Genomic DNA, 252,892 nt, shown 5'->3' on the forward strand with positions numbered 1-252,892 from the left:
CAAGTGGGATATAAGTGAAGATACAGCAGTATACCACAGGGTGCTTAATGTTGGTTGAATTCAAAGTCCAAACTTCCCATGTAGGTAATATAAGATGGCCCAAAAGATGCTTCTTAAAGTAAACGGGGTACTACAATTGATTAATGAGTGGAAATGATCTCAGACACAGACTGGCACGCTGCAGGGAAGCTGAAACATAGAAGTACCCAAGCAAAGGGAACCACTGACTGTTTCTGGAGTCAGACAATGACAATGAGATGGAATGACAGGGGTACATGTCGAGTTTGTGACTGACTACATATGGTGGGAATATGAAAGAATCTAGGTGAATACTCCTTCAAAGAAACGGTGAAATCTGGAGGGTTAGTTTGCAGGAATTGCTCTGAGCTTAAATTTATAGAGAGGACAATCAAGTGGAAATGTCCGGAGGGAACAGAGAGACAGGAACTAGGAGTGAGGATGGGCATTTGCCAATAACCTGTAGAGACTTCCTGGTTGGGAGTGATAATGGTGGAGGAGTCACAGCCAAGAAGAGACAATCCCATGATCAAGTTCTTACTTGAAGTTTTATCAATCCTCATACTCTTTGATCCCCAGCACTCACAATGGGCAAGCCATCCCAACTTCCCAGTAGCCCAGCCAAATTTCAAAGAGCTTACAATTTCATTAAAACACCAAACTGAACATCTCTGGGATGCCTTGCATTCTCTATGAGCTTTTAAAACACATTTACTAAAAAAATAAAATAAATAAAAATAAAATAAAATACATTTACTGGTAAAAAGCTGCCCAGCTTTAAGTCTGGTTTTAGCACTAAACCAGACAATAGAAAAACTAACAACATAAAACCTCTCTCCCAAAATAATCTTTATTTGACTAGTAGAATAATTTGAATACTTTTGAATGGTTTGATTACTTCTAAAATTTAGCTGTTTCTTCCAACGAGAGCATCCAGCAAAGGAGAAAAAACAAAACGGGGTGTGAAAATATGCAAATGAGGAAAATACTTAATGGTTTAACTGTGTAAGTATATACAGAGGAGAAATCTGGATGGCTGAGGATACAAGTATAACTCAGGCAAGTGAGGATGACAAACAAGCCCAGGATCCCAGCCTTGAGCAGCAAAGCACACTACTTCTCCAGAGTAGTCCTAGAAAGGTTGCTACCAAAACAGAGCCAGGACAGTTAGGCCAAGCAGTTAACCCCATCCTCTGCAGGTGATAAGGAGGGAAAACATGGAGAGAGTAGCAATTTTCTGCCATTTTACGAATGGGGGACTGCTTCCATGCTCTCCATGGCTCATGAGGAAACATAAGTATAATACAAGCCTCCCGGGCAGGTTCAAAGAAGCACTTGTTAGCACTGATGTGCCAATTTTCATACTCAGTTGAGATCATTAAGAGCCCGATCCAAAATTTAAAGGCTAAAGCCTAGTTAATGGATTTTGATGGCACTATTCTCTATAAGGGAGAGCTTCAGAAGATTAACTGTTCTTAGTTGTAAATTGTCTCCATTGTTTAATGCTGATTCCATTAGCATTAAAGCATGGATTGATCTCCACCTCAGCTGATCTACCTCGGCTGAACAAATAATAGAAACTGCTCATCTAGTCCAACACAGAAAATTTGCTTACTTTCAGATTTCACAATACAAGAAGAGAACAAAAGAATTAAGAATATTCTGTACTTAAAACACACTGGCTTACCCTACACTGGCCATTTTCCTAACTGCCTCAATATGAGAGGAAGAGAGACACAACTGGGCTCTGCATTCACTACTTTAAGCCTTCTTTAAGTCTATATGAGAGAAAAGTGAAGTCAGGCACTTAAGAGAACAGCCTCAGTCAAATAAGGGTTTTTAAAAAACAAGTAGCACCTAGCCCTCCAGCACCTTCCTCCTGCTTCCTCCAGATGCTGAAACACACTGCAGTGTAGAAAGGGCTGAGAGTGTCTCAGGTGCAAAAAAGGATGGAGCCTTTACAGCACAGCGAGATTTTCTGAACCTTTCAGCAACACTAACTCGTTTCTACACATCTGAGTCACACCCTAATGAAGAATCAATTTTATGGCTAAGAGATTTCCTATGAATGCCAATGGCTACTTTTGCTCTACAAAAACAAACAAACAAACAAACACCACTTGTTAGTGTTAGGACAACCTTCTTAGCTGAAGGATGGCTCACATTAAAGCCTTTTATCTCCCCAAAGGGTGCTAAGAGCCAGCAGAGGAAGGCAAAGCTTTCCCGACAAACACAAGTCAGGGATAAGGGGTTCAATATGCAAAGTCTTTTATTTAAAATTTGAAAAGTTAAGACTTACGACCACCTCAGCATATGCCATTCCCATTTTATAAAGAGGAATGACGGTTTCAAACTCGTGCAGAGCTGCATTTTCATTTACAGAACTCTGTAGGCACTTTAGAAGTGAAGCTTGGCTTCAAAATACAAACACTGGGGGCTTTGGCTCAACCTTTTAATATAAAAAATTCACTGATGTACAAAAATGTGAAAGTGTGACAATGACAACATATGAAATCCTGTGATTGAGAGTCCCCTCGGTGCGCATCTTGGTGCACCCGCCCACACAGACCCTGGCGTGGAAACAGAAACTAATGCAAACCATTGCTACCAAGAAGCGCCAACATGTACGTTCTGCACTCCACCAATCATAGACCAATATCTACTCCAAACAGTCAGGAACGAAAAGTACGGCATCTTCCAGGAACAGCAAGGTAGACTTCTTACTCACGATGGACCAGCACGAATAAACCCAGCAAGAAGAGGACGGCATACTAGAAGATAAACACAGAACACAAGTCAGGGAAGCTTTTAGAAGTCTCCACATCCTCAGAGTTTGGTCATGAGCTGGCCTTTGTGACCATGACAAATCACTAAACCATACAATTAGTCTGTAATCCATTTAATAGCTTCCAGACGTAAGCCGAAGAAGACATGTTTAAGGAAATGTATCATAGAGGCTCTTACCTTAAATTTCGGATAGTCATTCATGAGGATCGTCACAATTCCAATATAAGGAACAAATCTAAACAAATGAGCAAACAGAAAACTGGTCATCACAGAACTTCCTCGGTATCCGGTCTCATTTACCGAATGTTCTCGGTATCTTCCACAGAAAAACTCATGTTCAGTTCACAGAGTCCATTTGTACAGACTGTCCCATTGGATCCTTTCAACAAGTCATGTGACAGGGAAGTTAGGAAAAGCACCATTTTACAGATGAGGAAACAGAGGCCTCTGCCTGAGGTGTGTGGCTGCGGTGCAGGAGAACCAGGACTGGACCCAAGGTCTCTCGGGCTTCCAGGTGGGGGACTCTAAATTGTGGACTCAGTGCTAGGGGCGGGGTTTGTTGTCATAACCTTCCCGGAGCGGTCAGCCTGGCTGGGGCAACAAGGCAAACAAGGCCACATCATTACAAGGTACTTCATGTTAAGTGTCCAAAAAGTGAGTGTAACAGCTCGTTACAGTACTTAAGATTTCACCACCCTCTCATTTGTTAACCACTTGTAATCTAGCTTGTGCTCCTAATCCCAAAAACTCTTCCAGAACAGTTTAAATTGCTTTATGCAGTAGACTAGGCTCACCTCCCGTCTTCCTTTTCATCTCTGCAGAATTTGACTTTGAGGACTACAAACTTCCCTTGAAATCCCTTCCTCTTTGGTTTCTTCAACACACAACAAATCTATTTCTCCACCTACACCTCTTGGCTGCTATCCCTTTGCGTTTTTTCACTAGCTCTTCCTTTCTCCTTGCCCCTAAAATTTACCCCCCCCCCCTTTTAAAAGGTTTTATTTATTTATTCATGACAGACAGAGAGAGACAGAGAGGCAGAGACACAGGCAGAGGGACAAGCAGACTCCATACATGCAGGGAGCGCCAACGTGGGACTTGATCCCAGGTCTCCAGGATCACACCCCAAGCCGAAGGCGGCGCTAAGCTGCTGAGCCACCGGGGCTGCCCTAAAATTTATCCCCTTAAACTAATAAAACCACCTGTTAAATACTCTCATAGACCTGATATATTTCCTGTGGAGCCTTGGGCACATTTTAAAATTACATAATTAGTTGCACAACTAGCTGTATGTGTCTGTCTCTCCTACTTGACTCTAAGGTGTATAAGGGCAAAGATGATGCCAGTCTCGTTCTCCACTGTATTGTCAAGGCAATACACAGTAGGTAGGCATCTAGTAAACACTGCCTGAGTGAATGTCTGAATGTCCAGACCTCTTTCTTTTCCTTTCCCTTGGAGATCTCATTTGCCCCAGGACTTTGCTTCTTCCCTCAAGAGAAAATACTCCTCAACCTCCTAAGAATTCAGGGGTGAAAGGAAAGGTTAGCCGGGTCCCGTCACTGTGGGAGGAAATGGTAGTTAGCAAACTCACAACTTTGTTCTTTCTCCTCCTCTTTTACTGCTGACTCTAGAGCAGGCCAGGCCCAATGATACTGACCTAGAGTTTGTCCTGGAGAACGGAGGTTGGGCTAAGGTGGAGACTGAACTTTGCATACTTTAAAATAGCCCAGATGTTTCTATTCAGGGCATCTTCAACCTGTGCAACGTGCCAAAGGTGAACAAACAGAAATCACCTCCCACATAACACCCCCACCATCGAAGCCTCAGGCAAGCTTGAAAAACAGAAATTTTGTCTTTGGTGTACTTCCTTCCTTTGAAGAACTTCTCTTATTTCCTGTCTCCTGTCCTCACCCCATCCTGCCCCTCTCCCTTCTGGTGGCATTACTGGACCCCTCTCTCTCCTCATCTTCAAACTTCCATTCTGTAAGTTGATGTTTCCTAAAACCAAGCCTCCTTTGTCAGAATCACTTGGATAGCCTGTTAAAAATGCAGACTGCTGTGTCTTCCCCAGATTTACTGAGTCAGAGGATCTGTGGAAGTGGGACCCAAATAATGCTTCTGCACACTACAGCACCAGAAGCTCAGCTCTAGCTAGTGAGATGCCTGGAATAGGCATGTGGTGGCGAATAATATCCCCTCCTAAGGCCCATGTTTTAGTTTAAACCCCTGGAACCTCTAAGAGCTGAAAAGTAACAGTCCCTGCAAAATGGCATAGCTAAGCTCTAGGAGGGTACACAAAGGTTTTCTGTGTATGTAATTTTTTTTTTTTTTAAGATTTTGTTTATTCATGAGAGACACACCGAGAGAGAGAGGCAGAGACACAGGCAGAGGGAGAAGCAGGCTCCATGCAGGGAGCCAGACTATGGACTCGATCCCGGGTCTCCAGGACCACGCCCTAGGCCGAAGGCGGCGTTAAACCGCTGGGCTACCGGGGCTGCCCCGGTTTTCTGTGTTTTTAATATGTATTTTTCCTTTGTAATGCAGTAACGGTTATAACTGCTGTCTCATAAGATCTTCATCAGAACAATGGCTTTCAATGAACTCATCTAATTTAAGAAGGTGAAGGCAGATGCCTCACAGTAACATGCAGACTAAAAGCTATAAAAGCATCTGTGATTTCTACTAAAACAGTATCAGGCTGCTGATTCTGGTCTGATGATCAACCAGCAGCCATTCTCATAGAGACTTTTGCCGTTCCCTCCACGCAGTTTCTATGCTCAGAGAACCTTTAGCTCCCAGATCACACAGCCTGCCTATGAGTTCTCCATGGAAACATTTTTCCCTCTACGGTTGGTTTTTCCTCACCCCACCATGAGAGAAATGGAAGCAACTTGGTCTTTAGGAGTAATGTAAGCAAAAAATATGACAGGCAGTCCGAAGTCAAAGAAAAGATTTGATTGCTTGTCTCATTGCTTCCCTCCATGGACAGAGCAGGAAAGGGCTGCTAGGCAAGTACATAATGTTGCTGCCATCAGTTATCTTAAATTCTTATCAGTGCACTCTTTCCTGCTCTGCTTGGAGAGACTTTGCTAGCGCAGAGTTGATAATAAGCAGAAGAAGGTTGCAAAGAAGTAAAACATGCCACCCACAAAGTCAACTCTGACAGCAGCCTGTGCCAAGTTAACATCTAGAAGGTAGAATATGGAGAAATACATGCCCCTGGGAGGCACTGGTGAGGAAGGACCCTCAGATGGAAAAACTACCTGCTGATATTTGGAGAAAATAATTTTGTCAGATGTCAAAGGAGTCTCTATCTGGGAGTCTAGACCATGGCTTCTAACTGAAAAAAGGGGTCATTGTTTCTACTCCAGAATGATCTGTTTCAAGTTAAGTAAAAGGTACATTTCAAAAGCCTCATCCCAGGGGCGCGTGGGTGGTTCAGTGGGGTAAGTGTCTGCCTTTTGCTCAGGTCATGATCCCAGGCACCTGGGATTAAGCCCCCCATGTCGGGCTTCCTGCTCAGCGAGGAGCCTGCTTCTCCCTGCTGCTCCCCCGGCTTGTGCTTTCTCTGTCAAATAAATAAGTAAAATCTTAAAAAAAAAAAAAGGATAAATAATAAAAGCCTCATCCTTAAAACTGGTTTCAGTCGACAGAGAGCTCAATTACTCTGCTTTTTCCTTCTCCTTTACATCTCTTTCCATTGTCGATATTCTCCATTCCCGACCTCCAGCCTCTCACCCTTTCCTCCTCTTGCTCCTGCTCTTCTTTCACTACAGCTTCTCCTCTGTTTTCAACCTCCTCAACTGAGAAAGAATCACCCATATTAAATACTTAGTTGGTTCAGTATTAGTTTCATTTTCTAAAATTGTTTTTATTACATGCTGTAACATGAAAACATGATGCTAGGTGAAAGAAGCCAGACATAAATTAAGACTACATATTGTAAGATTCGGTTTATATAAAATGTCCAGAACAGGCAACCCATAGAGACAGAAAGTAGATGAGTGGTTGCCAGGAGCTGCAGGGAAAAGGGGATGGGGAGTGACTGCAAATGAGAATGGAGTTTTCTTTCTGGGGTGTGGACATGTTCTGAAATTAGACAGTGCTGATGGCTATGTAACCTTGTGGATATAATAAAACCCACTGAATTGTATACTTCTAAGTGGTGAATTGTATCTCCTAGCATATATGAATGATATTTCAATAAAATTATTTAACTTGTTTTTATTTAGGGCCTTAGGCTTCAGTGTAAAATTTTTTAGTGTGCAACTATCTGGAAAAAAATTTTGTTTTTATTGTGTAAAGACACGAAAGCTATTCTAAAGGTCTGGGTATAGTCTGATTTTGAACAAAAAGACTCAAGGAGACTGACAAGTCTGAATAACCACATTAGCAGCATCTTAGGAGCTGTGGGTGATGGGAGTGTGATTTCTCAGAAGCACTGATGATCTAGTTTGTATTATAACAGTATGTTTCAGGCGCCTGGCTGGCTCAGTTGGTGGAGCATGTGACTCTTGATCTCAGGGTTTTGAGTTCAAGCCCCATGTTGGGTGTAGAAACTACTTAAAAATAAATAAAAATCTTAAGGAAAAAAAAAAGTATGTTTAGCTCCAACACAGGAAATGAAGTTCCTCTGAACTGGAGGCATACACACAAACAGCTTTAAAAGAGACAAAACACACTGGGGCTTTCTCTGCTCCAATCTCTCTGACCCCAAAACAGCATCTCTTATGCTATAACTGAGGCAGCTTTCACTTAGTACCTCACACTGACTTATCTGTGGAAAGAGAACGCTTCAGTGTGGTGGCCTGATCTCTAGTAGAATCACTCTGAATCCAGTGTTTACAGAAGGAGCAGATGTTCTGATAGGGGAAAAAGCCCCATGTGGCTTCTAAATAGCAAGAACCAGAACCTATCCACTTTCAGAAGTGTTACACCAATAATTTTGGTGTGATGGCTGTTAAGAGGTGGGCTCCGGGGTCAGCCAGCCACTTATCATCATCAGCGTGGCCTTAGATAAGGAACCTAACCTGTCTGTGTTTCCTCATCTGTAGAATGGAAATATTAGGGTTGTTCCATGGTTAAAATGAAGTAATACTTGTAAAGAATTTAGAATGAGTCTCTGGCACATAGTAAGCCCTGATAAATGTGAGTTATTGTTAATACTATTAATAACAAAAAGGTAGTTAACAATTCCATACATCCTCATATCAGTAACTTACAATTCCTGTCCTCCACTGATCTGTTCTCCTGATAAAATCTGAAATAAATAGGCTTAATATAACTTTTAAATTTCATTTGACCTCAATGATTTTAAGACTAGAAATAAAGCAGTATGAAATAAACATGATAAAATTAATTTAGATGAATACTTTAAGTTGCTGACTCAGTAACTACCTAAGAAATATGGTTTCAGGAAGCAGGATCAATACTGCTCTGGACCCTCACCCTCCACCCCGAAACTAGCAAGGTTTACAAGAAGGTGCCCAATGACATTTCTTGAATTAAATAAACGAATTTTTAAAATTGTCACTCCAATTCATCATCTCATCACTAATATGCTACTCTTTTCCTGCACCCCATTACTTCCTCTCTGGAGCAGTAGACCTCAAGTTTTAGATGCCTTTTAAGAAGCATACTTTTTTCAAAGGACACAAGGTGATTTGGTAGAACCATGACCAACACATTCTATTCAATTGCATGTGATCAGATGATATGACAGAGGGCCATGTTTCAGGGGACATGGAAAGCTCAGTAAATGCTCCCCTTTATGCTTACCCCCTTGCTCTCCCCACGACATCCTTCTTCTCTAGCCAGTGTTGTCCTTGTTTATAGAGGCCTCGGTCATCAACGGCATTATTATCTCCTTTGGTCAAAAACTTGATATGTCCATTTTGCCTTTAAAGGGTAAGGGGAAAAAAAGAGTAAGAGACAGTCAAGTTATCAAATATCTTCATGCCATTTCCAAGCACAAAATTTGGTTTTCTTAACCAAAAATGCTGTGGAACTGTAATATTTTATCATCATTCCTACTATCAAAATAATTATCTATTTAGCTAAAAGGATGTTCATAGCTGTGTTTATAACTAGGGAGAAACTGGAAACATGCTGAAAGTCTAAATATGTAAGCACTGAAGACAATGTTATATTAGAATAGTTAATGACACTGGAAGATGATAAACATTTTATTAAGTGAAGAAAAGATTACAGAATCGTATATACGGTATAATCTCATTTTTATATTAAGTTAAACACAAACCACCAATTTTCTATAAATACAAAAAGGAAAGGAATATATTAAACTAACCCACAGGATATAATCTGCAACAAATACTAGGGAAATTAGAGAATAACCTACTTTTTTCAACCAACAAGTTGTGAGGAACAAAGAAAGTTGGAGAAAGAATTTACAGGTTAATTAAAAGAGACTATAAAAGCCTTATCAACCAACTGCAACCAAGGACCTTATGTGAATCTAGATTCAAACAAACTGTTAAAAAGAAAAAAAAAAAAAAAAGCTTATGATACAATTGGGAATTTGAACAAAGATTGGAAACATTGGAAACATAATGATACAAAGGTATGGTTGTTCTTTGGGGGGGTATAACCATGCTAAATGTAGTTATGTTTTTTAAAAGCTCATTGCTTATGCTATATAGATATTTACTAAAATTTTTACATAGGACATGATATCTAGGATTTGATCCATATAATACAGGAAGAAGAGTGGAAAGAGGTGGTAATATAAGTGGGGCAGAACTGGCCATAGATTAATAATTATTGGGACTGGATGACAGTACATGGGATTTCATTATATGGTTTTGTATACTTCTGAGCATGTTAGAAATTCTCCATGTTTATTTATTTATTTATATTTTATTTTTAAGTGGGCCAACATGGGGCTTGACATGACCCTGAGATTGTGAGTTGCAGGCTCCACTAGCTAATAAGCCAGCCAAGTGCCTCAGAAATTCTCCATATTTAAAAACTAAAATGAAAGAAAAAATAAGAGTAAAAAAGATCTGAAGTGATAAACCAAGGTATAACAGTAGCTATCTACAGCTTTCTTTAGCTTCTAATTTTTTTCTCCAAAAAATATACATTGCTTTTATGAGCCAGGGTTTATAGGAAAAGCATTTTACTTGATCAGGAAATTATTAGTTTAATTCTGCTAAAGAACAGGAGGTTTCTAGGAATTTTAAAATTTAACTGAAAGCAAAGTATAGTTTTTTACAGTTTGATAAAGAGTATCTTAAAACTGATTCAAGTTGAGTGTGGGTTAACTACCATATCAGAAGAAAATTAGCCTCTGACTCCTACTGACTAATATCTTCTTAGATCCTAAACCAGAAACTGGCTCACCAAACACTAAATGTGCAGATGAAACTAAATTGGAAGGTGTTGCAAACACCAAAAACACTTAAGTGCAAACAGTCACATTAAAAATGAGATTCCAGTTAGAAAAAATGCAAATATATACAGAGAAAAATAATCCTTAGCTGACAACTCAGTGAGGAAGTGTCTGAAAAGTTCTGGAGTGAAAGAGGGCAGGTGCCAAGGGGAGCCAGCTGCAAGAGTGCAAGTCAGGAGCACAGGCACGGAGAGTCTACTCAGCCATGAAAACAACAGCAAGCCCAGAAAAGTAACATCAAATTTGAGGAAAGGGAAATGGGGGAACAGAAACGTTCCCCAGGACAGGGACACTACAGGAGACTCTGTTTGAGGAGAGTCCTCCATTTGCTGACAAAACACACCAGCATACCCGAGTTCCCTGCCCTGGGATGGTACTGGGAGAGACTGCTAGAGCTGTGGTAGAAAGTGCAGGTAGGTCTCTATCCACCGAGAGGCAATGGTGGCAGTGGCTCCTGCTCAACCCACTGTCCAGATCCATCCCAGCACTCCCCACTCCAGAGGCCCCAAAGGCTAACTGGTGACACACTTACATAGGGCCTTCCCTGGCTGCCATATGGACCAAATATTTAATATGATCAATCTCCAAGGAGCTCGACGTGCTTGCAGCTTAATTCAACCATCATAATACTGTGATATTAGGCGGGAAGAATTAATCACTTTCTATATAAGAAAAAGTAAGACCCTAAAAAGCCAAGTGGGCACAAAACAATCTATCTCTCTGCACAGAAAAAGCAAAGCTAAGGATTAAGTCATCCCAATGGCAAAATTTCTCCTTCCAAACAATTGACCACGTGCCAGTATTCATCAGCATCAAACTATAATACCTTATATACTAAGCTCAACTTGGAAAATGTGTATCAGAGTAGGCTATAAAATAAGACAAAGTACAAATTTATATGAGTGTGTGTGTGTGTGGAGGGCACCTGAGTGGCTCAGTGGTGGAGAGTCTGCCTTTGGCTCAGGTCATGATCCCAGGGTCCTAGGATTGAGCCCCACATCGGGCTTCCCACAGGGAGCCTGCTTCTCCCTCAGCCTATGTCTCTGCCTCTCTCTGTGTCTCTCATGAATAAATAAAATAAAATAAATGTATATGTGGGGAAAAATGTAAGCATGAAGAGCGGATGACTAGCAGGCTAATGTGAAGAACTACCCAAGAGAATCAAGTCAACTGATAATATTCAAAATGATGTCTCTCAAATGAAAACACAGACAACACTATATGCTAGTTCTTTCCTGACTCATTTTTGTTGGAAGAAAATGGAAAATGAGAGTAGGTGGGGGGAGAGGACACAAAGAAGATGTTTCGCCACCTGCCAGAGCATGGGTAACCCTGCCTGCGGACATGTCTCACAGCCCTATTATATGAGCCAGGAGCAAGAATTCCCCATTTTTTACTCACTTAAAAACACAGTAACTTCAATAAATGCAGGAAAAGGTTGAGTCTTTTGAAAACACCACCGATCACTTTTTCCCCATGTACTATTTACTCCTCCAAACAACCTATTACAAATACTGGAAGTTTCTTATTGTCCCTTACAAGAGCATTTTGCCTGAGCTCAGCAGTGCACTAGAGCTACATCCTGGATTATGTCTGCTTTCCCACTGCCTGGTCAGACAGCTCAGTGTGTGGCGTTAGTGTCCTCTAGAGAACAGGTAGGAAGAGGTCATGACCATACTAGGCAGAAAGAGCAGATTCAGATTCATGGGCCTATTATCAATATATTTTTAAGCAGTGCTTGGCAAGCTGATCTTTTAGTTCAGGGATTCTTTGCATATGTGGCAATACCAGGTACCTTCTACCATATGTTCATGAGATAAACATGTTACCAAAATTGTATTGAGTAGATCCCAGTGTTGTACAGGAAAGAAAATGTCTATTTATGAAACAGAGAGAATTACCCAAAATTTAACATTCTCTCTGGGTGTTAAGGTTGCATATGGTTTTATTTGCTGTTATTTCCCAATTTTATACAGTATCTTATTCTATGCTATATAATAAGAATGTTCACAAGATGGAGAGTCAATATATGAAAAAAGAAGGCATGGTACGTAAGCAGCAGGTGGAGAGAAAAAGGAGGAATGAGACCAAAGAGAGAGGTCAGCTGAATGAATCCTACCTCTACTCTTCCTAAAGTTCAGGATTTTTTTTTTTAAGATTTTATTTATTTATTCATGAGAGAGATACAGAAAGAGAGAGAGGCAGAGACACAGGCAGAGGGAGAAGCAGGCTCGATGTAGGGAGCCTGACGTGGGACTCGATCCCGGGTCTCCAGGATCATACCCTGGGCTGAAGGCGGTGCTAAACGCTGAGCCACCCGGGCTGCCCATAAAGTTCAGGATTTTATTTCCTAAAACAACATTCAGATGAATAACAGTGTAAAATTCAGCCTGAAAACGTTCAGGGCACATTTATTATAAACATTTCATCCATTCTGGCTGTCATTTAGTCCCATATTTAAGAACATTGTTAGCACTATGAGATTAAATGATTATCACAATCAGTTATTTTAGTCTCCCCAAAAGAAAAAAAGGAAATTGGAAGCTTCACAATATTAATTGGATCTGTTATCTAAACAGGACTTTGGGCACCTGGGTGGCTCAGTGGTTGAGCACTTGCCTTTGGCTCAGGTCGGGATCCCGGGGGATCAAGTCCCACATCGGGCTCCCCACAGGGAGCCTGCTTCTCCCTCTGCCTACATCTCTGCCTACATCTCTGCCTCTCTGTGTTTCTCATGAATAAATAAATAAAATCTTTAAAAAATAAAATAAAATAAACAGGTCTTCAAGTTGAACACATCTCAGGAGTCTAAAATGAATCACCAAAAACCCGGGATTAGTAGGACCGTACATCTTACAATATTCAGAATTCTGTTATTTTTTATTTTATAGTATCTGTCAGTGAGCCTGCCCTAGAACAAGATCAAACTGTTTAAAATAAAAAACTCAAAAAAAAAAAAAAAAAAACTCATTCAATTCCAAAGGATTGCATATAAAAATGCTTCTGCTCTAACCAAAAGTAGGGTCTGAGTGTCATTTGATTTTCTCTGATAAGTTCAGGGAAAAGTTGGCTCTGCTTTGCTAACAACATGCAGTGCTAAGAATATAACGCAAATCCACTTTGAGAACCTGTACTGGATAAACCTACACAATTCTAAACTAAATTTCTAAAAAGAGTTTAGTTATTCCTTCCTAGTCAATGGTAGAATGCCATTTTAAAATTATAATCTTTAAACCACAAGGACTACAAGTAAGAAAGGAAAATTCCAAAAATCTATAAAAAAAAAATTTATAATCTTTCAAAATATATACTGAAGTTTGAAAAAAAAAAAAAAAGAGCAGTCTGATCTTTATTTCACCAATGAAGAAAGAACTCTTTTAAACTAAAGTGGTTATGTGGATTTTCAAAAAGCAACAGCTGGCAGTCCCCTCTTGTTTAAGTGGAGAAAATAAATTACTCTAGAGGGTAGGGCAAGAATAACATAATATTTATTTAAGTCTCTCTCATTCTCAAGAACCTAAATCACTGTCTCATTGTTTTTATTCCCCTCTGTGTGTCCTCCAGGACACCTATCTTTTCCTTCATTTCTTTCTTTCCTTCCCTCCTGAATGTTTTCCATAACTAGAATACTCTGGATTTGGAAGGGAGGGTGTGAGGAATGTGGAGCTGGACAGGGAAGCATAGGCTCAGAACTCACAGATCTTGTAATTCATCTTCCTAAATCTCTTAATATTATAGGTAAGGAAACAGACCCAGAGAGATGAAATTTTTTGCTCATTGTTATGGCCTACATCCATGTCCAGGTGATACTAAAGGTTTTACATATGTCCTTTCTAATTCTAAAATGCAAGAGTCTACGTTTAAAAGAGTAACTTAATTTTAGAAATTTTCTTTGGAATTTAGGGGCACCTGGCTGGCTCAACTGGTGACCCTTGATCTTGGAGATGTGAGTTTGAGCCCCATGTTGGGTATAGAGATTACTTAAAAATAAAATCTCAAAAAAAAAAAAAAAAAGACACTTTCTTTGGAATTTAAAAAAGTTGGTAAATTTATTCTTATTTGACATGGCTGTTAGATTGCCATAAAGGTTTTGTTTTGTTTTGTTTTGGAAAGATTAGGAAGGGCTACCTCATCAATTACATTGGAAGATTCTTTTTTTTTTTTTTTTTTTTTTACATTGGAAGATTCTATTTGGGATCAACCTTTATGTCATTTTTTTTTGGGGGGGGGTGATACACAGGGGGATCTGGTTGGGAAGTAAAAAGAAAACCAAGAAAAACTTCTAGAAAATAAATAAATTAATTAATTAATAAATAACTAGTTTTCTAAATGTTCACCAAGCCTTCAGACATTCATAAAAATGGATTGGAAGAAGAACCGAGGCATTTCCCACTCTTCTTAGCCTTCAGGTTATCAAAATTAAATACTGCAAACATAAAATATGAAAATATCTTAAAACAGAGAAGGTACAGTTTGCACATACTTTTCATGAATCTTCAAGACTCGGTGAACTATAGGAATCTCTCTTCCTTCTATCCTAAAAACAACAATTTCTCCCACTCGGATGGGATCTTCAACTCGATTTGTTAAAAAGAGAAGATCTCCTCTATGAAATGCTGGCTCCATGCTGCCACTAGGAGAGAGAGAATATATAGAAAACAAAAAGTGTAAGATTCAATTCACTTTCAAAAGTTAACCAATCACAAGTATCACCCCTGGAGTATATTTGATACTTAAACAAATATATCAGCATCCATGTGTGTTGTTCTCAAAATATGGTTTCCACAAACTAACAAGTTACACAAAAGTTACTATAGTTATTAGCCTTTACTGACTAGATTTGTTTCAAGCATTACTATTCAAAGGAGCTTCAGTCTTGAAAAGGGCAATGTTACTAATTCCTTAACCTTTTAAAATTTCAAGTGACAAAGGGAATATAAAAGAATGAACTTTATAATCACTGCCCTTATTCTCACCTCATCTGAAAATGCTAAATACATTCAAATATTCAAATGAGAACTGGATCATCTTCTGCCATTTATAGAGACTAAGATGACCTTACGGTTTTGAACCATTAAGAAGGGAAAACAGCCCATCAAGTCAAAGAGCAGTCAGCTACCAAGATAATGCTTCTGTTATCAACTTATTTATTTTAAAAAGAGAAACAAGAAAGAAAACTAAGAATAATAGCAGAGATTTTTTTAAGAATTTCAGAAACAAGGAAAGGCTTCAATTCTGTGGTAATTAGTGAGGACAAACTTCTAGAATGCCTTCTCACCTCTCCCCTGTCCTATACTATACCAAGTTCTTCAAGGTCCTAAGATATCTGCAGCAATTTAACCTTTTCTTGCTATTTAGTAGTAGTCTAGGGATGCCCGGGTGGCTCAGCAGTTGTGCCTGCCTTTGGCTCAGGGCATGATCCAGGAGTCCAGGATCAAGTCCCTCATGGGGCTCCCTGCAAGGAGTCTGCTTCTCCTCCTGCCTAGGTCTCTGCCTCTCTGTGGGTCTCTCTCATGAATACATAAATAAAAATTAAAAAAAAAAAAAGAAGCAGCCCATAAGTATAATTTTCAAAACTCAAGCTCCAGTTTCCTTTCTTTTTTTTTTTTTTTTTTAAGATTTTATTTATTTATTCATGAGAGACACAGAGACAGAGGCTGAGAAAGAAGCAGGCTCCATGCAGGGAGCCTAATGTGGGACTGGATGTGGGAATCGAGCCCGGGACAGTAGGATCAGAGTCCCAGGACTGAGACTCCATTGGGCTCCCTGCTCAGTGGGGAGTCTGCTTCTCTCTGTGCCTCCCATCCCACTTGTGTTCTCCCCTCTCTCTAATAAATAAATAAAATCTTTTAAAAAATAAAACAGATAAAAGCTGAGCTGCTACAGTGTAATGGCTCATTTTTATTAAGCACTTACTGTATACAAAGTGCCATTCTAAGTTGTTTCTTTTTAAGCAATCTTCAGAGCAACTCTATGATGTAGATACTCTTATTATCCTAACTTTACAAACAAGGAAATTGAGGCTTAGAAAGGTATACAGTTATAAATTTTAAAAAAATGATAAAGGTGAAATTTGAAAAGGGAGTCCAACAGAATCCACTCTCACTGTGCTAACCTGCTTCTGAGCCATTCTAGAATTTTCAGCGGGGAGTATCATCACGTTTACATTTAAAAGTCATAATTTCAGAAGGTATAGAATATGCAGAGCACATTTAAATATTTATTGAATTAATGAGTAACTAGAAAAGGCCAAAAGGTAGACTGGCAGACCAAGTGTCCAGGCCAATACTTATAAATGAATTCTTGGCAATCATTAAAAGTGCTATTAAAAATATGGACACAGGAGAATCATAAGGGGACACATAAAGGATGCACATATAGAATTACTTCAATTACATAAGAATATACATGAAAAAAGGGGATCCCTGGGTGGCTCAGCAGTTTGGCGCCTGCCTTTGGCCCAGGGCGCGATCCTGGAGTCCCGGGATCAAGTCCCACGTCGGGCTCCCGGCATGGAGCCTGCTTCTCCCTTCTCCTGTGTCTCTGCCTCTCTCTGCCTCTCTCTCTCTCTCTCTCTATGTCTATCATAAATAAATAAATAAATAAATCTTAAAAAAAAAAGAAAAAAGAATATACATCAAAAAAGAAACTAAAATGTTAATAGTGATTATATCCCAGAACTATGGGTAGACTTTTTGTGTTTTCAACATTTCATATAATGAAAATATATAAACTCTTGCTGATTCTAAAAGCGTATTTTTAGAGGTCACTACAACAGCCCAGGCAGGAAATGAGGAGGGCCTGAAACAGAACAGCAGCAGGGAAGACAACTATAAAAGAGTCTAAGAAAGAGGAGGAAAAATAACAAATTTGATGGCCAACCTGATATAACGGGGTGAGGAGGATGACATCTGGGTTTCTTTTTTTTTTTAAGATTTTATTTATTTATTAGGGACACGGGGGTGGGAGGTAGAGACACAGGCAGAGGGGGAAGCAGGTTCCATGCAGAGAACCTGACGTGGGACTTGATCCTGGGTCCCCAGGATCACGCCCTGGGCTGAAGGTGGCGCTAAACCTCTAACCCACCGGGCCTGCCCTGACACCTGGGTTTTTAACAATGGCAAAGGAGCAGATGTCAGTGACAGTCACAGAAATAAGAGGAAAAAGAACAAGTGTGTGGAAAAAGGAGACGAATTTTACTTTTATTACAAGGAGTTTCAAGTGAAACATCAAGGAGTTTCAACCACCATGTTCAGATGGAGATGTCCAGTGCAGGGTGAAAACAAGAGGCTAGATTTTAGGGAAGAAAGTTGGATGAGAAATAAAAAGATTTAAAAATTCAGATACAGGTGGCATTAAAAACAGGTGTAGTGGGGCACCTGAGTGGCTTAGTTGATTGTTGATTTCAGCTCAGGTCCAGATCTCAGAATCATGGGATCCAGCCCTGCACTGGGCTCCACACTCAGCTTTCTGCTTAGGATTCTCTCTTTCCTTCTGCCCCCCGCCCCCACCCTGCATATGCGCTCTCTCTCTCAAATAAATGAATAAATCTTAAAAACAGTGTGCAGTGAGAGGACCATTGAAGAAATAAACTAGGGGAAACCTTTTAAACATTAAATATATTATTAGTAAACTTCTTACCATTACCTGATTAAAGTATACTTTTAAATTTAATACATCAATTGTAAATTTTAAGAAGTTTAATATAGAGGATCCCTGGGTGGCTCAGTGGTTTAGCGCCTGCCTTCAGCCCAAGGCATGATCCTAGAGTCCCGGGATCGAGTCCCACATCAGGCTCCCTGCGTGGAGCCTGCTTCTGCCTGTGTCTCTGCCTCTCTCTCTCTCTGTCTCTGTCTGTCTCTCATGAATAAATAAATAAAATCTTAAAAACAAAGTTAAATATAAACCACTTAAATATTTTTAAACTGACTTCAGCTCTATCTATAAATGGGAAAAAAAAGTTTTGATTGTTTCCTGAAACTCTAATTAAAAAAATAATAAGAAAGTATTTATCTTCACCTGAAACTAACATAACACTGTGTGTTAAATATTGGAATTTAAAAAATAATTTTTAAAAAAGATTTTATTTATTCATTTGAGATACAGAGAGCATGGTGGAGGCACCTAGGGAGAGGGAGAAGCAGGCTCTCTGCTGAGTAGGGAGTCTGACTTGGGGCTCGATCCCAGGACTCCAGAATCATGACCTGAGCTGAAGTCAGACACTTAATGGACTAAGTCACCCAGGTGCCCTAAAGTAAGTATTTTTATTTTAAAAAGTTATTTGTCTTTATCCCCAATGACCTCACCCAGTCCTAAAAGTGGATTCTCAGTTACCTTGAATCCTCTGAGGCATATTTGGTGCCAGATAATTATTATAATACATGGTTTTTCTTGGCCACCGAACCACATACATTACTTTTCTCTAATGACTGCTTCTTCTAGTCTTGACCAGATTTTGTTCCAATAGGACCTGGTCTCTTTTAATTTCCTTTCTTTATTTCACATTGGTAATCAGAAAAGCCTAGTATATAAATAAACCTTCCTGCGAAATAACTTGTCCAAACACCACTTTTAAGCCCCAACTAATACTATCAAATTTCCAGCTGTAGCAGAAATGAACTGTTTCCAGGACCACCACTGTGTTGAGCAGGTCCTCAGTGGAATCCCCTCTTCACGCCAACATCCCCAATTTAAAGGTCATTAGATTGTCCTTAAGCATCTCCACTGAAGGAAGCTCAATATGAAATAATCCCAGAAGAATCTCTAAAAGAAGCCTCCCTGGGCTCTCTCACTATACCCTATTCCCACAAGGCCAATTAGTGTGGCTTCTCCTTCTGTCAGTGTTTGAAACTGAAACTCTCCACTGAATTTAAAACTGTCTGGGAACTTGGGGCCCTGTCTCTGTACTCCCAGAGTAGTACATTAAATGCTTTCCCAGCTAATAAAATACATACATGCCTTTGGATCTCCAAAATTACAGCTGGATGTGTTCATTAATAAACATAGAACAAAGGTATGAGTAAGAGTAGGAATAAGGTAAGAGCAAAACAGTGGGTCTTGGAACCACTTGTTGCTAAAGCCTGTATATACAAATATGACAATGAAGGAATCAAATTGATTTTTTTTAAAGATTTATTTATTTATTCATGAGAGAGACAGAGTGAGAGAGAGGTAGAGACATAGACAGAGGGAGAAGCAGGCTCCCCACAGGGAGCCTGGTGCAGGACTCAATCCCAGATCCCAGGATCACACCCTGAGCCGAAAGCAGATGCTCAACCACTGAGCCACCCAGGCATCCCAGAATCAAATTGATCTTAAGAGTAATGTACTATTTAAGTAATAGTACTTAATATACTCTAGATAATGTTAATGATTTCTTTTATATTTATATACCATTATCTCTTGAAAAGACTTGAAATAACTTACATAATTAAGTCCCAAATAAGACAGAACTATAAAGATTTACTTTATAGATTACTTTAAGATAAGATTACTTACTTTAAGATTCACTTAAACAAGGAAGTGATAATTCTCCAAAATGGAGTTAGTTACTAGTTTAGGATTTTAAAATCACTAGAGTATGAATTCAAGGACATAGAAGGAAGCACAGTGGGAAAAGATTCAGTACTGCCACTTTAAGAGGCAGCTAATATCTTCAAAATTTCTGAAGTCTGTTTAGAAGTGATATTTAAAGGTCAGCAGGAAACATGGAAATAATTAGTGATGTTTCTGTACTGACACTGAGAACATGCTGCAGAAAAACTGTTAATTTGTGGAGAGGATACCTAATCCAGCAAACTGACAACTAAAGAGCAGCCCTGATGTATGAAAAGGAAGAAGACATAAGAATTTCGGGAAAATACAGTACACATTGAAACACTTTTCTTAAGAGATGTGCCAAAAACAAAACTCACATTGTAAACGTTTTATAGAGAAGTCATGAGCCCTTGGGGGTCTGAATTCTAAGTGCCTAATGAGGCTGCACATTTTCTCACAGTTGAAGAATAGTAACTAATTTTCTTTCAGGCCCTTTTCTGGGAAACCATAGTTTCTAGAGGAATAATACAATAGTTATTTAATTTCTCAGTTTTTCTCTTAAGTAATACCATGCAATTCTATGCCTTGAAAAGAAAAATTGTTACCTGAGCACCACTACAATTGGACTTTCACTTCCAGTTATGACCATCAGTCCCTTCCAGATCATTAGTGCCGAGGAGACAATCATTCCAAAATTTAGGACTTGATAATACAGCTGTAAGAACAAGAGAAGAAACGAGATCCATAATTATCCCCACTCCAGAAAGCAACTGAGAGTAGTATCATTTAAAAAATTTCCCCCAAGGGATCCCTGCGTGGCTCAGCGGTTTAGTACCTGCCTTTGGCCCAGGGCGAGATCCTGGAGACCTGGGATCGAGTCCCATATAGGGCTCCCAGCCTGGAGCCTGCTTCTCCCTCTGCCTGTGTCTCTGCCTCTCTCTGTGTGTCTTTCATGAATGAATAAATAAATAAAATCTTAAAAAAAAAAATTTACCCCAAAAGAGTTTCAAGTAGTACTATTAGGCCAGCTGAAGTTCTGAAACATTCCTTAAAACTGTAATAATTACACTAGCAGTATTCCAGCATAGCCTCCCATCCCCCAAACATCTTCCTCCTGTTTGGTCACTCAGTGTGTTACCCTTACATAATAGCTTATATTCAAAACTTTTTGTAGTTGTTATTTCATTTACGCTTCACCACAATTCACCTGAAGTTCAATCACATTCCTGATACAAATCACTGCTTCTATGCTCCTCCCAGACTTACTTTCCTACAATATCTAATAATGATGGGCTATTTGATGGCATTTAACTCTCAGACAGAGGAAATAATTTTGCCAAAGTCATACAGCTTGTCAGTCACATAATTAGGACTTGAAGACCAGCCTTTTCTGTCTTACTGAATTTCCACTACTGAACAAATTGTAGAATTCTACTTCAATAAGCAGATACGATACCAGAAAGGCATTTCAAATGAGGGAAATAATGTGAACTAATTGTGCTGAACAAGGCTGGATAAGAGGATGACTGACTCCTTTTTGTTATTTTAAAAAATATACATGCATATGGACACTCTGCAAGACAACTGTTCTAGTCTTCAAAATTTCAATGTCATGAAAATAAAGGTGGAAGACTATTCTAGATCAAAAAGGACTAGATAGACATAACCAAATGTAATGCATAATTAACTGGATCTTGGCTCAAAAGAAAAAAATACATATAAGAAAAAAAATCCCAATTACAAAAGACATTTTAAAGGGTACCTGCCCGGCTTAGTCAGTAGAGCATGCGACTCTTGATCTCAGGGTTTAGAGTTCAAGCCCCACACTGGGCGTAGAGATTACTTTAAAAAAAAAAAAAAAAAGATGTTTTGGGGTCAATTGGGGAAACTCAAATATGAAATGATACTAGGAAATTAGTGTTAATTTTCTTAGGTGTGATAATAGTATTATGGTTATGCAGGATATTGCACACTACTAGTAGTTAGCCAATAGTAGTTAGGGGTAAACTGTCTTATCTGCAACCCATTTCAAATGATTCAGAAAAAAAAATTCTAGGTACACATAAGTACACATAGAGTATGGCAAAATGTTAACATCTATATGGTAGCTTACAAGTGTTTATGTACTATTCTTTCAATTTTTTTTCAGCTTTGCTGAGGTATAACTGACAAATAAAAATGTCAGATTTTTGAGGCACCTAGGTGGCTCAGTTGGTTAAACATCTGCCTACAGCTCAGGTCATGGTCCCAGGGTCCTGGAATCGAGCCCTGTGTTGGGCTACCTACTTAGCGGAAAGTCTGCTTCTCCCTCTCCCTCTGCCCCTCCCCATGGCTTGTGCTCTCTCTTACTCTCTAGCTCTTTCAAATAAATAAATAAAATTTTTAGAAAAAAAAAGTAATATATATTTTTAAGTAGGATCCATGCCCAATGTGCAGCCTGAATTCAAAATCCTCTGATCAAGAGTCACATGCTCTACCAACTAAACCAGCCAGGTGCCCCCAAAGTGTAAGATATTTAAAGTGTACAACATGAGGCAGCATCTGGATGGCTCAGTTGGTTAAGCATCTGCCTCTTGATTTTGGTTCACGTCACGATCTCAGGGTTGTGTGACTGAGCTCCAAGCCAGCCTCTGCCCTGGGCCTGGAGCCTGCTTGGGATTCCCTCTCTTCCTTTCCCTTTGCCCCTTCCCTAGCCCCTCTCTCTGTCTCAAATAAGTGGATCTTTAAAAAAAAATGTATGTCATGAGGATTTAATATATGTATACCCTGTAAAAGGGTTCCCCCACAGAATTCATTAAGACATCCAACACCAAAAAAAAAAAAAAAGAGAGAGAGAGAGACATCCAACACCTCACATAACTGCTCCCTTTGAGGTGGGGGGAGGTTAGGTCTTTCAATTTAAAAAATAAAAAAAAGATTTAATTTAATTTAATTTAATTTAATTTATTTATTTATTTATTTATTTATTTATTTATTTATTTATTTATTTATTTATTTATTAAGAGAGAGAGAGAGAGAGAGAGAGAGAGAAGGAGTACAAGCAGGGAAGCAAGGGGAGTGGGAGAGGGAGAAGCAGGCTCCCTGCTAAGCAGGGAGCCTAATGAGGAGCCTAATGAGGAACTTGATCCCAGGACTCTGGGATCACGACATGGGCCGAAGGCAGATGCTTAACTGACTGAGTCACTCAGGCACCCCAAGGTCTTTTGATTTTTCTTGAAACAAAGGTATACATAAACTAAATATGTAAGTGGTTACATCTAGAGCTATAATATTAGCCAATTTTGTGTCATTTTATCTATATTTTCTGCTTTTAAAATTAATTTTTATTTCTATTGAAATATAATTTAATGGGGCACCTGGGTAATGGGGCACCTAGGTGACTCAGTGGTTGAGCATCTGCCTTTGTCCCAGGTTGTGATACCAGGGTCCTGGGATTGAGTCCCACATCAGGCTCCCTGAGAGAAGCCTGCTTCTCCCTGCCTATGTCTCTGCCTCTCTCTGTCTCTCATGAATGTATATACAAAAATCTCAAAATACATATATATATAATTTAAAAACAAGCAATTATCCTGGTCATGGTAGGCCACTTCAATCATTTTTGTCTCATAGCTATTTCTTGTGCTATTTACCCTCATGCTTCTCAAAACTAATTGTTCCTCCAATTTTTATAAATTTGGAACATTACCTATTAACTACCTATTACGGTAAGACTTTTAGCTCTGGAAGGATACACAAGAAACTGGGGACAGTGGCTGCTCTGGAAGAGGAACTGGAAGTTAGGCAGGATGAAAATACTTTCCAGTATATACACTTCACATTTTTTAAGTTTTTACTAAGTATCATCTATTCAAAAGTAAGTTGTTTAGGTTTATTTTATTTTCTTAAGTCCATGTTAATGGCTAGAACATTATTTTTTTGGCCTCCAGTGAAGTATGACATACTCTATCAATATAATTAATGTCATCCTCAAAGGATGGAAATATGAATATTTTCTAACAGACACAAGTATTTGCTACTCTTTGAGTAATGGAGTATTATGAGCATACAGGTATAATCTGATACGTAGTTTGACGTTCCCATCTGGGGACCCTTCCTCCCGTTTACAGGTGAGGAAACGGAGGCACAGAGAGGCTAAGTGATGCGCTCACAGCTGCACAGCTACTAGCATGCAGAACAGTAACTACTAACTAGAACTCAGTTCTCCTAAACTCTACCTCTTCAAGATGGTAGCTTTCTTAAAAATTAAAAAAAAAAAAAAAAATGGTCCTCTTCCTCAGAAAAAGGAACTGAGGAAGTGGAGTGGGAGAGGCCAGAAGTAGGAAAACTAATTTCTAAGAAGTAATTCTGGTCAACCAGTGGATAAGCAGTCAGGAATTCGGCTACAGGCTCTACTTTCCAAACTTTCAATGCTGAAAAATCACTTATGGTACTGGTTACAACAGTAGAATCTGCACTCCAATCCCGAATCTCTGAGGGAAGGGTTGTGAGATTCCACATACACCACCAAATATAAAATACAGCTCCACGATCCCCTACCTGGGGGTCACATAAGTTTCATATTTCAAAAGTAGCCAGATTTTGAAAAGGTAACCTTGGATGTACTACTTATTTATTTACTTTATTTATTTATTTAGTACTACATATTTATATAACATCCTTAGCAGGGTCTATGGCAATATCCCATAACCAACCATGTTAATATTTCTGCAGGAAAACTTTAAAAGTTCACACCAAAATAAATAAAATCTAAAACTAGCCCCATGTTAATGAGTTCAACTCTGTTTTGTTGATGAAAATATTTCCATTTTCAGAAGGGCATCGATGTAGCACTGTCTAACAGATGTGGGATATCTAATAACTACTCTTTCAAAGAAAAATGAAAGACAAAAATGACAACTTGTTAGGTCCCTGCAAGAAGATCACTATTCTACCCATAATTAGCCTTCTCTTTTTCCTCAGACCTGGAATACTACCTTTCACTACAAAGTCATTATTGTAAAATTTATCTTAATCACCCAAATCACCCTCATCATTCTTACTAGTGAGAAAGAGGTTGAAAGTCCCTCACTGTGTATAACCGGTATGTTCCTTAAAAGGCACCTACTTGCATAATCCTAAATCAGTCTGTGAGCCAAAACCTAGACAGAAGGACACTATTTGGTGAAACAAATATTCTCTCTGAGCAAAAGTCTGAGAAATGTCATATTCTTCTCCCTTTCTTTTCTCTGCTCTTTTTCCTAGCAGTAGTCTTTACTCAAAAGACAACAACAATAACAACAAAAAACCCACATTGCCTTCCGAGCTCCTGCTTTCTTTACCGCTACATCTGAATACTTATGAATATACATGATCACAAAAAGGGCTCTTTCTGATATTAGCAGAAACAAGGTGGCAGCTACCCAACCTCATATCATTTGGCAACAGCATACTATTAAGACATTGTGACATATGTAGAATAACAAATACAGAAGTGAATAGCCCTATTATTTTTTCTAAGAAGTGACTAGAACAATATGCTCTTCAATGCTCAAGGTGAAACTAGAAAAGAATGTTATTAAAGCCAATAAAAAGCAGGGTGCCTGGGTGGCACAGTCAGTTGAGTGTCTGCTTTTGGCTCACGTCATCATCTTTGGGTCCTGGGATCGAGCCCCTTGTCAGGCTCCCTGCTCAGTGGGAAGTGTGCTTCTTCCTCTGCCTCTGCCCGTCCCCTGCTCATGCACTCTCTCAAATAAAATCTTAAAAAACAAAACAAAACAAAACCTCTTCGTAGGTATGGTATGGGGATTTGTGTGTGCTATTTTACTTTTGCAGTTTTAGGAAGTAGAACCCTCCCCTACAAATTCTGTGACTAGAATAATCCACATAACAATTAAGTAATATATAATACTGTAAATAATATATAACAAGAGTTAAAAAAAAAAAACAGGACATAAAATTCAGCAATATAAAAGCCGATAAATTTAACACCCATAATGTGGAAGTTATGCACTATGCATTTATCTATTATAGTTATCAAATACACCATCATATTTCCCATTCTTGCAAGAGATATTTGAAATTCAACACTTAGGGTATTTTCACAGAAATCATACTTCCAGCAATCTCAAGAAAATACACAAGTAATCATTGAAGCAAAAATGTGTCTCAGAGCTAAAAATTGCATTTGGCTTAAATTTTCAACTCCTCTTATCTCAAGACCTCAAACTAAGAGGCTTATCAATCTATGACCACAACTCTCCTGCTCTTAATTCACAAAAGATGAAGCAATTAGAAGCTGGGTATTAGAGATGGATACCCTCACAGCAGCTAGAAATAAAACAGATAGTGCTGGAAAAATTGAAGCATGTTCAGAATATCTGCTGTAATTATGGCCCAATAAAGTCACTGACAGTCCCAGTGATCTTAAATGATAATAACAAAACGAAAAATCCTTAATAGTCTAATAATATCAAGACAAGTTTCATTTAAAAAAATCTGTTAAATCTTTTAAAAATTTGACACACGGGCACCTGCCTGACTCAGTTGCAAGAGTGAGCGCTTCTTGATCTTTGGGGTCATTGAGTTCAAGTTCCATGTTGGGTATAAAGATTACTTAAGTAAATAAAACTTTTTATTTTTTTAAAGATTTATTTATTTATTTGTTTGTTTGTTTATGATAGACATAGAGAGAGAGAGAGAGAGAGAGAGAGGCAGAGATACAGGAGGAAGGAGAAGCAGGCTCCATGTCGGGAGCCCAACGTGGGACTTGACCCCAGGATTTCAGGATCGCACCGTAGGCCAAAGGCAGGTGCTTAAACCGCTGAGCCACCAAGGGATCCCAAATAAAACTTTTTAAAAAGTGCACATGCACACACGCTCTCGCTCTCAAATAAATAAGTAAAATCTTTTAAAAGTAAAGAATAAAACTATAAAAGCCTTCCAACAAGGAAAAACTCCAATCTAAAAGGGCATTCACTGGTGAATTTTACCAAGCATTTAATAAAACAGAATCATAACAATTCTATGCCAAATCTTCCAGAAAATTGCAGAAGAGGAATGTCAAGTAATCTAACATATATGTAATTGGATTGATCAGGAAGAAGGGAAGACAGGAAAAAACTAAGAAATAATGGCTAATTTTTTTTTTCAAATTTGATTGAGACTATAAGCTCATATATCCAAGAACCAGAGCAAATCCCAAACAAAAGAAACTTGAAAAAAACTACAACAAAATTCAACATAATTATCAAACTGCTTAAAATCAATGATACAGAGAAAACTGTAAAACCAGTCAGATTAAGAAAAAAAAAAAAAGGACATTATGTAAAGAGAAACCAAGATTATAGCAGATTTCTCTTTGAAAACAACACTTGGGCAGCCCCAGTGGCGCAGTGGTTTAGCACCGCCTGCAGCCCGGGGTGTGATCCTGGAGACCTGGGAACAAGTCCCATGTCAGGCTCCCTGCATGGAGTCTGCTTCTCCCTCTGCCTATGTCTCTCCCTACCCCCTCTGACCCCTCTGAATAAATAAATAAATCTTAAAAAAAAAAAAAGAAAAAAAGAAAACAACACTTGCCAGAAGACACTGAAACAACATCTTAAAAGAACTAAAAGAAAAGCTATCAATATAAAATTCTATATCTGAGAAATTTCTTTCAAAAATGAAGGCAAAATAAAACCTTTTCAACACACAAAAATTAAAGTAATTCATCATGAGCAGCCTTACATTACAAAACAACTTTTTAAAAAGTCCTCCAGGCAAAAAAAAAAAAAAAGTCCTCCAGGCAAAAAGAAAATACCAAATAAAATCTAGATCTACACAAAGGAGTAAGAGCACTGGAAACAGCAGATGTCAGTAAATAATATGCTTTTTCCTTAAAAAAATTTTTTTATCGATAATTGACTATTTAAAGCAAAAATAGGAGCGCTGGGTGGTGCAGTGGGTTGGGCATCCAACTCTTGGTTTTGGTTTAAGTTGTGGTCTCAGGGTTCAGCCTCTCTTGGGATTCTCTTTCCCTCTCCTTCTGTCCCTCCCCAGCTCACCCATGCACTCTTTCTCAAACAGATAAATCTTAAAAAAAGAAAAAAAGCAAAATAACAATAAGGTATTGTGGCAACATGTACAGAAGTAAAATATACAACAGCACAAAGGCCAGAGGAGGGGAAACAAATAAATTAACTATAATGCTCTCATAGTATACATGAAGTCATATAGGTTGAAGATAGCCAAAATAGCACACACAAATCCCCATACCATACTTACGAAGTTAAAACAAAACAAAACAAAACAAAACAAAACAAAACAAAACAAAACGCATGATGGGGTGCCTGGGTGGCGCAGTCAATTAAGCATCTGACTCTTGGTTTGGGTGCAGGCTGTGAGATGGAGCCCTGCATGTGGCCCTGCTTGGGACTCTCTCTGCCCAACCATCCCCCTAGAATTTATGCAACTAATAACTTCAAAACACAGGAAGCAGGGCATCTGGGTGGCTCAGGTGGTTACAAGTCTGCCTTCTGCTGCTCAGGTCATGATCCCAGGGTCCTGGGATTCAGTTCAGCATAGGGGTCCCGGCTCAGCAGGGAGTTTGCTTCTCCTTCTCCCTCTGCCTCTCCCCCTACTTGCATGCGCTTGTGTGCGCTCTCTCTCAGATAAATAAATAAAGTCTTTAAAAAAAAGGAGTGCCTGGATGGCTGAGTCCATTAAGTTCCCTCCCGATAAGGTCATGGTCAGGGTCGTGGGATCGAGTCCCGTGTCAGGCTCCCCACTCAGCTCCTGGAGTCTGCCTGTCCCTCTCTCTCTGTTCCTCCCTCCACTCCCGCTCTTTCTCATTCTCAAATAAATGAATAAATAAAATCTTTTTTTAAATTAAAAAAATTTTTTTTAAAAAACCACAGGAAACAAATACTGACAGAACTGTAAAGAGAAACAGACAAATCCACAGTTATAGTTAGAAATTTCCAAACCTCTCTACCAGTAATCGATACAGCAAGAAGACAGAAAATCATTAAGGATAGAGAAAATTTGAGTATCACTTCCAACCAATTTGACCTAATTGATATTTACCCAACAACAGTAGATACACATTCCTTTTAAGTATATATAAAACATTTACCAAGTCTTAATAAATAGAAAAGGAGGGGCACCTGAGTAGCTCAGTCAGTCTGGTGTCTGCCTTCGGCTCACACTGATTGGGGTCCTGGGATGGACCCCTGGGCCTAGGGCTCCCTGCTCAGCGGGGAGTCTGCTTCTCCCTCTCCTTTTGCCCCTTCACTCTTACTCTCTTCTCTCACTTGCACTCTCTCCCTCAAATAAATAACAAAAGCTTTTTAAATAAATAAATAAAAAGGATTTGAATTATGCCAAGTGTTTTCTCCAATCACTATAGAATGAAAATAGAAATCAGTAATGGAAAGCTATCTGAAAAATCCCAGTGTTTAGAAATCAAGCAACAGACTTCTAAATAATCTATGGTAAAAGAAGAACTCACAAGAGTAGTAGAAAGTATTTTTACCTGAACAAAAATGAAAATACATCAAAATCTGTGGGATGCACCTAACATGCTAAACAGAAGGAATTTTATAACAATAAAGGCCTATATTAAGAAAAATAGGAAAGTCTCATATGTTGCATTTTTGTTTACACTCAATTCAAAATATTTTGTAATTTCTCTTGTGATTCTCCTTTGACCCATGGTTATTTAGAAATTGTTTAATTTCCCTACAAAAAAAGAGAAACAGTTTAATTTCCAAATATTTGTAAATTTCCTAAATGAGACTTCTACCTTAAAACACTAGAAAAAGCAAATGAAACCCAATGTAACTCACTGAAAGTAAATATTAAAAATAAGAGGAGAAATAAATGAAACAAGACAGGAAAATAGTAAGGAAAAACAAACCAAAAGTTGGCTCTTCAAGATCAACTAGCCAGACTAATCAGGGAAAAAAGAGAGAGAAAAGATATGAATTATTAGTATCAGAAAGGAATGAGAGAGATGACCAACATCACAAGAATAATATATATTCCTTTGGTTAACAATATAAACATTAATAGGAACATTAAGCAAGTATTATGAATACCTTTATGCTAATATATTTCCAATGCTTTGAAAGACAAGTTATCAAGGCTCACTGAAGAATCAGATACCTTGGATGGATTAATATCTATTAAAGAAATTGAATTTATGATTTAAAAACTTTCCTATAAAGAAAAACTTCAGGCTTAAACGGCATTCACTGGTGAATTCTACCAAGCACTTAAAAAATCATAACAATTTTACATCAACTTTTTCAGAAAATCACAGAAGAGAGAATACTTCCCAATTCATTCCATGAAGCCAGCATTATCAAACCAGACTAAAGATGTTAAAACTACAGAACACATCATGGATATTGATAAAATAATTATGTGCAACATTTTAGCAAATCAGATCCAACAATATATACTGCATAACCAAGTAGGATTTATTCCAAGATAAGAAGTTAGAGACTTCAATATCCCTTTCTCAAGTTGATAAAATGACACAGAAAATCAGCAAGGATATAGAAAACTTGAATACCACCAACCAAATATCTAGAGAACACTCCACCCAACACAACAGAATATACATCCTTTTCAAACACACATGAAACATTCTCCAGAAATCAAGGCCTTGGCAAATAAAAAAGAGCCTCAAATTTTAAGACTGTAATCATATAAACTATGTTCTCCATCCACAATGCAATTATATTAGAAATCAGCATTGAAAAGAAATTTAGGAAAATCCACAGATATTTGGAAATTAAACAACATTTTTCTAGATAATCCGTGGGTGAAAAAGAAATCACAAGGGAAATCATAAAATATGTTGAGAACTGAATGTAAACAAAAACACAACATCTTAAAATTTACAGAATGTAGCTAAAGCACTGCTTGAAGGGAAATGTGTAGCTTTAAATACATATATTAGAAAAGATCTTAAATCAATAACCCAAGATTCCACTTTAAGAAACTAGAAAAATAGCAAACTAAATAAAGCAACCAGGGAAGGAAATATACTTTAGAGCATAAATCAGCAAAATAGAAAACAATAAACAATAGAGAAAAAAAAATCAATAGAAGTCAAATTCATAGACATGGAAAGCAGAAGGGTGGTTGTCAGGGGGCAGGGTGACGGGAGAGTGGGTAGTTTTTTATGGGTGCAGAGTTTTAATTTTGCAAGATGAAGAGTCCTGGAGATGGGTTGTACAACAATGTTAATGTACTTGACACTACTGAACTCTACACTTAAAAACTGGTTAAGAGGGGATCCCTGTGTGGCTCAGCGGTTTGGAGCGTGCCTTCAGCCCAGGGTGTGATCCTGGAGACCCGGATCGAGTCCCGCATCGGGACTCCCGCATCGGGCTTCCTGCATGGAGTCTGCTTCTCCCCTCCCTCTGCCTGTGTCTCTGCCTTTGTCTCTGCCTCTCTATGTCTCTCATAAATAAATAAAATCTTAAAAAAAAAAACAAAACTGGTTAAAACAATAAATTTTATGTGTATTTTACTACAATTTAAAAAATCATGCTAAATGAAAGTAGCCAGCTGCAAAAGACTACATTTTGTATGATTCCATTTATATAAACTACACAGCTAAGGCAAATCCTAAGAGACAGAAAGCAGATTAGCAGATGCCCGGGGCTGGGAATGGGAACAGGCATCAACTGTAAAAGTACACAAAGGATCTTTCTGGGATGATGGAAATGTTCTAAAACTGGATTGTAGTGATGGTTGCACGACTCTACTATAAATTTACTGAAAAACATGAATTACACACTTAAGATGGGTGAATTTTATGAATTATATGTCAATAAAGCTTTTTTTTTTTTAAGACACACACACACACACACAAAATAGAAGCAAATAGAGTAGGAAAGGCCTGAGTGAAAGAAGTCTTTTAAATTGACCTGAAATCCAGAAGAAAATATAGGTAAATGTGACTATCAAGATAAAAAAGCAAACAACCACCAAAAAGTCCCACAACCATGCATGGTGAATCATACTGTAAGTCAAAAGATGACAAATTCTGAGAAAATATTTACCATATGCAGAAACAGTCTAACCTTCCTACAAGCAACACTGAGAAATCAGTAAGAAAATAATCCATTAAGGAAAACAAGCAATGGATTATGAACTGCTAGTTCATGGAAAATGAAGTAAAAATGACTCTAAAACCATATGAAAATACGCTCAACCAAACTCCGAATAAGGGGAGGTAAGTAAAAGTAAAAATATCCTGAGGTACCATTCTTCACTTACTAGGATGACAGAAACTTAAAGTCTGAAAATATACCATGCTGGTAAAGCTATAGGAAAAAGTCACTTTCACTTTTTAAATTTTTGAACACTGTAAATATATCTACTTAAACTAGTCATTACAAAGGGAGGGGGGCAAGGGTGAGCCCACAAACTTATTTCCACTACACCTTGTCTTTCTGAGGCACTTGGCACTAGATTAACTTGCTTGTAACTCACTCATCTTTGTCCTTTTCTCTTCCCATCCTGCATGAAATCTTTTCTCTTCATGGCTTCAGTTACAACATATATGCTGATGACACCCAAATCTCTACTTTCATATCATACCACATATATCCCCTAGGTAAATATATTCAGTGACTTACTGACAATTACCCCAATGTTACACACACCTTAAATTCAGCAGGTTCAAAGCTGAACTCAATCCTTTCCTTCGGATCTCTTCTTCTTTCCACACTCTCTAGCACAGTAACTGGTACGATCATCTGCTGAAGGCCTCTGGATTTTACCTCCCCAACATTTCTCACATTTAGCCCATGGGCTTTAACTATGGCTACTGCTTTATCAGGTTACGTCTCTTCTCATCAGGACTATTAAAATAATCTGACAGTTCTACCTCTATACTTGCATCCATGTAACTCATCTGCCTATACATTACTTTTATAAGGTGAAAATGAAATTATTGTATTGTCTGCTCCAAATTTTTTTTCAACTATTTATAAAGTCTGAACTCCTTAGTATACAAGGCCTTCTGTGATTTGGCCCCTGCTACCTTCTCCAACCTTATTTCTTGCTACAAGTGATAGTCCCAGTTCGTAACCTTAAACATAATCTAACATATAATGCAATATATCACAGTTCCCTAACAAAGCTACTACCTGTAGTTTAATCAGAACTAAAAGGACATAATCTTTTTTTTTTTTTTAAGTAGGCTCCATGCCCAGTATGGAGGCCAATGTGGGGCACAAATTCATGACCCTGAGATCAAGACCTGAGCTGAGATCAAGAGTCTGGATGCTCAAATGGCTGAGACACCCAGGCACTCCAGTATACATTCTTAATAACTCAATGATGAAAATGAGACTAATAATAAGTCTTAGTGAGGCAATCATCAGCTTCTAGCAACACCAACTTAAAAAGACTCATTCCATGTTTTTCTGACAAGTTCCTATCTCTGAGGACCCCTGCAGCAAAAGGAATGAGACCACAGGTTTGATTCTGGTAATAGGGCCTACTTGAGAGCTATATCAAATCCAGAGCTTTCTTTCATAATCTGGTCTATGGGGACCTTGATGGCCCTCCATTCCAGAGTAAACTTGTTTGTTATATTGATGATATCTTGCTGACTGGACTTGGTAGTTGAACCTCATAACTTAGACTCCTTGGTAAAATACACATGTGGCCAGAGTGTGGGGGAAAGAAATCCCACAAAAACTCCCCTCCCAATGAAAATTCTTGGGGTCCAACAGTCCTACTAATATAACCCTTCTAAGATGAAGGATAAGTTGTTGCATCTGGTTCCTGCTACCACTATGAAACTTAAAGCCTTGTGGGCCTCTTTGGATTTGGGAGGCAACATATACCTCATTTGGGTGAGCTACTCCAACCTTTTATCTAGCAAACCCATTTTGAGCCAGTTTTGAGGAGAGCTCCACAACAGGTCCAAGCTGCCATGAAAGCTGTTCTAGCACTTGGGCCATCTGACCCAGAAGATCCCATGGTGACTGAAGCATTTTTGACAGATAGGGAGCCTCTGGCCATTATCCATAGGTGAATAGACAGCACAGATCTTTGGATTAGGGGCAAAGCTATGCTATGCTCTGAAGAACTATTGAGTTAATAGTTTCTAGCTTGTTACTGAGTTCTCGTAGAGACCAAACACTTGACCATGGGTCACCAAATTACCACGTGACCTGAACTCCTTGGCTTGAAATGGATGTTACCAGGTACACCAAATCATAAAGTTGGGCATTCACATAGTACTCCACCCTCAAGTGGGAACGGTCTATACAAGACTGGGCTTGAGCAGGTCCTAAGACACAAGTAAAATGTATGAGCAAGTGACTCAGACACTCATGAAATTATTGGCTCCTGCTCACATATTGCTTCATCTCCTTCATCTTACACCTATTGCCTCATGGGGAGATCCCTTTGACCAACTGATTAAGGAAGACTTTGGGCCTTGTTTTTAGGTGTTTTGTTTTTTTTTTTAAGATTTTATTCATTTGTTCATGAGAGACACAGAGAGAGAGAGAGAGGAGAGAGGAGAGAGAGAGAGAGAGAGGCAGAGACATAGGCAGAGGGAGAAGCAGACTTCATGCAAGGAGCCCAACGTGGGACTCGATCCCAGGACTCCAGGATCATGCCCTGGGCTGAAGGCACGCGCCAAACTGCTGAGCCACCCAGGGATCCCCATTTTTAGGTGGTTCTACATGAACCATCTAGCACCAACTGCAAATGGACAGCAAAGCACCACATTCCCATTCAGGGTTGATCTTGAGAGACTTTGATAAGGGAACTCCCCAAAATGGTCAGAACTTTGAGTGATGTAACAGTCATTCACTTTGCCTGGAAGGCGAGATGGCCACAGGTATGGATTTACACTGATTCAAGAATGATTAGCAGTTTGGCTGGACAGCCAAGGACTTGGAAGGGACATAATTGGAAAGCTGTAGACCAGAGGCTTGGGGAAGAGGTATGCTGAATGAGCTTTCCAAGTAGGTATTTAGAACGTAAAGATATCTGTGTTCCATATAAACGTTCACCAAAGAATTACCCCAGCAGAGGAGTATCTTGATACTTAGATAAAATTTCCTATTCTTTGGATATCGGCCTCTTTCCCTAGCTACCCTTGTCTTGCCCAATGGACTCATGATCTCAGTAGCTGTAGCAGCCAAGCTGAAGGTTAGCAACATAGATTTTTACTCATCAATTCGGTTCTAGCCAAAGATGAGTACCTAGCCTGCCAACTATAAAAAAATCGACAATGAAACCATTCCTGATACTGGTTCATTTCCATCGTGAGAGGAGCAGTAATTTCTCCCTACTAGAATATATTCCAGATATGGATCTGTCTTCCTTGTCCTTGATATTTCTGTCAAAACCACCATCCATGAACTTACAGAATGCCTTATTTTCTCATCATGGTATTCCATACAACATTGGCTGTGATCAGGGAACTTTTTTTATGGATAATTAAAGCTTAGCAATGGGTATTTGGATCATGAACCAACTGGTCTTACTATGTCTCCCATTATCTTGAAGCGGCGGGCCGGAAAGAATAGCGGAACAGCAGGCTAGTTACCAATCTACTGTCTCTGAGCTCCAAATCCATCCTTGTGTTACCCAAACAAATTCTCCTTTTCCAGCCACCTCAATGATATTAAGTTTTATTAATAAAAGGCATGGGAGGGCCACTACAAAGTGATGAAGGGGCTTCTCTTCCCAGTTCCATGTTTTTATTTCACACAGTAGCAAATGGATCAGTGTGAGGGTCTGGTAGTGCTCACTTCAGTGACCATCACAGCCTGGCTCCTGCCCACATGATCTCTGGCAAGTTTCTCAGCTCCCAACAGGCCATTGCTATGGACCAGCTCCAGCTCCAGCACACTGCCATGCAAAAGTCACTGCTATGGCAGATTACGTATTCCTGGAACCATACTCTCTCCAAAGAGGTCTGAATTTCAGGCTTGGGAAGGGGGTTGGAAAAAGGTATTTTCTATTATCTTTCCTTGTTTACTCTCATCCTAGAGGGTAGTAGCAGTTTTCTGCATATGCTATTTCTGAACCCCTTATGAGTGCTCTTTTACCCATTTTTAGTAGTTAAGCATCTTTTGCTAGTTAACAGGTTTTTTTTTTTTTTTAAGATTTTATTTATCTATTCATGAGAGACACATAGAGAAGCAGAAACATAGGCAAAGGGAGAAGCAGGCTCCCTACAAGGAGCCCAATATGGGACTCAATCCCAGGGCCTGGGGATCAGGACTTGACCCAAAGGAAGACGCTCAACCACTGAGCCTCCCACGTGCCCCTAGTTAACAGTTTATTTATATTAAACTTTTCCCTCTTCAATTACTGGTATGGCTTCCATCTTCTGAGTGATACGGACGGCCTTTTGAGGATAGTTATAGCATCAGTTAGGCACCAGTAATACTTTTGGGGGTGGAGGGACACTTGGGTGGCTCAGCGGTTGAGCACCTGCCTTTGACCCAGGGCATGATCCTGGAGTCCCAGGATTGGGTTCCACATTGGGCTCCCTGCGTGGAACCTGCTTCTCCCTCTGCCTATGTCTCTGCCTCTCTCTCTCTCTGTTTGTGTGTGTCTCTCATGAATAAATAAATAAAATCTTTAAAAAAATTACTTTTGGGGTGGGGATAATAATATTTAATGCCTTCCAGTATGTAGTATATGCTCTGAATCAGCAATGAATATATGGGATTATTTCTTGTATAGGTAGGATTCACCAGTCTGGAATTAAAGGGTGAGAATGGCAGTCACCCCTCTCACTATTACCCCTAATAATCTGCTAGTGAAATTTCTGCTTTCTATTCTAACAACTTTGGATCGATGCTGCTGGCTTAGAAGTTTTCATTCCCAAAGGAGATATCCTTCCACCAGGGGGACACAATGGTTCCATTAAACTGAAGTTAAGACTACTATGGGCTCCGGTGAACCAAAAATTAACCCTATTCTTTAATAGGGGGTTATTTATTGGCAAAGGTGACTGATTTCAGAAAAAAACAGGGTTATTTCTAACATAATGAGGGAAATGAGTATAACTGGACTACAGAGAATTCTCTGAGGCCTCTCAGTGCTCTCATACCCTGTGATAGAAGTTAGTGAAAAATGAAACAATCCAATTCAGGCAGGACTACTCTGGACATTAACCCTTTAGTAATGAAGGTCTGGGTCGCTCCACCAGGCAAGAAACTATGATCAACTTAGGTTCTTGCTGAAAGCAGAAGAAATATGGAATGGTTAATGGAAGAAAGAATACAGCTCTAACACATGACCAATTACAGAAACAAAGGATAGCTATATATTAGACAAAAGCATAATTTTGCCTTTAATTTGGTTTGAAAAATTAGAGGAAGCGTGTATAGTTGCCGAGTTGACAAAGGGTAGACTACAGCAGTTTTGTACTTTGCCAACTTGGCTAAGCTAGAACTAAGTGTCCCCAAGTCCCCCTCTCTGTAGGGTTCTGGGTTAAAGTTGGCCAAAAAAGGAAATGTGCCCAAGACCTGGAAGGTGAAAGGGAAGCAGCTGCTACTATGTTGAAGGTCACTGTGATTAGAGGTGGTGAGCAATAGCCATGAAGGGTCTGGCTATAACCCGGTGTGCCCTTGCTTTCTCCTGCCCATACCTAGCTCTTCTGGCTGAGTAACAGAACCTAGTAGTAGCAACAGCCATCCACAGACTTCATCTACTCTCCTTTGGTGTGGTCCCACTCCACCAACCAGACACAGAATCCAGCCCCAGATGCCATGGCAAGCTTGGATCTGCTCACCCATAACAGTGCTTCAGAAGAGCTGGTTAATGACATTTCTCTGATCCTCCATCTCTCAGTTTTAGGCTGTTCTCCAGCTTCTCTCACAATTGTATAAGATCCAATTCCTACAATAAATCCTTAATTCTACAATATTCATAGTGGTTCTGCTAAACTCTGACCGATAAACTATGTTTTTCAGATAAAGCTGTCTCTGTGTACAACGTATACTTAGATACCACACCTCATCTCGTTCCTTGAAGTCAGAAAAGACAACTCGTTCTCTTGAAGTCAGAAAAGACAACTCTACAACAATTTCTGTATAAGTAGAGCTCATCTTTATTGTTGTAGGCTTGTGCCATTTGGCCATGGGAATGAATAATCATACATGTTCATGGAGAGAATATTTTGAAAAAGAACCCCCCCAAAACTAAGAAATATGAAGTATTTAGGAACTACTGCAGATAAATGCCTTAATCCTTATTATGGTGCTGTATTCTAGAGTTTGCTCAAACTTACACAGAACAAAGAATGATTTCTGGATGCTTGAGAATATGCTCATGGAGGTTAAGGTGTAGTTTATAATAAAATTTTACTTGTGATTTCCTTGTTTATATATTGGAGACTGATGTTAGTATTTCTACACTGAAACTTGGCAATTAATTACTGAATGCAGACATCCTGTCTGTAACATTTTCCAGGTCCTAAACAAGAATATTAGTTTTCAAAAATCTGGACATATCTGTCCTCTGTGCTGTACATACCCATTTGTTTGTAAATTAGCCCAAATATTCAAAGGCCCTTAAAAGCAATGTTTTTTTAATTTCCTAGCCTTTACATAGGATAAGATTTGTAAACTGATTCTGAAAAGCTTAAGAACTCAGTACTACAATTTTAGCTTTTACAAATCGAACCTTATTCTTTAAGAGATTTTACTTATTTATTTGACAGAGATACACACACAAGCAGGGGGAGCATCAGGCAGAAGGAGAAGCAGGCTCCCTGCAGAGCAGGACCCTGAGATCATGATCTGAGCCAAAGGCAGATGCTTAACTGACTGAGCCACCCATGCACCCAAACATTTTTTGAAATGAAAGATAACTCTAAATACAGGCTTTTCTGAACACACGGGTCACTACAATGGGCATCAAAAAACTAACCTATAACTGGGAGTGCCTGGCTGGCTCAGTCAGGAGAGCATGTGACTCTTGATCTTGGGGTTTTAAGTTAGAGCTCCACATCGAGAGTAGAGATTACTTAAAAATAAAACTTTAAAAACAAAACAAAACAAACAGAAACTAACCTATAACTAGTGGTGTGCTGGAGTCAATTTGCTAAATTTTCAGGAGTTTTGCAAGCTGGTTGTTAAACAATGTTATTAAAAATTAGTACAATTACATTTAAAACAAAGGTAATAAATAACCTAAACTCATCAGTTCCTATTTTACTACAATTTATCATCATCTATGCTCAAGGATTTTTTTCTATTTTATCTATAAGGTGGAAATTAAAGTTGCACATTACCACCTCTCTTCCTAATGCTATATTCCATGATGTCATGTTAGTAGTGTGAAATCAGCCATGTTGGGTGTATTTGTACCACAGAAATAGGCAAACTAGATCAATCAGGGCTTTTGGGGTTAAAAAAGCCTCAGGAAAACAGTGAATCGGATATTCCAGTAAAGGAGCCATACTCCAAAGGGGAAAAGACAAATAAAATAGTATAAGGGCTAAAAGGACTGTAGAGATCACCTAATATCCTAGGATAGTCCACAAAGACTCAGAAAGAATACAAGGGGAGTTCTAAAGACAGTTAAGCACATGATCTTTGAATAGAACAATGCTCACAGAGACAGTGACATGAGATAATTAAAGTAAACTGAGACAAGACTGAAATAGTGAGAAATGGCAGACTGTAAAATGACTGGGACTTACTACAAATGCCATTCTAAAGGTATGGACCATTACCTCTAATGTAATAAGGAGCTACTGAAGGTTTGAAGGCAGGAAAGAGGACTTTAATCTGGCAACAATGCATAGAATTCAGTAAACGTAGTTAAACACTTTATTTTTGGAAACCATGAGGCTGACCAAAGAAATTGCATTACATATAATCAACAAAAGTCTTGAGTTTGGTGTTAAAAAATCAACTGAAACTCAAAGCTCCATAGAATACAAGCTCTGTGATTCCATGTATATAGAATGCAAGTCCGTCTATACTGACAAAAAGTAAATCAGTGGTTGCCAGGTGTCAGAGAAGAGATGAGCTACAAAGGAGCACAAGGGCTCTTGTAGGTGATAGAAATGTTGTTACCTTAAAAAAAATTAATTATTAGAGAGAGAGAGAGAGAGAGAGAATGCCCATATGTGTACATGAGTGGGGGTTAGGGGTAGAGGGAGAAGCAGACTCCCCACTGAGCAGGGAGCCTGATGCAGGGCTGGATCCCAGGACTCTGAGATCATGACCTGAGTCAAAGGCAGACATTTAACCTACTGAGCCACTCACGTGCCCCAAAATGTGCTGCTATCTTGAGATGGGTGCATAGAACTATGGAAACTTATTAGATGGTACACTTTAAATGGATGAAGCTCATTGTACTCAAGTATTCCCCTTCAACTTGATAAGAAAAAAGAATTACAACTCAAACAACTTAATCAGACATTTGATGTTATTTCAGCATAAATGGCAAAGTTATGCAAATAACAGCAGTTTTATTTATTTATTTTTTAAATTTTTATTCATTTATGATAGTCACAGAGAGAGAGAGAGAGAGAGAGAGAGGCAGAGACATAGGCAGAGGGAGAAGCGGGCTCCATGCACCGGGAGCCCAATGTGGGATTCGATCCCGGGTCTCCAGGATCGCGCCCTGGGCCAAAGGCAGGTGCTAAACCACTGTGCCACCCAGGGATCCCCCATAACAGCAGTTTTAGAAGAGCAGAACCAAACTTCTAGTTTCCTTCTTTCCTCTGATCAGCCCTCAGTATCTACAGTCACTGCCAATTCTTTTCCCCAGATGTCATGTACAGGTAAAATCTCATTTCATAACTTTCCCTCATCCCATGGCCATGCTACCTAATTCCTCCCGTCCGTTCCTAGCAACCTCTGGAAGGTTGCTCATTTTCTTCACCTGTATCATGGGAGTAACATTACCTACCTCATAGGTATTTAAAATAATTTACACACACAAGAGCTCAAAGTAGTTATTATTTGTCTTAGTCGTTTTCTACACTTATGCTGAGGCCGAGTCTGTCTCATTTATCTCTGCATTTCCCTCACTGTACCTAACATAAGTTACAATGAATAGTACGCCCAAAATAAGTATTTCTTCAGAGAAATGTCTGTAGCACCCAGAAATTCAGATATGAAGAAGACAACATCATACAAGTAAGAATCTGAAGTGTAACCATAAAGACACAAACGTTTCGTGCCATTTGAAAAGAATGATCAGTTATGACTGAAGAATTACGAAACGCGTCTAAGAGGTGACATTGAGCTAGGCCAAGTCTGAAGGAAAAGTGCACATCCACCTCCCTGCACGGTAATTGTAAATACTGTAAAATACAAGGCCAAGAGAAACATCTTCAATAGTGACATGTTAAATCATTAACGGTGAAATACTATAAACAGGCCCAAGGAGGCAAGCAACACTAGGCTCTCCACACACCCACTTCATGCGGAGGAGCTACCTTTTCTAATGACCGAATAATTACAACAGTGTTCCAGTACCATCTGGCATGTGGTCTACAAGTTCACGATGGAGTAAGGTTTAAGGACCAAATCCCAGGATCGGAATTTCAAGATCCCTGTGCCACTAACACTGGGCAGGAAATCCGAGGGCTCCGAGGACTGCCACCTTCCCGCTAAGCGGACTCGGGGGGAAGTATGACTACTGTTCCAAGTCTGAACTCGGAGGTGGTCCCGGGAAAGGCACTGCGGCCTGCGGGGGCCCAGCTGCACTCAAAGGGTTGCTGTGGGCTGGGAGCGGCACAGCGGCTTCCATGGGGCCTACACTCGCCTTCCCGAGCATCCCAGAAGCCAGGGTAGCACTAATCTGCTAAACCGAGTCGCCGGAATCGGTCTGAGGTCGCCGCGATGGCAGAACACGCGAGTCTGCCGCCACCCCGAGTCTCAAAGGCTAAGCAACCCCAAGTCCCGCTGAGAAAGCGCCCTGCGGTTTCCATTTGCCCTCCTGCCTCGTGAGGAGGACTGGAAGGTGAAGAGCCGGCTTTCCGCAGCGGCCCTGGCAGGCCCGGACGCAGCCAGGGGCCGCACGGAGGGGGCGGACAAAGAGATCTCGGGCCACACGCTCCACAAAGCCGGGGAACAACGCGGGCGTCAAGCCCTCGCCCAGGCGGCCGCAGGTCCGCCGGGCCCCGCCGCCGCGACGTCAAAGGGTGCCCGGGGGCCCCAGGAGGCAGGGCGCGGCCAACCTCACCTGCCGCTTGTTCATTCGCCGCACATCGTCCAAAAAATCTAGAGACAGCATGGCGCGGCCGGTGAAGGAGGACACGGGCAGCGGAGAGGGCGCGAAAGGACCGGCGGGCGGAACGGCTGGCGGACCGGCCGGGCTCGCACTGGACAGGACCCCGCCTCGCCCGCACTTCCGCTTCCGGGGCGGGAACCGGCGCTCCCGCCCCGCCCCCACCCCGTCCCCTGCGTCGCTGCGGAGGGCCGACAAAGGGACTCGCGACTCTCCTAATCAGGTCTCCCGGACTCGTCTCGCTGGGGGAGGGTACTCCCACGCCGGGCCTCGCCTGCCGAGAACCTGCCGGAGCCCCGGGTCCGGGTCCCGGCCCGGCCCTCGGCCCCCGGCGGAGGCGGTGACCCGGCTTCTCCCGGAGGCCGCCCTGCCACCTCCGGGAGGCGGGCCCTCGTGCGCGGCCGACCAATCGGAAACCAGTGTCAGGCGTCCCCGGCGGCTGCAGCAGGTCCGCGGTCGGGGTGTGGCGTTGGGTGTGTGGCCTGGCTTGGCTTCCCGGGCTGGGGCTGGTGTCCCGCGCTCCGGGAAGTGGCGCTCAGGTGGTTTCGTTAAGGGCTTTAGGGGTAAAGGTGGGGGATAAGAGAGCCGTTCGAAGCACTACCCGAGCTTCCCCGGACTTTCAGGGGCTCTGGGTGGAGGAGAGAACAAACCAAAGGCTGCTAGGGTGTGATGAGACCACCAGGGGTGCGGGGTGTCAGGAAGTCCCTGGGGCACCGAGCGTGACCTCGCTAAGGGCATCTGCCTCCTGCTTTTGTTACCTTGGGCGCCTGGATGCGACCCTCTTCTCGCTGCCCCTGACTCTGTTGCAAACAGCCTTTGCCTTGACTTACTAAAGCTGCTCATATGCACCTAGGACAAGAAGGACCAGATGTGATCTCTTACTATTATTTCCATCTTCTTCGAAATAGGAAGCATCTCACATTTGGGGGGAAGGATCTACCAAAACTTTGTGCCCAACTTTGCAATTCTTTACATGGAAAATGAACTCAAAGGGCACCTGGGTGGCTCAGTGGTTGAGCGTCTGCCTTTGGCTCAGGTCGTGATCCCGAGGTCCTGGGATTGAGCCCAGCATCAGGCTCCCCGCAGGGAGCCTGCTTCTCCCATTGCCTGTGTCTCGCCTCTGTGTCTCTCAAGAATAAATACATAAAATCTTTAAGAAAGAAAAGAAAATGATCTCAAAATAAAAAAAAATATTTTGGAGGATGGCTATAATGAAAAAGATAATAAGTTTGGGGGAGGATAGAAGCCTCTAGGCTTCTGGTGGGAATGTGAAATGGGACAGCCATTTTGGAAAGTGGACTGGTAGTTCCTCAAAAGGTTAAACATAGAGCTATTATATTAACCATATTAACCAGCAATTCTCCATATTAACCAGCAATTCTCAGGGCTAGGTATATGTCCAAAAGAATTGAAAGCTTTATGGCCACACAAAAACTTGTAGGTGAATGTTTGTGTCAGTGTTTTCCATAAAAGCCGAAATGGACAAATAACCCGACTGTGCATTAACTGATGAAAGGATAAGCAAAATGCAGTATGGCTGTACAATGGTATATGATTTGTCAATTAAAATTAAGAGAAATGCATAACATAGATTGAACCTTGGTAACATTAAGCTTAGTGAAAAAAAGTCAGTCATAAAAGATCACATAATGTATGATTCCATTTATATAAAATGTCCAGGATAGGCAAATTGATAGAGATAGAATGAAGTGGTTGCCTAGGCCTGGAAGGGTTGGGAGAAATGGAGAGTGACTGCTACTGATTATAGGGGTTTCTTTTAAGGGGTGTTGAAAATAATGTTCTAAAATTGAGGTGATAATTGTACTACTTTGTGAATATACTAAAAAGCACTGAATTGTACACTTTATTTTTTTTAAGATTTTATTTATTCGTGAGAGACACAGAGGCATAGACATAGGCAGAGGGAGAAGCAGGCTCCCTGTGGGGACCCCGATCCAATACTGGATTCCAGGACCCCAGGATCATGCCCTGAGCTAAAGGCAGTTGCTCAACACTGAGCCACCCAGGTGCCCTGAATTGTACACTTTAAATCGGTGAACTGTATAGTATACAACTTATATCACAATAAGCTGTCATGAAAAAGAAAAAGAAGGAAAAAGGGGCGCCTGGGTGGCTCAGTTGGTTGAGTTGACCTTTGGCTCAGGTCATGATCCCGGGGTCCTGGGATGGAGCCCCATGGCAGGTTCTCTGCTGAGCAGGGAGCCTGCTTCTCCGTCTCCTTCTGGGCTCCCCCTGCTTTTCCTCTCTCAAATAAATACTAAAAAAAAATTTTTTTTTTTTTAAAGAAAAGAGGGCAGTCCAGGTGGCTCAGCAGTTTAGCACCACCTTCAGCCTGTGCTGTGATCCTAGAGACCCAGTATCGAGTCCTGAGTCAGGCTCCCTGCATGGAATGGAGCCTGCTTCTCCCTCTGCCTGTGTCTCTGCCTCTCTCTCTGTGTCTCTCATGAATAAGTGAATAAAATCTTTAAAAAAGAAAGAAAAAAGAAAAGAAAGAAAAAACATTGATGTCTTGTTCACTGTTAAATTTCCAGTGGTGAACACACAACTTGGCATATATTAGGTACCCAATAAATATTTGTTGAATTTAAAATGTGTGTATGTGTATATGTGTGGTGATCTCCAATTGCTGCCCATAGGCACCTCATACTGAGTTGAAAAATGAATTCCTGATTTTTCCAAATGAGGAAGGCCTGTGGAGGAAAATACACATAAACTCCATGAGGGCAGGGACCATGTCCATCCCTCTGTCCCCAGCTCTCATAATAGTGCCAAACTTATAGCAAACACTCAATAAGTATTTGTTAATAAATGTTGACTGTGGATTCTAACCTAAATTCTGGCTGATAGAGTGTTTGGCCTATGCTTGCTAATGTTAAATTCAAATCTAAAGATGAGGTTCCATAACCATTTAGATAGGTATGAGCCTCAGTCAGTCTTCATATTGTGAAGAAAAGAGCCCTAAGAGAGGCATGAAGTTCCGGGGGCTTCAGATGTAGCAAGAGTCAAGTAGTTGGGGATGTTCAAAGAGGCTTCAGAAGGCAGAGAACATGTGATATACAGGTAAAATTTATTTGATATGTGGATCAAGTTGGCAGGTGAAAAGGATATCAATGGAGAGAATTGTAGCAATAAAAGTATAGGGGCAGAAAACTGGAAAAGATATTTGGGAAATCCAATTTGATTCTCCAACTTTGCCCATAGCTTAAGGAACAGGGCTAGTTGGGTCTGTAGGTGTTCTTTTGTCACTGAGGAAATTTGAGGAAGCCTAAGATGTCATTTGTTGGATTTACATAATTTCTCCTTATGGCCACATTCAGGTACTGCTCTACATCTGTAATTTTATATGCCCATAAGCCAGTTTCTAATAGTTACTTCTTTCTTATTCCTCTGTATATTTTAAATTATACAAATAATACATGAGCACATTCTTATCATGAAAGATTAAAACAAGACAAGCAATCCAGAGCTTCTAGGTATATACCTAAAAGAATTGAAAGCAGCGTCTTAGGGGCATCTGGCTGGCTCAGAAGAGCAAGCAAACTCTTGATCTCAGGGTCATGAATTTGAACCCTGTGTTGAGTGTAGATATTACTTAAGTAAATACTTAAAAAAATAAAAAGGATGGTCTTAAGGAAATAATTGCACATCCATGTTCATAGCAGGGTTATTCACAATATCCAAAAGGTGGAAGTAACCGAACTGTCCATCAATGAATGAATGAAAAGGAACACCTGGGTGGCTCAGTGGTTGAGCATTTATCTTTGGCTCAGGGCGTGATCCTGGAGTCCCAGGATCAAGTCCCACATCGGGCTCCCTGCATGAAGCCTGCTTCTCCCTCTGCCTGTGTCTCTGCCTCTCTCTGTGTCTCTCATGAATAAATAAATAAATCTTTTTTAAAAAAAATGAATGAACAAAATGTGACAGAAACCATGGAATAGTATTCAATCTTCAAAAGAAATGAACTTTTTAAGGAAGATTTTATTTTACTTATTAAAAAGAGAGCACAAGCAGGGGGAGGGGCAGAGGGAGAGGGAGGAGCAGACTCCCCACTGAACAGGGAGCATGATGTAGGGCTGGATCCCAGGACCCCAAGATCAGGACCTGAGCTGAAGACAGACACTTAACTGACCGAACCACCCAGGCGCCCCAAGAAATGAAGTTCTGATAAATGCTACTACATGAACGAACCTTGAAGATGTTATACTAAGTGAAATAAGCCAGATACAAAAGGTCAAATAATGTAAGGGCACCACTCATATGAGATACCGAGAATAGTCAAATTCATAGAGACAGGAAGTAGAATAGTACTGGGGGTTTGAGAAGAAGAAAATGGGAAGTTCTTGTTTAATTGGTATAGAGCTTCAGCTTTTCCAGATGATAGAGTTCTGGAGATGGGTTGCACAACAATGTGAATATACTTAACACCACAGAACTCAGCACTGAAAGACAGTTAAGATAGGAACAGTCTCTGTTTTGTTGTCCTGCCCACCGCTTCCCTGCAGTGTATTCAGTAAGCTATTTCCTTTTTTTTTTTTTAAAGATAGTTAAGATGGTAAGTTTTGTTTGTGTTATGTGTGTGTGACCACAATTTGAAATAAAAAAGATGGGCATATAGAGAGTAGAATATGAAAGTTCCCATTGTTCTCTTAGTCTCTCCCCTCCTTGGGCTGTACACCTCTTTTAACAGTTTTTTCTCCTAATGCTTTCTTCCTATGTACTTAAAATTTACACTCACTTTTTTAAAAAATATTTTATTTATTTATTTATTTATTTATTTATTTATTTATTTATTTGAAATAGAGCACAAGCAGTGGGGCAGGGGAAGGGGAGGGAGAAACAGGCTTCCTGTGGAGCAGGGAGCCCAATGTGGGGCTCAATCCTAGGACCCTGGGATCATGACTTGAGCCAAAGGCAGATGCTTAACTGACTCACTTTTTTATGTAAGTGGAGTCACACTGTACATTTCCTGTCAGTTTTTGCTCTTCATTCATATACCTTTTTCCATTCCAGTAAGTCCTCTGGTCACATGACTATAATTTTTCTCCCAGTCTATCACCCTTCTTCCAACACATGATCTCTGGACCGGTGACCTCTCAAGTTGTCTACAGGCTATTTTATTAGAGTCAGAAGCTTTATTCACACCTACTTCACAAATTTTAGATTTCAGATTAAATATGATTTTCTCAGAAATCATGTTATACCCTTAATAGTCATTTTGCTCATAAGGTGTTGGTTATGTTGGCTCTATATTTTATCTCAGCTGAAGTTTAATTAGTAGGGTGTAGTTAATCTAAACTAATGTGTTGTTTTACTATATGTGTTATTGTTTGTATGTTCAATGTGAAATTTCATTTGTTACATTTTATCTTAGATTCACAAAAATAGATCAATAATTCAATTAGTTAGTTGAAAGTTAATTAAATCAGGATGCTGAATATGTTCTTTTCTTTTTTCTTTCTTTTTTTTTTTTTTTTTTTGCTGAATATTTTCAAACTTAGAAAAAAAAGTTGCAAGGGAACATTGGCCAGGAGTCCAGCACAGATAACAATAGAGTATGACTCTGACTGTGCTGAGGCGGGGCAATCCACAAGCATGATGAATTATGAGAGCAGCTGAAAAAGAAAAGGCCTAATATGAAATACAATGAGCCTCTAGGACATATGTTTTATTAAACTGGTAATCTATTTTCTCCTGGTTCCAGTACATTAGGTTATGAAACTTGGCCAAATGGTGGCAGAAAGCCAATGAAGCCTTAGTGCCATTTTTAAAAGTTCCGTGGCCAATAGATAGTCAAAACAAATTTTTCTAGAGGGAGATGAGCCCACAAAATAATGTTTCCTAAAAAGACATTGATAATATTCACCCCTAAAGATACGAGAAGGGGTCAAAACTATAGAGACATCCTTTAAAGTTGCACTTTTCAAAGCCAAAACAGTGACAGGTCATATTCTTGACAAGAATAAATCATAAATTTTTAAATCAATCATAACATTAATGATAAATATGCCCAGTAAGAAAGCTAAATAAGTTTTTGGCAAAATTCCTTTATCAAAAGATATATTTTTTTAAGATTTTATTTATTTATTCCTGAGAGACACAGAGAGAAGCAGAGACATAGAGGGAGAAGCAGGCTCCCCACCGGGAGCCCAATGTGGACTTCAATCCTTGGACTGGGATCACACCCTGAGCCAAAGGCAGACGCTCAACTGCTGAGCCACCCAGGCATCCCAAAAGATATTGTTAAAAAAATAAAAGATACTGTTGAACATTGCATAGAATCAATGGCATACAAAGTGGATGAGCACATTGTTTGGAGTTGTCGGGGGCTGCTGGAGAAAGTCATCCAATCATGCTGGGCCCTGGAAACCCATCTCACCACTTTCCCTTCATTTTCATTGATCTGATGAATTAGTTGCCTATTTTTGCATAACAAATTACCCCCAAACATAGAAAATTAATACAACAAACATTATCTCACAATGTTTATGGGCCAGAAATTTGGGACCATCATAGCTGGGTGGCTTGGGCTCAACGTTTTTCATGAAGTTATAGTCAAACTGTCTGGAGGGGCTGCAGTCTCATCTGAAGGCTTAACTGAAGGATCAACTTCCATGCTCCACTCATGTGACTGTTGGTAGGTCTCAATTATTCTTGGACTACTGGATTTAAGCCTCAGTTTCTAGCTGGCTATTAACCCCAGATCTCCTTCAGTTTTGTGCCATGTGGGCCTCTCTTCCAGGCAGCTTGCAACACGGCAGCTATCTTCCATCAGAGTGAATGATCGAAGAGAGAAAGAATCAGTTTAAGAATAGGATTATCAGGGGGATCCCTGGGTGGCTCAGTGGCTTAGTGCCTGCCTTCGGCCCAGGGCGTGATCCTGGAGTCCCGGGATCGAGTTCCACATCAGGATCCCTACATGGAGCCCATTTCTCCCTCTGCCTGTGTCTCTGCCTCTCTCTCTCTCTCTCTGTCTCTCATGAATAAATAAATAAAATCTTTTCTTTTTTTAATTTATGATAGTCACAGAGAGAGAGAGAGAGAGGCAGAGACACAGGCAGAGGGAGAAGCGGGCTCCATGCACTGGGAGCCTGATGTGGGATTCGATCCCGGGTCTCCAGGATCGCGCCCTGGGCCAAAGGCAGGCGCCAAACCGCTGTGCCACCCAGGGATACCTAAATAAATAAAATCTTAAAAAAAAAAAAAAGGACATAAAAAAGCTCAGGCAGAAAATCTCTCATTTCTTCTCTCCCTCAATTTCTTCCCTTTAACTTCTTTTCCTAGCATATAATCATGTTCAAATATATCTTACAAAATTTTTATGCTGAGTGTTTTATGGAGGTATAATTTACATATAGTAAAATGTAGAAGTAGGATGTATACAGCTCAATGAATTTCAAAAGATAGACATAGTCATTTATCACCTATATCCTTTTTCAATTCACTGAAAACTGGTTTCTATCCCCAACCCATGGCTGAAAGCCATAAAATAGCCTCTTAAAATCCCTTTACAGCTTTGGGTCCCCTTTTCAGTTTGCTGCCTGCCTCTCTGGCTTGTGGTTCTCAGTCTCCATCATGAACTCTTTAGCTTACTCCTTAAATGGAGGAATCCCACACTACTTCTCATTCTACAGTGTCTCTGGGTGACTTTATCTGTTCTCATGACTTCAACTACCCTCTCTGTGCATTTGCCTCTCTAATATCTATAGCTCTGATCTCCTCCTGGATGTCGACTTTTATGTTAACTGCTTCTGGACATCTCCACTTGGATGTCCAGCAGACATCTCAAAATTACTGTGTCCCAAATGTCACATCTCCCCATCCTCACTACTCCCCATTAAAGACTTGTTCTTTCTCTTATGTTCCAAATCTGTATAAAAGGCACCATCCAATCACAAAAATAAGAGATCTAATTGTTATTCTTGATTCTTCCTTCTCACTTGCCAAATCCAATTAGTCACCAATCTTGTTATTCTACTTTCTTAATATCTCTCTTATTCATCCACTTTCTCCAACCCCACTGTCACTACCTTGGTTCATGCTACTTATGCTGATTGTTGCAATGAACTCCTAACCAGTCCTTCATCCTGTAGTCTTTCTCCCATGTCTTGCCTCACTCCAAACACTTCTCCATACTGCAGCCTGAGTGATTTATTCAAACCATAAAATTTTTAATTTATTTATTTATTTATTTATTTATTTATTTATTTATTTATTCATGATAGACATAGAGAGAGAGAGAAGCAGAGACACAGTAGGAGGGAGAAGCAGGGTCCATGCCGGGAGCCCGACGTGGGACTCGATCCCCGGACTCCAGGATTGCACCCTGGGCCAAAGGCAGGCGCCAAACCGCTGAGCCACCCAGGGATCCCCCTCAAACCATAAATTTGATGATGTTACTTCCTTATGTAAAACTTTTCAGTAGGTCTTCCTGACTTTCAGGATAATGGCCAAATTCTTTAGCATGCTACAAAAGGTATTTTGTGTTCTGGTCCCTGCGTACCTCTCCTGCTGTTCTTACTCTCCTCATGTTTGAGAGTACATAGTTCCCTGAATGCTCCATGCTCTTGCTTTTGTGTAAGCTTCTTCCACTGCCTGAAGAGTTCTCCAGGGCAGCCCTGGTGGCTTGGCGGTTTGGCGCCGCCTTCAGCCCAGGGCTGGATCCTGGAGACCTGGGATCGAGTCCCATGTCGGGCTCCCTGTTTGGAGCCTGCTTCTCCCTCTGCCTGTGTCTATGCCTCTCCCCCACCCCCCCCCCCATCTGTGTGTCTGTCATGAATAAATAAATAAAATCTTAAAAAAAAAAAAAAGAGTTCTCCATCTCACTCCAACACCTTTTATTTCTCCTTGCCTTTCAAATTAAGCTCATGCATCAGGTCCTCTGGGAAGCCTCCACTGCACTTCTACTTGCAGTCTTGCCATCTAATTATGTATCTGTCGCTCTCACCAGACTATGAGTTTCCTGGGGGCCTTCTTACTTATCTTTTTACTCCCAGAATATTACATGAAAGAAACACTCAAAGAAAGTTGTTAAATGAATGAATGGAGATACTAAGGCCCGGGAGGCTTAGCCTGCCCAGAGACAGGTGGATCAAGCCAAACTCTAAGGATAAGATTGTCTTCATTCAGATCTTGGCCACATTCTGGTGGCCCAGAATATGTGCTCAAGGCTGAAACAGGATTTATCAAAGTAAAGAGCAGAAGACATAGCCCTAGTCCTTGAAGAATTTTCGGTATCATTTGCAGCAGAAAAAAAAATAAATAGAAGCTATCTTAGTGAAAGGAAACAAATAGTTAAGGTATAACTGTCAGCCTATAGAAACTCAAGAGAGGAGGAAGAGTCTTTCAGGCTCTGTCAAAGGACACTTTCTCCTCTATCAAAGGAGACTTCTGAGGGATGCTGGGCCACAGCTGGGCCGGTGTGGCAATGTGAAGGAGGAAGCATAATGTCCAGCACAAACTAGAAATGGGGTTAGGTGTGGAGTGCTTTCTTCCTGTGAGCTTACAGTCTTGAGGAACAGACAGACTGAGCAAGAAATAACTGGGATGAAAAGAATCTGGTAGGAAGGAATAGGACCTAGAGAAATTAATATAAGCTGAGTCGATCTGGAAAGGCTTAATGAAGTTCCCCTGCAGTTCTGGAGCGAAAACAGTGTGTCTTATGAAAATAATTCAGATATGTAGTGATTCCAGATTCTAGGTAAAGACATAAAGCCTAAGGCATTACATATCCCAAATATGGGACTCTGACATGCTATCTTCTCTGCTCACGGGACTGCCAACCTTCCCGACATATAACTCTTTAGACCCCACCCCATCACTATGGCATGTCTTATATTTTCTTTCGTACATAGCCTGGTGGTCTGCCTGAAGGAAACATCTTTTTATAGAGATTAAGTCAGATTCACTTGGCTTTATTTATTTATTTGAAAGATTTTATTTATTCATGAGAGACACAGAGAGAGAAAGAGAGAGAGAGGCAGAGACACAGGCAGAGGGAGAAGCAGGCTCCATGCAGGGAGCCTGATGTGGGACTCGATCCCAGGACTCCAGGTCAGGCCCTGAGCTGAAGGTGGCGCTAAACCGCTGAGCGCCCCCCCTCCCCCCCTTCCCGGGCTGCCCCTTCACTTGGCTTTTCAGAGATCAACCACTCACTAGCTGCATGATCCTGGGCCAATGGGTTAACTCTTTTTTTTTTTTTTTAAGTTTATTTTTATTTGTTTAAGTAATCTCTATACCCAATGTGCAGCTTAAGTTCATAACCCTAAGATCAAGAGCCTCATGCTCTTCAGACTGAGCCAGCCAGTTGCCCCAAGTTAACTCTTTTTTAAAAATTTGTCATATTTTGGGATCCCTGGGTGGCGCAGCGCTTTGGCGCCTGCCTTTGGCCCAGGGCGCAATCCTGGAGACCTGGGATCAAATCCCACGTCGGGCTCCCGGTGCATGGAGCCTGCTTCTCCCTCTGCCTATGTCTCTGCCTCTCTCTCTCTCTGTGTGACTATCATAAATAAAATAAAATAAATTTGTCATATTTTAAAAAATATTTTATTTATTTACTTATTTGTGTATTTGAGAGAGAGAGAATGGTGGGGAGGGTAGAGGGAGATAAGAATCTTGAGCAGACTCTGTGCTGAGTGTGGAGCCCCACATGGGGCTCAATCTCATGACCCTGAGATCATGACCTGAGCCAAAATCAAGGGTTGGATGCTTAACTGACTGAGCCACTCAGGCTCCTATAAGTTAACTCTTTTTTTTTTTTAATCCTCAGTTTTCTGGGTGTAAAGTGGACTAGAAGATCATTTTCATCATTTGAATATTAAACATGTTAATGAGGCTGTTGGATGACAAATGGTAAGTGGACAATGAATGTTAATAATTATTAAAAACAAGAAGTGGGTTCAGACTGATGTCCAAATACACAGAAAGTCAATCTGTCATAATAGCTGAACCCTGGTTCATCGCTTCTGTACGAATCAAATGTGTCTACCCCCAGAAGCAAAGTTGACTCCATTCTTTAAAAAAAAACCCTATTCAAAATAACCATGATGACCTTCCCAATGAAGGAAGTGGTGGGTGGAAGGGGAAGGTTCCTGTATAACCCTGCTAGGAAGGGAAGTGGCCCAGGAGCATCAAGTCAAACCAGTGCGCGGGTCACACTGAAAGCCTAGTTCTTCCCTGATACCACCTTCCAAAAGGATCCTGTGTGGGTTTGCTGGGAGGACACATCCATCCCAGCCTTCCTTAGCTCAGGTCAGGGGCAAAAGAGATGAGACTTTCTGCCTACTAACCCAATGGCCATGGACATCAGAGAGTCTGATTTTTAAAAGATGCAACAACTCTGTGTTAACAGTGGGTGTCAGGCAGAAATCTCATTCTCCTAAATTAAAGGTGCCTTCTATGCAGAGAGATTACTAGAAGTCACTCAAATCTTCCTGGGAGGTTTCTGGGGAGCTCTCTTAAAAAGTCCTGGACAGCTGCAGGAACAGCCTTCTGAGGTGGTGTGTGTGTATATGCAGTGGGGGTGGGGAGACACCAATTTCCTGTTTGGCCATTCTGCTTTGGCTAAAAGCAGAAAGGGACTCTGTTTTGTTCTATAGGTTCTTAGAGAGGAGAGAGTATGTTGTGAATGTGGAGGTCTTGTGGAGGAAGGATCAATCATGGGGCTGATTTTAGGCTCTCCTCTGACCAGGGCTTATATCTTCTCCATCACTGATGAATTTGCCTTTTGACCTCTTGCATTTTATAATAAATAATAGAGAAACTGAAGCCTTCTAGAAAGGCTCTATCTCTGCTGTTTTTTGTTTTGTTTTGTTTTTGCCACGTCCCATTTACTTCTGTTCTGTATTTCCCTTGCATCCGAATAAACCAAAGAACCTACCTTCCCACTCCAAGGGGGAAGCAAGAAAGTTAATCATTTTCTGAGTTTCGTCCTAGGCCCCCAAACACCTGATAACATCTAAAAAGTACTGGATCCCAAACATGTTCCAGGACATTAGCTTCGAACAAAACTCATCTGATACTGGCATCAACACCCTCTACCTTCAATCATTTATGAAATAACACCTATTGTTCACCTGACACTTGCCTTCGATCAGACCCTAGCCTGGATTCCTGAAGGAACACGTACCCTGAACCCCTTTCCAGTGTAAATTCCTGAACCCAAGCGAGGAAGAGACTCACTCACTTTTCCTGACTCTCCCAGACACTCTGTCTGCTATATCTATCACTTACGCTATTCAGTAAACTCCGTTCTCACTTCCTCCTGGCTTCTGTTTTATTTCTATCCTGCACATAGCCAGAGACCCTTTTGGCTGGTCCTAAAGGACCCCCTCTGGGTCCTCAGATCTGGCCTGCCTCCAACAACTTGATAGTTTAAAGGATCTTTTTGGAAATCTGTTGAGGCAGTAAATCACCACTGGAAATGTGGTTTGTGTAAATCTGGATTTGAATATAATGTTCTCCTAATGCAACTGCATTAAAAAATATGATCATTAGTGATCATTTATACATGCACTCAAGTAAAAAAAACTTACCTAAAGGCTGCTATGTAGCCTGTCTTCTAGGTGCTGGTGGCTGAAACTGCATGATTAGGCCACTGCTTCCCTCAATTCGTTTGATCTGACATTCCTTGCTAATCCCTCATCCTACAATTCAGGCATTTGCAAAAACTTGCAGCCCCAAGATATGACAAAGGGGCTAATCAAGTGAGCTCTGAAGCCAAGCTGCTCTACTCCTTCCAAACTGTTTGATTCTGGACAAGTCATTTTAAAGTGACTTAACCTCTCTGCACCTCCATTTCTTTACCTGTAAACAGGCATTGTGGGACCTAGGGGCTTCTATGGAGATAAAGTGAGCTTAGAATATGAACTATGAGACTAGAGCCTGACACTTAGTAAATAATGATCATCATTATCATCAGAATGTCCTTCCGTTTGGAGGCCTGACAATCCTACTTTTGTCAGATTCTGTTTCAGTGGGAAGGCCACACAGACCTCCCCCAAGGCAGAGTTAACATCTGTTCATTAGTTCTACTCCTGTATTTTATATGTACTTTTATATGACCTTTATTACATAGAAGTTTGATTGCATTCAAATTTCTGAATCAAAAAGAAGTCTTCAGGGCCTGACATGATCGGAAAAGAGAGTAATCACTATAGGAGAACTTCTTGCTTGTCTAGAAGATGGCTTACCAAAGAACAGACTCCTCCCTACAGAGAACACAGTGCTGGTGACCAGAGGGGAGATGGGTGGGATGAATGGGAGAAGTAGGTGATGGAGTTCAAGCATACACTTACCATGATGAGCACTGAGTAATATGTGGATGTGTTCAATCACTATACTGTACACCTGAAGCTACTATCCCACTGCATGTTAACTATACTGGAATTAAAAAGAGAAAGAGAGAGAAAAAAAAAAAGAAAAAAGAGTAGCTCATTAACTCATCTGAGTGTGTCACTAGTAAACTTGGACTGAACTGGTGAAGGAATATTTTCAGGGTGGAGTGCTTCCTGTCCTGGCCCTGCCTATAACCCATTTGTCAACATCCTGCCTCCCAGCCCGCACTATTGACTGGGCTGCCTGGAGAATGATGCCTGATACCAGCATTTCTTCTTGGCTGGGAGACTAACCACAGGGAACTGCTTTCAGTTCCACAAAAGGCTTCTGGGCCTTCCTTACCACGGCTCTTTCTGCCTCCAGCATTTTCCACCTCTCCCTTCTCCCTTTTGCTTAGTGGCTCTTCCTTCCATCTTCCTCTCTCTTTTCTGATCTCCTGAGATAGATTCCATTATTTTCCCAGGTGGCCGCTCAGCTCCTCATGCTGGCCCATTCACGACACTTACTACATTTTATTGTAACAATTTCTCTGGCTTTTCTGCTAACTTGCAGGTTTCACAAGCCAGGAACTGTGGCTAGAAGACTAACCCCAGGCACAGTCCCTGACCTATAGGTGATGTGTAGTAACTGGTGCTAGGAGCAAATGTGAATGAATGAATGAATGAACAGAAGGAGTAAATGCTTGGTAGCAGGCACCCACCTGTGTCATTGTCTTTTTATCTTTCCAAGTGATTCTGTGCACTGTGGGGCTTTAAAAAAAAAAAAAGAAAATGAAAAAAAAAAAAAAAAAGGCCTCAGCATCTCTCAAGGAAAGGAAGAAAATTGATCAGGAGACCAATACCTGAAACATTTAGGATTACAAACTAAAGACTCAGCATCTGAAAGTTTTCTCCCACTCCCTTCAAAATCCAGCCCTTTTCAATTCAACATGTTTTAAGAGAAAAAAAGTTGGGCAGCCCGGGTGGCTCAGCGGTTTAGCACCGCCTTCAGCCCAGGGTGTAATTCTGGAGGTCCAGGATTGAGTCCCATGTCGGGCTCCCTGCTTGGAGCCTGCTTCTCCCTCTGCCTGTGTCTCTGCCTCTCTCTCTCTCTGTCTCTGTGTCTCTCATGAATGAATAAATAAATAAAATCTTAAAAAAAAAGAGAGAAAGTAAAAGAAAAAATATATATAGACAAATGCTTTAAGGTCAGAATGTTAAGTATGGTTCTCTCTAAGTCTATGTTGACTGACACGGAGGCCACTAGCCAGAGAGGCCACTGACCACTCCAAAGGAGGCTAGTTCAGGTTGACATGTACTGCAAGTGCAAGACACATTCTAGATCTTGAAGGCATAACATGAAAAAAAGAATTTAAACTATTGGTCATATTGTAGTCATATGATTATAAGTTGAAATGATAGTTGTTGTTGTTGTTGTTCTTCTTCTTCTACTACTTCTTTTTTCATTAATTAGTAGGCACCACGACCAGAAAGGGGCTTGAACTCACTGCTTCAGGATCAAGAGGAACATGCTCGGCCATGCATGAGCCTGCATGGCTCAGCGGGTTAAATGTCTGCCTTCAGCTCAGATCATGATCCCAGGGTCCTGGGATTGAGTCCCACGTTGGGAGTCCCTGCACGGCAGGGAGCCTGCTTCTCCCTCTCCTTCCCACTTGTGCTCTCTCTCTCACTATCTCTGTCTCTCTGTCTCTCTCTCTCTCTCAAGTAAATAAATAAAATTAAAAAAAAAAAAAAAGAATCTCATGCTTCACTGAGTTAGCCAAGTGCCCTAGTAGTACTTCTGATATATTCAGTTAAATAAAACACACTCAATTTGATTTCACTTGTTTCTCTTCATTGTTTTTAATAGGGCTACTAGATAACTTAAAATGGCATTTGAGGGGCACCTGGGTGACTCAGTGGCTGAGTGTCTCCCTTTGGCTCAGTTCAAAATCCCAGGGTCCTGGAATCAAGTCCTGCATCAGGCTCCCCACAGGGAGCCTGCTTCTCCCTCTGCCTGTGTCTCTGCCTCTCTCTGTGTGTCTCTCATGAATAAATAAAATCTTTAAAAAAACAAAAAGGCATTTATGAGCACGTAGAGGTTAGTTTGCAAGCGGGATCAGGTGGTTACCTCCTTTCTGCTCAGAGCTGCTTTTTTTTTTTTTTTTTTTTTCCAGTCCTTTCCTGGTCTGCTGGTTGCGCTTGAACCCTGGCATTTTCTTCACTGCCTTTGGTGTGACCTCCAGGGCTGGGACTTTGGTGTGGCAATAGGGTCTGCTCCATGTGTCCTGACCTTGGGTCCTGTTTGCCCAATTACTTACCACAGCCCTCAGTTTTTGTCTCTGGCCCTGGCCTGTGACCTGACCGTAACACTACACAGTTCCCTTTGGGCTCTGGTTTGGTTGTGGTTTTCTCTGTGTTCCCTGCATGTGGGAGTTTGGCAAAAAGAAACGAAATCTGTTCTTCAGGCAGTTATTTTGAAATCCCTATTGGAAAATATCGATAGATGAAAAATATAGTATAAAATGCTGCAAGTTGATCATTATAATAAACAACTTGTCAACATATACAAACTTGTTTCCCCTCTGTTCTCTTGAGTTCACGAAGATTGATTCTCCCACAAAGCAACCATTTGGGTAGAGGGTTGAGTGAATCAGTTGGACCACATAACTGTTCTGAGTCTTCAGCTAACTTTCTCAGCCATGTCCAATGAGTTCTTTCACTTCAGAAAGGTCAGCTCAGTCCTCTGGCTTGAACTTACTTCTTCTTTTTTTTTTTTTTTTTAAATTTTTTTTTTTTGAATTAACTTTCTATGTCAAGTTAGGCTTTCCCAATCATGCCAACTTTAAAAGTCCTTATGCTTATACATGTGAGTGGGAAGGAGAATAACTCTAAATAAACACAAATTTCAAGCACAAATGTGTCTTCCAAATCTTTACCTGGGTGCCAAGGGAAGTATTTCTCCTCCTCGTTACCATTAACTTTTCTGCCTGCCTGTGGTATACGGGCCAGTAAGCATTGGTGCTTTGGAGTGATACGACCTAGGTTTTTTTTTTTTTTTTCTTTTAAAGATTTTATTCATTTGTTAATGAGAGACAGACAGAGAGAGAGAGAGAGAGAGAGAGAGAGAGGCAGAGACACAGGCAGAGGGAGAAGCAGGCTCCGTGCAGGGAGCCTGATGTGGGACTCTATCCCAGGTCTCCAGGATCAGGCCCTGGGCTGAAGGCGGCGCCAAACCGCTGAGCCACCCCGGCTGACTGATGACCTAGGTTTAAATCCTGGTTCTGTCACACACTAGCAGTGTGATTTGGGGCAAGTCACTGAACTTCTCTAAGCCTCAGTCTTCTCCTCTATATATTGGGGATAACATCATCTCATGGAAAACACATGGCCCAGAGGAGCTGTTTATTACATTATTAGCCACTGACCAGGGGCCTCACTCCTCCCTTTCCTGCTAACATCTACCACAGCTGCCTTTGGCTTAAAAAATTATATATATCGGGGTACCTGGGTGGCTCAGTGGTTGAGTGTCTACCTTCGGCTCAGGATGTGATCCTGAGGTCCTGGGATCGATAGGGTCTGGCATTGGGCTTCCTGCAGGGAGCCTGCTTCTCCCTCTGCCTATGTCTCTGCCTTTCTCTCTGTGTCTTTCATGAATAAATAAATAAAATCTTTAAAAAATTATATATATCATATGTATACACATATGTATCTTTCCTGACTTTTAGAAAGAAAAATATGCCCCACTTGACTCTCTTTTTGGTTAATGCCTTACTTTCTTCCTCATTCCATAGTCAGATCTTAGATGGTGAATAGCTTACTGCCGTCCTTTCTTTCCCTTCTTCCCAACCATGTATCATCTGCTCTGGCACTAGCGTGATCCTCAAGATACCACTTCAGCAGTGACCAGTCGGTTGGCAACCCCAGTGGTGCCCTGTCCATCCCTGTGCTTCCTGACTTCACTCAGTGCTCACTGCCCCTTCTTGAGATGGTTTTCTTGTCCTGTAGTTCTAATGACCACCAGAAATTTCCCAGACAGATCAGTGTCCCTATAAACTCATGGGCACTGAGTGATCCGTTGTAATCTCACCTCCTCTACTGGCTATCCCCTCTTTAAAATGCTAAATTGCTGGAGACTTGAGACTAGTCCTCCGTCTTCAGACCTTCCACCAGCCCCTGCTCCCTGCCCCTCCCCCACGGGTGACATTCCTTCTCATTGGCCTGTGGTTACTAGGAGCCAGCACCTGCAGCCACACCACAGCCAACTCCTCCCCTCCAGCTCACAAGCGGAAGTGGCTTCCCAGCTAAAGCAAGACCCTCCACCTCTACCCTAGAGCCCTCCCTTAGGCCTTCTGGGCACCTTTAGGGGAAAGGACAGATCATTAGTGATTTGCCTTCAGCCTTTCCCACTCCACTATGTCCTCCCAGCAGCATTTAGGATCTCATCCATCTTTATTTTTAAAAATTTGTTTTAAATATTTTATTTATTTATTTGACAGAGAAGAGAGAGAGGGAGCGACCAAGTGAGAGAGCGCATACAAGTAGGGAGCCCAAAGAAGGACTCAATCTCAGGACCCTGATATCATGACCTGAGCTGGAGGCAGATACTCAACATACAGAGCCACCCAGATGCCCCAGGGATCTCATTCATCTTTAAAAAATTATATTTTTTCTTTGCCCTCACTTCCCCCTCTAGTTACTGCCTTCTCTCCCCTCCTCCATTTTAGCCAAAGCTCTTGAAATCAAGCCCATGCTCTCTGCTTCCTCCTTTTGCTTTCCACTCTGGTTTCTGCCTTAAGGCTCTGCCAAGGGCTCCCTCCATGCCTTGAATTCCAAGTGCTTTATTGGGATGTAGGATTCCCTTAAAAATGAGGGTGGTAATAGTCCTGTCTCTGTGAAACACCTGCAGAGTGCAAATGGATTTTGCAAACTAGCCAAGGTCATCTGGCAAGGGTTTGAGACTAGCCAGTTGGGCTTAGAGTCTGTGCTGTTTGTTGACCACCATGCCACACTGTACTCGGTGCTTCAAACTGGATGGTGTCTGTGCCCAGCCCTCGGCACCGTGCCTTGCATATAGTAGGAGACGCACCAACATGTCTGAGTGAATGAACTCATACTGCCACCACGGTTCTTTGTCTCTTGCTCTTAGAATAACCCACTGATCAAAGGTTTTTAAAAATTGCAGGGGCAAAGGCTTCTGGCTGACTCGGTCGATTGGTGGAGCATATGACTCTTGATCTTGGGGCCATAAGTTTGAGCCCCACAGTGGGTTTAGAAATGACTTAAATAAATAAAACTAAAAAAATAAAAAGCTTAAAAAGTGGAGGGGCGGGGCAGCCTGGGTTGCTCAGCGGTTTAGCGCTGCCTTCGGCTCAGGTTGTGATCCTGGAGTCCCGAGATCGAGTCCCACGTTGGGCTCCCTGCATGGAGCCTACTTCTCCCTTTGCCTGTGTTTCTGCCCACCCCCTCTGTCTCTCATGAATAAATAAATAAAATAAAATCTTTTTAAAAAAGTGAAGGGGCTGAGGTTTATGTATATTTTTCTGAAAGAAGGCTTCATTTTCATTAATGCCCCCCCCCAAAGGTTAATAACTTCTTGATTCATTCATTTCTCTCTCTTTGGTTTTAGTTTCCCCATCCTCCTCCCTTACACTGTACACTGCCATTAAATGACTAGATTGCCAGCATTTTTATTTATTTATTTATTATTTTTAAAATTTTTATTTATTTATGATAGTCACAGAGAGAGAGAGAGAGAGAGGCAGAGACACAGGCAGAGGGAGAAGCAGGCTCCATGCACCGGGAGCCCGATGTGGGATTCGATCCCAGGTCTCCAGGATTGCGCCCTGGGCCAAAGGCAGGCGCCAAACCGCTGCGCCACCCAGGGATCCCCTTATTTATATTTTTTTATATCAGCGTTTTAATTTAATTCTGTCGCTGGTAAAAATGTAAGAACAAATAACCCCCCTGTACCAAAAGTAGCTCTGAGTGCCTCATCGGCTGGCTGCCTCCAAGATAAAAATCAAACACTTTGGTGCAATGGCTAAGACTTTGAGTTATCAAGCCCCAGAACTTTTTACCAGTACTATCGTTCATTTTTCCCCTCCTTGAATCTTCTGTTCCAGTCCAACTGAAGTCTTGTGCCTTTGAAACGTCTGTTCTGACCCACATTTCAGTAGTTCCTTCCGTAGCAATATGTTAGATTCTTGATCTAAGCCTGGACTTCTCCTGGGGCTGATAATAGGAGGATGACTACTACACAGTCCTTACTTTTGAGAAACTATCTAATCTGGGAGACATACGTGAAAGCAAAATCCCCAAGTTGGTTGGGAAGACAAACTCATGGGAGTTATTCCTGCTTGGAGGTGGGGAGGGTCTGACATACAGGAGGCTTTCTCTAAGCTAGATGTGTCTGTCTGTATTCTTTATACATTTCTTTTATGACAAGCATGCATTAATTTTGTAACCAGGAAAAAAGTCTTAACAGGTAAAGACTGTGATTCACTCAATTCTGACTCTTGAATGCCAAGAGGAAAAAAACCTGTAATCGCCCAAGAATTAGTAAAATTAGGGGCACCTGGCTGGTTTAGTTGGTGAAGCATGTGATTCTTGATCTCTAGGTTGTGAGTAATGGGCAGAAAAGATAAGAAAAGGTGCATGATAAAGGGGTTAGACATTATTCCACATTGTAAGCAAACAAGAGCTTTGGAGGATTTTAAGCAGGGTACTGACATGATTCATTTCAGGAAGATTCTCACCACAGAGTGGAGGACTAGTTGGAGGGTGCTGGAGGAAGTAAGGTATTGTGATCTTTGTCCAGGTGAGAGATACACATGGCCTAATTTACTCAGGAGTCCTGGTGTGTGTGTGTGTGTGTGTGTGTGTGTGTGTGTGTATGTGCGCGCGCGCGTGCGTGCGTGCGGGGCGGGGGACCTCTAAGTTAAGAGGTTTTTAAGACATAGAATGGGCAGAATTTTATTTTCCTGCTTTCCCATATCTTTATAACACTTATCATTTCTTGACATATTTACTTATCTATGGTCTGTCTCCCCCCACCAGGATGTAAATTGCAGGAGAGCAAGGATATTAATTTTGTTCCCTACTCAATCCCCAGGGCCTAACAGTTCCTGGCACATGATAGGTACTAAACAATTATTTGTTGAAGGCATACAGTTTAGCTAGGAAGGAGAAATATAGGGTAATAGCCAATAGGGGAAGATTTCCAAACTCTAGTCTAATTTAGCTCCTGTATCTCCTATTAATCTCTTCCAGAGCTCAGTCTCCAGTTAAGTGTTTGCCCCAAAATAAAATGTGTCTGCTTCTGCCTCTCGTCCTTGTCTCAGCCTGAGCTAACAATCTTTCCTGTTCCCTCTACATTCCCTACCTGCCCTCCAGCTACCTCTACTTTTTCCTCTGTAGAAACCCTGGTTTTCTGGATTCCCTTAAGATCCTTGGCCAGATGCTTAGACAGTTTTCATATTTTTTAAAAAGATTTTTATTTTTATATTATTTTATTTTTTAAAGATTTTATTTGTTTACTCATGAGAGAGAGAGAGAGAGAGAGAGGCAGAGACACAGGCAGAGGGAGAAGGGAGCTTGATGCGGGTCTTGATCCCAGGATCCTGGGATCTTGCCCTGAGCGGAAGGCAGCTCAACCGCTGAGCCACTCAGGCGTCCCTAAAAAGATTTTTATTTATTTATGAGAGACACAGAGACATAGGCAGAGGGAGAAGCAGGCTCCCTGTGGGGAACCTGATGTGGGACTCGATCCCAGGACCCTGGCTGGGATCACGCTGAGCCAAAGGCAGATGCTCAACCACTGAGCCACCCAGGTGCCCCAATGAGTTCTCACATTGTTATACGATCACATACCTGCTAGATACTCTGCCTTTGTCTTTCTAGATCCACACTCTGTCCTTTTCCAGAGGCTGGCCTTGAAGGACACTGTCATCTGGGCTCACTTGCCCTTAGGCTCCCACTTGGATTTAGCCAGTGGGGGAGGTACCATAGGGAACCTGAGGGCAAGAGAGAGAGGTAGGGCTGCACTTCTGTAAGTTCCTATTGGCTCTCTTTCCTTCAGCTATTGTTCTCACGAAGTACTAGTTTCAGGCCTCTGGCTGATAATGGCTTCTCAGCAGATGCCAGTCCCGGGTTGCTTTACTATCCCTTGTTGGTTTCAACCCTGCCCGCATCTTTGTATATGGTCCCTTCATTAGCTCTCTTCAGTTACACATTTTGAGCAGGCCATCTGTTTCCTGCTGATCTTGGAGGATACAAAAGCAAAGATACAGAATTCTATCTTTTTTGAAAAGTTGAAATATGATTCACGAAATTCACCCTTTTAAAGTATACAGTTCAGTTTCAGGTTCCTAGTAGAGTAGAACAAATTGTATCTTTTCCCAAATAATGTGCAATCAAATGTTTTCCAAGTTACTCCTTTCTGCTTACTCAGTGGTAAGTTACACAATGTTATACATAGTTAAGTTACTCCAACTTTTACATCACAAATAAGGCTATAGTAAATATTGTACATGTAGCCATTCTCTTCTTTGGGGGAGGGTTATTTCCCCGAGGAAAAGTTTCCAGGAGTGGTCTGAGTCAAAGGGCCCACATCTCTTTTAAGGCTCTTCAGAAATAAAGTAAATTGCTTCTTAAAAGGATGATACCAATTCACATTGCCACAGCTTTCTCTGAATGTACCAGTTACATCATCTTATTCGAACTGAATAGTGTAGAAGGTATGTATATTTTGGCAATGTAGTATGTGATATTACCGTTTGAGTTTCTTTGATAGCTATACCAACCCTAAGCCATTTAAAGCCGTGTTTAGCTATATGGGAATGCAGGGACAGTGATCTTGGGGGGATTATTAAATGGATAAATGATGGAAGAATGTTAAGATAAATTACACAGAATTGGTCATACTGGTCTAGGAGCATTAATGGCTCTCTTTTAATGGACTCTTTGGAATCAACACTTTCCATTCCTCCAATTAAACATATTGACTACTACCCATGACCTATTGAATGCTTTCATCTCTGGAATTCCTACACACTTCTCCCTATCAGTTGAATTAGATGCCTAACAAGAGTCTGTTGTGTTTGGTCCCAAACCTCCTTATGACAGATGTATTCCAAGTGTAATTAATTTAAGTTACACAAACTGATGAAACATAAGCATGAAAAGAAAGAGTTGTTTCTATGAAATGTCAGTTGAATGCTTTGGATATATTAGCTAACAACCAGTTGAAAATTACTGTCAAACCAGATGTGGGTGAAACAATTACAGAGGATTTTTTTTTTTTTTTAAAGGAGAAGCCTTCACTTACATTGCTTTGCAAGAAATTTTAAGTTCTTAGTCAACTTTAAAGAAACAAATTGGAAAGCACAGAAAATACACTGTAGATAGGATTTATGTAAGAAAGGGCTCAAGAACACTCTAATCAGCAATCTTGCTCAAAGAAAAGGTTTGGCCTCACATCAAAAGATTGGCAAATGGGTGTTCCTTGTGTTTTGTTTTGTTTTTTAAGATTTTATTTATTTATTCTTGAGAGATACAGATAGAGGCAGAGGCATAGGCAGAAGGAGAAGCAGGCTCCCTGTGGGGAGCCTGATGCGGAACTCGATCCAAGGACCCCAGAATCATGACCTGATCCAAAGGCAGATGCTCAACCATGAGCTGCCCAGGCGCCCCTGTTCCTTATAGGTTTTATGTGACAATGAGATGTAAAGGTATGGATTTGCCATTTTAAAAATAATTCACTGATTAATATACTTTTCTGTTCAACTAACTATTGGGTCAGATCTAATTTGTTTGGGCAAGGATAGGTCCTTATTCCCTGACTTTGATTTGTTTTCATAGGAGGGCAGGTAGGAGAGAATTTGTCCTGGACTTACCTAACTGGTGAATTTGGATCTGCCTGCCCTCGGAGAGAGTGCAAGCTTCTCTAATCAGATCTAATCAGACATAGTAAAAGTGCTAGGCCCCCTCAAGGGGGAGAGTGGAATTCTGGGGGAGATCATTTTAATTCAGGGAATATTAAAAAGCATACTGGTAATCAGCCAATCCACCTTCTTGAGTTCAGCTCTATTGGTGATAGAGTTGTAATTTCATCTTCTCATTGGGTCTGGACTTAGAAGAAAGGGATGGTACTTACTGTCCCTATCATATTCCAACAGTGGTGGATAAGATAGCTTCTGTGTACTGTCACAATCAAGATACATTATTTTACCTTTTATTTTTTTTAAGATTTTATTTATTCATGAGAGACACACACAGTGAGTGAGAGAGAGAGAGGGAGAGAGAGAGAGAAGCAGAGACACAGAGGGAGAAGAGCAGGCTCCATGCAGGGAGCCTGATGTGGGACCCGATCCTGGGACTCCAGGATCACGCCCTGGGCCGAAGGCAGGTGCTAAACCGCTGAGCCACGTGGGATCCCTCCCTTTTATTTTAGTCTGTGATTCTGTTCATGCAAATGAAAAGTTGTCGCTGGTTTACAGGTGGTGGTCTAGCCTTGTCTGAAGTTCAATCTGCATCTCAAGCTACACAAAGAAGAAAACATTTATGGCTCCTGAGAAATACTGGTATCAGGTAATATTTGCTAAGAAGGGAAGAGAAACCCAAACATGGCTTGTGCCAATTCTTTTGTCCCCGCCCCCACCATATCCTGAGAGAGGCTTGACTGTCCTGTTGATTTCTGGGACCTGTAAACATGCAAACCTGCAAACTTAAGGTCACTATCTGTATGGCTATTTAAATGAGACTGGTAAACACAGAAGGGAATATCCCTAGCCTCTTTTCAATGTTCTTTGAGGCATTTTGTAACCCTATAGTGGGTCATAAGATCAATGTAGTAGGTCCTGACCAGTCTTTAAAAAGAAATAAAAATAATCAAGTTGAGGGACACCTGGGTGGCTCAGTGGTTGAGCATCTGCCTTTGGCTCAGGATGTGATCTGGAGTCCTGGGATTGAGTCCCACATCAGGCTCTCCCTGGAGGGAGCCTGCTTCACACTCTGCCTATTTCTTTTCCTTTTTTTTTTTTTAATCTCTTTTTAAAATTTTTTATTTATTTATGACAGTCACACAGAGAGAGAGAGAGAGAGGGAGAGAGGCAGAGACACAGGCAGAGGGAGAAGCAGGCTCCATGCACTGGGAGCCCGACGTGGGATTCGATCCCGGGTCTCCAGGATCGCACCCTGGGCCAAAGGCAGGCGCCAAACCGCTGCGCCACTCAGGGATCCCGTACTCTATTTCTCTGGCTCTCTCTCTCTCTGTGTGTCTCATGGAAAAATAAAGTCTTTGAAAAAAAAGAAAAAAAATCAAGTTAAAAATATCAGCCAGCAGTGCCTAAGAGTAATATTTCATGAAACTTCTGTCTCAGAGGTATATTTGTGTACATGCATGTGTATATTCTGGGTTGAGATGTGCAATATATTTTGCATAGAGGGCCAGAGTTAAAAACATTAGCCAAAAATATTATTCAGCGATAAAAAATGAAGGAAATCCTGCCATTTTTGACAATATGGATGAATCTTGAGGGCATTATGCTAAGTGAAATAAGTCAGAGAAAGACAAATACTGTATGACCTCACTCATCTGTGGAATCTAAAAAAAGCCAAACTCATAGAAAGTTGTAAAAAAAAAAAAAAAAAAGCACTGGTTTAAGGTGCACATTTCTTCTTCCTCTCATCCTCGGTCTTTGCTAATCTGTTCTGAAACTCTGGTGCCTTGTGAATTAAAATTATGGTAATCAACAGGCAGAGAAGCAAGGGCCAATTCTCATTCTGTAAATAGTTGGAATGCAAAAACTGCTGCTTCTACCTCACTGCTCTGAGTCAATCAAATATCCAAATATCATTAAGATAGAAAGGCTGAGATCCAGAACCTCATTATAAGTAAGAGGTTACAGGAAAGTTTACTTTAAAATTTATCACCTGCCCAGTTCAAGCTCCGGGGGGTTCTTAGCGGCAAATTCCAAAGGGTTCAGCTTGGCATTTGGGGCCATGGTCCCATCTTATGTTTCTTAGCTGAATGTTCTAACTTCTCTCCACCTCGAATCCTAGTTGAAGCAGTTGCTTCAAGCAAACTGCTCCATTGGTGTTCCCTGAACACTCTACCCATTTCTTATTTTGTGTCCTTGGTTGCAGTATTCCTTCTGGTGAGGGCAGTCTCCCCAACTAGCCCAGCTCTGCTGACCTAAGTTCTCGATCATTCAAAGATCCATTTGCAATTTCCTTTCTTTTTGATTCCTTTTTAAAATTTTTTTTTGTTTTTTTGTTTTGGATGTCTGGGTGGCTTAGCTGTTGAGCCTCTGCTTTAGGTTCAGGATGTGATCCTGGGATCCCGGAACCAGGATCGAGTCCAGCGTTGGGCTCTTGCAGGGAGCCTGCTTCTCCCTCTGCTTGTGTCTCTGCCTCTCTCTCTCTGTGTCTGTCATGAATAAATACATAAATCTTTAAAACAAAAAACAAACAACCCACATTTTTTTTAAAGGAGGCTCCATGCCCAATGTGGGGCTTGAACTCAAGACTCTGAGATTGAGTTGCATGCTCTACCAACTGAGCCCACCAGGAGCCCTTTCTTTCTTTTTTTCTTTTCTTTATTTTATTTTTTCCTTTCTTCATTCCTAATATCTTTTTCAACTCCATAAAGATCTCTTAAAAAATTCCTTTCTTAAAAATACTTAAAAAGTATCACTTTTCCTGATTTGAAGAGAAATATTAATGTGTGGTAAAAATAAGAAAATTAAGAAGTCACAGAAGAAAATAAAAATCCCATTTATCTAGGCATGATGTGTGATATGCATAGTATATTTATATATTACTAGCTAGTTTTATATCATCTTGTGATGTCCTTTTCAATTACTAATATTTCCATGTTATTAATCTTTTCCTTTAACATGATTTTTAATGGCTACAAATAAACTATAATGTATTTAACAATCATGACATTGGGTTACTTTTTCACATACGGTGCTATACTTTGGGGGGGGAGTAGAAATGGGGTGGTATCCAGGGTACAAAGAGAAATTTCCTATAATAGCACAATAGAATATTGGGAATAGACAATTGGGGCCAATAGGATAATTAGGAGAAATATAAGTTCCCCTATGAATCTTTGGAAATACCAGCGGGTATGCTGGGTTTCTCACTTTAAGAGGAATAGGGGTTTGAGCCAATTGCACTTAAGTTTTAAAGGACAGTAACCCCAGAAGGCCTATGGGTGACTTTGGGGGTCATCTAGGCAGCTGATCCATGGAAACACAGAGGACTCAGTATGTATGCCTTCTCACCTCAAAATATTTCTATCTTCATGCATCTTTTAAATCTTGTAGGAAGAGGTCTGCCTCTTTGATTCCTTCCTCTGCCTCCACCAGCCCTATCTCATTTTCCTTTTCTGGGATCTTACCATTAATTATCCCATCTCTTATCTCTTACTCTCTCCTCTCAGCTCCTTTATTATGAGAGCTCCACCTCACACTGAGGTAGGGGCGGGGGAATAAAGAAATCACCTCTCTCCTTTGCTCGTACTCCCGCCGGAGCTACAGGCCTCTCCGTCTCACTGCCAAACTTCTTGGGAGGATCACCCTTGCCTGCGCTCATTGATTCCCGAGCTCCTCATCCGAGTGCTCACTGCCTGGCAGGCGCGCAGTGGGCCCTGGCCCAAAGTTCGTTCCACCCCTCTTGCAAATTGGCATCTCCTTCCCGGGTCTTCAGGAGTTTCCCCGCGGCCAGCGGTGGGCGCCCAGTGTCAGACAGCAGGGCCTGACCTGGCGGCCCCCCTCCGGGCCGTTCGCGGGCCTCTCTGAGGTCTCCCCGCGCACAGAGCCCCCATCTCTCAGAGAGCTCTCAGCCCGCGCGTCCTCACCGCCGCTCGCCGCGGGTCTCACGTCAGAGCGCCCCCCGCCTCCGAGCCCGCGGGCGAGTCCCCGAGGCCGCAGTGACCGCACAGCGAGGGCGCGCCCACCGAGCGCGGGCTCCCTGCACCTGGCAGCCTCTAGCTAGGCCCCGCTACGTGCCGGGTCCAAGGGCCGAGGACGCTGTCCCGGTGCGGAGGCACCCGCCCCGCCCGTCCGCCGGGGTCCCCCTAGCGGGAGACGGCCGCCCTTGTCCCAGGCCCCCGGCCGGGGGGCGCGGCGGGGGCCCCGCCGGGGCGCGCGGGGTCGGGGGTCCAGCCCTGCGCGGCGCCGCCCAGCCCCGCCCGCCCCGCCGCCCCGCCGCCGCCGCCGCCGTCGGGCCCGCGCAGCGTAGCCAGCCTCGGGGCGGGAGCGGGAGCGGGAGCGGGAGGCCCGAGCCCGGCCCAGGCCGGGCAGCCCCTCCGCCGAGCCGCTCTGGGCGGGCGCCCAGGTCCGAGTCGCCTTCCGCCCGCCCCGCCCTCACCCCCCCGCCCGCGGCCCCAGCCGGGTCCCGCCGCCAGGCCGGCTCCCGCCCCCGCTCCGCCCCCGGAGCCGCAGCCCCGCCCGCCACCGCCGTCGCCATGTTGTGGCTCCCGCAGCCAGCGCTGGGGACGCGCGCGGCCGAGCCCGGGGCCTGCAGCCGCCGCCGCCGCCAGGTAAGCGCCCCCCCGCGGGCCGGGCCGGGGCGGGGAGCCCGAGGTCGGGGCCGCCGCTGCCGCCGAGGCCGCCTCCGCCCGCCTCCGCCCGCCTCCGCCCGCCTCAGCCCGCGGCCCGGGGCCGCGCCGAGCCGGGGCCGAGCCCGCGCCCGCGCCGCGGCCCTGCAGCCGGGCGGACCCTGCGCGCCGCCCGAGGCGAGGCGGCAGCCACTTCCCCCGACCGCCGCCTGCGGGCCGCGGCCGCCACCCCACCCCGCCCCCGGCCGCCCGCCCCCGCCGCCGCCGCCCGCCGCCGCCGCCGCCGCCCGCCGCCGCCGCCCGCCGCCGCCCGCCGCCGCCCGCCGCCGCGTCCTCCCCGTGCGGGACAGGCGGCCGCCCCAGCCCCGCGGCCCCCCGCCCGGCGGCGGATAACGGTGCGGCGTCTCCCAGCCGGGGCGCCCTGTCAGCCCTGCCGTGCCCGCCGCGCCGAGCGCTGGCGCCGTCCTGGGCCGACACTTCGGGGGTCGACCCTCCTGGGCGCCCCTCGGGCCCTCCCCCACCTCCGCCCAAGTTCTGACCCCGGGGGAGGTTTCTTCGGGAGCAGACAGGTATTCCTGCTCCGGAGCTGGGGGTCTTCAGGGGGTGACCAGGCCTGTTGATCGGGGTGGAAAGGCTCTCTCTGCAGGGGCTCTTCCTGCCAACCGGGTTGGGGCGGGGGGGGCTCAATGTGACCCGAGGGAGGACAGGGGAGCGTCTGCTGGGCAGATGGCCTCCTGGCCTTGGATCCGCGGGGGTGAGGGGAAGGGGTCCAGACGACCTTAGGTATGCCTGTTCCTGAGATCCCAGGGATTGTGGGAGCTGCTCAGGGATTTTTAACTTTCTGTTTCTTGGAGTAGGCCAGAGGTGGCATTAAAAGTCCTGGGTTGGAACAAATCCACGGGCCCACCCAGGGAAGCATGCCTGGCACCCAGGACTAGCCTAGAATAGGACTGGCAGCAGGAGAATGGGACTTGGGGGTAAGACGGTATTTGGCCTCGGACTGACCCACTTGCCTTCAGCTCTGTGTTCGTGTAGGGCCTGTAGGGTGCATCTAGTGGTGTGTACAGTGTGGCTGAGCATACAGGATGTGGACAGACAGATGCCTGGCCTGGTGGGTGCTTGCTGGGATTTCGTGGGTCGGTTTCCTCAAACTAACAGGTACATGACACAGTGAAAGGGAGGAGGGAGTCTGGTGCTAGCACACGTATTTTGACAATTTTTCCAATGGTCATGGCTTTGATTCCGCCCCCCCCCCCCCCCAGTAACTTTTTACTGAGCACTTATTATGTGTTGAGCCCTGGACTAGGTGCTGGGAGGATGGTGGTAAACCAGAAAGACATGTGTTAGCTTGAGCCTGGAGCCAGCCTAGTGGGAAAGCCCAATAATAAATAATCTTGAAATTTCATTTCACATCAAATATTTGCCAACAAATATGGGCCAGGCATTGTCTTAGGTGCTGTGAAGAAGGCAAGTGCCCTTGTGGAGCTCTCAGTCTAGTGGTAGTGTGTGTGTGTGTGTGTGTGTGTGTGTGTGTGTGTGACAGTAAAATGGAGTATATAGTGAAAAAGCCTCTTAAAAGGGACTATGGGGCTAAATGCTAGGGAGAAAAAGAAGATAGGGAAGGAGGATTTGAGATATTGAGTGGGGGTTGAATTTACATTCAAGTGGCCTGGGAAGGTCTTCTAAGAAGGTAGCTTTTCAATAAAACTTTGAAGGAAGTGGTAAGCTAATCATTTCAAACGGTGCTGAGTTCGAGAAAGGAAAGATGAGCAGAGTGCTGAGAGTGATGGGCCTTGATTTGATTTGGGGGCTTAAGGAAGGCTTCCCTGAGGAAGTGACGTCCAGGCTGAGAGCTGAAGGAGGGTTAAGAGTTAACCATGTGTGGAGCAGCACGGAGCCTGGCAAGTTGGAGGAAGTGAAAGAGGCCTCTGTGGCTGGAGGGGGAGAGGGAGAGGGGAGATGAGTCTGTAGAGAGGTGAGTTAGATCATAGGGGGCCTTGGGGACAGAGTGCCTTCCTCCCCCACCCCTCCCTCTGCTTTGGTTTGTATCCTCAGTGAAATTAGGAACCTTTGAAGGGTTTCTAGTGATTGACATGATGACATTTACATTTTAAAAGGTCTCTGGCCTCTCTGTATGGGGAATGGACTTTGAGATAAGCAGGTAAGGCGAGGCTTTGTGTGTTGAGTGGCCTAACTATTGGATCTGCTCAGAAAAGCCTCGAGCAGTCTGAGGGAGATTCTTTTCCTCCAAGTGTTTTGCGCAGCTTTTAGGAAGGGAAATGAAGATGAATTAGAGTTTATGGAGTGCCTGCTAGATGGGAGAATCAATTTGAGAGACTTTTGCAAACATCATATTTAACTTCATCCCCTCTACAAATTAAAAGAAAAGGCTCATCCTGCCCTTTTTACAGATACGAGGCCAGAGGAGATAGATGACTTATCCAAAACATTTGTAACATCATCTGGATTCAAACCCAGGTCTCAATCCCAGAGCTCACTGGCTCTGGAACCAGACTTACTGGATTTTGCATCTTGCTTCTGCCACTTGCTAACAGAAGGATTTTGAGTTTAATTTCTTATGTGCCTCAGTATCTCATTGGGAAAGGCCTCAAGCTCTTCCCCGGCTTCAGTGCAGATAAAAGTACCTATCTCATAGGGTTAGTAAATACAGATAAAAGGACCTACCTCAGATGGCGGTTGTGCATATCAGATTAATCAAGCCATGTAAATGTTGTAGCACTTACCTCAAATGTTAGCTGTTATTATTATTATTATTTAAATTGTTAAAATTTTCATGCTCTTAGCTATATTGATCATGTCAGGTGAAATTATATAGATAATTCTGGGAGTCTGTGAGGCTCTTTTTCCCCCTCCCTTTTTCTTTTTCTTTTTCTTTTTCTTTTTTTCTTTCTTTCTTTCTTTCTTTCTTTCTTTCTTTCTTTGAACATAACACCCTCCCCTTTTCTTTAAATAACTTAATGCCAGTATTCCATGTGATCAATCATTCAACATTGATCTCGGATTTCATTCTTGACACTGTGTTAGAACTTATGGATACAATGTGAGTTTCTTCCCTTCAGAACCTCCTTATCCAGGGGGAGGTCAAGTATTTATACAGATGCACTACAAGGTACATAACAAGTTCTCTGGTGCATCTGTAGAGAGCTGTTGGGAGCAGTAGAAACTAAATGCCTGGGGAAGTAGAGAAGACTTCAGGGTGGAAGTGACTTTTAAACTGGGCTTTGGAGGAAGAATAGGAGTTTTACAGGCAAGTAGGACTGGGCAAAGGACAGTCTAGCTAGAGAGAGCTATGTTGTGAAAACATGGAGCTTTGAGAGGCTTGGTGTGTATGGGCAGGAGGCTGGAAAGCTGAGTTGGAGCTGTAAAAGGCAGGTCAAGTTTGAATTTTATTCTACAAGCCGCAGAGTATTAGATGAATATTAGATACATCAGATAGTATTAGATACACCAACTACATACCATGGTGGGTGTTGGAGTTAGAGAGTGGAGACAGATGTCATCCTGGGGGTGGCTTTATTTTGGCGGGATCACTGTGTTTCAGGATCTGGTTCTCAGTTTCATAGTCCTGAAATTCAGTTTTGTAGGGCACTCAGAGCTGATTGGATCCAGGCAGACTGACTCACTAACCAAACTTGGAAGAGACTGATGCATAAACTCGGGGTATTAACTGGCCATGAGAAATGAAACTGCAGAATGACAGATGTTCTGTCCTCTGGCCATTCCCCCCACCTCCACCCTCCCCACCTCCACCCTTTCTGGCCAGGGCTGGGACGTATTAACAAACTCTTGCTCCTCAATTTCTGTTTTTCTCTCAGGCCCATGAAAACTCATCCTTTTTATTAACATACTCTTTACTTAAGCTCTATACAGTGTGGCCAACTATGATTATTAATTGATAGAATGCATGGTTCTGTGTGGTGTGGGTTGGCTCATATGCTTGTGAATCTTAAGGAAGAGGAGGACCAACTGTTTGGAAAGAAAATACTGGAAAAGGGGATTCCTCAGAATCGGTATCCAGAATCTAAGTGATTGGAATAGTCTTGTAGCTAAAGGGTGGTTATAGATAGATGCATCGGAGATTGTTCTGGGAACAGAGGTGCGTGAACTCTTGGAGGGGGTGGGGAGCTTTTGATTGCATTTGAAGGAGAGATTGGTTTAGAATTTTCATCTTCCTTACACACATTGGAGACAGAAAAGAAAGTTGTAACCCCTGTCCTCTACTCAGTCTGGTCATGGAAAGCTTTCCTACTGGATTGGAATTTTCTGTGGGGCTTGAGATTTATTGTAATACTTCTGCTTTTGCAAAATTGGGAAGAGTTGTGGATCTTCTAGAGTTTTGAGTCTGTTTCTTTATAGTGAAAAATAAAATCCAAATAGACCAACCTAGATTGTGGACAAGTTATTTTTCTTTTAAAACTCTGAGGAGAATTACACAAGAATATTCATATAGAAGATTTAGGGACTGCAGATAAGTATGCAAAGGAAATAAAACTGACTGATAAATTCTATAACCTAGAGCTACTGTTAACGTTTTAATATTTAGTGTTTGTGTTAGATCTTTAGCTCCAGCTCTATCTTTGTATGTAACTTTGTATTAACTTTCCCTTTTCCTACAAAAATAGGAACATCCTGAATAGGAGAGAATTCTGACATCTATGAGGTGGAGTGATTGCATGTACTCAAAGTCTGTATATGTTTCTATTTCTGGGTATCTGGTCCAGTATTCTCCCCCTTTGTGTTCTAGGAGTGTAGGATTGTGATATCTATCAGGTAATTAATTTTGAGAAATGTTTTAGATCAGAGTGCTAGTCCAGCCAACTATTTACTTTTATTTGAAGTGCAAAGTGTGTATGTTGAAATAACTAACATATCTGATCCTTTTTATGACTCAAAGAAAAGTTAATGAACACCTTTCAAGTTTGTTGTCACACACAGTCATTCCTCAAGCCCAACTGCACTTCTGGGCTGTCCTCTGTTCAATGTGTGACTTTGGGTAAGTCCTTTTAGATTCTGAAGGTGTTGGATCAAGAGGAAATGGTAGCCCCTATTCTGCCATTACCACACTCCAGGAGATAAAAAGACTGATGATGTCTATACTTGTGATTGATTGTGGAAAGGGTGCCACAATGTTGAGTGAAAAAAAGGAGTGCATCCGTTGAACAGATTAACTCCTGGCGTCCAGGCAGTGTGTGTGTGTGTGGGGAGGGGATCTGTATAACTTTTTTTTTTTAAAGATTTTATTTATTTATTTATTCAAGAGAGAGAGAGACAGACAGACAGACAGACAGGCAGAGGGAGAAGCAGGCTTCATGCAGAGAGCCTGACGTGGGACTCGATCCTAGGTCTCCAGGATCACTCCCTGGGCTAAACCGCTGAGCCACCGGGCTGCCTTTTTTTTTTTTTTTTTTTTTTTTTAAGATTTTATTTATGGGATCTGTATAACTTTGTTGTGTATGTTGATGAGAGCTCCACAATTACTGGATCCCCCTGAAAAAATGCTCTGGATAGTCCAGAGGTGGCATCTGGGGTCTTATGCAAAACTAAGTCTTCAGGCTTATTCAGAGAATCAAGCCCTACTACCCTCTAGATGTAACTCTGAATGGACTCACCTCCTCTCTGCAGAACAGAGTTTACTGTGAGATCTCCTTTCCTCTAAGTGATGGGATTAGGTGGTTTTTACTTTTGTTTATATGTTTGCCTGTCACTTGAATTTTCTCTAGGTTTATATATCATCTTTACAAAAATAAAATAACCAGTTAGTCTATTTTCATTTTGGAGATAAATTTGAATGCCATAAGGCAAAAACTCAAACTGCTCAGGAATATGTCCCTACAGAAGAGGCATGATGCTGGAACTGGCCACCCCTCCTTCATATCTCAGGGGAAGATGTCTTTGTTAGATGTGAGGTGAATTAGGCTTGGCTTCTGACTGGATGAGGCCCTGAATTCTGAGGTCCTAGGCTGCACCATCTCAGGAGTGATTAGAGTGTGACTTGTCTTCTAGCTTTAAATTCTGTGGGTGTTTTCTTCAGGAGTGCTTTTGAAGAAGTCATCCCCTCTGGGTGTGGCCCTGGGCCTTCTCTCGAGGACCACAGACTCCGTCTCCTGCAGGTCAATGTGGAGAATGCTAGAAGCCTTGGTGTTACAAGCTGGGAGTCAGGGGACTGTAAACAGAGGGGTTCCTGGGCATAAGCCTCACATGTGTTCTGAGGATTTCCCTCCTTCTGGGGGTTCAGCTCATTCTGGTTGTGAGGTGGGAGTGGGGTGGTTACTTCTTCCTCATTTCCATCCAGTCTTGGGGCTGAGGAACCTCTTATGCACACTGCCCTTGGCAAGCTGGAGCTGAACATGAGCTCCTGGAGTGGGCGCTGGCCCCACTTGTGTTCCCATAGTCTGCTTTAGAATCCGGCATTCTACTCCCATCTGCCCATTCAGCTCCTCAAGTTGAAGTTGTTCCTGAGCAAGCCAAAGGGCAGAGTGAGGCCAGAGAGAGAGGTTTCAAAGACAGGTGTCTATTGTAACTGCAAGCCTCTCAGGGCTGTTCCAGGGCCTGAAAACACATCTGAGGCAGAGGTTTGGCATCTTCAGAGGAGAAGGGAGCCCGGGGGTGGGCAGTGAGCAGCTGTTCAGATTCTTTATTTTATTTTATTTTACTTTATTTTATTTATTTATTCATTCATCCATCCATTCATTCATTCATGAGAGACACACACACACACACAGAGAGAGAGAGAGAGAGAGAGAGAGAGAGAGAATGAGAGAGAGAGGCAGAGGGAGAACCAGGCTCCATGCAGGGAGCCTGACGTGGGACTCCATCCCAGGTCTCCAGGATCACGCCCTGGGCTGAAGGCGGCGCTAAACCCCTGAGCCACCCAGGCTGCCCAGCTGTTCAGATTCTTGTGGGGCTGGACCCACCCAGCTCAGGCTCTGGTCTGTACCAGCAAGGGCTGCCCTCTGCCTCCCCTTGTTGGATAGACTCTCGAGACCTGAGCCGAACTGACTGAAGTTGTAAAAACTGCTTCACTGTCTGAGATTTCATTAAGGCTATAAATATTCAGGCCCTTAAAAAATTAGATGTGTGGGATCCCTAGGTGGCTCAGTGGTTTGGCATCTGCCTTTGGCCCAGGGCATGATCCTAGAGTCCCGGGATCAAGTCCCGCATCAGGCTCCCACCATGGAGCCCGCTTCTCCCTCTGCCTGTGTCTCTCCCTCTCTCTCTCTATCTGTGTCTCTCATGAATAAATAAATAAAATCTTAAAAAAAATTAGATGTGTGATTAATTCTACCATTAACCTTAATTAGAATGTTTACTTGTATTTAAAATCCTATGGAGCCTTTTTGTAACTGGGCCATCATTGATCAGGAATCTGCTGTTGCTTCTGAACCGCCTACCCTACCCTGGGCCCAGCCCAGAGCTGGGTGCTTTGTGGAGCTTAAAGGAATCATGTGAGATGAACTTTGCCCTCAAGGAGTTCCCCCACTGAAAGCAATTAGAGAGCGATTTGCTTCCAGACCAGACATGCCTTAAGGGGGCTTTTCTTGCAGAGGGTGGTGGTTACTTATAGACGGGTCATCCCTCTGAGATGGCTGGGCTTACCTCTGGGGAACATTCTCTGGTACCCAGAATGGATTGAATGGCCCTTTGGGAGAAGGGAGGTGGTGGCAATGATGTCATCTCATCTTTCATTTCTTCGCTTGTCTCCCTGTGACACTGCTCTCTAAGCACCTGAACCCTTTAGGAGGTAGCCAGCAACCCACAAAATATGAACCCAGTGCCTGTCATTCTACCATTCTAGCTCCAGTTCTCTAAGTCTAAGGCTTTCATGTTTCCACTTAGACTCCCCTTTTAAAATATTTACACCCCGCCCCTCCCCCGGGAGAGGTCAGACTCTTAGCGATTCATCACCAAATAGTAGCTTTAATTACCAGGAATTAATTAAGTCAACTGAGAGAAAGACTGGAACCCAGACAGGCACTTGGGGGCAAGAGTGTCTGAAGGGACACGCTCCTGCATGGCAGGTGAGGAGTGAGGGCAGCAGAAGACACTTTCATGCATATTAGTTGCTGCAGGCAGATCCTGCCTGCTACCTCTGTGGGGTTGCCCTGGTGGTCCTGCTGGCTGGAGCACAGTCCTAGCCCTGGCCCAGTAGGCTTTGAGGCAGAGGTAGAATTAGGGCTGAGTCAAAGGATTGGGAAGATTGTTTTTTTTCCTTCATTTAAAAAATATATGCTTACTTTGGAAAATTTTGGCATATTCAAGAAGAAAAATTCCTCATAATTGTATACCTCATGATAGATGGCTAAAACGCACAGGCGGGGGGAATTGATTTTTCTATAGTATAAGTCAGAGGGTGTCACTCCACTCCCCAAGTCCTCCTGAAGCCTTCTGTCAAAGAGTAGAAGTCAGTCCTTTTGGTGACCCTCCATTTTCTGCTTCCTACCCTGTCTCCTCTGACTCCCTCTACTCTGGTTTGAGTTCTTTGAATGCACCAAGTACTTTCCTGCTTCACAACCTTTCCACTTGCTCTTCCCTCTGCCTAAAACCTCTACTCCCCCACGTTCACATGGCTTGCTCTCTCATTTGCTCAGAATTGAAAATACAGTCATTCTAATTTCTGATTTTAATTGAGGAGCTCCTGTTGAGGAAGGCAGTATGACTTGTCATAAATCTACTTGTTTGTGTTTGTGTGTCTCTATCCAGTGGAGTGTCAGCACCGCATGGGCAGGGACCTGGCCCACAATAGGTGCAGTTATTATTAATGAATGACTGCACATGCGTGTGTGAGTGCAGTGTGTGTATTGTGGAAATGGAGCAGGAAAGGACAGTGGCTAGAAGCTGGAGGGGGAAAGAGTGAGTATGGAGGGTGTGGAGAGTGGGGACGATCTCAGCAGGAATGGAGAGTGGAGACATGGTCCAATGTGTTCCAGCCTCTACAATCTTATCTCCTACTGGCGCGGTGAAGGGGAAGGCAGTGACTTGGTCTTTAAGGCAGGCATAGAAGCACCTGCAGAAATATAAAATCAGTGGACTTGGTCTGGGTCTATAGTATGGAGGTTCTCAGAAGCCTGGCCCTAGGGTGGGAGCTGTGGAAGGTGATAGGAAACCACGTGAAGTTGTTGAGAAAAGTGAGTAACCTGATGAAAGTGGTGTTTGGGGAGGACTGGTCTCTGGGAGACACATAAGATGGCCGTGAGGGAGAGACTGAGGTGGGGAGGAGAGAGAGTGGTGGCAAGGTTAAGGACGTGGAACAGATGACATCAGTGAGACTGGGTCATGGCAGGGTACTCCCCAACTTCTGTGCGGCTGCCTCAACAGAGGCTTCCAGCGCTTCCAACTTGGTAGAGGTCAAGTATTGTCCGTGGGTTCCGATGAGTTTTGGAAGCAGGTGGAGTATAAGTAGGAGAAAGGGGAAAAGGAAGGGTCATTCTTAGGTTTATCATGTTGGCGGGTCTGGTGGTAAGCGTGTGCTCATGTCCGGTGCTCACAGACTGTAACCCAGAATCGGAGGCTTTCTCTTCTTTCTGGCCTGCTGAAAACTGTTCCTGCTGAGAATAGCTGTCAGTGCTCCTGGGTTTTCCTCTGAACCTACATATATACCAGGACAGCATCTGAAATCCATTTGTTCGATCACTTTCTTTCAACTTCATTTTCTGTCTCCATAGTTTTATCTGTTTCTCAAAACAAATTGTCTTTGACTCACAAACCCATTTGGATTGGATTAATTGACTGGAAATACTTATTTCTAAAGAGTTTCTGTTTCATTAGGCTTCTACCCTGTTTTTAAAAAGGCTTTTGCCGAGATGAGATCAGTGGAGCAGTGATTTGGGTATAATCAACATCTTTGTGATCTTTTGGTATAAGCTATATGTTGAGATCGGTGTTTCTGATGTATTCATTCCTAGAATAAGTATTTGAGTGCTTGCTGTATGCCACACACCATTGTAGGCACAGGGAATATAACAGGAAACAAACAAAAATCTTACCTTCATGGGGCCTCACAATGTAGTATGGTATGAAGTATGAGAGAAGGTGTCAAGTATGATGGAGAAAAACAAAGCAGGGGTGGAGGGTAGGGAGGTTTGGTGGGGAGGCAGTTTTCTGTTTTTTAAGTATGGAAGTCAGGGAAGTCTCATTGATAAAAAGACCCTTAAGGAGAGATCTACAGGAGAGGGGGAGCCATGCAGATATCCGAGGGAAAAGCCTTCAGGGTGGAGAGAAAAGCAAGAGACAAAGTCCTTGAAGCCAGAGAAAGCTTGAGGAGTTTTGAGAACAGCAAGGAAGTCAGTGTGGCTGGGGTGGGAGTGAGATGGGGGACGTATGGGAGAGGAGGCCTGAGTGGTCCCGCTGGGCTTGTAAGTCCTAGTGGGACCTGAATGCGATGGGAAGCCCCTGGTTGCTCTGCCTCCTTCCTGAGAGAGATGCCTTGGCTGTTGGCATGGAAGCCAAGGGGCTTCTGCAGCCACTCTTGGGTGAGATTGGGCCTGGGAGTCTGAATCATCTGGGAGCCTCTCCTGGGCCAGTCTCTTGGGCCATCCAGGCCTCCAGTGTTACCTGGAGCACAGGTGCCACTTCTGGGAGTCATTCAGTGCCAATGCCATTGTTCTGTAACCGCTAGGTAACTGTCACAGCTTCGGATGCCAGGGCTCACCCCACTGCCATGTAGTTAGTTTCCAGGGAAGCCCAGAAGTCTGCTGTGTTAACAAGCTTTTTGGGTGAATTGTGAGACCAGTGGTCCCTGGACCACACTTTGGTCTATAGACCATGATTCTTAGCCCCAGAAATATCCATCACCTGTGGGGGTTTTAAAAAATGCCTGGCTGTACTCGCAAAAGATTATGATTTAATTGGTCCAAGTGGGGGTTCAGCATTAGTGTTGGTCCCAGACTGTTCCTAATGTGCATCCAGGGCTAGAATCACTCATCTAAGGATTAAATAAGCTTCATACCTGTTAGTTCATGGGGACGTTTGAATGGGTAACTCTAAGAGACTTAATTCTGCCCCTCTGGGAAGGCAAAGGCAGGGCAGGTCACCTTGCCAGGAATAACAGGAATCTTTCCCAGTAATGTTTTATCTCATTTGACTACCTCACTTCTCTGGGCCTCCATTTCCTTGCTTGCTTGTAGAGTCAGTGGCTTACATTTAATGGTTTCCTAGAGTCTCTTTGGTTCTGACAGTTCTTAATCTTTCTGGTGTTGGAAGAACCTCTAATCAGAACCTCTAATCTAGTGTTCTGGGACACTATTTTCTGATGTTGGTCTTAAAACACCCTAAAGTGCCTCATAATTATGGCAGGGGATTGTAGCGAATGTCTCAGTAGCAAATTGAAGGGAGGTGTGTACCATCTTCAGTAGCACCTTAGGAGGGTGAGGGTGTCAGAAAGCTGAAATGTGCAATCTGACCTTCCTGGTTCAGAGTTCCTAGTGGAACTCCTGGCTTGGTCCTTGGAGGCAAGTGGGAGCCTGGGTGTTCGGTCGTCTTGGTTTTGTCACTCACTGGTGAGTTCCTTGTGAAGTGGGAATTGTGTTTTATAAACTGTAAAGCTTCTATAAATCCAAACATGATAGGGTGGCCAGAGAGAAGCAGCCAGCCTCGGTCAGTGAAACCCGATGCTCAGGTTTGCCAGCCCCTCTCAAAAGCCAAGCTGTGTTACTAGGGATAAGAGATAGTGGAGTAACCTGACAGCATCCAGTGGCTGCAGGAACTAGGGTTAACCTGCAGTGAATAACCAGGCACATTCATTGGAGCACCTCAGAACTCACACACTTAGCACGGTGGGTATAAAGCACCCCTCTGCCTGGCACCCACCTCTCTGATTTTGTCCTCACTGGGACAGCACAGTGTCTGCTTCATAGTTTATGTTTTGAAATGTGATGATCCAATGATAAGAAAAAGTTTAGGGGAAAAAAAGTTTTTCTGGTTCTCTTCTGGAGAATTGGGATAATGAGTTTTCCTCCCACCCATTTAAAATTTTTCCATTAATGTTGTCTATATCTGTACTTAGAATTCAAACTAAAAAAATAAAATAAAATAAAAAAATAAAAAGAATCCAAACTAAATGCTGGTCTCTCAAAGTTAAGACAAAAGTGAAGTCAAATGAGGGAATGCGGAATTGGAGTAAGCATGAGCAGAATTTGAAATGCAACTTTTCATTCTATCATTTGTGGGCATGCAGACCTGATGGGCTGCAAACCAGTTTCTCTACACTGGCCAATTAAACCCGATTCTCAGGCCGCTGTGGCCAAGCGTGAGTAGTTTTCCAAAGTTCCTGAGGTGATGCTGGTGCTCAACTGCAGTGAAGATCACCTAGCTTTAAAAAATGGGTTCAGCTTTTCTGTAACTTCTCGCATTCTTATTCCTTGCACAGTGCTTGTCCGTTTCCTGCCTCTCCCCTCCTGTGACTTTCCCCAGCTTATCTGATGCGGGCCCCTGCCCACTCCCAAGCCCTGTGCATCCTCCGTGTTGGCAGGCCTCCTGAGCTGCGTGGAGGGTACCCTTGTCTCTGCCCCCTGTGCGTGCTTCCGACAAGCCTACATTTAGGGATTCAGCAGCCTGCTGGGGCCCCCTGGAAAACTATGAGGTCAAGCTTGCTGGCCATTGAGGTTGGTGACATAATACTTAACATGTGCCTTTGCTATGTTGAAGTCAGTGTCGTAAGAAGTTTACAAATATTCATTCATTGAATCTCTACCACAGCCCCCTTTTTCATATTGGGAAACAGAGAGCTGAGGAAACCTCCATAAGGTCAACTGGCTAGGGAGTAGTAGAGCTGGGAGTTGAACCCATGTAGGGCCTGTGCTCTGAACCATCAAACTGTGATGGGCAGGATTGATGTTCTGGGGCCTGCACAAGTCTTACCTTTGAATCTGGGGCTTTGAATTTATGTTTGGAGATTTTTCTCAAGGTCTGATGTCTACTTTTATTATTGTGATTATTACCTTAACTGACTTACACATTTACCTTCAGGCCTATTAAAAAACATTTTATTTTTCTTCTTTCTTTAGGTGGTGTTTGGAAACTAGACCATGTGCCTAGGTAGATGTTATTCCTTTCTCCATAGCTCTACACCCCCAGCAACGCTCACCACACCCTTGTTTTGAGAACCTCTCTGAGGTATGATGTCTAGGCTGACCTGAGCTGGCCTTGAGAAGACACAAGTGATGTCTTTATGTTCCTTGGTGGCTTTTTTTTTTAATTGTGGCAAAATATACATAACAAAATTGACCGTTTTAACCATTTTTAAGTGTACTGTTCGTACATGCACAATTGTAAAACCATCACCACCATCCAGAATCTTTTCATCACTCCAAACTGAAACTCTGTGCCCATTAAACACCAGCTCCCTGTCCTCTCTCCCCCATGACCCTTGTAAGCACGGTTTTACTTTCTGTCTCCATGAATGTAACTGCTCAGGTGTCTAGATTGCTAGGTGGAATCCTATAGGACTTGTCCTTTTACACCTGGCATATTTCACTTAGCATAATGTCCTCAAGGTTCATCCATGCTCTAGCGTGTATCAGAATTGATGCCTTTTTAAGGCTGAATGATATTCCATTGTTTATATCACATTTTGTTTATCCATCATTTGTTGGTGGAAACTGGGTTGCTTTCATCTTTTGGGTATTGTGAATACTGCTGCAATGAACATGTGTATAAAAATTCCTCTTTGAGACCCTTCTTTCAGTTCTTTTGGGTGTATACTCAGAAGCAGAATTGCTAGATTATATGGTGATTGTATGTTTAGTTTTCATTAGGAACTGCCATATGGTTTTCCATAGTGGCTGCACCATGTGTATTCCTACCAGCAGCACACAAGGAGAAATCCACATCGTCACCAACACTTGTTATTTCCTGAGTGTTGTTGTTTATAATAGCTATCCTAATGGGTGTGACCTTTGCTCATCTAGTTGGACTCACAAGAGTGTGCCAGCCAAGCGCCCAGTCCTGAGAGTGCTGAAATATACACATGTAGAGAAAATAGTGGGATAAACCTCCATGTACTCCTCACCCACATCCAAGAGTTATTAATTTTTGGCTGATCTTTTTTCATTTATAAATATCCTCCCTGATCTCTCCCTCCTGCTCTGTATCATTTTGAGACAAATCCCAGACATCTCATCATTTTTATTATTTGATTGATTTTTAAAGATTTTATTTATGTATTTGAGAGAGAGAGTGTGTGTGTGTGTGTGCACGCGCACAAGTCGGGGGAGAGGCCAAGGGAGAGGGAGAGAATCGTAAGCAGACTCCATGCTGCCTGTGGAGCCTGACACGGGACTCAGTCTCATGACCCTGAGATTGTGACCTGAGCTGAAAATCAAGTCAGATACTTAATCGACTAAGCTACCCAGGTGTCCCAATATCATTTTACATGTAAATATTTCACTTTGTGTCTTAAAAAGCTAAGGAATTTATATATTCCATTTTGTCTGATAGTAGAAGGACATATAGGGGTGTTTCTTTTTCATTCCCTGGAAGCATCCAGTGGGCACACATGTGGACACCTGATGTTGGATCTGTTGCTATACCGTGTTGTTGGTGAAAAGCTGCCTTGACTGGTGCCTTGCTTTCCTGAAGAAGGCTGACTGCCCTTAGGTCTGAGTAGCAGTGGTGAAAAAGCCCATCCAGTCTCTGTTGAGAGGGAGGAGACAGAAGAGGGAGGAAGAAAGGATGAGGAAGAACGGGTGTGAGAGAGTGATGTAAGATACCCCAAAAGCATGTTCCTTGCCCCCTCCTCCCTGCCCCCAGAAAACCTTTTGCTTTTGGAATCTTTGGGACTATAGTTTCCCTGTGATAGATGGGACTGGTGACACATGGAGAGCCACCAAACACATGGGTACCCGAAATGGGGAAAAAGTAGAATGAGTACTTTTTGTTTTCTGGGGCACTTTTGTTTGGGGAATGGAGGCTTGGTTCCCAGCAGGTATGAGGCCACTGGCTTTTTGCTTAAATTTGGGCATCCCTACTGCCAGGAGATGATGCTTTTACAGAATTCCTTGACGATGCTGTGTGATCAAAGAGGAGTCCTGTCCCTCTCCCTTCTGGGTTCTGTCTCTTTCTAACAAAATGCAGTGCCTGGTTAGTACTGAGATATGTTTGCAAGTAAGGAAAGGGAGAGGCGGTAGAGGTTACAGAGTATCAGTTTTGTGTTGGTTCTCAGCTTTGTTTAAACTTTGTTGCCTATATCTACTTTCTCTGAGTGTCATCTCAGTTGGCTGACCAGGGCTGCCTAATCCCAACTCCCTCCGCTTTTATCTCCTCTTCTTTTTATCTTTAAAAATAACAGCTTTGTTGAGATAAAATTGATAATTATCATGCAACTCACCCATTTAAAGCACACAATTCAGTGGTTTTTAGTATATTCCCAGAGTCATATTCCCTTTTAAGACTGAAGACTACTCTGTGCCCTGTTCTTCCCTTTGGTTCTCTGAGGTGACCCTCCTTCTTTACTGGTGTCACACTAATCCCATCCTCAAGATGGATGACCTTATTGTGGGGATGTTGGCCAGTAGGCACTTGGCACCATCCAGTACTGAACTTAATCCCCAGAAGCCCAGGACTCACAGATGACTGCTGCTTCGAGCAGACCCCTCTTGCTGGCCAGGCCCCATCACCACTCAAGTTCTCTCGTTTATGGCAAGTTTTAAAAAGTGAAACACAAAATATGTTGCAAACTTGCCAACTATTTGACTAGTAATAAACCTGCTTAGGAATCTGACTGTCCTTGAGCAATCTTAGTTCTGGACAGATGAGCCTGTCAAATCATTCCCCTAACAGTGGATTACCTTTCAGTAAACACCCTTTGTACAGAGACAGTGGAGACACAAGTGATTATATGACATACCAGGTGGTGGGAAGGGCTTTGAAGAAGCAGCAGGTACAGGACTGAGATTGAGGGTGAAGATGAGGATGGGCACGTTACGTACCCTGGTCATGGAAGACTCCTGGAAAAGGGATGTTTGTATCAAGACCTGGTGGCAGCGAGGAGTGAGCCCCTGCAGGTCTGAGGGGAAGGACGTTCCAGGCAGACGGAACAGTGGACTCAAAGGCTCAGAGCAGGGGTGTGTTTGAAGAACAGGGCAGAGGCCTGAGTGTACCTGGAGTGGACCGAGTGGCGGAGAGAGGATTGGGAGGCGGAGGGTACTTACAGCCTCCCAGCCATGAAGGCTGCCCTGCGTGAGACGGGACAATGTCCGAGGAGAGGAGTGTGATCGATGGGTGTCGTAAGACCAGCACTCTGGCTGCTGTGTTGAGAATGAGTGGCAGAGGCAAGGGCAGCAAGGCAAGGCATCTGCAGGGACACAAAAGAGAGATGATGATGGTGGAGGTGGTGGGAAATGGTTGCATTTGGAAATATTTTGAAGGAGCACTTGACAGGATTTGCTCTTCGATAGGAATTGGGGTATGAAGGAAAGAGAGCCCTGAAGGGTGTCGAGACTGGCCTAAGCAACTGGAAGGACAGAGTGGTCACCTGCTGTACGGGGACATCGAGAGTTAGATTCTGGACCTAAGCTGTCTGAGATGCCTGTCCAAGTGGAATCCCAAACCTAGAATTGAGGAGAATACCAGTTCAATAATTTAGGGGGTGCCTATAGTGGGGCTAATGAAATAGCAGAAGAGAATATGTTACTGAAATAACTCCAGCAAAAAAAGTGAAAATTATGCCCTGAGAGGAGTGAGGGAAACACCAGGGAGGCCACTGGGGTGACCCAGTCAGAAGGTCCATCCCCCTTTTCTGTTGGAAGTCAGGGCCCTTGGTGAGCCTTCCATGGCACCTCAAGTGTGTGGCTGCTGCGTGTTTCCAGCGGGGTAGGGTGTGTGAGTGTGTGGGTGCTTGAGAATAGTGGCTGGGCCTTCCCTTTATGTTCTCTGCCAAATATAAGTCTTGTCATATGGTAAATGTTTGACAGGAGACTTTCTTCTTTCTTTCTTTTCTCCTTCCTTCCATCTTTCCTTCCTCTTTCCTTTCTTTCTTCCTTCCCCTTCCCCTCCCTTCCTTCCTTCCTTCCTTCCTTCCTTCCTTCCTTCCTTCCTTCCTTCCTTCCTTCCTTCCTTCCTTCCTTCTCTCTCTCTCTCTCTCTCTCTCTCTCTCTTTCATAATCCCTACACCCAATGTGGGACTCAGATTCCTAATCCTGAGATCAGGAGTGGTACACTTCACCAACTGAGTCAGCCAGGTGCCCCTGACCTGCTTTCTGAGCCTAAGGTGTCCCATGTGTTTCCAAATGAAGAGGTTGGACTTGGCCAGACACTGGAATCAACTGGGAGAGTTAAAAAAAAAAAAAAAAAAGTGGGGATCTATCCCAGACTTGTTGAGTCACAATTTCCTAGCAGGAGCCTGAGGTTCTGTACTTTCAAGTCACTCCCCGTGGTATTCTTTTGCAGTCGGTCCCGGAGCAGTCTGCAGACGTCGATTTGGAAGCCGCTGGACCAGATCATTTCTGAGTTCCCCTTCAGCTCTAACATCCTGTGAGTCTCATTAGAATGTTTGCAGCATAATTCTCTTCCTGGGCAGTGGGGTTTTTGGTGGGGGTAGGAGAGCGGGGAGGGGGAGAGGAGGAACTGCCTCTGGGCAAAGGGCACCTCTGGCAGGAAGAACTGGCAAGGCTCTCAGCCCTGGCTGGGGGGGGGGGGTAAGCATGAGCAGTGAGCACCAGCTTGCCTTGGGGATCCCAGTGTGTTAGCTCTCAGAAACAGAGGTAAAGGACATGACCTGATCTTTGGAGAGGCTTATGGGCTGATGAGAAAACTCAGGATTCCTTCACTCTGTAGGAAGTCCACCATAGTGGAAGGGAGGGGGAGCAGAAAGAGGGCAGGGGACCTGTGTTGTGTCATAGCACTCAGGAGGCATGAGGAGAAGGGGCCCTGGAGCAGGACCTTGGGGCCGAGGAGTTCTTGGGCAAATCTGTGTTGTGGGTTGGGGGCCAATGGGGTGGGGTAGTCAGGAGGAACTGCCAAGGCCCTGACACAGAGGAAGTCTGTGAGAACCACTAGTGAATGAAAGGCACTCTTGGGAAGTGGCTAGAGAGGTGGGCAGAGACCAGATGAGGAGGGGCTCTCCACACTGGGTGGAGACTTGAGGTGTCTCCTGAAGAGGGTGGGCATTTTTTTTTAAGAGATTTTATTTATTTATTCATGAGAGACACAGAGTGAGAGAGGCAGAGACACAGGCAGAGGGAGAAGCAGCCTCCACGCAGGGAGCCTGACGTGGGACTCGATCCCGGATCTCCAGGATCACGCCCTGGGCTGAAGGTGGCGCTAAACCGCTGGGCCACCTGGGCTGCCCCAGGATGGGCATCTTAAGCAGGACATCTCTGTGATTAGATAGATGTTTTACAGCACCCACAATAGGAGAGTGTGCGTTGGAAGGGGCTAAAACGAGATGGAGGAGAAGATGAGTGAGAAGCTTTGCTGTTTTACGTGGGTCCGTCATCCACTGGGGCACCTGCTTTCTTGTCCTGTTGAACGTCTCTTTGGGCTGCCCTTGCTGATGATTAGAGTACCAGGTGCCTTGTGAAATGAAGCACCGCTCCTGACCAGCTCAGAACACCTGTGTCTCGGGGCCCCTGGGACCCACAAGCAGGTGTGCTCAGGAGGGCAGTGCTTGGCCTAAGGGAGAGAATCTGCTTGTCACTTCAGGTGTGAAGTTTTATGTAGAAATCCATAGTTTTAGGTTAACTTGCCCAGCCGTTGTAGCCTCGCCTGTTCAAGGAACAGAGACCCTTCACTGACGCCTGCTCAAGATCTCCTCATAGGTAATTGATGACAGCATATGGGCGAAAGCCATTCTTGCACTTCACTGTTTCTTACTCTTTTTGCTCTACTGTTCCCTGGCCTGGGGCTTCATTCTACGTATGGGAACATGGGACTTTATCCATGTCCTTTGATTTCATTGAGCTACCTTCTCTACCACTCACGGGCTTAATGTCTTTCTCTCATTGTTCAGCCAGAGTCCATACTGAAGCTCCTACAAGTCACAGGAGCAGCAGCTTGCTCTCACTTGTGCTCCTTTGCTCTGTCTTTCCCCTTGTGTAGCTTCCATTTCTGGGACAGAAGTTCCCCCACCTGGCCACCAGCTCAGGCATTTTCTTCTGCTCTCACTTTTTAAGCAAGCACTCGTCTCATGCCTGCTTGCTCTATCATACAGCTTGAATTATTCTTTGCTCTATTTTCCTCTGGAATGCTCCTTCTAAAATAGAAAGCTGAGGGTAACTTCCACTTACCCCTTTGTAAACTCTTAACAGTTATAACAATAATTGAACACAGATTTTATCAACATGTAAGCTGTATTCAGTCATGTGGGGAGCAGGGCAAAGAGTTTACCCACAGGGTATAAAATATATACACATCCATCCTTCGAGTCCTTCTCCAACAAGCAATAGTAAATTCAAGGAAACTGAATTTTATGGTTGACCAGTCCGATGTTCCTTGAATCTTGCTGCCTTTAACTTCCGTAGTTTAAATCCGTAATGTGTTGTTTGCTTCCTTATCTTATTAAACAATATACTGAGTAGAGATCAGATTTTTCTTAATGTTTTTGGAGTGCCTCTGTCCCCTTGATGTCCTGTCTGAACTTACATTAATCTACCGTTATTGAACTTGATACTGTTAAGAGAAACAGATGACCAAGTTTGATGTTATTCGAAGTTCAGAGGCTTCAATGCTGAGGGAAAGGAGGCTCATAGGTTTAGTGATAGTTCCTTGTTCCTAGCTCCTCAGAGCCCCTTCCCTCTTTTAAATTTCTGGATTTAAATAAGTGTGGATGTTACTACATTTATGTATTTTACCTGTGACAACTTCAGTGTATTTTGTGACTAATGAGTAATCTCTTATTTGTCTGCATCTTTTATTTCAAACTTCAGAATGCTTCCCTTTCCTCTCTAGTATTTTGAGGTTCAATGATCAAAAGTATATGTCAGTTATTCTCCCCCTCTCCCCTAAACCTTTGTCTCTCCAGAATAAAAGAGTTCTAATTTTTAAGCTCTTATTAGAAAGCTCTTCCATCTACTTTATAACTTTAGTCTTATTTCTTAGGGCCTCTTCCTTCTCTGGTATGTCTTTCTTAAGCTACAGGGAACCAAAACTGGACAGCATATCTGGCTGTGGACACTGGGTGGTTTTGATTAAGGGCAGTATCACAAATTGTATTTCATTTCCAGTATTCTTTCTGGTAATGCCAAGTGTTTTCTGACTTTTGGGATGAAACATGCAATATTGGCTGATGGCCAAGCCTCTTTATTGAACAGTGTAGCTGAGAACCCATTACTGTAAGAGTGTCATTAGGATTCCTTTTCCCTCAATGTTCCTTCACATTGGCCTCCACTGGTGTTCCTTTGCCATAATTTCATCCATTCATATAGCCTCCTGAGAACTTGTTGTCTTTTAATTTTGTATTTTGATTTCTGCAACAGTTTTAAGGCCATTTGCAGTCTTGAAGATTTCACTTTATTGCTTGATGGTGTATTTATTGAGTACTTAATGGAGAATGCAGTGATGAATGAGACAGATAAGCCTCTTCCCTCATGAAACTTACAGCCTAATATTCTGCTAGATCATTGGTTCTCAAAGCATTTTGAATATGAGACCTCCTTTTTAAATTAATGTTTTCACAGGCTCTCATTCAGTAGTGATATGTATGTATGTATTTATTTATTTATTTTGAGTAGGCTCCATGCCTAGCATGGAGCCCCGTATGGGGACTGAACTCTACGACCTTGAGATCAAGACGAGCTGAGATCAAGAGTAGGATGCTTAACTGACTGAGCCACCCAGGTGCCCCAGTAATGATGGTTTTTGTTCTTGTTTTGTTTTTTGAGAGGGTGAGGGAGGGGCAGAGAGAATCCCAAGTGGGATCCTCACCCAATGTGAAGCCTGATGCAGAGCTGGATTCCACAACCCTGAGATAATGACGTGAGCTGAAATCAAGAGATAGACGCTCAGCCTACTGAGCCACCCAGTTGCCCCAGTAGTGGTATGGTTTGTTTTGTTTTGTTTTAAAGATTTTTTAAAATTTATTTGAGAGAGAGAGAGCGAGCCCGTGAGTGGGGGAGGAGCAAAGGGAGAGAGACAAGGAGACTCCTTGCCCAGAGCAGAGCCCAACGTGGGGCTCGATCCCATGACCTCGAGATTATGACCTGAATCAAAATCAAGAGTGGGACTCTCGGGCAGCCCCGGTGGCGCAGCGGTTTAGCGCCGCCTGCAGCTCAGGGCGTGATCCTGGAGACCCTGGATCGAGTCCCACGTCAGGCTCTCTGCATGGAGCCTGCTTCTCCCTCTGCCTGTGTCTCTGCCTCTCATTCTCTCTCTGTGTCTCTATGAATAAATAAATACAAAATCTTTATTTTTTTATTTTTTACTTTTTTAAATATTTAATTTATTTATTCATGAGAGAGAGAGAGGCAGAGACACAGGCAGAGGGAGAAGCGGGCTCCATGCCGGGAGCCCAACGTGGAACTCGATCCGGGGACTCCAGGATCACGCCCTGGGCCAAAGGCAGGCGCTAAACCACTGAGCCACCGAGGGATTCCCCCAATACAAAATCTTTAAAAAAAAAAAAAGTGGGACTCTCAACTGAGTGAGTTAGTAGTGGTGTTTTTAATGGCTGGTCACTGGGACCACATATGTGTATATGAAGTTGGGTATTCTTATGGGTTGGGAACTACAATTTATGGAAGTATTAAGCTCGAGTCCAGACCTGGTCCATGGGTTCAGAACTCCACTCCTCGTGGTTCTTCATAAATGACAATCACACTCACACATACATACAACATACATTCACCCAGGTTTCAGTTTTTTAAAATTATTTTTTGGTGGAATTTAAACATTTAGAGTCTGTGGAGATTCTTACTAGTTCTGCCATAATCATATTGTTTCTACCCCCTCAAAGAATTCTAATAGGCTAATCAGGCCTGATAAAGTCTTTTTTTTTTTTTTTTGTGATAAAGTCTTTTTAGAATTAAGGTGTTCCTTCTCCTTCATCTGTTGATATGTTTACTTAAGTGTTTGATAAAATTTCTTGGGCAAGTAGTAGATCCTGTAATAAAAAAATAGGGATATCTATATATTTTTAAGTTTTTATATCTTCCCTGAAGAGAAACTTACCTAGAAAGAGTACGGTGTCACTCTCAACAGTCATGGAATTGCTCCTTATCCCCATGAGGGTGGCTCATGTTGTACCATGGTTAGCCTAGGCCACAGAGAACTGGTGAGCCTGCCTTGCCTATTGACTAGGCCACTCTAGATCACTTGGTGAGCTCACCAGGCCTGATCTGGTCTGTTCAGATGCTTCGGAGTGCACCCTGCTGTGTGCTCTGCAGGGTGAGCCAGGTTTCTAGGCTGGTATTTGTGGACATGGGGTAGAGGCCATACCCAGGCTCTGGTCCCAAATGCTGTCCCTGCCTAAACCAGCAGCTGTGTGAGGTCTGTGCTTCCCAGCCTACAACAGGTTGCAGACACTGGCAGGCTGAAGCTTTTTATTTTGACTACACTTTTTATTTCAGTTAACTTTAGTTCACTGATTTTCTAGCTGACAGTCATCTGCTGAGTCATGCCAGATGTGCTTCAAGAATTTTATATTAGTGATTTTTGGAGTCCTGTGTAAAAAGCTTCCTAATTTCTTCTTCTTTTTGTGTATTAAAAATATAATTTAATAAAATTATGTAAGCAGTATAACTTAAATAGTTTGAATAAATAATTTGAAAATGCAGATGAAAGAAAATAATCTCATCTGTTGAGATACTTTTAAGATTTTAGAATGTTCTAGCCCTTTTCATAAACACTGTATATAATAAAAATTTTTGTTTTAAATAGAGATTTTACTATATATATATACATTACAGTATCCTTCCCTTCCCACTTTGTATCAGGAGCATTTCTCATAGCTGTAAATATTGTATTATAATGATGCCTATTATTTAATTGTGTTAATATACCATAATTTATTTTTTTTAAATTTTTATTTATTTATTTATGATAGTCACAGAGAGAGAGAGAGAGAGAGGCAGAGACACAGGCAGAGGGAGAAGGAGGCTCCATGCACCGGGAGCCCATCCCGGGTCTCCAGGATTGCGCCCTGGGCCAAAGGCAGGCGCCAAACCGCTGCGCCACCCAGGGATCCCCTATACCATAATTTATTGAACCAATTTTCTCTTGGGACTTTGGTTGTGTCTCATTTTTTGTTATGAAGGAAGTTTGCTATAAATAAGTATGCAGTGATTATCTTTGTCACATGCATCTATATTAGGATAAATTTCTATAAGTGGAATTATTGGGCCTCATGTATGCATTGCTAAATTGATGTTAAAATAGGTTTTATCAGGGGTGCCTGGGTGACTCAGTAGGTTAAGTGTCCACTCTTGATCTCCGCTCAGGTCTTGATCTCAGGGTTGTGAGTTTTAGGTGTGTAGCCTACCTAAAACAAAAACAAAAAACAGAAGGAAATGAAATGCTTACTTGACCACATCTTCACCAACACCAGGAGTTACTTTTTGAAAATCTTGGTCAATTTGGTAAGCCCCAAATGGCTTCTCATTGTTTAAATTGTATTTCTCTAATTCCTTGAGAGGTAGCAACTGTGTTTTTATGTATTTGCTGCCCACTTTTGTTTCTTTTCTAAATTGTGTGCTCAGTACCTTTGCTTATTTTCCTAGTGGGCTGCTTATCTTGGACTTACTGCTTCATAAAAGCTTTTTCTATAGTAAAGACATTAATGATGGTAACTGTCTCCTTGCAGATATTCCTGTCAGTTTGTTGTTTGCCTGCTAACTTGTGCTGGCAGGTTTTTGACGACTAGAACTTATTATTGGTAGTCTTTTTCTTTATAGTTTCTTTCTTTGCTTTTATAACAGGGTACATTTTGATTAATTTCACTTTTCTACCTATAAGCAGTGTGATACTTTAGAGCAAGTTTTGAAGACATACAAACAGATACACCAAAAGTCCCTTGTTCATGTCTATTGTTTGCTGCTGTTTTTGGTCTTCCTTACTATGAGTAAACAGAAAACAGGACTTGATCTTTGGCTTTTAAAAGCGTCAGCTTTGGTATTTAAGATCCAAAGGTTATAAAGATTTTCCTGCTGCCGATATTAAGCTGTTACACTATATCCCTGCTCTGAATTTCCTTACAAAAACATACCTTACCTTATCTCTGACCATTCTCAGACAATCCCTGAGATTTCCCTGTGTGGAGAGCATTACTTTCTTCTGATGTAATATCTCTCTACTCTAAGCTCCTGTGACTTCACGTTGGACAGTAGTAGGTTCCCCACTAATCCTTGCACATACCACCAACTACTGCCTCTCTTCCCTCACATGTTTTTTCAGCTCCTTAAAAAGACCAATCTACTCTGCCTATTTCCCTCAATCTTTTTTTTTTTTCCCCTAGATGGTAAAAAACAGTGTGTGTGGGGTGGGGGGGGGGGGGGGAGGGAAAGAAACAAACTTACCCAGCATATATCACAGAGGCATTTCCTTAAAGTTAGGATCCACCTATCTAGTGGTTTACTTGGTTTTGGGATATTAGTGCTCTCACCAATAGCCAGAATATTCCCCTTGATTATGAGCTCCTATTCCAGGGGACAGTTATTTGTGTCCAGGAACTTTACATCTCATTTCAAAGAGATATCCTGCCAATTGTATTTAGTTTAGATAATTGGTATTTCACTTTATTATTATCTACCATAATTAGATATATTCCCATTAGGAGATATTTTTCATTTTCTATGAGAACTCTTCAGCAGGCAGATGTGTTTTTTGGGGAGTTGGGACGGAGCAAGAAACCAACCCTACAAACTTGTTGATCCCACGGGTGGTGATAGATATATCTCTGCTATGCCACCTGCTTCCCTGTGGGTTTTTTTTTTTTAAGAGATTTATTTGTTTGAGAGAGAACATGAGTGGGGAGAGGGAGAAAGAATCCTCAAGCAGACTCCCCTCTGAGTGCGGAGCCCAATGAATGCAGGGCTGGATCCCAGGAGACTGAGATCATGACCTCAGCTGAAATTAAGAGTTAAACTAAGTTCAACTGACTGAGCCACCCAGGCGACCTTTCCCTAAGTGGGTTTTTTCCCCCTTTATTTACCCCTTTTAAAATTATAAAAGCAATCTGTCACCACAAAAAGAGTTTTGAAAAAATAACCACCAGTAATCCCACCACCCTGCATCATTATTTTTCTCTTTCTTTTAATTTTGGTTCAAATACATATTTAGCTTTACATTGTTATAGTCTGACATTTTTCATATTTTTTTAACTTAGCACTGTAAGTGATTTTTTTTCTCTTTTTTTTTTTTTTTTGGATTTTTGTTTATTTATTCATGAGAGACACACAGAGAGAGGCAGAGACACAGGCAGAGGGAGAAACAGGCTCCATGCAGGGAGACTGATGTGGGACTTGATCCCGGGACTCCAGGATCATGCCCTGGGCCAAAGGCAGGCGCCAAACCGCTGAGCCACCCAGGGATCCCCTATAAGTGATTTTTTTAAAAAAAGATTTTTCTTAAGTAATCTCTACCCCCAGCATAGGGCTGGAACTCCCAACCTTGAATCAAGAGTCACATCCCCCACTGACAAGAGTCAGCCAGGAGCCCTAGCACTTTAAGTAATTTTCCATGTTGCTGTGTAAATGTCATAATTAGACTATTATGTAGCCATTAAAAATCCTATCAATTATTATTATTTTTTTAAGATTTATTTATTTATTTACTTATTTATTCATGATAGACATAGAGAGAGAGAGAGGCAGAGACACAGGCAGAGGGAGAAGCAGGCTCCATGCCGGGAGCCCGACACGGGACTTGATCCTGGGACTCCAGGATTGCGCCCTGGGCCAAAGGCAGGCGCCAGCCAAACCGCTGAGCCACCCAGGGATCCCCTAGTCTATCAATTATTTAATCAATCCCTTTTCTTGGACATTTAGATTCTTAGTGTGTGTGTCTCTGTCTTTTGTGTTGTTTTAATAAGGGTATGTCCTTCTGTATATAGCTTTTGGGAATTTTTGTTCTTAGGATAAGCCTTAGGCTTCCTGGACCCAAGGATTTACCATGTTTGGTTCTGTGCAGCCACAGTGCTGCTTTCTGAAAGAGTCGTGTCATTCTATATCCAGACAGGTTTTCAGTATAAGTGTGGTGTAAGAAATAGGCAAGTGAGTGAGGCTCTGGGATGCCGAAGAAGATGCTGGATCCGTGGGCTGAGCAAGGGAGTTGGTGGGGTTTTTCTTCCTCTTTCCAGCAGGTTGGAGCCAGCTAGCTCCATATTTCATCTGAATGTGAATGTGACAGTGATTTCCTGACAGGAGGCCTCTTTCCTAGTCCCCTATCCCAGGACTGCTATAGTTCTCCTTCTCTGGAGCATGAAGGAAACAGCTGGGGTTTCCTTTCTTTTGTATTAAGTTGAAATAAAATTTGGGGCTTCCCTGACACTATTCCCTGGCCCATTTGATGACCGTGTGGCACTTGAGAGTCACTCTGCCCCTCATGTTTAGCTGTCTGTTTGCCAGCCAATCACAGTTGTAGATGAAAAGGAATCAAGCAGACACTGACTAGGGAGAAAAAAAAAGGCCTAGGAGATGATATAATTTGCTGGAGTTTATTTATGAGACAGTTAACATTAATCCTGGCAATAGCAAATCATCTTGGATTTGATTGAATTCATGTAGCAGCAAGAAACCAAAATGACAAAATTAATGATTTAATATTAGGAGTTTAATTAGCAGAAGTTATAGCCATGTCTCATCTATGAATCAGAAGTTTTCCAAAGAAAAGAGATGCTGAGCCATGGTTCGTTCGTTTTCTTTCTTTTCTTTTCTTTTTTCTTTTCTTTTCTTTTCTTTCTTTTCTTTTCTTTTCTTTTCTTTCTTTTCTTTCTTCTTTCTTTCTTTCTTTCTTCTTTCTTTCTTTCTTTCTTTCTTTTCTTTCTCTCTCTCTCTTTCTTTCTCTCTCTCTCTCTCTCTCTTTCTTTCTTTCTTTCTTTTGTCTGTCTCAATGATTGATTTTTCACTAGTGCATGTGGTTAGGGGATGATAATAGTCCCTGAGAAATTGAGGGAGTGTGGTATGAGTGCTCTCTCTTTTTGGCTATGGAACCAGCCAGGAATTTCCAGGTATTGATGCTTAGGTCTGGCCAGGCGTCACTGTATATAAACTTCTCTTTCCACCCCTCCCCCAATACCCCAGCATTTTGGAAACCTGTTGGGGTAAAAGCCCAGGTGTGTGATTTCCCAGAATCTGGGGGTTTGCCTGTGTGCATCCTGGCTGTGTGCATGTGTGACAGTGTGATGAAGATGATGCTGGATGGAGTCCAGTGGGATCCTAGAGATCACTGATTCTGTTCTGTTTCTGTTGTAGCCCTTGCCAGCATCCAGCCATGGGGGATATGAAAACTCCAGATTTCGATGACCTTCTGGCTGCCTTTGACATCCCAGACCCCACCAGCCTTGATGCCAAGGAGGCCATCCAGACCCCCAGTGAGGAGAATGAGAGTCCCCTCAAACCTCCAGGCATGTGTATGGATGAGAGTGTGTCCTTGTCTCACTCAGGTTCATCCTCAGATGTGCCGGCTGTGAGTGTCATTGTCAAGAACACCAGCCGCCAGGAGTCATTTGAAGCGGAGAAAGACCACATTGCTCCCAGCCTCCTACACAATGGTTTCCGGGGCTCGGACCTGCCTCCAGATCCCCACAGCCTGGGCCACAACTGTGGGAAGTTTGATTCCACTTTCATGAATGGAGACAGTACCAGGAGTTTCTCTGGCAAGCTAGAACCTTCCAAGTCAGAGCCGTTACCGACCTTTAACCAGTTCAGTCCAATCTCCAGCCCAGAACCTGAGGATGCCATCAAAGATAATGGGTTTGGAATGAAGCCCAAGCACTCAGACGGTTATTTCCCACCCCCTCCTGGGTGTGGGCCTGTGGGGGGCCCAGTCCTGGAGGCTCTGGCTAAGTTTCCAGTCCCAGAGCTCCACATGTTTGATCACTTCTGTAAGAAGGAGCCCAAGCCAGAGCCTCTGCCATTGGGAGAGCATGAAAGAGGTGGGCAGAAGGTGGGGGAGCCTCACAAGGAGCTGGATGCCAGTCGATTCTTTGGGGAAGCTCTGGAATTCAACAGCCACCCCAGCAACAGTACTGGAGAGCCTAAGGGGCTCACCCTGGAGCTTGGTACCTGCTCATCAGTCCCCCCTCGGCAGCGTCTGAAGCCAGCGCATTCTAAGCTTTCCTCTTGTGTTGCAGCCTTGGTGGCCCTGCAGGCCAAAAGAGTGGCCAGTGTCACCAAGGAGGACCAGCCTGGCCACACAAAGGATCCCTCAGGGCCCACGAAAGAGGGCTCCAAAGGCAGCCCCAAAATGCCCAAGTCACCAAAGAGTCCCCGGAGCCCTTTGGAGGCCACCAGAAAGAATATCAAGCCATCAGACAGCCCTCGGAGCATCTGCAGTGACAGCAGCAGCAAAGGCTCCCCTTCGGTGGCTGCCAGCTCCCCACCAGCAATTCCCAAAGTCAGAATCAAAACCATTAAGACATCATCAGGGGAAATCAAACGGACCGTCACAAGGATCCTGCCAGACCCTGATGATCCCAGCAAGTCCCCCGTTGGATCACCTCTAGGGAGTGCCATTACCGAGGCCCCAAGCGAGGTGCCAGAGGACGAGGTCACTGCCTTGCCGGCAGTGGCGCACTCTCCGGAGGTAGGCACAAATTCCGGGAGCCCCACGGGTGACAAGAAAGGGGATGAGAGCGCACTGAAGGCCACTGACTTGGCATCTCCCTGCTGCAGCTCAGGGTCCCGGATTCCAAAGGGGGCTGTCCCCAGCTCACAGACAGGCAAGAAGCAGCAGCAGAGCACAGCGCTGCAGGCCTCTGCCCTGGCGCCTGCCAACCTCCTGCCCAAGGCTGTGCACCTGGCCAACCTGAACCTCGTCCCCCACAGCGTTGCCGCGTCGGTGACGGCCAAGTCCTCGGCACAGAGGCGCAGCCAGCCACAGCTGCCGCAGATGTCGGTGCCCCTGGTCCACCAGGTGAAGAAGGCTGCCCCGCTGGTTGTGGAGGTCTTCAACAGGGTCTTGCACAGCTCCAACCCCGTGCCCCTCTACGCGCCAAATCTCAGCCCACCTGCGGACAGCAGGATCCACGTACCGGCCAGTGGGTACTGTTGCCTGGAGTGTGGGGATGCGTTTGCCTTAGAGAAGAGCCTGAGCCAGCACTATGGCCGGCGGAGTGTCCACATCGAGGTGCTGTGCACGCTGTGCTCGCAGACACTGCTCTTCTACAACAAGTGCAGCCTGCTCCGGCATGCCCGTGACCACAAGAGCAAGGGGCTCGTCATGCAGTGTTCTCAGCTGCTCGTGAAGCCCATCTCTGTGGACCAGATGTTTGTATCGGCCCCGGGGACCTCCCCGGCCCCTGCAGTCCCAGTCCCCCCATCGTCCCCCAAATGTGGCCTCACGTCAGGCAGTGCCAGCCCAAGCCTTCCGGCTTTGCCGCTCTATCCAGACCCCGTGAGGCTCATCCGGCACGGGATCAAGTGTCTCGAATGTCACAGGCAGATACGCGACTACGTGGCTATGGCTGCACATTTCCAGAGGACGGCGGAGGAGAGCGAGGGGCTGGTAAGCAGAGCCTTCCTGCGATGGCTGTCGGCCCCCCGGGTGTACACGAGCTCCATGCTTGAGCGTGGAGGAAAGCTCCCTGGTGCGGGGGCACTGGTGGCATCTTAGGAGTCTTAGAAGAAGACGTCTGGCTTGCTGGTTAGTGACCCTCCTGAATGTGTAGCGCTTGGTGTTGGTTGGGGAAAGGGTCCTGCCCCCAGCTTGGGGGGGCACTCTGAAGATTTACCAGCTGTGTCTGTTGCCATGCCCCACATTCTGTTCAGCTCCCACTCTGCTGGGTGAGCAGGGCCCCTTGTCTGGCCTGGGCTGGTCTCTGGGAGGTGTCAGTACGGTCTTGGCATGTGCCCAGAGAGTTTGGGGATGGGGAGGTGCGTTCCTGCCCCACACCTCAGTCTGTACCCTCGACACTGTGTGTTGTCGGGGCAGTTCCCTGTGGGGACACTGCATTAGGCCGAGGTAGTGCCGAGGTAGGACCGAGGAAGGAGAGTGGACTGGCACACGTGCTGTGGCACAGGCCTTCAGAACCTCTTTCATCTGTGTCCCCACCACTCTAGGGAGGCCACCATGCTCATCAGCTTGTTCCAATTTTTGGTTACGCTGATGAGATTGAATTTTGTTTTTTTTGAAGACAGTCTGTGCTGAAAATACCCATTGGCACCTCTGTGTCAGTGGCTGTGTTCGCAAGGTCCTGTGAAAGCAGGCCTCCTGACATGCCTCCAGAAGTCTGTCTTCTTCCTCCTCCAGGGGACTCTTTTCCACCCAGCTGAGACCAGAGCCCACCCCCTCCCTGAGCCCCCTGTCCTCCTTGAACAGGGCTGCAGATGCCTGGGAGGGAAGCAGAGCAGCCCTTTTCACTCCTGTTCAGCAGAGGCCTGGGTCCTTCCTAGTCTGCTGGCCCATGAGCTTGGCGCAAAGCCTTCCAAGTGAGCGCTGTGTTGGGAGGCTCCCTGGTCAGCTCTTGCAGCCCAGCAGAGACAGGGCTCGCTACACAGCTGCTCCAGTGTGAAGCAGATGAAGTTTGGGGCTAAAAGGCTTGTGAACATGGCTGCACAGAGTGCCTTGCAGGGACTTGCTCATGGTGACTCCGGGCAGAGGGCAGGTGCTGTATGGATGGGACTTTTGAGTGGGACCTGCAAAGGGAATGTAGGGGCGGGGGAGGGACAAGCATGTTCCAGGTGTAGGGAACAGAAGTGCGGGAAAGTGCCAAGTGCACTTGAGGAGGCTGGGGGGCATCGGGGTGGAAACATGAGGCAAGATTGGTGGCCTGGGTGCCATAGGCTCGCTGTCCCCTCCCATCTTCACCTTCTCTCCTCAGTTTGCCAAGCTTCCAATGAGTCAGATGGAGTGTGGTGACCCCTGCCCTTTGCCCTGAGGCTTCAGCCTTCCTGCTGTCCCCTGAAGAGCTGTCCCTGCAGAGCTCAATGCTCCTTCTAGGTCATGTGATCAGAAGCATTGTCAGTGGAGGTCTGACGCTTGGTGTTTTTCCACACTGTTCCTCACCGGCTGACACCCCTCCCATCCTGCATCTTTTCCTCTAGTGGGAGCTGGGCAAGAGCCCTCAGACAAGAAGGGAGAGGGTACCCAGGAAGGCTGTCAGGGTTTTCTCAGCCCAGCTCAAATCTCTCACAAAATCTCCCACTGATAGATGTGGTCTCAGAATCTCAGGGAAAGGATCAGGCTTGAGGTCTGGGATCAAAACCTTACCTTGCTAGCTGGTGGACTTAAGTTTCCTGGGATGGTACCCAGGCTTTAGGCCATACCGAGGGAAGGGATAGATGGATAGGGTGGGGTTAGGCTTCACTCTGGTTGGTGTAGGGGCTGCAGGAGGGATAGATGGATAGGGTGGGGTTAGACTTCACTCAGGTTGGTGTAGGGGCTGTAGGAGAGCGTGCACAGGCCTTTGGCTTCTCCCTGGGAGTCTCCCCCTGCCCGGGCTGGAGGAATGTCCTTCTTGCATTCCCAGCCACCTTGCTGGGCAGGACATCAGCATAGAGAGACTCTTTCTTCTTGGTCTTTTTTTTTTTTTTTTAATTTTTATTTATTTATGATAGAGAGAGAGAGAGAGAGAGGCAGAGACACAGGCAGAGGGAGAAGCAGGCTCCATGCAAGGAGCCTGACGTGGGATTCAATCCCGGGTCTCCAGGATCGCGCCCTGGGCCAAAGGCAGGCGCCAAACCGCTGCGCCACCCAGGGATCCCTCTTCTTGGTCTTAAGCTTTTATTTAGCTCTAATGTCATTGTCACCTCTAACAAAATGAACAATTCCTTAATGTTATCTAAGACAGGGATCCCTGGGTGGCTCAGCGGTTTAGCGCCTGCCTTCAGCCCAGGGCGTGGTCCTGGAGTCCTGGGATCTAGTCCCACATCAGGTTCCCTGCATGGAGCCTGCTTCTCCCTCTGCCTGTGTCTGCCACCCCCCGCCCTCTGTCTCTCTCTCTGTGTCTCTCATGAATAAATAAATAAAATATTTTTAAAAATGTTATCTAAGACAAGTCCACATTTAGATTTTCCTTTCATGTCAAAAATGATCTTTCTGTAGTTGGGCTTGTTTTGAATTGGAATCCAAACATGGACCATATGTTAGCATGTGTTTTTTGTTTTTGTTATTAAAGATTTTATTTATTTATTCATGAGAGGCACAGAGAGAGAGGCAGAGACATAGGCAGAGGGAGAAAAAGGCTCCCTCTGGGGAGCCCAATGCGGGACTTGATCCCAGGACCCTGGGATCATGCCCTGAGCCGAAGGCAGATGCTCAACCACTGAGCCACCCAGGTGTCCCACATGTTAGCATTTGTTTATCTCTTAAATTCCTCAGTCTAGAACAGTACCATTTCCTACTCCACCACCAGATGCCCTTCCCAACCTATTTTTTATCATGTCATTGATTCGTTGAAGAAACTAGTTCATGTGTTCTGCAATTTTTCAGGAAAATTATGGGTTTGACTGATGCTTCCTTATACAATTAATTTGTTCTTAAGTATCCCATATTTTATTGGTGATAGAGACTAGAAATAGGCAGTTTTGCAGAGGGGAGTATCATGTTCTTCATATTTCGTGACTTCAGAGAGGTACAGAGTCCTTGATTGTCTCACTTGTAATGATACTAAATGATCAGTGAATTTAGGTGGTGATGTTCTGATCCCTTTGTCGTAAAGTTCCCCTTCACCTAATTATTTTAGTATTCATTAATCATTGCTCCTGGAGTCACTAGTTTTATTAGGAGTTGAAGAAAGGTGTTTTGTAATATTATTATTTGTTTCTCAGTTATTAACTGGAGTTCTGTATAAAATGTCTTTCCTTCTTTGATGAGGGCTATTTGGTTACCTTGAAATAAAATATAGTTTATATTGGAAAATGGGATATTTACTTACTTTGTTTCCCTTAGTTAACAGTTTTTACAGTAGTGAGTTGATATCCTGAGTCTCAAATAGTGTATTAAGAGGCCTGGCTCTGTTATTTTAAAAAATTATGGTAAAATACACATAGCATAAAGTTTACCACCTTAGCCATTTTTTTAAAGTGTACAGTTCAGTAGTGTTAAGTACATTCACACTGTTGTGCAATCAATTTCCAGAACTCTTTTCATCTTGCAAAACTGAAACCCTATACCCATTCAACAGTTTCCCCTCCCCCCCACCCCTGCCCCTGGCCACCACCCTCCTGCTCGCTGTTTCTGTGAATTTGACTACTCAGTGTACCTCATGAGTGGAATCATGTAGTATTTGTTTCTTGTGACTGACTGGTTTGTTCTGTTTAGCATCATGTCCTCAGGGCTCACCTATGTTGTAGCATGTGACAGGGTTTCCTTCCTTTTTAAGGCTGAATAATATTCCATTGCATGTTTGTACCACATTTTGTTTATCCATTCCTCCATTGATGGACATTGGGTTGCTTCCACCTCTTGGGTATTGCTTGAATAACGCTGCTATGAGCATGGTGTACAAATATATTTTGGAGCTCCTGCTTTCAGTTCTTTCAGGTATGTACACAGAGTTGGAATGTCTAGATCATATGGTAACTCTATTTTTAATCTTTTGAGGAGCCCCCACACACACTGTTTTCCACAGCGGCTGCACCATTTCACACTCCTGCCAACAGTGCACAAGGGTTCTAGTGTCTCCACATTCCCACCAGCACCTGTCATTTGCTGTTTCGTCTGTTTGACTTCGTCTTTAGATACCCTGATGTGTATGAGGCAGCCTTTTCTATGGCTGTTACAATGAACTCATTGGTTTTCACCTGTTTTGTATGTTGAGCTCAGTCACTTTTCCGTGGTCAGGCTGCTTTGTCTTCAGTTGTGGAATGCCGTCCAGCTGGATCCTGTGTCCTCTGGACGTGAACTCATGACGCCTGAGAAACTTCCTCACTTACTGCCCCAACAAGATGTCCTGGGCACATTTCTTGTGCTAAACTTGGCGATTGGCCATCCTTCGGAGGAGCCAGGTTTCTTGCCTAAGGAATGGTATTTAGATGTCATGTTCTGGGTATCAGAGATGCTTGCTGGGTGTATCTGCGACTAGGCCTTTGCAGTGGCCAGAGCTAAGAAGCATATGTTTTTATTGTATTTATTTGTTTATTGAAAAAGCTTTATTTATTTAAGTCATCTCTACACCCAATGTGGGGCTCAGACTCATGACCCAAGATTGAGAGTTGCATGCTCTTCTGACTGAGCCAGCCAGGGACCCCAAGAAGTATATGTATTGTTTTGGTAAAGATTTTATTTATGTATTTGAAAAAGAACAAGTGAGCAAGAGCACAAATAGGGAGAGGGAGAGGGAGAAGCAGATTCCTTGTTGAGCAGAGAGCTTAGCTATGGGACTCGATCCCTGGATCCTGGGATCACCACCTGAGCTGAGGGCATATGCTTAACCGACTGAGCTACTTAGGTGTCCTAGAAGTATATGTTTCTAAAAAGAAGAAAGCGGGGGCGGTGGAGCACACAACGCTTGATCTTGGGGTTGTTTGAGCCCCACATTAGGCATAGAGCCTACCTTAAAAAAAAGAAAAATCATGAGTATGCTGGTATTCAAATGTAAAATTATAGTTTTTATGTAACTGATTTTATACTGAAAATCTTGGTTCCTAAGGCTTTCCTACCATATATATATATATATATGCATATATATATGCAAAATTTTGAAAATCAATACCAATATCATTTCAAACATTAGGATAACTGCATAAAGTCAAAGGTATATTTGCAGTTCTTTCTACTCTTAGAATAGATCACATTTAGGATGTATAAGTCAAAATACTGCATTTTAAAGGTCACTGGGAACAAGTCTTCTTTCTATATGGTTATGTCACCAGCTTGATACATTGTTAGGCTATTTAGTTTCTATTTTTCAATTTTCAGGGAATGTTTTTGTTTTTCTAGTTTAATATTATATGTATATAAAGGTTTATTTGAGAGAGAGAGAGCTCATTTGCACGCAAGCACTGAGGCAGGAGGGGCAGAGGGAGAGGAAAAGAGAGTCTTAGACTCCCTGTTGAGCTCAGAGCATGATGTGGGCTCCATCTCACAACCCTGATATCACAACCTGAGCCAAAGGCAGACACTTAACTGAGCCACCCAAGCTCCCCCTAGAGTAATCTTTTTTTTAAAAAAGCCTTTTTATTATGGAATGTCCTAAACATATGTAAAAGTGGACAGGATAGTATAATGAACTCTTCTTTAACAATTACTAACTCCTGGCCATCCCGTTTTACATATTTTCTCACCCATCCCTCCCCCTCTCATGGGTTATTTCTAAATAGATCCCAGCGTCACCATATCTATAATAGTTCAGAATGTATCTGTAAAATATACAGGTTTTCCTTGGCAAGAAAATGAACATAATATCATTGCATCTCAAAATTAATAATAACAATAATTTCTTTTTATTATCAAAGCTTAATGCCAAGTGTCAGATGTTAGTGTTCATCATCATCATCAAGTTAGTGTTCAAATATTTCTGATTGTCTCATTTCTCTCTACAGTTGGCTCGCTTGAATCAGGGTCCAAATAAGTGCTATACACTGCAATGTGAAAAGTTCTCTTAAACTTCTTTTAATCTATAAATTTCCTTTTTCTCTCTGTTTTTCCCTTGAAGTCTACTTTTTGAGAAACCTTGGTTGTATGTCCTATAGAGGCTCCATGTTCTGGATTTTGCTTTTCCTGTCGTCCCTAATGATTCTTCCTCTAAGCAACCTCCTCTGGGCCTGGGTCAGTGGCCCCTGTGGTGAAAAGTGAGCACCGTGGTCCCCTTTTGACCTAGAGGGGGCTCTGCTGATGCAGGCACCAGCGCAGTCTGCTGCTTCCTCTAGGCTGTGTGCTCTGTGCCCGCTAGAGCAGCAGTGATTGTACTATCCACCCTGCTGCCCCGGTTCTCTCCTGAGTCTGGGAGTGAAGGAGCTGTTGCCCACTCTGCTCTTCTCTGTGGGCATATGTGGTCAGCCTGTTGCTCAGGACACCCCTGAGTGGGCAAACAGGCCTGAGGGAGTGGACACTGGCAAGACTACTCAGTCCACCCCTGCACTGGGAGCTTCTGGGAGCCAATCGGATCTGCTCTGGAAGTCCCCGAGATGCTGAGCAGGAACTGCCTCTGATGAGTGGGGACAGAGGCCCTGGGGGGTCTGGCAGTGTAGTGAGTTCTGAGACTTCAAGAAGTGCCTTTGGCCTCTGGAAAGGAAAAGCTGGTCTTCTGATAAGCCTGAGGGAAGGAGCACTCACAGTCCTAGATGCAGTATGATCTTTGGAAACATAGCATCAGTCCTGTCTCTGATGAATAAGGTGAGAGGCAAAGCTTGCTTGGGTGTATCAGCACTTCTGTTGAGGCCTGGGGGTGCCAAGTATCCTGGGAGGGTTGGAGGAGAGCATGTGTGGTGAGCGGCTATTCCGACCTGTGTTCTAGGAAAGCTGGACCGCTGTGGTTGGAGAGCCACGAGCCTGTGGCAGCTGTGGCATCTGGCTGAATTACTTTCTCGGTGTTTTTTCCTAGACTTGCCAGGTGTGCCAGATGCTGTTGCCCAACCAGTGCAGTTTCTGTGCCCACCAGCGGATCCACGCCCACAAGTCCCCCTATTGCTGCCCGGAGTGTGGAGCCCTCTGCCGCTCTGCCTACTTCCAGACCCACGTGAAGGAAAATTGCTTGCACTATGCCCGCAAGGTGGGCTACAGGTGGGTGCTGCCTGGCTTGCTGTCCTGGGCTGGCCTGATGGCTGGTCCTTTTCTGGGGCCAGAACTCATTTCAGTATGAGCTTTAGTTTTAAGAGGCCTGGGCTCCAGGCTACTAAGACAGTAATGTTAGTTGGTATTCAGATAGGTGTTTTTATTTTGTGGAGCGCAAGAAGAGTGAGAGGGACAAGAACAAGGAGTTAAAAGGAACTAAAACATGAAAAAGGAGCTTTGAAGGGACAGTTTAGGGAGAATAGATTGGTTTTTAAAAGTATATAAAGTTAATCTGCTCATAGAGTTACTGTGTTTGGCATATTAAAGTCCCATTTCAATAATAAATGTACCAATTGCAGTACTTTTAGATGTTCTCAGTTTCCACTAACAGATGGAACTACAATGCAAAGTTTGGAGCCAAATGCAAAGGGCTCTTGTAGCTTCACACTGATTAGTTTTTGTCAGTTTGTGAGAAACAAGCACAACCTGAAAATGGAAAAATGATGAGCCTCATAGTAAAACCAAGAAAACTATTTTAAACTGAGTCTTCTCCACATGTCAAATAAATTTAGACGAGAAGTCATTTTCAGGAAAAAGATCAAAATGGGGAAGAAAACACCTTCCAAACATACTGATTGATCTCTAACATTTACATCAACTCAGTGAGGCCCCCTTTTCTGATATGCTGCATTTGGGAGTTTCATCTTCTGATGTTTTTATGGTATCACTTTCACACCAGAAAATTAATTTTGTCCAAATTTAGTAAGGTTTTCTTCTCTTTGGAATTAAAAAAAGATTGATTTAGTTCATTTCTTAACTTCCTTTTCGAGTACTTATTACTGTCGTCAGCGCTATGCCAGACACTGAGGATACAGAGGGCATCAAGACACAGCCCCTCCTATCAGTGTGGTAGGTCACAGACCTATACATGTAATCATAACTCGGGGTGGTGAGGCCCACAGTAGGGGAAGGGTCAGGGAAGCTTCATAGAGGGATATTAGGAGGTTTTCAGGCAAACGAAAGGGGGAGAGCATGTCTGACAAGGGTATGAGCAGGGATGCCAGTATACCTGATAGGTTACAGGAATGATGGACATTTTGGTGGAAAGGGGGTCAAGAGGAACTGGGGAATGGGTGAGAAATGAGACCAGAGCATCAGTAGGGCCAGGCCCAGGTGAGACCTTGTATTCCTTGGCTGACACTTAGACTTTCTCCAATGGACAGTGAAGGGCTCCAGATGGGTCTGTAGCCGGGGAGTGGTCTGGCTAAACCTGTGCTTCAGGAAGATCGCTCTGGGAAGCTTACTTGTGTGTTAGGGCAGAACCCAGAGACTGGTTGAGAGGCAAGTGTGATGGTCCAGTTAAGAGGCTGGGGGCTCGGGCAGAGGCACAGCCACTGTAGGGATGCAGAGAAGGTAGATCTTGGAGAGCTTTAGGGAGCGGAAGCATTTGAGTTTGATGGTAGCTCACAGACAGGGCAGAGGGGTGGAGAGGGGCTGTGGGGGCTCTGAGGTTTCAGTCCCCATGTAAGCACTTCCAAATGTAGACTGGCTGCTTTTGTGTGTTATGGGAGATGGGTCCCCTAAAGTGCAGGAGAAGCAGACAAACCAGAGATGGGTTATACAGAGCCCTTACCACCATGTTGCAGAGCAGCATTGCTTGGCAGCATCCCAGGTCACTTTTGTTGTTGTTGTTGTTGTTTTTTATTTACGTACTCTATATCGCCCACTTGGGGCTCAAACTCACAACCCTGAGATCAGGAGTCCCACACTCCACCAACTGAGCCAGGTGGGTGCCTCTCCCCATCCCTCCCCTCCCCACTCCCCCACCTCCATGCCATCAGCCACATTTTTAAACCAAACACCTGAATGTGTGTTTTTACAATACTGTGTAACATTTGTAAATCAAAGTGAAATACCATTCACTTTGATTTACATGTGTGCTATTTCTTGTTCCAAGATCAAGTCCAATCCACTAAAAATTCAAGCAGTACTTAAATTTTTATCTTTGAATTTTGAAGTCAAAGAATTTCCAATGACACAGATTCATGGCATTCTTTTTTTGGGTCTTTTTTTTTTCCTTGGTCTTTTAATTCAATATTTTGCTTTCCTTTCATCTGCAAGAGTAAGAAGAAACAGTGTCTCAAAAGCAATTCAGTTTGTCAAGCCTTTTTTTCTAAGATTTTATTTATTTATTCATGAGAAACAGAGAGAAGCAGAGACATAGGCAAAGGGAGAAGCAGGCTCTCAGCAGGAGCCTGATGTGAGACTCGATCTTAGGCCTGGAATCAGGCCCTGAGTCAAAGGCAGATGCTCAACCGCTGAGCCACCCAGGTGTCCCTGTCAAGCCTTTTTGTGAGGAAAAGTGTAATGTGATTCAGCCAGAGGGCTTACTGGAGATCTTGACATTAAAATCTTCAGTGACCCGTGGTTGAACTCAGAAGATGTATACACTAGTATACTATTGGTTGCACTTAAGATCTTCAGATATTGGGCAGCCCCGGTGGCTCAGCGGTTTAGCATCACCTTCAGCCCAGGGCGTGATCCTGGAGACCCAGGATCGAGTCCCACATCGGGCTCCCTGCATGGAGCCTGCTTCTCCCTCTGCCTGTGTCTCTGCCTCTCTCTCTGTGTGTGTCTCTCATGAATAAATAAATAAAATCTTAAAAAAAAAAAAAGATCTTCAGATATTCACATATATTTTTTGTATCAGCTTTATTTAGACACAACATTATAATTCAGCCATGTAGTGTGTACAATTCAATGGTTTCTAGTATATTTACAGGGTTGTTCAGTCACAACCAGTTTTGGAACATTTTCATCACTCAAAAAGAAACTTTGTTGTATTCATAACTCTTCCATCCCCCACCCCCATCCCTTAGCTACCACTCATTTCTTTTCTGCCTCATATATTTGGTTATTTTGGACACTTCATAGAAATGGAATCATAGAATATGTAGTTTTAGCCAAGATTCATCCATATTGTAATATGTCAGCATTTCATTCCTTTTTTATGGCTTAATGATACTCCACTGTCTGTGTATATACCACAATTTGGTCATCTGTTTATGACCAGTTGACAGACACTTGGGTTTCCACCTTTTGGCCATTATGAATAATGCCACTGATGAACATTTCATGCATCAGTTGTTGTGTAGACATATATTTTACATTTTTTGGGGTGGATACCTGGGAGTAGAGTAGATGGTTCAACTGATAACTCTATGTTTAACTTTTTGAGGAACTGCCAGGCTATTTTCAAAAGTAGTTGTACCATTTCTATATTCCTACCAGCAGGCATGGGATTTTTAATTTCTCTATATCCTTGCTGGCACATGTTATTGTCTGACTTCTGCTGACCCATCCCTGTGGGTGCAAGGTGACATCTTGTTATGATTTTGATTTACATTTCCCCAGTGGCTCATAGTGTTGAGCATCTTTTCTGTTTGATATTTGTGTATCTTCTTTGGAGAAATGTATATTTGCTTGGTTTTAAATTGGGTTATTTATTATCTTACTATTGAGTTGTAAGAGTTCTTTGTATATTCTAGATTTAAGTCCCTTGTCAGATACATGATATGCAAATATTTCCTCCCATTCTGTGGGTATTATATTTTTTAGTGATTCCTGAAAGTGTATCTATGCTCCATTTCATTGAGTTCTACAGAGTCTTACAGTAGTATTTTGTTTTGTGTTATTTTTGCTTTTTCTTGAAGACATTGTCAAAAGCCTGTACATTTTATATATGTTTTATGTATATGTGTTTCATATAAAATATGTATATACATTATACACATACTTTAGAATTGTATGAATTATTCTCTTTGTTGAAAATTTGGAGAGTGGCCAATGATGTCACAATGGAGCAAGTTTCAGTTATTCTTAATGATATGTCATTTTTTTCTTATTTGGGATTATTGGGACAATTAAATATTGTACCACTGTGTCTTTTCTAAAACTTTACATATTTCATAGCATATGATTCTATTATTGTGTATTTTCTCTTAATTGGTAAAGAAGTTGTATTGTGGGTTCAGATTTCTCTTTACCTTTTTTCATCAATTTGTAAGCCATACTTAGTCTTTCACTGAGGTTGGTGTGTGTTCTTTTACCCCTTTATGCTCTACTTTCAGTGAGGCTTCTTTGAAGAATGTCCATTCGGTAAATGGAATGAAATTTTAGGCACATTTTTGAAGGGTGTATGTTGCTCCTGCTGAAGTTTGGTCACACTACACAAATATGGACACTTTAAGATTCTTTATATATATCAGGTGTACTTGGCCACTTTGGACGAATTTGGAAATATGTGGACTTTTTTTCTCCTCACAATACATTGTGGTGTGGAAGTACTTCTGTGTGCTAGAAGTTGGTCACTATTTTGTTCAGCAGGAAAGAAAAGAAAATATAATTCAGTAGCTTGTATAGAAACTCTAGAGAATGTACAAATTTAGTAATGAGTGCACATCACAGATCATTGCAAACAGCTTTTTGGTTCTGTGGGTTGCTCCTTGTTGCTAATTAAGTTTGCAGAGGTAGTTCCATCTCCCATTCCTCGCAACACACAGAAAAGGAAGAAAAACAAAAAGGACCAGATAGGATTCTGTGATGATGTGTGTGGACTGTGAAAACAGGCTAATGTACTGAATTGAAGGCTTCTATTTGGGAGTCAATTTTTAAGTGAAGATGTGCCTTTTTTCAGTGAAGCAACAGCCCCTCTTCTAGTGTTTACTGGGATGTCGGGGTAATGGGGTCAGGCAATATTGCAACCAAAGGGAGACCAGAGTTGTCCTGAGAGGAATGGCTGGGCACAGGGAAGGTGTTTCCTCATGGAGGGGAGATGGGGGTGGGGTGGGGGAGGAAGTAGATAGGAGGAAAGAAGGAATGCGTGAGGGGGTGGTCTGGGTCCTGGAAGGGATGGAGGATGGCATGGAGATCATGGAGGCCTATGAGTCTGAGGAAGGAGAGGGCCAGATTCTTAGAGATTGTGAAGTCAACAGAAGAGTCCAACATGCCTCAGTTTCAGAAGAAATTGTTTAAGACAGTTCCTACATTATGCAAGTGGTATATTCACCAAACAAAGCTTGAAAAATACAACTTGGTAGAAAAAGAAGTAAAAAGTTATCCACAATGCCAGCAGGGAGACCCTCCCAACACTTAAGAGCTATGTAATCCAAAGCTGTACCGACCACATTGGGCTGCTGAGCACTTGAAATGTGGCCAGTATGACTGGCTATTGCATTGTATCTTATTAAATCTAAATTGCCACATGGCCAGTACAGTATAGAACATTCCAGCTGCTACCACAGGTTCCACTGGATAGCGCTGCTCCAGAGGATTCCTTCTTGGGCTTTAAGGCCTGCTATGGCGAGCGCAGTGTTTCCTGACAGCACTTTTATTAAGTGGCCATTGCTGCCCATTTGGTACCAGCCTGTGGGAAGGCATAGGCTTTCAAAGGATGCTGTTTATGTCATTTTGGACACTCCCACCCCCCGCCTTCCCCACCAGCTTCTCTTAGCTGGGCTCAGATTTTTGGTTTGCAGAAAAGTATCCTCTGGCCAGTGAGGAGTGGGGTGGGTTTCTTCCCCCTTCTATACCAGGCATAGCCTTGGGCTTGGGGGGCCTGGGTGACCCCACTATGCCAGATGGCAGCAGGAGCTCAGAATGTATGTGTGGAGGATAGAGGATAGAGTGCTCAAGGAAGGGGGAGAGGGTGTCCCCAAGATGGCTCTGTTCTTGACCTCCATCTCTCCTTTTCCACCACTACTTCTGGGTCTGACATGCCTTCCACACCCCGCCACTCCTATCATCCAGGTGCATCCACTGCGGGGTTGTCCATCTGACCCTGGCCTTGCTGAAAAGCCACATCCAGGAGCGACACTGCCAGGTTTTCCACAAATGTGCATTCTGTCCCATGGCCTTCAAGACTGCGAGCAGTACTGCAGACCACAGTGCCACTCAGCACCCCACCCAACCTCACAAACCCTCCCAGTGAGTGCAGCTCCAGGGCCAGCAGGCCTATGGGCTTGAGCTAAGTGGTCTGGGTGCTATAGGGGGAGGTGTTGGGATGGACCAGGGAGCTGGGGCTGGTGGTGGAGGTGCCCAGGGTTCACTGAAGACGTCCTGAGCCAGGGGAATGTATATACATCGGCTCTGAGTAGTGCTTCCCCAGACCTGACCCTGGTTCAGAGAGAGCACAGATGGGGTGGAGGTTCTGCCCAGGGGGCCTGGCCATCTCACTCCCTGGGGCTTGTCTCATCAGGCTCATTTATAAGTGCTCCTGTGAAATGGTCTTCAACAAGAAGAGGCACATTCAGCAGCATTTTTACCAGAATGCCAGCAAGACGCAGGTGGGAGTCTTCAAGTGCCCCGAGTGCCCACTCTTGTTCCTGCAGAAGCCGGAGTTGATGCAGCATGTCAAGGTGGGCTGCCCAGGGGAAAGAGGCTGGGGAGGAGGGCACACGCCTCAGGTCGGGGGTCTGACTCTGTGCATCTTTCCCCTTGCCCAGTCAGTAATCGCTCTCCCCATCCCCAGAGCACTCACGGTGTTCCCCGAAATGTGGACGAGCTGTCAAGCCTCCAGTCTTCATCGGACACGTCCTTGAGCCGCCCTGGCTCTCGGGTTCCCACCGAGCCCCCGGCCACAAGTGTGGCTGCTCGGGGCAGCTCCCTGCCCTCGAGCCGCTGGGGCCGGCCCGAGGCCCATCGCAGGGCTGAAGCCAGGCCCCGGCTGCGGAACGCTGGCTGGACCTGTCAGGAGTGCCAGGAGTGGGTTCCTGACCGGGAGAACTATGTGTCCCACATGAAAAAGAGCCACGGTCGGGTAAGTGTCCTCACACAGTCAGTACGGTGCCAGATTCTCTGGACTTGCCTCCTGTGGGGTCAGAGCCCCCTTGTGTGGCTGACCCCTTAGGGTTCCTGGTGCCTGGGCAGGGTGGGTACCACAGTTCTTGAGGTCTTTGGGGGCATCCTCCTCTCTGCCTACATCACCTGAGTAGAAAGATACACCCAGACCTGTTTTATAGTTCTGATGCTTTGCATCCTGTCATCTCCTCTAGACGCTGAAGCGGTACCCATGTCGGCAGTGTGAACAGTCCTTCCACACCCCCAACAGCCTGCGCAAACACATCCGCAACAACCATGACACAGTGAAGAAAGTCTACACTTGTGGGTGAGTCTCTGGAGATGGGAGCCAGGAAGCCTGAAATTCAGAGACTGCCCATGGCATCACTGGGGCTTTTCTCTGCTGGGAGATCAAGGGTCGGAAGCAAGAGATAAGCAAGTTGCTAATGGAAAGATGGTGTGGCTACGTCAGAAGGCAGGGCTGGTTGGGAACCAGCTTCTAGAACCTGGTAGCTCCTGAGTCTTTTCCCACCTCCCTCACCGTGGGTTGCACTGCTAGTCAGTGTGACGGGCTCTGAGGTTTAGGAGGTGTGGTGATGATGGGACCATGTGTCCTGTCTGGCCAAGAGGCTTTGACATCATGTCTCTGCTTCAGGACATACCCTGACCTCTTCCTTGCTGACCACTGGCGCATCACCTGGACTTCTGGGCAGTGATATCAGGGAGTAGAGAGTAAGATCATGGCTTAGGACCAGCACAAATATTCTGACTTGCTGTTGTCTGCCACCTTGTCAGCTAAACTTCTCTGGGGAGTGCCCAGCACTATTCAGCCAGCTTGATGACCACCCAGCCAGCTCTCTGCCTGCCCCAGACTCTATTCTGGAGCCAGAAGCCGCTCCCACTTTGCCTCCCTGCCAGGTGTGCACTGGGCTCCCTGGAGCCTGTCGTCTTACACAATGTCTCTGGGGCTGTACTCTGCAGGTACTGCACAGAGGACAGCCCTAGCTTTCCTCGGCCCTCCCTCCTAGAGAGCCACATCAGCCTTATGCATGGTATCAGAAACCCTGATTTGAGCCAGACGTCCAAAGTCAGACCTCCGGGTGGACATTCCCCTCAGGTGAGTGTGGGCCCTGCCACTGGCATAGCTTGTTTAGTGAGCCCCTTGAGCTGGAGGGGCAGCAGGAGGGTTACAGGGAGCCCACTGGTAATGGTGGTCATGGAGCAACCAGCACTGACAGCTTCCCTCGATGTGGTCATTCTCTAGTCTGGCATGACCCTCCTGGGGACCGTGCACAGGTAAAGGACAGGGACAGAGACCCGGGAGACTGCCCAGTAGCCTTTTGTTCCTGTGGCTTCCCTGTCACTGTGATGTTCCTTAGCCATGTGGCGCGCTCTCTCTCTTACACACACACACACACACACGCGCGCGCGTGCGCGCTCTCTCTCTCTGTCTCTCATTATGAGTGGAGCCAGCCTAGATTCCTGCTACCCTGGACCCTCGTTTTTTTGACCTTATCCCTGTTCCATGCCCTATTCCCATTTCTGGTGAACTTCTGAAACAGCATAGTTCCCTCCTCACAGTAGGCTCCCTCTGGTAGGGAGAGCTGCTCCTCAGAGGGTCAGACATGTCTGGGAAATTCTGAGAGCTGCCTGGAGTTCAGGGCATTCCTTCTTGGCTACTCAGAAAAGGGCGTTGGTCGGCAGAAGCCCTTTCACACATAGCAGGTGGGTTGTCAGTTGACGTTTTGGCAACATCTGTGATTAAAATGCACACCCCCACCCTCCAAACGTACATGCCTTTTGATCCAGCAATTCTGTCCCTAGGATTTATCTGTCCTATATCTTTGGCCTCAGGCATGAAAAGGTATGTACAAGGATTCACTTGCACTGTACTGCAGGGCTGTGCGCAGCAAATAATGAAGGACGCATCTAAACGTCTGCCAGTGGGGACCATTCACCCCTGTGACGAGTCAGTGTGCTACTATTAGGAGAACGAAGTGTCTGTATGTCCTCATGGAAACAACAGCCAGTACATGTCATTAAGTAGAAAAAGCAGGGTGAAGAAAAGTGTGCATGTAATGCTATGATTTTTTAAAAGGCAGCAATTTTATCTTTGTGCATGCAAAAAGGAGGAGCCACAGAACCTAGATGATAGGGTGTTCTCTGGAGAGCAGCCTGGGGAGTGGGGTAGGAGGGACTTGGTCTTCTTTCTATCCTTCCCATATCTTCAGATTGTGGTGACACATCTTACATCAGAAAAAAACAAAAGCAAACTGAAAAACCTGAAAGAAGCCAAATGTAAACCCATGGTTCAGGGCTGGGGCAAGCAGCCTGGCCTGGGTGGTGATTCTGCAAGTCCGTGGGCCACATTGCTCAGGTGTGGGAGTCCAGTCTGGGGCTCAGCCCCGACTCACACCGTCTTCCCTTCCAGGTGAGCCATCTGAAAAGACCAGGCAGCGGAGCTGGGGACACTCCGGGCACCAGCAATGGCGCAACCGTCTCTTCCACCAAAAGGCACAAGTCCCTGTTCCAGTGTGCGAAATGTAGCTTTGCCACAGACTCAGGGCTCGAGTTTCAGAGCCACATACCTCAGCACCAAGCGGACAACTCCACAGCTCAGTGCCTCCTCTGTGGCCTGTGCTACACCTCTGCCAGCTCCCTTAGCCGCCACCTCTTTATCGTCCACAAGGTGAGAGACCAGGAGGAGGAGGAGGAAGAGGAGGAGGAGGAGGAGGAGGCAGCAGAGGTGGCTGTGGAGGCAGCAGAGCCAGAGGAGGGCTCCGGGGAGGAGGTGTCCATGGAGACCAGGGAGAACGGACTAGAAGAATGTGCTGGAGAGCCTTTGTTGGGTGACCCAGAGGCGAGATCACTAGGCCCAGCTTCTGAGGAGGACGGTACCCAAGATGCTCAGAGTCAACCACAGGCCTCTCAGGACCAGGACAGCCATGCACCATCCCCTCAGGTGTGACCAGAGGCTCTACAGTGTGTGCAGTCCGGGTGATGCCACGGCGTCCTCCGTCTGCTGTGTGGACAGTGGGAAATAAAAGGCTCTGCCCTGGTGTGAGTGTGGCCGGCTGTGTCCTGGAGCAGTGTCTGCCCCGAGCTGCGGGGCGCTGGGTGTCCCCCGGCCCCAGGAAATGTGCGATCACCCAGGACCCTCACAGTTCTAAATCTGCTTCTGTTATTTATGGCTTTGTGCTGCTTCTTGCTACCCCAACTCTTATCTGTGTCCTTTCAACCCCAGGCTGCTTAAGTGGCTCAGCCTCAACGCTGGCCACTCGGCTTGAGGCCCCCCAGCGCTGTGCACTTCCGGAAGGTTCCTGCTTGCTGCCTTCAGCCAGGGGTCTCCTCGGAGCTCTCCTGGCCTGCAGATGGTAGCTCTCCTTCCTGCCAGCAGAGCCGGAGAAGGGGGATGAGGGTGCTGGCACGGTCCCTCTTGGAGAGCTCTGCCCAGGCTGGCTTGGTGAGGGCCCTCAATCGCCTTGCCCTTCCTTCCTGTCTTCTCTGATTCTTTTCCCCAAAAAGTAGTCCTGGAGAATTAATTGTCACACTGGCTCCTCTTGTTTGTGTGGGTGGGAGAAGGTTCTGCAGCACACCTCTGGAGCCCAGGAGAGCAGGAGATACAGCCAGGGCAGGCAGACCCTTCAGAAGGAGCTGTGCGTCTTTGTTCTGCTGCTGTTCTGCCTTTCCTGATGAGTGGGGCTGGGGGTACACCAACATTGGAATATTTGGACTCTTGCTCTCCTGTGCCATTAGAGAGGCTGCTGCCCCAGGCAGGCCAGCCCCTCCTCCTCTCGGCTACACTCATGTTGCTCAGACTATATTTCAAATAAAAAAAACCTTCTTACCATGCAGGTAGGCTCTTGTATTCCTCTTCAAGTGAGCCTGGCCCTATCCTGCTCCCCTGGAGAGTCTCTCCCAGACTTCCCTCCCTGTCCCATCTCTGAGGGAGAGCAATGTTCCTACTGTCCCAGAAAGGTCCTCTCTAGATTCCGGAGCTGTAGTTAGGAAACCAGGAGCTCGGTCCTCAGTCTGAGACCTTCTGAGGGCGTGAGGGAAGGGTCAAGGGTCACCTGCCAGGTCTCCCTGGGGCTAGCGGAGTTGGCATTAGGGCCTATTGAAATGTTTCAGGCACCTCCCTCTTTCCTACAGATGGATTTTCCACCTAAGAGAACCCTTTACTGGTGGTGGTGGGTGGGGGAAGGGATAGAGGGGAGGAATTCTGTGATATCTTGCCGAATTCAAGACGCCTTGGAACTGCTGCTGCTGCAGGGAACTCTCAGGATTAGACAGGGGAGGTTGGGCTGTCTTCACTGGTGGCAGAGTTAGGGCCTGACCAAGCACCAGGGGCAGGCTGTGTGGGTGTGCCCTCTGACCTCTGGCCCACGCCTCTGATACAGCCCTGCAGGGCCAGGGGTGTGGGGCTGGGCCCGGCAGGATCTAGCGCAGCAAAGGCAAGTGGGTGCTGGCTGAGTTCTTAGAGGTGCCCTTTCAAGGAAGGCATTGAATATCACTTGTAAGTTGTTAAGTCAGATAAATACACCTGACCTTTTCACAACAGAAGAAAAGTACATTTTCTGTCAAATGCCAGATTTTTAGTGAGATGCTAATGGCACCGGGAACAGTTCGTGCTCGCCTCAGTTTCAGAGAATCTGCTGTTTAAGAATTGCTGCACTTGGCAAGGCCACTGTGTCCCTCTTTCCCAAGCAGGCAGTGAAGCCATGTGCAAAGCCTGAGTTTATGCCCTCTTGGCTGTTGGCCCTTTCCTAATTCCACTACAGGTGCCCACCCCAACCTGTGGTCCACTCAAAGAAACACTATCAAGGAGGCTCTGGGAAGGGTTTGAAATGGATTGTTGGATTACTTCCTGCTTGCCAGCAGTGGTTGCTGGAGTTGGGGGTAGTGGGTGGGGGAAGGTAAACTTGCAGGCTCGACCACCTGTCCTGACCCGGATCTACCTCTCCTTCCTGGGAATGCAGAGTGGAAAGAGTGCCAAGCTATTCACCAGGAACCCGCTGGGGGCGGAGGGGGGACCCACAACCTGGATTCTGCCCTTAACCAGCTCTTAACAAACCCCCTCACTTTGCACCTCCCCTCCAAATAGTCCTAGTAATCCCCATCCCACTCGCTTCATGGGCTTTGTGAGATGGTGAGGGTGGAAGCTCCTCCCACCCCGTTTGTGAGAAATTATATAAATGTGACAGATTCTTGCCTTCAAGGCGTGGAGGGTGGAGTGCACCTCCCCTGCCATCAGACTTGGATCCCCGTGAGTGAGCGGTTACTATTGATCTGGGACACCTATTCACTGTGTAGCAGTAGTGACAATCCTAGCACGTCATCTTGCTAAATACTTCACAGTGATTTTCATAACCACAGGGTTCTCACAGCTTACCCCCCCTTCCATTTCCCAGAGAGAAAACTGAGGCTCAGAGAGGTAAAATAACCTGCTGGGCCACCTGTAAGTGCTGCTGCTGAGTCAAGGCCTTCTGGTTCTAAAGTCCACAACGTCAACCCCTGTGCTGCCTTAGTGACCCGGCTGCTCTGGCCAGCTCCCAGTATGTCAGCACTTTGCAGCCATCCAGACACCTGCTTTCCTACCTCTCCTGTGGTTGGGGCGCCAGGTTCTCCTTGGAGTCCATCTGTGCCTAGTCACCCCAAGGAGAACCTTGTGCAAAACCTCTGTGTGTGACGTTCTGAAGCACAGGCAGTGTTTCCATGACCTTTCATTTACATTGGGGTTTTTCTTGCCTTTGAAGACCATCATTTTGGGCGGGGCCATCCCAGAAAGTATGGTTCCCTCAGGGTCCAATATCTTCTGATCTTTTCTTTTTAAAAATGTTTTTAATGAGTGTGCTAGCATATCATTTGTTATCATCAGCAAATGCTGTAACAAGCGCTTATGTACATGTTAGCTGGAGTGAATACTCTCTCTACTGATCAAGTTAAACAGATAAGCTCCCCATCCTTGTAGAAACTACAACTTAATACACTCTAAGGCCTGACAGATGACTAGTATTTATTTTCCAACTGCTTTATCTCTGTAAAACGATGTGCCGAATTACTATAATTGGTGTAGAAAGAACTGTTCCCTTAACTTATGTAAACAGTCTGGTTTTGAAAACTTAATGGTCGTGGCTTAGCAAGTTTGACACACTTTGCCTTCCCCGAGACAGAGGAACCCCCTGCCTGCCCTGCTCACCACTGTATACTCAGCTCTGGGTGCACTTTCTTTTCCTTGTTTTTTTTTTTTTTTTTTAATTTTTGTTGTTGTTTTTCTTGAAAAATTAATACATATACATGGTAAGACATCCAAACAATACAAAAGAATATACAGTGCAAAGTAAGCTTCCTATCGGAGGTCAGCCTTCAGCTCCCCAGCCCACCTCCAGAATTAATCACTGTTATCTAGATCTTGTGTACCCTTTCTGAGCAATTCTATGCATTTACAAGTTTATAAATATGTATATTTATATATCTATTTTTAATACAAATGGTAGCATTCTATGCACAGTGTTCTGAAGCTTGCTTTTTTTCACTTGTGTAATGGAGATTGTTCCAAATTCATCCAGTGGGTCAGTCTAATTCTTTAAAAGCCCCTAGCACAGTTCCTTGCATACAGCAGTGGTCCCAAAGAGTGTTCGAATGAGTGAGTGAATGCATGCACGTATGCACACGTGAATGAAAGAATCTGATTCAACTAGTAGCTACAAAGTTCTCTCAGGGTCTGGTCTGAGCAAAGCAGGGTGTTCTAGATTCTAGAATGGGTTGTGCTGTCACCCCTCCACCCCACCCCACCTTGCCTTTTCCAAGGGATCCAGGCCCTTCTTGACCTTGTCCACCAACAGATACCACAGCAATCTTAGGAAGCTAGGTGCTGGGAACCTAGGGTGCCTCTGGAGGAAAGAACAAACTAAAAGAGCCAGGTCCCAAGAATGGGATTTTTTTTTTTTTGAGGTCCCTATTTAAAATGTGTTTCTTTTTATTGGAAAATGGTTATCACATTATTAGAGAAAATAAAAAACATGCATATTTATAATCCCATCCTACTTTTGCGGTTGTTTTCATTTTTGTTTATCAGCTTCCAGTCCTTTCCAACTGCTTTTCCAAATGGACTCTTGTTCAGTTCAAAGCTGAATATATGATTATGATAACAGAAATACAACATTTCTATATGAAGACGTGATTCTCACATTCATTCCCTTATGGTGGTGCAAAACAATCCTATGAGATGGATACTACTATTCTTCTGGAGATTCAGAATAGTTGAGTAATTTCCCTGAGGCCACAGAGCTCATAAGGGGCAGAACTGAGATTCACTCAGGTGTGACTAGCACTATCCTGCCTCTGATTTTGTACCCTACTTTTTTCTACTTAACATTATATCTGTACATTATGTCTCTACATAGCCTCCTAAATCCTCATTTTCAATCACTGTAATCACTTTCAAAGCAACATAATTTACTTACCCATGTCCTGTTTAACATTCAAATTTCCCACTTCATCAGTACAGTGAAGAGTCCTGGGCATACAGCTTTTTGCTTCTGCAGAATTATTTCCTCAGAATGTTAACCCTATGGTGAACTCCATGGCAATGTGATAGAATGAAGAAAGCCAGTGACTAGAAATCAGAGGCCCTGGGTTCCAGTCTGGATTCTGTAACTAAGTTGTTTGATCTTTCTTGGCCTCAGGACTCCCATCTGTCAAATGAGGGAGGGGTATTGGCTTAAATTTCTGGGGATCTTGAGCCTGGCTAGATTTTATCTTCTCGTTCCTTATGTTTATGCCAAAAGAGAAGAAGAGACCTCCCTAGAGGCAAGCACTCTTATAATCGATTTCTTCTTCTATTAATTGTTTTATTTATTGACTTTTGGTCTAACCATATGCAGAAATAGAAACGATCCCTCTCCACCTCCTCCCCACAAGGCAGTATCACTTTCATTTGCATCAGATTTATGCTTTTTCAGATGGAGTTATGGCTCTTTGATAAGTATTTCTTTTGGCTTTTGTCAGGCTTTTCCAAGTTTGAACTATCTGTTGACTTGATAATTCAAAAGCATCTTCAGATCCATCTTTTCAATAGGGACCTGGGTCCAGATGAATTCTTGAGCTAGTTCATTGTGTCATGCACTGGCCTTTTAAAATGCTCTTATTTATTATTATTTTAAAAAGATTATACCCATTCATTTGAGGCAGAGAGAGAGGGAGAGAGAGCATAAGCGGGTTGGGGGAGTGGGCAGAGGGAGAAGCAGACTCCCTGCTGAGCAGGGAGCCTAACGAGGGGCTTGATCCCAGGACCCTGGGACCCTGGGATCATGAGTTGAGCTGAAGACAGATGCTCAACTGACTGAGCCACCCAGGTGCCCCTGCTCTTATTTTTTATATTTATTATCGCAAATTGAAGTTGAATTTTTAGTTAATAAATACTAGAATAGAAAGTCAATATATATGTAACTGTATGGAAAGTGGGGCAAAAGGATATGATAATGCCATTTAAGTCAGTTCTAACTGTGAAGAGTCCCCATCTTAGTGAGCCCTCAAGAAGGCCAGCAGCATCGTCTCACATCATGGGTGGGAATGGTATTTCTATATACATAGTGATAATCTAAAATCTACTAGACTTTACTTCTACAACTTAGGCCCACACCTTTTGCCTCTACTTTCTGTGAAGATGGGGATAGTTGATCATGTCTTTCATGTTTGAAGAGCTGTTAAGCTATTCTCCGGTGGGGTGTTCATTCATTAAACTGAGAAAATCCACTGTTTCTCACCTCCCTTTTTCAGATATAGCCCAGGGCACACTGTATACAATTCCTATTTTCCTCTGGGATATTCTAATCCTTGGACCAATTTGCTTGGAATTTCTCCCTAGAACCTACGGTGCATAGACCGGGCCAAATATTTTTTGTATCTGAGAGGGAGGCTAGGTTCTACTTTGCTTTGCTTGAGATGGAGGCTTCGCATTTCTACAGGAGGCTGGTCTGGAATGTGATTTCCAAACAGGGAAAAGGTGTGACAGACCAGGTGGGGAGTGGGGAAGGGACAGCAAAGAAAGGGTAGAAAGTTGTAGAGGACAGGCAGGAGAGTTTTGACAGGTAGATGGTTTAGAGCCTGGGATGGCACTTGACTTTTTGAGTGGGTGGTGGTGGTGGTGGTGGTGCTGGGCTTACTAGGAGCAGTCCATTAGGAGGAAGCATGGTGGGTGCCAGCAAGCTTGGAAATGATCTGTTGGTGGTGCCCCTTGGGTAAGCAGTCATTGGGACTGGTTGTAGCCACTGTTGCTGAGAGGTAGTAAAAGTTGCAAGAAAAATGAGAAGATGTAGCTGTTGTGGAAGAAGGGCTGGCTGAGATAAAGAAGGGTCCTTAGAGAAAGACCTGAAGGGGAGGAAAAGGACTGGTTCTCCCTACAAGAAGACCAGGAGAGGTCTGGGCTGAGAGGGGCCTTTCCCAGGTCTCTCTGAGGGTGTGGAGCTTGTGTCCTGAGCCTGAGTGACAACTCTGCCCCCTGACTGCAGAGTCATCTTCTCATCTCATAATTGCTTTGTTTTGGATGGGGCCTACAGTTGTGGCTGAAATTCCTGACTCCTCCAATCTGATGTGGAATCAGAGTAGGTACACTGGGGAGGGCACCTGGTTAGAGCAATTGAGTCCCTAATTCCCCTTCCAATCAAACCAGAATCAGGAGTGGCTCCTTACAGCCAATAATCCTTTAATAGGTGTTCACTTACCCCAGCACAGATGTGGCCACATCTCCAGTCCCTGGAGTGCCAGAATGGCCAGCCCATCCCAGAGTGGCAGGACCTGGAGTTTCCACCCTCCAGGGTCAGGGGCTCAGCTGCCTGAGCTGGGAGCTCTGGGGACCCTTGGAGGGTGGTCGCATAAGCACTCCAGAGCGCTGCAAATTCACTAGCAGAAAAGGCAGCTTGCAGCAGAAGGTAGTAGGTCCTCATGGGAGGGCAAGACCAACAGAAATCGAGGGCTTTGTTGAGCTCAGGGTTCAATGAGTGGAATCAAAAGGAAAGACTGAAAGAAGAAACTGGAGGGGTGGACACGTGTTTGACTAATATACCCTGCTACTAATGACTTGTCCTGAGATGGGCCACAGGCCTGGGGGGCTTTGAAGAGTGGAGTGGAAGCTGATGTTGCTTCATCAGGAAGGTCTCACTGACCTCTGAACTCAATTCCTACACCATAGCTTCTGGAAAAAGGCTACCTCAGTCTGAGTCTACACAGATGCCAAGAAGCAAAATAAGATCTTGAGTCTATTGACCAGAATGACATTGATGACAGTTGTACTGTGCCTGGAAGAGCTCACATGTGCAATGTGATGTTCACGGCACAGCAGCTTAAGGTGGGCATTGGCAAAGTGGATTTGTTCCCAGGGGGAGCATCCAGCATGGTGTAGGGCTTTCCATGCCATCTCACCCAAGGACCTATTGCAGGAACTTGGTAATTCATCAAGAAATGAGGTGTTCTGTGATCTGTATTTTCATACCTTTACAGAGCTATTCTATCAAAAAGACTTCTACTCTAGACTTTTCCTCTGTGTGGCTTCAGAAGACAGAACAGAATTAGCCTCAATAAAAGGAAAGTCTTCCTGGAAATGAAATGGGCTGCCTAAAGGAGTATTATTCCCATCGAGAGGTGGAGGGGGTGCTACACGATGACCAAATCCCCTTCCTACCAACCCTGAGTGGTTCCTGCTCCCTGCCAATACCCACCCCCTCATTTCCTCCCTTCCACACAGCTGGGGCACATGCTCTTCCACTCAGACCTCTCCTTGCTCTGGGCCAGAGAACCAGTTCTGACCCCTAGGAGCTCCACTGTACCACTCAGGGATTGGCATCTGGCCACTTTTGCCGGGTGGGTCTGGTTCTGACCTCCGCTTCAGCTCTGGTCATTGGGCTGCTTCTGTCTTGTTCAGAAGGTCAAAGTTTGCACTTTATAACCTAATTCTGGTAATTCATTACTGCTTGGTAATGTGACTGATTTCCTTTGAGCTCTTTTGAGAAGCAGAGGTAGTGAGGGAAGGGAAAGAAGGAGTAAATATGTCAGGGAAAAGCAAATAGTCATCCTCACAGGTGGTGAGGAAGGAGGCTGTGTGGGGGAGGGCAGGGATGGTTGACAGCAGAAGTTTGAGAGCCTTCTAAAGAACAATGTACGTTTTGAAGCAGAGGTTAGTATGACTCAGAGATGCTAGATAGCCTGTCCTTCAAAGTCGAAGCTCTTGTCATACGGTCTCACTTTTCTCTGTGTTTTGAAGGAGTCATGGACGATTGCAAGGGAGGAGGGCAAAGGGGAGGTTGCAATCTTGTTTGGAGTAGTTGCTATAGGGAAAAGAAAAGATCAGCTTGGGGGATTGGGAAATGATTGCCAAGCTGCCTGAGACCAGACTCAGGTTAGAAACCAGAGCCAGAAGCCAGATTCTAGGTCAGGAATGAGCAAGGCAAATTTAGTAGAAGGTCAAGGGTCAAGTGAGACAAGACCTCTGAGGAAAGTATAGTTGGAGTTGGGGTTATTGTCTGCCCCCCCGCCCCCCACTGTGCCTGTGTTCAGATGGGGATGGAGTGAGGTGGATAAAGAAGTGAAGGAGAAACTCATGAGTGGACAAGTTAGGGCTGTGGAGTTGCCTTAAAGCAGAGTGCAGGCTTAGTAGGTGGAAGGATAACAAAATGGTACTTTAGAGGTAGAAGAATTCTTCAGACGAGGTTCAAGTGATGGGCTTTTGGTTTGGTTGCTAAAGGGAAGTGGGGGTGAAGGTCTTTGAGAGGGTGAGATCAGTGGACCTGCTGCCAGTGTGTAGGCTGAATTCTTAGAAAGGCAGGGATGATGGCAGGGGGCCAGAGCCTGGTACCCAGTGGCACTCACTGTGCAGTGGCCTGAACTCAGCAAATTCACTGGGTGGATGGTGAGGCACGTGGAATGGTGTCCTGACAGCTAGTAAATGTTGGGTAACATATGCTTCAAAGAAGAATGGAAAGGGAAGAGATGAAACTGAGTGGAAACACAAGGCATGTTCAAACTCATCTAGACCTCGACTCGAGGGGCTCAGGTGGTTCGGCCAGAGGGTCCCAGGAGCTCCTGCCATTCCAGGATGGGGACCAGCTTCCCTAGCTGAGCTGGGGAAGTATGTTAATAACAGTTAACTCAAGATTTTTCTACCACGAGCACCCAGTTACTCCAGGACCCCGGGAAATTTGAAACATCTGGGAGAGAAGATCCTAACACCACTAACAAATTCCTACAATGCTTCATCAGTACGCATATCTACTAGCAAACCTTGGATTATGATTATTTCCAAATGCAGATCCACAGCATGAATTTGTCCATGTTCTTTCAGCACCACACACAAACTTCTTTTTTTTTATTTTTTAAAAATTATTTATGATAGTCACACAGAGAGAGAGAGAGAGAGAGGCAGAGACACAGGCAGAGGGAGAAGCAGGCTCCATGCACCGGGAGCCAACGTGGCATTCGATCCTGGGTCTCCAGGATCGCACCCTGGGCCAAAGGCAGGAACTAAACCGCAGCGCCACCCAGGGATCCCCACACACAAACTTCTAACAGAGGTTCTATCTTTCTTTTGGGCTGGAGAGGTTCTACAAGGTACAGACTATAATAACATTCACTTCTGTACCCTTAACACCTGGCAAAATGCCTGACGTGCAGTCGTTAGCAATTCCTTAATAAACATTTGCTGAATGAACAGCCATGACCTACAGGATCCTAAAGGGAATGCCTCCCTTGTATTTCCAAAGGAGAAAGCTAACACTTGGGGAGCCATTTGCCCAAGTGCACACTCAGTGGGAAAGGAGAATTAGAACTTGAGTCTCTGGTCTCCCAGCTAAGGGGACACCACTCACCATGTCCTCTTTCTCCTGCTAGACTATAAGCTGAGAGAGGAAAGAGGCTGCCTTTCTGGCCTTTTCCTCCCTGAGCACTTTGGCATTTCATTCTCCACTCTGTCTCTATGCTTGCCAGTCTGCTTATGAAGTTGCTGGAGGGACAGACCACACAGTAGGTGACAGGAGCAGAACTCATAAATGTTTATGAAGAAAAGGGAGTGCGAGATTAAGAAAAGAAGCCTTTTTTTTTTTTAAAGATTTTATTTATTTATTCATGAGAGACACAGGGAGAGAGGCAGAGACATAGGGAGAGGGAGAAACAGGCTCCCCATGGGGAGCCTGATTCAGGACTTGATCCCAGGACCCTGGGATCACGACTTGAGCCAAAGGCAGATGCTCAACCACTGAGCTACCCAGGTGCTCCAAGAAGAGGAGCTTTAAGTTTAAAAAAAAAAAAAAAAAGGTACAAAGTTTGCTCTGAGGATAAAAAAGACTTTCCAAGCAGGAGTGGGAAAGACAGGTGAACAGTGGTTCATGCTGAACATACACAGGATCAAGTCCTATGAAATAATCTGGCTGTAAAAAAGCTGTTGCTAGCAATCGGGGCCCAAACCCAGAGAGGTGCAAATTCGTTTGCAGGCGGCTATGGGGCAGCCTCTGTGTGAGTCACATTTTCAAAAAGAAATTGATAAATTAGAGGGTCACTAGGATGATGAACGTTACCGTATCTGTGGTTATATGAGAGATGGCCTTAAAGGGAAGTCTAGGTTCCCCGTGTACCAGACAAAACCTTCTGGATATGGTCCTAATTGTCTATTTCCCCATCTTTACACTTGAACAACACGCCCACCATGTTATTCTGTATCTCTGCATCTCTGCCCACACTATTCCCTCCATCTGGAATATTCTATCTATCCTGTCCTTCCTAATCCACCAGTCTACTTGATGAGCACCCATGCAATTTTTTAAAATCCTTGTCAAGTTTACTGCTCTGTAAACCAACCTAACCAAAACCCCAGGCCACCCACTCTTTTCTCTACATTTTTGTGCTCCCCTTCTCAGTTTTATAATTGTGCATTTCACCTTCATTGTATTTTGCTTATATCCCAGTCTCTCCTATTGGATAAAAGTTTCTTGAAAGCACAGATCCCGTGACTCCTGCCTGCAGCACATTGCCCTAGCATGATCCATGGGTGTTCATATGACTTAAACAAATGAACCAAAACTTCAAGCAAGCCTTCAAATACTTGGAGGACTGTCCTGTAGATGACTGAAGAGATTTTAGTACATGTACCTCCAGAGAGCCAGTGACAAAATACATGGGGGCATGTGGTCAGGAGATGGATTTGGGCTCAGTGGGAGAAGCTTCCTTAGTACTGGTCAAGACTCACATTTTACCAATGGAAGCCTAATTCAAAACAGGTTGAGGGGATCCCTGGGTGGCTCAGCAGTTTGGCACCTGCCTTTGGCCCAGGGCATGATCCTGGAGTCCTGGGATCGAGTCCCACGTCGGGCTCCTGGCATGAAGCCTGCTTCTCCTTCCTTCCTGTGTCTCTGCCTCTCTCTCTCTCTATCATAAATAAATAAATCTTTTTAAAAACAAAACAAAACAAAAAAACAGGTTGAGCAAAGGGAGAACTTTTTTGGTACACAGATTCAACAAAATGATTGAACTGCCAACTTGCAAGAAAGTCATGGATAAAGCTGGATTTCAGGAACACCTACAGCGATGTACCTGGAAGCTATCAGGACTCTGAGCGCCTTGCTTTTGCTTCTGTCTGTGTCAGCTTCCTTCTTCCTCACTGCAGACTGGCTTCCTCCACCAGGCAGGAAACACACCTGCTGAAAGCAGAGACCTCACAGCTCATTGCTTTCCAGCACAAGAGAGACTGCTTTTCTCTCCTAATTCCAGTTAAAAAGCATTTTTGGTAAAGGACTCCCATTGCCATAGCTTGGGCATGATGCTTACCTCTGTGGTCAGGGAGACGGGTACCATGAACAACTGAGGCCAGCGATGGGGTCATGTAGGAATGAGACAGTTGCCATGGGGACCACACGGTGATCATGAGGGGTTAGAGCCATTTCCAAATGGAGTGGAAAGGTACACGAGTGCAGCATCTTGGACAGAGGCAAGGTGCTCCTTTGCTCTAACTTCCTAATGATTGTAGCCATCCACCTCATGGCACTCTCAGATGCTTTCAAGGATATAGGGGGGAAAAAAAGAATGGATAAGTATTGGTCACTCCCAACATTTAGAACCAGGTTTAGGCAGTGCTTACAATCTCACTCATAGAAATTGTTGCATGGTTGAATTGTTTTCTGGGCACTGGGACTCCACCATTTCCTTCTCAGGTGCTGAGAAACAGGCTGGGTGGAGTAAGAGGCCCAGATATTCTACAAGTGTTTTCTGAGCCCTTAATCTATGCTAGATAATGGAAGAGAACACGAGACACGTCCAAAGGAGCTCCACGGAGACCGTGGGTTTGTCTCAGTGGCGGACCAGCTGCAGTGCAAGGCCAGGGTCAGCCGGGGATGGGGCTGCTGCCGGGAAGGGGGGCCGGTCTCTGGCGGAGCCCGGGCTCCGAGCCCCTGGATGTCCCCTGGCCCGGCCGGGCCGCCCCACCAGCTCCGGGGGCCCCTGCTCTTTGCGCTGAGCCAGGGCCACCGGCCGGCCGCGCTCCACCGTTGCGAAACGGGCGGGCGGGAGCGGGGAAGGCAGGCTGGCAGGAAGCGGGGTTGGGGGTGGGGGTTGGGGGTGGCCCGGCCTGGGAGCGGGGTGCGGCGGGGGCCTCCCGGGCAGGGCCCCGACGCCCCGGGGCTCCGGGCGGGGTCGGCCCCTCGGGGGAGGCTCGGCGCCCCCGGCGCCTGGTCGGCCGCGCCGGTCGGCCGGGCCTGGGGCCGGGGGCCGGGGGCCGGGGGAGGGACAGCAGCAGGTGACGGCGCCGGGCCTCGGGGCTATAAATAGGGGCGCGCGTCAGGCGCGGGCGGGAGCAGCGGCGGGGCAGGGGCCTGGCGAGGGCGCGCGGCGGCGGCGGGATGGGGTCGCGCAGGGCCCCGGGGCGCGGCTGGGGTGCGGGCGGGCGGGCGGGGGCGGGGGGCGACGGCGAGGACGACGGGCCCGTGTGGATCCCCAGCCCGGCCAGCCGCAGCTACCTGCTCAGCGTGAGGCCCGAGACCAGGTGAGCGGCGCGCCCTGGGGCCCGGCAGGGCGGCGGGCGGAGGCCTCGAGGGCACCCTGGCGCCCTCTTCCCCAGGCCGGGGCCCGAGGCCCGAGGCCCGAGGCCCGAGGCCCGAGGCCGGGCGAGCGCGGTGGCCCTCCGGCCCCTCCACGCTCCTCCTGACCCCTCGGGGCCCGCGGGGCCCAAGGGACGGGAAGGGCCCCCCAGCCCCGGGGGTGACTCTACAGGGGCCCGCGGGCCTTCCGTATCTCCCCCGCCTCGCCTCCGGGCCCTCGTCCCCTCAGCACCCTCACCCCGCACCCAGCTACTCCCTGGCCTCGGATTCCACAGGGAGCGATAAGGAAAGCCAGAGCGGCTGAAATTCCTCCCGGGCTGGGAGGGCGGGGTAGGTGCTTAGTGGGAGTGGGGGGCGGACGCTGGGCGACCACCCGGAGTGGGGGCTCCTTAGCTCAGGGCCGTGGTGGGGGGCGTCACCAGAAAGAGATAAGGCCCTATTTCTGTGAAACAAGGTTCCTTCTCGGGCCCAGGGCGGTGGTGGGCCCCAGGATCTCGGTAGGGGCTGGAGGTGAGGGGAGGGCTGAGGTGCTGGTTGGCCCTCTCTGGAGAATCAGAGCTTGCGGTTCTGAGGGAGCCAGTTGCCCTGCCCAGTCTGGGGGAATGGGATGCCACGGGAGGGGTCCTATTGCGGAGCCCTTTACTCTTTGCCAAGAATTAGAGGTGTGGTTGCTTTGTTGGAGGAGCTGGATTACCCGCAGATGGGAAAGACACACAGATAGTAGAGACGCATACAGGCACTCAGAGGCACTCAAGACACCCAGGGACATGTGCGCTGCCACGGAGACACACATTTCCTGCTCGCCCCTGGCAGCTCCGTCTCCCTCCAACTCTGGAGCCTGTTTTCCAAAGGGAATTGTGATGGTTGGCTATGGGGACAGCGGTGGTGTCACAGGCCCAGGACTTGGCTTATTGTAGGTTCTACGGAAAACAGCCACTCATCTGAGAAGCCGTGTGGGGACCTCTTGTTCTCCATTCCTAAAACGGCACAAAAACAGGCATCAAGGACATTCAGGAAAAGTCCCAGGCACTTCCTCGTGAATTGGCTGAGTTCTGTTGACCTTGGAGTTGGGAAAGTTCAAATGTAACCGGAACCGGTTTCTGCATAAAACTCGTCAAATGGTGTCACATGTCTGGGGCAGGGCTGAGGGCTGGTGTTAGTGACTGAGTCAGACTGGACAGGGCCCCTGGCTGCCAGGGAAGAGTGCCCCTTCCCCCGAACCATTGGCTCTATGGAAAAACTGGAATGAACGTTGGGCATTTATTCCAGCCTGTGATGGAGCTGACTGTCTGGTAGGAGCCTCACACTTGTCTCACACTTGTCACAGTGACTTCCCTGGGTCTTGCCTTCTGCATCTGGCCTTTGTCAATACCAGCAGAACAAACAGAAGAGATGCAGCGATGGAGGGAGGGAAGCAGGAGTGGCTTGAAAACCAGGCAGAATGGGCAAGGTAGTGGATCTGGACTGGTAGAGAAAAAGCTGGAAGGTGGACAGCTACCTGGCTGAGCAGGTGTATGGTAGATAAATTTTTATTGCCTACCTGATGAGCACAGAGCAGTGTGCCAGCCAGAGAACTGCAGGTGGCATAGAAGTGGCCAGTCCAAGTTCCCTTGGACCTAAATGAGAATGCTCTTCAAAGGACATTCTTTCTATCAAGCATTTGGAGAAGGCAGGGCTGGGGCAGGGGGAGCAAGGGCTCTGTTTTACCCCTGCCATCTGGCTGTAGACCACCTGCAGGTCATCAGGGACAAGGAGGGACAGATTTGCCTCACCTCTGGAGAAGAGGGGAGAATGCAAATGTGAATGGACTGCATTGGGGAGTGGAGTGGGTGACAGTTCCCAGTCCCCTAGCAAGGCCTGACACTGGTGTTAGAGCAGACAACCATATAGTCTTCTGTTCCCCACAACGGCCTGGCTGCCTGTGGGGATGGGAAGAGGGCCCAAGAAATGAAGGAGAAAGAGGGTCCCTTGAGGACTTTGCCAGATGTCCTTGGCACCAGCCCATATGAACCCTGACGGTCCAAGAGTCCTGACTGAGAGGCTTAGCTCCAACATTTTCTGGATCTCCCGCTCTGCATGGAGCTCACAAGGCATCATCCTCATGGGCCCTGTGAGGATGGGCTGCCCCTGGGAGCTGATGGACAGTGGGGCTGGGGGCTGGCCACCAGAAGCCTTGGCTCAGGTCTAGAACCTGGCTCCCTCACTTAACCCCATGACCCTCAGGTGGCTTCCAGTCTGTAGCCAGCTCAAGGATGTTTCCGGTGCCCCCTGGGCATAAAGATAGTCCCAGCAAACCTATAGGTCAAGACTCCTAGGATGGCCACCCTCTAGGACCTCATCCCCATCAGAAGGTGGGGCATGGGTACTAGAGTGGGTTAAGGAACTACAGTCAGGTGGATGGAATTAGGACTCACTACGTTCTGAGGGACACTCAGAAGTTCCAGATGTCCCTGCCCCCTCATTTCTTGGAAACCTTGGCCCACATGGGCTCAGAGGAGCCCCAGAACCTATGATGTTTACCACAGACAGATTGGGAATACCTCTTCTGTTCTGCTTGGGTCAGGCAGGTTGTCTCAGGCTTTCAGAGAAACTGAGGCATCAGGCTACTTTCCAAGGGCCCTTTTTGTCCCAGAATATATAAAATCCAGGAAGAATGGGAGGCCCTGGCTTCTACAACCAGACCTGGCTACCTCCAGGCTCACTTTTCTTGTTTAGATACCTTTCCTTCCTATGCCCTATTGCATTCTATAAAATGACAATGGCATTAAGAACCCTTTTAGGCTTTTCTGCACCAATATTTGATGCCCCTAGATTCTGACCCCCTCACTGTCAGTAAAGGGAGGGGCTCCTGCCAAGGTGAGGCCCTAAGCCTCGCTCTGGCCTGGTCAGCAGGGCACAGGCAGAGAACTCCCACCTTCTGAGGACAAGGTGCCTCGGTGGCACAGGACTCCTCCGGACCCGGCTCACAGCAAATGGGTGAGGCCTAGAGGAAGCAGGGCAGGGAACAGAGCAGCCCGAGCAACCCTACAGAGTGCCAGGGAGGGGTCACTGTCCCGGTTCAGTCCCTGTCTACTTGCAGGTGGCACCTGTCATGTTCCTCTTGGAATTAGAGAGCTGATTCTCTCCCCTCTCCTTCCCAGGGAAGAAATCCAGACCCAACAGAGGAGAAATCTCTCAATTACGAGGAAAAAGGCAAAGGAAGTTCATGGTCAGGAAAGGATGGAGTTGGCCAGTGTCTTGGAACCATGGGAGGTTCTGCCCACGCGGCCTCCAGAGGATTTTTAAAGCTCTGAGCAAAGGCAGCTGCATCCTTGCTCTTCCCATCTTCTCTGGAGCAGCAGCTCCCTCTGGGGGGCAGCACCCTTCCTGTTTGAAAGATGCACTTGTGTTCCCCTCTGTCTTCCTTCTTTCTCTCTCTGTCCGTCCCTTCCATAAAACAGCTGTTGAATGCCCGCTGTCTGCTGAGCACTGTGTGGGGAGTATGGAGGCTACAGAAAGGGCTAGGTCTGAAGGCGTGGTGGACAGGGGTTAGTTGAGCAGAAGGAAGGAGGAAGGGCTTTCCAAGCAGGGAGGATGGACGTATGGGCTCATACGTGCCAGTTAGGGACAGGTCCAGTCACAGTGGACCATGGGTGTTGGGAAGTTGAGAACCCTGGTGGTAGTGGGGGTGAGCAGATCAGGGAGGACCTTAAGTGCTCAGTTAAGGAGTTGAGACTCAGTGGTGTGATATAGGGGGTGAAGGAGAAGAGGGTGAGGGTGAGGTGGTCATCAGATATGGAGTCGTGAGCATATAGATCAGGACACAACAGCAGGAGTAGAGAGAAAGGGAGAAAGAAGGTCCAAGAACTGTTAACTGACTGGACTCGGGAGCTGGAGGAGAGGGAGGAGCCCCAAATGACAGATTTGCAGTTTGGAGTTTGGGAGGATGCTGGAGGTGGCCACAGATCCAGGAGCGCTGGAGTGGTAGCTGTGCTTTTGGGGTAGAGGATGAGTTTGGGGGTTTGGTTATAAAGGGACAGACTGTCCATGGACAGGCTGTCCATCTTCTTGTGGCTAGAGATGCAGACACAAGTACCACAGAGCAGGCTGGGCCGCTGGGAACAAAGGGAGAGCTATCCTGGTGAGGATAGCTGGAGGGGGTCAATATGGAGGGGGTAATCCTGAGGTCTCTCGAGGCTGTGGGACAGTGGCCCTAGACTCCCCTGGAGGTGTTTGTGTTGGCAAAGGTGGAGGGAGAGGCAAGCAGGTGGTCTCCCTGCATGGGTCCTCATCCCCCAGTGGCCTGCAGAGCCCCTGGCTAGTGTCTACTTTTAGCTGCACCGGGCAGGAGGGGTGATCAGGGCCTGTAGGCATAATGGGCCTTGTGCTGGGCTGACAGAGCTGGGTGCCTCCTGGATCCTGCTGAATTAACTGCTTTGTTTTTCCCTTCTTCTCTCTTCCAGCTGGTTTGCCTTGTGTGGCCCCTTTAACCGTACTTTTAACCTATTAATGGGCATTCTTCAAGCCACCTGTCTCCTTCCCAGCCTGTTAGGTTTCTAGGAATGGGGGCTCTTCTCCCCCAAAAGGCCGAGGGTTGAAGCAGGAGCTGCCTCCAGGCTGGTGTGCTGCTGGGTGGGGAAGTGTGCCAGTCAGCCCTGAGCCCCTCTCAGGGGGCCAGTGACCCAAGTGCCTGGAACACATTTTTCTCAAAGCGCAACCCTGAGGGGCCTCCTTCCTGCCTAACCATTCCCCTGGACTCTCCTGCCTTTAACGAGCTCTCCGTTTCAGATACAGTGGTGTCTGGTGGTGAGACCACTTGCTAACTGGAGCAAGCCAACTAAGACAGCTGGTCCCTTTTAATAGAAAGGCCTCTGGGCCCCAGATGGTGGCCAATTAATACTCTGCAGAATGTTGTTGGTTTCGCCTCCTTTCCTTGCTTTTTTGGCCTAATGATTCCATTTGCTGTTTTCGCTTAGCTTATCAAGCAACCGGTTCTCTCACCCCAGCTCTGGAAGGTAAACGCACATTGCATTACATTTCTCTGACTGCTTTCTTTTTTTTTTTTTTCTTGGGTCTGGGCCTAAAAGGGCCTCCGGGTGACAGCTTGTGCACTAACCGGGCTGCATGGGGTGGGGTGGGGAGGGCAGGGCTGGAGGGCGGGCAGGGGGAAGTGTGAGGGCACGGGGCTCACGGGGGCCAGAGGTGATGACTGCATGGACCACTGAAAGACTTCCAGGGACCCAGAAATAGGCAAGGCTTCCCAAGGTGCCTGTTACTACTGTGTCTCTGTGCCCCCAGGAGAGGCACCGGTCACATGACCCCCTTCCCAGTCCTAGGTCACCGTGGCATCTGTCTCCTGACCATGGTTCCTGCCTTACATTTCTTTCCCCCCAATCCCTTTCATTCTTCTACCACCCTTTTCTCTGATTCCTCTCTCTTTTGGCTCTCCACCCCTGCAGGACTGTGAAGTCTTTGAGATCAGGGAATACCATATTAGTGTGTTCCTGCATTAGCTTGTTCTCTGAATGGGTTTCCGAGTGAGGGCAGGACCTGAGCGGGCCCATAGCTGGGCTTTGCCAGTGGAATGCCTGTTCTCTTGCCTCCTGAACTGGGGACAGCTTTTTACCACTGGCTGAGCTGACTTTTATAATCAGAGTGGGAACATTTCCTGGCTATCTCCCACCACTGGGCCTCATCCCAGACTCCGGTAGACTTGGGGAGAGTTGCCTACAGTTTCTTTACACACAGAAAGATTCCTGAGTAGCCAAGCAGTCCCTGAATAGCTCATAATGTCTACAGACATGACTAGGACCTACCGAGTACATTTCCTTTAATAGAGGAGAGCACTGAGGAGCCTTGTTCGGGGCTAGTTCATGGTCTGGAGGGGTAGGAGAGAGGGCATCACAGTCAACTCAAAGAGGAGTAGTAAGTGCTAAAAGAGACAGGATCTTGGAAGTTTATTTAAAGCAAGGTAAAGAACCAAATCTAAGGGAAGAGTTAGGTTCCTTTGAACACCATGAAAGCCAGGGATTCTGGTGTTCTTTAGAAATACACAATTAGGCTGTGATATCCTTATGAAGTCACAGAGTTGGAAAGATTTGGAGGTGTCAGGGTGGGACCAGACCGTTTCCAGATGTGTGGACTTTTGGCTTTCCAGGATCCTGGAAGCAGCACACTTAGAGTCCCTCCCAGTGGTCTGGAGGATGGGGACAGGAAGTAGGTGACATTCAGCAGACTGTGACAGCATATGCAGTGACTCTTCCTGTCTCCCCTAATGCACCCCAGACCAACTTCACACAGGGCTTTTAGCCAGCCATGCCTTTTAACAGTTTATGTATGATTTTCCAATATAAACATTTTCTATAATACAGCTTAGAACCTAGTGTGAGAAGTTCGAGAAGATGAGTGTTCTTTCCGATTCAAAATCGGTAATGATATAAAATAACTTCCTTTTGCTGAATATCTAGTAGGAGCACTGTCTAAAAATTTCCTCGAAATAGAATTTTCCTGCTTTCTCACGGTAGTGCATTTCCAGTAGCCTATTTCCTTAGATTTGTCCAAGCAGCTTCATCCTTACGAGCCTGAGCCGAATATTGGATCCAGGCTCATGTTCATGAGTAAGATAGGATTCAAGTTATGGAGGGAGGACAGAATTAGGAATGTTTTGAATTAGCTGCAAAATCTTGGAAGTCCAATTCCTTTTGGCACAGCAGTCTCCTCTGGAAACTCTTGGTTGTGATTTCGTATGCCCCAGAGTCAGAAATTTGCTGTTAGTGTGAGAACAACAAGAAACATTTTCAGATGCATTCCTGAGTGTCAGGGAATGAAGAACCTTCTATTTCTGAGCAGGTTAAAAAAAAGTCATGTAGGAGAGAGGAGTTCTAGATGAGTGTATCACAGGGAATGTTCTGGAAGCCTAAGTGCAGACCCAGTTCAAGCATTCAGTATGTGAGAGGTTAAGGGCCCCTTTCTGGGTAGTCTTTGCTGGAGAGGGCTCCTGTCAATGCCCCAAAGGCCCAGGCATCTGCATTCCTGTGGAAACACTATGGCTGGACCCCTGTTGGTCCAAAAGTCTTACCTGATTCCAGATGCCCTTCCTGGGATAGAACATTTCTTCTCAAACTCAAGTCCAGAATGATATCCACAGCAATGATGAGTTGGGTGTGGAAGCTCTCCCCACAAAACACAGGGTTGTAGTTCCTTGTTGCTATGCTCCCACAGATTCTCCCCTGACCCTGGCGGAGAGGTTACAAGCAGACTTGCATTGCCTGGGTGATGGCCCCTACTCCGAGGCACAGAGAAAGGCAGACGCTCCTGCTTCTCTCTTCACTCCTCCCCTCACAGTGCTCACTGCTTCTCACAATGGGGTGTGTGAGTGCAGAGGGGGAGGAGGGCTGGGCACGGCTTATGCACCACACAACCTGGCTGTGTGGTTACGCTTCACGCCTAGGGAAGCATTGTGTCTCTGCTGGCCCATGAAAGGGTTTGGCATGGTGGTTTGCTTCCTGTGCCCAGGAAGGAGAGGACTGTACATGCTAAGCAGTGTCGGTGAGTCTGTGCTGGACTCAGCGAACCTGCAAATGCCCTTGAATTCTGGGAGGCAGACTGTCACAATGGAGCTAAAAGTCCTGGCTTTTGCAGGGATGGATCTGTTTATGGTTTGGCAGTCCTGCTGGTTGGTCTTGGAGCTGGCAGCCATGTATTCATTTGAGCATGTGGTATCCAGGGATGATCCAAGAGTAGACTCTCTTTTCTGATACCCCTATGAATTAGAGTCTACCTTTGGGTCTAGACCCCTGGCATTGGCTGGCTTATTCTTTGTCTACTATGGTCTGTGCTCATAAATTCAGAGGCTTTTGTTGTGAGCCCAGACTTTAAGAGAGGCCCCTGAACTGTGTACCCTTGAGGGTTGATTGGCTTTCCCCTCTTTGGCATGAATGGAAGCTCTGCTGTGCTGGGGTCTCTATCTCTGAGGCTGGACCTATCCATATGTATGTCACTCCCATGCACGAGCTTTCCTGGAGATAATGTAGAGGGTAGAGCAAGGCACTCCAATAAGGATGGGAAGGGGACACCAGGGCTGGTGGTTTGGCATGCTTAGGAGCCCGGCCCATGGTCAGAAGCCTTCCTATTATAATGGGTCTGGGTCAGGATTCCATTCAGCCCTTTGGTACCATCCCTGCCCCCAACCTGGCCAAGAGACCTGGCTCCCTTGAAGAAAGACTTGCTCAGGTACTGGAGCCATGGCCACAGGATGATGGATGGATACGGTAAGATTTAAGTTGCTTTGGACAACACCAGTTCAAACTGGGCAGTACCACATATCTTGGCGGGAGGAAGGCTTCTCTGAATAGTTCTTTGCCTCTCCTAGGAGCACCTTCTGCTCCATCATTGCTCAGCTAACAGAGGAGACCCAGCCGCTATTTGAGACCACGCTCAAGTCCCGGGCTGTGTCCGAGGACAGCGACGCCAGGTTCACCTGCATCGTCACAGGTAATGAAGCCCTCTGTATGATCCACACCAGGGTCACGGCACATGGGAGGGTCCAGGGGACTGTGGGGACAGGCATGGAAGGGGTCAGCTCTATGCACAAAACTGTGCAAGTTCACCCTTGTTTCCTTTGCTTTCTCTCCAGTTTAATCTCCCTGTGTAGGTTGAAGTCCCCTTCGCCTCCCATTCTGAAGCCACATACACACCCTACTCTTCTTCAAAACCTATCTTCACCAAAGGTTCTTTACCCTCAGGCATACATATATGACTAATGAATCTTAGTTGCAAGGAAAGAGGCTCTTCAGTTGAAAGAGGTTTTTTTTGTTTTGTTTTGTTTTGTTTGAAAGAGGTTTTTGAAACCATCTCCCTAAATATCCCCATTTTATTTATTTATTTATTTACTTACTTACTTACTTTATTTATTTATTTAAATATCCCCATTTTAGAGCTGAGTGGTTTGAGGCTTCTGAGTGTCAAGCCTGAGAGACAGTGATGTATAGTGATTCCGACTGTAGATTCTGGAGACAGACTGCCTGGCTGGAGTGCTGATTCATCCCGTTTCCAGTTATGTGATACAGAAGAGGTTGTATAACCTTGCATGACCTCGCAGCGCCTCATCTGTAAAGTGGGGATAATAATAGTATGAACCCCTTAGGATTATTGTGAGACCAAATGCATCAAACTTGCAAAACATTTGGAATAGTGCCCGGCATACAGTTAGCACCATATAAGTGTTAGAAGTAAGGCTATTATTATTTGCATTTCCCTGAGGTCCATGGAGGAGTTTAGCAGAATAGGAAGCAGAGTGATAGTCCTTGGAAGGGGAGGATGGTGCAGTGAGAATACTGGAAAGGTGCCCTGAACATTGCCTCTCCTCTAGACCTCCTGTTGCACCAGTCTGACCTGCTTGTGGCCCTGCCAGACTGCCACCCAGCCATGCAGCCACTAGACCAAGGGGCCTAGGTCAAGCCTCTTTCCAAGAACCCCTTATTTTCCCAGTAAATCAAGGGCATTGGTGGTTTCTAGCTTTGACACATCCTGATTCTTGAGGACCTGTCTGCTAAGCCATCTAAATAGCTTTTCAGGAACTGGGTTCCCCTGGACAGTTCTCACCCTTACCAGAACCCTCTGAGCTCCAGGCTGAGAATCCTGTCTGTTCCAGGGGACACAGACATGTGCCTGTATCTCTTACCTTTGTGCAGCATAACACATTTTGCAACATTCATCTGTTTCCATTGTCATTGGATTCTTATAAAACCTTGTGAAGTAAGTGCTATTATTAGTCAAATTTTACGGAGAAGGAAACCAAAATAGGTTAGGTGACTTGCCAAAGTCCACAACACTGGTGAGGAGGAGATACTACTTCTGCTCTCTATAGCATCTGATGCTTCTTGCTTACCCCTACTTTGTGACCATGACACTAACAGTTTTCTGGAAAAACCTAGCTCTTTCACAAATCTGTGCTTTTATGTACACTGTTTTCCCTATATAGAAAGTCCTTAATTCTTCTTTTTAAAGGGAATGAATTTTTATTTGATCAAATTAATGTATGCATATAATGTAAGTTTTCAAGCTATACTAAAAGGCATGTATCAAAATAGAGCAGTTCACCCCTCCCACCAATTTGTCTTTCCAGAAGCAACTGTTTTCACCATTTAGCTATTTCTTCTGGTGTATACATTTCCACAATACTTAGTAATAATGTGACTGTTGGTAACTTTTAAGACTTCGGGTTTTCATGCTAGCTGGTCCTCCTGTTACGGTCGATAAGGAATTAGCTGTCTTTATCTTCATTTTCTCTGTTTCTCCTCACTTATCTTCTCAATATGGTTATATCATAATTTTTGTTTAAATCCATATTTACTGTTTACCTATTTCTATGCAATATTATTCAGAATTGAAGATTGTAGTATACTGTGATTCTATTTCTTTCTTCTGTTTTTACTCAAATTAGTACTGATTTTTCATTTGATTGATTTTTTTTGCTATCCATTGCTAGATTTTCTTTTTTTTAATAATAAATTTATTTTTTATTGGTGTTCAATTTGCCATTATACAGAATAATACCCAGTGCTCATCCTGTCAAGTGCCCCCCTCAGTGCCCGTCACCCATTCACCCCCACCCCCTGCCCTCCTCCCCTTCCACCACCCCTAGTTCATTTCCCAGAGTTAGGAGTCTTCATGTTCTGTCTCCCTTTCTGATATTTCCTACCCCTTTCTTCTCCCTTCCCTTCTATTCCCTTTCACTATTATTTATATTCCCCAAATGAATGAGACCATATAATCTTTGTCCTTCTCCGATTGACTTATTTCACTCAGCATAATACCCTCCAGTTCCATCCACGTTGAAGCAAATGGTGGGTATTTGTCATTTCTAATGGCTGAGCAATATTCCATTGTATACATAAACCACATCTTCTAAATTTTCTTATCCCCATCCAATAGCCTCTTAATACAGTTTTCTACAAGGTCACTGCCAGCAGTGTTCCTGTCAACTGCTTTCCTTGGAGACATGTCTCTTGGAGATCTCTGTTCTTCTGTCTGAACTGGTGGTCTTTTAGGCCCAATTCCTGGGGTTTCCCTTTGCCTTTCTCTTGGGTTTAATTCACTTTCCTGGATCTCATGTGGTCCTTTTTCTTGGTTTATTCTCTGGATTTACTGAACTACATTCTTCAGTAGTGTCATCATGTCAAAAAGACATTCTACCAGAGATGGTGTGACAATAAGAAGCACTGTGATGACAAGCTCTCCATCTGTCTCTCCTTTGAGCCTTTCAGCTCCAGTGGGATTTAGTTTTTCTATGCATCTGATGCACGGTTGGAGTTTTTGGGATCTCCCTTTACCATCATCCTATACATTCCCTTTACCTGTGTTGGATTTCTTGGTTTCTATATTCCACATATTTCTTTTTCTTGATTTACATTCTTGTTTTGGTAGCTTCCTAGGCAGAGTACATGGGAAGCAAATGTTAGACAACTTATGTCTGAAAATGTTTTTGTTTTGTTTTGATTTGATTTGGTTTGGTTTTCTTTCTATTTTACTTTTGATGGAGTGTTTGAGTATAGAATTCTAAGTCAAAAACAATTATCCTTGAGAATTTTGAAGATATTGCTCATTGCCTTCTTGCTCCCAATGTTAGTGTTCAGAGCAGGAAGATGGTTTGACTCCTCATTCTCTCTGGAAGCTTATAAGAATGTTCTGATGTTTCATAATGATGTATCTTGATATGGGTGTCTTTTCATCCTGGGGCGTGCTTGGACTCTTTCAGTCTGGTAACTGATGGCCTCTAGTTCTGGGAAATTTGAGATTATTTTGATGTTGGTTTGCTCCTCCTATTTACTCTGCTCTTTCTGGAACCCTAGTTATGTTGATGTCTGCTCCCCTGGACTCATCGTCTTATTTTCCTTTCTTCCCCTTCTGTCTGTCTTTTCACTCTACTTTCTGGGAGATTTCCTCAGTGTTATCTTTCCTCTCTTCCACTGGGTTTTTAATTTCTTTTTTTTTTAATTTTTATTTATTTATGATAGTCACACAGAGAGAGAGAGAGAGAGGCAGAGACACAGGCAGAGGGAGAAGCAGGCTCCATGCACCGGGAGCCCGACGTGGGACTCGATCCTGGGTCTCCAGGATCGCACCCTGGGCCAAAGGCAGGCGGCAAACTGCTGCACCACCCAGGGATCCCTGGGTTTTTAATTTCTAAGAGCTCCTTAATTTATTTTTCCTGTGGCACCCTGTTCTTTTCATGAATGTAATATCTTCTCTTATCTGAGACTAGTAATGATAGTTTTCTAGAAGTTTCCTTCTCCCTGCAAAGTTTGAGTTTCTTCCAATTTGCTTTTTAAAATTGTTTTAAATAATTGTTTTGATCCTTAATCTTCTATGTATAGGCTTCCTTCAGACACCTAGGGATCTTTGGCTGTCAGATAATGGTTAAGAGTGAAGACCAAAAAGCTCATTGTCAGTTCTGAGCCAGCAGGAGGGGCCCGAAAACTTGGGGCTTCGTTGTAGGGTGATCTTGCAGCCACTGTTGGGACTAAGTTTCTTTAATTCCTTCATTTTGGACAAGCTAGAGTCCCTAGGGAATACTTTTCCCATATCTTGCCTGGACGGTATAGATTTTTCCAGGAGTTATACAGATTATAGGTTGGGGGGGCTCTCATCAGAGAGCATTTATTTTATGCACACAGTTACTACATTTTTTTTTTCTGTTTCCCATAGAGTAGTCATGCCCTCATCTCTGCTGGCTTATACTCAGGGTAAAGTTTTGCCTTTCCAGATAATCATCCTCACCTTTGGCTGTGGGGTCAGGGTGGGAAGGAATAGTTGCCTAGTGATGTGGAGGGGGTGAAGGGATCCACAGATTTGATGGTTTTTCACACAAATGATAACATCTCCTCCTTCTCTTTCCCTCAAGTGGTTGCCAGCAATGATGCCCTTTGGGGGACTGTCCAGTGTTCAAAGGGTAGTTCTCAGTTCCTCCACTGCTACCCTATGTTTCAGCTATCCTGGGTCTGGAGAGTGTTTCCACTTGTCCGTTCGCTTTCCAACTTTCCAACTGTTGCCTCATCTGTTCTTCCTTTCCCTGTGGTTTTCTATCTTTTAATTAAAAAAAATCTCTTGAGTATACTTGTACTGGGGAGAGAGTGGAAACAGGTGATATGCTTATTCTATCTTTTTACCTAGAAGCCTACTCCTTTGCTGGAAAATTTCTTCTCATCTTTCAAAGCCAAGCCCAAATGGCTTATCCTCTAGGACATCATCTCCAGCACTTCCACGGAAAGCTCTTGCTATATCTGTTTCTCTATTCATACATCTCTTCCTCCAGGAAGATGATGAGATCTGTGAGGATAGAGCACAAACCTGGCACATTGTGTCTCTCTGGAGTGAGCGCAAAGGAGGCACTCAGTACCTACTTGTCAAATGCTTGTTTCTTTCAGCTGCAGCTGCTGCTGAGGCCTTGGGCCACCTGCAAGGGTAAGGCACAGGGATGGCTCACCCATCTGTCCCTCTTCCATTCTGCCCTTTATAGCCATGGACTCTGAGAGCAATGTTGGAGAAGCCAGACAGGAGTCTGGCTTACAGAATCTCGGGACATTTTATTCAATACCTCTAATGTCATCCTGAAGTTTTGCCCTGTTTAAAGCCCAACCCAAAGGAGCAAACTTTTATCCTCTCAGTGAAATAATATCCATGTCTCATGATGACCAACCAGGGCCATGGTCTTCATTCTGCTCAGGAGCACCTGCCATGCTCAGGTGTGCAGCACTCCCACTTGGGGCTAGAAGATTTCCAGGGCTCTATGTATTGCTAACATCCATACCTGAGTCCCCTATTGTACCTAACCCCCTCTTCCCCACTCCTTGCTCCCCACACACATAAAAAACTCAAGTCACTTGAGTTTTATGTAGCAGATTAAGGAGGAGGTCTCTGGGTTCACCATGGTGCACTGTAAATAAGCTATTTCCAATTAGCAAGGAGAGAATGTAGACTGTATGAGGAAGACAGGGGGAGGGGAAGAGGGATGCAGAGAAACCAGAGAACAAAGGAAACAGGAGGTGGATCTCCTGATCTGGAGATGTAGATGGTAGAGAGATCTATGGCTGAGACTGACCTCCATGGGAGACTCCCATGGTGATCCCAACTAGTGTCTGTGGAGATAAAAATGACCACACATCTGTCTTCCTCTCACCCTGCTGGTAGCCTTCCTTAAACTAGATTGATGAGTCAACCCCATTAGGGCCTGGCCAGGAGCAGGTGATGCTTTCTGATGGGTCAGAACATTGACCACATGAGTGAATGGAGTCTGTGCTGATTCTCCTGAGGACTGAGCTCTGAGAATATATTCTTCCCTATTGGAATGGGTGCATGGGGTGGGTAGCAGGCCTTGACTCAGCCTTCTGGCTGCTGTCTCCCCAAGGGGCTCCTCTTGGCCAGAATACTACTGCCCTCTCTGAGGTTGCCTAGCTTCATCTAGCATGGTGGCCCCATTCCTCCACTCTCCTCAACTCATTGTGGATCTGTGTTGGAGTGTGTGTGTAGGTGTGGATATATGTTGGGGTGGGAGGAAGAAGCTGCAGGAAGCCACTGGACAGAGCAACTGAGCCTTTAGACAGAACCAAGTTCCTGAGAAACACCTTTCTTAGAGAAATAAGTTTAATATAACGAATGAGGGGAATAGAAACTTACGTATTGGTCCCTGAAACCTCATCAGAAAGAGAATTGTACAAGGAAAAGGAGGCCAGGTGCCAGCTTTGTTTGCTTGTTTTTTCTTTAAAGGTTTTATTTATTCATTTATGAGAGACACACAGAGAGGAGCAGAGACATAGGCAGAGGGAGAAGCAGGCTCCATGCAGGGGGCCCGGATGGGGGACTCGATCCCAGGATCCCAGTAGCCAAAGGCAGATGCTCAACCACTAAGCCACCCAGGTTCCTCAAATGAAACTATATTTGAAGCTCTTTGAAAAGTCTACATTGATATTCATCATTATGGATCTCTTCCATCTGAGCTTCTCAAATGGGTTGATTGGCTCTGAGTCTCCAAGCTGGGTTCCAGACTCGAGCCTGCTGGCTATGGAGCAGAGGTCTCAGGGCAGAAGGAGGAAAGGTGGCAGCCACAGGCTGTGAGACCACTGTGGGCTCTCCTGGCCAGAGCTAAATGTGTGTGCATGCCTGCTGGTGGACATTCACACACGGGCCGGCATGTGTGTGCAGCTGAGAGGGAAGGACCTTTCTTGCTTTTGTGTGTTTTAGAATTCAGTTCGTATTATCCAAGGCACACGGAAATGTTTTCCGTCCAAATCAAACTGTTTCTAAAGCCCGTTGTTGCCATGGAGCCCTGAGCTGTCAGGTTGGCCGCCACTCTGTGAAGAGGCACCAGAGGATGGCATGGGGGGCTGAGGCCTTAGCCTTGGAGTTAGTGGGGTCCATTCAACATCTCCTTCCTTGCACTAGGTTGACTGGATTCAGAGGCCCTGGAGATGGAGGCCCTACTGGGCAGACTGTGGGGCAGGGAGGCTCTGAGCTGGGCTCTTGTAGGGATGAGATCATCACACAGGATGGTGAGGACACCTGTGCTGGCCCTGGCCACATGCGGTGATGTAACCAGGGGCTTTAGCTCACAGTGGAAACATGGGGCTCGCTTTACAGTTGGGGCTGCCCAAAGTTTGTTCCTGGCCGGCTCAGTTGTAGTGTCGCCTCCCTTGCTCCCAGCTCCTGTACACAGTTCCCCAGCGTGCCCTTTACTTTCCACCCCTACTCTCTACTATTATGGTTCCTGTGTCAAGCATGCCCTCCCCATCTGCCTCCTACTTGATTGTTTGCTCATTTCCTTATTCCTTTACTCACTCATCCATCAGGGTTTTTTTGTTTTTGTTTTTTAAAGATTTTATTTATTTATTTATTTATTTATTTATTTATTTATTTATTCATGAGAGACACAGAGAGAGGCAGAGACATAGGCAGAGGGAGAAGCAGACCCCCTGTGGGGAACCCTATGCGGGACTCGATCCCAAGACCCCAGGATCATGCCCTGAGCCAAAGGCAGATGCTCAAACACTGAGCCCCCAGGTGCCCCATCATCAGGGTTTTATTAAGTAACTATCATGTGCCACTACTATGCACCACTACTATGCATTCCTCTGTCTTAGGTGCTGGGGATGTAACAGTAAAGAAGATACAATTCCTGCCCACAGAGGACAGGGAATCTAGGAGAAGAGACAGACAGGGAAATACTTCATTCTAGTAGCATGATGAGTGCTATGGAGGGGGAACTGCAGGCACTGCTCCTGAAGATTTCAGAATTTTCTGAAATTCTGCCTACCGTTCATGGCCAGTTCAAATGCCACTCCTGCCACAAAGCCTTTCCTGATATCTTGGCCAGAAGGGCTTGCTCCTTTCTTGGCACCTGAGCACTTAGTGGATTCATCTATAAATATTTAATGAGTGTTGATTCCAGACCAGGCACTATTCTAGGAGCTGAGGACGTAACAGTGAATAACACAGATAAGTCACGGACCTGATATTCAACTGGGGGGGTTGGAGAGGATGGACATAATCTAACAAATTCCCAAGTATATAATGTGTCCGATGGTGATGCGTTCTATAAACTAAACATGGTGGGAGGGACAGAGGTACGGGGAGGGAGAGTTATGTTTTACGCAGGGCAGGAGAGAAAGCTCTTCTGAGGAGGTAGCATGAGGATAGAGGGGTGTGTTGCTCACACGGTGTGTTAGAGGTGAGCCGGGAGGACCCATGGCTGGAGTGGAAATAGCGGGGCCCTGAGTGGTGAGAGAGGAGGCAGTGGGGTGCAAACTCCAGATCAGGAGGGCCTACATGAAATGGGGGCTCTGGGGTGTTTGGGGCAAGGGAGTGCCATGCCCTGACTTGACTTTAAAACATTCACTCTGGCTGTCTGCTGACAATGGGCTGAACCAAAGCCAGACTGGAAGTAGTGAGGTCAGAGGAGAGGTTATTATAGAAATTGAGGTGTGAGATGGTGGTGGGAACTGGCTGGCAGTGGGGGGTGGCAAGAAGTGCTGGAGTTCTGGATATATTCTGAAAGGAGGGCCCATGGGATTGTCTGATGGAGTGGACATGAGAAAAAGAAAAGAATAAAGGAGTACCCCCAGATTTGGGCCCAGAACCAAGTTAGTAGGATAAAGTTGCCATTTGTCGAGCTATGTATGTATGAACTGTCCTGGAGGGGGAATGAGGAGCGTGGCTTGGGGCATGATAAGTCTGAGACCTTGTAGATCTCCAAGTGGAGGCATCAGACACACAGTCAGAATTAGGAACCAGGAGTTCAAGGGGGAGGTTGAGCTGAATAATGTGGGGGTCATGAGCATATAGATCTTTAATAGCCAAGGAGGATCAGGTCCTTGGGTTATTTGGATAGAGCGTGGGAATTGGTTCTGGGGCCTGAGCCCTGGGGCACAAAAACACTCACAGGCCCTGGTGTGAGGGGGACAGATGAAGGAGATTAGAAAGAGTGGCCCATGATGTGGGAAGAGCCCTCCAAAGGAGTAAGGAGATGGTTCCAGGAGTGGGCGTCAACACCCAACAGGTTGAGTAAATGAGGTATAAGTATCACCAGTAGATTTGGTGACATATGAGTCATGAGTGACCTCCACAGGCATGATTCTGGGGCTGTGTGTGTGCAAAAGCCTGATTGGAGGGGAGGAGATGAAGACAGAGTGCAGACAGCTCTTGCAGAGAACTTGCCTGTAAAATTCATACAGCAGGCTTGTGTGCCAATAGGAATGAGAGAACAGAGGGGAACCATTTGCTGATACAAGAGAGAGCAGGAATAATTGTTGGAGAGACGTCCTTGAGGCAAGAGTAGATGGGATCCAGTCAGTACAGCTTTGGTGAAGCATGTGGGCAGGGTATCTGCAGACACAGGAAAGGTGGAGCAGGTGCTACCTGTTTTACCTTTTCTCCTGTACACTGGGTTCCTTGAGAGCAGACACTTTGCCATTCAGGCTTCTAGAGCTTTATAATCCCATCTCAGCACTCAGCACACACTTAATATATATGTTGGAGGGAATGTGTACAAGGGGTCCTTGAATTCTGATAAACAGCGGAGACCTTTTGGAGTCAGCTTAAGGAATGAAGTGGCATTCACTGGTAAGAAGCTGGGCTTCTTGTGCAACTGATGAGTAGGAGTGCCTCTGTGCCCAGGCAAGGAATGGAGCAGTGTTTGGAAGGATTTTGGGACTGTCTGTCTCCTATCTGAATAGGATAGGATATCCTGCATATCAACTTCGTTTTTGCATCTCTCTGCAGGCCAGTCTATGTGGAGAACAGGGCTGCACTCCCTTTGAAGTTATAGCTCCAGGCCCAAGGGTAGACTGTCTCCAGGTCCTGATTCCTAAACTCAGTCAAATAACTGGATTTGATTAACTGAGGATGTCCATTACTGGACCCATCAGCCTTGTGGGGATGGAGCCAAGGACACATGACTCTAAAGTTGGAAGCTGGGCAGCCCGGGTGGCTCAGTGGTTTAGTGCCGCCTTCAGCCCAGGGCCTGATCCTGGAGACCTAGGATCGAGTCCCATGTCAGGCTCCCTGCATGGAGCCTGCTTCTCCCTCTGCCTGTGCCTGTGCCCCCCGCTCTCATGAATAAATAAATCTAAAAGAATCTTTAAAGTTGGAAGCTCTCCTTGTGGGTAGGGCTGGAAGTCCCCAGAGAGAAGGTACTGGGAGACACCTTGGTCAAGCTCACAGCAGTGAATGAGTGGGTAGGGAGTTGTGGATGGATGGATGATGGACGGATGGGTGAGTGGATGGATGGATGAATAGATGGGTGGATGGATTGGTCGGTCGGTGGATGGATGGATGGGTCGATGGATGGTTGGATGGATAGATGGGTGGATGGATTGGTCTGTGGGTGGATGGATGAATGGATGAGTGGGTGGATGGATGGATGGATGGATGGATGGATGGATGGATGAATGGGTGGGTGGATGGGTGGGTGGGTGGACAGATGGATATTTTAGCTGTATCACCAAATAATACCAGCAGCTCAGCGACCTGGGATAAAAGAAGAAGTTCTCTTCCTCCTTGGGGTACTGGGGGACCTCTAAGTTGGGGTATTGGTGGGGAGACCTCTGAGGATACAGCTGTTACCACAGTTGAGAATATAGATTAGAACACTGAAGGAAGGAGGCTTATTACTATGAGGCTTTCTGGAAACTTCTTGTTTCCCTTCTTACCAGGAAGCTGGGAAGTTGCTACTCCATATTTGCTTTCCAAATGCTAAAGGGAAACCGTTTTCAGCCTTGACATGAACTAGCTTCTAAAAATAAGCTGAGCCAAATGATAACCCTTTGCTTCCAGCGAGGGGGGCAGGTGGTATGGGGAAGCCATGGCATCCTGTTCTCTCCTTCCACTATTTTGGAACTGGTCTTCCTACAACCCAATTTCCTGCTTCCTTCTTAGGATATCCAGAGCCAGAGGTAACCTGGTACAAGGATGACATAGAGCTGGACCGCTACTGTGGTTTACCGAAGTATGAGATCACTCACCAGGGCAACCGCCACACGCTGCAGCTTTACAGGTGGGGAAAGCAGCCTGTCCTGCTCTCTCTGCTCTCCTGTGTGTCCTGTGGCCCCAATAGAGATGGGCTCAGTTGGATGCAGATGTCCAGGCAGGATCTAGGGGCGGAGGACGGGTTTCTGCTGCTGAGTTGAAACTGCTGGTGAACTATCTGGCTGCCAGTGTCTGGGATCTCCTAAGACCTGGGTGGGAGTATTTCAGACAGCCAGAGAGTAAAGCACAACCAGAGGAGGTCCTGCCCCATAGAAACATTTTCCATGAGGTCAGCTACGGAAAAAAGCTCCCGTGTCATCCTTACTTCACAAGGGGCTGTGTGGGTCATCTGCTTCTGAAGGCTCTCCCAGGCCTCAAGTCTGATCTAATCCCTTCTGGAACAGTACAACCTGGGCCAGCTCTCTCCCTGTTGCCAGCCTCAGTTTCCCCAACTGTAACAGGATGGTTGGATGTGGTGATGTCTGAGGTGGGGTGTGGCACTTGGGGCAGGACTCTCGGGGGGCAGGGCAGCATCCTCCACTGGGGGAGATTCTTGCCTGAGGGGAGAATTTGCATCTTGTGCTCCTACACTTAGGTGTCAAGAGGAAGATGCGGCCATCTACCAGGCCTCTGCCCGCAATACCAAGGGCATCGTGTCCTGCTCGGGGGTCCTGGAGGTGGGCACTATGACCGAGTACAAGATCCACCAGCGCTGGTTCGCCAAACTGAAGCGCAAGGCTGCAGCAAAGATGCGAGAGATTGAGCAGAACTGGAAGCCCAGGAAGGAGGTGGTGGGAGATGTCGACACCCTGCGCAAGCTCAGCCCCGACCGCTTCCAGCGGAAGCGGAGGCTGAGTGGGGATGAGGTGTCAGCCCCCTTGGCCCCTACTGAGGAGGCTGAGGCTGAGACCCCAGCGGCTTGGCAGGAAGATGAGACTGAGACTGGTCAGCACCCAGGGTTGGGTCTGATCAACAGTTTTGCTCCTGGAGATGTGACCACCAACGGGGAAGCTGCCCCTGAGAATGGGGAGGACGGGGAGCATGGCCTGTTGACATACATCTGTGAGGCCATGGAGCGGGGGCCTCAGAGACCCCCCAAAAAGGAGTCTGGGGCCAAGAAGAAAAAGAAAGATGAGGAATCGAAGCAAGGTCTGCGGAAGCCAGAGTTAGAGAAGGCAGCTCGAAGCCACCATTCTTCTGAAAACCGGGCCCCCAGTTCAGACCAGCCTGACTCCTGTGGGACACAGGGGCCCACAGACATGGAACAGGTCCAGGCCCGGCCCAGAGGTAGGGCTGCACGGGGGCCTGGGTCCTCTGGAGTCGATAGCACCAGGAAGCCAGCTTCAGCTGTGGGCACTCAAGACCAGGCCCAGAAAGCCCCTGCCCCAGGCCCTGTTCCAGGCCCAGACCAGCAGGTGTATTTCTCCCTGAAGGACATGTATTTGGAGAGTACCCGGGCAGGCAGGCCTAAGGGGGAGGAGGGGTCCCAGGCACCAAGTGGCAGGGCACCTGGAGATATGTCCTCAGGGAAGGTACCCAGTGAGGCTGGAGGTGAAAGGAGTCCTGTTGCCCCTGGCCAGCCCATGTCCTCAGCCCCCCAGCCAACTAGGCCTTTCAACAGGAAGAGATTTGCCCCTCCGAAGCCCAAAGGGGAGCCCACTGCCAATAGCAAGCCTGATGCTTCCCTGAGCCAAGCCTCAGAACCAGGGGTCCAGAGCTTAGGGAAGGCCCCGTCTCAGGCCTCTGCCCAGGTGCCCACACCCCCTGCCCGGCGGAGACACACCACCCGGGACAGCCCCCTGCAGGGGCAAGCAGGCCACAGGACTTCAGGAGAGGTAAGTGTGGGTGTTGGGTTCCTGGAGGCTGCTCTGGGAAGCTGACCTCATGGAAACTCTTGCTCTAACAGCTCGGCAGCCAGTGAGCAGTGGGCTATTTATAGAAGGGGATGAGGTGGTGATGGAGTGCCAGCCAGGAGCAGGGGACCACAGGCTTGGCCTTTGCCCCAGCCAATCTCTAGATGCCAGGCATGAGGGCAGCACAGCCTGACTGTGACCCTATCCTCTGATAGCCTGGGAGCTCATGGCCAAGGGAAAAGTGCCCCAGAGGGAGGTGGAGGAAGACAATGTCCTCTGGGGGAGGAAAGAGCCAGTGGAGGGATTTCTTGGGCTATATTGAGGCAACAGTGTTTCATGGGGAGACTGAGGAGTGGGGGTGAGCTATAGTGTGTGGTGGGTCTTGACCTGGATGCTTATCAGATTTTTAAGAGTATCCCACTGTCCAGGAAATTCTGGCTTCATCTGGGTTTTTGTCTAAGATTTTGAGGTCAGGTATACCTATGAGCAAATCTGACTCTGCTTAACATTTTGTGATTTGGGCAAGTGGTAAAAATCAGAATAAAAATACTACCTACTCCATAGGATATGCAGTCAGCACGGGGCCTGGTTCATGTTAAGAACTAAATAAATGGCAGGAGGTAGAAGATCATTACTATGGTGAGAGGTAGAGGCTAACTCGTCTCCTGGGAACAGGGATGCCATCATTTTCTGGGGGTCTGGTGGCCAACAGCAGGGAGGTGATGCTTTATGTGAAGGTAGGGATGAGGGTATCCACTTTTCAAAGAAGAGGTGGGCGACAGCATTGAATTTGGGAAGCAGGGAGGGAGGAACAGGATTGAGAGGAGTGACAAAGGGAAACAGGTTGTTCCCTTTGGTCAGTGCTGCATGTCTCAGGGGCAGAGAATAGGAAGTATTTTATTTTTATTTTTTCAATTTATTAGAGGGAGAGAGAGAACATCAGCAGGGGGAAGAGCAGAGGGAGAACCAGACTCCCTGCTGAGCAGGGAGCCCCATAATTGACGCAAGTCTCAACAAGGGGGACTGGATCCCAGGACCCTGAGACCATGACCTGAGCCAAAATCAAGATTCAGATGCTTAACCAGCTGAGCCCAGAGGGCAGGTCGTGTTTCACAGGAGTTTTGGGAGCCGGTTTTATGGTGGGCAGAAGAAAGGCAGTATTTCTTATGAATGGCAGAAAGGAAAAGTATTTCAAGAGTGGGGGCAGAAAGTGGAAGGGACAACCTGCCTGCCTCTGGACCTCGTGGTGGGCAGAGGGAAAGGGAGCTTCACAGACCACAGGGAGGGGCTGCCTTTTCCACGGAGAGAACCTCTGTCGGAGAAGGAGGGAGAGACCAATTTCCAAGGTAGTGCTGAGTTAGTCTGTGGGGCAGTAGTTCAGAGGGTTTGGGAGTGGGTGACTCACCCCTCCAGTTTGGTCTCTGGAGGTGTTGGCAGCTGGTGTGCTGAGCTCCCCATGGCCCAGACAGGGCCGCTCTGTGTGCCTGACAGCCCACAGCCTGGACAGAAGGGGGACGTCCCTTGCTGCGGGGATGGCCTTCAGGGGCCCCTAGGGAGCCCATTTGGGAAGTGACTGGGCCAGCAGCCAAGTCTGATGATGGTGGCCTCAGTGCCCACAGCAGTGGGGACAGACAGCCGACTGCTTCGCCCTCCTGGCAGGGCCCTCCTTGCCTCTGGTGGGGTGGGGAGGGCGGGCAGGCGCAGAAGAGGCTGCCTGCATAGTTCCACCAGTCCTACAAGATGCTGGTGTGGCTTTTATATTCCTCTACTTAGAAAATTGGGAAAGAGATCACATATGTGAACAATGCATTTAACATCTATGTGTATGTTGAAGCTGCTGCTTGTTAGTGGCTGAATTTTGTTGATTTTTCATATTCTCATTCTACTACATCTTTAAAAAAAATCCTATTTTTCTGATGATGAAAGAAACCCATGCTCATGGTGAAAAATATGGGGGGTAACCCTAAACAATTCAGTGGGGGAAAGTAGCAGTTCACCTATAATTCTAGCATCGAAAAGCATCGTGATGTGTCTACCAATCTTTCTGTATAGGCAGTTTTATTATTTTAAAAATTTAGTGTGTGTGCAGTGCTTCTGATTCAGTTTTGATATCCTACTTTCTTCACTTCTCATTATTTCATGAGCATTTTCTTGTAGTTTCTAAAAATTAACTTTAATAGTTGTATAAGGTGCCACAATATGTATATTTTAACCATTCCTTCCATAGTTTATGCTATCCTTCCCTATTCTAAGGGTTGTTAAGTCTTAATCTACATTTTTAAAATACATTTTTATTTGAATTTCTTAATTTGACTTTAAAATTAACCTGAAATTGATTTGAGTAGATAGTATAGCATTAGTTTCCAGCTCAATTTTTGGTTAATTAAGTAGGTAATTTCCCTCAATCTCATTTGTGGAATATTTAACTCTTAGATATTAGTTTGTGATTCTTTCTTTATATACTAATTTTACCATGGAAATTCTCTCTGTGGAAAAGGCAGCCCCTCCCTATGGTCTGTGAAGCACCCCTTCCCTCTGCCCACCACGAGGTCCGGAGGCACACCGAAGCCTATTTTAGTTCCTATGTATACCCATCATAATCCATTAATCTGATTTTATTGATTCTTACAACAGAATAACCTTGTTTTAATGACTGTAGTTTACTTTCTGGCAGACCAATCCTCTTAGGCTTCTTTTAAAATTTTTCTTTGCTATTTTCTCTTGTTTATTCCTGTAGGGAAACTTTATTTAAAAAAATTTTTTGTAGGGAAATTTAAAAATCATTGTTTGAAATTCCTTAAACTTTTAGATATCACTGTTTTGTTTTGTTTACCTTGTACTTTTATATTTACCACTTTATTTTTTACTTTTTTTTAAAGATTTTATTCATTCATTCAAGAGAGACACAGAGAGAGAGAGAGAGGTGGAGGGAGAGGCAGGCTCCATGCAGGGAGCCCAACGTGGGACTCAATCCCGGGTCTCCAAGATCAGGCCCTGGGCTGAAGGCGGCGCTAAACCGCTGAGCCACCTGGGCTGCCCTATTTACCACTTTAAAAAATCACATTTAAAAAAAAGTGGTAAGCTATTTTTAATAAGATCATACACCTGTTAAATCTTTTCATGGAAAACTGAAGTCCGATTTGTATTTGGAGTGATATTTTAGTAAAACTTGCTAGATATATGTTTTAAACAGTTTTATGGAGGCATAATATATATACATATTATATATGTATATATTATATATATATACCATAACATTCACCTCTTTCAAATGTGCAATTTAATGTACACAATTTAGAGTTATTCAGGCATTACCAAAATCTAGTTTTTGAACATTTCCATCACCCTAGAAAGATCCGTGTTCCTTTTTGCAGTTCATCCTTATTCCCACCCCAGACCCAGACAACCACTAATGTGCTGTCTCTATATCACTGGTGTTCTGGTTAGGATTAGAGTAAGTATAAGAATTAATTTGGAAAAACCCATATCTTAATATTTAGCTTTCTTGTCTGACAGCATGGTATTCATTTCCATTATTTAATCATTCTTTCATATCTCTTTTTAAGTTCTTGTTGTTTTTTTATATGGGCCCAGCACGTCTCTTTTTAGGGTCCAGTACTTGAAGTATCTCTGCCTCTGGGACATGATGCCACTGCTCTTCGACTCTGACTTGATTTCCTTTCCTGGAAATAATGGATGTCTCCAGCAGTTTAAATTAGGCTTCCATATTGGCTATGGATAAGGAGCAGATGTTGGGGTTGTTGAGAATATCCAGACACCCTCCTCCCCTCTTAAGCCCAGAAATGTTGTGCAGACAGCTCTATCCCTGGGCAGAAGTGATCTTCCCTGAAGGTACTTAATGAGTGGGGAACTGGCCATCAGTGCCCTCAAATGCTGCTTTTTAGTGCCCTAGGCCAAGATCTTCTCTGAGACTGGCTCAGATCTTTGGAGCTAAGGTACAGCTGTGGGGACATGGTGGAATGCTCCATCCACCCACATCCTTGCGGGGGACAGTGTACACATGAGAGAGCTCCGCTGAATGCCTTGAGACCTCTGAGTGTCTCTTCTTGGGAAAACCTATAAGTCTTGAGGATGATCATCCTGCAGTTTGGTAACTCCACTCCCAAATAAGGGATCTTCTGTTTTCAGAGAACACATGAATACAAGCATTTTCTGAGAGCTGTTGAAGGGAAGAGGGCTTGAGGAGAGACATGATCCTTAGGGAATTATCTAGTGAATCTAGGAGATTAGACTTACACCAAACCCTAAGTACAGAGAGGGTGTGGTGAATGTTTGCTGCTGTAGGTTTCCAGGGAAAGAGAGTAGAGTGGTCCATAGTTGCTAGGGTAGGGATCTGGGAAGTGGCCAGACTGGCTGGTAGCATGTACAGGATTCATTACTGGAAATATCATAGTAGAAAAACATCAAATAGAAATTATTATTGTTGTTGTTTTAACATAGAAAAATGCCCATAATATCCCCAGTTTGAAAAATAGGTGGTAGAGAGGAAGGAAGACATTCTGGGAAGGTCACGGAGCATGAAGCAAAAGTAAGGTGTTGGGCTAGACGAGGAATGCAAACCTATCTGTCCTAGTCTTAATGCCCAGATGCTCTTAAAGCTTCTTAACACTTTTTCTTCTCTTCCATATCTTGTGCTCTGCTTTGGTTTGTTTAGCATTAACTGTAACATCATCCAGGCTTGGGGGTGAGACAGAAAGGGGGGAGAACTAACATTTATTGAATATAAGCTTCCAGTAGTTCTAGGTTAGGTTGTTCAGACCAACTTCCTATAGAGGACAACTAGTAAAGGACAAGGTGAAGAGTTATTGGTCCAGAATATGGAAGGAGATGGAAATCCAGAATGGTGAGCCCAGTATTTGGCATAACTTTTATCCTGCGTCTATTTGCTACTCCAGAAGAGGAGAATGAGGGACTCAGCAGTGTTTTAGATAGACTTGTGGGACTAGGGAACAAAGATTGGAGTCTATGGTCTAAGAGTAGTAGCCCTGGTAAACCCCTGATCTTCAGGTTGGGATCCTGAAGAAGTTGTGAGCCAGAAGCAAAGTACCCTGGGACTGAGGCTTATCTTGAGTTGCCCGGATGACTAAGAAATATCTCAGTCCCTGAAGTTAGGTTAAGGTGATTCAAGATACTTGGTGCCCCAAGCACCTGGAAGAAGCAAAAATCATCTGGAGGATGATAACATGACTTTAACCTTCAAATAATTTTTAAAAAGCATTTCAAATATAATATTTGGCATTCAAGTGAAGATAAGAAGCGCTCTGAGAGGAAAACATGAAAAGGAAGTAACAAAACAGCAGACAATACAAATGTGTCCTTAGGGGTTCCACCTTTTGGAATTATCAGACATGGAGCATGAAAACTAAACTTTCCTGTATGCAAAGAAAGTAAAAAGATTGAAAATTTCAGAGAAGTGGAAACTATAGAAAGTGAGATAGACTTAAAAATCAACCAACTGGAACTCTAGAACTGAAAAATACAATAGGCAGTATGAAGCTAGTTGTTATGGTTATAACATTTTCAGTTCTGGATAAGATGGGACAAAACCACTCACCCTATATCTCTCATTGAATGCAGCTAAAAACTTGGGCAAAATGCATGGTGTAGCTATTTGATGACTTTGATAAGCAAATAGTAGGCAGACTGGGGAAGAAGACCAGACTTCAAAGTACCCCAGAACCAGCAGTGTTTACCAGTTTGTTTGTTTTTTAGATCTAATATTCTATTGGGCTGGTCTTAATGTAATCAGAAATTCAGAAGTAAGCATTGGCTTTACTTCAGAAGAAGTCTTCTACTCTACATCAGACTTGAGGACAAGGAAAGGAATCTTCTGGTGTTGGCAGCAATGTCCACAGGTGTCAAACTTTGAGGATGGGGAATCTTTCCCTCCATTCAGAGAAGTTGTGGTCCCCAAGAGGGTAGGAGGAATTCCTGTTCCTTTTAAATTTTTCTCTCTTTTGGGTCTCTTCCTTGGCTTAGGACACAGGTTCATGTGTGAAAGTATGTTACAGAGTATGAAACCCCAGCTATCTGGGCAGAGGACTGAAGAAGGGAGTCCTATGAACCCAGAAAGTACAGGGGAGATCATGGAGAAGGAACATTTGAGAAAGTGACTTCCTAAGCTATTTATAAATTCCTGGGCTTGTTTTGAAGCTATTCATGCATGCATGGATCTGGTTCTGCACAGTGTATCAAAAACTTTGAGAATGGAACTAAAAGACCATCCTCTAGGTCCCAGACTGGCCCGTGGGTGCATATACACTGGACAGATCTGAATAGCACTGCAAAGTCTTTGAAAAGTGATCTCATGATATTCAAAAGGTCTAGATACAATAAAAATTACCTAACATGTGAAAAATCAGGAAATCTCAACTTGTATGGGAAAATAGTTAAAGATGTTGGAATTATCTGGCTTAAAATCAGATACTATAAAAATGTGAGAAAATGTAAGGGTAAGGGTGTCTGAGTGGCTCAGTAATTTGAGTGTCTGCATTTGGTTCAGGTCATGATCTCCAGGTCCTGTGATCAAACTCTGCCTCAGGCTTCCTGCTCTATGGGGGGGGGGGGTCTGCTCTCCTCCCTCTGCCCCTCCATGTTCACTCTCTCTGTCTCTCAAATAAATAAACAAAATCTTTTTTTAAATGTAAGGGTAAACACTCTGGAAATAAATGGAAACATAGAAAGTCTCTGCAAAGAAATGCAAAATATAAAGAATTAAATTTTAATTTCAGAACTGAAAAATGCAATAATTGAAATAAAAACACTTCCTGGCTAGGCACAATAGCAGAATGAAGGTGACAGGAAAATGTCAGTAAACTTAAAGATAGATCAATAGAAATTATTCAATCAGAATAAGGGAAAATAAAAACTTAGGAAAAATAAATAAACAGAGCTTCAGGGACCTGTGGTATAGAATCAAAATATCTAATGTTTGTGTCATTGGAGACCCAGAAGTAGAGAAGAGTATGATGCAGAAAACAATATATAAATAAATAATGGCTGAAAACTTCTCAAAATTGGCAAAAGACACAAACCTACAGACAAGAAATTCAGCAATCCCAAATAAGATATGGCTGCAGAATTCCATGCCAAAAAACAATAATCAAATTGCTGAGAACTAAAGACAACACAAAATTCTTGAAAATAGTCAGTGACAATACATTTAGGAGAGCAATGATTCAAATGACTGCAGATTTCTCATTCAAAACAATGGAGGTCAAAAGGAAGTGGAATAATAGACATGCTAACAGAAAAGATCTTTCAATCTATAAGTCTACATTCAGCAAAAATGTCTTTCAGTATTGAAGGTGAAGTAAAGACATTACCAGATAAAGGAAAACTCAGGATAAATCACTGGCAGACCTGTTCTGAAAGAATTGCTAAACTACATTTTTTCTATAGAAGGGAAATGATACCAGAAGGGAACTTGTATCATCAGGAATGAAGGAAGAACTACAGAGATGGTAAATATCTTGGTAAACATGCAACATAAAGGAGAGAGGATAAAGAGACCTATATGGTGGTAAAATTACTATGTTTCAGTTGAAGAGGTAAAATATTGACTCCAAATAGACTGCAGGAAGTTAAGTATATATAGTAAGCCCTCAAGCAACAATTAAAGTACTATACAAAGAAATATAATAAAAATCACAATATATAGATTAAAATGGAATACTAAAAATGTTCAAATAAACTAAAAGAAGATAGGAAAGGGGAAACAGAGGAAGGAAAAAACAGGAAACAAATAGAAAACAAATAATAAAATAATTGATCTAAATGCAAACATATAAATAATTATATTAAATATAAATGGTCTGGACACACAAGAGATTGTGAGTGTGGGGATGGGGATGCCTGGGTGGCTCAGCATTTGAGCGTCTGCCTTCAGCTGGGGTCCCGATCCCAGATCTAGGGATCGAGTCCCACATTGAGCTCCCTGAGAGGAACCCACTTCTCCTTTTGCCTATGTCTCTACTTCTCTCTCTGTGTCTCTCATGAATAAATAAATAAAATCTTAAAAAAAAAGAGATTATGATAATGAGTCAAAAACCATTCTTAACTCTATGCTTTTTACAAGAAATTGATTTCAACTATGATATTATAGGTAGGTCAAAAGTAAAGTGATAGAAAATATACACTATACAAATGCTAATCAATTGAAAACTGGAGCGACCATATTAATTTCAGACAATGTAGACTCCAGGGCAAAGAAAATTACCAGGGCAAAATTGTGAATTATATAATAAGAAAAGGATCCACTTAAGAAAACATAATAAAAAAATGTGTTTGCCTCTAACAACGAGCTTCAAAATAGATGAAGAACTGGAAGGAGAAACAGACAAATCAGCCATTATAGCTGGACACTTTGACATTCTTTCAGTAACATCTTGAGCTAATAGACTGAAAATCAGTAAGAATAAGAATAGAAAAGAGCTGAACAGCATTATCAACCAACTGGGCCTAACACATGCATAGGATACTCCATGTAACAACCCCAGAATACTTGTTCTTTTCAAGTGCGTGTAAAACATTCACCAAAAGAGATCATATCTTAGGTCATAAACAAATTTTAACAAACATAAAATAATTGAAATTACACGAAGTATGTTTTCTGACCAAAATGGACTTAAGCTACAAATTCATGAAAAAATATAATAGGAAAGTCTCCAAACACTTTAAAATATTTATAATACTCTCTGATAGGTCAAAGAGGAAAGTCTTAAGGGCAGTTGGAAAATATTTTTAACTAAATGAAAATTAAAATACAACACATCAAAATTTTGGATCCTGATAAATATTTTGAAGAAAAGTTATAGCATTAAAATATTTATATTAAAAAAAAGAAAGGTCTGAAGTCCATAATCTAAGCTCCCATGTTGAGAAACCAGAAAAGGAAAGAGCAAAATAAATCCAAAACAAGGAGTAGGAAGGACATAATAATGAAAAGAGCAGAAAACAATGACATTGAGAACAGAAAAACTATGGAGAACACAAATTAAATTGAAATCTGGTTATTTGAAAAAAGAAATCAGTAATATTGATTAACCCCTAGCAAGACTCAATGAGACAAGGAAAAAATGAGACAAGGCACAAATGACTAGCATTAAGGATGAAAGAAGGGCTTAATCATGTTGATCATTTCACGGTATACATAGGTATATCAAAACATCATAATTTTTGTCAGTTATACCTCAAGAAAGATTTTTAGAGGTGCCTGGGTAGCTCAGTCGGATGTCTGACTCTTGGTTTTGGCTCAGTTCATGATCTCCTGGGTCATGGAATCAAGCCCTGTGGCTCGCTCTGCACTCAATGGGGGTCTGCTTGAAGATTCTTCCCCCATGTCCCTCCCTCCTACTTGTGCTTTCTCTCTTAATCCTCTGAAACAAACAAATAAATATTTTATTTTTATTTATTTATTAAAATATTTTATTTGTCCAGGAGAGACACAGAAAGGGAGAGGCAGAGATATAGGCAGAGGGAGAAGCAGGATCCCTGTAAGGAGCCCGAAGTGGGACTCGATACTCGGACCCCGGGATCATGACGCTCAACCACTGAATCACCCAGGTGTCCCAATAAATAAATCTTTTAAAAAAGATTTTTTAAAAAAAGGAATGAAAGATAATATCACTAGAGACTCTGCAAGTATTAAAAGGGTAATAAAGGACCATCATGAAAAACTATGCATTTAGTTCAACAACTTAGATGAAATAGGCCAATTCTTTAAAAACTACAAAGTACCAAACTCTTGCAAACAATGAGATAAATTGAATAATCCTATAGTTGTTACAGAAATAAAATTTGTAGTTAAAAATCATCCAGAAAGGAAATATTTCTGGCCAGATAGTTTTATTGACAATTCTACCAAACATTTAAAGATGATAGAGCCTCCGTATCAGCCCTGGGTCTGGGTTTCAGAGGAAGGAGATTCCAGGTCCTAGGCACTGTCCTCACCATTCCTGTTAAACTCCTGGTTTTGTCCCCTGGTTTCCCAAAGCAACACTCCAGGACCATGTCCCATCTTGAGAGTTAGAAGCCATAGTACTTGTCAGTCAGTAGTTGATTCCTGGAATCTATGTGCTCAGGCCTGTGCAGGATGCAAAGGTGAATCAGACTGTGTTCTTAGTCTCTGAGAATTTATGAGGAAGACAGTAAGACAGGATGGAAAATTAAATATATTGCTGTTCTTTGTGGTGAAAAAGCTTACTCCGGGAAAAAAAGAAAGAAAAAGAAAGAAAGAAAAAAAGAAAGAAAAGAAGAAAGGAAAGGAAAGGAAAGGAAAGGAAAGGAAAGGAATGACATTACAATATTACAGGCCGGAATGATTCCGTGTCCTTCGGCATTCCTGACCGGCCGGCATGACTAAGCAACTCGCATGCTTCTTCATCCGCCTACAACCGAACTACCTACATCCCGACAAAAAGAAAGAAAGAAAGAAAGAAAGAAAGAGCTCACACCGAACCAGCAGGGTTCACCCCTGCTCACACCATGGTTATTTTAAAGAAATACTTGGCCGTCCTCATATCTCCACACAGTTCCTGATGTAGACATACACACACACCAGAGTGTTTAGAGAGGTCAGCCTTTGCAGAAGTGTATGGAAAGTACTCAATTGATCATTCACCATGTAGTTACCTAGTACCACCTTTAACCCTGGATCTGTGTTAGGTCCACCTCTTTGGAGGAGAAGAGTTTACACATTAGGAGGTGCCACATGCATGAGACAAATAACTACCACACAGAATGAGTGTTTACCAATACAGGTAGTTACATTTGCTGTGGGTGCATAGGGTAGGAAGCCACTAATGTTTTTGGGTGGGGGGTGAAGGAGACTCAGAACTTTTCCAAGAAGAGAAGAAAACATGGGTGAGGTCCTCAAAGATGAGAAGGAGTCTTTCAGTTGACCAAGCAGAAGGCTGAGACTGTCCAGCAGAGAGAAAATAACAGAGTAGTAATAAAATAACATAGTGGTCACTATAGTAACTTAGTGGGGGTGGACAGAGGAACCCAAGAGGTGAACCTGGAAAGAGAGACCTGGGACCCTTGTTGAAGGATGGGCTTTGTTGATCACACAAGATTTAAGTTACTTATTTTCACTTTAAATTGAAAATTTTTGGTATATGTCATGTACACCTGGTATAAAATTTAAAAAGTAGAAAAGATATATGGAGAATATTGTCTTCCTCAACTGCACCCTCCTCCCGAACCCAATTTCTCCTCCTGAAATCAGTTGCCAGAACTAGTTTCTTGGGCATACTTCCAAAGCTAGTTTCCCTTTGTTTGGAAATATGTGTGTGTCTGTATATTTGCTACACAAAGGTTGCATGTTATACTTTCTATCCACACGTTGCTTTCCTATTTGGATATTTATTTTATTTATTTGGAATATGGATGTACTGTAATTCACTGGATCAATTCTGTGTTGATAGAATTTGGGTAATTTCTAGTCTTTTGCTGTTATAAACTGTGCTGCAGTGAATAACCTTGTATGTAAGTCCATTTACACATGGAAATATATTTAGAGGACAAATTCCTCGTATTGGAACTATTAGGTCAAAGAGTATAAGTGTTTTTAATTTTATTAAATTACGCCAAACTGCCGTCCATAGAAGCTGTGCTGACAACCTGTTTCCCCATACTCTGGCCAGCAGTGTTCTTAAATTTTTTGCTCTTTGAGGCTTGGGCTTTTAGGCTTTATCCTGTAAATGATGATAAGCCCTGGAGAGGTAGTTAAGCAGGGGAGTGTCACAATTGGATTTGTATTTCAGTAAGATCACTTGGGCTGCAGTGAGGGTAAGTGTCACGCAGAGGCAAAGGCTGGAGTCATGGATGCCAGTTGGGAGGCTTTACAGCAGTCCAGGCAAGACAGAATTGTTGGCAGCCTGGTTTAGACAGTTGGCAGTGGAAATAGAGAAGGGAATAGATATTGAGACACTGAGGAAGTAGGTTTGATAGGACTCAGGGACTGATTGGGCTTGGGGTTGGGGGAGAGAAGATACCTTTAATCAAAGGCTCTAGGGGCGCCTGGCTGACTCAGTCAGTAGAGCGTGTGACTCTTGATCTCTGGGTTGTAAGTTTGAGCTGCACGTTGGGTGTTGAGATGACTTAAAAATAACATCTTAAAAAAGGCAAAAAAATCTCTGTTCTTATGAGTCTTGTGCAAAATCAGCATTTTCCTTGTCGACTTATAGATTTCACGCCCATGTTAATGCTTCCTAATCCTAGAGTACCAGGAGTTAACAGAAGTGTTCTATTATATTTTTAATTGTTTTTTGTTGGCTCCAAGGGGTTTTTGTCTGTTAGAGTATCTTACTGGTTGTCAGAGATGTTGGAGAAGCATTTTTACTAAATTCTTTGACCAGTCAGGCTTTTATTTGATGGCTTCTGAGCATCACCACACTTTTATTTTTCCCATATTTGAATAAATGGCATCATTCATTTAAAACTCCATATTCAGTAACTTTAAATTCTGTACTTAATTAAAATGTAGCTTAATTATATATATTTTAAGGTCTTTCTTTATATGATGTGTTTCCTTTGGTTTTGTGTGTGGTTCTTCTGATAACTGGAAATATTTGTATGTGGTAATTTATAATATATGTTTATGTTTCATATGATACCATTAAGTATTTCCTCTGTTCAATGTCTTAATTTTTTATGATGAGCTATGATACAGTGTTTCCACTACCCCTTTCCCCCTGTCATTTTCTATCTCATATTAGCTCCATATTTTATTTCTAGGTGATAATCTCTGTGTAGTTCAATATCCTGTATTTCTATTACCTGGTTTTTCAGTTTTGAGTAAATCTTTGATTCCTGGCTTGCATAGGTGATACAGTCAAGGAATTTAGACCACTTGCCACCTTCTACCTCCTTCCCCTTTTGTATGAGTTGTATCATTTCTGCCTGGTCAGTACATAGGACACTGACATTTTTGCTCTGCTACCCTAAACCCCTTTGATTCTAGTCTTCTTTTAAAAAATATTGTATTTATTTATTCATGAGAGATACAGAGAGAGAGAGGCAGGGACACAGGCAGAGGGAGAAGCAGGCTCCATGCAGGGAGCCCGATGCAGAACTCGATCCCAAGACTCCAGGATCACGCCCTGAGTCGAAGGCAGATGCCCAACCGCTGAGCCACCTAGGCATCTCATGATTCTAGTCTTGATTATATAATTAATACATATTTAATGCTTGGCATGAATTTTGCTGTGGTTTCCCTAATCATCTTTTTGGTTGACCATAGTATGTTCTCCAGTAGTTTCCTCAAGCAGGGCTCATGGGAATGATATTCCCTAAGTTATTGTAAGTTCAGAAACAGTGTTCCTAGTTTAGAGATTTTCAGGAAGTTTCTTTTTCTTTTTTAAATTTATTCATGACAGACAGAGAGAGAGGCAGAGACACAAGGAGAGGAAGAAGCAGGCTGGCTCCCTGCGGGGAGCCTGATGCAGGACTCTATCCCGGGACCCCAGGATCACAATTTGAGCTGAAGGCAGACACTCAACCACTTAGCCACCCAGGTGCCCCCAGGAAGTTTCTTCAGTAGCATATGCTTGCTAGTGTTTTCTGAGATATGCTGCCCATGGGCTGATGCACTCTCCTCTGCCTGCATCCGCTGGATGTCCACCTTAAATGTCTTCAGTGTGATTTCCACCTGACTCTCCATGATCCCATAGCTCTTGTAAGATGTTGACTTGGGTCATCACACTGGGATGAGTCCTGCATCTACAGTAACTGTGTTTGGCGGCCGTGTTCTGACACCTGCCAAGCTGTTTCACTGTTTTTCTCTTCCCCATAGCTTTTAATCCTGAGCAGCTCCCCAGGGCTCAGCTATCTGCTTGTGACAGCCTGTTTGTTTTTTCTTTTACTTTTTTTTTTTTTTGAGACTGTAGGTTTTCTGTGCCTCCAGTTTCATTCATAATGAAGTTTGCCTTTTTTTATTCTTGTTTACTTTGTTGGTTTTGTTTATGTTCAGGAGAAAAAGAGGCAGCTTGCTATCTTGTGCCACTGTGTTTAGACTGGAAGTCCTTTTCATTATGTTTGATTGGGTGGCATCTAGTGTAACAGCAGAGAGCCTAGGATTTGAAGCTAGACACACGTGGCTTCTGAGCTAACCTATACCACTTACTGTGTGACAGTGGATGATCACATTTCTCTTTTGACCACATCAGTGTGTTCTTATCTCTAAGATTACTTAAAAAATTTTTTAAAAATATTTTTGTTTTAACATAATCTCTACACCCAATGGGGGACTTGAAGTCACAACCCCAAGATCAAGAGTTGCACACTCTACTGGCTGTGCCAGCCAGGTGCCCTGGTATTCTTTTTTTTTTTTTTTTTTTTTTTGCCTTGGTATTCTTATCTCTAAAATGCAGAGAATGCTCACAACTATTTCATATTGTGAGGTTTAAGTGAGGCAGTGTATGTATGATAAATAGGGGCCTAGCATAGAGCTTCGCAAATTAATGTGTATTCAAAAGGGTGACAGTGTAATGTTTCATTGATTTTTCCAGCACAGGTGGAATTACTAATTACTTTAACCTTCTCCATTTGGATGGGAAAACATTACTACCACTCACTCAATGTTAATGGTGGATGCTATCATGGAGGCCATTTTCAGGAGGCTCTTTGGCTCTCTCCCATTTCACCCATAATTCTATCTGGTGGTAGTTAGAGCCATAAAAAAGGGGGGAGGGAACAGATCTATTGCTCAGAAGCCCTGGAGAGAGGACACCTTCCTCTAAATGGCAGGGGTAAAGGGTGGGATGACACATGAGCAGAATCTTTCAGGAAAGGTAGGTTTTCTTCAGGGAGAGGTGAGAGGGCTAGAGCTAGACCTGGATTCTGGATGTTCCTTCATCTAGACTGTGGGACCAGGGATTGGGATGGGTGGGCTTGGGATTTTGTCACATGTCCTTTGCCTCCCAACCCCTGGCAGGCCTGGAAAACCTGGTGGCAGGATTCCCGTCAGGGCACTTCTGCATGAGGTCAGAGGCGCCTGGGATGCCAGGTTGAAAGAGATCCTAAGGTACATGTAGCCAAGTTCTTGCTTTTGTTCATATGTTCTCAGGTCCTGGAATCCCAGGCAACCCTGGCTTCTACTGTGTTGGCCAGCAACAGTGCTGATACGGTCTCTGCTGGATGCAGCAACTCCAGAGGCCAGGGTGTCATTGAGCCCATGGACACAGACACCCAGGAAGATCGGAGGACATCTGCTGACCAGAAACCTGGAGGCAACAAGAATACAGAGGCAGATGGGAAGACGCAGGTGGATAGGAGGACCCAGGGAGGCAGGACACAAACAACACAGAGGACACAGGTGGATAGGAAGACACAGGTGGACATTGTGCCCAAAGAAAGTGAGAGTCCAGCATCAGCTAGGAGTCCCCAGGAGAATGTGGTGGCACAGGGAAGGGCAGTGACACAGGCAGAAAGGACACAGACAGATGAGAGGATGCAGGAAGATGGAAGGATCCAGGAGGACAGAGGGACACGGTCAGAGGGGAGCATAGCCACAAAAGGTCAGTCAGAGAAGGGATCCATGGCCAGCCTCAGCCCACAGTCCAGAGTCCCTGAACGGCTACCTGCAGAGGGTCCTCAGTCTCCTCAGACTATTGAGTGTTTTGAGCAGACCTCAGAAGGGTCCTCTGTCCCAGAAGAATCTGGTTTTGTGCTCACATCTGAGGAGGCAGCAGCGCCAGTTCCCGGGAGCCCTCTGACAGCTATGCTGGATGCCCCGGCTGGTGGCCCCACACCCCCGGGACCCCAGCCTCCCCGTCGTGGTTCAGGGCAGCAGGGAGGGGCAAGATCCCGAGGGTCTGAGTGGTCCGGTCTGGTCGAGAACAAGCCAGAGGATGGCCTGATCCCATGCCCCAAGGAGGAGCAGCTGGGGGCAGTGCTGTCCATGGATCTGGGTGGCTGTCCCCCAGCCAGCTGGAGCCCCGAGGGGCCCATCCTGCCCTTGCCCCCTGGGCCGGGCCTGCCCAAGAGCTCCAGGGAGGCACTGCCCAGCTCTCCGCCCTCTCAGCACATGAGTGCTGCCACTTTCCTGCCCTCTGGGGACCAGGCCGTTCTGAGGTCAGTGCCCCCACCGCACCTGGGGCCAGGGACCCCTACCCAGAGTCACCTATCAGCAACCACAGCAGGTGATGGTGAGGGGGCCTGCGCCCAGGGCCCGGATGTGGAGGGGAGACCCCCAGGCCCCCGGAGCTGTGACCCTGGCCTCATAGACTCCCTGAAGAACTACCTGCTTCTGCTGCTGAAGCTCTCCAGCACAGAGACAGGGGGTGGAGGGGCAGAGTCCCAGGAGCGAGCTGCCCCAGGGGCCCCGGGGCCCTCACCCACCTTGGTCCCCAATGTGGAAGTGGCTGGTCTGAGTCCCCGGACATCCCGGCGCATCCTGGAGCGTGTGGAGAACAACCATCTGGTGCAGAGTGCACAGAGCCTCCTGCTGAGCCCCTGCACTTCCCGCCGCCTCACCGGCCTCCTGGATCGTGAGGTGCAGGCTGGCCGCCAGGCCCTGGCTGCAGCCCGGGGCCCTGGGCCCTGCACCCTCACCGTCCCTGCCATTGTGGTGGGCGAAGAGGAGGGCTCTGGGCTGGCCTCGGGAGGATCCAGTGAGGGTGAGGCTGAGGCTGAGGCGTCCCCCGAGGGGCCTGGGTTCCCAGGGATATCCCAGGAGGGCAGTGTGGGTGGGCCACTGGGGGAGGCAGGTGGACAGACAGCCTCTGGTCAGGGACCAGTCTCGGCAGACAGGAGGGCCCAGGACTCCTTCCAACAGGAGGAGGCCCCGGGGGAGGCTCTGATAGGCCTGCCAGCAGCAACCCCTGAGGAGCTAGCTCTGGGAGCCCGGAGGAAGAGATTTCTACCCAAGGTCAGAGCAGCGGGCGACGGGGAGGCGGCCAAGGCTGAAGAAAGGGAGAGCCCCACTGTCTCCCCTCGGGGGCCCAGGAAGGGCCTTGCACCCGGGTCCCCGGGGACTCCTGGGCGGGAGAAACGCTCCCTGACTCAGGGCAGAAAGGCAGGGATGCTGGAGGTGCCCCGGGCGGAGGAGGAACCGGCAGCAGGAGACCTGGGCTCAAGTCCCAAGGCTGGCAGTGTGGACGCAGAGCTGGCCGCAGATGAGGGCAAGCAGGACACTCCCGCCAAACCCAGGAAAGCCAAAGACTTGCTAAAAGGTGAGCCACAGGGAAGGCGGGGAGGGCAGGGAGGGCTTCCCAGGAGAGGGCTGCCTGGAAGAGCACCTCCTGCAGGCATTCCTGTGTGAGGATCCCACGGACTGTGGCATCAGAGGGCCTGGTCCCCTTCTGGGCTCTGCCTCTGGGGGTTGGGAATAGTACACCCGTGTACCAGTGAGAGTGAAGTGGAACGGAGGACATCAGGCCCTTAGTGCGGCGCTGGCTTCCATAGTGTCCCATAGTGTCCTAGGGCTGGCGCCACCAACTCTTCCGTCACTCCACACAGACCTGTCCCCCAAGGAGACAGCAGCAGGGTCAGATTCAGACACAGGTTCTTGAAGTTAGGGTCTAGAACCCAAACTGAGGTTCTCCCTCCTTTCTCCCCCCACCCCTGCCCCTCTTTTATGCCATAAGAGCCTTGTATTTTATTTGAGGAAAAGCTTTAGGTTTGTTGTTTCTTTCTTTCTTTCTTTCTTTCTTTCTTTCTTTCTTTCTTTCTTTCTTTCTTTCTTTCTTTCTTTCTTTCTTTCTTTCTTTTTCTTTCTTTCTTTCTTTCTTTTTTTTTCTTTCTTTTTTTTTAAGATTTTATTTATTTATTCATGAGAGACACAGGGAGAGAGGCAGAGACACAGGCAGAGGGAGAAGCAGGCTCCATGCAGGGAGCCCAATGTGGGACTCGAACCCAGGACCCTGGGATCACACCCTGAGCCAAGGGCAGATGCTCAACCACTGAGCCACCCAGGCGACCTGAACTCAGTTCTTTTAATAGATGTGAGGCCATTCATGTTATTTGTTTCTTCTTGAGTGGGCTTTCCGAGCCAGCAGCATCCAGTGAATTCTCCCTTTTCATCTGTAAAACAAATGTGGAGGGTATTATTTACCAGAGTGTCCTCCGTGATACATTTAATATCTGAAAGTTCTGCCCTGAGCTTAGGAATTTCTGATTCTAGTCATTTGTATTGTTTCTTCTTCCTATGTATGCATTTAATCTCTCATAAATTTTGTTTTAAAACTTTTTTGAGTATACTTGTAATATAATGTATAATAATGTAATATAAAGTGTATATATAATACAAAGTGCATACATATATATGTAGATAGATAGATAGATAGATAGATAGATAGATACTAGGGTGTAATATAATGTAACACAATGTTACATTAGTTCCAGGTGTACCCTGAAGTGTTTCAACAAGTATATACATTATGCTGTGCTCCCCACAAGTGCACCTGCCCTCTCTTAGCTGCCCTCTGTGTCTTTGGCTCTGAAGCTCTCCCAGGTCCCAGTGGGGGCACAAGGGTGGGGTCTTTCCAGCTAGGGTGTGTGCTTTGGAGTCTGAGCAAATGCCTCAGAGATACAGGGGGGCTGCAGCAGGGGGCCAGGAAGCAGTGGGTTTGTGCAGAGGCTTGAATCCTCTTTCCTCTCAGCCAAGAACACCCAGGGAAGCAGGGGTGGGGACAGGGAGGGCACAAGGTAGTGGGGAGGTGACTTGCTCCTCTTAACCAGGCCCCTGCTCTCAGCCCCACAGGTGATCCGGAAGATTCGGGTAGAGCAGTTTCCTGATGCCTCGGGCAGCCTGAAGCTCTGGTGCCAGTTTTTCAACATTCTTAGTGATTCAGTCTTGACTTGGGCCAAGGATCAGCGCCCAGTGGGCGAGGTGGGCAGGAGGTAAGCCGGCTGGATACCACCTGCACCTGCCCTTGGTTGCCTAATGACAGCAATAATAATGTGGGGCATAGTCCTCCCACTTTGGATCTATGGCCTCATGTAATGCTCACAGTAATCCTATGAGGGACATTCTAGTATTTCCTTAGTAGAGAGGAGAAAGTTGAAGCTCAGAGGTATTAAATCACTTGCCAGAGTCACACTGCTAGTGAGTGTCAGGACAGCAAACCAGGCCTGTGTGATCTAGGACCAGCTCTTGACCACAGTACATCTCACCACCTGCCCAAGCTCCTAGGGGTCCACAGCAGCCTCTGAAAGAAGGGTGTGATGATCCTCAGGACCACAGTCTGGCCCTGGGCTGTGCATGGCAATGGCCCTCACGGAGAGGGTCTCTCTTCTCTGCAGTGCAGGGGACGAGGGGCCGGCGGCCTTGGCCATCGTGCAGGCATCCCCTGTAGACTGTGGCATGTATCGATGCACCATCCACAATGAGCACGGCTCCGCCTCTACTGACTTTTGCCTCAGCCCTGAGGGTGAGTGTGCTCCCCCCACCCCCAGGCGCTCTGCCCAGCCCGGCTCCTGAGGGAGGGCAGTGGTCATCTCTGCAGAGATGGTGCTCTTTCCAGGCAGGCCAGCCTGAGAGCAGCTGCTTCTTTTTCTCCACAGTTTTGTCAGGATTTATCTCCAGAGAAGAAGGTGAAGGTATGATGCCCCTCTGGGGGAAGAACGGGTGGGCCTTCATCCCTATTCCTGCCATCTTAGGGATGGACCTACTTTAAGGACGTGGGATCCATTGCAAATGCCCTGTTTACCTCCACACCCAGCTACATTTTGCCTCCTAGTTTAGGGTTGGGCTTGGGATGGAGGATGGGGAGGACTGCTATTGCGGAAGATTGTGGGGAAACAAGTGGCCAAGAGGTCCCTCCATAAGAAGTTAACTGAGCCTTGTGTCCCTGGCCTGTGTCGGAGAGCCCTTGGTCAAGGGCAGGACTGGCCACTAGAGCACACCCTATCCTGCCAGCTCCCCTCAGAGTCTCTCACAGGGCTCTGTGGGTTCCTGCATCAGATTCACACAGCAAGCTTGCTAAAAATGCAGTTTCTGGGGCCCCGCTATAGATATCCTCAATCACAACATCTGGGGAAGGACCCAGAACAACTGCATTTGCAGTAGGCTCTCTGGTGATTGTGATATTCCCAAATCGTAAGGTATTTCCCAAACATTACAGGAAGAGCCTGTGCTGCTTCTGTAGGAAACACACTAAGGATTAGGACTGTGAAGGCAGCTGGTGATAGATTTTTAGAGCTTCACTGCCAACTAATGCATTTGTTCATCCATTCATTCATTTGCTCATTCAATCACTCCCTGTCCTTCAACAAGTGTCTCTTATTCAGTTGTCAAATGTAATTGGTATCAAATAGAACCTCACATCTAAACACTGAGTAGTAGATCTGTAATCCGCTCAAACATCCAGTCGCCCTCCCCCCCACTGTCTGGTAAGGGTTGGTTTACTTGGATTAGGAACCACTCATTGCTTTGGGCTGATTGATCTCAAGTCTCTCTAATATGTAACTCTTCCTGGTCATTGTTTATCCTTTTTATTTGTTGAAGTCGCTTGATATGTAGAATTTCTTACACTCTAGATTTTGTTGATTTAGCTCCATTTAGCATGTTCTTCTACTCATGTGCTTCCCTTAAGCTGGTAATTAGATGGAGAGGCTTGGTTAGATTTAGGTGCAATACTAGAGGGTAGGGTGGGCGAGAAATTCACAGGTTTGCTATGTCTTCCCTTTAGCATCCTATTTGGGGGCACCTGATGTCTGATTAGTAATGTTAAGAGTGGTCCCTGCATTCATTCAGTTGTTTTCCGCCCAATCTATCCTTTGGAAAAGTTTAAAAACTGTATCCGATACCTGTTACCTAGGGATTTTAGCAGCTACCAGTTGTTGCCTAAATCCATGATTTCATTAGAGTTCACAACCAGAGCATTTTGATTTTGTCATTTCTTCATCAGTTGAATTTCTTCTGTAGAGAAGAAGTGGTCATTTCTTCTTGAGTTGGTCCCTAGCATCTTCTAAAGGTCACCAGTGAGGTTTGGGGTTTTTGTTTTTGTTTCTGTTTTGGGAGGGAGGAGTGAGTTTTTTCCAACTACAATTATGAATGTAATTTTTAAAACATATTTTGTATGTTCACCATATTATTTTGGTCCGTGAGACTGTCTGATTTTGGCCACTGGAAGCCCCTTCAGAAGGTTGGCTCCTGCGTCCTTCTGACAAGCCTCTGGGCATATTTGTAGCTTCTTTGCTTTCTGCTCAGACACAATGTTTCCAGTCCATGGAATACACTTCCTGCCCCAGACTTGGAATCAGCTGTTTCTTTAGGGAGCTCCAGGTCCTTTTAGAGGGGCATGGTTTTTAGGGATCACAGTCTGAGCACTAGAGTAGCTCCCTGCTACTAGATTGGTCCTGCAGACTTCGTTTCAGTCAAATATGTTGGTTGAGATAGACATTTATTCATTTGATTAAAACACCTAATTCTGAAGCAAAGTGATTCTGGCGTCGTGTACTTATTGCTGCTTCCACAGAAAAGCCCTGGCTTGCATAGATACTATGTCTGTGCTGTGTGGTGGGCACACTCAGGCACTGTTAAACACCAGGGCCTATGTCAGACTTGGTTCTATCCTGGAGAGCTCATTGGCTGGTTTGGGACCCGCGGTGTACATCTACCCAAAAAGCAGCCCTGGACAGAGAATGAGCTCACTAGAGTGATGGGTGGGAGACCACTCCACTCTTCTGCCCAACAGACCCACCTAGTAGGGCAGGAACTTCTGGTTTTCCATGTCTTTTCCTGTTCCATTTCAGTTGGAGAGGAGATTGAGATGACACCCATGGTGTTTGCTAAGGGTCTGGCTGACTCTGGCTGCTGGGGGGACAAGCTCTTTGGGCGCCTGGTGAGCGAGGAGCTACGAGGGGGTGGACATGGGTATGGCCTTCGGAAGGCCTCCCAGGCCAAGGTCATCTACGGGCTGGAGCCCATCTTCGAGTCAGGCCGCACATGCATCATCAAGGTGTCCAGCCTACTTGTGTTTGGGCCCAGCAGCGAGACCTCTCTCCTGGGCAGAAACTATGACGTCACCATTCAGGTACTGTGTCCCCTCCCCAGTCCCTCTTTCCACTCTGTCTCCTCCCCCCCTTCTGCAGTGTGGGTCCTCCACCTGGGAAGCCCGGTGTGGAGGCAGAGGTTGTCTGTGTCTACCTCATGAGGCTCCTGGAACTGTCTGTAGGAGAGCCTGGCTATGTCTTCGGGGCCATAGTTCTCAAAGCATATTTTTATAGCAGAAATCTTTCCTGTTGCCCTCACACGTATCTTGTGTGGAGCCTCTGTATGAAATAAAAGAAGAATGACTAGGTGGGGTGGATGGTCTGTGTTCCCCCTACTCGGTGTCTCCCTTGCTCCCCACGGTGGGTGTGGCCCCCAGGGCGCTGCCACCTGGGCTCCAGGAAACACAGTTTGGAAACTACTTTGAAAACAAGTCCAGGGATGCCTGGGTGGCTCAGTAATTGAGTGTCTGCCTTCGGCTCAGGTCATAATCCCAGGGTTCCGGGGTCTAGTCCCTCATCAGGCTCCCCACAGCAGAGCCTGCTTCTCCCTCTGCCTCTCTCTCTGTGTCTCTCATGAATAAATAAATAAAATCTTTAAAAAAACAAACAAAACAAGTCGAAAGCCTCTTGTTTTGCAAATGAGAAAACTCAGGTGCAGAGTAGGGAGCAGGGAAGGAGTGAACCCCACCTTTCCCAGACCTGGAATCCTCCTTGCAGTCCCCTGGCAGACTGCCCTCCCACTTAAAGCTGGACATGATGGAGAGCAGCGGAGCTTCCTTGCTGATCAGACTTGGTTCTCTTTAATCCACAGGGATGCAAGATCCAGAACATGAGTCGGGAATACTGCAAAATCTTTGCGGCTGAAGCCCAGGCGGCACCCGGCTTTGGGGAGGTGCCGGAGTAAGTGTGCAGAAAGGGGGACGTGTGCTGTGCAGACCTGTTGACTTAAGTTCGTCTGAGTTGACTGAGTCCTGCCAAGAACAGTGATCTCATGGTCTATCAGGGGCATCCTGAGTTAAGGCCATGTGTACATGTGCCCACGGCTTGGCTCAGTGGTCCCACAAAATCTAGACATAAAAACCTCCAGATAAACTGGCCACTTTAGAAAAGCCTCGGCACTCTGCAGGCTCCACCCCTAACTCCCCACGCCTGAACTCAGTGTTTGCAGCACAGCAGATTCTCAGGCTCTCTGAAGGTGATGGGGGAGGCTAAACTTCTAGGCCAACCAGCTAGGACTCTTCTCCAGCAGGACACTCTTCCCCAGTGTCTGTGTCAGTTTTTGTAGGAGTCAGTTATAAATTATAGTTGTTTCCATGTGGAGACCTGAGCTCTCAACTCTTGAACAAAGGGGTCTGGTTGGCACTAAGCATGGTCTGGCCAAATCCTCTCTAGTGTTCCTTTCTGTTTGGCACATACTGGTCTGGGCCCTTCACCCAAACGCAGGGTCCTGCTGGGGCTATAGCACCATTCAGTTCTCATCCCACTGACCTCAGAAAATGGACAGGACTCTGAAGCCAATGGCCTCCATTTCCTTTCCTGAGCTCAGAGGGGAGCTCACCTCCCTTTTTGTCCTTGGGTCTCAGAGCTGAGAATTCCATTCTTGGAACGGCCCTCCTTTCCAATCCAAGTGTGTAGAATTGAGATGGAGGGAGGGGCTCTCTGGGGCCGCACTTCCTGCTCACAGCTGAGTGGAACTGTGTTTAGGATCCTCCCACTGTATCTCATCTACCGGCCTGCAAACAACATCCCCTATGCTACCCTGGAGGAGGACCTGGGCAAGCCCCTGCAGCCTTACTGTTCGCGGGAGTGGGGCTGCGCTGTGGCTCCGGAGGCATCTAGCAACTCCGAGGTCAGGCAGAAATGCCAGACCTTCCAGCACTGGCTGTACCTGTGGACAAATGGCAGCTTCCTAGTCACAGATTTGGCAGGTACGAGGGTGTGTGGGTGCGCAGGTACGTGTGCATGAGAGCAGGCTGAGGGAGCGGAGCCCGGGTGCTTGCTTGCTAGTCTCCGCCGAGCTCTTGTGTTTCCTCTCCTTTGCTTTTCCCAGGAACTTGGGCAGGTGGACCCGGCAGGTGCCATTAATATACACCGGCCTCACCAGCCTCGGCCAGAACGTAGTGGCATCTATAGGAGCACAATCTAGGCCCCAGTTAAAATTGAAAAGGAATTTATTTCAAAAAATATTACATGGGAGCTAATTAAACACCCACAACCAAAATCTTTTCAAAATCTCCCTTCCTTCCTTCCTTCCTTCCTTCCTGGCAGCTTTGCTCTGGACTTTGCTCCTTTTCATACTTCCCAGACTCTCCCTTCATCCTAGCTTACTGGCTTTACAGCCCCTTTTCCCTCCTCCCTTCCCCTTTCCTCTTCTTCCTCCTCTTCCTCCTCCCCCTCCCCCCAACCCTCCTCCTCCTCCTCCATTTTTGCTAGCTTTTTATTATGTAAACCAACTTAGTCTCTGTGACTTCTTATTTCTCTCTCTCCCATTCCTCAGATTTCCCCCCAACAAAGGCCAGCAAGCATGAAACTTCCTCCTTTCTCTGATTAGTCCTTCCCAGGCCTACTCTCTAACCAGAGCCGGGCAGGGTGGAGGAAAGGAGATTTTCTCTACAGTGGGAGGAGAGGAACTTCGGGGCTATCAGACATTAATCTGGTCCCCAATGTGAATTAGTGAGAAAACCAAGGGCCAGAGATAGAGAACTGCTGTAAATGTGCTTTTCATTGGGGTGGACTGGGCAATAAATATGATATATATGACCCCATATATTAAGGGGAAGCTGGTAGCACTTTAAACCCATGTCATTCCTTCTGATTGTTGGCTCCATCCATCCAACATTTACCCAATATTGGGAAGGTAAAAAGGTGAATCAGGAATGCTCACTGTCCTCAAGAAGCTGTGAGAAGTGCACCAGTTTCTAGAATGAGAGGATAATGTGATGCAGTAGAAAGACCTGAGACTCAAAGAAGTTCGGCTTCAGTCTACATCTCCTGGCCTTCCAGCTGGTCTCTGTAAACTCAGGGAATTGGACAGGGCGATTCCCTGCATTTCTCTGAGCTCTGCACCCTCTTCTACCTGAGGGGTGACAGTATCATCCCTATGCCCAGACTGGCTGTGAGGACCCAGCAAGGCTGTGGCCGTGAGTGCCTCCTGCAAACTAAAATTCTGTGCAAACATAAGAGGCCACAGTTACTGGGTTACAGAGTGAAGGATGGCAACCCTGAGCAAGAGATGACAGGGATTAAGGTCTACTGCGTGATCACTGGGCCTCAGACACTGAGCACATCCTGTGATGCTCCCAGTCCCCCTGCAAGTCAGGTGGGCAGCGTTACCCTACTCTGAGAGCTAAGGACCAGAGGTGGTCCTCACAGCTCTAGCTCCAGAAGGGCTGGGCCAAAATCAGCCCAGGTGTGCCTGATCTCAAGCCCATGCATGCCCCCTTCTGTCATACACGGCACTGAGCCCTGATGGTGAAAGGCAGGTTCCAGAAGGATGTGACTGGACATTGTGGAAGTGGGGAGAAAGGGTCCCATTCTAATGCTGGGATGCTGGGATGCTGGGGTGGACCAGCCAGGGTGGAGAGGCTACTCTTCTGTGCCCATTTTGCCAGGCTCTGTTCTCCCAACACCTTCCCCTAGTCTCGGCTTCTTGGGGTGCGCACCTGCTGCCTGTGTGAGCATGTGGAAGCCAGTCTTAAGTCTCTTTCTGTTGGTCCAGCCTGATTTATGTTTGCATTCCCACCTGCTCTCCCTTGTCTAGATAGGCCAGTCCTGGTAAGAGGAAGGAGCAAATGCTAGCTCAAAGCCAGAGGCCAGTCCAGTCCATGGCCTAATGTCATCTAGCAGAGGCAGGATTGCCCAGCTGGGAGAGTTTAGGATCTAGCAGTAAGAACAACTGAACTTTGACTCACTGTGACCACTGAACATAGTCAGTGCTCAGTTAGCAAATGAATGAATCAATGTGACTGTGCTCGCCCCTTACCTCTGAGCCTGTCTCCTTGCCTGCAAAAATGGGTTATTATTACTACTAACAACACAGAGATGCCTGCACTGCCTGTGAGCCAGGTTGGAAGTAACCACGTGCTCTGAACCCTACCTGACAAGCTCCCATCTAGCGATATACCTGTTTTGGAGAGGCGGGGCCCTGAAGCTGGCCTGGGCCGCCTCAGCTTCCAGCTTTGTCTCTTTCCAGGGGTTGATTGGAAGATGACGGATGTGCAGATTGCTACCAAACTGCGAGGGTGAGTGGCTCTCAGGGACAGGGGCCCTCTGAGAATCTTCTTGGGTTGTCCAAGTTCTTCTGGTTCTCCATCCCTAAGGTATTGGGCCTGTTGCCAGATGGTCCCAGTTGCATTGGTGGCCATTTAGCCACGTCCTGGGGGGCCACTGACCCCCATCCACTGTGCCCCTGACCCCAGGTCTGGACCAGCAATACTGACACCTCCACACAGGATCATTGCAACCCTGGACTCCTCTTCCTTCTTGCTTGAGAAGGAAACTCATCGTGATGCAGATGAGGAAGGGCCCTGGGAATAAAGTGGGGACGTGGAGGCTGCTCTAATTTATACTAACAAGGCAGATCATTCTCACACCAGTGAATGTGGACAAGATGAATTCCTGCATCACTGTGTAATGAGCCCTTAGTTTATTTTTTATTAATTTTTATTTTATTTTTTTTAAGATTTTATTTATTTATTCATGAGAGAGAGAGAGAGAGAGAGAGAGAGAGAGAGGCAGAGACACAGGAAGAGGGAGCAGTAGGCTCCCTGCAGGAGCCCAATGCGGGACTTGATCCGGGACCCTAGGATCATGCCCTGAGTCAAAGGCTCAACCACTGAGCCACCCAGACATCCCTATTTTTTATTTTTTAAAAGATTTTATATATTTATTTGATAGAGAGGTGGAGGGGAACAGCAGGCAGAGGGAGAGAGAGAAGCAGGCTCCCTGCTGAGCAGGGAGCCCAGTGTGGGGCTCAATTCCGGGATCCTGGGTTTATGACCTGAGCTGAAGGCACGTGCTTAACTGACTGAGCCCTCCAGTCGCCTGAGGCCACAGTTTAGAATTGAGGTTCGGGGTGCTGCCACCTGAGGTAGTGCCCAGCTGGACTCCCCAGCACCCCCGAAAGGGTAGGGCATGACACCCTGGCCATGACCACCCCACAGTAGGCCCCCTGAGGACTCTCCCTCTGGGCGGGACTCCTGCTCAGCTCTCACTGTTTGGCTGCAGGTACCAGGGCCTCAAGGAGAGCTGCTTCCCTGACCTGCTGGACCAGTTTGCCTCTTCCCACCAGTGCAACACCTTCTGTGAGATGCTGGGGCTCAAGCCACTCAAGGGCCCTGAGGCTGCCCACCCTCAAGCCAAGGCCAAAGGCTCTAAGAGTCCATCTACTGGCAGGAAGGGTGGCCAGCTGAGTCCTCAGCCCCAGAAGAAAGGCCTCCCCAGTCCCCAGGGCACCCGGAAGAGTACTCCAAGCTCCAAGGCCACCCCTCAGGCCTCAGAGGCACTCGCCACCCAGTTATTGGGACAGCCTCCCACCCAAGAGGGTGGCCCCAAGGCCCAGGGCCTGCGGTAGCCCCCACGAGAGGCTGGGGGCCTCCACCCAGCAGCAGACCAACAAGCAGCTCGAAATGATGGAGACTTTCCTGATACTACAGAACTAACCAGAGAAGGTGCGCTGAGGAGGCGCCAACTTGGGGGCCTCTCTGAGTGGCCTCTTTTCAATCCACTCCTCATCAGATGGCTCTTGTGCATGGCACTGGGTGATCTTTCCTGGTGCCACTGTCAGCCGGGGCTCCCAGGGCCTAATCCATGTACCTGGCGGCCTAGGCCCTCCTTGAAGTTTACACTGGCCACTGCTGGAGGCTCCCCAAGTCCTCTGCATGAGCTCTGCACCCAGCCCCTCACCCTGCCAGACCCTGGGGGCACACAGGCCAGCATTTACCCTCTTTCCCTTTGCTCAGCCCTGATCTTTCCCTGTCCTCGGGGCTCCAGGCTTCTTGTGCTGTGTCTGGCCTGGTGACTCTCAGGGAGCCTTCTCTTTCCGGCTACTTGGCCTCACACATCCTGGCTTGTCCTGCAACTAACCTGTCACTGAGCCCAGATGGGGCTCAGGGCCCTTCCAGAGCCTGTCATGTCCTTGTGTGGTGGTCTTTGGTGACGTGTGTTCATACCTCCTTCCCCCAGCACGCAGGCACTCACTCACCTGCTTCCCATCTCCCGTCCCCCCAGCGAGCTGCCTTTCCTTTGCTGCTTCCCTGCTTATTCCCTTGCCCAGGCGCTTCCCTGGCTGGATTCTGTATCCTACCCACCAGTCCACCCCTCCCCTGCCTCTCTCCAGCTCTCTGCCCATGAGACAAGAGGTGGGTGAGGGTCATGTCAGCAGCTGTGGCCTGAGAGCAGATGTTGACTCTGAGGGACCTTGTGTGTCATAACAGAAGGAGGTACAGTCACAGTGAAGTTCACATCCCCTCCAGCCCACGGATGGGGGACTAGCGGAAGGCACAGGGGAGTTCTAGGAAGGATGCAGCCCACCCACGTGCTGGGGTGAGTGTGTCTCTGTGCCTGGGAATTAGGACCTGGCCCAGCCATTAGCTGTTGATCCTGGGGCTCCAGCTCTGGGGCTTCACCTATGGGCTCCCAAGGAACTGCTGTGCTCGGCCCAGCACCCTGGGTCCTTCCTGAGATCCTCCTTGAGGCCTGGGATGGGATGGGCCTGGTGCTAGCCTGCTCCCCTTGGAATGCAATAAAGGCAGCCACTGTACCCTGCTTGCCCTCCATTCATCTGGTGTGGTTGTAGATATATGGAGCCAGGGTCCCCCCTTCCCAGGCAGGTTCTCTGGGGGCATCCTCTAGCCCCTGGGCCCACCACAACAATAAATCCAGGCTTTGGCTCCTGGATGGACATTCAGTCTCAGCCTTTGTGGCCGCAGGTACACGGTCTGTGCTGCTTGTACAGTGGGGCTGATGGCCTATGTGCCTGCAGAAGGGATCTGGGGACTTAGGCCTTCAGAGAGGAAGACAAAGGAGGGAACCCAGGGAGGAAGAGCTGAGCTAGAGGCTCTGGAGAGATATCCAGTGTCTCTGGTTCTCTCCATTGCAGCAAGGCTGGCCCTGGGGACAGCCAGCGTGTGCCTCCTAGCTACTCACTGGCTGTTTCCTTCTTCCCATGCTGCAGAGGCTTCTCAACAACCTGTGTCACCCCCTGGGGCCTTTCCTTGCCTGACATTTATGCCCTTCCATTCTGACATTTCAGACTTCTCTACCTCCTCTTGTGCTCAGGTGACTCTCCCCCACTTTTTCTTCCTGCTCCCGTGTGCCCCCAACTCTCAGTCTGCATATCCAGACTGCCTTGGTGAACTGAGAGTTGGAATATTATCTGTTCATTCATCCATCTATTCGGCAGATATATACTGAGCACCTCCTTTATGCCAGACCCCGCGTTGACAGCTGTTGGAGGCAAAATTATATGAGGTAGTCTCAAAAGAGACTTCCTTCCCATTAGGTTTCTTGGGTTTTGAGCAACAGAAATGGACTCAGACCCACTTGAGCAAGGAGAAAAGGTTCGTGGGAAGGGTGTTGGGGCAGCTCCCAGAACCAAAGAAATAGCTGAATGATTGGCCTTGAGATGAGTGGGAGCCAGGGCAGATCCAGAGCTTGCCTCCAGGCAGGTCAACACCAACCAGCCACTGGTTCCAGTGGGACTCCCTTCACTCAAGATTCAAATTCCTGTCCTAGAGCTCAGGGAATCTTGGAGTGGGACAGAGGTGGTTTCCTAAAGGATGAAGATTCTTACCAGAAGAATGGAGGAGAGGAGGAGGGTGGAAAGGACTTGGTGGCAACAATGAAGATACACATACCACATGCTCTCTCTCTCTCTCTCTCTCACACACACACACACACACACACACTGTTATTCCCACCTGATGTATTGCAACTCTCCCACCTACACTGAAAAGCAAATTCCTCTCTGCTTGGGAAGACCATTCAAGGTCATGTCCAATGACTAAGTCCAGGGGTAGTGACCAGGGCTACCATTCTCCAAAGTCCAGTGTCACTAGTGACACTCTTCCCTCTTCTATCACAATCCTATTGTGAAATTCTGCAACCTGTGAATTAAAATTAACTATATTCAACCACAATTCTTGAACCCAACAAGAAAGGAAGTATGGGTATAGGCTGGAGTCCATTTCCAGAACAGGTCACAAGGACTAGTGTTTATGACTAGGGACTTGTTGTCTGTTGGAGTGACCCCATGCTTCTGTCCTAAAGCCCAGCTCCTCAATGGCCCTGCCTAGGTGGTGGGTGTTTATTTACCACAGGACATGGAAGCACAGGAAGCACTCTTGGAATCCCCCAACTCTTGTCCCCCTTTCTATGCAACAGCAATCATATTTTCCCTGGATAGGGTTAATCATCCTGCCACTCCCATGTCCTTTTGCTGTGTGTTGCTCAGAGCTATGAGGAGCCTGAAGTAGCCAGGTGTGCCTCAGCTTCCAATTCACTTATTACCATGACATTTTGAAGATGTGTCTCCTTGGAGACTAAAACCTTTGTATCAGCCTGGTCCCCGGCCTTAGATGTGTGAAAGGCATTGAGATGTAGTGATAGCACACCCCACTCCAACGTGCACTCCAGCTGGTAAGGGCAAATGAGCACCATAAGATGTTTGCAGTTCAGAGCTTGTGCTACAGCCTGTGGCTCTGACCCAACCTGTCAAGGTGCTGTTTCTCAACTAACACCCTCACTGAGTTTTCAGCAAACCCTTGCACCATATTATGGAGCTGACTGCTCCTGGACTGTGGGGATCCTGGCAAGATGAGTGAATGCCATAGGCGTCAACACATTACTTTACTTTTGCTGTAGAGTGCATTCTTTGGTTGGATGCACTATGTGGGGATACCACAGTGATGTTTACAGCATATGATAAGTCCATGGATATTGATGGTGGGAGAGGCATGATGGGTAAGGAAAGCAAATCCAAATCTGGATGAAGGGCCATAGTGGTTAAGACAGATTCCTGCTCTCTTGAAGTGATAGGTGTAGGCTGAGGGGAACCTCAGCCACAGGGCAGGAGGAGGCAGCATGGAAGAATGAAGAACTCACACACATGGCCTGCCTGTGCCTTCAGAGGCCTACCCTGGAGCATCCCCTTGAAGATCTGGCAGATCATGGGGACTGGTAGGAGAACCATTTGTATTAAAGGTTCTTCCAACTGGAGTACCCTCACTTGCTCTAGGCTCAACCCAAAACTGGTGTCCTTCTAGGTCAGTCAGTATTGGGTTGGAACAAGATGCCTTAAAATTACATTTTTGCCTGGAATTGGGTCTTAGTGGTAAGGGATTCAAAATGTGGTAATTTGTTTTACATTATGGAGGAAATATTCTGACCTGATCAGACTCTTCAACCTCTAGGAACTTTATCAAGATCTTTTTTTTTTTTTTTTTTGCATTTTCACATGATTTATTTCCCACCTCTGACTCATATATGTCTTATCAAGGCATCTAGGGAAGGTGCTGACTCCAGGCTCTATAAGCATGATGCCATCAGTGTGAGGGAACACTGTGGTGGTAAGGGAGTGTAGTGTCCTGTGAGCCAGGTTGTGGCATAGAGCTGGACAGCTAAGACACTCTATACTGCTGCAGGTCAGGTGAAGATGAACTGTTTCTGAAGTTTTTTTTCTCATCAAAATAGAAGAAAAAAATGAGTTCACTAGATCAAAGCATTCATACCAAGTGTGAGGAGCTGGATGAATTTGCTTTAGCAAGGAGATCATCTCTGGAACAGCACCTGCAATTGGAGATATCACTTTTTAAAATAGCAATCCAGAGACCTGGTGTTTTGCACTGGCCAAGCTGAGCTGTGGTAGGAATCACCATGACTTCACTCTCAAGTCTTTGATGGTTACACTAATTTCTACATTCCCCCTAGAAATACGGTTCTACTTTTGATTTACCATTTTGATAGGAAGGGCACAGCCCTCCCTAATGGCTTGTGCTTGTCCTATCCTACTATGGTCCCTTCTATCCCACATTTCAGAGCGTCATTGTGGGAACGATGCCTCTTTCAAAATATATCCATTTCAGCTATTCACTCAAAATAATCCTTGGTTGGCCTTGAGATTCCACTGTGTCTACTGTGGTACAAATTTGATCTATTAATCATCCCCATTGGTTGGCAGATTGCATGCTTTTCTATTGTCCCCAGAAATTGGACTTAGCTTGGAGCCAGTATCCTACAGATCTCCTCTCCCCATGTTTGGATATTTTTCTTTTCCTTATATAATTCCCAGATAAACGGACATGGATCCCTTTGGGGAAGGCCAAGGAAGGTTCACCCTATATATTAAGTATTAAAATAAGGTTTCCTTTCAAAGACATTTGACTTTCTCTTTATCAAGGGTCTGGAAATTAGTGGGAGATGTTGACTCCACCTTGGCAGCTTGAGACAGACCTGATGCCCAACCAGAAGTCTTTAGTTATGGTTATAACTAGGTAATATCTTAGGGACTGTCTGGCCTTCTTCATTCCTGGGACCCAGTGATTAATTAGCCACAGCTAGAGGTCTGGTTTTCATGCCCATGACTATTTTAATGACTCCTCTACTCTGCTGCTGAGATCAGGTTGCTCATTTTCAGCAGCTCTTCCAACCAGCATTCCAGGCCTAGAGAGGAAAGCCAGCAGAGCCTCACCCATTTATTTCTCATGGCAAGGAGTGAGACCATCTTCTGGGTCCTGTCAGAGGACAGTGAGAGGGTGGAGGGACTGGATGCATGCAAGGGACCCAATAAAGCATTCTTTTCTCCTGAAATCTATGAGTTCCTGCTTTCTTGGATATTTGGTCTTTTTAATATAATTTAGCATGGGTCAACATTTGGTCTAGGTTTGTATTATTCACCCCCACTCACAATGATAAAAACTGTACCTAGCTGTTTGAGCTTCTGCATTAGATATAGACTCTCCGGTGAGCAAACATCAATAAATATCACTTGAAGCAATTATATTCCACCTATTTTGGTCAAACAGCCTTTAAAAAGTTTCTATAACTTTTCCCTATAGTTTTTAACAATGTGTATCAGCTAGTGCATACAGTTTCTTCCAAGTGTAACTCTTTTTCCTGGTCTGATTCTGCTCCTGAGCTATGTTGAGTATGGATTCTGGTTATTGGCAGCTCAACAGTGTTATGTGGGACAGGGTCTGTGTCTCAATTTTGTAACTTGATGCTGTCAGTATCCTTGAGCTGATAAAACTCAGGAAGGTTCTCTCATTTACTTATGAGAAAATGGGGTTTGGGCACCAAAACTCCACCTCACTAATTTTTAATGAGACATTTAACCATCCAGGAGACTAAAAAGCAAATTCTTCCCTTATCCTTCTAGAAGGAAAAATTCAAGGGAAACCAAATGACCAGAAGTTGTTTGGCAAGCTTAAAACAAGTGAAACAAACTTCAGTGCAAATCCAGCTTTCCTAGCCAGAGGAGTTGGAGCTTGTTGCTTAAATTCCCTGAGCTGAGCTGCCTCATTGTTGCTTAAATCCTTTTATTAGTACTTATAGACCGCTTATCATATGTGACAATTATATGTTCTAGGTACACAATAGTGAACAAAACAGACATAGATTCCTCCCCCAAAGAGCTTACAGTCTAGTAGGGGGAATGAACATTAAACAAATACACCAATAAATGCATAATGGCAAATATATATGTTAAGTACCACAAAAGCAGAAGAATGGAAGAGAATACCAGCAGGACGTGGGACCCAGATTAGACTGGGGCTCTCAGGAGCCAATCTGAGGGCATTGATACTTGAGCTGAGATCTGAAGGGTGTTGGCCAGAGAAAGGGGAAGAGGAAGAGTGTACCAGGCAGAGGAAACAATCCATGCAAGGGTTCTGTGTCAGGTTGTAACAGAGGGACGGAATGAACGCTCATGTGCATAGTGCATGGTAAATAAGACTGTGGCATTGCAATACGAGGTTCAGAGATGCGCAGGGCTAGACCTTGGAAGGACGTTTGCACTGAACCCCAAGAGCAGTGGTGCATCAGTTAGGATCAGCTGTTACTGGAAAAAAATAATAGAGAAGGCCTCATATGACAATAGTGTTAAGGAGACAGGGTTATTTATTCCACAGGAAGAAGTCTGTAGGCATTAGGAAATCTGGACATGGCCCACTGAGGGCTGGCATGGCAGCTCTAGGATATTGTCAAAGCCAAGGCTCTTCTGGATCTCTGCTCTGCCCTGCTAACCCAAGTGGTAGGTAGCAACTGACCCCAAGTGCAATGTCAAGAATGGTAGTCTGCTTTATAAAACCACTGTCAAAAAACAGCTGAATCTTCACTGTATAGAGTCAACAGAGAATGCCAAAAGTTGAAAATAAAAAATAGTGTCTATATGTTTTTATCTATCAATCCTCTATCTATCCACCCACCCATCTATCCAGCCATTTATCTATCACTCATCTATTTTATTTATGGAGATTGCTACCAGAAGGGAATAACAAGAGGAGTCTGTCTGTAGATGGGGTAAGGGTGGGGCTGGTCTCTGGGTTTCCTGGCTCTGGTCTCCCTGAGACTGTCCAGGGTAAGTTTCCTTTAGATTTCCTTTATTGGTCATTTATGTGGTTCTTACTTGAAACAAAAATTACTACAGAAGGACCCCCACTCCTTCTGCTTCAGGAACCAGCTATCAGAAATTGGGTCATATCCCATTCAACCAGGCAAATTTGAGCTCCATTGTTTATTTACAACGGCAAATATGAGGTTGATGGAATTCAGCCTTCAGGAGTATCTATCTTCAGGAGGTTTGGTTGTATGGCTGGAGCCAGCTCAGGGCATGAGGTCCTGGAACTCAGGAGGCCCTGTCCTCTGGCCTCAGAACTGATATGGCCTGCAAATGGCTCTTACCTATTATTTCCAAAAGGTACTAAGGAGCAGCAGCTGTTATACCTTAGGCCTCAGGGGACATGGCACACATGCTGATGAAGGGATGCTCCTGGCACTTGTAGCACATACCCAGATGGTAGAGTTATAGCAGGAGATGAGTCTATGGATTCCTGGCCTGACGTCATGGTCTAGTCAACTGCTCTGGCAGCTGACTTTTTAATGACTTGAATGGTAAGTACATCCAGGTCCAGTATGAGACGTGCCCCTGAGGATTCAACTGGCTGTTGTCATTGTTGACCAAACTAAACACCCTGGTTTCACACTAAATCTCCTTGGTTCCAACAAACCCCCATGAGAATGCTCATTGGGTTGAGGCTGCAGACAAACCCAGGGTCCTGTCTGAGACCCCCCTGAGTCAGGCAGAGTACCTATGGAAAAGAGACTCTGTTTTGGCATGGTCCCATGGCTGGAGTAATCCCCAGTAGCCTGCACCCTGCTTCCAGCAGGTGGGAGTGAGGAGGGCCAACAGAAATAATGGCTTTGCAGTGGATGCTTCTGGTGTCCTGTTCTGGCCCCCTTTACTGTGGGGCCCCATCTCCCAGGTTCTGTGAGTTAGTTAGCTCACGGCTGCCTCTTATCCGAAGAATTGTCCTGAGTCAAGTGGAAGCCGCTTCACCTGGGGAGGTAAAACATCTCCTAATCCCTTTGCCAGTCCTTAGCCCATGACTGACTGGCCTGGCCTCAAGGTATGACTAACCTATGGGCAAGTTTGTGTTCCAGAATTTTCCTGTGGAATCCACCTAAAGCCAGACTCTAGTTAAGACCACACTCTTGCTTTTCACCCCTGCCTTATTCTGTATCCCTTACTTCCCTTCTACCAAGAGCACCTCCCATCCTCATAAATCACCTGAACAAGAATCTCCATCTCAGGCTAAGGAATGAATGTACCTGACACTCAGGTGTCCTGCTGTATAGACTCTGTCATTGGAAGAGGAATTTCATTGGTGCTCTTCCTTTCTATCAGGGCAAAATGTATGTTCTTGGGGCAGTTGGAGTCAAATTACTCAGATTATACAGGTGATTGCTCAGTAGATCAGCTCCCACAGAATTTGGGTCCTACTCAGGAAGTTGCTCAGAGACACAGTATCCCAGATTTCACGGGTCTGACCAAAGAACATACAATTCACAGCCATCAGGTTTAAGTGTGGGTCCAGAATCCATCATCTGTCTGCCAAGTAGCTGGTGAGGTGGAAACATGGGGTGGACAGCTTGAGTACCAGCCCAGAACTCCCAAATACGAACAACTAGCACAGTGGTCCATGGTTCTACTTCGGGCTGTTCAACTTCTCAATGGTTTCTCTATTTACAGCATTGGTTCCCCCATCATACACCTCCATGGAGGACAGCTGGAGGGAAATGGTGACCAGTACCTACCTCCTTGGGTTATTGTAGCAGTTAATTGAGACCATGCAGGTAGAGCTCTTAGCACAGCCTGGGACATGCCAAGCTCTTAGATGTGTAGATTTCAGCTGGTACTATTATTGTCACCATCGCTTCAAACTATAGGATCCATCTCAGGGCCACTCACATGCTGATCTTCTCCCAGATAGGAGACCCTGGTGTTTCCCCCTTCCCTCAAGATGGGGTAGCTAACACAAAATCTCTACCCCTACCCCTGACAACCATCTTTCCAACTCTCATCCCATGGGAGACAGTCAGCACTGCCTCCTGACCCACAAGCTGGATGATGTTCAGCTCTTTTTTTTTTAAATTTATTTATTCATGAGAGACATACAGAGAGAGACAGAGACACAGGCAGAGGGAGAAGCAGGCTCCCCACAAGGAGCCTGATGTGGGACTAGATCCCGGATCCCAGGATCATGCCCTGGGCCAAAGGCAGACACTCAACCACTGAGCCACCCAGGTGTCCCATGATGTTCAGCTCTTGTGATGGGGTCAGGCTCTCCACAAACCCCCGTGGTAATGGAGCGAAGACAATTGGACACAGTCTTTGGAATAATGAAACTTGCTTCTACAGGCATAGTGAAGTGGAAAGGAAATGTTTCAAAATGAGTCATGGTGTGTAACTGGCAGGTTTACACAGGAAGAATGGTTGGTGCAAGTCAGAGGAGAGTCAGAAATGAGGCTATATCTTTCATTCTATAGTTCCATGTTATCGGTGGAAACTCACCTGGGTTGAGGGAGGCAAGATATGCCTGGAAAGTTTCAATGTCTAGATGTGACACTCAGGGGTGTTCAATTTTAGTCTTCCTAACAATTGTATGTAATTTATGATTACTCACTGATCAATACCTTTCCTACAGACACTACTAGTCTGTGGTAGATTCATTTCATTGGCTGCTCCAAGAAGGCATAAAGTCTTCCTCGTGGAAACTTCTATAAAAATATCAGCCTTGGGGCACCTGGGTGGCTCAAATTGGTTAAGCATCTAACTTTTGATTTTGGCTCAGGTCATGATCTCAGGGTCCTGGGATGGAGCCCCGTGTCAGGCTTCACACTCAGAGGGGAGTCTGCTTGTCCCTCTCTCTCTCTCTCTCTCTCTCTCTCTCTCCCTCTCCTTCTGCACCCCCACCCCCCTGCTCTCTCTCAAATAAATAAAAATATTTTCTTTTTTTAATCAGGTTTTGCTCTGAAGCTCGGTGGGTGCCACATCGGACCCCTTCTCTGATGGGGAGAGGAGACAACAACAAAGGACTTATTTTTGCCTATGTAATTAACTAACTTCTCAACTGTGACTCAGTATCAGCTCTGGGCTAACAAGGCAATACAGATCCTAATTATTAGCACCCCCACCCCCAGCCCCTGCCAATGGCTCATGGAAGCCTCAGAGGGAGGATAAAACCTTTTTGGTATAAAACCCACCAAAAAAAAACACAAAAAAAAAACCCACCAAAGCCAGGGACATTCATCTTTAAACCCAACTGGATGACATGAATTATTACCTAGCTTGGTCTGTAGAACATCTAAATCTTGACTTGGATCCAAATGAAAAGGAAACATCTCAGTCTCTCATTATGTAAGAAGCTGATACGAGATGGAGGGCAAGAGGGAGAGAATGTAAAACAACAAGGGAAACAGACTTCACAAAGGAGCAACCAGTTCAATATTTGGAGACCGTGATCTCTTCACTGTTTAGGGAAATGTCCCCCTGCCTGGTGGCCTTGGGCCAGCCTGGGTGTGGGACCAGGTGTCCTTCTCTTACCTGCCCTTTATGGTGGCTGAGACAGAGGAGCTCCAGAGTCATCCTTTTGTTTTTTGTTGGATAATGGCCATTTGTGCCCATCTGTTCCCAATGAATAGCCAGGGGCAAGGCGTGGACTATATCAGGGGGCCCTTGGAGGGTCATGCCAAGCCAGTTAGGGTAGTGGTGGGTCAGGATGGTCAGGGGGAAGGGTTTTGGTCTTTGGGGCATTGGATTGCTTCTTTCCCTTGGGAATACCTGGACTTGCTTTACAGGTGCTAGGAAGAACACTGTGCTGTAAGTCTTGGGAGAGTCCATTCCTAAATTTATAAAACTTATATGAGTTATAACTAGAGAAAATAAAAGCCTAAGCTATTTCTTCAGTTTTTGTATTTTGCCCTATGTCATCAGAATTTGTATGTGCTTTTGAGTTTAGAATATTTCTGCTATGACTAGAAGAAGCCCATCTTTCAATGCCCCAAATAAGAAAGGAAACATCGTATTGGATTAGTGGATGTCCTTTCTGTCAATTGGCCAAGGTTTAAGTGACAGAAGCAGGTTTAGGAGAAAAGTATGACAAGCTCATGTTTATGGAACCTGCCAGCAAGAGCCTCCCTTTTTGTCTACTGCTTGCACACAGGAAACCGAGCCACAGAAGAGACTCATCTGCAAAGAGCTGAGAACAGGTGTGAGCAAAATCATGAGAAGAAAGTAAAGAGATTGTTGAACATCCCTTCTGATAATATCTGCCTCTGACAGTTCCGAATGGTTCGCTCTACAAACATTCTCTTTATTCTCTCAGCGCCTGGCAAGGAGAAGGGATTCTCTTCTACTCTGGGGCCAAGAATTCCCCTGAAACAGGAAGTGGCCCCAGAGAACTGAAACCAGAAACAGGTGTGTGGTTGCCTCTGAGGAGTGGAACAGGGGTGGGAGAGGTGGAGCAGGCTCTTCATTATAAATCCTTCTTCTTCTTCTTTCTCTTCTTCCTCCCCCTCTTCCTCCTCCTCCTCCTCTTCTCCTTCTCCTCCTTCTTCAAGATTTTATGTATTTATTCATGAGAGACACAGAGAGGCGGAGACATAGGTAGAGGGAGAAGCAGGCTCCTCGCGGGGAGCCCGATTCGGGACTCGATCCCAGGACCCAGGATCACAACCTGAGCCTAAGGCAGACGCTCAACCACTGAGCCACCCAGATACCCCATTATAAATCCTTTTAAGTGCTATTCTGTTTCGATTGAAAAGGAGATATACACACACATACACATATCCACACACACGCATATATACATATACACACTGATATGAGAAAGCAGATAGATGAGATAGATATGGTCCTCACCTCTGCCCTGGACCCAGTGCCCCACCCCTATCCCAGCTTAGTCCTGGGTCTCTCTCCACCAACCCTGTGGATGGGACAGACCTCAGAGACCATCTCCTCAGGAAACAGGCACACAGAGGGTCAGGGGATAGCTGAGGTCACTCAGATAGATGGCATACAGCCAGATCCCCAAGGTCCTTCCACTCCAGGTCTTTCTCTGGGGTGGAGGAGAGGGGTGGGGGTGCTCATCCCAATCTATCCAGCCTCCCAACCACCATCCTGTGGCTCTCAGTCAAATTCCACCAAGCATTTGATTTGGCTTTTGGGATCCAGGATCACTTGAGGGGATCTGGGGTCTCTCCTTGAGGGGAGCAGCAGGGGAGAAACTCAGAGGAGAGCAGTATCAAGATATCCCCAAGATGGGCCCTGTGACAGTGGTGACACCTGCCAACCTGGCCGTGCCATGCTCTCTGCCAAACACTTCACCTGCTTTAGTTCATTGAATCCCTCACAAATATTTATTGACGGGGTAGATACTATTACCCACCTTGTCAACTTGAAAGAAACAAGTTAACTTGCAGAGTCAGAACTGAATCTAGACCTTTAAGCTCTAGCTCAGTGTTTAAACCATGACATGTAGCCTATGAAACCCGTTTCTTAGATCAGGGCACACAAAAACATCAAGGGCTTCCGGTGCAACATAGGGAATGTTCTGAAGCAAACTTGGCTGCTGCTGGGTGTGCCGTTCCCCCCCCCACCCCCCCACCGCTTCCCTCTTGGCACCAAAGAAACCAAGAGAGGAGGGGACAGGCAAGGAGGGAGGGGAAAGGGGGAGGCAGAGGGGGAGGGGAAGAGACTAGGAGCGGGCAAAAGCAGAGAAGCAGGTGCAACCTCACTGCGGCTTGACAAGGCCCTCTGCCAGGACGGCTCCAAGCCCACCCCTGGGTGGAGGAGGGGGCTGCCCACAGAGGTGGGCCATCCCTTAGGATAAGCCAGGTGACACCACGGACCGACGTTGAGTTTACCATCAAGGAAGCATAGGGTCCCGGCAGAGTGAGCGGTGCAGGGTGCCAGATTGCAAAAAAGCTGGTGTAGCACGAGCCTCCTTTGTAAAACGTGTAACATAAGGAAAAGTCTGTGGAACAGTCCGCAAACTCAGTGCTTGACTCCCGGGGGCGCCATCCAGAGGGTTTTGTTTTGTTTTTTTACAGATTTATTTATTCATTCATTCATTCATTCATTCATTCATTTATTTAATGATAGACATAGAGAGAGAGGCAGAGACACAGGCAGAGGGAGAAGCAGACTCCATGCCGGGAGCCTGATGCGGAACTCGATCCCGGAACTCCAGGATCGCACCCTGGGCCAAAGGCAGGTGCGAAACCACTGAGCCACCCAGGGATCCCCCAGAGGGGTTTTTAACTCGAAGTGTTCTGTGTATCTGTACACAATGTTTCAGGAAGCAGGTGTAACGCTTTCGTAATCAGAGGTATGGACAAAAAAAGTTTTCAAGGGCGAAGGGCACCCCCACTCTCCATCAACCTCTCCAAACTTCTAGAACAACCAGTGTACGCAGGTAATCCCACAGCCTGTGTTCCCAAGAAATGTTTATGCATCATTCGGGGTTTTGTCCTGAGCGCGTGTGATTAATTATTAAAGAGTTGTCGTCCACCCTGTCAGAATAGTTTAATGTTTAGTTGGAGGAGTGAAACTTTCAAGTATTTGTCCCTTGACTTTGCACACTGTTGCTTAGGTGTCGGTTAAAAAAATAATAAAAAAAAAACTATTACACGGTATGTTAACTAAGTGGAATTTAAACAAAACCTTGAAATAAAAAGATAAATGGAAGAAAGAAAAAAGGAAAGAAAGAGAGGCAGGAAGGAAGGGAGGGAGGGAGGAAGGAAGGGAGGCAGACCTGGTGATTTTATTCTGTTGTTCTGACTTTATCGAGGCTTAGACTTGAAAGGCCGTGGCGGTTCATGACAGCTAGTCTGCTTTCCTTACCTTCCAGCGCGGGGAAAACAGGTTGCTGTCATAATCACTGATTCCATGAGGCAGGGAGGCTGGTAAGATGCAAAATGATCCTAGAGCCTGGGGAGCCTCCAGGGCGAGGCCGGGGTGGGGGTAACATAGGGTAAGAATAGTAAAGACGGGCTTCCTGGAAGAGGTGGGCCCGTGTAGGAGCAGGGGAGAAGAGAGAGGAGGGCTTCTCGGAGGAGGAAGGCCCATTTTAAGGCAGGAGCCCACTGGCCCTGTTTTCCCTGAGAGGAGTTGGGGTCCCTGTGCCGGCTGTGGTCCTGGACTCTAGAAGGGGCGCTGGACGGAGCTGGAGGGGGGAAGCCCAGCCTACTCGGGCTCTGGACTCTGCCCAGGAATTTGCACTAAAAAGAGAAGACAGGCCAAAGGGCAAGCAGGTTGAATTCATTCGGTCCCCGTGGAAACAACACGCTTCTGTCCATCTCCGAGAGTAACTCGTTCACCACAAAGATGTGAGTAAGAAGGGGGTCCTGCCTCACTCTGTGCAGTTGTGTGTGTGTGTGTGTGCGCACAGGTAGCCAGGCATTCCTGGGCTCTGCCCGTGTGTGCACTGCTACACGTCTCCTTGCTCCCATGTGCACACGTGTATCTGCCGCTGAACATGTGAGCTTAGCCAGGCCAAGTCTGGATAGAGTAGGGTGCTCCCCAAGGTAAAGAAGCAGAGAAGTAACAGGAGTGGGGAGAGATGGGGTCTTAGGGCTCTTATTCAGATGAGCTAGGCCTATGAACTTTAGCAAAAAAAGGACTATATTGGTTCTCAGAATTGAACAGTCCAGGGGCAGGACTGGCTTCAGGTCTAGTTGGATCCAGAGACTGAAGAGTCTTTGGGATATTGTTTCTCCCTCTTTCAGAGTTGGGAAATTATAACACAGTGAAGGTATCACTTAGTAGCAATGGCTTTAACCTGCTATGGGAATGATGAAAGCTAGAGCCTCTTTTAAGAAAAATGCCTCTATGAGACACATACACATGCTGTACATAGTTCCCTCTCTTGCCCTCCCTCTGAGGTGGGTAGAATTTGCCCTGTTCCTGCTGGCCTCCCAGAATTGCAGGGACTTGCGTCCCACAAATTCAGAAGTGAGTGCAGGAAGTGGCACCTTCCTCCGTGGCCCCCAGGCACAAGGAGGGTTGAGTCCTGGAATGACGAAAACTGTGCCAGGGTCTGCTCCCCGCTTCTAGCCCTCTCCGGGCCCCTTGCCTGGGTCCTGCCTCACCTTCTGCTTTCAGCTTTGGGCTCTGACTCTGTCTTTCAGCCGGAAGGTGCAGCACATGGAGGACGACGCACCCAGACGAAGAGAGTCCATCTCTCTCACATTTGTGGCCAATGGTCTGGAGAACAAGGGGGTTGAGCTCTTGGAAAGCCTGGTCAGTTCCCCATTTTGGCCCCCTGGGGGGAGGGCCCTTCGTTCACCATCTTCCTGCACCCTCCCTATCCCTTTGCTTGAAAAATTAGGAAACTCCCCAACATGTGGCCTCCTCAATGCAGAGCAGCCCCTTTATTTCGCTCCTTAACCATGTGTTGGGCACCTATGATGAGCCACGATAGCCTCCCCTAGTCAGAAAGGCCGAGATCTGAAAAACAAGGAGAGAGGGAGTGATTGGAGGTGGATGGGGGCGGATCTCTGGGGAAGTCTCAGCCTTTAAGGAGCTGGCCATCCTGTCCTTGCTCTGGGATGGCCAAGTAGACGCCCAGCAATCAGAACTTTGGAGCCTGATATGACATCCTTTGCCCTCCCAACCTTCCCTGACAAAGCCCCCTGCCCCTTCACCTCACTGCCCAACCCCGGGATGTGCCTTTCACACTGCCATCTGCAAGAACAACCATCCCTCAGCCACTGAAACACAACTCCACGGACAGATGGAGGGCAAGTGGTGTCCTGGAGCCATACAACGAGCTCCCCCAAACAGTCACAGCGGAGGCTCAGTGTCTCTTCCACCCACAGACCATGAGCTCCCCGAGGGCAGGATGCGTCTAGCACTGAGTCCCGCACACAGTGGGCATTCCAGGTGTGCTTTGCAGAATGTAATGAAGTTGTCCTCTAGTTACTGCCTGTGCACACAGCTGGCAGCTGGGGTCTCTCTCCACTCACACTCTGGTCACTCTCTGGTGGCTATAGGAGGAAGGCCGGATCCCTGGCCATGACTCAGGCCCCGAAGAGGGTGGGGACAACCGGAACGAGGCCAGCCCAGAGCCCTTCTCCGGATGGTAGGTGGTCTCCAGCAGGGACGAGGGTTGGCCTGGGGAGGAGGCCACAGTGGGGAGCAGGGACAGGGAACCGGGCCTCCTGACAAGGGGTAGGGGCCTCTCTTGTGGAAGAAAGGAGCAGATATGCTTTAGCCCACAAATGGGCACTGTTGGGTGCTACCCTGGGGCTGAGCCAGGCCAGGGGTTCCCACCTGCTCTGAAGTGGCCAAAACGAAATCCCTCAGGAACCTCAGTATTTACTGTGGGGCTGTTCTGACTGAATAAGCCTGACCCTCCCTCAACTTCCCCATCTGCCTTCTACCCCTTTCAGTCTCTGGGGGCACCCCAGGGAACCTCGAGGCTGAGTTTGAAAACCCCTGGACTGCGGTGGTCCCCTCATTTCCCACGGGGAGGCTGAAGCCCCCAGAGGAAGAGAGGCCCTGGTCACACAGGCAGCAAGTATGAGCCTAGAACTCGGTCTCTTGACGGCTGGGCTCACCGGGGCCCCACTGGCCAGATCCTGAGCCACGAGAGCATGAAGAGTAGGGCTGATGGAGGCGAGGGAGTCCATCTGTCTGCCTTGGGTGGGAGGTTGGGGAAGAATGCCTCCCATGGGAAGCAAGAGGGGGGACCTCGAGGGGAGGGGCGCCCTAAAACAGCCGGTGGCTGGATCTGCGCCCAGTGAGCACCTCCTACGTGCTGAGCCCATGGGGCCCCCGAGGCTGTCCTGGTGCCAGCTTTTCCTCCAGGGATAGGCACGTGGCCCGACGGCCGGGTGAGAAGTGGCATCTGCGTGGGGCGGGAAGGGGGGTGCTGTGGGCGTGGGGCGGGCTGTCCACAAGCCGGGAGGGGCTGCTGGCTTGGCGGGTGAGTCTCGTTCCGGGGAAGCATGCAGAGCTGGGAGCCTCTGCACCTGGCTCCGCAGACAGGGGGAGGTGGATGGGGGGGGGCAGGGTTGGCGCTCTGTGCGGGCACAGGCTCCTCCTTATCGGCTCAATTAACTGCTTCCCAGGCCCGAGAACAGAAGTATCAGGAGGGTGGTGGTGCTGCTCCAGGCCTGGCGGGCCCGAGCCACTTAGCCTGCTCTGGCTTGGGGTTGCCCAGTCCTGTGGTGTCAGGGCCAGTGCCGGGCTTGCCCCATGTCTCCATTTTCCTGGGGATGCACCTGAATGGCTTCTACCTGACGTGTTGACAGTGGGAATCTGGGGCCACTCATGGACCAGGCTGGTACTCTCCACAGGAGGAGCCTGCAGCCAGCCCTGAGGGCCACCAGACGCTTCTGCAGGGAGCACGCACAGCTATTTCAATGGATCTGCACAGGCCTGCTCTCTACTGGTGAGCCGGGGGTCCAGCCCCACCTGGGAGACAGCTGTTCCCACCCCAGCGTGCCATCCCCTCCCCCCAACCACCTCCACCCCAGCCATGCGTGTCTCAGGGCATTCACATATCCAATGATTCAACAACCGACTCAGGGCCAGCTCCGTGCCAGAAGCTAGAACATCAGAATGAAGCCAGATCAGGTCTTATCCCCAAGACAGTCTCTGAGCAGTAAGAGAGGAGACCTAGTATTCCCACACGATGCAGCCGGCCATCTAGGAACACCAAGGAAGGATGGGAGTGATCAGGGAGGACTTCCAGGAGGAGGTGACATTCAGGCCTCATAGGTCGAGCAGGAGCTAGCCAGGTAAAGCAGCACGACAATAAGGGGTGAGAAGGAACTCCATGCAGGAACCCCAGGAGTAAAGGTGAAGCTGGCATGGTGCAGATGTGGGCAGGCAGCTCAGGGACTGGAATTTTACCCTCAAAGCCGGAGAGAGCTATTGGAGGATTTAACAGGCAAGCGTTGGGGCTGAATGAACATTGTGGAAGCCTGGGGGCGGAGGGGGGGGGGCAGGCAGGATGACAAGGAGATGGTGAGGGTGGCAGTACACGTGTGAAGAGACAAAGTGTAGGGAACGGAAAGGCACAGATAGGAGAGACCTTCGGGAAACTTCTCCCACAAACTTGGGAGCCCAGCGAGTGTATAGGAGGAAGGACACCCTGGAATCCGGGGTGCCTCGGGGCTCTGCTTAGGGTGCATGATGGGGCCTCCATGGCTAGGGAGCACAGGAGGAGGAGGCCTTGGGAGAGAGAGGGGATGGCCAGTTGTTTGGGACAAGGTGGTGGAGGTACCACAGCCAGGCCGTTGAGGAGGGGAGGAGGGTTCCCGGGGACACCCCAAGAATGATTTGAGAAGTGGGTTCAGTGACAGCAGCCTGGGACCAGCTGCACAGAGGGTGCTGGCAGAGGAAGCGGCAGAGTGAACCCAAGGAGGCATGGAGATGGTGGGGGCGGGAGATTGGGGGAGCAGGGGGTTCAAGAGAGGTAACAGCATCTCTGCAGTGAGGGGAACCGTGGAACAGGGGATTTAGTGACAAACATCACTAGGGCCTGGGGGTGGGGGGCTGGATTGGACTGAATGGGAGGTGAGGCAGTATAGACAGCAAGTGTAGACAGCTCTTTGGAGGGAATTTTTATGAGGACAGGTGGGAATATTAACCAGGAGGGTGTGACAGTGTCAAGGAAGGGGTGTGCTGCTGACAGGAGCACTTGGGCCATGTTTGTGAGCTGAGGTAGGGCGTGGGGGTTACGGAAAGAAGAAGGAGAACGATGAGGAGGCAGAGGAGGCCAGAGAAAGGGGGGCAAAGGGCCAGGGGGAGGGGCGGGTCCTCCTCCTGCAGGTACGAGAGGGAGGGATGAGGGGGGTGTGGCTGTGGCTGCAGAGCACCCTGCCCCGCGGGGCCAGGCAGGGAGAGGACGGTGATGGCAACGGCCCCGGTCTCCACGTGGAAAGTGAAAGCAGCGGGTGGTCTGCTGCAATGGGCTGGTTCAGGGCCCTCGGAGCTGCTGCCGTCCAGAGATGCCTGAGACACTGAAGTAGTCCTTTGGCAGGTTCTGAGCCCGGGCCTTCTCCGTGCCCCTGTGCTTCCCCCTCACTCAGACTCAGACCGATTTCTCCTGAAGAAGTGATTGAAGTAGGAGCACCTGGGCGGCTCAGGCTTGGTTCCAGCTCTGGTCATGATCTCAGGGTCGTGAGATTGAGCCCCGTGTCCTACTCAGCACTCAATGCGGAGTCCACTTGAGATTCTCCCTCTCCCTCTGCCCATCTTGCCCACTTTCTCTCTCTCTCAAATAAATCTTAAAAACAAAAAGAAATGATTGCAATAGATCATGAAAATTACCTATCTCATCCTATCTCCAACTTTGTCATGGTGTAAATCATCCATGTCAGTCAGTCATTTATCCTTTATAATGGCCAATCTCCATTTTCTCCATGTTTGCATGATCTTGCTTTCCTTCAGCTCTTTTAAAAAATATATTATTTATTTGATAGAGAGCACAAGCAGGCAGAGGGAGAAGCAGGCTCCCTGCTCAACAGGGAGCCTAACATAGGGCTCGATCCCAGGATGGTAGGATCATGACCTGAGCCAAAGGCAGATGCTTAACTGACTGAGCCCCCTCCTTCAGCTCTTTGCTAACTTTTCCTTTCATGTCTCCTATGGGGAGACCCCTCATGTGCTTCTGGGAGTAGGCACAGTAGAGAAATAAAGCCCACATTCTCAGCACTTTGTGCCTGAGCTGTAGCAATGGTGTCCTCACCTTACTTGGCCTTTCTCCGAGGGTGCAAAAATCACCCTGGCCACTGACCAGCAGAGGGCCTTGGTGTCCCCAGTCTCAGAAGAAGACCCATATTTCTGGCCAAGTTGCGGGAGGTCTTTGATTGGGTCATGTGCCTATCACTGCTAAAGTGGGCCGTATACTGCAGGACCCTATGGGTTGAGAGTGGCAGGTTCCCCAAAAGGAATAGACAAGTCCAGTCACCAGAGGGGTGGACAGATCCTCAAAGAACACAAATCATTCCCAAGACACGTTTCTCCACGCCCCGTCTGGGGGACGTGTCCACACTGCCTCCTCTCCTGCACCGTGTGCCAGTACCTCCTGAATCTGGCCCCGGAGAGACACATGTGGGTAGGGATTTTAGCTCAATTTCCTCTCATTGTGAGTCATCGTGCTTCGCTGGCCTCAGGTGCCTCATCTCTAGATGGGGATCAGCACAGACCCAGCTGTGGGTGGTCTGAGCAATAACCCCACCGGGGCTGAGAGGTGCTGAGCACAGCACCCCTCCCGCACAGCACCCCTCCTGCGCCCTGTGCCTGTGTCATGGTCCCTGCCCTGCAGAGCCACCCTGCATGCCTCTGGGACGCCAGCCTGAGACTTATGTGGGAGAGAAAAGTAGCTTGATTTCATATAACTCCACTCATATCCTTTTTCAATTTCATCAGCCCAAGAGTGATAGGGACTGAGTTTCTGTCAATAGAGAACAACCCATCACCCTTTTTCCCAGTGTCCCCAAGGGGGCTTGTCCACTCCCCATTCTCAGCAGTGTACCCACCTTCCCGCTTCTGTGGGTGCCCCCGTTCTCCATCCTGGCAGGTCACCATGGAGGCCCCTCATTCTGCTCCCCTTCCCCCATCTTCTTCCCAGATACTCACAGAGATCACGCCTGTCACCTCAGTGCCTGCTTTGGTATGTAGAACCTCAGAAACTTCCTGTGGCTCTGCCTGCCCAAAGTGCCCGGGTGTTCCTGTCTGAAATCTTGCTGCCTCCCGGGGCCAGGCTCCTCTGTTCCCAGGAACCCACCCGTGTCTTTCAGTTAGTCTGTCCTCCAGTTAGTCTGTCCTTTAACTAGTCTGTCCTCCAATGAGTATCCTCTAACTAGTCTGACAGCAGAGGGGTAGGGTAGGACTTTCACTTGTTCAGTGTCACAGCCCACATTTTTACCCAGTGGAAAAGCTGTAAGTCCTTTCCATCCTTCAAGGGCCCTGGCTTCTGAAGTTCACGAGGCAGGGAGAGACATTACCCCCTCTGCTATCCACGGTCATATTCCTTTCTTGAGGCAGAACGCAGATTGGCTCAGCTGCTCGAAGAGGAGAGGAGGAGGCGGGGAGAAAGAGATTCTAGGGAGAGAATGGTCCGTATTTTCAGAGTAGGATCCTGCACACAAGAGTGAACTCCTCCCTGGAGTGACTGATCTGTCCACCTCCACCTGCCATGGAACCTTGTGCCGTCTGGGACATAGCAGGCCCTGTGCCGATGCTCAGAGACTCCCGTTGTCTGGCCCCCTCCTCCACACCCTCATCCCTCACAGCCGGTCAGTGCATCCACGATGTGCAAAGCCCCTCTGCACACCTTCCTTGTTATGCCAGAACGACCCTCCAGCACAGTAGGGATGACTGTCCACAGCTCCAGAGGAAGAAGTTGAGGCTCAGAGAGGTTGAGTAACAGTCCTATCCTCTGTGCTTTGGATGGGACAAGGTGGAGCTGGAGGCCAGGGAGGCAGGCCCCTGTCATTGTCAGTGACCCCTTTTCTGTGTTTCATTCCCACCCACTCCCAGCGTTCGCTGCCTTCCTGCTGACTGCCGGCCTCCTGGATTTCCAGAGGGCCCTGGCTCTCTTTGTCCTTACCTGTGTGGTCCTTACCTTCCTGGCCCATAGCCTGCTGAGGAGGCTGCTAGGGCCCCGACTGCTGAGGTGTGTCAAGCCCCTGGGGCACTGCCGCCTGAGCTTCTGGGTTGAGAGGTGAGTGAACTTACAGCCCCAGGCAGGGTGGGGAGGCCATCGGCGGAGGCCTCCGAGTCAGCTCCAGGGTCCCCACCAGGCCTGGGTGAGGAAGGCCTCTGTTCCTGTCCCACCAGGGGGTTCCTGGGCTGTGGGACCCACTCCCCTCTGCTTGCCTCTCGGGAACCCCGGGGCAGGTGGCTTGGATGGCCACAGCTATGTCTGGTTCTCTGCCCCAGTGATAGGAGGTGTCTATGATCTGAGAACAGGACTCCACAGCTCAGTTTCCTGAGCTCAGAGGTTCCAGCCCATTCAGACAGGGAGGACCTGTGTCAGTGCCTCCTATCAGATCACCTGGGGTATGAGAGACAGACAGTTACAGGGGACAGACCACCCCTGCACTCAGTCAGCAGGCCACATTGGGGGCCAGGTGTCCATGCATTAGGTAGCCCCTAGGGGATTCTCGTGCAGCCAGCCGTGTTCCTGGACAACAGTTTGTGATTCCCTGGTTTTCAAACTGGCTTCCTTAGAGGTCTGGAAACCTTGGAGGTGCCATAGGGCAGGAGAGAGGGATTGGAGGGGGAGCATCAGAAACCCTGCCCCAAATCCTTCCCAACCAGGAAGCTCTATTGTATCTGTTTTATAAACTGAGGTTTGCAAAAAATTAAAATTAAAATAAACAATTAGCTGAGGAAAAAAAAAAGGTTTCTGTGCCTTAAAAAAGTTCTGAAGACCCCCTGTCTATTTCAGGACTCCGTTTTGTTGATAAAGAAACTGATGCTCAAGGATATCCAGTGACTGAGCTAGGGAGGTACCACAGCAAAATGATTTGAGCAGGCCTATGTGTGAGCACGTTGTTTTCATTTTATTTATAAATAAATATATAATGAATAATTATTCATAATTATAATTTATAATTTTAAATACATTGAATAAAAAATTTAAAATAAATTACATAAACTTTGAGTAAGATTTAAAAATTTATAATTTTTTTGAAAGGCAGGGCCTTTTTTTTTTAGATTTTATTTATTTATTCATGACAGACACAGAGAGAGGGAGAGAGAGGCAGAGACATAGTCAGAGGGAGAAGCAGGCTCCATGTAGGGAGCCTGACGTGGGACTCGATCCCAGGTCTCCAGGATCACACCCTGGGCTGAAGTTGTCGCTAAACTGCTGGGCCACTGGGGCTGCCCAAAAATTTATAATTTGTAATTAAATTTATAAATAGTTTTTTTTTTTGCAGCTAGATTTTTATTAAACTAGCACAGTATTAAGTAGATTAGTAGCCTAAGTAGATTGTGATATGATAAAATGCACGTTGTAATCCCTGGAGCAGCTAAGAAACTAAAAAAAAAAAAAAAAACAAAAAAACAAAACAAAACCCATAAAAGTGTGTCACTTAAATAGTAGAAAAAGAATTAAATAGATTTGTAAAAGGATTTATTTTTACAATAATCTATTTGTGACAAATCATTGATACTGGCTTTCCTTTGAGGTATTGATACAAAGTTTCCTTTAAAAAACATATGCAGATTAATTAGGCTTTATGAAAAGCAAACTTTTTTTTTTTTGAAAAGCAAACTTTTTGATTCAAAGGACACCATCAAGAAAGTAAAAAGAAAACCCACAGAATGGGAGAAAATATTTATTTATTTTGATAAAGGACTTGCTTCTAGAATTACAACTCAACAATTAAAAGACAACTCAATTGAAGAATGGGAAAAGGGTTTGAATAGACATTTCTCCAAAGATATATGAATAGCCAGTAAGTACATGAAAACATGCTTAACATCATTAGCCATCATAAAAATGCAAATCGAAACCACATGAGATACTACTTCACATTTACAGGGATAATAGCAAAAAAGATAGATGATAACAAGACTTGGCTCAGATGTGGAAGACTTGAAGCGCTCATCCACTGTAGGTAGAAATGTGCAATGGTGCAGTTGCTTTAGAAAAGTTAGTTCCGGGGGGGCATAGGTGGCTCAGTTACATGGCTGCCTTCAGCTCAGGTCATGATCCTGGGGTCCTGGGATCGAGCTCCACATCAGGCTTCCTGCTCAGCAGAGAGTCTTCTTCTCCCTCTGCCCTTTCCCTCTCACCCCCCTTGTGTTCTCTTTCTCTCTCATAAGTCTTTAAAAAGAAAACAGTTCCTCAAAATACTATACATGGAGTTACTACATAGTAACTGGTGTTACCATACATAGCAATTCCACTCTGAAGTATATATACTTAAGAGAAAAGAAAACATATGTCCATTCAAAAACTTGTACACAAATGTTCATAGTAACATTATTTATAATAGCCAAAAAGTGGAAACAACCCAAGTGTCCATGAACTGATAAGAGAATAACTTAAATATGTATATCCATATAATGGAATCCTATTTGGTCACAAAAAGGAAAGCTACATATTACAATAATAACAAAGCTTAAAAACATTATGCTTTTTTGTACGTAGCTGTTACACGTAGGGCAACCTGTCTTTAAGGAGGGATAAATTACTCTAAAATAAATGAATCCTAGATAGTTTTCCCTTCAAGTCAAGTGTCTTGTTGTTTAAATAAACTTCTTGTTTAAAATGAAAAAAAAAAAAAAAGAAAACATTATGCTAAGTGAAAGAAACCGGCCACAAAGAACCATTTATATGAAATGTCCAAATTGGCAAATCTATAGAGACAGTAGATTAGTGATTAACTAAGATTGAGGGGAGAAGATGGCAAGACTGGGGGTGATGGCTAGAGGTGCTAGGTTATTCTTTGGACTGGCAAGATATTCTAAAATTGATTATAGTGATGGTCACACACATCTGTGAATATACTGAGGATCATTACACTGTATACTTTAAATGGGCAAATGTATGGTAGTGAATTTTGTCTCGATTTAAAAAATACATTATTTGATATTGGCTTCCAGTCAAGATGGGGTAACAGAGACCACCTGAAACAGCTAAAGAACTGGAATAAATTTTTGAAACAGTAGCTCTTAAAATATTTGACATCAGGTACCAGAAGACAGTGATCCTGGAGAAACAGGAAACAAAGGAGATGAGCCCTATGGTTGCCATCCCCCATACCACATTGAGAGTTTCCAGGCTGCAGTGCAGGGGAAGGGAGCCAAAGTGGGCCAGTGGATTTCCTAGCTTGAGAATATAGAGCTGGAAAGCAGGGAAGCCAAAGTGGTGAGCGTTCACAATGCAGAGTATGAGAGAAAATGTTGGCAGAGAGAGAAAACTCCAGAAATTCACAGAGGGTCCTCTTTCACTATGTAATTGAGTTTTGATCAGTGAATGTAAATGAGAAAACCATCCAAGGCATAGGAAAGACCCGTCTGAAAGGATTAGAGGGAACGGTGCCTGGAAACTACACGGAACCAGAAATAGTGTTTATTCTCAACAGAGTGGAAACTTCATAACTTCACAGGGCATTATTTAGAGTACTAAAGATCTTGGGTCAATAGTAGGGAAAAACTAACCATAGAATAAAACCTCCTCAGACTCTGCATAGCAAATCTTGAAAAAAAAAACTTGAAAGAGTCAAACAGAATGTCAATTAATCACGGCCAAACTTTAAGTTGGTATATGTACCTGAAGTCTCCAGAGGAGAAAGAGGGAAGAAAAAAATACTTGAAGAACTTATGTCCAAAAAACACCAAATTTGTTGCAAATTATAAATCCAAAGAAACTCCACAGACCTCCAGTACAAGAAACAAGAAGAAAAACACATCATAACCAAATTGCTTAAAACTGGTGATAAAACAGAAAATTCTAAAAACAACTAGAGAAGAAAACCTATGCAGAGGAACAAAGATACAGATGACAGTAGATTTCTTCTTAAAAACAATACAAATGAAAAGGCAATGGAACAATAAAAACAAAAGTGTGTAAATCTAGAGTTCTTTACCAGTGAAACATCCTTCCAAAAAGGTGAAACAGGACTATTTTAGATATACAAAAGCTGGAAGAAGTTTTCAGACATAAAAAGCAGACCTGCACTACAAGAAATGTTGAAGGAAATTCTTCAACCAGAAAAAAACTGATATGAGGGGGAAATCTAGATCTATACAAGAGTAAAGAGCATTGAATGGGTAAATATAATGACTATTTTTATTTAAATCTCTTTCAAAGGTAATCCATATATAAAGCAAGAATAACATTATATTGTGGAATTTATATGTAGAAGTGAAGAACAAGAGTTGGGAGGGAAGAAATGAAATTATATTGCTGTAAAGTTTTTATACTGAGCATGAAGTAGTATAATATCACTTAAAGGTAGATTGTGATAAGTTAAAGATGTATATTATAAATGCTAAAGCAACTACTAAAATAACATGAAAGGGTGTTGTAGCTAACAAGTTTTAAAAAAGGTAAGAGAGATAAAGGAGAATCATTTTTAAATAGTCTGAAAGAAGGTAGAAAAATAGGAAAAGAGAAATTAAGAACAGATGGGACAAATAGAAAATAAATAGCAAGATGGTAGACACAACCTTTCTCCAGAACCAGTAATCACATTAAGTGTACAGACCAGTATCTTTCATGAATAAAGATGTAAAAATTATTAACAAAATATTAGAAAACCAAGTGCAATAGTATACAAAGGGGATAATATATGAGTGAATGGGGTTTATCCCAGGAACCCAAAGTTGGTTTAATATTTAAAAAGTGTCATAGGTCATATTAATAGACTAAAAAGAAAACATATGATCATGCCAATAGACTTCAGAGAAAGCATTTGACATAATTCAGCATTTATTCCTGATAAGAATTCTGAGCAGAGTAGGAATAACAACAGCAAAATCTACAGCTAACGTCATACCGAACTGTGAAAAACTGAATAATTTTCCACTGAGATCAAGAATATAATGAATATCCCTTCTCACCACTTTTATTCAACACTGTACTAGAGGTTCTAGCTTGTGTGATAAGGTAAGAAAAAGAAATGAAAGACATGTAGGTTGAAAAAGAAGAAGTCAAATTGTCTTTATTCACAGACAACATGATTGTCTACATAGAAAATCCTATGGAATCTACCCCCAAAAGCTAATAGAACTGATAAGTGGGTTTAACAAGCTGCAGGATACAAGATCAACAGGCAAAAAATATATTTAAATATACTAAGAATAAGCAGTAATAAGTTAAAATTGTAAATGCCATTTAGAATAGCATGAAACATAAAATACTTAAAGTAAAATCTGACAAAAGATATGCAAACTTGTACATTGAAACTTGCAAAAACACTGCTGAGAGAAATTAAAACTTAAATAGTGGGACAATAATCAGTTTCCTGGATCAAAAGCCTCAGTATTGTCAATATATCAATTCTCCTCAAATTAATCTATTGATTCTTACAATAGCTCAGTCAAAATTATAGCAGACTTTTGGGGTATAAACTGATGAGATGATTCTAAAATTCAAATGATTAATTTATACTATCTGTCTTTAAGACTTACTGTGAAGCTATAGTAATCAAGACAATATGGTATCAGCATTAAAAAAGACAAATAGATAAATAGAATTGAATAGAGAGCCCAGAATTTTTATATATATATAAAAACACATACACACATATATCTCCAATTGACTTTTGACAAGAGTGCTAAAGCCATTCAATGGAGAAATAATCATCTCAACATATTATGTTAAAACAATGGTATATTCATTGTCAAAAGGAAGAAGAGAAACAAAATAGTATAATAATTCATGCCTCATATAATTATAGTTATAAATTATAATTATAAATTATAATTTAAATTATAAAATTATATATAATTTTCCACTATAGAAAATTAACTGAAAATAGATCATAAATGTAAATTGAAAGCTTAAAACTATAAAACGTCTATAAGAAAATGTAGGAGAAAATCTTTGTGACCTTGAGTTAAGTAAATTTCTTAGATACAAAACCAAAATCAAAATCCATTAAAAAATTGGACAAATTGAATTTCAGCAGATTTAAGAACTTCTCTTCAAAAGACATGGTTAAGAGAATAAAAAAAACAAGGCATGGCTATGAGAAAAGTTTTACAAATCACACATTTGACAAAGAGCTTGTATCCAAAGTATATTAAGCTCTCTCAAAACTCAATAATAAGAAAAACAACCCAATTGAAGAATGGGCTCAAGATGTGAACAGACATTTCATTAAAGAAGAAATGCAGGTGGTGAATAAGCACATGAAAAGATGCTCAACATCATTAGTTATTAGGGAAATGCAAACCACAAAGAAATACTACTGCATGTCTATTAGATTACTAGAATTTGAAAGATTGACCATATGAAGTGTGGCAAAGATGTAGAGGAACTGGAACGCTGTTGGGAGTGTAAAATTGTACAGTCGCTTTGGAAAACAGTTTGGCAGTCTCCTAAAAAGTTAGACCTACCACATGACCACCCATTCCACTTACCCAAGTATTACCCAGGTAGTATTGACCCAAGGAAAATGAAAGTGTGTAGCCACACAAAAACTTGCACATGAATGTTTCAATGTTCACAGCAGCTTTATCTGTCATAGCCATCACTGGAAACAACCTTAATGTCCATCAGCAGGCAAAAGGATAAGCCAATTGTGGTGCATCCATGCAAGGGAATACTGTTCAGCAATAAATGAGTTACTGATACGTGCAAAAACATGGAGGAATCTCAAAAATAGTTATGCTGAGTGAAAGAAGTCAGATAAAGGATATGTATGGTATGATCTCATTTATATAAAATTTTAGAAAATGCAAACTAATCTAGTGACAGAGAGCAGGTCAGTTGTTGCCTGGGGACAAGGAGGGAAGCCGGGAATTACTGAGGAGCCATGGATATGATAAGTTCAATTCTTTTTTTAAAAGAATATTTTATTTATTTATTCATGAGAGATACACAGGGAGGCAGAGATACAGGCAGAGGGAGAAGCAGGCTCCATGCAGGGAGCCCAACGTGGGACTCAATCCTGGGTCTCCAGGATCACACCCTGGGCTGCAGGTGGTGCTAAACCGCTGCGCCACCAGGGCTGCCCGATAAGTTCAATTCTTAATTGTAGTGATGGTTTCAAGGTGCCTACATACATCAAAACTTATCAAATTATATGCTTTTTTTTTTTTTTAGAGAGAATACACATGTGTGCAAGCGGGGTGTTGAGGAGCAGAGGGAGAGGGAGAGAGAGAATCTTAAGCAGTCTCCATGCCCAGTGCAGAGCCAAACACGGGGCTCAATTTCATAACCCTGAGATAATGATCTGAGCCAAAATCAAGAGTTGAATGTCAATCGACTGAGCCACCCAGATGCCCTTCTTTTTTTTAAATTTTGTAAATTGTGTATTTCAACATATTCTATTTGTTATATGTCAATTGTACCTCTCCAATGCTGTTAAAAACAAATGACAACAACAAAAACCCAGCCCCAAACATGTACTTACTTGTTATTTTTATTTTGTCTTAAGTAGTTTCCACACCCAGTGTGAGGCTTGAACTCATGACCCTGAGACTAACAGTTACAGGTTCTACAGACTAAGACAGCTAGGTGTCCCTGCACTTAAGTGTCTATAAAGTGAGTTAATGTCCAGAGAAACAGTAAGGCGAGTGGTACAGAGACAAGGTGGAAACTGTGCCCGTGGACCAGGGGTGTTAGGTGCTTGGAGACACGGGCCGAAGTAAGTGGTGAACTCTAGATGTGAGCTCTGGTCCTGGATCTGCCTCTTACCAGCTGCTGGCCATGCATGGAGCTAGTTAAGAGGATATGCTTGCTGCCCGGGTGCCTGGGTTAAAATCTCAGATCTGCTACTGTTCAAATAGATGGCCATGGGCAAGTCATTGAAACTCACTGTGCCTCAGTTTCTTTGCTTCTATAGTGAGGGCAGTGACCATATGTCTCTCAGCATCCAGTGTAGTTCCTGGCATGTAATAGATAGATTTTCAGTGAACATTAGCTGTCATCAGTTGTTCCGGATGAGTTGATGACCAGGTTGGGGGTAGACCTTGAGCACCCAATGCCCAAACCTCCTGGATAAGCCAATTCCAGCCTCAGAGAAGGAAGCATGGCCTCGAAGCTTTCTTCCAGGCCTCAATCTCAGGCGCTTGGCTCACCTGCCTAGAGTGACATTATTGCTCTGGGAATCAGAGCCCACGGTCCCAACTGCTGTGTCCTGGGCCACCCAGGCCCCACCTCACCCTGACAAGGTCAGAGGCTGAGCTGAGCATCACCAAAAGCTGTGGGAGTTCCTGCCCCTTGCTGGAGCTGTGTTCTTGGCACTGTGTAAAGCTGAGCACGCACATTCCCCCATTTAGTCCTCTTGGCAGCCTGGAGACATGCAGATCTTTGGCTTCATTTTCCCAAATGGGGGCACTAAACTCAGAAAGCCTAGGTAGTCTGTGAGGTCACATGGCTCTCTCTCCTCCCACCAGCCCCAAGTACTATTTCCCTGGGGCCCTGGGTGCTATCGTGGACGTGGGAAGCAGGTGGAGGAAATGCTGAGAGTGGCAGATTTCTGTCTCTCTCCTTCAGGGGTCTGGCCCTCACTGCTTTCCTGGGTTTGATCCTGTGGCTGATTCTGGACACATCCCAGCGACCTGAGCAGCTAGTGTCCTTTGCAGGAATTTGCGTGTTCATCGGTCTCCTCTTTGCCTGCTCGAAGCATCACTATGCAGTGAGTACTTAGTTGTCAGGCCTGGACAGGGCCACCACCCCCTGAAGCCAGGGTCCCTCCCTGTTTCACTGTGTGGTTAACATCTCCCCACAGCCTCCAGTCAAGCCTGGAGATCCTCATGCACACCTGAGAGGCATCAGTGACCCTCTGTTGGGAATGTGGGCCCCAAGGGAGTGGGGTTGGGGCAGTCGGGAGCCCTGCCCAGGGAGGTGGGCAGGGGAAGGGCCAGGCAGATGGAGGTTACACTAAAGCCAGAGCCTGAGGCCACAATGCCCGCCCAGTGATGACCAGGACCCAGTGCCATGGCAGGCTGGAGACTGCTGGTGTCCTGCATGGGTCCTTAGACCTCACCCCACCACTGCCCACGGCCCCAGGCCTGTTTCTGCTAGTGTGTGTCCTATTACGACTCCAGGGGGCTGTTACCATTGGCCCAGAGTTCTGGCTGGGTTCAGTCTCATTCCTCCAGATGGGCCAAACCTCCCACCTCCCCTCAGTAGCACCATGATCTCTGCCTTTACCCCATGCAGTTTCCTGTGGGTCCCCTAACGAGCTGAACTCGCCAGCACCTTTCTGTTCGGTGGCAGGTGTCCTGGAGGGCTGTGTTCTGGGGCCTTGGACTACAGTTTGTGCTTGGACTCTTCGTCATCAGAACAGAACCAGGATTTATTGCATTCCAGTGGATGGGCAACCAGATCCAGGTGTGTGCATAGGATCCAGCTGCCCAGGGTGTCTTGAGTTGCCAGAAAATAGAGGTGAGGCCGTAGAGGGGGATTGGGACCAGAACAGTGGGTGTGCCCTGGGTCCCAGACCGGGTGAGCAGCTGGGGGCCAAGCAGTGTGGCTGCTATGTCCCTCAGGCCTGGGACCACCTACCCAGATGGAGCTGTCCTTTCAGAGGCTGGTATGATGTGGAAGGGAATTTCAGGACAGGAAGCTTCTTGGGATACCCGGGTACAAGGCATGTGGCCCTAGGCAGTCACAAGTTACATGGGACTTATAATAGTTAAAAGTGCTAGAAAAAAAATACAAATGATTTACTTTGTGTACATGCATGCTTACAAATAATGTTCAGTTTCCTGAATCATGTTTTTTATTCCATTGTTTATTGTAGTAAATACACATGGCACAAAATTTACCATATTCACGATTTTTAAGTGTCATGAAGTTCATTCACACTGTTGTGCAACTGTCATGAGTCACTTCTTAAAATAGAAGTTATCGAGGGCACATGGTTAGTCCTCCACTCACCCCGGTCTCACTGTCTGGAATTTCCATGTGCTGTCTGGTGGGAAGTTGAGGGTGGAGCCGAGAAATCCCATGTCACGCCCATGGCTCTGCCGTCTTCCTGCCCCAAGAAAAAGATCTCTTGGGGAGCATATGCTCAGGGGAGCAAGCACTCATGAGTGTGCTTTCACAGAGTGCAGTGCCAGATGGTACCCAGGCCCTGTGATGCCCAGGAGGCCCGCGGTCCCTCTCCCCTGACCCCCGACCCACACCAAGGGCACTTGCATGTGGGTTGTGGGGGAAAAGACAGCGTTGCTGCTCTGGTCATGACTGTCATTTTATAGATGGGAACACAGAGTCTGGACAAGAGCACTGACTTGTCCCTGTAGTCACAATGCAAGTTCAAGACCTAAAATCAGCTCTGGCAGAAGGGTGGTCGCACAGGGACATGAGGCCACCAGCCTGGGATGGGACGGGATAGGTCATTGGTCAGAGGGAAGTGGGCAGGCACACAAGCCACCACCTAGGAGAGCCCTCAGGTGCATCTGGCTTGGGAGTTCCTCCTCCACTGCCTCTTTAGGGCTGTTCCCAAGGTCCCATCCCCAAGTGTTCCCGTGAAGCGGCTGGAAAAAGATCTCTTGGGGAGCATATGCTCAGGGGAGCAAGCACCCGTGAGTGTGCTTTCACAGAGTGCAGTGCCAGGTGGTACCCAGGCCCTGTGACGCCCTGGAGGCCTGCGGTCCCTCTCCCCTGACCCCCAGGCTGCTAGACAGCCCTGTGGCCAGCAAGGTCCCCCCAGCTCACCCGGCCCAGCTTCCTGGTCTCCCTCCAGATTTTTACTTTGTTTTGTGTTTTGCTTTCAGATCTTCCTGAGCTACACGGATGTCGGTTCCAGCTTCGTGTTTGGGGAGGCGATGGTCAAGGGTGTCTTCGCATTTCAGGTCAGCTCGACTCTTGGCCCATGAGGCCTGTAGCCGGGGTCACTGGGCGCCTCCAGCTGGGGTGGGGGGGTGTCTGGGCAAACAGGTGGGCCAGGAGGACTCCTGCTGAGGGAGCCACGGCCTGGATGCTGGGGAAGAACAAGCCTCGGGGTGCTGAGCCGGGGTGGGGGGCCCACAGTGTTTTCCTCTGCCGCTGTTTTCAGTGTATTTTGTAAAATTTGCCAAGTAAGATATGTCTGTATTCTTTTCCTTAAAAGTCAACCCCCAGATGATAGAATCACGTAAGGCTGAGGACTAGAAGCGGGGGACAGGGGGCCGGCACCTGCTTTCGCCTTAGCCCCCACCATGCTGCAGGGAACCTTAGTCCTAAGTGGCCTTCTCAGGCTGCTTCTACTTCCAGGGCCTCTCGGGCCACCCCTGCAGGAAGCTGGCCAGCTGCAAGCTATGACTCTCCTCTGGACTCTTCTGGGCCTGCAGCCCCTCCCTCCCTCCCTCTGTCCTTCTCTCCTTCCAGTAACCAACCAGTTTTTAATGTGCCTCCTGCAGTGCAAATGCTATGGGGGAAACTGACGACCCCAAGGCCTTATTGCGTGTGGCGGGGCCCCTACCCTGACTTTAACGGGCAGCCTGCGCTGAGTTTGCCATGGTGCAGCCTGTCCACTGTTCTGAGTGGAAGTGCAGCTGCATTTCTTCTTTGTCCGGTTGGTGGTGGCCTGAGCACCCACGTGCCTCCTTCCCTAAGGAAGGAGCCTCTGGCATGGCTCCCTTCTGCCTCCTCCCTGACCCAAGCTGTCTAAGGACCCTGAACCTGAAGCCCCCTCCAGGCATAAGCTCCACTTCTGATGCCAAGTAGAGAGAGAGACTTCCTGCCACTGTGGCCGTGGCACCATGGACAGGAACTCATGCTGCCTCCTGGAGGACACCCTAGACCACTGTTACCACGGGGCTGCTGTGCGGGATCCCACATGTAGGTTCAGGAGGTTTCTGTTCTTTATTACTCTGGCCATTATTTCTAGAGCCTTCCCATCCCACGGTGGGTGTTGGGCCCCAGAGGTTTCCAGCCTGAGCCATAGGCTTGGCTGCACGTTTCTGGGCTGATGTTGAGCTGGATTATGAGTCTAGACATCTCCAGCTCCACTTCCCCTGCCACCAGCTTGTGGTGAGGTCCTCTTGGCGTCACAGTGTCTGTGCCAGCAACTCTTGGGAAAACTTCTACTTTATCCAAGGCATTCTAATAATGTCAATCCTAGGACGAATGAAGGAGGGGACCTGTCCTCTCAGGGGTCTTGTGCCCTGGGATGAGCTTGTCCATCATGTTTCTCAGACCAGCTCTGTGTAGAGGAGGGACCTGGAGGGGCAGCCTCTGCCAGCCCCCTCTGAAGGTCTCCTGACACCATCCCTGTAGGGTGGGGGAGGGCTGCTCCCTTCACATTGGCATTTGCAAGAGGGGGCCACCCAAGGTTCCAGGGAGACGCAGGGAAGACCGGCTCCAGCATGACTTCTTGTGCTCGCCAGAGAGACAGCAGCCAGCATCTTCTCATTCCTTTAGAGACAAACATACAACACTCTGTGGTTTGACCTCCCCAGGCTGTCATTTCAAGTGCAGTGGGCACAACGGAAAGTGCTGGGGGAGTCTATGCAGGGAGGCATGGCTTAAGCCAGGGGCAGCGAGGAGGACTCCCCAAGGAGGCGGTGTTTGACGTGGGGCTGCAGGATGTGCAGGAAAGGAGAGATTTGGATGCGCAGATAGGCGAGAGGAGGAAGTTCATGGGATAAGCACCCAGGTAAGAAAGCACAGGTGTGTCTCAGGTACAGGGCGAAGTTCCTTTTGGTGGCATGGGAGTTATTTGCAGGAAGGCACAGGCTAGGGCTCAACCCAGAAGTTTGGTGGGACAGTACCTGGAAGGGCCCTAATGCCGGGAGGGGGCACCTGGGTTTTGTCCCCAGGAAATGGAAGCTATTGAAGATTTTTTGAGCGGGGAAGGACTGTTTGGAGCTTTGGGACGGTAATCATGTCAATAGTGGGTAGGATGGGCTGTAGCTGGGATGTTTGGAATAGAGGGCCAGAGGAGGCTGCCCCATACCCATGTGGTGACCTGGGGCCACCAGGCTGCCACAGTGCAGGAGAGAGGTCACTGTGGGGAATGGAGGCCAAGGGGGCCTGCAGGAAGCACATTGTTTAGTTCCGCATCTTGTAGCTGTGTTTGCATTTAGCCATTTGAGGGCAGGGCCTTGGTCTTACTCATCCTTGTGTCCCTTAACTGACCCTGAGCCCTACAAACCCCCGCCCAGCGCCTGGACACTGCTCTTTGAGGAACAAATGGTGGTTCTTCTGTGTCTGCACGTGGGAAGTCCCTCTGTGCCTGCTGGGAAGGTCTGACTCTGTGAGCCACGGCTGTGGGTTGGGATCCTTCTCCTGGCTGGGCCGCCATTCCCATGACTGTGTGGTCCTGAGCAGCTTTCCCTTTGGCCCAAGACCAGCGCTGAACTCTTCTTTCTCCAAACCTCCCCAGCAGAGCCCATAGCTTCCCAACCCTCTGGAGCCAAGAGCTACACAGCGTCTTTGCAGCAAGTTCCAGGGCCACCAGAAACCCTTTTGTCCACCTCTAGATCTGAGATCTTGATGGAGCAGAGAAGAAAAGCACAGGGAGAAGGAAATAATAACAGCTCCTAGGTGTGGAGCAAGAACCATGTGCTTGGCACTCACTTTGCCTCCACAACCACCCATGAGGGAAATGCTATCATTATCCTCTTTTTCACAGAGGAGGATACTGAGGTTCAGAGTGGTTGTTACTTGCACAAAGCCACAAAGCTAATGAGTGCTGGGATCCAGATTGGAACCCAGGTCCAAAGCTCTTGTTTATTAGTTTCTGTGCCTTGATATCAAAGCACTTTCCTTGATAGACAGCGGTAACAAAGGGGCCCAGACCTTAGATGTTTGTTTTTCCTTTGTTTTTGAAGAAAAGAATATTCTTTAGGATTGCTTGGTTGCAAGTGACAGAAACCCATTTAACACTTGCTTTAAAGGGAGGAGAGAGGGAGGGCTGTTTCTTGCCTTGCCTACTGGAAGGCAAGGTACAGCTAGTGCAGGCTGGACCCTGGGCTGTCAGGTTCATGGCCCCCAGCCCCATACTTCTGCATATGCCAGGACATTAGCTTCACTCTTGCATACCAGATCTTCCCCTGGCCCCCAGCAACATCAGGTGCTCATTCTTACAGCATGTTCTCCCAGAATGAGGGAAACTCTTCTCTGCCAACCCAAGTTAGAAAACCCTGGGACAAGCTTCAGATTGCTCTGCCTTAGGTCATGTGACCCTTTCTGGACCAAACGCTAAGTCCAGTGCATGGGATGCTACAGTGGGAAAAACTGGGGTCTTGTGCTCCCACCCAAAGCCAGGGAGTCAGGTGCTCTGATTGAGTGGTAGCTGCCCTAAGAAGCTTATCATTCCAAGGAGCATTGCCCAGGAGAGGCAGTACTGTTCCTCTGTGATAGAAGGTCCTATAGGACCTGTGATTTGCTGCATTTCCAGGGTGCACTTGTGTTCCAAGTGAGTGTTTGTGGTCTGGTACAGGAGCAGGGCCCAGATGACAGCTAACATTCCTGTTGGGGGAAACAGCAATGACAGTCCCTCTTGGCCACAACTCAGGGCCATATTTGAGAGTCTAGGCCGTACTTCCTGACCAGTCAGGTGCTTAGCTCCTGACTTAGTGGTAAGTGACAGAAACACAACTCAAATTGACTTAAGCCAAAAAAAATCCAAAATAAAACAGAACTAAAAAAATCAAGATTAAGTTCTGTAACTGAGAAATCCAGGGGCCTCAGATCCTGCTGGATCCACGTATTGAGCATCCCCTGGGATCCACCTGCTCCATGTCCTGGTTCTATGTTCTTGATGTTGGCCTCAGTCTTGGTCTCGGGTAGGCTCCCTTGAGCTGGTGGCAAAGAGATACCAGGCTTACGTCCAAACAACTGAGCAACCTTACCTAGAGGGAGGGAAAGAGAGAGAGCAAACCTGATTTTCACCAATTCTAGCATGAAATCCAGGAGTGGACTATTCTTGGTCTGGCTTGGAGTACAAGCCATCTCTGAATTGGAGCCATGGAGGGTAAATGGCTTTGGTCCACCAAACCTGGAGCCGATTGGGTGAGAGTGGAGGAGGGGGTGGTTTCCCAAAGGAAAACTAAGGCTTTGTCACCAAAAGCAGCAGGGGAAGGGGTGCGGGGGCAGGCCAAGCAGCAGTCCATGGATGTCCCTACCCTGCTTCTCTCCCATTCCAGCACTGAAACGATCCCCTGGCTTGCTGCCGTGTCCATCATCTCATGAAAGTTAGTTGTGTGTCTTCCCATCTTTTCTCCCTTTCTGGAAGAACATGTGCACACTTGCTACCTGCCTATCTCCCTAAATCACCCTGTACAAGCATGGCTTCAAAGACTGTTGGGCTGGAAGGGAGCTCATTGATCTTTGCCCCCCACACCGATATTACAGATGGTCAAACCACACTCCAGAGGAACAGTGGCCTGGGCTCAGGCACCCAGTGAGTTAGGGCAGAGTGAGGGCTAGGAGAGGGTGTTTGAACTACCAGCCAAGCGGTGTTTTCTTCTCATACTGTAAGTTGAAGTCAGGGACATCACCTCTCCCTTCCAAATTCAAAAGGTAACCTTAATCAAAAGGTAACCTTAATTTAATGTTAAATTTAAAACCTATTAAATGGTTGCTAAAGACTTTGAGTTTGAATATTCAGCCAAGAGAGAAAAAAGAAGGGAGGTGAGTTTATCATTAGCCAGACTCAGCATTTCCCAGTCAAATGCTAACCTTTTTTTTTTTTTTTTTTTTTTTTTTTGGCCCCTGGAAGGCCCTGTCCTCTGGTCAAACTCATGGTTAGTGTATTAGATGGTGGCCTCCTTCCCTAAGACAGACCAGATCAGGGAGGACTCAAATGCCCCATGGTCCTGGAATTTCCTTCTTCACAAGATTCATTAATCGCAAAATTTCACTCACCCCCTTGCCTATTAGCTTCTCCCGCACCACGCCCCTCCCTGCATCACACACACATTCACACATGCACACACACACACACACACACACAGGCACTTGCTAAGCTTGGGACTGGTCCTCAAGATGGGAGTGGTTTTGTTGGCGCCAAGTCGAATGGAAGACTCAGGAGCTTTCTTTGCTTTCTTTCCATGGATCACATGGATGGAGTCCAAGGCCTTTGGCTCTTGATGGCCTGGGGAAGTCTCCTCTGAGCTCACTCAGATTTTCAAAATCCAAGCTGCTTCCTGCTGGGCCATGTCCAGCTCATCACTTCTCCAGGAAATTGAGTCTCTGCCTGGGGCTTCTCTGTCCCTCCACCTCTCCTGCCCTGGAGTCCAGCGCCGTCGACGTGGCAGCCACCTCTTGACTGTGTCTTCTTGAGTAATCATTCCACCTTGGCTCCATCTCCCTTCTGGTAATTTCCCACCCACATAGTCACCTCCCCTGAGGTTCCTGCATCCTTCCTGGACCTGGCTGGCCTGGTGGCGCATGCTCACTTGTTCCTTCACCATGGCTCCAGCCTCTGGAACATGCACCCACATACGAAGCTCAGCAGCACTGCTCAATGTTCTCTCCCTGAAGACCACCTAGCTGAAAGAAAATGTTTTCATCTCCCAAGGGTTTCAGCGTGTCTGCCTGTTGCAGCCTCAGCCATCCCCATGGTTGGCAATGCCACATTTGACCAAAAATAAAAGGCAAATAAGAAAAGGGCTAAAAGGCACATGGTTGATTTAAGAATCAAGGGGTCCCTGGTAACCTCAGTGAGTGGGATTTTCAGGGAAGGGTGTGGGAAGTGGAAACCAAGGTGTGGGAAGTAAGTGGAAACCAGGGTGGGGTGCTAGGAGAAGAGGGATAGGGCGATTGGACTGGGAGAGATCTTGTGAGAACCTGGCATCTGCAAAGGTCTCTTTTTTTTTTCTTATTTATTTTTTATTGGTGTTCAATTTGCCAACAAATAGCATAACACCCAGTGCTCATCCCATCAAGTGCCCCCCTCAGTGCCCGTCACCCAGTCACCCCCACCCTCCGCCCACCTCCCTTTCCACTACCCCTTGTTTGTTTCCCAGAGTTAGGAGCCTCTCATGTTCTGTCTCCCTTTCTGATATTTCCCACTCATTTTTTCTCCTTTCCCCTCTATTCCTGCAAAGGTCTCTGAAGGAGACTTTGACAGGCAGTTGGGCATGAGAAGCAGAGTGGTTAGAGCACTGAGGGCAAGGGGTGGTGGCAGCAGGAAGTCAGGAGGCCTTGGCGTGGCCTTGGAATAAGTGCCCTCAGCCTTTCTGTAAGGGGAGTGGTGGAGTAGGCATTGTGGCACCCCCCCCCCCAGAGGGATCTTCCAGCTTTGTGTGCCTGTTTGGTTAGTATCACACATACATGCTCTCTTTTTTCCTCCTTTTTTTCCCCTTTATTTTTATTGAAATATAGCCAACATAATATCCTATTAGTTCCAGGTATATATCATAGTGCTTCGATATTCTTAGACATTATGAAATGATCCCCACAATAAGTCTTCTTATAAGTCATCTGTTGCTGTACAAAGTTATTACAATATTATCAACTGTATTCCCTATGCTGAACATTGCATTCCTGTGACTTATTTACTTTTTGAAATTTTTAAATTTTTAATTTATTTATCTATTTATTTCAAGCAGGTTCCACACCCATTGTGGAGCCCAATGTGGGGCCCTATCTCATGACCCTGAGATCGTGACTGAGCTGAGATCAAGAGTCAGATGCTAAACCAACTGACCCATCCAGGCATCCCCTTTGTGGTTTTGATAATAGTCAAACTGACCAATGTGAGGTGATCTCTCATTGTGGTTTTGATTTGCATTTCCCTGGTGATCTGTATGTTGAGCATCTTTTCATGTATCTGTTGGCCATCTGCATGTCTTTTTTGGGAAAATGGTCCTCTGCCCATTTGTTAATCGAGTTCCTTTGGGGGATATTAGTTATTTAAGTTCTTTATATATTTTTGATGTTAACACCTTAACAGATATATGATTAGCAAATATCTTCTCCCATTCAGTGGGTTGTCCCTTTGTTTTGTTGTTGGTTTCCTTCACTGCACAGAAGCTTTTTAATTGGATGTAATCACATTTGCTTATTTTAGCTTTTGTCGCCCTTGCCTGAGGGGACTGATCCAAAAAAACATCGCTAACACCTATGTCAGAGAGCTCATTGCCTACGTTTTCTCCTAGGAGTTTATGGTTTCAGGTTTTACATTCAAGTCTTTAATCCATTGGAATATATTTTTGTGTATGGTGTAAGAAAGTGGTCCAGTTTCATTCTTCTGCATGTAACTCTCCAGTTTTTTCAGCACTATTTACTGAAGAGATGGTCTTTTTCCCATTGCACATTTTTGCCTCCTTGTTGTAAATTAACTGATCATACAAACATGGGCTTATTTCTGGCTCTCTATTCTATTCCTTTGATCTATGTGTCTGTTTTCGTAGCAATACCACACTGTTGTAATAACTATAGGTTTGTAGTATAGCTTGAAATCAGGAAGCATGGTACTTCCAGCTTTGTTCTTATTTCTCAAGACTGCTTTGACTATTCAGGGTCTTCTGTGGTTCTACATAAGTTTTAGGGTTATTTGTTTTGGTTCCATGAAAAATTCCACTGATATTCTGATGCTTTGGGTAGTATGGACATTTTAATAATATTAATTCTTCCAATCCATGTGCATGGGATATCTTTTATTTGTGTCACCTTTAATTTCTTTCACCAATGCCTTTTTAAAAAAAGTTTATTTGAGAGAGGCAGAGTGATCAAGCACAAATTGGGGAGAGGGATTAAGGGAGAGGAAGAAGCAGATTCCCCACTGAGTAGGGAACCCAACACAGGGCTCAATCCCAGGACCCTGGGATCATGACCTGAGCCGAAGGCAGACACTTCACCAACTGAGTCACCCAAGTGCCTCATCTCACTAGTGTTTATAATTTTCAGAGTACAGGTCTTTCACCTCCTTAATTAAATTTATTCCTAGGCATTTTATTCTTTTGATGCAATTGTAAATGGGATGTTTTCCCTTAATTTCTCTTTCTGATAACTCATTAGTGTATAGAAACACAGCTGATTTATGTATGTTAATTTTGTATCCTGCAACTTTACTGATTCATTTATTATTTCTAGTGATTGTTCGGCAGAGTCTTTAGATTTAGATTTTTTTAAATATACAGTATCATGTTATATGCAAAGAATGACAATTTTACTTCTTCCTTTCTAATTTGGATACCTTTTATTTTTTTTCTTGACTAATTGTTCTGACTAGGACTTCCAATAGTATATTGAATAGAAGTTGTGAGAGTAGACATCCTTGTCTTGTTCCTCATCTCAGAGGAAAAGTTCTCATCCTTTCATTAATGAGTATGATGTTAGCTATGGGTTTGTCATATGTGGCCTTTATTATATTGAGGTGCATCTCTTCTACATCCACTTTGCTGAGAGTTCTTTTATTTTTTTTTTAACTTTTATTTTATTTTATTTATGATAGTCATACAGAGAGAGAGAGAGAGAGAGAGGCAGAGACATAGGCAGAGGGAGAAGCAGGCTCCACGCACCGGGAGCCTGACATGGGATTCGATCCTGGGTCTCCAGGATCGCGCCCTGGGCCAAAGGCAGGCGCCAAACCGCTGCGCCACCCAGGGATCCCTGAGAGTTCTTATCATGAATGGATGTTGAATTTTGTCAAATGCTTTCTGTCCATCTTTGAGATTACCATGTGTTTTTATCATTTGTTTTTTAATGTCTATATCAAGTTGATTGACTCATGGATGTTGAACCATCCCTGCTTCCCTAGAATAAATCCCCAATGATGATGGTGTATGATCCTTTTAGTGTACTGTTGACCAACTTTGGAGTTTGTGGTTTGGAATTTTTATGGGGTTTTGTGGGGCTGGTGACAGGGCCCTTTCTGGAGTGCTTAGGCCTTTGGGGCTTGGCGTGTGGGAGTTCTTCATCAGGAAGTCATTAAAAGCTGGCTCAGCTTCCTCCATGAAGAGGAAGCATCAGGGCCACATCCTCAGTGGGTTTGGTCCTGCCTTTTAGAGCCTGTTTCCTGGTAAAAAGTTGACATTCTCTCAGAGTAAGTATATGGTCTAAACTCTAGAGCAGTGGTTCTAAGAGTGTGGCATCCAGACCAGCAGCACCAGCAGCATCTGGCAATTCTAAGGCCCAAATTCTCAGGCCTGCCCCAGACCTCCTGAATCTGAAACTCTGGGTGTGGGGCTCAACATTTGCATTTCTAGCAAATTCTTAGGTGGTATTACTGGTCCAGGCACTATACTTTGAGAACCATTGGCCTAGACAAGCTAGAAATTCCCTCTTCCTACAGTTATTGATGAGTATCGGTACTAGAAGGACCAGCCAGCTCTAAAGTTCTGAAGTGCAATGGTCCGGACTTACTTAGGGCTGCTCCCAGCTGGAAGCTCACTCCTGTAGGAGATGAATGCTTCTCCTCAGACAGAGAAATGCCTGTCCAGGACTGGCAACAGGGCAAACCTCTTTAGGGTCATGGCAGGGTCTTGGCAACCTGCACAGCAACTAGGAAGCGCTCTGTCTTTTGGCAGGTGTGTGACCTTGAGCAGGTAAGCAACACCTCACACTCTCAGTGTTCCCACTGGTGAAGGGGATTTACATCTACTTCAGTTGATTTGAGGATCGATGAGTTGCCACACACTGGGCACTGCACCTGGCACATCGCACACAGGACTGCATATAGACACATAGTAGGACTTAATGGTGCATCCTTTTCCCCGACTACAGCAACACTGCCTTCAGCTGCCTCTCCTGTCTTTTGCCATCGCTCGTGCCATAAGCCTGGGAGTTGTTTCTCAGGCTGGGAGATCATGTGGGCCTCAGGGACCTTATTAGCATGAAATGTCCCACATTAGAAAACTGGAGGTCACTTGTCTTCCATCTATCTTCCCTCCCAAGACAGTCACCCTTTAATGCAAAACACAGGTTCCCTTGCACCAAAAACCTGCGTCTCACGGGTAGAAACTCTCTCTGCTGCCAGGAGAAAGTCCCAGATCTGCAGCCAGGTCCCGCCGGCCGGGGCTCTCTGCTCCCGGGTCTGGGCCATGTCTGCAGCCCTGTCAGGCCGCCGCCGGGCAGTGCCTCTCGTGATAAATTGGACAAGCCGTCTAGACAGTACGTGATTGTCCCTGGGTCTCGCTGCGAGGGAGGGCGGATGACGTCAGCACCTCGTGTTGGGGGCGTGCCGGCGCCAGGCAGCCAGCGCAGTCACGGGGCAGGAGGAGGGCTTCTCCCCGCGCAGCACCCCCACCCCCGCAGGGAGGCTTGGGAGGGGGCGGTCAGGGACGTGGAGCGGAGCCAGTCCACATGAAGCCGCGGTGTCCAGCTGGGCAGGGACGGGAAACACCCCAGCAGGGCCTGCTTCTCCTCCCTGGTGGCGCTGCCTGGGTCAGAGGCTCTGTCGTCGTCTGGGGCCATCCTGCAGCCCCAATCCATTTTGAAGGGGAGCCTGAATGGGATCACTCAAGACTCCCCTTATTAAACACAAAAACAGCTCTTCCATCACCCCTTACGTCTCCTGAGGTAACCTTCTGGCAGAGCTAAGCTTCTCCAAGGAGCTGCCTGTTCCTGTTGTCTCCACCAGGGACCCCTGATTTCCTAGCTGTCAGGGGTCCATATCACTCCTCACCTTTCTGGAATGCTCTGATGCATCTGGCACTGCTGACTCGCCCTCCTACTTGAAGAGCTGTCCTCAGTTTCCATCACACTGCTGGCCTGGGTGTCCTCCCACCTCTCTGTATCTTCTCTGTCCCCTCCCTATGCCCCACCTTCCCCTCTTAGCCTTCAGTGACATGACCCCAGGGCCCTGTCCTTCCTCACTGCTCTGCTCACTCAGGGCGATTCCCTCGGAGAGGTACATCTGTCCCAAGGTCTCCAATCTACGCTTTCGTGCACAAGAGTCCCAACCCAACCCAGGCCTGGCCCAGACCTCTCCTCTGAGCTCCTGACCCTTTTATCGGCCTGCCCACTGAGAACTCCCCCTGGCTGTTCCCCAGGCATCTCACACCCAGCAAGTTCAAAACCCAACTGATGAACTTCCCCAAACCTCCTCTCTACCCATGTTCCCTTCCCTTGAGAGGTGTCCATCTATTACAGAAAATGATAGGAGCAGATGAGAAATTGGAAATACAGAGAAAAAAAAAAAAACAAATTTCCATAGTCCCAGCACACACAGCAGCTACTCACTGTTTGGAGGTACTGACTTCCAGCCTTTCTATTCTTTTAATATCTAGTTTCCCCACTTAATATTTTAGCTTAAGGATACACCTGCTATTATTGATTCTGCATAACTTATTTTAAAACTGGATGGGCACCTGGTGGCTCAGTCGGTGAAGCAGCTGCCTTTGGCTCGGGTCCTGATCCCAGGTCCTGGGATCCAGTCCTGCATTGGGCTCCCTGCTTATCAGGGAGCCTGCTTCCTCCTCTCCCTCTGCCTGCTGCTCCCCTGCTGGTGCTCGCTCTCTCTCTCAAATAAATAAATTCTTTAAAAACATAAAAATTAAAAAAAAAAGTTTGGAACAGATAACGCATTCTAACAGTATAAAAGAGGATGTAGTTAAAAGCAAGTCTGCCTCCCCTACCAACACCTATTCCCTCCCCAAGGCAACTCCCTCCTTTGCATATACTTCAATGATACTGTGTGCAGCACAAGCACACGCACAGTGCCACCCCCTGCCTTCCTTACACATAGAACAGCACAGCGTACACCCTGTTTACACCTTCCGCTTTCTCATATGAGATGCTGTCTTGGAAATTCTTCCCTAACTGCCCATGGAGAGCCTCCTCATTCTTGTTTCCAGACTCTTGGTCCCCTGCTGCATGGTCATGCGGTTATGAAACCAGTCCTCTGCCGACAGACATCCCTGGGTTGGCAATCCTTGCTATTATAAATCAGACTGCAGCAGAGATGCAGTGGGGTGGTGCCAGGGCACTGGTGGGGAGCGAAGGGACATGAAGGAAGTTATGAAGGAAGAACAGATGAGGCCTGGAGGAGGCAGAGACGAGCCTGGTAACTGGAAGCGGGGTAACAGGACCACAGGCCCCCTGTGAGTCTAGTTCTTGGCTCATTGGTCCTGAGAAATGAGCAGCTTTTTCCTTGACCCTGTCAGATCTCCAAGTGGCAAGGCCATGGACAAAGTGGATTGCCTGAGGACCCCTAGGCCCTGAGTCCCATGCGGGGATCTGCCTCTAACCCCAGCGCCTGTGCTCTCCCCCCTGGCAGGTTCTGCCCATTGTCATCTTCTTCAGCTGTGTCATGTCAGTTCTGTACTATGTGGGCCTCATGCAGTGGGTGATTCAGAAGGTGAGTCCCCAAAGCCATGGCCTGGGCTCTCCAGGACCTACCTCCTCATGGGGTTTGTGCTCTCCCAGAGGCCTTGGACCCAGAGCCCGAACCCTCCCTAACACCCTGGCCCCTAGAGCCTGCACCTTCCCAGAACCCTGCTACAAAGGCCCACACCCTCCCACTCAGAGTCTACCATTAGCCAAACATCTTTCGCAGCGTCTCTTGTCACGAAACTCAGGAGAAATGGCACCAAATCCAATGTGGTGTTTGTGTGAGGGAAGTTTGCAGAAATGAGGTTGCCTTGAGAAGGAATGTCAGGGAAAGAAATCACTTATACCAGAAAGATCTTGAGAGACTGGATCAGTGGGCCACGTTGGCTAGACTTAGCTGGTATAAATGTCAAACCCTGTGCTTATGTTCATAAAACTCCGCCACACAAATCCAAGATGCAGGAGGCAGCACTGGATGCCAACTGGACCTGGCAGTGAGTGAGTCAGGTTTTAGCTGATTGAGCTCAGAATAACCCAGAAGCAGCGGGTGGCTGCCAGAAATGCAAAAACCACCTGTGTTATGGTGAGAGTGCACAGTGCAGGGCAGGAGGGAGGCAGCTCTCACCAAATCTGGAGGATGTGTTTAGCCCAGGGGCTATGACAACTGAGGCACCAGGGGAACAGTGACAGGCCCAGACACCATGCTCTCCACAGAATGGTTGGAGGAAGGAGGGCTGGCGAGCCTGGAAAAGAAGGCTAGGGCAGAGGAGGTTAGGGTAGGAGAGCTGTCTCCAAATTTGTATAGAAGGAAGGTTAGCGAAAGGGCAGCTAGAGACATTCCTGCAGTGGGGAAAAATTCCAGGGAAGCTGACTTCATCTTGATTGAAATGATGAACTTTCTAATACAATGTTACATAGTGGGTTAACACATGTTACTAGGTAAAGGGATCCTGTGGTCAAATAGCTTTGTGAAGCTGGGCTAGACAAATTTAAACAATTTTTTGTGTGTGTGCAGGGCTTCTCAGAGCCTTTACTAAGCTGATAAGTATTTGGTAACCTCCGAGGTGTGTGTACAGCAATTCTCAAGTATACTGGGCTAGGGAATCCTTTGGAATTCCTCTGTATGGAAACAGAGGACGTGCTATTTTAGAGGCGCTGTTATAATGAATAGAGCTACCCTAAGGCGGAGTGGGTGGCCTTTGGGACGTGGTAAACCCCCATGAATAGAGGTGTGGAAGGAGACACATAGGCGAGGGTTTCCTCTGCTGGGCTGGAAGTTGGAAGGAAGATTATCAAGTACTTGCAACCCACTCCGACCCTCTCCAACTCGGGGTCTGCTGATCCCACTCTGCCTCCTAGATCAGCTGGCTGATGCAGACCACCATGGGCACCACGGCCACTGAGACCCTGAGTGTGGCAGGGAACATCTTTGTGAGCCAGGTGGGTACTGCGGCTTCCTGCCCTCCTGCTCTCAGCAGCAGCCCCAGGGAGGGCGGGTGTTCTGGGTCCCTGGAGCTCTGATTCAGTCTGTGGAAGAGATGCTTAGACATTCTGCCAGGATCACCAAAGGTGGCTACCGGGGATGCTCTGTGTGGGGGTGCACTGTCTGCTTGGGACATGCCAGGGAGGACGGGCCTCTGTGTGGTGCCTCCTACGGCTCTAGGCCTCGGAGGTCTGGTCAGCTTAGAGACTCATAAATCCTATAGGTGGCGCCCACCTTCCTCCCTTCCCGTAGAAACAGGCTTGAGGGCAGGAGGAACTTGCCAGGACCCCAAAATGTAAGCCTGGACTCAGAATCCAGCTTTTCCCCTTCCTGGTCGGAGTTCCTTACACGACATCATTTTATCTTCTTTTTTTCCCCGCCTCTTTCTGAAATGTACTTTCCAAAGCAAATGTGACTCTGAAGGCACCTGTCAGTCCTGAGCCCCTTTCAGAAGGCCCAGCCCTCCTGGGGGTGAGACTCCCAAGCCCATTCCAGGGACCTAGCCCATGGGACCAACACTGGAGTCATCAAAAGACATCCTTGCCCCAGGGATGCCGTATTTCACTGGACAGTTTTGGAAACTGGAGAAAATTTACATCTTTTTTGGCTATAGTACCAGTGTGTTGCTTTCAAAGGGTTTTTTTTTTTTTTTTGAAGCCATTTAAGACAGATGTGCTCTTAGATAAATTGTCTTGAATCCCTTATGATGTTTAAAATGAGGCAAAAGAGGGGCACCTGGGTGCCTCAGTGGTTAAGTATCTGCCTTTGGCTCAGGTCATGATTCCAGGGTCCTGGGATCAAGCCCTGCATTGGGCTCCCTGCTCAGCAGGGAGTCTGCTTCTCTCTCCCTCTGCTGCTCCCCCTGCTTGGGCTCTCTCTCTCTCTCTGTCAAATAAAAAAGGATTTTATAATATAAATAAATAAGTTTTTAAAAACCCACAAGCCAGATCATGCCACTCCTTCCCAGGCAAGGGCACTCCCTACCCTGGCTGGCCCACCTGCCCTTCCTCCCCCAGCTCCAGCCATACCCCATACTGACCTGCTCCCAGGTCCTCAAAACTGCCCAGCTCAAATCTGCCACAGGGCCCTTGCTGTGCTACCAAACTCAACAGCTGGCGCCTGTGGTCTCAGCTCTAATGTCACCTCCTAGGAAGGTCTTTGCTTGTTACTCAGTTCTAAATACCTTGTGTGTAGGTATTCGCCTACACATATCTCCATAGCTTTTAGCACAAAGATATGCTATTTATCTACTTGGTTCCTGTTGATTATCTGTTTCTTCCTACAACCCACCGTCCTCCACAGCACCCAGGATAAAAACTCCTTGAGGACAGGGGCTCTGTCTTGTTTACCCCCACCATCTCTATTCCATAGAACATTCTGGAACACAGGAGGTGCTCAATAACTTTATTAAGTGGATAAATGAGTGGCTCCAGGCTTCCTCAGATGCCCTGGAGTAAACACATCACCTAATGCCCATTCCCTTTCTGGCAAACCTATGGCTTTACTGGAAGCTCAGGCCCAGAGTTACATCTGCTTCTGGCCCTTTGCGTGAACAAGAGTGATTCTCTGAACCTCTCTAATTCTGTTTGCTCTCCTGGGAAATGGGGGTGACCACTTCTTTCTCAGAAGGTCATGAGTGATGAATGCAGGGTACTTCGTGGGGGTGCTAGGATGTAGTGAGTATTTGACACAGGGGAGCATCATCAGGCCAACAGGAAGGGCTGTGGGTCCTTCCATAGAGGCAGATGAATGCCGAGGTTCAGGGAGGCCCAACTAAGTACAGACCACGGTCCCAAACCCACCTTGCTGTCCCTGCCCCTGAGATCCCCAGGACCCACAGTGACGTGCCCACTCCTGGGGGGAGGGAGGACACTCTGGTGCCCGCACTGGCCTGGCCAGCTCTGGTTGTCTAATATCTTTCCTGTTTGCAGACTGAGGCTCCTCTGCTGATCCAGCCCTACTTGGCAGACATGACGCTCTCTGAAATCCATGCTGTCATGACCGGAGGCTACGCCACCATTGCTGGGAGTCTGCTGGGTGCCTACATCTCCTTTGGGGTATGGAGAGCTCTCCCTTTGCTTGCTGAAAACCTCAAGAACCCATAACCCTCCTTTGTGGGAGCCCCACATAGTCCATGGCTAGAGGCAGCCTAGAGTCTTCTCTCCTGGGTTGTCTGGAACCTGGGCTGTGGTGATGCTCCAGAATAAGGCCGGCCAGGTGGGCTGGACCCTTCGGGGTTCTCATGTGGGCCAGTGGGGGCAAGGGTTCCCAGTGTTCCACCTACTGAACACTTCTCATGGACCAGGAAACTGCTTGGTATCTCAGCATCCACATTTTACAGATGAGGAAGTTGAGGCTCAGAGAACAAGTGAGATGCCCCAGCCAGGATTCGGGCCCACATCTGTCTGACTGCAAGACTCACACACACAGTCGCTCATCTGGGCTGTTCCTGAAGCTCTGTCCTACTCCTTCTACCCTCCTCTTCCCCACGCCTTTGCTGGGTACAAATCCGCCCTCAGTTCCAAAATTATTGCTTGTGCAGCTTTTGAGCGCAATACATTTCTAGGTCAAATTCCAATGGTGTGACTCGAGCCCTTACACCAATTCCAATACTGCGTGGCAAGCAGAGATGAATCTGCATGTGTCCCAATGTGTCCCCTGCAGAGCGCCTGGTAATAGCCTCTGTACTTTTTTGTACTTTCACATGCAAATCTTTAAAGACCTTACTGTTTTTCTTAACTATCAAAGAAATATTTGCTTCTTGCAGAAGTGAAGAAAGTAAAAAGAAAAAAAAACACTTCAAATCCACTTCTCAAGGGAACTGCTTTTACCAGATTAGAAGATTAGAATGGCAGGTCTCTAACTGGGACCTTGTTAGAAATGCAAATTCTTGGGCCCCACCCTAAACTGGCTGAATCCGAAATGCTGGGGATGGGGCCCATATCCTGTATTACAACAACCCTTCAGATGAGAACCACTGACTTAAAATACATCATTCTTGATCTTTCTGTGTAGTCATTTAAGTATATGTACCTGAATACACACATATTTGCTTTTGCTTTTTTACTCAAAATGAGATAATTCTACCAATGCTTTTAGGCAGTTTGCCTTTTTCTTGCAAAATTCTGAGCATGGCACAAAATCCAGAAGTATAAGGAAAAGGTTGACAGAGTTACTAATAAAAATGAAAAACATCTGTATGGTGAAAGTCACAATTTTTAATAAGTTTAAATGATTGAGATCAGGTGAAAATAGTTCATAAATCATAAAAAGATATTCCAGCTCACGGATAGTTCAAAGAAACTAAAACAATAGTGACTTCTGTTTCTTCTAGAAGATATGCATTATTTTATATGCCACTAAATGGCAAGGCTATGGGGGCACTCTTGACAGGAGTGTAATGCGTGTCACCTTTTGGGAGAACGTCTGTCAGTTTTAAAATACTGTTTCCCAGGGCATCTGGGTGGCTCAGTCAATTAAAGATTTTTTTAAAATATATTTTTTTTATGAGACAGAGAGAGAGAGAGAGGCAGAGACACAGGAGGAGGGAGAAGCAGGCTCCATGCCGGGAGCCCAACACGGGACTCGATCCCAGGACTCCAGGATTGCGCCCTGGGCCAAAGGCAGGTGCCAAACCGCTGAGCCACCCAGGGATCCCCTGGCTCGGTCAATTAAGCATCTAACTTTGGTTCAGGTCGTGATCCTGGGGTCCCAGGACTGGTTCTCCTGCTTGGCAGGGAGCCTGCTTCTCCTCCTCCTCCTGCACCCTCCCCCCACCCCCCACCCCAGGTTGTGCTCTTCTCTCTTTCAAGTTGATAAAAGAAAATCTTTAAAAAAACAAAACTCTTTCCCTTTGATCCAGTTAGGAATATTATGATACAGAAATATTTTCAGGGGCACCTGGGTGGCTCAGTCAGTTGGGTGTTTGCCTTCAGATCAGGTCATGATCTCAGGGTCCTGGGATCAAGTCCCACCTAGGGCTCCCTGCTCAGTGGGGAGTCTGCTTCTCCCTCTGCCTCTGCCTGCTGCTCCCCCTGCCTGTGCTCTTGCTCTCTGTGTCAAATAAATAAAATATTGTTTAAAAAAGAAATATTTTTATAAGTGGTCAAAAAATGTTAAATTCCAACATTATTTGCAATAACAAACAAAAAAGGAAAGAAAGAGCAACAACCTAAGTAACATCCATATCATGCACCATCACTCACCCTCTAGAGTGAGGTGGGCCTCCTTGGTCAGATGGAGAATGAGGACTGTCTTCCACTGTCTGCAGGGTCTCCTGAGGGATGCTCTGTGTGTGTGTGTGTGTGTGTGTGTGTGTGTGTGCACGCACCTGTGTGTGCGTAGGGGGGAGTGATGCTAGAATAACCCACACTGTCCCCTCCTCTGGTCCCAAATCCTACCTGTCTTTTTCATTTCTGTTCTCAGGAGTGGGCAAGGAGTTGAGCCAACCTGCCCTAAGTCCCTTCTTCCTTCAGCACAGGGGTCACACAGCTAAGCTCAGCTGCAGATACATACAGAGCTGCTCAGGCCCCAGCAGAGTGGATGCTGTGTGACTTTTCCAAAAGGCCCCTCCTGCTCTGGGTCTTCTCCACTTGGCATTCTCCCAACCAGAATTTTAGAGATCATCTGGTTCCCACTTGTACCACGAAGGCATGGAGAGAGCCCATCAGGGCTGGTGCCCCGCCTCAGCCCCCACCCCCACCCCAAATTGATTTTGGAAGGAATTTGATATTTCAAAAACAGAAACTCAAAACTCTGTTCCTGAAACTTTTTTCATGGTGGTGTGTTGGGGGAAGAGGTCCCATAGTGTTGTTGGGACTTAGCACCTTTACATGTCTTGACATTGCTCTGGTTGCTCAGTTTATTTTTTTATTTTTTAAAAGATTTTATTTATTTATTTATTTATTCATTCATTCATTCATTCATTCGAAACACAGAGAGAAAGGCAGGGACATACACAGAGGGAGAAGCAGGTTCTCTGCAGGGACCCCAATGTGGGACTTGATCCTAGGATCCCCAGGATCATGACCTGAGCCCAAGGCAGATACTCAACCACTGAGCCACCCAGGTGCCCCTCCACAGCCAGTTTAAAGAATGGTATTCACTCCACTGCATAAGCCTTGGTACCATTACTTAAGAGTAAAATCCTGGGAGGAAAAAAAAATAGTAAAAAATAAAATAAATAACAAATAAAATAAAATAAAATAAAATATCAAATCAAATCCTGGGCAAACTCTCCCTATTCCACAATTTGCCTTGCAACTTAGCTTCCTTTCCTTCTTGTCTCACGCCAGAGTCCAGGCCCAGCCAGGCCAGGTAGTCAGGCCTCCCTTGAAGGACCTTGGTGCCCACTTCCCTTTAGCTCAACAGAATGTGCAGAAGCCACCAGATCTCCATGCACAGGCTCTGGTACAAAGCTCCAGTCCCCATGCCCCCCCCCCCCCCCCATGGCCCACCCAGGTGAAAAGCACCCTAAAGACCTTCCTTCCCTCCTTCCCTCCCTGGCCTTTAATCTGGTATCAGAGAAGCTCTCTTCTGCCCCCACCTGGCTATTGGCTGCCACTGCAGCAGCCCCAGGGCTCTCGGGGACAATGGGGGGGTTTCCCACTCTCTCCCCTTCCTTTTACTCCTTCCCTCAGGCAGCTCCTCACTGTACCTCTGACTCAGCCCTCAGCCCTTGAATTCCAGAAATATCCCTCTTGCACACTCCTCTTTGTTGCTCAACCGGCTCCCTTTGCCCTGCACTCCTCCTGCTGGATATTTCTAGACCTGTACTGTCCAATGCAGTGACCACTAGCCATGTGTGGCTACTGAGCCCTGGAAATATATCTAGTCTGAAATGAGATGTGCTATGAGACTTCGTATGGAAGAAAATGGGTATATTTCATTAATAAGTTTTATATCGATTACATGAGTGGAAAGATAATGTTTTGGATATGTTAAGTAAAACGCATTACCAAAAATAATTTCACCTGTTTCTCTTTACTTTTTTAGTTGGCTACTAGAGAATTTAAAGTCATAGACATGGTTCTCATTATATTTGTATTGGATAACACTGGTCTCGACCTCCCCTGCTCTGAGGCCTCGGGGCTCCACTGAATTCTTTCACTGTGATCTCCATATACATCGGCCTTTTCACCATAGTTCCCCAAAACTCTAAAGCAGGCCCCAGCCCTCTCCACTAACCCCAGAAACTGGTCTCTCTACCCATCCCTTTGGCTCAGGGGCCCTTGTGAGAGGAGCTGTGAACACCGGCTAGGCAGGGTCACACTGAGGGAATCAGCCACTGATGCTATTCAAATAGGGCAAGAGCAAGGGCACCTAGGATAGGGTCTGTGAGGTTCTGAGCAGAGCCACCCGAGAGTCTACTACTTAGTTTCCACATCTGTAAAATGGGCAGAATTACTGCCCACCTCATGGCAGTTTAAGAATTAAATGCAGTAAGAGGAAAGAGCACAGTGTTGAAAAAGTGGGAGTTCTTTCTCTGACATATTAGGATCTGAAATCCATCCTTCTGAAACTGGTCCATTTTATGCTTTGTAGTTGTATGGATTTCTTCTTCCTTTTTCCATAAAGGTTTTTTTTTTTTTAAGATTTTATTTTTTTTATTTATTCATGAGAGACACACACAGAGAGACATAGGCAGAGGGAGAAGCAGGCTCCCTGAGGGGAGCACAATGTGGGACTTCATCCCAGGATTCCAGGATCACGACCTGAGCCAAAGGCAGACGCTCAACCACTGAGCCACCCAGGTGCCCCAGTAAAATTGTTTTTGATGGAGGGCTCACACCCTCTATCCCTCTCCACGTGGCACACCTTTGGGTAGCGCAGCAATAGCCCAATGTCCCAATACTGGGACAGAAGGCATTCCTGACTGTATGCCTGTAAGCAGGACCGGGGGTGTCACGGCCTGAGGAGTAGCTGGCAGTGAGAAGGTGTGTGTGGACTGACCCAGCACCCCAGGGAGGCCAGCCTGGGCAGAACTCAGCCCCTTAAAAGCTGAAGTGACCAGCTGGAACATCTGAGGCTATGGCCATGACTGGCCCACTCATATGGTGCTCAGGAATGTGACAACTGCAGGATGCATTCCCTGCTCAAGTTGGCAAACCTCCAAAGCAGAGGAAGGGGGAGGGTCTTGCCTGACAGAGGAGGAAAGCCCAAGATTCCAGGTATGGCACAGTCCCATGTGGGGACTGGGCAGCCCCGAGGAGGCCAGTGATGTCCCAAAGCCCAGCCCAGAACATCCAGAGAGGACACCAGCCCTCTGGCTAGTCTCTTCCCACAATGAGCAGAGCCTCCCACCCAGGATCTGGGATGGGGTGTGCAGGAGGCGGTTGTTGGTGCTGATACTCATATTTAGGAGTGTCTACTCCCCATTGAGAAGAAACAAAGTTGAAAAGAACAGGAAGGAGGACAGACATCACACTGTTTCAGAGCCTTAGAGGGTCTCCCAGGCCTGGATCCTCATCATCAGTCCCTGGCACCTCCACAGGCTTCTTTGGCTCTCTGCTTTTATTAGCCTGAACATGTAGCTTTAACTTAACTCCTCTCCTTTTTTCCCCCTTTTTAGATAAAATTAAAGAACTATAGTTGATTTGTTACAAACTTTAGGGAGGAAAAAGTCTATTTTATTTTTCTGCCTATAATAATAGTGACAATAGTATTGTGAACATTTAGAATTACACCAAAGAGCAGAAAGAAGAGAAAATCACCCTGGTCCCATGATCCAGGGACAGACAACTGGTTGACATTTTGGTGTGTTTCTTTCTGGTCTTCTCATGCATAGTTTTTGGAGGGGGTTTTCTCCCCCTTCCCTATCTTGTGTTTATGCTCTATATGTAATTTTGTGAATAGACCCCCACGTTATCACAAAGCCTTGGTGATCATCATTTTGGATGACAGTGTGACAATGCTTAGCTGTTCTCTTGTTAAATGTTTGGGTTAGTTCTAATTTTTCCCCTTGATAAATAAGATGGTGTTGGAAAATGTCCTATCTATCTCTGGGGAAGAAAACAGGGAAGCAAAGGGTTTGAGGCCACAGTGAGGATAAAAATTCAGGAAGGGGGGGTACGCCTGGGTGGCTCAGTCCATGAAGCGTCTGCCTTTGGCTCAAGTCATGATCCCAGGGTCCTGGGACGGAGCCCCATGTTGGCTCCCCGCTCATCCGGGAGCCTGCTTTTCCCTCCCCCTCTGCTACTCCACTTGCTTGTGCTCTCTTGTTCTCTCTGTCAAATAAAATAAATAAAATCCTGGGTGGCACAGCGGTTTAGCGCCTGCCTTTGGCCCAGGGCGCGATCCTGGAGACCCAGGATCGAATCCCACGTCGGGCTCCCGGTGCATGGAGCCTGCTTCTCCCTCTGCCTGTGTCTCTGCCTCTCTCTCTCTCTCTGTGTGTGTGTGACTATCATAAATATAAATAAATAAATAAATAAATAAATAAATAAATAAATAAATAAATAAATAAATAAAATCTTAAAAAAAAAATTCAGGAAGGAAGAGTTCCAGGGGCTCACCTAGGTTGCTGTGTCCTCTGCTGGGAGGGTCTTCTACAGCATGGCTCCCAGAGACGGACCCAGGGCCAGAGGATGGCTGTCCTAGGCAGCAGATTTCCTAAGAGCTCTCTGACCACAGGAGAGGGATGATGGGCTGCCTTGAAGTGGTGAGCTCCCTGTCACAGTAAGTGTTCAAGGCAGGAATCCTATAGAGGAAAGACATTCCTATATTATGAGGTCAAATTAGGCCACGTCTGGGCTCCATCCCAACCCTTGTTTTGTGAGCTTTGTCTGGAACCATCACAAACCCTTTGGCCGCTGGTGGACCAGCCTCCAGATGACCCGCGACAGAGGCAGCCCAGGAGGGAAGGAAGGACTTCGGCCTTGGAGCCCAAAGACTCTAATTCCTTTAATTCCTTCTCTGTCTTCACTTCGGGCAGGTCACACTCACCCCTGTGGGGGAACACTGCTTGCTCTGCTCACTTACAGAAGGTGCTGGAGGGAAACACGAGGTGCCCAGCGCACAGCCCGTGACCCTTTCCGCAGAGGTTATTCTGACCGTGGTCAGGGGACACAGCCCCGCGGTACCGAGGACCCCGCGCAGGGGCGGAGCCCCAGGCCCCCCTGCCCTGGGCTCGGGAGGGGAGGGTAAGGAGGCCTGTTCCCGCCCTGCAGATCGATGCCGCCTCCCTGATTGCCGCCTCCGTCATGGCTGCCCCTTGCGCCCTGGCCCTCTCCAAGCTGGTCTACCCCGAGGTAGAGGAGTCCAAGTTCAGGAGCCCCGAAGGGGTGGAACTGACCTGCGGGTGAGCACCGCGGGCTGCGGCCTGTGGGGGGGGAGGAGGGGGATGGGGGGAGGAGGACAGTAGAAGGGGGAGGGGGAAGGGGGAAACAGAAGGGCGGGGGAGGGAGGGGAAGGGGGAGGGAAAGTAGGGAGGGGGAGAGGAAGGGGAGGGGGAGGTTGGGGGAGAGCAGCAGGAGAGTCTGGCGGAGCAGAGGGGGAGGGAGGGAGGGAGAGAGGTGGTGAAGGGGAAGGCCGTGGGGGGCGTGGAGGGAGCAGGAGATGGTGAAGCAGGAGCAGAGCCCCCGCAGGCGGCTCCCGCAGCTTCTCTCCATCCAGCCCCAGGCTCTCTCCTGGTTCACTGCCCCACTTGTGGCTTCAGTCACAAAACACTCGGACTCCTGTCCTGCATCTTAATTTCCAGTCTGGGACCAGGGGGGACACCCTGGCTGGGGATGCAGCCTGTTGCGTGGGCCCTGGGAAGGGTCCTGAGAAGGCTCCAGGCCACCTGTTCCCTGAGCCTTGAGCTCCCACCACCAGGGTGTCAGGCCCCCCGCTGACCCAGCACCGTCCTGGATCTCACACACCTGCTAACACCTCTTCTTCGCAGCCTTAACAACCACTGTGCGGCATTTACAGCGTTAGAAATGTTGAAAAGGCACCACTTTTGACAAATGTGCTTGGGGATGTGATGAGTAGCTCCAACCTCACAAATTCCTGGAGGCCTACAGCAGCACTGCCCTGTAGAGCTCTAATGTGAGCCACATCCATAATTGTACATTTTCTAGTAGTTGTGTTTTTAAAGATTTTATTTATTTTTTATTTGAGAAAGTGAAAGAGAGGAGTGGTGGGGGAGGAGCAGAGGGAGAAGCAGGCACCCTGCTGAGCAAGGACCCCCCCCCCCCCCATGTGGGCTCCACCTGGGATCCCTGGATCACAATTTGAGCTAAAGGCAGACTCTTCACCGACTGAGCCACCCAGGCGGCCCCTGCTATTGTTCTTTTAAAAAGTCAAAAGAAACAGGTTGATTTTAATAAAATATTTTTAATCCAGTGTGTCCAAACTATCATTTCAACATGTAATCAATATAAAACATTATTAACGAGCTATTTCATGTTCTTTTTTTTTTTTTTTTTGGTACTCGATCTCTGAAATCTGGTCAGTGTTTATACTTATAATACTTCAACACCATCCAATCCAGCCACCTTTCAAGTGCTCCGAAGCCACATGTGGCTGGTGGCTCCTATGTGTGGACACAGCTGCGCGCCAGCAGTCCAGGTCTCATCCTAGTGCTGGGACCAGCCCCCTTCTCCCCCTGGGTCTCAGAAAGAAAACAAGGACCCTCTGCTCCGAAACACTTTGTTCAAGGGTCCTCTCTGAGCCTATGGGATGAGGAGCCCCACTGTTTGTGGAGACAGGCCAATCATGGTACTTCTTGGCCCCCAAACAGAGATGCTCAGAACCTCCTAGAAGCAGCCAGCAGTGGAGCTGCTGTCTCTGTGAAGCTGGTGGCCAACATCGGAGCCAACCTGATTGCCTTCCTGGCGTTGCTGGCCTTCATCAATGCGGCCCTCTCTTGGCTGGGAGCCATGGTGGGTGTCCAGGAGCTCAGTTTCCAGGTATAGCGGGGCTGCCCCTGTAGCCCTTGAGGGGTGTGTGGGGTGGGGTGGGTGGACACCCCACAGAGCCCCGGGCGGCCCTAGGTCCCAGCAGCTGCCCTTGCCTTGTGCCTCAGCTCATCTGCTCCTACGCCCTGCGGCCTGTGGCCTTCTTAATGGGTGTGGCCTGGGAGGACTGCCCAGTGGTGGCTGAGCTGCTGGGAATCAAGCTGTTCCTGAACGAGTTCGTGGCCTACCAGGGGCTCTCCCAGTACAAGCAGCGCCGCCTCTCTGGAGCTGAGGAGTGGGTCGGCCCCAAGAAGCAGTGGATCTCTGTGAGTGTCCCCGTCCCTTCCCCTGGGGCTTGATGCAGCTGCTCCTGAGCCCCCTGGCGGCTGCTGTCCGGGCTCCCAGATAGGCAGGGGACACACCGAGGTGGTGCCCAGCCCCCCAGTCCTACTGCCCTGGGCGACAAGACAGACCGAAGCCCTGTTAGGAGGCTGAGCAGCAAGGAAAGGGCCTCGTTTGTTGGGGAGACCTGCAATCTCGCTTTGGATGGGCCACCATCCTGTGTGGCTTTGGGACGGCCGTGGCGCCTTGCCTCTCCTAACTGGAAACCAGTGTGATCCCTGCCACAGCTGCGCTTAGAGCGACACGTGTGAGCATCCAGTGAGCCGAGGGAGCGAGATGGGGAGGCCCCACCACATTCACTGCCAGTATACTGCATTCAGCTCAGGAGGTGGCTTTTTCTGTGAAAATCTATTTCTAACAATTAGGGGCACCTGGGTGGCTCCATCAGTTAAGGGTCTGACTCTTGGTTTCTGCTTGGTTCATGATCTCAGGGTCCTGAGATCAAGCCCTGTGTTGGGCTACTGGCTCAGCGGGGAGTCTGATTGGGATTCTTTGTCTCCCTAGGCTCCTCCCCACCCTGCGAGCATGTATGCTGTCTCTCTCACTCTTAAAAAAACAAAACAAAACTCTAAAAGCTCTGTAAAATGAATGTTTCTAAACACATCAAAGCTCTACATAGCATCACTGAGAATAAAACCATTACCTGTCCCCTCACCATCCAAAAATAGCATCTAGAGGTGTTTTATGCGTTTTCTCCCATTCTTTCTTTAAGACGGAGTTTCCAGTTGTCATCACAGGCATCCACCCTGTATCAGAGCCAGCTTTCTCCGCACCTAGTGACAGAAACATTGTTTTTGATGTACAAGTTCTGACATATTTAACCAATCCCTTGCTGTTGGGCTCATCGGGTTAATTGCATCGTTTGGCTATTTTACACGCTGCTAAATGAATAGCTCTGCGCACAGAACTTCTCCCTCCTCTCGGATCATTTCCTCGGGAGCTTTCCCAGATGTGGGATGACCGCATCACATGGCATGCATCCTGGTGTGGTTGCATGCATCCCACTAACTTTTCCCAAAGGGTAGCAGGGACTGCAATCACCCCCGGCTGTGCTGTGAGCGCTGATTTCACCACACACTAAACAGCACTGAGCAGCCTCCTTTTAAAAAGTTGTGCTACTTTCACAGGCAAATAATAGCTCGTTGTTTATTTTTTTTTAAGATTTTATTCATTTATTCACAAGATACACAGAGAGAGAGGCAGAGACATAGGCAGAGGGAGGAGAAGCAGGCTCCATGCAGGGAGCCCGACACAGGAGTCAATCCTGGGACTCTGGGATAATGCCCTGAGCTGAAGGCAGTTGCTCAACCACTGAGCCACCCAGGAGTCCCTAGCTTGTTGTTTAATTTGCCTTTCTGGGGTTACTAGGTATTTTAAAGGGGAAATATTTTTTTTCTTCTCGTTTAAATTATGCTTTAAATTGTAAGGGAATGTAGCCTTCAGTTTTTTAAAAAAAGTTTGTGTGAGATCAAAAGCACAGATTTCCCCCTTATTCCTTGCCCTCACCCCTAGGCTCAGTTGCTCCTCTAGAGATAATGGGTGGAATGCTCCTCTAGGATCCTTTTTAAGAACTTGATTCTTAAAAATATTAGTAGCAAGTATTGCTTGAGATCTCTAGGGTGCCAGGCACTCGGCTAGGCACCCTGCTAGGCACCAGAAATTGAAAGGCAAAGTAGACAGACATGGTCCCTGGGGTCCTGAAATTTAGGCCTGCTGAAAAGCACAAGAAAGTGAAGGAAGAAAAAGTAACCACAATTTGAATTAAGTTCTACAAAGGAAACAAGAGGAAGAAACAGAGGAGTCTTCCTTGGTCAGGCTAGTCAGAAAAGGCCCCCTGAGGTATGACAGGCCAAGACCTGGAGGGAGGAGAAGGGACCAGGTGCAGCTGGGACGAGCATTCCAGACAAAGAAAAGACAGGTGCAAAGGCCCTGAGGTTGAAAAGCACTTCTTTGGAGACCTGAAAGAAGCACAGTTAGAGCAGGTGGTAATTGTGGAAGAGACTGGCACAGGCCGAAGACCCATAGAAAGTTCCCAAAGATTTGACATTTGACGTTTTAAGATTACATGAGCTGCCATGTAGAGGGTGATTGTAGGTGAGCAAGCAGGATGCAGAAACCTTAATATTTTTCCATCCATTTGTATAAACTCTTTATGTTATAAAGACGTTAACCTTTTTCTATTATATTTTATGCATATAGATTTCCTAGTCTTTTTTCCCCTTTACTTTGTATTTGGGGATTTTTCTTTTAACAGATTTTACACCAAATCATTTCCTTTGTGATTTCTTCTATTATTTCTAAACTTAGAAAGTTATCTCCATTCCAGAAATCTGGTAAGTGTTAAATTCCTGGAACAATATGATAAAATATTGAAAAGCATGAGTTTTGTGGTCAGACGGAACTGAATTCCAATTCTGACACAGCCACCTTCTTGCTGTGTGAACTTCCTCAATTACTTAACCTCTCTGACCCTCTGTTTGCCTCTCTCCAAAATAAGAGTAATAATGCTACCATATCAGTATAATTACTATTTTCCTATATTTTCTATTATTTGATGTTTAAAATATCAGTATTTATCTGCTTCAAAGCTCTAGGATTGATTTTTTTTTTACAGTGTGAGGTATGACCTAAGCCACTTTTTTAATTCCAAATTGTTCCATTTGGCTCTTAACACCACTTTCTGGGAAATTAAACGACTGTTTAATTGTCAAGGGAAGGGGAATTACTTTGCTTAAGTACCTAGTCTCTGCCTGGTTCTCCACCTGGAGTGTGTGACCTTGGACAGATACTGTTATTCCCACATTGCAGATGGAGAAACTAGCACTGAAAAAGGCTATTGACTTGCTCAATCTGGTCATAGGTGGGAACACGCCTGGAGCCCAGCTGGCTGGGCTCCCAGTTCTTCACTATCCTCAGGAGGCTATGCCTGAGAGCCCTGAAGGGAACAGGCTCAGATCTGCCGTGTTGGGAAGGGCCATTCACCAAGTGCCCCCGGGGCACAGAGCGTAGTAGGGCCAATGCCAGAGGGCAGGGCAAGCATGAATCAAACCGGGAAAGGCTGGTGCTGGGGACGCCTGTGTAGCTCAGTCGTTGAGCATCTGCCTTGGCTCAGAGGGTGATCCCCGGATCCTGGGATCGAGTCCCACATCAGGCTCCCTGCAGGAAGCCTGCTTCTCCCTCTGCCTCTGTCTCTGCCTCTGTCTCTGTGTCTCTCATGAATAAATAAGTAAAATCTAAAAAAAAAAAAAAAAAAAAGTCAGGGGGCTGAAGGCAATGGGAGGGAAGCTGTTGCTCAGGGGTGCAGGCTAAGCTGACTTAGTTCAGGTGTAGGAGGCCTGGGGCGGGGGGGTGGGGAGGAGTGAGTGGGGAGTCAAAAGTAAGTGTGTCCAAAGACATACTGGAAGTGGGTCAAAGTAGGGCCCGGGAGCCAGGGTGATGTGGGGGTGCCCCGCCCATGCAAGGGGGCCCATGACCCCCTTTGTCACTCATCTTCTTTATCTTCAGGTCAGAGCAGAAATCCTCACAACTTTTGCCCTCTGTGGATTTGCCAACTTCAGTTCCATTGGGATCATGCTGGGAGGCCTGGGTGAGTCCTGGGGGCCTCCCCAGCATCCTGGGCAGTTGGGGGTGTGGCTCTGGAACAACTTCTGGGATCCACTCCCCAGTATGTCCAGGGCAAGGCCTCAGCAAGATGGCTCAGGAGGTCCCTGAGCAGACAAAGGACTTCTCTGCTGCTGGGGGTGGCCCAGAGGCAGCATCGTGGCCTTTGCAGGCCAACCTTGGCTTAGGGGTCTGGGGAGGGACGGAAGGTGCAGCAATGGCCTGTCCCCTGAGGCCTTGGACTGCTGGCTCCTATACCCACAGTGGACTGGTGGCCCTACAAGGCCTAGGGAGGAGGGCCTCGCACAGTTCCAAGCTCTCATGTTCACCCCTCCCAGTCCCCCTGCCTGGTGCTGTAACCATCCCATTTCACAGAGAAAGAAACAGAGTCTTGGAGAAGTGGAGTGATGGCCCCAGTCACTTGCTAGTTGGCGGCTGAGCCTGTGTTAAATCCAGGTCTGCCCGACAGCAAACTCACCTTCTTTTCCTACATCTGCCTCCACTGGTGGCAGGTGTGGGGCACTCCCTGGGGGCCCAGGTCAGGCCAAGGAGGACTCCCAAACTCAGTAAGCAGTCAGGAGGACACCATCTGTCCCTCTCGCTGCCCAGAAGAGGAAGGGGATAGTTAGCAGATGCACCCAGGGGTGCAGAGTTTGGGCAGAAGGACAGATGGCTTCCTGGCCTTCAGCACCCTGTCCTCTTGCAGCCTCCATGGCCCCCCGACGGAAGAGCGACTTCTCCCAAATAGTGCTCCGGGCACTCTGCACGGGGACCTGTGTGTCCCTGGTGAATGCCTGCGTGGCAGGTGAGTCCTGATTTTCTAGCTCCATCCAGGGCCAGAAACCAGGGCTCTGACCCCTCTGGAAGTTCCCGGGGGTGGGGAGTCGGGGGGACGGACCTTGCCACCGCTGGCTTCCGTGCACAGGGATCCTCTATGTGCCCCGGGGGATTGCAGCCGATTGCAGGACCCTCCTGAACGCGACCCTCAGTAACAGCAGCTTTGAGGTGTATCAGTGCTGCCGCCAGGCCTTCCAGAGGTGAGGCCCGGGCCGGGGGGGTCTGGGACCCTGACAGTGACGGGGTGCGGAAGGCCTAAGTGCCCCACGGCTGCCTCTGGCTCCGAGGCAAGGGCTAGATGTGTTACGGCTGTGGCTGACATGGGGCTGGAGACCAGACGTGGGGAGGAGGGCGGATCGGAGTCCCGGAGCAAGGTTCCCAGGGCTGCACAGCCCTCAGTGGCCAGCAGAGCCGGGCCGGGAGCCCAGACCAACTTCGCTTCCTTTCAGCACCAACCCAGAGGTCAGCCGAGGGGCTCTGGACATCTGCTGTCGATTTTACAACCACACGATCTGTGCGTAGCGGGGACAGCCCGTCTTCGGCCTTCTGGGGGCCGTCCCCACCTTTCTCTCTCCAGGCCTGTCCTGGGGGAAGCCACGGGACTTAGACTCCCCTCAGTCACTCAGTTGGAAAGGAGTGATGGGGTGAGCAGGCAGGTGAGAAGTGAGGGATGCCCCCCAATCCTTGCCCCCTTCCTGCTCCTTCTGGAAATATGAATTCTCGGGGCCACCTCAGCCTCCTCTTCTCTCCCCTCCACATCCCCACAGCACCCTGGTCTTCTCTGTCTCCCCACTGTGCGTCTCTCCTATGCACCCTTCCCTCCAGTTATGGGGTCCCTCCCCCTGGGCTTTGCAGCTGCCTCCCCCTTCTTCTGCTGGCACTTGAATCTTGCCCTGGCTTGCCCTGGTCAGATGGGTTCTCCTGGGAACCCTCTTTGGAGGTTCCCCTGCTGCCTTTGCCCACCGCACTTCCCAAACTGGTATCCCATGGAACACTGTCTCCACAAGGTGTTTGGAAGATTCCATGACTCACCAGGCTTGGAAAACACGGGGCTAAATAAACTTAGAAGGGCTTTGCTTTTGTGGTTGTTTTTGTTTTACTATGGGCTCCTCAAATCTTGATTCAGAGATTACAGGAGACATTTTCCAAATTTATGCCACCATAAGAACCTTTTTGATGGGAGCTTCTCTTAGTTGAGGACCCCGAGGAACACAATTTGGGAGATACTGATTAATGATCCAACTCCATAACTGTAACTCTCACGACTCTCTACATAGCACTGCGTGCCAGGCACTGTTCTGGGTACTTTGTACATTCTAATCAACCTTGACAACAACCTTATGAAGTCAGGTACTATTATTATCCCTGGCTGAGGAATCAGAGGCCCAGAGAAGTTAAGTAACTTGCCCAAAGTAATACAACTAGGAAGAGGAAGAGGCAAGATTTGAACCCAGGTCATGCAGCTTCACAAGCTGTGTTTAACTCTTGGCTAGGCTGCCTGCATTCAAGGAACTCGGTCGGGTGACTTGCCCTGACCTCCTCCCCCTGCTGTTTCTCCCTGGCGCACACCTGCTCTTCTGCTGGGCCAGGCTTCTGATTTTTACCTGCCTCTGAGCCTTTGTTCCTGGTGTCCCTGTCATCCGGCATGCCCTGTCCCTCTCTCTCTTTTGCCTGTGCTGCTCCTCCCTCATTCTCACTTCCCCAGGGGCTTTGGCTGAGTGACTTGCGATGCACCTGTCCCTGTGGCCACCGAGCTGCTGCTCCCTCACTCACCTGTGTCACCTCAGGCTTCCCAGCTGCAGCCAGCCCTGGGCTGAGGCTGGTCAGCAGTCACTCTGCTCTGTCATAGAGTTTGGTTCCCCTGGGCACTGGCCTTGCTCCTTGGGACCCCCACAGGCTCTCCTCGGGTCCTGAGTTCTTTCCTTTCGTTCTGTAGACTGGAGTCTTGGCTTGACCCCCCACCCCACAGCTAGGCTCTTGCCCTGCTCTCTGCAGCACTTACCCTGTGCCAGCTCCCCCAAACTGTCACAGGCCACCCTCTGATGTGGGCTGCACCACTGTCTCCATGTGGCAGACCCCAGCCCCTTTCCTGCCTGTCCATTGGGTCCTGTTGCTACCTGAGCACACACACACACACACACACCTGGACTGAGACCCTCCTTCCATGGACTTCCTGCATGCTCATCCCAGAAGATCGTAAGCTCCTAGGCCACGGGGTTCCCAGTGATTCTGTCTCCACCTGTGAGAGTCAGCACAGGGCTGGACCCATGAAAGGTGATGAATACATGCTGGTGAAAGTGAACTGCAAGCTCTCTTAGAGCTGCCAGTACCATTGTGTGTGCTGCACCCTGAGGACCCACACACATGCTCTCTGCTCTGATCGGGGTGCAGGCACAGATTAAGTTCTCTTTGGTCATTGACCTTCCCTCCACCCCACTGCTCCTTCCTCCTCATTGGGCACCTGCAGAAATTGGGAGCCCTTTGAGGTGGGATAGCAGACATATACTGCTCAGAGAAGTCACTGATGCTGGAGCCAGATGCCTGTGCTCAACTGGATCCTAAGTCAGGACTGGCACAGACACCTGTACTTGCCCCTTCCATGGCCATGACAGACATTGCTAATCAATCACAGCTCCCCACACTAGATCTGGAAAAGCGTTCAGAATCCCCATCAGTGTGGTGCTGGGTGAGCTCACCACCAAGTGATCCAGGGTGCCTTTTCAGGAGAGAATTATTTGCTGTCCCTGTGCTAAGAAATAAACACTAAGAACCCAAACTGCCATTGATTTTATGTCCCTGGCCTGGGAAGGGCTGGGGTTTTTGTAAAAGACTCTGGAAATTAAGGGTGTTGAAATAGGGAAGGATCCTTTCCAAGAATGAGGCCTGTATCTGTGATCTGTCCACTCCAGGATTATGCACTGCTTATTTATTCAGTTAAGGAATATAAATGGAGCACCTGCAGTATTAGCTCGGGCTGCATAACGAAATACCACAGACTGGGTGGCTTAAGCAACAGAAATTGATTTTGTCATAGTTTTGGAGGCCAGAAACTCAAGATCAGAGTGCCAGCATGATCCATTTCTAGTGATGTCTCTCTTCCTAGCTTGTAAATGGCCACAATCAGTGTGTCCTCATGTGGCAGAGAGAGAGAAACAGAGAGCTCTCTGGTGTTCCTTCTTATAAGGGCACTAATCCCATCATGGGAATGCCACCCTCATGACCTAATGTAACTCTACTTACATCCCAGAGGCCCCATCTGCAAATACGTTGGAGGTGACGGCTTCAACATAAATTTGGGGTGGGGGTGGGGATACAGTTCATTCTATAACACCTACTATGTGCCAGATTCTGAGCTAGACAAGGGAATATCAGTGAACTCAAATCTGATGAGCTAAAGAACTGGAATCTACCTTCAAGAAGAGGTTAGCTGGGAAGGGAGGCCCCACCAGAGACAGAAGGTGGCTCCCAGTAACATGACATTGAGAGGAGGGAAGGGGAAAAGATCTTCAGCAGAGCTTCTTGGGCGTCCATAGGTGGCCTGGCCAATGGCATTTTTCTTGGCTCTTAGTATATTAGAAAGTGAAAATATGCCAGAATAGGATTACACAGATTGTGATTTATATTGTCATATTTTAACAGAATATACTATAATATTGGGTTCTTCACAAGATTAATGACAGGATTTATTTTCAAGTAAAGCCCATATTGAATAAGAAGCCATTTTTATTAATATCAAAAATTGCACTGTGATTGCTTGTTTTTATGCATTAGGTTTCTTGAAATATGTAGAATCTGTGCTCTTCTGTATTGAGTGTAAGAACAATCAACATGTAAGATATACTTATTATTTTAAACTAAGTCCTGGTGGGGGGGCTCTCCTCATGAACTTGTTTCAGCTAACATGACTATATGAATGGCCTAATTTGGAGATGTCACCAGAAGTCTACACTGGGGAAAAAAAAGAAAAGAAGTTTGTATTGGAAACCCTCCTGTCCTCCTGCTGCCCCCTGCATGTGCCTGACCACCAGCAAAAGGAATTGAATGGGCTTCAGTCATGGAAAGGTCTGAGGCCCAGAGCATGGTGAGAGCAGACCTCTCCCAGGCGGGACAGGTGGGGCTGAGCAGACAGGGAAATACTATCCCTGGGGGGCCACAGAGGGGCTGTCCGGCCTGGGGGCTGGGGGGGGCAGGAAGGAACAGTATGCTCCACAGGGAGAGGTCACACCATGAGGTCAGTGGTCTAAGATCTGGACAGTGGGCCAGTGGTGGGCCCTGGCTTCTGCCTCACATCTGGGGAGCAAGCAGATGTGAGTGAGAAGGGAGCAGCCCGGAGCACCAGAGCCCACACTCTGCTGGAGACCATCTCACCCAATCCATCCTGGACTAATCTTGTGTAAAAAACACTAAAAGTTACCTACTAGGAAAATCATCATCAAATTAAAGGCGTATGACATCCACACCCTGGTTCTTTGTTGTTAGCTTCAGCAAACATACAATTACTCTGTCAAGTTGCTATGAAGCTTCTATGCCACTTTCAGCATCTGTTACATGATTACAGACCGAGGAACACATGTGAGCCACATTCTGAATAACATTGTCCTCTAGTATTTTCTGTTAATGAAAGCTTGCCAGGGAATTATCTACTCAGATAATCTGTCCTGCATGTCAACTCCTCCAAGGAGATGTGGGGAAAAAGCAGCAGGACTCTGGTTGGAATCCAGGACACCTGTCTTTCATACAAGAGAAAAATTGCATGGACAGTAGAAGAATTTCAAATAATTTATACAAATACTCCCAACAAGAGGTGGAGCAGGGCTTCTTACCCCTTAAGTGTGGGCTATGCTTAGTGACTTGCTTCCAAAGAGTAAAGAAATGAGGGGAGTAAGAAAGTAACTTTGCTCTAGAGAAACCTGGTAAATGCTTCCTTAGCCAGGTGATCATGGTTAACATCATCAGTGACAAATCCAGGTGATAACATATGCCCTTGACATGTTGGGAACATTTCATGTCTGTGGTCTTTCTCCCCAAGGCCCAGAACCCCTGTCTAACCATGAGAAAGACATCAAACTCAAATTGAGAAACAGTCTACAGAACACCTGATCAGTAATCCTCAAAGCTGTCAGGGTCATGAGAAGCAAGGAAAGTCCGAGAAACTGCCACAGTCCCAAGAAGCCTAAGGAGACATGATGACTCAGTGTAATGTGGAATTGTAGTGGGTAAATCATGTCCCCCCCCACCAAAAGATATGTCCAAGTCCCAACTTCCAGAACCTGTGAATGTGACCCCAGTGGAAATAGGGTCTTACAGGTATAATGAAAAGATCTCAAGAGGAGATCATCCTGAATTTAGGATGGGCCCTAAATCCAATGACTGGTGTCTTTATAAGAGAAAGGAGAGGGAAATTTGAAATACACCAAGAAGTCCTTGTGAAGATGCAGGTGGAGATTGGGGTCATCACACTAAGACACAACCCCCACCATGATGACCAGCTAAGGATGACCTTGAGCCACCAGAAGCTAGAAGAAGCAGTGAGGATTCTTCCTTGGAGCCTTCAGAGTACTCACACCCTACAGATTTGGGACTTCTGGCCTCCAGAACCATGAGAGTACATTGCTGTTGTTTTAAGCTACCAGGATGGCAGTGATTTGTTGTGGCAGCACCAAGAAACAAATACAGGTGTCTTGGATGGAATCCTAGAGCAGAAAAATGACATTAGAGAAAAACTAATGAAATCCAAATCGAGTACAGAGTTTAGATAAAAACACATCAATCTCAGCTCATGAGTTGTGACCATGTACTGTAGTAATGAAAGAGGGAAACTGGGGACTGGTTACATGGGGGTTCTATACTGTTTGTGCAGCCTCTATCCACCTAAAACCATTCTAAACATTTATAGGTTTCTTTTAAGGACAGCATTGACACAAGTGCAAGGTGACTTGTAATTCAGCCTGTGGGCGGCTCTAATCTGGATGATACATATCCCAGCAGGCAGCCCACCCAAGTCACCGAGGTGACCATGGGCATTTCTTCCTTTTCCACCGCTTCTCCCCGAGGCCCTGCTGTCCCCTCTGCCACCCCCCTCACTGTGGTTGAGGCTCATGGCTCTGGCTGAAGATGAATTAGTCCCACCCTCTTTACAGTCTACATAAAGAACATCATCTTCTTGGAATTACTTTTGACTCAGAATCTGTGAATGCTGAGTTTGGACAGAACCCTAAAGATCACTTTGAGGCTGTCTGCCTTCCCAACTTTTCTGAGAATTTTTATACCCTGTGCATGAATGGTCTCTATCACCATGATTTTATGTTCAAATCATGAGACTCCACTCTTGTGACCACCTCTGATTGAACCAGGACTGGACACCGGACTCAGGGGGAAGCCAAACCCATAGTCTTGCCAATGACCCTTCAGATTCCCAGGAAAGAATTTGAACTAAAAAAAAAAAAAAAAAAATCTAGAAACAGAACTAGGAGCTGAGTCACCACAGCGGGGCTGGCTCCGAGCTGATCTCATTCCTGTACCTCTTGGAGCCTAGTTGCTCAGCTCTGCCTCACAGTTGATGAGAGCTGAATTCTTTACAAAAGTGCCCTCTAACCTGAGCTAATGTGAGAGGGTTCCTTTTACTTTGTCATCAAAAAGGATACTGCCCAGGAGGACAGCCACTTTGCTAAGCTCCTCATTCTGCTTGGAGTCAAGTGGTTATTATTGCTTGGATACCATCAAAACCAGACTCTCACTACCTGTCCGAGCAACCCATTTGGACAGCTCTACTTCTTACAAGGCCCTTTTTGATTTTGCATCAAAAAGTATTTCTCTTTGATCCCAGTTTTGCCATTCTGGGCCATTCAGAACAAGTCCCATCTCATGGATATCTCTTTATTGTTGGTTAGTTGGTTGTTTATTTGTTTAATTTTAGATTTATTTACCAAAGGAATACTTGCTTACAGGCTTTAAAAAGTCAAATCTTATAAAAACCTTATAGACGTGTTCTAATCCCTTTTCCATATGTCAGGTCTTCAACTGTTTGAAGATGGCAAGCATCCAGGCTTACCTTTTCTGAGCTGGGACCTTTAGTCCTTTTATTTGTTTCTCACCTTGCACACAAATTTGCCCCAGACCTGATTCTTAGCTGTTCTACCTTCATATGCAGACAGTGTTTGAGTCAAGAGCAAGTTTCATATTGAAGCCAGAACACCGGGTGATAAATGTGATCTCATGGGTGTAACCAAGATGATGTGATGGGATTAGAGATTGGATGTAGCCTAGCGAGCATATTTAAAAGAGGCGGACCTATGAGGAGAGTGTTAAGAATCTACATGCCTGCTTCAGAAACACTCCAAGCTGAGGGCTTTTGTGTGTTGAGGGTGAAATGTCAGGAGGGAGAGAAGAGGAGAAAGTCCTGTCCCAGAGCACAGATGGGACCAGAGATAGGCTAGGAATGGGGTGGGTGGGATCTGATCTCTTGGGACATCTGTTAGGACTCCTACTTGCCTACCATCAAGGGTACATAAGTTTATAACTTGCCTGGAGGGTGATTTCCATCCCCAGAGGTAAAGGGTATTGTTGCTTTTGTTTAAGGTTTTTATTTTTATTTATTTTAAATTTTTATTTATTCACGAGAGACACACAAAGAGAGGCAGAGACATAGGCAGAGGGAGAATTAGGCTCACTGCAGGGAGCCCGATGCAGGACTTGATCCCAGGACCCCAGGATCACACCCTGAGCCAAAGGCAGATGCTCAACCACTGAGCCACCCAGGAGTCCCAAGATTTTTATTTTTAAGTGATCTCTGCACCCAATATGAGGCTTGAACTTATAACCCAGATCAAGAGTTGTGGGCTCTGCTGACTGAGCCAGCCAGGTGCCCCAGAAATTGCTGCTTTGGACCAAGTTCTGACAAAGATGTGGAATGGTGAAGTGGGAGGAACCATGGCAGCAGAGACTTTGTGATGTGAAGTGAAGTGGGGGCTGGCACGGCCAGGCACTCAGTCCACACATGGAGATAAAGGCGTTCTGGAAGAAGATTCTGAGAGGAAAGTCGGCTCTTGAATGGAACTCTGGTTCTGCCACAGGAGATGTCCCAATGAGAAAGGGAGACAGATAACAAAAGAAACAAACACAAACATGAATGAGTAGCAGGAATCCGGTTTATAAGCTCAGAATATTAAAATAAAAGGCACCAATATCTGACCAAAGGACACATGACCCAGCATATGCAATATAGCTGGTGGTCCTCCCATAGTTCTCCCCACTTTTTCCTTTAGAAATCACTGAAGGTCTAGCTGGGCAAATGGACAGCTAGCATAAAGACTACATTTCTCAGCTTCGCTTGCAACTAGGTGTGGCCACAGGACTAGGATCTAGTCAACTGCATGTGAGTCAAATAAGCAGCCTCTGGATCGTGTGTCAGAAAAAGGGTCAGAAGACTTTTTCTGAAAGGGCCAGAGAGTAAATATTTTAGGTTTTGTGGTCCATAGTATCTCTCTTGCAACTACTCAACTCTGTCCTTGTAGTTTGAAAGCAGCCATTAGGCAATGAGCAAATGAGAGTGGCTATGCTTGGATCAAACTGGACTTACAAAGAGTTGGTCAGCCCAAAGTCTATAGTTGGCTGACCCCTGCCTTAGATGAAGGGGCTCATCTTCCACGTCCCCAGTGTTTCAGTTTTGCTCCACAGCATTTGGAATACAGATGGGAAGATGAGCCCACTTAGATGGAGACGAATTCCAATCCTTAAAGATGGGGCAGCCACAGGTTAGAAAGCATATGGGTCTCTGGTGTCCTTGTAGAGCGGGGCTGCCATGACAGTGCAGACCCCCTGTGGCCCAAGAATGATGTTTCTCTTGTTTACATCATTACCTGGTGTCTTCATTACACACACCCTACCAATGGACAAGAAGAACAAAGCAGGCGGGAAGAAAGAGCAAGTTTGCCTCTTCCCCACGGGGTTCCTGATGAACGAATGGGAAACAAGATATTATTAGCCAGGTGCCTATCATCCCCGGCATTCCTGATTCTTTGGCAATTTGGAGCCGGTGCATTCCACTGGAGCCCTAAATAGGACTGCTCCCTCCAACAAAGTCCAAATCTGGAATGTACCACCCACCTGCCACCAAGACTTAGAAGAAGGAGAGTCCTAATATACGTGAGAGGGAACTGGAGAGAGAGCCACATGGCCAAGCTGCAAAATTTTCCAAATTAGCTTTGTCAACCTTATAACTAAAACCACCAGTTATTTTACCAGCAGAAGATGGGTCTATTTGAGAGGAGCAGAGAATTGCAATCCGGGACTAGCAAGAACAAAGGAGAGGTAGTAGGTTCTTTTATAGAGGAAAGGCTGCTGAAACACCAAAGTCCATCAGTGTAGACTGGGATGTGGATGTATGGAGGCTTGTCATTGACTGAGCTGTGGCTGGGGGATGAGGAGAGCCCTTCTTCCTCCTGCTGGGGCAGCAACAAAGTAGTAACCGGGTGCAAGGTGAGCAAGGTATCTCTTGCTGTTGGATTTGCATGAGAGCTCCCCCTGCCCACCCCCTGACTCCGTTGTTCTCCTGAGGTCTCCCTCTGTTAATTTTCACAGCTTCAGGGCAAGAAAGCACCAGCCAGAGAAAGAAGGAGGGAAGGAGCAAGATAGGGTCGCATCAACACATCTCAGGCCCACAGAAACAGGAAAGAGGCTGATGAGCCTCATGGAACCTGTCCGAGTTTCACGGCCTGGCCCACCAGTAAATGTGGCTCCAGCTGAAATGCAGCCTCTGCCCAGATGGATCTTGATCCCCTCCTCTTGGAGAACAGCATGATGGAGCTAGAAGGACATTCTTCCCGTCTCCAGCCAGCTCCCCAACACCCTTCACACGCCACGCATTACAAATTATATTCACAGCATAAAAAAGAAAAAGGCAGAGGTCATCCCATAAAGACTGCGGAACAGATCCCACCTCCTTCTGCAGGCTTATGTTGCTCTCTGCCTTCTTTTGGGACAGACGCTTTCCATATCTTTTCAAGGTGGCACAGGTGTCTCACCTGGAAGTGAGACAGGGAACAGGCACAGGTCACAGCTGCTCCCCGGACTGCACACAGAATGTCAAAAACTCTGCTGGGTGTCAGGAAACACGTGGTGGGGGCCCCTACTGCCTGCCCTGAGCCCCGGAAGCGAGCTGAGTGAGCCAGGGGCTCTAACAGGAGGCTGCTCCTGCCTTTGGGCTCCAGCTGACCAAGGACACAGTTTTCCCCAAGGAAACCCTTTCTGTTTTTCTTTCCATTAAAAAGAGAAAAGTCACTTAGGGATGGGATGGGAAACTCACTTTATAAACTAAAGATTGCTTTTATCTTCTGAAGCTTAGCTTCTGAATAAGATTCTTTTCTACTTTTAGAGACATTGGTTGTTTATATTCTAACCAAACTTTTTTTCCTCCCAAAGCCAACGCCTCTATTAGAGGAGAAATGAACTGTATCAAAGCTCAGGGCTTTCAAGGGATCTTTTCTGGGCAGTGCCCTGAGGGCACGCCTGTCTAATCTCCTCAAATCTTCTTTGTCTCAGCCTGGGATGGGGTGGGGGGGCGGAGAGAGGGGACAGTGCTGTTCTGGACAGCAGCCCTGAGTGCAGGGTGGCCAAGCTGCAGGTTGGGCCCAGGGTCATCCTGTTAGGACAGAGCCCAGAGGTGAGAAAGCCTGAAAAGGGCAAGAGTTTCCTTGCTCACTGAATTATGTTCAGCTACTGGAGCTGTAAAGAGTGTTCAGGAAGCTCAAGGTGGCGGGCACCTCTTGCCTTTTTTTAATGTATCAAAATTACTTTGCAATTTTCCCCCAGTTTTATTGAGATATAATTGACATATAATATTGTATAAGTTTACGGTATACAATATAGTGACTTGAGACACACACACACATATATATATTTAAGATTTTATTTACTCATGAAAGACACAGAGAGAGAGAGGCAGAGACAGAGGTAGAGGGAGAAGCAGACTCCCTGCAGGGAGCCCAATGTAGGACTTGATCCCAGGACCGCAGGATCACACCCTGAGCCAAAGGCAGATGCTCAACCCCTGAGTCACCCAGGCGTCCCAAGATATATATATTTATATATCAAAGTTGACCCTTGCACAACATGGATTTGAACTACAGGAGCCTACTTATACACAGATTTTTTTTTTCAACAGATGACAGTACCATCCTGTAAGCTCTCTATGCTCTTATCGATTGTAAGGTGTGTCAGAGTCATGACATTGTTTCCTTGTATCAGTGAAGTACGGAGGTTTATGAACAATTTATCTTTCTAATAAAAAAATATGAATCAGAGTTGTATATGACCCAGAATTCTTGTGGTTGCAAGTGACAGAAAACCAATAGAAGGAATGGGCTCTTTCACCAGAAAGGTGCAGGCAGACAGGTGTGGGCACTGGGCCCTGGGACTTCCTGCCACCAGCACTCTCGGTTTACCTCTCATCCCTGCTTCTCATTGAGTTTGTGTCTTGCTGCATGGTGACCTCTTTCTGCTGGATTGGTTTCTCCCTAAGGCTGGGATGGTGGCTGTCAGAAAGTCATGGATTCACATGGCAGCTTGCTTCCCTAACGCTAGTTGACAATAAAGGGGCACATCTCCAAGGGTATGATTGATCCTCTGGGGTCAGTGCCCTTCTCCAGACCAGTCACGAAGATGGAAGGTGGGATGTGATTACTCCAGTCTGGCTCTTTTGTCAACTCCTTGAGCAATCACTGTGACCGGGAGGCAGAAGATGGCATCTTCCATTTAGACGCATTGGTTGGCAGCGGGGGGATGAGCCGTTCCCCCCAAAGAATGTGGGTGTTGTCCCCTGAAAGGCAGCTATTCTTTCCATCTATCTGTAAAAATGTGCTGTGGTAATATACCTAAGTTAAGTCTGAGGCAAGAGAAATAAGGGAAATTTATCTTCAGAAATAACTTTGGAAAAAGAGACTACCATTTTCTGAATGCCTACTGTGGCACAAATTCTTCACATATGCTGTCCTGTGTAATCCTCAAGGAAAAACAAAAACAAAAACCCATACCCAAGCCCTATAAGGTAAGTATTATTATTCTCATTTTGCCAGCAAGGAAACTGAGATGTGGAGAGGTGAGGTGTCTTGTTCCAGGACACACAGCTCAGTGGCTGAACGAGGGTTTGAGCCTGGTTCTGTTTGATTTTAATTTTATACTCTTTTTTTTTTGAGAGAGAGAGAGAGAGAGAGAGAGAGAGAGAGTATGTGTGTGCGCACTTGCAGACAGGGCAGGGCGGGGCAGAGGGAGAGGGAGAGAGAGAGAATCCCAAGCAGAGTCCCCACTGAGTGTGGAGCCCAGTAGGGGGCTCAATCTCACAACCCTGAGATTGTGACCTGAGCTGAAATTGAGAGTCAGAGGCTCAACCGACTGAGCTATCCAGGAGCCCCTTAATCTTAGACTCTTAACCATCATGATACATTGGCTTCCTCATTCATCTACTCAGTGAACAGTTATATGTATAAA

General features: G+C 46.1%; 4 protein-coding genes across 13 annotated transcripts; 3 read left to right on the forward strand and 1 right to left on the reverse strand.

Moving 5' to 3' along the window:
* Window positions 1–2,469: 2,469 nt before the first annotated feature.
* On the reverse strand, window positions 2,470–42,012 carry SEC11A (SEC11 homolog A, signal peptidase complex subunit). The gene is made up of 6 exons (NM_001003313.1): window positions 41,924–42,012; window positions 20,359–20,468; window positions 14,700–14,849; window positions 8,584–8,703; window positions 2,983–3,040; window positions 2,470–2,789 (listed from the first exon to the last, which is right to left on the reverse strand). Exons 1-6 carry the CDS (start codon window positions 41,972–41,974, stop codon window positions 2,739–2,741), a joined length of 540 nt encoding a protein of 179 aa, NP_001003313.1. The 5' UTR covers window positions 41,975–42,012; the 3' UTR covers window positions 2,470–2,738.
* Window positions 42,013–42,129: 117 nt separating this feature from the next.
* ZNF592 (zinc finger protein 592) lies at window positions 42,130–120,028 on the forward strand. Of its 5 annotated transcripts, none has more exons than XM_038532911.1 (11): window positions 42,130–42,416; window positions 52,755–52,837; window positions 87,272–87,355; window positions 97,225–99,478; window positions 106,458–106,636; window positions 112,436–112,612; window positions 112,884–113,043; window positions 113,157–113,444; window positions 113,680–113,792; window positions 114,446–114,581; window positions 115,896–120,028. In XM_038532911.1, the coding sequence occupies exons 2-11, from the start codon at window positions 52,809–52,811 to the stop codon at window positions 116,430–116,432; spliced, it is 3,957 nt and encodes a 1,318-aa protein (XP_038388839.1). In that variant the 5' UTR covers window positions 42,130–42,416; window positions 52,755–52,808; the 3' UTR covers window positions 116,433–120,028. The 5 variants fall into 5 exon arrangements, with proteins under 5 accessions (XP_038388839.1, XP_038388838.1, XP_038388840.1 ...); XM_038532910.1 differs by lacking the exon at window positions 42,130–42,416 and adding an exon at window positions 65,799–65,889; XM_038532913.1 differs by lacking the exons at window positions 42,130–42,416; window positions 52,755–52,837 and adding exons at window positions 70,416–70,437; window positions 82,891–82,999.
* A 9,299-nt stretch (window positions 120,029–129,327) lies between these two features.
* ALPK3 (alpha kinase 3) lies at window positions 129,328–183,656 on the forward strand. Its single transcript, XM_038532915.1, has 14 exons — window positions 129,328–129,485; window positions 134,496–134,534; window positions 137,891–138,012; window positions 148,948–149,065; window positions 149,633–150,872; window positions 165,979–168,085; window positions 169,607–169,754; window positions 170,157–170,284; window positions 170,418–170,453; window positions 172,611–172,891; window positions 173,662–173,750; window positions 174,555–174,778; window positions 177,043–177,091; window positions 178,077–183,656. The coding sequence occupies exons 1-14, from the start codon at window positions 129,343–129,345 to the stop codon at window positions 178,420–178,422; spliced, it is 5,070 nt and encodes a 1,689-aa protein (XP_038388843.1). The 5' UTR covers window positions 129,328–129,342; the 3' UTR covers window positions 178,423–183,656.
* An 8,461-nt stretch (window positions 183,657–192,117) lies between these two features.
* Window positions 192,118–241,489, forward strand: SLC28A1 (solute carrier family 28 member 1). 6 transcript variants are annotated; one of them, XM_038532917.1, is made up of 19 exons: window positions 192,118–192,734; window positions 193,536–193,647; window positions 194,400–194,488; window positions 195,708–195,802; window positions 198,992–199,033; window positions 199,903–200,086; window positions 208,550–208,691; window positions 209,276–209,389; window positions 210,778–210,855; window positions 223,155–223,235; window positions 224,567–224,647; window positions 226,622–226,747; window positions 233,858–233,988; window positions 235,414–235,555; window positions 235,699–235,896; window positions 239,477–239,558; window positions 240,279–240,377; window positions 240,498–240,609; window positions 240,859–241,489. In XM_038532917.1, exons 2-19 carry the CDS (start codon window positions 193,552–193,554, stop codon window positions 240,929–240,931), a joined length of 1,965 nt encoding a protein of 654 aa, XP_038388845.1. In that variant the 5' UTR covers window positions 192,118–192,734; window positions 193,536–193,551; the 3' UTR covers window positions 240,932–241,489. The 6 variants fall into 6 exon arrangements, with proteins under 6 accessions (XP_038388845.1, XP_038388848.1, XP_038388847.1 ...); XM_038532916.1 differs by having other exon boundaries at window positions 192,120–192,734; window positions 235,414–235,582; XM_038532919.1 differs by lacking the exon at window positions 194,400–194,488 and having other exon boundaries at window positions 192,119–192,734; window positions 235,414–235,582.
* Window positions 241,490–252,892: the final 11,403 nt, after the last annotated feature.

This window comes from Canis lupus, chromosome 3, assembly GCF_011100685.1.
Source record: "Canis lupus familiaris isolate Mischka breed German Shepherd chromosome 3, alternate assembly UU_Cfam_GSD_1.0, whole genome shotgun sequence".
Taxonomy (NCBI): Eukaryota; Metazoa; Chordata; class Mammalia; order Carnivora; family Canidae; genus Canis; species Canis lupus.

Coding starts and splice junctions, on each gene's coding strand:
- SEC11A (NM_001003313.1), bottom strand. CDS start 41,974: ATGCTGTCTCTAGATTTTTTGGACGATGTGCGGCGAATGAACAAGCGG. Junction 14,850..20,358: donor CCAATTGTAGTGGTGCTCAG/GTAACAATTTTT, acceptor TCTCTCTCCTAG/TGGCAGCATGGAGCCAGCAT. Junction 2,790..2,982: donor ATGACTATCCGAAATTTAAG/GTAAGAGCCTCT, acceptor TTTATCTTCTAG/TATGCCGTCCTCTTCTTGCT.
- ZNF592 (XM_038532910.1), top strand. Junction 65,890..87,271: donor CTGAGAAATACTGGTATCAG/GTAATATTTGCT, acceptor ATTCTTTTGCAG/TCGGTCCCGGAGCAGTCTGC. Junction 87,356..97,224: donor CCCTTCAGCTCTAACATCCT/GTGAGTCTCATT, acceptor TTTCTGTTGTAG/CCCTTGCCAGCATCCAGCCA.
- ALPK3 (XM_038532915.1), top strand. CDS start 129,343: ATGGGGTCGCGCAGGGCCCCGGGGCGCGGCTGGGGTGCGGGCGGGCGG. Junction 173,751..174,554: donor GGCTTTGGGGAGGTGCCGGA/GTAAGTGTGCAG, acceptor AACTGTGTTTAG/GATCCTCCCACTGTATCTCA. Junction 174,779..177,042: donor CCTAGTCACAGATTTGGCAG/GTACGAGGGTGT, acceptor GTCTCTTTCCAG/GGGTTGATTGGAAGATGACG.
- SLC28A1 (XM_038532916.1), top strand. CDS start 193,552: ATGGAGGACGACGCACCCAGACGAAGAGAGTCCATCTCTCTCACATTT. Junction 193,648..194,399: donor TTGAGCTCTTGGAAAGCCTG/GTCAGTTCCCCA, acceptor TGGTGGCTATAG/GAGGAAGGCCGGATCCCTGG. Junction 194,489..195,707: donor CCAGAGCCCTTCTCCGGATG/GTAGGTGGTCTC, acceptor TACTCTCCACAG/GAGGAGCCTGCAGCCAGCCC.